Raw genomic sequence first — 239,131 nt, 5'->3', positions numbered from 1 at the left:
AAAAAAAACTTCAAGCTTTACTTTGTGAAAGCAAAAACATGATATATTGAAAGATTGATATGTTCCTTCTACGGGGATTCAAATGAATGTGGCCACATTTATCTTCAATGGAACTATGCTTATTATGAACCTAAGGGATGTATTTTTTGCATGATAAAAGAATAAAAAAATAGTACTCTATTTAGAAAGCGTTTATTAATACTCAGAATTATTATAATAGTTTTACTTAAGTTTAAAAATCAGCGTATTTATGATAATTTACATACAAAATTGGAATTGTTGGTGATATGAAATTGTCATCTCTCGGGTGCTGTTATTTCATCTTGATAATGGGGCGTCCCACAGTGGTCACACAAAAGCTTAAATTCCTGTAAACCAAAAAAAAAAAAATTTTTTTTATGCCGTTTAAGTATTAACTTTCTACTATAAATATTAATATAAGTTTACATTTTCGGCATAATATTTTGAACGAAAATCTACGGTGAGTTATGTGTAAGGGACAGCCCTACACGTGAAGGGTGCAACGCGCCAGCTCTACACGGTGCTTACGCTGCATCGTGCCTATATATATACAGGGTGAATCTCCATAAAGTGCACATATTGAAACAGGTAAAATTAAACCGCATTTTGTCGACAAAAAATATATAAAAAAAATTAAAAAAAAATTTTTTTGGGTTTTACGACCTTTTGAATTTTTTTTTTGGAATTGTGCACCTGAAGTTAATAAATCGCTATAACTTTTAAACTAAGAGTGTTTTCAGGTTCAAACAAAAATAACAATGATTGCCAATGATAGGCCGTACTGATCCATGAAAAAAAAAACAAAAAGAAAATCATCTTCCCAGGAAAAAAATGTCAGATTAGTGCAAAAAAGCAGTTTTTTTAGGTAAAATTTTCAGTAATCATCAATTTCCTCAAAATAATCTAGGCATTTTATTTTTTTATTATTGTTTAATGCAATTCTACGTCGTATTAGCTTTCAAACACTAAAAAAACCACGCCTCTAACTCAAGTATAAAGTTTGCTAGGAACGTTTCAAAAAAGATACTCATGACGCGACGCACGTGCGGCCTAATAAAACTGGTATAGTCCGACCCATAATTAGATGTCCAAAATATAAACAAAGAAAACTATCAAAAATATGTTTCAATGGTAAATTCATGGTAGTTTCTTATTTTTGACGATATTAGAGTGATAAAACTATAATAAAATAAATCTTTAATAATTAAAAAAAAAACACTAGTTTGTATTAAAAATGTTATTTATTACCAACACCCTTAAAAACTGCCTTTGTTTAAGCGCTCGTAGGAAACTTTATACTTAAGTTAGAGGCATGCTTTTTTTAGTGTTTGAAAGCTAATACGACGTAGAATTACATTAAATAATAAAAATAAAATAAGAAGCCTAGATTATTTTGAGAAAATTCACGATTACTGAAATTTAACCTAAAAAAAATGCTTTTTTCACACTAATCTGACTATTTTTTTCTGGGAAGATAAGCTTTTTTGTTTTGTTTTTTTCATGGATCAGTACGGCCTATAATTGGCATTCATTGTAATTTTTGTTTGAACATGATAACTCTTTTAGTTCAAAAGTTATAGTGATTTATTTACTTTAGGTGCACAATACCAAAAAAAAAACTTCAAAAGGTCGTAAAACCCAAAAAAAAAATTTTTTATTATTTTTTTCACTTTTTTTGTCGACAAAATGCGGTTTAATTTTACCTGTTTCAATATGTGCACTTTATGGAGATTCACCCTGTATATTTGTTACAAGTTGTGTAAAATTTAAATAAAATTATTAATTCGTTCGTGAAATAGACTATTTCGTTGTTTTTTTCTCGACGCCCAGCTCCCATAAACTCCAAACGGCAAATAATTATTATTTACAATCACACACCATGAAGCCACATGGATCTGTTGTAATTTTAAAGTAACTGTCATTCTCTAATCATATCCCTAAAATGTTGCATTAAGCACCAAAACACAATATCGTCAAAAAAGTTATCTGTTTGTAACTGTGACCCATTTTTCGAAAAGGATGAACCAATTTTCGACGAAGGGACTTTTTCGCTGAAGGCTTTACGGAGTATAAAGCTACTTATTACCCTGAAATTTTCCTGCTTTAAATTTAAAAAACGGACGATCATTGGATCGTATCTCGCAACTTTATCAATTTTCACAAATATTCGTAAACATCAACTTACCATATTAAAAAGCTGTCGAATCCGATTTATTGCCATCTGCCGTACATTGGGGTACGTGGTAAGCATCCCGAGGTACGAGTAGTTTGCCGCCATCGCCGCTATGTGTTCCAAATCTAAGAGTCCAATAGGGCCTTTGTGTGTGTACACTCGGCGATTGTTGTAATAAAACATCACTACACATACACATTCTGAGATATCTTCGTCCTCTGGCAACTTCACCATTCTTAGGAACAACTTGTACTAATTGCTTGTCAATAATAAGGCATAACAGAACGTTATGGAGCTTGCGTTGTAGCCATAAATAAATAGATGGGCTAGGGTGGGAGTAAGGCTTTTGTTTTGAACTTTAAGAGACACTAATGACATCCCTGGAATTGCTTTGTTAATTGGATTTTAGGGTATATTGTCTTCCAGGTAAGGCAATAAAATTTATCATGAAATCACTAATTATCCTTAGTTTTAAGCCGCTCGTTAACGTACATTGTTTCAAACCTTTAATCCGTTCAGTGATAACTAAACAAATACATAATCTTAGTTTCGTTAAATAATTAGCTAACCTTTCGGTTAATTATCTACACGTGCTTATGTTAAGGAAATTCATGAGGTAATTAATTACGTAATTATTGGAGTAACCTATCTAAAATCTACTATAAAACTGTACCGTTTAAGAATTGTATGTCAGTCGTGCATATTTTGTTATTAAAGAAAGTGTTTCTATACTCTGCTAAGTTTATCTAGTATTAGTAGATACCGATATCGCTGGCTGTGGTAATTTAAATAAAATCAGTATAATTTCTTTATCATGGTAAATTTACCTGAGCCAACCAGAGAAGACGATAGAGCTACGGGTGAAAGAAGTAGCGAACGGGCACTTCCTCGCAGTCATCATAACTGGGGCTGGTGGGGGAGACGAAGAGCTGAGTTCAGAGACGTAGAACCCACAGGATTACTTCAACTTGAACAATTGGCTCATCGGACAGTCGAACTAATGGAGAAGCATGGATCTAAGTCAGAATCGAATTTCCAAAAAGCGATGGAGCTTTTAAGACAACAATATAACCTTGTAAGTATAATTTCTGTTTTATTTTGTATCTACGCATGAACTGGATCTTTATATTTGATTTCTCATCATTATTATTACATTTTATTTGATTATTGTTTTATATTCATAACCCATTTTAATATTTAAATAAATGAACTGTACGTAATATATTTTCATCAGATAAGTCTGCGATATGTGCTGCAATATGTCTTATGGTTTAAGTCATCTTGTTAAACAAACTATCTGAATATAAAGCAGGGGTTTCACGAGCTTAAAATATGGAATTGTACTGAATTTTGTTGTTAGTTTTTAATAAGACTGACTTACTATCGTGTATGATAGAAGTATATTGCTGCCGCCCCTTTATCTATACATGCTAGTAGCATAAAAGGCGTATAAAGTTTTTCAGGTTCTTCCCATAGTTGGGAAAAACCTGAAATATACCATATCATAGTGTTCCATTGTGGGTTAGTGGACTAAAGCTAAAGGTTAGTCACTAACCTGGGCCGGATGGTCTCTAACAGCCCTAAGGCTTCTGAAATCGTGACTGACAGCTCAACGTCCGCACGAAACGCGTATGAAAGCCACTAGCGGTCAATCATCCAACTTCCGATTGTAACCGACCTTGTCCATTAACTTTGTATACCACCGATATCAATCTACACAAGTCGTAGGGTTACGTTTGGCTGCTTGTGGTGACCCCATTACTGTCTCACTCTCTGCTACGTATCTTTTTAACACGCTTTTATTTGCTTGGGTTGTATGTATGTAAAGGAATCTTTGAGCTAAATTTTCACCCGTTCCTGGAAGCTTGATAAATTTTAAACTTTGCACACGTGTCAAGGACTGATGATAATGCAATAATTTGATAATTCAGAGCAAAGGAGTTTAGCGCTCACCATGTGCGGATTGGTAGACTTCACACACTGTTGATATCATTTTAAAGAACTTTTGTACGTACCTACGTATGTTTCTTCGTGATGCTTTACGTGCTAACTTATTTTATAATACTCTCATAACGGATTGAGAGACTGATTGTCAACATGATAATGTTACTGCTTATTTTTACTTTGGTTTACTGTTACATCTTACGAATTACGAATCAATTTCCTTAGTTCATTAAGCAAATTAACTATTAAGTAAACATAAATCATTTGTTTCAGAATTTCATCGTATTGTGTGAGCGTTGCCGAGGTCCACATGTCAACGACGAAATGCTCGCTCCGGAGCGGTGACACACGATCCATCTTCAGCCAGACTGCCAATTGTATTGCCATGACATCGCTTTATTTGTTCTGTATCCCGAATCACAGATTATGTTTGGTTTATGGGAATTGATTTTAGCCGTGTGTATGACAATTTCCATCTCATTTGTCAGCGGGAACCTAGACGGGTAGACGGGGTATTTGATGTAGCGTCAGTTTCGTGTTGTTATGTAATAATTTTAACCTCCTAGTAACTGTGAATCTGCCTTACACATTCCGTCTGTACATAATGACTGACCAGTTATGATTTTGGCAAATTATTATTAGGATCGTACATGATCCTACGCGGCTTTAATATATTTTTTATCCTCTATACATATTATATTCTAAGAATTAAACATATTAAATTATATATTGGTGTATTTCTACCATTCGATTACAATATATGTTAATCCATTACACAGGTTTAAACTGTGGAATTCCATGGAATTTGAATCCCGGGCATTCAGCTCTGATTTTCGGAAATCGTCGTCGAAGTGATGAAGTCGGGATTATATTTTTATAGAGCTCTTGACCATGAGAGTTGAGAGTTGTATTAGACAAAATAAAACTAAAGATACTTAAAATATATTGCTAATTTAATCGCCTACAATCTATTTATATTAATTTTGGGGTCGAGGCTATTTTCGTTTGTGTTAATGCAGTGAAAGGGAAGCAGGGGGCGGAGTCATTAAGACGCCATTACGGTCTCTCTGAGCTTAGGATTTCCCCGTCACGTGCTTAGCTGTAATAATAATGTAAAGTTAAATGATCTAAATAAAGCTCGGGACCTAATGGATAACACTTACATTTACATACATGTGGGTGTGGATGGAGCGGTTAGGTTGATTTTTTACTTTTCAAAATTACATAATAAATAATAACTTATTCAAGAAAGTGGAAATTAAAAAAAATATAAAATTTCAGCCACTATTTCTGGAAAACGGAATGTTAATAAGTATTCTGTAGATATTTACCTTACAGTAATTTGCAATATAATTTCTCGTTTATAACTAAGTAAATAAAGCATAAGTGCAATATTATTTCTCGAAAATGTAAAGAAAAGAAGTCGGTTAAAAATACGTTTCCGTTATGTGAGATTCCAAAACTAGATTTACTTTACATTTCGTTAAAAATATGGAATATAAAAATAGCAAAGTTGTATAGCAAACGGTATAACGAGCTGCGAGGAACTCAATTGAAACTATCTGTAGTTGCAATATTATTAAAATAATTCGATTGCTCTTAAAATATTAAAATCTAAATAAATTAGATTTATCTGAATTCATACTTATTCGAATTATAATTGTTAAGACTACGACCTCAAATTAACGTTAAGAGATTATAAAACAATAATAAACACGGGTTCTTAGATATAGATCTAAATTTTTATTAATGAAAATAAGTACTGGAGTTCACGCCACCAGACGTTATGTGGTCATGGTGACCTTTACGCCACGATGACTTAAATAATTAAGAGGCGACCATATGAACATGACCATCTTACTTTCTGAGTATACATAGGAGTGGCACTATATCAGTAATCGCCTTCAGGTAAAAGCGTTTCCATGAAGAAAACTTTATAGATATGTAGTTGGTTACAATACTTACAATCACGTGGACAACTTTTCAAACCGGAACACAGCAGCGCTTAACACTGGTGTTATTCGGAAAAAATAAGTGTGGCTATGATGCCGCCCGAGTCGAGCCTCAGAGGGTTCTACCACATTTTCAAAGTTTCACTTCCACCATCACTCATGTATACAAATATACGATGTATAATATTTAACGTATAACACCAATTTACACTAATCTTAATGATAGCTACCTAAGGTACTCGCCTCGGTATGTGTGGCTTTAGTCTGACATTGACGTGCCATCCTATTATCTCTGCTAAAGGATTATCCATGAGATATTATACGCGTGAAATGCCTTTGGTTAATCATGATCCTCAGTAATTGGGGTACAGGCAGGCTGTGGATCGCATTGTATACTACCAACAAATTTTGCTTAGATTATAAACATGTTAACACTAAATTTGATCGCTTTAAAGGGTTTTCTATATAATAATTTCATGTGGGATCAAATATAACCTTTATAATAATTATTTCGTATTGAATATCTTGTCAAGGGTAGGGTACAAGGTACTGGACAGGGCTTGGCCAGACTACGACTTTTCATGATAAAATCAACATCATTTGATTTGATGAATTTACGTTTAGAAGTCCAGTTATTCATCATTGTAAGGTGGTTATTTTCTTAAAACACAAATGAAATTGTTACACAAGCTTCATTTGTAACTACTCTCAAAACCTTATTCAAAATTATTTGTTTTGTAGCTACGTCAAATAAAAAAGGCGATAAAGTTGGTAGGTACAAGTCATTCGCAAAGGCGAAACTTTGTTGTTGGAAGTTTGTGGCTTCCAAAACTTATGGCTTTTCCTTATTTTTGGAACATTTTTCCCATGGTACCGTAGACGTACCGAAGGAGTTATTTCACCAGCAGTATAATCGGCAGTATTTAGGTACGTAAAATTTTATTTAATAAAGCGACATATCTGTCGATGACTTTTATAACTGTTAACTATATAGGGACGCTGTGTAATTCCATAAATTAATTATTATTATTTTTTATTATCATGACTTTAACAATAAAAGAATTTTCAAATAGTTTTCTATTTTATCAAAGAAATCAAAAATCTTCAATATTTTCTTAAGTGCGAATATTTTTTGAACAAAACACAAATGTTTTAAGTTTTTCGAACTTATAACAGTTTGATTAACTTCGAAAGACGGTTTTTCGGTATTTTTTCTTTTAAACAATTTCAGTTGATCACATGTATAAATCGACGTAAAAAAGGTTTCACTTACTTTAATGACCTTAAGAGTAAAACCAGAATTGCTTTTTGAGCATGATGTGTAGGAAAAGGAAAATATTTACAAGCGTAACAAATTGGCGGATATAACGATGGCGTCGGGGAATTCTGATTTTATAGATGCAAATTTCGATCGAGGTGTTGAGCGTTACTTATTCACACCGACTGAACGATCTACCAGATACACACCCTCGAGTACGATTTTTAAAATTTTGAGAACCTCGTAATATTTTCGAGCGAAATGATTGTGTGCATCAATTATCTTAAAATATTTTTAAATTGGTGTCAAAGTCTTGACAAAATGAAAGATTAGTAGTTTCAAATGCTAGCCGGCACAGACGAATAGACAGACAGACAGCAGTGTTTAAATCACCATTTTGTTATCTGGTATCATACAAATAATATATATATAAACATATTTAGTTTAAAACGCGAACTTTTGAACCACAGTATATTTGAAATATTATGTAGCAGTTGTATGTATTTTGCTTCTGGCTTATATAGGGATACGGATTTTATGACATACGTGATCTACACGAGAACCGCATGTCACGGAGATACAAACCGCAACCCTGATTAGAAACAAAAATGTATCTGTCACACGGGATTTACTCCCGTCGGAAATAAATGTTGTAGTACGTTCAGCATATAAGGTCAGCGTATTTATATCAGGTGCACCAATGTTAGGTAATACCACCATGCAGTTTGAACAGATTTAATTGTATTTGTTATTACGCTATGCTGGATTGTTTTTTTTATGGAATGCAGAAATATATCCACCTCACCTATTTTGCCTAATAACAACAGCGTTACTGTGTTCCAGTTTCAAGGGTGTAACGGAGAAATACTAATCCGACTTGGTCCTCAGAGATGGCAATGCTTCTATGACCAATCTTAGGGAATCAAATCTTATCAAGGGTTGATTACAGATGTCGAATGGGTGGTAGAAGCTACCACCAGGTGTACTGCACTGCTTGTTTGCTAATTTAACTTCGTAGTTTTTTTTTTTTATAATACGTAAAATGCGTATCATAAAAAAATTCAAATCGCCTATACAATTTTCGTCCACTGGTTTCGCTGTAGATATCAAAAAGCATTTTTAATTAACCTTAATATTTATTTCACAGGAAGCGGTTGACTGCCTGTGAAAATATATGCTAAACAAGGCGCATTCGTCCTAAAATAATATTTATGAGAATTTAAGGAATTAATGTTTAATTTGAATGTATCAACGTTCCGTAGAAATGTTTGTATAATTTGATATGTAAAATGTCAAGTGTGTCGTCATGCTGCATATATGTAGATTGTAGAGTTTTATAAATTCAAGTTGACGTAGTTTAATGGTCCGGAATATTGCGCGTCGGTCGGGCGCTGCATTTGGCAAATAGGTAAAATTCACTTACCCAAAGCAAACTTTTCATAAACATTTTATGGGCGTATAAAAATAAGTGACACATTCCTAATAATTAGTTAGTATATAAAGGCATATTTTGTCGTACATTACTATACATTGCCATGAAACTAGGAAAGTCATTTACAATAAGATGCTAGGCAACAGTTACAATATTGAGCAACATTTAATACGAACTATTAACATTTAAGTAACTCTATTACGATTAGATTGTCTTAATTTAAGATCTGAGATAAAGTGGTATGAAAACATTGTGGTCCTTTCCAATTATCTAAACATAGACAGCAATTTCAACTCTGTAAAGCAAAATTTTAATACTTAATTGGGCGGGGAATCTCTGAAAACTTATTTTAGTTAATTTTCTCAAAATTAATTCTTCACATTTATTTAATCATGATTTTGTTTATTCCTAAACTTGAATACCTCGTAGGGCGCATGAACCGGGATAATTAAGACGTCATTAGCAACTTTCCAAACATTTGTAGGATTTCCTGAAACGTTCCCTCAACATTCGTGTTTATTTATTAAAGGGAAACGCGTGAAATAAACAGGATTAGCTTAAATGTATTGGTTAATTCTTAACGAAATTATTTATGCATGAGTAAACAGATGTTTAACAAAAATAAATAAATACCTAGAAACTTTGGTTTACGGTCGTGTTTAATAATATAAATACATCGAATACCGTATTTATGTTTATAAGTATATAGTATATACCATTAGTTTATAACAGAATTAATTTATTGTGTTATAACCCCTCTAAAATATATCTATGTATATAAGTTTTGAAGGTGGTAGGATCCTTTGAGGTGCGACTCCGGCGGCACTACCACCACACTTATTTCTGCCTTATAACAATAGTGTTAGGCGCTGCTGTGTTCCGTTTTGATGGGTGTGTTAAGGGAGACATACTTTTCCGAGGCGTTCCAGCTTAGTCCTCAGGGGTAGCGGCGACTGTGGCCGACCTCAAGAAGGAATTTTTAATCCTATTTGGGGTTGATTACAGATGTCCATGGGCGGCAGTAGCCACTTACCACCATGCTCGTCTGCTACTCCTATGTTATAAAAAAGTAGGTAAGTAATGCAGTGATAGCCTAGTGGTTAAGAAACTCGGCCTTTGGTTCGAGGGTCCGAGGTTCAAATCCCAGGCTCAAAACCTCTGATTTTTCGAAATTATGTGCGTATTAGATATTAATTATCACTTGCTAAAACGGTGAAGGAAAACATCGTAAGGAAACCGGCATACCTGAGAGATTTATAAAAAAAAAATCTTAAAGGTATGTAAAGTCTACTAATACGCACTTGGCCAGCGTGGTGGACTATGGCCTAATCCTTTTCATTCTGAGAGGGGACCCGTGCCCAGCAGTGGGACAGTAATGGGTTGATGATGAGGTAAGTAATGATTGAGTGAATTACAATCTCCCACCAAAAAAGGAGGACAACGCCTCGCAGAATATTACATTGAAACAGCACTTTTTGATCTATCTGGGGTTGATTATAGTTGTCCATTGGCGTCAGTGGCTATTTAATATTATTTTGACAAAATACTCATTTGATATTACTACACGTACTATGAAAAAGACGAGTCATTCATAAAACATTTCAAAAAACCTTCATGCAAAATTAAACAGGGAGGTGGGGGCATTAGGGAATATCAACAGGTCACAACGCGCGTCAAACGATGTTACCCTTGACGTTACCTGGGGGCTTACTCCCAACTCTTAAAACAATATTATTTTAATCATACATTGAAATATTCGTACCACACCTCCTTAAAGTAAGATTGTTTTTATAATATTACAATAAGCAGTTTTGTATTATGTCGGTCGATATGATGACGATCTTTTTTTTTTGCAGGAAGTTTAACTTTTTTAGCAAAATATGAAAACTTCAGTTGGTTTTATACAATAGATAAGTGAAAAATGAATAAGGGTTTAAGTTTGTTCAACTGCATATGCGCAACACAATCAAGTCTGTGGTGCGAAAGAGATGACACTAGTTTCGATGTCTCGTTTCCTCTTGGATAAGGAATAGACAAATTACTCATACTTTTACATCGCTCGGCTGGAATAAAACAATACTGTTTTAAGGAGGTAATAATGTCGGTGCAATATTAAAATAAAACTTTTCTGAACTATGATGGTTTTTAAAAAATGGTGGTAGGCACCCCCCTGACGTTATTAGCTGCCCGGGTGCCAATTTCACGCATATTATTAACGTTTTATATTAAGGCCGGAGAGCGTACAGCGTGAGCTGCCACATGCGTCTAATCTTGAAGCTTTAATGAGACCCTTTAAAAGCTAAAGCGTCATCATCCAGTTATACGTTCTTCTGGTACCATGCTTTGACACTTGATGCAATTAAATGCAATGTTGCTATCATGAAAATTGCTTGAGGAGTATTTTATGTAGAAGCAAACGCAGTTCATGTGAAAAAGAGGGACCGCTTGGACGTGGCTGCATATACCCAAAAAGTACAAGAATCTTAACTCTACTTATTTAGTAGAGCTGGTATCACGACTAAGTTTTGTATCAAAACTTTTAAGCAAGAAAACTACTGGTACTAAATAGGAGCAGGTATATACCGAAGCAGTCGAACCAAATATCCAAAGTTTACAATACAAAAAAATATCTGAACGAATGTAGGTACTCAAAGTTCGAAGACATTTATCTTCTAAATCCAGTTATCTGTAAGGGAATTTAAAAGCCATTATCAACTTCCTAGCAAGAAGATTAATTTGGCGTAGGCTCGCGTCCCTAAGGTCAATGATGTTCGGAAATAGGTTGATCAAGCGTTGCGTTTGATTTGCAGTAATTAAAAAAGGCGTCGTCGGACCTCGAGACTTGCCGTACTGTCAACGAGAAACGTGGTAATGGTGCCGAGATTGTGTTAGACGCAGGATAGATGGGTAAAATAATGAGGGAGATCATTTAGAGGGTTTCTTAATGCTTATTTTCTGAGTATATTTGCTGACAATTTGACAATTGATTATTGCACGTCTGCAGATGCATGCGTAAGATCTTAAAAAAGTTCTTGAGGGTGGGTGAAGTCCACTAATTTGGTCAGCGCGGTAGAATAGTACTTAAACCCGAGAGACTCGTGCTTAGCAGTGAACAGTAATGGGTTGAAGATATTAAATAATGATCTCCATTGCAGTCTGTTACAAAATGCCTTGTGTTTGATATTGTCTTACGTTGAAATGTGTCTGTTTTCTTTTGCATTTCTGCTGCTATCACTAAACGAATATCAAGTCGTATACAGCATGATGCAAGATATCAGATAGATATGCAAGAGATCACATTGAGAAATATCATAAAAGCGATCCTTCTTAAGCGATAACGCAAATATTTTATTTTGTGTAAAAATTCAGTCCCGGTGATGTGTTAAAATCCTGTCACGCTGAAAGGAGTCACGTTCTAAGCATTGGAGGAATAGTTTAACAACGGGCATGAAGATGTTAAAAATATATACACCTAGTGAAGTGTGAAGTGAAGTGAAATATACAATACATTTACCACAGATGTAATGACATTCACAAAGTGCTCGGCAAGAATCTATTTTGAATAAAAAAAATAATGATTTGAAAATTGACAATTTCTTTAATATCATAGCATCGCTTGTTATTTTCTCGTGTGCAGTAGAAGAAGTCGGTCGCTTGTATATTGCTTCCTCAGATTAACGCTGGGCTTCCAGTTAATTTCCTACGTTCAATTCCGGAACGAGGCCATCTACGGCACATTCCCACTTAATATCTTAGCAGCCGCCTGATTGGAGCCCATCTTAACGACGACCTTAAGACCTCCTTGAGTTTAAGCGCAGACTTAAAATTCAAGGTGGAAGACTATTTCTTAGAGAAAAAAAAACAGTTTGCTAATTTATCTATTCACTCGTGATAATATGTCCATTTAAAGTAAAATGGATTGGATGAAGGTGGTAGAATTCTGTGTGGTTTAACTCTGATGACACCACCAACACACCTGTTTCTGCTTCATAACAGTGTTAAGCGCTGCTGTATTCTAGGTTGAAGGGTAAGGGAGACATACTTTTCCGAGGCGTTCCGGATTAGTCCTCAGGGCTAGCGACGCAACTGTGGCCGACCTTCGGTAGGAATATCTAATCCTATTTGAGGTTGATTTCAGTTGTCCACGGGCAGCAGTAGCTACTCCTATATTTAAAAAAAGATACTTACGCCAAGGATAGTGATCCTGTTGCGTTTATTAATTTTATGATGAATGATGAGCCTTTATAGTATTAGTACACATACGTTGCATAACATACGAAATATTTGATTATTCTCTTCATAAAAAGATATTACTTGTAGAAGATGTGTGATAAGGTAACAAGATAAGTCGCCAACAACCTATAAAAAAGTTATAGCGGTGATAAAAAACTCAACAACCACCAAAAACAATAAACTACTACCTGTTGTCAAGAGTTCATTACAGGTTGTAAAGAGAAAATTTGTGACGTACATTTTATTACGTGTGTGGAATACGCATAAGTATAGTTAGTAGGTGGCAGTGATAGCCTACTGGTTAAGAAACTCGGCCTCTCTATCGAGGGGTCCGAGGTTCAAATCCCAGGCACGCACCTCTGATTTTTCAAAATTATGTGCGTATTAGAAATTAATGATCACATGCTTAACGGTGAAGGAAAACATCGCAAGGAAACCTGCATACCTGAGAGATTTATAATATAAAAAAATCTCAAAGGTATGTGAAGTCCACCAATACGCACTTGGCCAGCGCGGTGGGCTAAGGCCTAATCCTTCTCACTCTGAGAGGATACCTGTGCCCTGCAGTGGGACAGTAATGGGTTGATGATGGTGATGATGATGACAATAGTTAGTAGAAGATTTTTTAAGGTTTCATACCGAAAATATTTTTGTTCAAATCTACCCCGTCGGTTAATTCGCTCGTCTGTTCGTCCTTCATATATTATGTAAAGGCGAGAGTAGATTTTAAATTTTATTATATTTTTATGACCTCTGTTACCTACGCGGCTATTTTCTCGCATTTATATTTTAGTTATAACGTGCTTTTACACGTATTCATGTACTTAAACTGTTCCGGAAATTAACCTGAACCTGTAGTGAAGTAAAATTTTAATTAATATCGGCTAGGCCATGCGTACAGCTCGGCCGTTCTACGCATTTAACCCTGGTATATTAATATGCCCGTAACCTGGATTATTCATTATATTAAAGATTTTTTTATAAAATTGTATTGGCAGTAAGCCACTTGGCAGTAAGTGGTCACTACCAACCATAAACCTCTGTAATTAACCCAAAACAGATTTAGTCCAATTTAAGGTTCGCCACAGTGGTGTAGGTAACTACTATTCACAATTAATGTAAAATAGCTAGTTATAATGTCTGCTTTTTTTATAATATAGGAGTAGCAGACGAGCATGCAGTCCACCTGATGGTAAGTGGCTACTGCCGCCCATGGACATCTGTAATCAACCCCAGATAGGATTAGATTCGATTAGATATTCCTACTTAAGTCGGCCACAGATGCGCCGCTACCCCTGAGGACTAAGCTGGAACGCCTCGGAAAACTCTGTCTCTTACCACACCCTTCAAACCGGAACACAACAGCGCCTCACACTGCTGTTATTAGGTAGAAATAGGTGTGGCGGTGGTGCCGCCGGAGTCGAACCACAAAGGGTTCTACCACCTTCTAAACCTACTCTTAAGTTACTTCACTCTTCAAATTAGAGCTTTATTTTTTCTGGTGACGATTGCACGCTGACCAACTTAGATTCCACGCTGCATAGCTCAGATTCCACGCTTATTCAAACTACACGCTTATTAGCTCAGACATCCACGTCACGCAATTGGTACAATATTTGTAGATGTAGCAGACTTCAAAAAATGTTGGGTTAAGAGTATTTGGTCGTTACTATTATCGAACATGTATTTTAAAGTATATGCTTTAAAATAAACTATTGTAACAACATTCTTGTAAGTTATCCGACATACAGATAAATTTAATAATATTTTCACGCTTCAAATCACCGTTTAACCCATTCATAGTTGTTTAGGACATGTTACGCCACTGTATACGGTTCGCTGGCCGGAAATAAACGTTTTAGTTAAGTAATTTCACTAACATTCCCTTTGTGTTCCTTACAAATTGGAATGCTCACCTTTCGGACTCTTGGTTAACCCTGGCCATTCAAATATTCTAATGGCTATTTCAAAGAATACACATGTTATGCATAGAGTGCAATAACTATGTTAAGCCATTTATACCGCCATTCCGCCATATACTCGTATTACCAAATTGAAAATGTAATCATAAACATACTCTCTTTTTAGATGTGAGTAGGCAGTGTTTCTGTTTAGCATTCAGTACAGAGTGAAAGTAGAAATAACGAATAAAATAAAAAATAAGAAGACGTTTAAAATGGAAAACATAGATTAGGTACGTTAAAATAATTGAACATGTTGACAGATTACAAAGGTATTCTTATTTATGATAATAGAAAAAGTAATTTAAAGTACAAAGAGCTGTGTTCATTATTTTGTCAATCGTATTAACATAAGTGTTAATATAACAAAAATGTGCTGAAGTACTTTTCACAGAGTCGGTAGATAACCGATTTACTTTGTAAAGTGGGGCTCCTACGACGAGAGGCATATTGCATTTGGTATTCACACAGCTACGTATAGGCACTTTAAACAGGCGCCGTTCGTTGCATGGTCGACAGAACAAACATTTTTATACCTTCCCTTCGCTAAAAGGGGTGAGTGTCCCATGTTTAGTTTGGTATGCAAAGTGAAACAAGGGCAGTCAAAGCGAGGCTCGCGTGTGTGTTTAATGGGCTTCAGTATGTTTGACCTAACGGACCCCTGGCACGGAAAACTTGGCTCCTATTAATTACTTAGAGGAGCCAGATGTTCAGTTTGGGTCTAAACTGGTCTTTAGTAAGTGTGATTTTGATTTTCATGATACGATTTCAGATATTAATAGGAAAATTAAAGGTAGAGGTATAATTGTCTGTAGTAGGATTGGACTCTTCTAACAGTATTAAGCGTTAGTGTGTTTTGATTTGAAAAATGTCATAAGGGACACTAAAACGAGGCATCCCATCTTAGTTCTCTGGGATAACAAGATATACAGACGGTCACAGAGACCGTTCTCAGGTACGATTCTAAACCTATGAACAGCAGTTACCACTTGCAGTAAGTTTTCTTAACATTTAAACTTAGCGATAATGCAGATGGGTCTGATTAAAATGGTAAATAACATGGTCATGTACCTACGAGTACTTTTACAATGTAAAAACAAAAATTGTTAAGTGGAACTCGAATCCATGTATTCCATGCCTGCAGTAGGTACTGGTACGTACACATGATACATACACATGTACAAACAAGTACATGTAATTGTAATGAGTACGCTACATAACGGTACGTTGCTCATTAACAACACTCATTACTACAATACAAAGAAGATACATAATAAAACATTACAAACGGGGAATGTAGGTACATACGTACAAAGTTTGCTAACAATCATGTTTATTCAAGTCGAAGATAGCTTCGGAAACAGACTGTCGCTATCGAGTCAGCTCAGTGAGTCGTGTGAAAATGTTTACACATTTGATTGCATCGGTACGAGCAAAACTATAACTTTGCGTTGCATTGATTGTATTCATTGTATACTCCCATCCGGTTGTATTGTGCTTTGTTGTTTATCTGTCAATGTACAACAATATTTTGCTTTTGGATTAAAATTTGTGTTGTTTTTACTAGATTGCGGAGGGTAAGGTTCTTTGATCATGTGTATGTACGTTACATTCTTTAGCACGTCCTACAGCCCAAACGGCTTGACGAATTTTAACATTATGAGGTGTCATTGGATCTGTCTAAATTATGATGGGCTATATTTTTAAGTAGCCGGACTTTTGTTTTTGTCTTTAATTGCTTTAAGGTCTTTGCCGTAAAGCAGCAGTTGTGGTGCTGTGTTTTGTTAGGGCGGGTTCACTTTTTCCTGGCGTTCTATTTAGTTAAGAGAATCCACGCTGTGGTCTAATTTAATACTAATCGAGTTCTTTATGATATTCATGGGCAGCAGTGACCATCTCGGACAAGGTTGATTACTGCTGTAAATAAGCAAAATTTCGATATTTTGTGTGTGATATTCAGCGCATAGTTGAGCAGTGATAGCCTAGTGGTTAAGAAACTCGGCCTCTTGATCGAGTGTCCGAGGTTCAAATCCCAGGCACGCATCTGATTTTTCAAATTCATTTAAAAGGTATATGAAGTCTACCAATTCGCACTTGACCAGCGCGGTGGACTATGGCCTAATCCTTCTCATTCTAAGAGGAGACCCGTGCCCAGCAGTGGGACGTGATGATGATGATGATTCAGCGCATTGATACGTTTATGTGAATGTTTTACTATTACAAAACAATGGTATCCACACGAATAGTGAAATTATTATATTTATAGAAACCAAAAAAGAATAAAACATCAAGTGGCCAAATTTTCTGTTCAATTAAACAGTAACAGTTTACTGAGACGACTCATAACATAATACAACGAGTGCATTTGTCGGCATTATTTTGGCGAAAATGTCTTAAAAGGAGGCCATTATTCTTTTCTCCGTTTAAATATTATTCTTTTCGTTTTCCGGAGTGGTCTGCAATGCAGACTTTTCCGAATTGAAAAACACCGCTGTTCACTTGGGACTCGAGATGGGCGAATATTCGGAAAGTTATCATTATAATATTTGAAGAAATGGTCCGTGCAGAGACCATTTAATGTAATATGTTCTATTTATTCTTATCTGCATGAGTTCTTGTTATTGGAACAAGTAATAAGTTTGTATAGGCGACAAAAGCTGTGATCATAGAACAATTACTTAATGAAAGTAGTACAGCACTTTGATGTTATACCATTACGTATTTGATCCTTGTAGTTTTACTTCTGAAGGTTATAATGGGGCAGACTTGTTGGAAGATTTCTTTACTTACTTCATATGGATCTTAGGTAGCAACGCCTTGTGAGCAAATGCGATTAAATTTCCTATTAGAAGTATATGAAGGTTATTGCTGTTGATTGGGGTGGTGAACATAGACTGTTCGTTTACTAACTTATGTAACTTCATCTTTGACATAAGTTGTAGCTCTTACCCATATTTCAGATTGCTTGACCGATTATGTTATAATTGCGATGGTAGTTTTATTATGGGTTTTAAATAGTCTCCCAAAGTATTTTAGAGAATTTTGTATAAAATGTATAACAATTAATAGACCAGGAAATAAATTATAAAAACTTCCAACTTGAAATATAAGCAACAAATAATAAAATATCTACTTTAGAAATGCAAGTTCCAGAATTTCCAGAACCTAGTTCTTCAAATTCTGGAAATATTTATGTTGCTAAGGAAAATAGTAAAAGTAGAAAGTTTTCCTTTAATTTATTTAGGCTTGCAAAAATATTCGAAAGATGTTACTGCAATAAGAAGCTCTGCTCGTTTTAAAGTCTTCAGCTCTTGAATTTTTATTTTGTCATAATATAAAAGCTCTAAAAAATTATAAAAGTAAAATAGCAAACAAGTGCTCACAGCACCATGCGGACATCTGTAATCAACACAAAATAGGATTAAAGTTCTATCTGAGGTTTGCTAGTAGATACCTTGCGACTTCCAAGCCTGCTAAGTTGAATTGTCACGTGTTTCTTCCTCTCCATATTCTTCAAACCACGTCGCAGAAGAGCTGGAAGCTGGTGTTACCTCTAAGCTCAGAGTTGTGTAAATTAATCGTGGTCATAAATTAGTCTGAATACACATGAGAACACACAAATACTTTTAAGCGTGTAAGGGTTGTAAATTGTCCTGACAATTGATAACGAATTGAAAATTGTACTTCTGTAACTGTAACCTGTATACATATACATATGAATACGACCTATATGTTACTTCTAGGGCATATCTAATGTATTAAAACCATGATATAAAAAGCACTGAAAATAAAATATAATTTACGACAAAAGTAAATGTTCAAATCACGGAATATCGTGCATGTTACTTAAAATAATTAACATAAAACAAAATTCTAATGCACATACACGCGATACCTAAATAAGTAATAAATTAACGTATTCGAATTAACAAATGCACCAAGCACGAGACTTTCAGAAAATGTTTCATTTTCATGTTCAACCCACATACGGTACTGCGGTCAGAGTGCTAAATACATAACTAAAACAAATTTTATATTAATCAAACGAATGCTATGAATTCTGGGTTTTCTCAATTCGAACGCGATAAGAGTAAATGAAAATTGAAAATTAGCGTGGAAATTCGAAGTAGAGTGCCGATAAGATGCCAGGCGTTTTTTGTGATTTCACGCCAAGCGGTGCTCGTTATGTTAAGACACGCTATCCTCTTTTATGGTAAGGTTTAGGCTTATTTTATACAAAAAAGGGTCGACGCCATCGACGATAATATTTTATAAATCCCTTTCTAGACGTTATGTTTGGGAAATTTTAATTTTAATCAACAAAATTACTTGAGCGAGGCCAGTCCGTTTCATTAGGTTCTTCATGAATAAATTCTACTCCTTACATTCTACTAAAATTATGTAAACCGAAGTACCGAAACTTTGTGATAAAATATGCACAAAAATTGCGATGTTTTAACATGATTCTATGATTGTTACTAACCCCTTATTCAATATGGAAGCGAAACTATATTTTATCCTTTATTTATGTGCACGCAAAAGCCATTCGATTTTGATAAAATCGCGGAATAAATTTTTACAGTGATAGCGGTGGTATCCGAAACATTAAAAATAACTTCTGCCCTACAATTACGGGATATAAGGAGCTTAATAGAAAATTTACAGCAAAATGAGGCGAAGTATAACAATGAAAGAGATGATCAATCACTTGAAATGGGCGAAAACAACGGCTATGTGGCTATCAACAGTCGAGAACTTGACGCACTAATTAATCAAGCGGCGAATGAAGTATATAAACAGTATAAAAACAAAAATAAGAAGCGCTACTTGAAGAATCTGAAGTGGCCCAATGATGATAAAATCGTTTTTCTGCAAGGCGAAGAAAGAGATCAATCGCCTTCAAAAGGAGTTGAAAAAAACCGAATTGAAGACGTATTGTCTAAAATATATGGAAAGTCATTAGGACTCAGTGCTGAGAAAGATGACTCAAAAGTATACTTAATTATGAATCCAAGAGCCAATTTGAATGAAAAAGATTTTGAGGATATTAGTGATGCGTAAGTTTAAATTACATTACATAATTTACCATAGTCGCATCAAATATGTATTCGTATGTAAGTCAGCCGGCATCAACACCAAAACAAAGATATTTGTAACATTTATTTTTACAGTCATGTATTTATGTTTATAATTCATACTATATCTAACACTAGATACAGAATGTCCCAATTAGATAGCGTATTAAAAATCGTGCAGATGGTACGATTGATATAATGTTACAACGTATGCAATTTACAAGAACTTTGTAGGTTAATCAAAGTTTTGAATGTTTACGGTTTTTGTGATAAAATGGAGTTATAACCTTTTATAATGACACATTTTGTCGTACAACACGCGAAGTGAAATGTTGTTTCTTTGTTTCATTTGTGCTACTTCGATATTTGTGCTATAGTGAAACTTTAGTTCAATGAATTTGTTGATATTTTCATCCTTGCCAATATAGGTACACATTACAATCTAATTATTCTGTAGGTTTTAATAACTTGAATCCAATATAGTTATGTCCTTATTAATTTCTCTAATTAAAAGTAGTATACTCGTACTTGATGTGAAAATGTACCTAAAATGATATATCTACCTAATACATGTATTTTAATGTGTATAATCAATGTTTCTTATAAGTACGTAAGAATTACTTTTGACTAAATATTTTTTTTCGTTATTTTATTTTTTGCCAAAGGGAATGTTTGAAACTCTTTCAATTTAGGGTAGCTTAGTTTAGATTTTGTAGTATAAATTACATGTCTTAAAATTAATAGAAAGATCGAGTCTTAAATATGAAAATGTAAATTTAATCGCGTTCTCTTTAAGGCTATCGCAAATAATATCGGATTCAACTAGTAAGAAGATTTATTCGAAACGTGATCCTATAAAGAAAGAACGCCGTTACAAAGGATTCCTGGTTGCAGACAGAAGGCAAGTGCGGCGACGAAACCGAGAATCTAAAGAACGTGAGTTAACGATGTTTTGTACTTACAACGGAACTATTGCTGGTATTTTTGTAGTAACGGGGCGTAAGGCCACTTATGGTCAGTAATGGTAAGTCGTTAGACAGATTCTACGTGCATTGATAACGGTAGCGGTTTCTGTTATTGACAATTTAACTGCTTTTGGGGTTTAGACATGTGTACAAAAAGCGTAAAAGGAGTGTAAAGGGAGAGTAGTTGTATGCACAAATTTTACCATCGGTACTTTAAATTTTTATTTTCAACTTATCAAAAATAATAAAACATTTCGTTTCACTTATCTTATGGACATTGGTTATGGTATGTAGATTGTTGTATGAACATTAATAATTATGTCTAGTTTTGTATTGGATTTTCTACGAAACTTTTAATCTTATCCTTTTTTGGTATCTAATATTTTTCCTAACAGCGAAGAATTTTGTAGATAAATCTGTCTCACTAAATTTTAGATGTCTTGCGGTTTTATGGAATACTATAAAAATAAAGGTAAAGTCTATCAAATAAAAATATTTGTAAATACTTGAAACTTTCATTTCATTAGTAGATACTATCTAGTTTACTGTAACAATGAACAAGTAAATCAACACTGATTAATGTTTCTGTAGTTTGCATTGTGGGTTTATTTCTAATTTGAGTTGAAATTTGTTCATTAGCTTGGCGGAGATTCATTCGATTGCATTGGAGTTCAACTTTACCTGTTGTTGTTGAGTTCAGTTATTGATATTCAACAAAGGAATTTTCTTTGTCGTTAAAGGTCTCGTGAGGATATTTCTTTATACATCTTCGTTTTCATAAGTCCCCAGTACCCTTACCATGAGTTTTCAAAACATCCCACAATTTTACGTTAAGTTTACTCAATCTATTATTCTGCTCCGTTTGCTTCAGTAGACTGAGTAAACGTAACAATAAGTAAGTGCTCATGTCTTCTTGTCTGCTTTACATGTTCGCAAAAAAGAGAGACAAAACATAAAGCGCCATTTTGTCAATTTAGACATTTAATGTTACGTTACTGACACTATAGTTGTGATACAATCCGCTAAGGGCGCTGATTGGAATTTGTATGGGCAAATACGTAAACAAATACCAAAACAATTATATTTGTCGAAACGTAAAAACTCATGGTAAGGGAACTGGTCTCAAGGCGACCATTAGCCATTTTGTTTCTTTTTCATCTGAACGCAAAAGGGAGGTTGTTGTACTTGGGGCTTTTATCAATCTATCTGTATTTTAAACTTAACATTTCTGCGGTTAAACAATAAATGAAGCGATATTCATGAGAAAAGTTAGAATGGTAGCTGTAACTATTGTCTTTGGAATCTAATTATGGAATCAGACTTTGGTAAGAGCAATGAGAACTTGAACAGTCGGACCTAGCGCATATGCAATTTTATTCTTCTGGTCTTATCGTATTTGTTTCATTAAAACCTATAGTTACTTATAAATTTTAGTTTTGTTTTCATTAAATTTTACTTGTATTCATGTGCTCACCATTATTTCAGTTTATTCCATGCCGGACTCTCTGGAAGATTTCAAGCCCAAAAGAATCCGGGGTGACTACGGCGGTGGGGCAGGAAGGACCCCAATACCTTACATACGGCACAGAGACATTTATGAAAGAGAATAACGAGCTTAAGAAATACTGTATTGAAGCACTTGTTAATAATAATAACTACTTACATAAATTCGACTTTAAGTGTTTCCCAAGAGTGTTTTGTATAATTGAAGGCTAATGACTGATGAAGTACAATTATTGGTATCTTATCGATCGTAGTTAGGTATGCGTAATTAGATTAAAGAAATTACTTAACACGATAGCTGCGGAACGCGGCTTAAAACACCTCGTCCATGTCTGGTCGTTATAGCGGTAAGAAAAAACTTTCACTTCTCTGTGGTGCGAGAGGCATAACTTCCGTCTGGTTCAGTGTAGGAGAGTGATAACTATGTTTGTGATGTGCTACTGATTCCTAGTTCTATGGTACACCAACCTAATGTCGGGTTTGTTAGACCTCGTGCCGCACTGAACAAATAATAATGCTAACACAGTGCGAAACGAGGTTGCGAACGCCTCGTTTCCCCACGCACCTCGTACCGCACCCCACGCTAGCTTCACGTGGTTAGTGTTGTGCAACGCAGTCGAGGCTGCGCACACGACGAAGTAGGACCGCTGTCTGTGTGTTGAAAATTATCATGTCGAAACGTTGCCGAAAAAAGTTGATCATGGAGGAAGATGAAGAAACACCGGTTAAAAAATCTGACCCAAAATCAGAATACAGGAAGATATTTCAAAAACAGGTAAGTCACAAATATACTCTGTCTAGGTGAAAGTCCAGTAGTGAGACTTGGCAGGCTAGTCGTATATCCGTATAGTAAGAAATTACATTATAGATAGTTACGTTTCCTGTTATGGTTCAAAGAAAAGTTAAGTAGTACATTATTGATATAGGAAACGTAGGCAAAATCGTTACCGAGTATTCCGATTACTCTTTACCCTAATCTACTCGCTCCTACTTTTCAGAATCCACTGCAAAGAAATCACATCATCTCGATAAGGGTCCAAAGAAGAAGATATGTGTCGGATGCTACGAAAAACTCCGCACATTCTTGACATGTCGTGAGGCAGACAAAAAAACCAAAAAAAAATCTCACGGAATGCACTGTTTGCAAAAAACCTTATTGTCTGAAATGTTTCAATGAAAAACATCCATAACTTTTCCCCTTTTTGTATTCATTCTGTCCATAACGTTGATAAATAAAAACAATAAAATAAAATCGATATTTATTTTCCCATCACTAAATTATATCGAAACCTGCCATTTTTCAGTGCGGTCCGAGGTGCATTAGACCCCACATTTTATTTTACCCGTAGAATCTAAACTAACTAATTTGACCAAGGGCGGTGGCAGATCTAGGTTAATCAACTCATTGTTAATAATAATCAAGACAAAAGCCGTCCATTTTATTTTATTTGGCGCCAAAAAAAGGATTTTGGTCTCCTTCGGGCGGTGGGATTTAACACGCCTCGTGCCGCCACAATGTCGGGTATAGGACGAGGTTTAAAACAACTCGTAACGCAGTAATGGAAAGTACAGAAAAATCTGTGCCGCTGGGAACGTGTTAAAGCACGGTAAATAATATTACCGTGCTTAGAGTGAGTCTATTGTTTGTTCATCATGTATCCATTACTGACCCACTGCTGGGCACGGGTCTCACCAGACCACCGCGCTAGCCAAGTGCGAATTGGTAGACGTCAAATACCTTTGAAGACGTTCTTTTCAAGATTTCTCAGGTATGCAGGTTTCCTCACGATGTTTTACTTCACCGTTTCAGCAAGAGATAATTACTTTCTAATACGCACATAACTGAAAAATCAGAGGTTATGATTTCTAGAGGCCTGGGATTTGAACCTCGGACCTCTCGATCAAGAGGCCGCGTTTATTGACCACTAGGCTATCACTGCTTATAGTACACTGTTATTCAAATTATTTTAGGTTGCAGGTATTAATTCTCAGGGACTTTAAGGACATCTGTGGTTGATCTTATAATGAATTTTAACCCTGTTTTTGGTTACAGATGTCTGTTAGGTGGCGGTGACCACTTAGAATTATGTCGACGGTGTGTTCATTTGCTACTAGAAATAATTAATTGAGAGTAACTAATAAATTAATAAAAATATACGTTAACATTTATGAAGGTTAATACTACAATCACATAACCTTTAAAAGTCATCTATACCACAGGTCATACCTAAACGAGAAAATTAATTACAACATCAGTTTCTCCATTAGCGATCGCCTAAGGCCGGCTCCACACTGACAATATATTTATCGCCAAATACATTTTATGTATGTTCTCAATGATGGCAAAGTGTCTTAATGTTCTTGATATATTTATATGTTATAACGTTAATTCTTTGTTAGATCTTTCCTTAGAAAATTTCTTTCACTTTTTTATCTTAGGTATAAATGATGTTGAGGCGACATAGCAGAGACATGAGGCACAAAAAACGCGCTCCTGTATAAAATAGGTGCCGTCTCCGTGCATGACGTCGCTTCTGCGTGGCTTAACCAGTTTAAACTACAATTTGTGCTTAAATATAATAGGATAGGGTTCATGAGTAATAAAACTGCGTAAAATGTTTTAAATGCTTTACTAATGCACATTTTTTCTATAATAAATTAAATTTACGAGTATATCACAGTCATCACTTCAGTAAGTGCAGCATACGTAAGTATAGATTACTCCTGTATAAGAATGGTACTGACTAGTACAATATATTTTCTACTTACACGTAAAATGTGTTGAGAAACGAAATAATTGATTTGATACACTAGGTGAGATGGTGCTCTATAGAATATAATATTAGATAATGGTGTTCCTAAACCTGTGAATCCTAACTTACTTAATAACCCTCTGACGGGAGGCCTAATTATTGATATTTATACAAATAAATAATGCAACGTAGTAATATCAAATTAACCATTTTCTTAGCTCATGTGTTTATTAAAAGTACTGTTGGTCAGTCTTTCTGTATGGAGAAATTTCGAAAAGAACCGAGTTGATTTGAATTATTTCATTCTTCCTCCGGATATTGAAATAAGTGTAAAGGTTAAACCTTGGCGTTAAACAACTTTTCCATACGAGGATATATTGGAAGATTTTTAAGTTAGAATATGCTTAGCCAAGAGTGACGATAATCTCTTCTTTAGGCCTATGTTTAGCAGTGGGCTTCTTCGGGCCTGTGTTCCTTAGGCACTTGGATTGTATCCATAAGAGGATATTCAACTTAGCCTTCAGTATTACCAGAAAACTTGGGAGAGTTGGAAAACTAAATAGATTGTCTTAAGTTTGTGCCTTAAGATACCAGAAAAAGTAATCTCTATCCTCAGCCATTATATTATTTTATGCTTTACATCGGATGTTGAAGTTGAGCAAAGTTTTAGATGTAGTAAGCCTTATAAATATCAAATACTGTAGGTCACATATGAGCGTAAGTAATTTGAAATTGTTAAATAAATCTTGGTTTATTTTTTGAAGAATTTATTGTGGGATTTGGTAAATAGCCTCGTAGATACCGGACTTGTAAACTCTTGAAAGATAATATGTATACTGAAAATTGTATAATAAATATGAACTTTGAAGAATGCTGAATATTGTATGGACAGATACATAAAATGACTTTAACTTTAATCGAACTTTAATCGATCTTGTAGGTGTATTTGAAAAGTTCTAAATATTTTATAATAAGATGTCAGAAAAGATTTATTATCGTTTGATTCGCAAATTCTACAAATTAAACAAATCCTTAAAAATCTTCATAAATCTGAATATTTTGTAATTTTAAAATTAAAATTCCTTATAAAGATGTACTGTTGGATAATTATCACCTAAAACTATATTTTTTATTTATAGAGATATTTATAAATATTTGACAGCTATATTTTACTTTCTCATTTAAATATGAAGGGGTTTATACAAATAATTACTTTACATCAATTAAGCCTAAATGTAAATAGTCTTTAAAATGTAATAGGACAATAATATCATGGTGTAGCCTTGGCTTTATATGACTAGAAGTTTGAAATGTATGACATACATTGGATTATGGGATTATTATAACTGCACGACTTAAATTATTACAATGGATCGATCTAATCGATGTATTAAAGATATTCTGAAATTATAGAACTAATCATTATTTTAAATCATTATTACCTATACTGCGACATTTTTCGAAAATATAGCTACGTATATATTTGAGTTTTTATTGTATTCAACACATATTATATTTGGATTCAACGTTGACCAATTTATAACTAAACATATACTTATTCTTAATAATATAAATAAGTAAATATAAACATTAATGTAACACAAATACCTACTTAATTATAATTATCATGCGTTAGGAACGAAACTCGCAAGGATTATATTCAACATAGTAGGTATAAATGCTTAATGACATCATTAGCAAATGGCGCTTTATTTGTGGGTAAAGTGCATCCATTAATCCATTATCAGACACAATATAAGGGCATTTATACACTGTTCTTGAAAACAATGCAGCCGCAATATAAACGTGATCAAATCAAATCAAATCATTTATTTGCTAGAACATAGTATTACAAGGATCTTAAATATTATATAATGAGTACATAAAGTTCTACCACATTGGGCGTGCAAAATTTATCTATCCTGTTCCGTGATATTTCATACAGATTCCCTGAGCGTATATACTGGTATCTGTGGTGCCAGTGTCATTGCAATATTGATGGTGTGTAAACGTCCTTATATTAGATAATTTAAAAATAATATTTGCTATATTAGTAGCAAACATGCCGCAAGGCCGGGTTAAAATGCCGCAGTAATAACTTCGTCCCAATATAAACCCGTTATAACGTTAAATATCAATATTTTATTATATGACTTAGTAAATATAACGATATTATTGGGCATTACAATAATTGACTAGAGTATTCAAGCTATACAATCGATATTACTAGGCCCTTGTAAAAAAAAAATAGTCAACATAATAAAAATAAATCTGTTTAACATAATTGTACAACAGTAATAAAACGTAAGTATTTACTGATATTTATTAACAAAATACTGCAAAATAAATTTATGGAATGTGTTCCTATAATAAAACGTATCCATAATAAATTGATGCTTACCCATAAAATATTTATGGCTTTTTATGTTATTGTGGAAATGTTGTGCCTATAATACAATTATTGAAACTAATTATATTTTTGTCTCAAGGGACATATATACGATTTAGTTGGCATTTATTGTCTACCCCTGGACCAAAGAACATTTTATATGTTCTGTACATAGCCTTCCTCTAATTAGTGCCTTTGAACGAGTTTGCGTCTTGAATACAGTCGTTAAAGACTTTTTCTTCAGGCAATAGGTTGATTACTGTTACGAAACCTCTTCAACTAAAATGTTATGTAACCATTACTTATTTTGTTTGAAAGTATTTAATAAATTGATACGCATGACAAGTCATGTATGTGGATTTCTTGAGATTTTTTTTACATAAATAGAACAGCTTAAATCTAATGAGATCTAAATGCATCATTCTGTTAACAAGGTACTTGGAAGACAATATTGTTGAGTATATACGAATATATAGTAAATAAGAAAAGATTATGAAGTACATACATAAATCGTTTATAAATGTTCTGTATAGTAAAGTATTATATTCAGGGGTGCCAGGCGTTCGGCTTTAGTCGGATATATTTGGCTTTTGCAGTCGTATTCGGCTTATCCGGATTTTGTTAGATTTTTGGACAAGCAAGATATAATGTCAACCGGCGTTGACTGTCTGTGATTGATGAAATATGAAAAAATACAGAAGAAAAAGGTGAATAACGCTTTTAATTTATTTTTTGGGTTTATGAAATATGCATAGTATCTAGTTTATTGTTGTTTTATTTTTGCGCCTGGAAACCCTAATTTTATTGCCTGGTGGTTTCATATTTTTTTACTTTAATGTAAAGTGTAGCTTCATAAGTATGACTAGTTAATGAAAACTTAAAATTTAGATAAAATAGTATTTCATTAATTTTGAGCATAAGACATATTTATTCTTGAAATAAAATATTTCGCTGAATTATTCATATTATCATGCCTCTGACTCCAAGCACATCTTTATATATTTACTTTACAACTATTATTATCTTTACTTTTGTTAAATTGTTCAAACTGTAAAGAAAATTAATAGTTTGACTTTGAATAAATTCATAAATTGCGAAGTTAAAGTAGGCTTTATGTAAATACCATTATATTTAAAACTAACTCCTATCTTGATATTTAAAATGTTGCTATGTGAATAATTGTAATGGGTTAAGAATAGTAAGCGATGACATGTAAGGAAGAGTGCATTGCCAGCACGGAAAACTATTGTGCCAAATCATTGACTTACAAAAAATAGACGTCGGGTTTTGCGCTCAATTTGCGAAAAAATGGCAAAAATTGTTGATTAGTTATGTAATTGTTGTTAGACATCATATGAACAGAAACAATTCTTTATTAATTCTTTAACAATTTTTTATTAACGAAATTTTAAGCAATATCTACTTAAATTTCATACGTCCTTGTTTTTCGATAAAAACAACTTTATTATTGTATTGAGCACTTGTCCGTTTTCTATGTATGCTAAGTTCGTATGTTCTGAATGCAGTCCCAATATCCATTAGTTGGTAAGTCAATGTGCAAAAGAAACAATTATTCTACTTAGACGCAATTGATCCCACTCCAGGCAATTCATAATAATAAATTCCATATTAATAATACCTATTATTATAATACACAATGACCCATAATTATATATTAATTGTGTACTTTATATTGTAATATTTTAGGTATACATATTAATTACGTCTATAATTGAGGCTACTGTTCATAATAATATTTATTCATGTATCTCCGTTACACGTAGCACTTCGCCGTTGCCGTGAACATTCTAATGGACCCTTTTTTTCTACTGTACACGAGTCATTCACTTACTTCACTACTAGGTACTTTGCGTTGACCGATTGTATAGTTCTAACACTTCGTGTTTCTCGTGTTCGTCGGTTGCTCGCTGAGCGTCCCGCCCGGGCGAGGTAGCGGGCGAGGCAGCGGGCGAGCCGCGTCACCCTCAGAGGTAGTTCGGGCGAGACATGCAACAAAGTACGCCCATCCCTTTGTACAGGGAGCCTCTCCGCTTGTTCTTCCAGAGCCCGTTCACGTCGTCGCCTTTGAGCGCGACATTGCTCTCTGAAACAAAGCCTAAAATTGTACTACTGCGCAATTTTAACGTCGGGAAGTTCGGACTTTTCGTGTAATATCAATCATCTATTAATGAAGGAACTAAATGGGTTACTAATAATCTATTTGGAATCTATTTGATTAAAGTGATTGGTCAGTAATGGTACATTAATTGAATATTAATTGGAATTTGTAGAGCCACAGCTCGATGTGGAGATATGAATTAATTTTACCAAATCAATCAAATTTCTAAATAATGTTTTTTTTTTTATTTTAATAAAATTGAAACAGCCAATTATTGTACCTTATTACCTGTTATGATATTCGTTTTAATTTATAAATCGTAAAACAATTTCATACAGGCTCATGGCGAGACTTCATTAGTGCTCTATTTATAAAGGTCAACAAGATACCAAGTATCTAAAAATAATATGCTATTCCGAGGACAGTAAATAACAGCGTCATGGAAGGCGTCCGAATAAGCGGATAATTCCCCGCATTGCGCACTGTACTTAATATCAGGACTGGAGCCAAGTGGAGTTCATGCGTCTCTAATCCCTTTATGTAAATAGACACTTGTCTTGCCTCAAAAGGGAATGACGACTAATTTAGATAATGTAACCAATTGATGCGGCCGAGGCATCTATGTATTGTAGCAACCTTATCCCTTCATTTAAATTTACCCTGCACCTACGTGAATGGTGATTCATTTTATGGAAGAAGCCTACTTTTTAAATCTTGTATTCGAGCTGTAACTTACTTTTTAAAAACAAAATTGAAAATATTACAAAATGCATCTTTACTAAATCAATGACTTGACGCAGTGGTCACAATCCTCTGCTAAGGCATAGAAGGTTCGATATTATGATAGTTCATTTCTAAGCAGATTTGACATGTAACTTGTAATAACTGCAGTAATAAATATTACGACTGAAAAGTACGAATCCTACACAATTTTTATTAAATTAGGTTACAGCGTACTTAACGTTAGAATCTGAGTCAAATAGCGCTCATCATTTGCTAATCCTCTTATGTAAATCAGCATTTGTCTGCCTTCTAATAGAAATGTGAAGAGTGATAATGTAGGCAAATTCTAACAAAAATCAATACAAAGATGATTGAATATTAATAATGGGCTTAATACTATCCCTTCCAAATTGGTTTAAGCCTATGTTTTCTTCTCGACAAATATACTAAATAGGAAATTTAACATAGCTTATATCAAAGCTAGGTTTCAATGGGATCTGCGAGTCGAATGGATTTCAAGCGTCGCTAATCTCTATATGTGAAGCGACACTTGTGTTGCCTGAACGGGAAATAGTCTTGTACGGAGGAGATGAAACGAATGCTCAAAGGCCTTCGACGATGATAACAAATACTTTTCAATCCCACTATCCCTGATAAATTCTAAAAATAAAGTAATCTAAAGATAACGAAATTAATAATCTTTTTTGGTTCATCATCATTAACTTATTACTTTCTCAATGCTGGGTTTGGTCTCGTCTCATAAAGATGACGAACATATTAAAGGACGGTGTTATTACAAATTGCTGGAGTTGATAGAAGTCTACGAGTAAACGCCAAATCTATTTAAAACTCTAAAATTGACTAACTGATAGATAAAAAAATATACAAACCGTTGGGTCTAGAGCCATTTTGCATAAGATCTTTTGTTTTATAGATGAGCAGAAATAATGTTTGAAAATGATTTCTGGAATATATATGTGATTAACTTTGTAGGATAGTATGTATTACCGAGATAGAGTAGGCATTTGTGAGGCATCTAAATCTTAAGATAATGTTGCTAATGTCAGTGTAATCGATGACCTGATTTGAGAAATGGTTCATGCGATTCTAATCTCTTTATGTAAATTGACACTTCTCTCGCTTGTTTCTGAGGTGCGACTCAAAGGGGAATAAGGAATAATTCAAGCAGAGTAAATGGTGCAAAAGCGATTGGAGACGAATTCAGAATCGTGTGATATTTTGGCGTTGATAGCTGCGAAAATGAAGCAAGATATTATGGATTTACGAACGTACATAATGAAGTAGTCAGATCATGAGTATCAACCCAATACGCATTTAAAAGCCTAATGGTTTAAAACTTAAAGTTCGAATCGTACCTCTGTAATTTTTTTAACTGTAAATGAAAATTATGCGAGAAAACTTCCACGTCTGGAAGTTAAAAAAGTTTTGTAGGTGTGTGAAGTACCAAATTGCACAGGGCCAGTGTGCTGGAGTAGAACATCTGTCACTCTGCGAGGAGACCCGCGTCCAGCAGTGGGATGGGATAATAATAGGTCGACCATTATTTCAATTGCTGAGTCTGTTAAATGCGAAAGTCAGATTTTTCCCATCGTGGCTAACTGTAGATTGGTACTTTTTGCATTCTTTTCTCTACGGTGGTTTTCTCCATTCTGCCTTTCATGATTGATATTCTCCAATCTTAGAGCTTTAGACTGGGGCCTAAAATTGAGTTATTGCTGCCTAATAAATAAACATACTAGTATAATAGCATTACTAGCGGTATAATAATACCGTTATAATAATACTTAAGTAATAAAACTCTTAGGTAATAACTATGGAATGCCCTTCAACTAAAAATATAAATCTTTTAACAACTCTTTGGTAACTGCTCGTAATTTAGTATTATAAAACAATCATGTGCTTATATTAGCTGTTACATAATTATAACCTGATTAAAACTTTCTAATAAAAGTTCCTCGAGTATAATTTATTTAGATTAGTTCACTGAAATTTTATGTATGTTATCCTACGCGTAATTTAGGTTAAATTAACTTTCAAACTTTAGATTTTGGGAGTTTGATATTTTGGGACAAAAATAATACTATTACATATGTTTGAATTAAGCATTACATTAATTACATAAATTGCCATTTAGAATAGGCAGTTCTACTGTAGATTTATCACGGATAGGGGTAGCTTCCCTAAAGTCTTCCACTCCCAATCAATTCTATTGAACGTCTTAACACAGGATTGTTATATCGTTAGCGTTGATGCTACCCTAGTCTAGTCTTAAGGAGCAGACTGTGTTCACCTTTAAATATGTTTTGACTATCATCATCATCATCACCGTTATTTAGATTACACTCCTACTGGGCGAACATCACCACACTACTTCAATACTCCATTTACCTTTTTTTTTACTTCATTTACCATTTTACCTCCATTGTTTGTCAAGAGTATATCAATTTGTCATATTTCAAATATAATTTAGATTATGAGACGAGAACTAGTATACCTAAATGAGTCAGGTTTTCTTGCTGGGGCAGGTACTCTTGTATGTCGCCGACTATTCTCGTGATCTCTTGTGTATCCTTGGCGATGCTGCAGAGTTCCTCCTGGTTGAAGTCCGGCGTGATCTGCTTGCACAGTAGGATCTGGCTGATCACGTTACCGAAGTTGGATGGACCGGCTCGGTTCTCTGTAGGGAGAAAAATGGTTCGATTAATCCAGATCATCAAACAGTAACATACTTACTTGGAAAGGACTTCTTATTAGATAAAAGAGGTATGGTAATTTTAGGTTAATAAGACTCGTTTGTTAAGTGTGGATTCCCGATTTTTGCGTTATGGGGATTTTTATGATGGTGCCTTATGATAATTTCATTCATGCTAAAACAAGGTACATTTGAATTTGATTATATATAGATATTATATATAAGATTTTATATGTGGTGCCGGTTTTGAAGACTACATAAAGATGCCATAGGCTACCAGAATACTAGCGAAATAATTCAATCAAGACAGTTTTTATCTCAGACCAGTGGTATAGTGGTGATTACATATGTAGTTGAGCTACGAAGAGCTTTTTATCTCTGTCAAAAACTAGAACGGATCTTGTTGTAAAGAAGTTAATAAAAACTAACTTACCATAGTAAGAAGTCATGTCCATGGGCACGAGCTGCACCAGCCGGTGGCACTTGGCGAGCTCGCGCAGCAGCAACTGCGACATGAAGTACAACAGCACTAGCTGGGGTTGCTCCGCGCACCCTTCGTTAGTTGACCTGACAAATAAATAAATTTAGTTTGCGTTTAACAGCAGTGTTAGCGCTGCTGTGTTTTGGTTTGAAGGGTGTAGTAAGGTAGACATACTTTTCCGAGGCGTTCCAGCTTAGTCCTCAGGGGTAACGGTGCAGCTGTGGCTGACCTTAGGTAGGAATATCTAATCCTATCTGGGGTTCATTACAGATGTCCGTGGGCGGCAGTAGCCACTTACTATCAAGTGGACTGCATGCTCGTCTGCTATTTCTATATTGCAAAAAAACTTTCTGAGTTTGTTATATGAAGTGAAGTAGTAATTTATAAATTGACATAGTCGAAGTACACTGCTCCTATGTCCTATACCCAATAATGGAAAAAGCTGTGCTGGTACTTAATAAGTGTCATTCATATGTAATTTTTTATTTTTATTTTATATAATAAAGGAGTAGCAGACGAGCTTGCAGTCCACCTGATGGTAAGTTGATACTGCCGTTCATGGACATCTGTAATCAACCCCAGATAGGATTAGATATTCCTACCTGAGATCGGCCACAGATGCGCCGCTACTCCTGAGGTCTAAACTGGAACGCCTCGGAAAAGTATGTCGCCCTTACCACACCCTTCAAACCAGAACAAAGCAGCGCTTAACACTGCTGTTATAAGTGTGGCGGTGGTGCCGCCGGAGTCGAACCACAAAGGGTTTTTTCTACCACCTTCAAAATTTGAATTAGACTATCAATATAAAAAGATCCTATACTTATAAATTTACAGTTCTTTATAAAAAATAAAATTAATTAAGTAATTTGAAATATTATGGAAGGTTTTAGCGATTAAATAAGTCATAATAAATTTGTATTTAGAAATTAAGCTAGCGTGGAATGACGACCTCATTGAAGTCATAAAGATATAACTTATAACATAATTTAAAGATGAAGAGTAAATAATAACGTAAGTGTTTTGAAATAAAGTTACTAGCATGCGTGGCAAGTCTCTGAAAGGCTATTTATTAAATATGATCCAGGGTTTAGCGGTTGAAAGCACTTAATATTAAGTTAGGTACACAAAACGGTCCATTAGTTTAGATTTGCTGTTCTTGACAAATAAAGTAGATGAAAGGTTGAAAATTCTATAGCAATTGGTCTTCTTGGCATACAAGGTTGCTTCTGAATCGTCTTTTGAAATGCAAATAATTGGGTTGAGTTTACATAAAGGTCTACGAACGCAATTTATCTTTTGAGTGGTCATTTGTATGATCGAGGTAGTCAAGAAACTCTTCGTTGTTGCTATCCGGAATTTAAAACTAGATTGCTGGCATACTTAAAGTATTAATAGTATTTTACTTTCCATTTCAGATACCTAAGTGTTAAATATTGTAAATATATTCCATTTCGATTCCATTCTAGTTCTAAGGTCTTAAAATTGTCATATTTCCATATCCTTTATACTTGACGTGAGGTCGTAATAAATTAAGTATAACATGCCTAGTACTGAAAAATTGATCAAGAGTCGGCACTGTTAGAGTTAAGCGTTGACTGTAAAACGGTACATATGATTCATAATATTTATTATTAAGAATTAAAATATCTATTAATTAATAAGAAACGTAATAAATTGTATTGTAATATCGACATCGACGTTATTTTGCCTAGGTTCTGTTTTATTATTTTAGTATGGTCTATAAAGGTTCATATCGCGGCGGTAATAAATCTTTGAACGATATGATTTTTTTTATTTAATAAGTTTTCATACACAAAAAAATCAATACAGAAGAGATAGAAATGAAGTACAAAGGATTGCTTATTCCATGGAATAATGGATTTTTATGCAACAACCCTGCTGGAAGAAATTCCATTTTGTAAAGTTATTACTTTTAGAACACTTTTATAATTAATTGTGATCATAAAACAATCAGAAATTTCAATCTTGGTTGAATTTAACCTTTAATAAAATAAATGCGTGAATGGAATTATTTACCTAACGTTTTCTATAATGTTGGGAATCATTTATCTACACGTGAAAGAACATTAATCTAACCCCAACACCGATCTTAGTACCCTTGGGAAGATCTATTTTGCGAATCTGGAACATTTCGGTATACCTAAGCCTTTGTTTCAGACTTTTAATTGTGTCCTCTAAGACTATGCCTTACAATGAATTTTAGGCAATATTTTACCAATTTCCATTAAACGAAAGCTCTTCGATTTCGTCGATTTTATGAAGTTTCGGCAATAGAATACACTATTATTTATTGGATGCCAACAAAATAAGACAAAAAGAGAATAAGAATAATGCCTAACGCAATGACGGTCTAATCGTTCCACCAAGCGATTGCTTCCAGACTACCTACGCTTTGGAAGATACCTGTTATAGGCGCTTTCTACACTCAACCATACAATAGGATTTCCCGTGTCGTAGGTACCAAAGACAAACAAAGCGAATGCTCAAACACATACAACACACACATTCATAACTTCGGTATGTGTCTGACTGGGGACTGAACCTAAAACCCTGTTCGTATTAAACCATTGCAAATAGAACGTACTATATTAATAAATGCTTATGATACTCGAGCTGTATTTTTTTCTATTTTTGTAACTTACACATTCCTATTGAAAACCTACAAAAAGCAAATTATACACTGTTTTCATTCACATTTTTTATAGTTGTTTTATTTTCGAATTCACATCGATTTCACTCGAATAGACGCAAACCATATTTGATTAAAGTGTGAATGTTTGAAGAGTCCGTATGCTACCAAAATGCATTCTTTGTTCAAAAAACTCTATAAAATGAGAATTCATTATCACTATCCCAGCCTTTTATATTTCAATACTGAATAGACCTTTCTCAAACATTGAGTCAATAGCACAAAATACAATTAAGTCCATTATTCTGATGTTGATATACCACCTTTCTATTAATGTATCACTCACTACGTACTTTATTATTTTAGTTCACATTTTATACTACATGCTAGAAATTACATTAAGAGTTAATTATTTTCTAATGCTTTAGATCTTCAAGAACTTACAATTTCATAACAATATCCTATCTATCAATAGTTTTCCCGGTCTTAAGAAATCACCGTCACATCAATCTTCTAGTGAGAAACAGTTTTTATGTTTTGGTAGAAGGGTGTGAATTTTTATTATCATTATAATATAGGAGTAGCAGACGAGCATGCAGTCTACCTGATGTAAAAGTCTGTCTCCCTTACCACACCCATAAAAAAAAACACAGCAGCGCCTAACACTGCTGTTATAAGGTAGAAATAGGTGTGGCGGTGGTACCGCCGGAGTCGAACCACAAAGTGTTCTACCACCTTCAAATGCGGTTGACTTACATATGATGCGCCCATGTTAGTCCCCAGAAGTGGCAACTCATATGTGATCGATATCACGTCTTATGTTGAGATGATTACGGGTATTCAATGGCGGCAGTGATATCGTGAAGTGAGTTTAAAGGTGGTAGAATCATTTATCGTTCGACTTCGGCGGTACCACGCCACACCTATTTCTGCCTAATAACACCAGTGTTAAGTGTTGCTGTGTTTTCGTTTGAACGGTGTGGTAAGGGAGACATACTTTTCCGATTCTTTCCAGCTTAGTGTTCAGGGGTAGCGGCGCATCTCTGGACGGCCTCAGGTTGAAATCTAATCTTATCTGGGGAAGATCACAGATATGGGCGGTAGTAGCCACTGATCATTAGGTAGACTGCATGCTCGTCTGATATTCTTATATTATTAAAAAGTCTGCATGCTTGTTACTTCAATCTTACAAAAAACGTACAATGTATTTCTAAGAACTCACTTCTTACACGTAGGCAGAACTAGCTGACTGGTTTGCTTGGTGGCCTCGACACAGGCGCGGCGCAGTCGACGCACGCGTTCCCGCAGCTCCGGGCAGTCGTGCGGCTGCCCGATGTGGATCAGCAGGTCACGGAACAGCGCCAGTTGCACGTTGATCTCCGTTATCAGCTGCAACAAGGATCTCGTTAGTACCACGAAGGTTCCAACTGGTTTCAGAGAAGCTTACGTCACGTCACTATTTCTGCCCTATAACAATAGTATGGTGCTTTGCCGCAATCGACTTCTATTAAGATATCTTTCAATCAGGATTGAATGTAAATTGGGCTGCGTGTTTATTCACTAAAAATATTTTTTTGTGCTAAGGAAGCAGCTTTTACTAATAACAAATCCTGTCTATATTACCTGATGTAAAGTGGACATTGTATCCAAATTAATATAGGTTTGATTTATCTGTTGTAGAATACTGTTACATTGCTATCTGTATGCGTAGTAAGAAATAAGGCATCAAAAGTTATTACTAAAAATAACATAGGATAGCGAAGATCGTAAGGTTAAAGTTAACTTCATATTTTACTTGCTTGCTCTAGTTATAATTCAACTTTTTCTATTTTAGCAACGTTGTTATTACAGTAAATAACGCATAAGTAGAGAAAATTATGTTTTCTTAATACGTTGTTTGTTTGCTTAATAACAGCGCCTGTATTAGACGCTGGGGACTATATTTATCACAATTCACGCTCACTTGATTACGGTTCGTAATCAATTTCGTGTGTAGACGTAGAAATCGAGTGAAAAAATGTAATGACGTGGTTGCGTTTAGATAAATTGCGGAGAACTCACTAATTACCCGGCGGAGTTCAACCGCAGGACCCGGGGCCAGCGATTGAAATTGATTTATTGCCTCCTTCCACGTTTTTACACGGGAAACGAACCATTTTTTCTAGCCACAGAACAGATGCCAGACGTTCATAGCAATATTGAGAACGTTACGTAAGTTAGTGAAAGAACTCTTTCGAGAACAGCTGTCGATTTGAAGAATCTAATTGCTGTAACTAACATATGTTGTTGATATTATGGAATCTGGAATTATAAACAGTACGTATTATTACGTACGTAGGTATTGTGAAAATTTAGCGACGCTTTTAAAAGGCAGTACGTATATTAGAGCCTAAATAACCTTTCCAACAAATCGTGAACGTGAACGTGTTTGAAAGCGGGACATAGTCACAAAATTTATTGTTCTTATACACATTGCAGTTTAAAAAACATATTTTCAAGATTTAATAAGTAATAAGATAATGCCATGTAAGTATATACGTAAAATATCGATTGCAATTACCCCAGTTTTCTAGGTAATCATTGTAAAAGTTTCGTACATTGGCAGGCAAAATCCGTTAACCGCATGCAAGCTAGGGCATCATAGCACAAATATTATTGCCAGTTCAAGGGTTTCCCAAAGTTATTTAATAAAGCAACGGTCGTACGCAAAAATTATGATTCCGAGAGCCATTCATCACGTCACTACATCAAGTTCGGCATCACTCTCGGGGTAAATAGGATTTTTTGTAGCAAACGTTTCAGTCTATGTCAGTGCAAGGGAAGGTTTTCTGTTATAGAAAATTATTAGCTGACCTAACTGATATATAGCTCTATTTCTTCATGTCAGACTTCTATGAAAATATGAAAAGGCAGGTTTTACTAAGGCTTTGTGATACGTGGTACACTGATTGATGGTGTAGTTAATGTTTTGTTGATTTGTATGCATGCAATTTGTATGCTAATAATGTATGTAATATAAAAAGAATCCGTAATGGTCCTCGTTACGGATTCTTTTTATATTTATGGATTATATAATCACTACATTTTGTATGCTTATAAAATTATCCTCATTACCAGACATCAGAACTTAAAAAATGTTTCTAAAACTTTTGTCTGCCAGCATAGGCTATGCTTAAATTATATGAACGGGACTATAGTGTAATAAAAGTAGCTGTTACGAAGGTATAGATAATTTCGAGACTGAAATTATATGCTACTATAAACTTATAAGTAGGTCTAGATAAAAAGAATTTAATTGCTATATATTACTGCAACATAAAAACAACTTGTTTCAATAAAAAAAAACAATTAAAGAATGAGAATAAATAATAAAATAGGAAATCCATTTAGTTTTATCCCACCCGTGACGACAAAGTTGGATGGGTCCCCAAAACTAAGAACAATTTTCTGATGTAAAAACTTTACCAACTTCTGCGTAGTTTGTATCTACGAGTTCAGTTGGAGTATAAAATGAATTTTATATTATCTTTTTAGTTCTATCCATACTTCGAGTTATTATATTAAAATTTGCATTACCACTCCTATAGAAATAAAAGTTGAGAACTTATTATAACTTTGGTATTATTGTAATTTTTCAATTGGCATGGAAATGGTTATTATTGTAGGTAAGGTTAACTAACTTAAAACACTTCATCCAAGTCTGTATTTTTCCACATACTTCAAGTGAAATAAAGCTTGCTTATCACCGCTATTAAGGAAGTACGTGTGATAATGTTCAACCACAATTATAAATCATCTTATTATAATTCATAATAGATCATTTTAAACCAAATTAGTCAAAGTATTTCTGTCTATTAACAATAGTGTTAAGCGCTGCTGTGTTCTGGTTTAAAGCGCAAGGGATACTTTTCCGAGGCGTTCCAGCTTAGTCCTCAGAGGTAGCGGTGCATATGTGGCTTCCTTATGAAATCATCATTAATATCTAATCCTATCTGGGGTTTATTACAGATGTCCATGGGCGGCAGTAGCCACTCACTATCAGGTGGACTGCATGCTCGTCTGCTACTCTTATATTATAAAAAAAATCGAACAACTTTGGTTGAACTGTACTATAGAATTAAATTGCAACTGCCAAACATATCTTCTATGTCTTCCACTTGGCATGGAATCAAGAATGGTTCTAGGTATAGTCGCTTTTATTACAAAATACCAATGTGCGGTTAAAAGCTATTGTACTGGAGCACTGTTGAAGTGCTTTGGTGGAGTCTTAAAGAATTTATTAAATGTTAACTGTCTTTCGACTTTTTGAAGTGAAAATTTCTTTAGCAGGGTTGTGCACTTTTGTGATGGGTAAAAAATGTTTAACTCGTGTCAGGACACGTGTCCTGATCGAAATTCGTAAGACGGCAAAGCAAAAATCAAGATGTCCTCCGGTGTCAGCAAAGAAAAAATATGTCAATGGTTGTCACTTTCATTTTTTATTTATTATATTTTATTATTCAGATTAGGTTTCGAAAGTTTTCACTTCTGCTGGCACTCTCCGGGAGTGCCAGCAGAAGTGAAAACGCAACCCTTATTTTTTACTAAGGAATCCTTAATATTTTTAGGATCAAATGTATCTCCGTGATGTTCTCCATTTTGAGTAAACGCCTTTTTCCAATCAGACCAGTAGCTTTTGAATTTAAGTCATACAGACAGTTACTTGATAAATAAGAACATTGAAACATTAAATGTTTTCATCGTGAATATAGGAGCTTAGTAATGACAGTTATGTTGAAATGGCATTACATTAAATGTATTTATATCAATGCATTGAGGTATTCTAGTTAATATCTATGCTAAAGAAACTGGTAATAGATTTGTATTCTTTCAGCGCTTCGATACTAAGTCTCTTTCATTGAAATAAATGTAAACGTGAAAGCTTTTCTATCGATGTCTGAGATCTAAGATGAAAATATAATAAGGTAAAAATATATTTATATGACTGGAAAAACAGCTTACAAATATCACAGCATTTCATCGTAAATCTTTCAAATATTATGAAATAATATATTACACGGTAAAGCGGGCATAATGACCCAGTTATTAATTTAGCAATTAATTTAATACATGGTACGATTAAACGCGAGTATAATAGGAAAATACAACACAATAGGTGTAGGAAATACAATGTTGTTGATATTCAGTTTTTATTTATTTAAAGGTACAAAGGTAATGGTAAGGTATTTTACATTTCATTTGTTAATGTAAAAAAAAATACGGCTATGAATTAAATCAGCATTGAATAACGGTTTTATTTCGGTTTGAGTGATGTGCTAAGATCGCTTAGACAGATACAGGAAAGCAATCAAAGAATGTATTATAGAACAGAAAGAAATATGCCTAAATACAAACCAACATCTATTCTCGCCTATATTTTGGCATATCTCAAAGGTCAAAGAAACCACTCTCTAAAATCAACTTGTATGTATGGCCGATGCAGCGATGTTCGGCTTCTTAAAAGTTGCAACAAAAATACTTTTAATACCTGCGAAAGGTTACTTCATGGCATTTTCCTCTATTTTCTTTATTTAAAACTGAAATGTTCAATAGAAACAGTGTAACAGAAATAAGTCTGCAAGCCAGGGTGGGAAATAGGAAGTGTAAATCTATCTGCAGTATTGACGATGAGTTTCAAAGAGAAATGCGCGACGTGTCGTTTTCCTGTTTTATTTACTTGAAGGCACCATTACAAAATATGACTGGAATATTTACTTACATCGGAAATGTATTGTTCGTTTCTATTGCTTTTTAATTTTGTTTGTTAAAACAATAACCGTTAACGAAAACTTTAATGCTGGGTTTACAGTTACATTGAGAAATCTATTTACCATTATTATCATTATTTATTTTATTTATTTTTAAAGTTCATACGCTCATATGAATACTTACGGTACGCGAGCTATGCTGGGCGTGGTGGTTTGAAAATAATTATTTAAATAGTATCGTCGTGCTGATTCCTAAAATCAAACTGAAGCTTATTATGTGCACCTAACCCGACTATATCTTCCTATTATACCCGTATTAGTACATTATCATAGTACCATTTTTGTAAGATTAAATTTTTATTTTTGTTTTGCTTGCTTAGACTTTAGCGATTAATTCGCCTTTTTTACTTACACAATTTTTAAATTTTATACTTTTAAAATTGTATGATGTACGATAAAGAGTATTAATAATCATGGTATTAAAACTAGCGCACAAAACGAAAGAAAGTGAATCTCTCAACGATAACTGAGTAGCGCTTAAGTAGTTGGATTCTAGCTCTTGAATCGTATTATCCGAGTTTCTTGCCGGGACAATGCCATGCCGTTTGCTTTTAATAAGCAAAATGGAGTAACGAGGGATGACTGGAACGAGTTCTTATAGACACATGCTTCAGTAACGTTTTGTTGATGCTTGAAATGTTGCCGTAAACACTTGTTTGTACCTAATAATAAATTTTTTTTTTTTTTTTTTTTTTTTTTTTTTTTTATAATATAAGGGTATCAGACGAGCATGCAGTCCACCTGATGGTAAGTGGCTACTGCCGCCCATGGACATCTGTAATGAACCCCAGATAGGATTAGTTATTCCTACCTGAGGTTGGCCACAGATGCGCCGCTACCCCTGAGGACTAAGCTGGAACGCCTCGGAAAAGTCTGTCTCCCTTACCACACCCTTCAAACCGGAACACAGCAGCGCCTAACACTGCTGTTATTAGGTAGAAATAGGTGTGGCGGTGGTGCCGCCGGAGTCGAACCACAAAGGGTTCTACCACCTTCACAAATTATAAAACATCTGAGAACTCGAACGCTTCGCGTGAACATACTGTGACAGTTTCAATATAAAACGTGTTACTGCGTCTGGTAGACCTAACAGAGCAATATAATAGCATGCATATACCTATTATAAAACCCGTACTTAAAAACGTTTGAAGAAAGCACGCACATAAAGCAAAACTGTAACTTTACTGGCGTGAATTAAAGATATCGTATTGAAAATTTAATAATCAGATTTAAAAAAAGATACTGTAGCTTTGTATTAGTGAAAGATCATTAAATCATATCTATGCGCATTGGCTCTTCTATCCAAACGAAGTCACAGTATCACATCTATTTAGTTCTTTATAATATCGACATCAGATGAAGGTATTAAACAATAACAACAAAGCAACAGTATTTTTATTACGCTTGTCCATCACGCGGAATATTTCATGAGTCTCATTGCTTGAAACATGATTATAACTTATAAGCGTTTTTGTACAAACAACTGATATATTCTTTCTATTCTGCGACTATTGCGCAGCGACCTACACGGCATAATAGACAGCTTTAAAATTGCAAGAGTGCATATTCATTGCCGCCAGTCACATTCAAAGGACTTTGAATACAGACTTTTAATATACTGCATACTTCCATTTGGAATTCAAATATCTTTAAAGTTTTATAAAGAAAGAAGTTATTAGTATAAAGTGGTTCAGTGACACGTAGTATTTTTATGCTGGAATTATAATGGTAATAATATGTATTCACGAGCTGTGCCCCTCGTTTACTTTGAAGATTTTATATGATTTTTTGCGCGAAACCCTCATTTTGTTTCCAAAATAAAATAAATTTAAATTACTCCTTTTAATATCAGAAAAATGGTAAATGAAAGTCTCATAAGAATCGGTCCATATGTTTCAGAGATAAGTCGGAACAAACAGACAGAGAGCCAAAAAAAAAAATTGAATAATTGTTAAAAAATTGAATAATTGTTTTTTTTTTATATAAGTACCGTATTTTCTTTCATATTTGCATATTTGTCATATTTGCATTTAGTAAAAAGCTGTTTTATTTTCACAGGCATAACGAACGGCCACTTCAGCTTTTTTTATTTGTATAGAGTATAGAATCCTGCATAACCCTATGGGTCTTCCGACGTCACAAATTTAAACAACGTCAAGCGCGGTCAGGTGCTATATGGGAGATGGCTAATGGCTTGATTTGATGCGCGCGATGTGGTTGTTGACCACATTAAGCCATTAATTCTATTTGTTACGAGTATATTTAGAACACAGTGGTTAAATCATGCCGAAGGTAGAGTGGTTTAAAATACATGGCTTGGCCATTACCGGCACAATTCGAGTTGGAACCTTTGTAGTTTGACTTTGACAGTACCATCGCCATCTCTATTCCTACATAACAAAAAAAATTCTAAGTGCAACTATGTTATGATATAAGGATGTGGTAAGACTTTCTTTTACGAGGCGTTTCAACTTAGTCCTCTAAGTTAGCAACGCGTCAGTGGTCGACTTTAGGTAAGACTCTAATCTTATGCTCTCTGAGATTGATTATCGACGATCATGGGAATCAGAGGCCGCTTTTCGGTGTGGGCTGCAAGCTATTTCGAAACTTCTATCCTAAAAAATACATCTTGGACCAGTCCTCATTGCAGCAGTTTCGTAGTATATTTGAGACCTACTCCAGTCCTATAAAAAGACGCAGACAACCACGTAAGCTCATAGATTAGAACTCACATCATTTAATGTATTTCCTATACAAGTCTACACTTTGTAGGCGAGGCGTTATGTATTTTAATAATTATTGATTTATGTATTTTATTCATATATTGGTTTATTTTAGTTAGCGCAGCAAGCGACTGTATAGGTTTTAATGCGTTATGGTTTCTTTAATATAATGGAGTGCGCTAGAAGGTTCATATGTATAATTTTCTTCTGAGTCATTTCCCTCGTACGCGTTCCATTTCAACCAAACCTTAGATTTATTTATCCCTATAACCTATATACTTTTTCTCATAGAAAGAAATGCCGACGCATTTTGCATATTCCTGAAATTATGGCATTATTCCGTTCGTGCAGGACTATGTCGATGTTCAGACACAGGCCAATTAAATTTCATTGGCGAATGCGGCGCAGGCTGCCAAAAGGGAATTGCACCGCGGAATATGAACGAAATTTGGCCAAACGCACCGCTGTTCCAGCCTGACCAATGCATTATTTGACAAACAAAGCTAATGTGATTTGCAGAGTTCGTGGACTGGATTTCCACGTTATTGTGACCTGAATTGTCATCATGGTTGTTGTGCCAGGTCTCGGGGTCGATTATATCTTTGTTTTTTTAATTTGATTCGTAAATTATTGTGTCTGTGACATTCACAATCCAAAATGTTGAATAAATGTCTGCAAAGTGCCCTTAGACATAGTATAGTTGTATGATCATAAACTATTGCGAGTAACAATTTTAAAACTTAATTTCGTGGAACTATTACTATATCATACAAAGTTTAAACTCGATTACGACGATTAGAAATCACATAATTTCCTGTACTTCCTATCATCATCATCATCATCATCAACCCATTACTGTCCCACTGCTGGGCACGGGTCTCCTCTCAGAATGAGAAGGATTAGGCCATAGTCCACCACGCTGGCCAAGTGCGTATTGGTAGACTTCACATACCTTTAAGATTTTTTATAAATCTCTCAGGTATGCAGGTTTCCTCACGATGTTTTCCTTCACCGTTTAAGCAAGTGATAATTAATTTCTAATACGCACATGAATTTGAAAATCAGAGGTGCGTGCCTGGGATTTGAACCTCGGACCCCTCGATCGAGAGGCCGCGTTTCTTAACCACCAGGCTATCACTTCCTATACGAGACTATATTTCTCATAGAAAGAAATGCCGACGCATTTTGCATATTCCTGAAATTATGGCATTATTCCGTTCGTGCAGGCTTATATCGATGTTCTGACACAGGCCAATTAAATTTCATTGGCGAATGCGGAGCAGGCTGCCAAAAGGGAATTGCACCGCGGAATATGAACGAAATTTGGCCAAACGCACCGCTGTTCCAGCCTGACCAATGCTTTATTTGGCAAACAAAGCTAATGTGATTTGCAGTGTTCGTGGACTGGATTTCCACGTAAAATTATGACCTGAATTGTCATCATGGTTGTTGTGCCAGGTCTCGGGTTTGATTTTAGATCTATAAAATTTAATTTCGTTGAATTATTACTATATCATACAGAGTTTACACTGAACTATGGTATTAATATAATATAAATAGGCTTTATTACAAATGTCACGTATAATGGGTGTTGAGGTTTTAAACGAACGTCCCTACAGGACCGGCCTGTGAATTTGGATTCGTGTGTTAACTCCCTAGAGGAAGTAATTAATTAGATTCCTAGTAATCCCAAGAACTTCTAAGTATATTTTTGCGGTCACGTTTACGAATTACCTACATGATATTTTTTCCTATACCGATACAATCAATCGTGTTAATACACCAATATCTACTAAATATTTGGGTGTCGGTTTCAATAATTATATTCGAATGTAATACATATTGAAATTAGGAGTCTACTACATTACTTTGTCTATGGTTGATTTTGGAAGTCTATTGTTTAGAAATATAATACAAATTACACCAATAGCCTTTGGCTTTCAGAAAATTACGGCTAAAGCCCAGTTGTTTGCGTTCAAACAAATGTTTAAATTGTTACAAATTTCACATTATACAATTATTTTTCTAAACTTCGATACAAATACAAACAAGAGAATTGTTATAAAAGCCGACTGCTTGAAAATATAGCCTATATCGCTCCCAGTAATTAGACGAATGCAACGACACATCATATGTTAAAATTAAATCAAAAACCTCTATATATGTATGTTAAAATCGGTCAAGCCGTTTGGGCTGCAGTGCGTTACAAAGAATTACAAATACATACCATCAATCAGCCTTTAATAGTCCACTGCTGGACATAGGCCTCCCCTAACTCCCCTATACAAATATATACATACGCTCGAAAAACATTACCTTCCTTAGTCAGGAAAAATACAGATAATTCTTATAAAAGAAATTTTCATTTTTTTTATATTTGCTTGAGAAATCGCTCTGAATTTCTGGCATTGCGTCAATGTGATGTGAACCGAAGATTAATTAAAACACAGTTATATGCATCACTGGCTGGGAAAAGAGAATCGCAGTGGAAATCACAAAGAGGATTTTTGGCTCCTGCTTCAAAACTCAACGCGGTTTTATTTTACGCGATAAAGACTTTTACTTGCGATGCGGCTTTATATAATGCTATTATTCTATTGCTATTTTTTTATTATGTCTATATTTTTATAAGAAGTAGCAACGTAGAATGAAGTCCACCTGATAAATAAACAAATAAACGCTTTCTACCCTCACAGCCCCAAACTGATATCGAGGGTGCCATGGACATACACAAAGACCAATACACAAACACCTAGACCCAGAACAGGCATCTAAATTCATCATTCAGATATCTGTCTGGCCGGGGATCGAACCCGGAACCTTTTGCGCTTCAGACCGGTATCATCATCACCCATTGACATCTGTAACCAACTCTTTATCAAACCAACGTCCTATTTAAAGCCACTTACAGATGCGTCACCATTCTTTAGCACAAATTTTAATAGTTAAAAAGTACAAAGAAAAGAAGGGTACTCGAAATTTATTTGCTCAAACAAGTATTTTTATACGTACTCCTAGGCTATACTTGTGGTAGGTCCCCACATTTTTTTATTTATTTGTCATGACTTCGCTAAACGAATGTTGTTTATACAGTACCAAGTGGTCTAAGTAATGCTGATATTTTGATATTTGGACGGACGGACAAAACAAAAAGGGTAGAATTTTTCAAATTTGGTAATATAATGGTATAAATTGGAATAAAAGCCTTTTATAGCAAACGAACGTTTGGCGGCTGGTCGCGGTGGTGACTGTAATAGACGTTTATTTGAAAACGAGACGCTCTTCTTCTTTCTACTTCTAGGGTACCACACAATAAAAATCCAGAAAATCATAACTATTTCGTAAGTAAAATTGTAGTTGCACGCCTATATTTCCCCACTACCTAAATATTTTTAATTAACGTCGTGATAAATAAAAGTTGCAACCATTAATATTTCAGGCTTTTTAAAAATTCTGCTACAGAAGTAAGGGTGGAAAAAACAAAAAGCGCTCTCGCAAATTGCATGTTCACAGGAGAAATTAGGGTCGTAATATTTTATAAGGACGAAATTAGCGCTTTACTTTCATAAGTTATACAACAAATTGTATTTTGTACGCAAATTACTTTACCCCATTAGGTAAAAATGGATTTTACCTGGGTTTTGTTTGCGTAATTAGGCGTACATTGTATCTACTACAAATAGGGGTATTACCCACATTAGTAGGTTTTGTTTGCAGTAGTCGGGTGTATACTTGTAATTGGTAGCCGTAGATAATATCGTATTGTTTAAAGTTATTCTACTTTAGGCCGTTGTGTATAAAGTTGTGATAAAGGAATTTCCAAAGAGACGTTAACAAACAAATAAGCTCTTACTACTAGTGCTCTGCCTAAATACGGAAAACCCGGGAAAACAGATATTAGTTTGCATTCAAGTTAACCATTTTTTTCTGTCAAAATAGATATAGCCTCACGTGATCTCTACTGCCCGTAACCTCTGTAATCAGGGCGGGATTGGTGTACTAACGAAAGTTGGCCACAAGTGGTCCTTGTAAGTGGCATTCTTAAGACTAAGATGGAAAACTTCGTAAAATTATTCCTCCCTTACCAAACGTTTTAAATCAGGACAAGCGGCGCTTATCATTACTATAATTACAGAAATGGGTATGGTGGTTTCGTTACTGGAGTTGAAACTCCAAGGGTACTGTCACATTTGGATTTTTTTTTATAATATAGGAGTAGCAGACGAGCATGAAGTCCACCTGATGGTAAGTGCCTACTGCCGCCCATGGACATCTGTAATCAACCCCAGATAGGATTATATATTCCTACCTGAAGTCAGCCACAGATGCGCTGCTACTCCAGAGGACTAAGCTGGAACGCCTATCACACCGTTCAAACCAGAACACAGCAGCGCTGTTATGAGGTAAAGATAGGTTTGGCGGTGGCGGCGCCAGAGTCGAACCACAAAGGGTTCTACCACCTTAAAATATTCAAATTAATTAATTAGGGGGCGCATACTAAACTCTATCTCTAGCGCTCACGGCCTTGGCAACAGTACTGCCTGGAGCAGGAGTCCTACTGATAACAAATGCATGACACTACGTCTAATTATGTTAGATCATCTTATTAAGCGACTTTACCACGCCCTTCAAACCATAACTAAGCACGATGTTGCTCTAAAACATGTAAATACATACTGTCACATAATTTTAATCATTATTTACTTACGTTTTTTACTGTACATTAAACGCTCAGTTCTGACAACATTCATTTCATTTGCGGTAGGAACGAAAACTTCTCCTGCAAATGTTTATGAGCCAGACAATTATTTGTCTGGGGTGGAGTTACTCAAACACACACGGGACTAACCGACACATTTAGATTGCTACGGCTTGATAACTAAAGAGAAGTAAGTTATAATAAAAACACATTTTTTGTTTAAGATACAGAGAACATAATATATTTAAATTTACAAATAATGTTTAAATTGATTCATCATCGTCGATCCATTACTGTCATGCTTTAACTTTCAGAGCAAGAGAGCTAACTCATGATCAGAGGTGGAGGAGCTATAGTCAAACGCACTAGTCAAGTACTAATTGATAGACTTTACACATCTTTGAAAACTGCATGTAGGTGCCCATCGCGAGTTTTTTCTTCATCGTTACATCGTTACAAGTCATATATAATCTGTAAATTGCACATGTATTAAAAATATCTGAGGTACCTTGCGTACATTGGATTCGAATGGATTTGATTGAGAGGCCGAGTTTCGACCACTAGGTTATCGCTGTTTATAATATTGCTACTTCAATTGATCTGTAAGTACAATTTATTTATAGGTTAAGAAACAAGACTTTTCTATAACATAACACAGGAAATGGTCGATTGGAAGAACAACCGAAAGCTACAAAAATAATAACGGATTTTTGGTTGAAGGACAAAAAATACAAGATCCTCCACGGCCGTTGCACGTTCCTTGTGGTCGGCACGTGCCGTAATTATGTGGAACCGACTTCCTTATGAGCTACTTCAATGCTATGATATGAAATTCTAAAAAAGACTGGATAATGTACTTCTTTAGTGTTTGAAATGGTCGCACCGATAGATCTCCCGCCTTTCCAAACGCTTATAACATACAAAATTGTTAAATATTTATCTAATTTTCATAAGCAGGTACTTAAATACCTTTTTAGCTAGTTTGATTAGTTAGCTAATAAGACTTTACTTGGAATTGTATATATAAGATCGTAATAAGCTTGATCATTAAAATCACACTGAATCACTTCACACGTATCTACATTCATTAAACATCTCTGAAACTCCTTTGTGCCAAAAATCGTAATAATTGGGTTTTTAAATTAGGGTAAATCAGACAACGCTTCTATATAAGGAGATATTCATCTAATATATAAAATTCTCGTGTCACAGTTTTCGTTGCCATACTCCTCCGAAACGGCTTGACCAATTTTGATGAATTTTTTTGTGCTTATCCGGTATCATAATAAAACAGGATAAGGGTTGCTCACCCTTAATTTTTTTTTACTTATATCATATAAGTAAAAAAAAATTAAGGGCAAACGTTGTGTTGCCATATAAGTTATATGGCAACACAACGTTTGCCGGGTCAGCTAGTATTACAATAAATATCATGTAATCTGCCCTGGTAGTGTACTTTGAAGTGAAACCTTTTTGGAGTTTATTGGAGTTTACTCCTTAAGAAACGATTTGAGTTATAAGGCCCGGTACGGAAATTTTATGAGGAGTAAAATCAAGTGTAACACGAAAAGTTGAGGCGTTACGTAGAAAGAGACAAACATATATATCCACACTTTACGCGCAACACCAGTGAAGTCACTGAATAGAAATGTCATAATTTTATTTTTTTGTACTAGTGACGTGAAGGAATGCATTGTATCGGTAAAATAGGTTCACAGACTACATATTAACACGTTCCCTGCGGCACAGATTTTTCTGTACTTTCCATTACTGCGTTACGAGTTGTTTTAAACCTCGTCCTATATCCGACATTGTGGCGGCACGAGGCGTGTTAAATCCCACCGCCCGAAGGAGACTAAAATCCTTTTTTTGGCGCCAAATAAGACAAAATCGACGGCTTTTGTCTTGATTATTATTAACAATGAGTTGATTAACCTAAAACTGCCGCCGCCCTTGGTTAAATTCGTTACTTTAGATTCTATGGGTAAAATAAAATGTGGGTCTAATGCACCTCGGACCGCACTGAAAAATGGCAGGTTTCCATATAATTTAGTGATGGGAAAATAAATATCGATTTTATTTTATTGTTTTTATTTATCAACGTTATGGACAGAATGAATACAAAAAGGGGAAAAGTTATGGATGTTTTTCATTGAAACATTTACGACAATAAGGTTTTTTGCAAACAGTGCATTCCGTGAGATTTTTTTTTTGGTTTTTTTGTCTGCCTCACGACATGTCAAGAATGTGCGGAGTTTTTCGTAGCATCCGACACATCTCTTCTCCTTTGGACCCTTATCGAGATGATGTGCTTTCTTTGCAGTGGATTCTGAAAAGTAGGAGCGAGTAGATTAGGGTAAAGAGTAATCGGAATACTCGGTAACGATTTTGCCTACGTTTCCTATATCAATAATGTAGCTACTTAACTTTTGTTTGAACCATAACAGGAAACGTAATTATCTATAATGTAATTTCTTACTATACGGATATACGCCTAGCCTGCCAAGTCTCACTACTGGACTTTCACCTAGACAGAGTATATTTGTGACTTACCTGTTTTTGAAATATCTTCCTGTATTCTGATTCTGGCTCAGATTTTTCAACCGGTTTTTCTTCATCTTCCTCCATGATCAACTTTTTTCGGCAACGTTTCGACATGATAATTTTCAACATGAAGACAGCGGTCCTACTTTGTCGCTACGCAGCCTCGACTGCGTTGCACAACACTAACCACGTGAAGCTAGCGTGGGGTGCGGTACGAGGTGCGTGGGGAAACGTGGCGTTCCCAACCTCGTTCCGCACTGTGTTAGCATTATTATTTGTTCAGTGCGGTACGAGGTCTAACAAACCCGACATTAGGTTGGTGTACCATAGAACTAGGAATCAGTAGCACATCACAAACATATAGTTATCACTCTCCTACACTGAACCAGACGGAAGTTATGCCTCTCGCACCACAGAGAAGTTAAAGTTTTTTCTTACCGCTATAACGACCAGACATGGACGAGGTGTTTTAAGCCGCGTTCCGCAGCTAACGTGTTAAAAGTATTTTTAGCCACAAATAAAACATAGATAATTTAAAATAAGCCAAATACGAAGGTGCTAAACTCGGACATGTATACATGTCCGTGGACGGTTACGGTACATTTCGTTTGGGACATGTGTACATGTCGCTGGGCGGCAACGTACCATTACAATCCCTCCTTTTTATTACAATCATCATATCCTCTCAAAAAGGAAGTAGCGTTTTTAACCAAAATATGAATCAAGAGTGCTTTTATTAATTTAAAATACAGTAAGTTCAAATCCCATATGAAAGTAATTATTACAATAAAAATAATTAGCAATATTAAAACGTCATTAACTAATTTGTTTACATTTTTGCATAAATTAAGTTATAGGTTTGATCATTTATAAACACTGTGAAAAATATGAACATTGGCGCCATAATATGATTAACAATCTTTTATGAACGTTTTTAAAGAAGAGTAACATATAAAATCAGTAAGCAATTGAATAAGATGTAATATTAGCAAAATAAGTTTTTAACATAAAGAGGCTTTTGTAAGTTACTGATATATTAATTTAACTTATAAAAATGGATGTATTATTGATCAGCACCATCTATCAACGATAAACGGGCAAAATCAAAACAGTATTATTTAATATTTATTACAGAATTATTGCTAATGAATTATGTTCAAAATAAGTTATATAAAATTAGCAATACGTTTTAAATGAATTCTAGAATTATAAAACATTCAGAAACAATCCAAATTACATATAATAACATGTTTATTGAGTCTCATGTAAATTGCATCCGTAAATTGCAACAAGGATATTTTATAGATGGCAAAGAAATTATAATTATTAAGTTTTAAGTTATAAGACGTTTAACATTGTTTAAATATAAATAATTATTTTATATTAAAATTTACTTTAATATAAACAATTATATTAAGTTACCATTATAATATTTGGAACCAAAATACATAGATTGATAAACTTGCAAACTTACAATTTATAAAACTTGCCACTAGATGGCGCTATTATACCCATGCGCCCATATATACATCTATATACAACGTACATAAACAGCAACCTAACCATCAAGTTTTAATGTTTTGATTTTAAAGTTTTCTTGTACTTCTATGCATTGATACGTGTATTTTTATGTACTATTAAACAAATCATCAAGTGATTAAAGTTGAAAAAAAATTTGAAAATATGCAAGAAATTGATTTAGATGATAATGAAGAAGAATCCAAAAAACACATGGATGCGGTTAATTGGTAAGCTTATCGTTTACATTTATGAATAATATACATTTTAAATACGAACAGCTAGATCTTTTATTTAGTGTTTTTATTATTATTATTTTTAATCAATTGATTAAATATATTTTATATTTATATAATATTTTGTAATACTTATATTAAATTATTACGACCCATTTCTATTTTTGAAGTAATATAAATAATCCGAATAATTACAGATATATGTTTGTTTCTCTTATCATTTTAGCAGATGCGTTCATTTACCCTTTTTTTCTATTCGATATATATCATAATTATCGTTCGTAAGGAGTAAACTCCAATCGTGCGTCGTAGCTGACACACACACACTTTTTTTAGCGGCGCTTTTGTGATAGGTAAAAATGTAAAACTCGCGTCAGGATATGTGGCTTGTTCGAAAACTCATAAAACGAAACGAAGCAAACTGCAAATGTCAAGATTTCAACCGGTGTTTGAAAAAAAATATGTCAATAGATGTCAGTTTCATTTTTTATTTATTATATTTTGTTATTCGCGTTAAGTTTCGAAAGTTTTCACTTCTGCCGGCACTCTCAGAGTGCAACCCATTGATTTCTTTGATTATTTTTTACATAAACAAGCTTAATTTAAGATTTATCAAACTCTAGAAAAGCGGCAGAAATTACGGTAAAATTCTATTCGATAACAACAATTTTGCGTTGCTGTGTTCTTGTCGTATGCGTGCAGCGATAAAACATTAATATGAAGCGTTTCAACTTAGTTCTCAGGTTCTCAGTTCTCTCATTTTTAACAACACATCTCTTATCCCCTTTGCGTCAATCTCTGTTCGAGCTCGTGCAAATATATATTTGTTTGCATCTCTTACATAAAAAAATGATTCATGTGCCGTACAAAGAATGCACTGGGACTGATAAATAAATTCAATACATGTACAATATATGTACAATAGAAAGGGAATATAAAACTCGTGTAAGTGAAAGTAGTTTGGATCAGCAGAGCGAATAACGTATGTAGCTACGTAACTGGATACGGTGTACAACTTTTCCAGGAATATATGTTAAACCTTATTACAATCTCGTCTGACATGATTCTATTTATTATTATAAGACCCTATATATACTACATATATATATGTAAATTGAATTGAAATAGATATATAATACTTTGAAATGCATTCGATTTTATTAGATGAAACGCCTACTCTCATGATAAGCATTTGAAGAAAACATAATAACGCTTAATTATTTTTATAATCGGGGTATTTTAGCTAATTTTCCCGGACATACTTTTCCGAGGCGTTCCAGTTTAGTCCTCAGGGTTAGCGGCGCATCTATGGCAGACCTCAGGTAGGAATATTTGATCCTATCTGGGGTTGATCATAGATGTCCATGGGTGGCAGTAGCCACTTATCATCAGGTGGAGTATATCATCTGCTACAATTATATTATAAAAAAAAAATAATGATAAAGATGCTTCATCCGTAAGCTGTTTGTTTTATAGCCTTAACAGACTAACTGTTTCTGGCAACAGCTGTTCGGTTTTGGCGATTATGTATACTCTACATCACGTTTTGGTCATTTGTCAAGTTCGGTCGCAGTATCAACTTAGCTACTGCATTATTGCTGCATAGCATTTTTCGTGTTCAGTTGCTGCATTGTGTCCAAAAGTAGCTGTAACCGGTGTTTTAAAGTGTGCATTTAGCTTCCGAAAAGAATCTATATCGAGGATTGCTTAGACTATATTGTAGCATATGTGCTGGAGCTTTTATATTCTTCTAGATTGCATCCATCGACATGCATCGATTGCATACTTATACTACAGTATGGTTTTGGAAAGACCAAGCATATGGCACAGTGGTATCATGCGGTCTGTCCTGAGCTTCAGGTTTGGTCGACCTGACAGTCTTCTAAATTTTAGCTTTAAAGAGTTTTGGGCTGCAAAAGTACAATTATGATGTAAATATACCTATGAATCCAAAATATATTAGACGTTAAAACCTTTACCCTGAGCAGTTCGGCTTTAGTTTCACGATCAGAATATATGCACAAACTTTTACAAAGCTAGTAGGAGACATAGCCAAAATTTTACACGTGTACATGAGATTGTGCGCACTGCCTCGTGCGGAATTTCATAAAAAATAAACCAACAAATCGCCTGCAGTAATAAAGACTACAATCCGTGCAACACCCTGCCAAGTTGGCAATTCTAGACAGCGCATCGCATACAACATTAAATTGCCAAGTTATTTAAAAGAGCAATTTTTCTGACTTTTTATACTAAGTTTATTTAAAGTTTTTAAAGCACTGTTTGTTGTTTTGTATCCATTCGCAACGTGATATTAGTTATATTTACAGCTCTTTTTATAGGTAAGAAATATAGGGACTTGATATATTTTATATTTTTAGCCGAATGCGGAGATTAGGTGGTAGAGCCCTTTGTAGTTCGACTCCGGCGGCACCACCGCCACACCTATTTCTACCTAATAACTGCAGTGTTAGGTGCTGCTGTGTTCCGGTTTGAAGGGTGTGGTAAGGGAGAAAGACTTTTCCGAGGCATTCCAGCTTAGTCCTCAGGGGTAGCGGCGCATCTGTGGCCGACCTCAGGTAGGAATATCTAATCCTATCTGGGGTTTATTACAGATGTCCATGGGCGGCAGTAGCCACTTACCATCAGGTGGACTGCATGCTCGTCTGCTACTCTTATATTATAAAAAAAAAAAACAAAAAAAAAAAAATTAGGTACTTAGTATCTTTGGAGCTTATGTATTTCTCATTGTTTGGCACGACCCAAACGGATTTGCAGATTAATATATGAAGTGTCGATGGATTCGTCTAAACTGTAGGAATGACAAAGGCTACATCTAAAAACAACCTTAAGTAAGACAATATAACCTCAGAAACGTTGCTTTCTCTTTCTTTCGTTATTTCTGTTACCGCACGTTAGAACAAAGCAATGCTTAATACTTTTGATTGTTGGTATAGATAGACATAAAGGGGTTGCTAAAAGGTTCTTTTATATTTTGACGGCCCACGTGACGGATCGGTCCGTATATCAATATGTTTTAGTCTTTACCCAGCTGGACAAATGAATATAGATTTCTGTTCTGTATCCTTAGTATGAGTTTTTACGATTTATAAAAATTACTGTTTTTGTATTTGTTTACGTATTTACCCATACATTTCCAATCAGTGCCCCTAGTGGACTGTATTGAGAATGTTTGAACTGATTGAAAATGTTTGGAAAATACGTAAACAAAAACAGTCATTTTTTTAAAAACGTAAAAATTCATACTAATGGTACTACATATTAAGGGTTTGTTTGTGTATTTGTGTTTATGTGAATTCACGGCATCCACGACGCAAGCAATCCTTTTGTGGGGTTATATGTAAATTGGCCAAGTGCGAATCAAACACGGAGAGTGCTATCATATTTTTATTTTATTTTCTTTTCTTTCTTATAGCGCTCTAAATAAAATCACTCTATGAAAATTTCAAGTGTTTATTTTTTACGGTTCACGAGATAAGAGGCTGTGACAGCTAAACATACGGCAGCTGAAGCTTAGTAACTAGATTGGACCTACTAGAAACTAAGATAGAACTATTAGAAATTAATTACCATCTGCTTAAATGGTAAGGGAAAATATCTTGAGGAAACCTGCATACCTGAAAAATCTTCCAAAATTTTTTAAAGGTATGTGAAGTCTACCAATATGGACTTGACCAGCGCGGTAGACTATGGCTTAACCATTCTGAGAGGAGAGCCGTACCCAGCTGTGGGATAGTAATGGGTTGATGGTGATGATGATAATAATGATGAATTATATCAGGTCGGTTTGCAAGGACGTTCTTGCCACGAACGTGCAAGATGTGGAATGAACTTCCTCCTGAGGTATTCCCAGAGCGCTATGACATGGGGCTCTTCAAAAAAGGTGCAAAAAGAGCTCTCCTTCAAAGCCGTTGATCCATTGGAGACTCCTCTGGTGTTGCAAATGTTCATAGGCGACGTTGACTACTTTCCATCAGGTAGCACGTCTGCTTTATCGTTAGGCACAAATATAAAAAAAGGTAAATACTTACCGAGCTCGCGCTGGGCTCAGGCTCGTGGTGGTAGGAGAGGTGTCGCACGGGCCCCGCCATGCTCTCACCGCACTCTCACATCGCGCTACACCGCACTCAATGCTCTAGCGACACCTGACCCGCTCTCGATCTTTCACTGACCGTAGGTTCATGGCTTAGCATGTAACTCGATTCGGTGTCATTTTCTCTAGATTAAATGTCTTTGTTTTGTTATTTAAGTAGTATACCAGTTTAAATACCAGTTTAAATATGTACGGCTAGTATATATATAATATTAAATAAGTACCAATTTGGGAATGAGTTATAGGTATTTGTTTTAAATTATTTGTATTAATGAATGTATTGTCATCGGTGCTTAATATGTGTGTACATTTACAAATTAATCACTAATTTTTAAGTTGGTGAAAACTATCTTAGGAAAATGTATCCATTGCCCCATACATTCATACATACATACATACAGGCGTAATATAAAAATAGATGAATCGTAACTTAATATAGTATAGGTAATACAAAGAACGTATTAAAATAAGAATTGAGATTCATTAATTTAAACAGGCCTTTATATTGTTATGGAACATAGAATTACCATTAGAGCCTGTCAGAAGTTTCTTCGCGGTATTGAAAGTTCGTCGTGACCATAATCCATAAAATCGAATTAAAGTATCCGTATATAAAAAGGAAAAAATGTACAAATATAACATACTTAAGATAATTAAATGATGTTAGTTTAAAAGCAGATATTTGTATGGCCAATAGAGGTATAGAATAATCTGAGTTTTTAAGTTTTTTTTTTTTGTTTATTCATTGTTATTATACTGAAACTTAATAGGGACTAAATAATATTTTGCACCTAAATGTTTAAAATTAAATCATGTAAAATATTCGAAACATATATTACCTTAGCACACAAACCGTTAGATTCATAAACAAATTAGTTAGCATTACATTTCAGTGTACCTAAATAAAGACGACCTTTGAAACTACACGTTAAATTACTTAACTGTTTATTATGGACCGGATTTCATTTGGCTATTTGTTGTGTTGAAAAGAAATCAACATTCCACCTCTGTAAATTGTTGCGTTTGAAAATAAAGCCCACCCGAAAAGATTTACGGACAATTGTGTTTCACGGTGAGATAATATTTTGCGGAAGCGTTAATGAGTAAATTTATTTAAAATATGTGTCAAGTGCGAACAAGGCGTGTCTGAGGTTTTTATAGCGAGCGAATAATATTTAAATGGGCACGAATGTGCTTATAATAGCACGAGTTTTACTTTGTTGTAGAGCGGAAATTCTTCGGATTTTCTTGTTCGGTTTTAGAGTAACAAAGTGCTTACAATATTTATGTAACGTAACATAATATTAGTATACAGCGAATTATTACGGTTTCGTAAATGGTGAAATAGGAATATTAATTTGAAACTTATAATATGAAATGGTAATAAAAGTGAGTAATTAGGAAAAATAACAGAAAATTTTATGAAGTACGAAATAAACACTTATGAACTCAATATAGAAATTGAAACGTTTTGATCTTTCATATGTCTTTGTTACCCATAAGAACGGAAGTAGAAAGTCTGATGTAAGTTTCTCTGTCTTACACACTAAAATTCAGTAGCATTTAACACTTCTGTTACAGTACAGAAAAAGGCATGGCAGAGGTATTGCCGTAGTATAAATGCAAGGGTTTCTACTAGCTTTGAATTCAAAATAATTTCAAAATATTTATATTGCATATATAATAAGTACATTCTTTAAAAATGTAAATATAAGTTCTATTTCTTTTGATTAATTCATATATTATTACAATTAGCATATTAGAATGATTATACAAAATGTGCTATTAATAAGAATGGGATTTTAATGCGTGATAAATAAAAATATTCTCAAATTAAATTTATTATGTTCCGCTTCAATAAGGTTGATTTTGTTATTTTTTGTTACGGCTTTAAAAATTCAAAACGTGTACAATCGCTCCACGGAATCATTAATAAGTACTTCGTAATTTTTATTTCGATTCACAGCGAATTATTTCGTTCACAAAAATTTGAGTTTCATTTTTTTATAGTATTGACGTAACAAACGAGCATGCCGTCCACCTGATGGTAAGTGGCTATTGTCACCGATGGACATCTACAATCAACCCTAGATTAAATTAGATTCCTATCTGAAGTTGAACACAGATGCGTTGCTATCTCTGAGGACTAAGTTGCAACGCCTTGGAAAAGTATGTTTTCTTTACCACACCCTTCAAACCGGAACCCAGCAGCGCTTGACACTGCTGTTATGAGGTAGATATAGGTGTGGCGGTGGTGCCTCTGGTGTCGAACCACAAAGGCATCTACCACCTCTATACTAACTGTTACTATATAAAAATATTTTTATACCTCTAAAACTATACGTACATATAGAAAAGTTCGTATATTCATTAATAAATACAAGCAAAAAAAAAAAAAACCGACATCTGATAATTTAATACAAAAAATATTTCATGTATCTAATTAGATTTTAATTCGACATAATTCATTTCAACAGTTTTCACATGGAAGGGTATCTTTGTACGTTTCCACCCCTTCTAACCAATTGGAATTATTTGATTAGCTATTATGCCATCGCGCTCGGGGATAATGGATCTGTAATCTGTAATCTTCAACGACATTAAGACATGACTTGCCATATTTTTCAATTACCCTATCTATAGAAATATCGCTATAGCGTTTATAATATAAAGTTGTATTTATATCAATTATTATTATTATGTCTTCAAATTGGGCTTGGATGTCTTCTAAAATTGGGAGTGGTCCCCCCAAGTACACCAGTACTCTCAACAATACTGCCCCACTGCTCCATTGGCGAGGGACATGTACTAATATATTAATCTTTATTTTACTCATTATAAACTAAACAACAACAAAACTCTAATTAGAAAAACTTTTGTTTACCCTCGTTCGACCCAACAGAACTCGAACAAAATAAAAACTATGAAAAGCCACATGAAAGTGAAATCCCATTTAAGTTTGGAACAAACTTTTTAGCGCAGTTATTGCTTTACGCGGGGGCCTGGGATAGTTAGTGTGAATATTTTGGAGTGTAATATGTGAAGTGTGAGTTACAAAAGTGTCACTTTTTAGCGTAGCGGTGTCCGCGCGTAACCCATGTGCGTCCGCCGTTTCGTAGCGGGTTCGTAGCGCGCGAGGGACGGCCGGCGTAGCGGGTGCCAGCGCTCGACTGCCGCAGATTGCGGCTGAGTGCCCGCTCCCACCCGCGCACTCCGCACCGTAATGATTGACAAAATACTTCACCTGTGTTTTCTTAGGAGCAAAAAGCTCGCGTAAACAAGTGTGGAGTATCAGGGGGAACACGTATCGATGTAAACGAATTTCTCAGACCGCATCCAGTAACACATGTTCCGGGTAATAATTTACGTCATCGGTAAACGGATCAGCGCGTCCCGCATGGGTTTCCGTTACGATAATGTAATAGCTGATCCTATACGTGCTTTAGCTTCTATCGGGGTAATGGAAACATAATTGGTTTTTAGTAGCAAAGATGCCTATCTTAAGTTAAAATATTCTTAATAGAATCCAACTGACGATCTCAACAGGTAATACTATTTTTAGGTTGCAGGTAAGAGCGAATAGTCTTGTTGGTAAACAATCGTTCGTAATCTTTTACGATTCATGTTGCCGTGACCTCATACCTAACAATTTGTAAACCTCTTCATTTTATGGGTATATCAATTAATGTAGTATAACATAATATTGTAAAGTTTGTAATTCAATATCTATTTTATGCGAATAATAAAATATAGAGATTGTTCAAAAACTTTAGGTAATTTTAGTACGATACATAATATTACTGGAGAGTTTACACATTGTTTAAGATTATTATGTGCACGGACGCCTTTAAGCTAAAATAATATTGAGAAAGCAAGAAGATACTTTGAAACTATTCCGCCACTATACACTAGCAAAAGCATTAGACATTAAACATCCGATTTTCTACTGTATTACACAATATGTTTCGTAGTATATTTTAGAAAGTCATTTAAAAGTAACATTGTAAAAAGCATTGCATTAGTAAAATGTAAGGAGACTACAAATGTAAAAGTTCAAAGAAAACGGGACCTTAGTATTGTAGAGACTACTCAGCTGGTACTAACGGAAGCTGGAAGCAATGCCGGCAGTTGCATGAAAGTGTAATGGGTAGCGAATGAAGCCGAATGTACTCCTGTAGGGAACAATTGCTAATGTTACAATGTTTACTACATTTATTCAACGAAAATGTTAACATTCTACAACCGAATATGTATGTTATGTTTTGTTTTAAGTTGTAGAATTTTGTTCTACAAACCAATTCCCATTATAACAATTTCTGCTTTATAATAATAGTGTAAAACTGTGTTCTAATTTTAAGGGTATGGTAAGGCACATACGTGTATGAAGTGTCCTTCTTTTTCCGTGAAGATTTTTCTGAGTTTCCTGAGAATAGCAAAGCAAGCAGCACAAAAGATTCGCCAATAAGTTATAACTTAAGAAAAAGGAAACAATTCAAATAATGTGTTATCCTTTTTAATATGCACTAGAACTTAACAATAACCCATAGCTGAAACTTTAGTTTTCACTGCTACATGAAAGTGTAATGGCAAGCGAATGGAATTGGCCATTGTATTCTCTGAATTGAACTCCCGCATATAAAATATTTAGGAAGCTCATAGCAAGGGAAAATGTATATCGAAACTAATTTGAATAGTTTGCAAATTCAATTCTGATTGATTTCATCTCGACGGTCGATTTGGGTGATAGTAATTGTCAAATCAATAAGGATGCTATATAATCTGTATAATCCAGATTACTCTAGGTTAAACGCAAGCAGAAAGTAAAAGTATAGGTAAAGAGTATAATACTATACTTTTGAGATTTAGAGAGAGAATGAAAGCCTATAATATAATTTAAATAAAAATAATATAATATAGAGATTGTTCAACTTTTAATATAGCAAATATTTGGATGTTTGGAAGATGTTATAGAAATCGATATCTTTTTTTAGGGTTCCTTACCCAAAGGGTAAAAACGGAATCCGTATAAAAAATATGCAAATAAGTATTAAATATGGACATCAAAATTATTTCAAAATCAAAAACAAACACATTTTATTGTACAAATACAAAATAAGTTGAACTCCATTATACTCGTATATACAACATGTGCATCTATTTTTATTGTACTCATTACTATTTCTAAGCCAACACTCACCTGCAACGTATTCCCAGATGAGCCCACCGCATATTGGAGTGTTTAGTTAGTTCTACGGCCAACTACAGACAATGAGACATTGTTGGCTACAGCAATCGTTCACGTCATTCGAGAATTAAACTCTATTGGGGTTCTATTGTAAATGTAATTTATATTGTTAACAAAAAAATAAAGGTTTATGTTACCCCGTAATAAAATGGTTAAGTTCGACAGGATTTCAGGCTAATATTCTGTGGCAGAAAGAGATGTATCATCCGAACCTCTGTAGTCAGCCTGCACAGGGCTGTGGTTTTAAAGAAATCCTTATAAGATATATTGTATAACATTTTCAGCTTTTTCCGTCGTCTTTCAAAAGGCGGATTACATTGAAAGAACAGTAAGTAGGCCATTGTTACGAATCATATCTTCCAGATTTAATACGTTCTAAGTGAGATTCCTCTTGAACAAGGACTCTCTTTGTACCGCTGACTACCGCTGTGATGGATATTTGGTACAGGAAATTGGTATTGGTTTATCGATACATTTCTTATTACAGTTTATTTCAGATTACTTTAGTTTGGGATACGATGTTAATGAGATTTATTGTGAAGGATAATAAGCAGAGAAACCTATAGAAAGTGTTATAATTTAGTCTTTAGAGGACAACGTATGTCTGAAAATCCACGGCTGACCATAGATCTGGTAATGGTTGATTAAAAATATTCATGGAAGGCAGTGAACACTTTTCATCAAGAATAATACAGTCTAATTCAATTTCATATAAAACAATCAGCCTGGATTTTTTTCTGACTAAACTGTAACATTTAACTTATGATGGGTTTTACCACAATCCAATACGGATTTCCCTACAGGTGGAAAAAGCTGATGTTCAGTGGAAAAAGCTTACATTCAATTACAAATGCAATCAATGTTCATTTACGCAAAGTAAACCAGTTCGTAGGAAATTATCGAGTTATCGAGCAATCAACAGGCGATGTTGCACTCGTTTGAGGCTTTGACTTTGTTTGTGTTACGGCAATATTTGTACATGAAGTATTTTTTTATAATACAGTAGCAGCAGACGAGCATGCAGTCCATCTGATGGTAAGTGGCTAATGCCGTCCATGGACATCAGTCAACCCCAGATAGGATTATATATTCCTACCTGTCGGCCACAGATGCGCCGCTACCCATTGAGGACTTAGTTGGAACGCCTTGGAAAAGTATGTCTCCTTTCAGAGCAGCGTTTAACACTGGTGTTATGAGGCACAATAAGGTGTGGCGCTGGTGCCGCGCGAGTCAAACCATAAAGGGTTCTTCCTTCCACCTTCAAAGTACCATGATATTTTAAAATTTGTTGTTGAAAAGTATTAACTTTTGATGACAGGTTATTGCAATAATTATCTTATGTACTCAATGAATATTCAATGATAAAGATCCGTGCCATCGTTCCTCATATACAAATATATTTATTTTGTACACAAAAGCAATAAAATTCCGCTCGTACCTTGTCTTTACAGGCGTATAATTAAAAAAAATGTATTGTTTACCTCTCTCACACAATTGTGACGAATCCAACGACACCTCTCATACGTTAAATTCTGTTAAGCCTTTTTGACATACACGTACTTATAATACATGAATATATTCGGAAAACATTCCCCTCTGCAGTCGGGTAAAAGCAGACAGACGGTACATTTTGTAATATACATAAGTAGCACTACTTGCTATTAGCACTTTATTTTCCCAGAATTTCTACCCCCGTGCTTTGAGCACGTTGACCCAAATAATTTTATTTAACCCACATTAATTGATTATACGCCTTAACATGAACGCGTTAAACGACAAATTGTAGTCAAACTTTATTTAACTTATCGTAGAAGTTGTTAGCATTAGAAATTGCTTATTTTTATATATATATATATTTTTTGTATAAAATGCTAGTTGTTTTACATAAGAGTATATGCAAGTGTATTTATAAAAATAATGGTATTCTAGCACAAAATATTCAACAAAAAATGTGAACTCCCCCGGTGGCCGTCCTCGGCGCTGCGTAGAGGACTCTGGGATCTCCAACGGAACGCAACCGGAGTCCATTTGGCGCGTTGTCCCGTCGGGCTCCGCCCAGGTGAGCTTGAAACTCACCACACCATCTGGTGTTCACGACGGTATACGACCACATATACCGCCGTCCATCCCGGGGTTGCTGGCCGGGCAGTTTGAGCTCCCACTCTTGCCGCCCGCAACCCTGGAAGCCCCCCTTTTAGTCGCCTCTTACGACAGGTAGGGGATACCGTAGCCCTATTCTGGTCCCGGAACTACAGGGACATCATTATTTGCCCTACACCCTAAACGGCTTGACAGATTTTAATATATGAGGTGTCCGTGAGCATTAAAGAATGCCATATAACCCTAATTATTAAAATGCGAGTTTTCAAAGCACTTGCTCTAATCAAATAGGGCAGATTATCCACTTGAATCATTTCCCAAAATGGTTTAACTCAATTGCAAATTCAATCCGAGTTCGTTTATATAAGGTAAACTGTGTAACTACGAAGTTTATCGAGTTTACCGGCAATCAACTGGCAATCAAGCGGATAGTAGGAACTTTAGATTTCACTAAATTTATTTTTCTAACGAGGTTTTGCTTACTGTTTGTGCAGGCATTTTAGTAGTGGTAAGTCTTTTTTATGTTCCACTGTTAGACACGGCTATCTTCTTAAAATGAGGGAGGTGAGGCATACGCTGCTTCATTACAACAACAAATTATCTTTATTTGTTCACCAAATATAAGATACATATAAAACAAACAAACTCATTTTTCTAAAGTTCTCATTACTAGTGATTTTAGGCTATCCCTTGTTTGAGGGTTAAAAAGTTGACTTTGTTATTATATCTATAGTTATCTACCTTCCATAATAATAGTTGCTCGTCGTAGTGGTGAAATTCGATCATAATTTTAAACACCAAAATAAAAGCTCAACTTGAAATTCACCAAACTGTAACATGCATTGTTCTCAATTTCAACTATGAACTTTAACTTTGACCTATCTCTTACTAAAAAAAAAACTAAAACGCTTTCTACACTCACAGCCCCACACTAGAATTCCCTGTATCGTGGGTGCTATGGACACACATAGAGACAAATACACAAACACCCAGACCCAGATACAGAAATCTAAATTCATCATTTAGAAATCTGTCTGGCCGGGGATCGAACCCGGGACCCTCTGCGCGTTAGACCGGCATGGTGACCTTTCCGCCACGCGGATCGTCTTACATTTTCTTGCGCGCAATATTGGTAAAAGGTATCTAAGGTTATCGCTTCACGTATATAATATATAGATAATATTAATTATAAAACATTTAATAACTGATATTTTTTTTTTGATCTTGAACTTTTATAAATGCCATTTTTCTTGTGTTACTTAATGAGGTGTAATTGCAGGTGTAGAATTTCTCAGAGTAAAACAATACTTTATTTTGTTGCAAGACCTTCACCTTTCATGACTTACTGTTAACGTAGATCATTAGTAGACAATGCGCGCGTTTTGTGCAGTTAAACAAAAGTTTGTGTTACCTGGACTGGCTAACATTAAAATATACAGGCACGTGTTTTTATTAGTGTTGCATAACACATGAGGTGTCCATCCTAGCCCACAACTGTGGCTTCATTCCGTGATTCGCCATATGGAGTTGATCACAGATGTCCATGGGCAGCAATGAACCATTAATTATAAGGTGTGCTTCAAGGTCACTCGCTAGTCCAGTCTTATGAATAAAATAATTATAACATTTTTTTACAAAGGAGATTTTCCGTCAGAATACGTTACAATATTTGGGCATAGATGTATCTACGTATTTGGGAAGCTGCCTAGAATGTAACAAATGCAACACAAAGTTGGCTATTGACTTAACTGTAATGTGGCATGTGAGGAGTTCTTTTTCGTTACAAATATTTCGAATGCTCGCATTTAGTAGCTGAGCTCTTACATTAACATTATACAGCTGAAATAATTGTGGCCTTAGGACTTCATGGGTCAAAATGTTTACAGATAATTGCAATACATAATAATAATTATACTTTGCTGAATGATTCTTTTAAAGCGTGTGTCTGTGGAAAGAAGTACCTGCAAGCATCATCATCATCATCGCTTCATTCCTGTTTTTTCTCATTAATAAACTTTGTACTTTGTTAGAAATCTCCATCAAACTTCATTAGAACACAAAACAGTGTCAAATCAAATTTCATTCGATTAGAAACCATTTGATCCATGCGACACCTCGTGAAACCTCAGATAGATAATTCTATCACCTTTAATTTAGTTACGAAGTTTCTGTCGTTTGCTTGTTGAAACAGGTTCCTCATTAGTCCTTGCCATATTTACGTTACAGTAAGTGTTGCGGTCAATTTTTTCCATGAACGTTCCTATTTTATTTACAGCTGCCTAATTTCCTGTGAAATAAAGTCGAGGCTATTAAACGTCGTTCGAAGTAACGAATGGTGTTAAAGCTCGATATATAAAAGGCTCTATTATTCATTATTTGGATTGACAACTTAATTCGCAGGCGGTTTTGTTGTAAAATATTTTATGTTTTATAATAAAGTTCGTGAGCAGACACCGCATGGAATAATACGTGGCTGTGAAAAGCTTTCATAAAAAGCTTTTATAAAAGTTATTTCAGTAAGTTTTTATAATGGCAGTTCCATTGACTATAAATATGAAATAGGAGAAAAATTGTACAGCCAATGCTAGTGTGTAGGTTAATTTTTCTCATGAACTAATAGTATTCTAGAAAAAATAGAGTTTTTTAACAGACTATAGTCAATTATACTGTAAATGATCAAAAAGCACGCAGTGTTTTGTATACTTAATGGAAGTTCTTATCTATATTAAGAACTGTGCATATCTGAATTGATATTGTTATTGTACTTACATAATTGTCCCCTACGGAGATGGTGCAACAGATTATACAGAGCTGATATTCAGAATAATCGTATAATTAATACTACTGCATAATTTTGCTATAAATACTTATCTTTTAACTCCCACTATCTTAACGTGGAAGCCACGTTAAAATGGGTATAACTTTTTTCAAACCTACATAGTCAGACTATATATATTTAAAACTGATTTTGACTTTGTTAGTGTGATATAAATAGTGTGTTAGTGTCATCATCATCATCAACAACCCATTACTGTCCCACTGCTGGGCACGGGTCTCCTCTCATAATGAGAAGGATTAGGCCATAGTCCACCGCGCTGGCCAAGTGCGTATTGGTAGACTTCACATACCTTTGCGATTTTTTTAATAATAAATCTCTCAGGTATGGTCAGGTAGGTTTCCTCACGATGTTTTCCTTCACCGTTTAGCAAGTGATAATAATTTCTAATACGCACATAACTTGAAAAATCAGAGGTACATGCCTGGGATTTAAACCTCGGACCCCTCGATCGAGAGGCCGAGTTTCTTAAGCACAATGCTATCACTGCTTTTAGTTACTGCTGTTAGTTTCATACGATTAATAATTTGTACAACTCGGGTATATAGTATCTATATTGATTTAAATCGTAATCCGGAAATACATAATAATGCAATCACTGCCACGATTAAAGGGATGAATCAGAATTGTATATAATTAGTAGTAATAGGTATTAGAATCACGTAAAAACACATAAACCTAACTTAACCAGTTGGTAAATAAATTCTAGATTACGTTAATTTAATTAACTTTCTCAGAATAAAACGAATATCTTAATTGAAATAGACAGGGACGAATAATCAATTAGGATTACATTTCAAATACGTGCTAAGAATTTTATGTTTACTATTTATTTTGAAAGTTGTGACGCCACTTTAATGATTTAAGGAGGAATGGTCTGAATATTCAATGCCCTTGGTAAGACTTTTTATAATATAGGAGTAGTAAAAAAGCATGCAGTCCACCTAATGGTCAATGACTCATCGCTCATGGATATCTGTAATCAACCTTAGATAAAATTAGATATTCCTACTTGAGGTCGGTCTCAGATGCGCCGCTACCCCTGAAGTGGAACGCTCCGGAAAAGCATGTCTCTGTTTAACCCTTCAAACCACAACACAGCAGCGCTTAACATTGCTAATATTAGGCAGAAATAGATGTCGAAACACAGCCGAGTTACAGCGAGTGAAACACAGGAGTCGAACCACAAAGAGGTGTACCACCTTCAAAATATAGATTATACGAAAAATATAGATTACGAATAATATCCGTTATTGTTGCTCTCAGGTCCTCAAAACTGGGATAGCATTGGAAGCAGCGGGTTTGACGTATCCACTCGTGTTCATATATCGCAATGCAGTAAAATATTTTGTACGAATTCAGTTTATTTTGTAGTGGAGATTTTTCAAAAGTTTTCAATAGGATCTACATACGAGGGAGTTTATTGGAGTGGTGGTTGACCTATGATTGTGAATTTCGGTCATATTTCTTTTCTTTTCTATCCTTTTAGAATAAAATAGATTTAAGACAGTCCGCTATGATTTTGATTTTTTGATTTTAATCGGTTTTGATTATATCCAAAACCTAAATGGTACAAAATACTTCTAGAATTTACCAATTTTGTAATTGGCTTAAGAGTAAATAAATATTTGTTTATTATAGTAATGTTAAAATAAATAATTATTAATGTATGTACAGGTCAGTTATAGATTTTGGATCGTGGGTTTTAATGACTTTGCCGAGGAACTCAAATCATTATCAAACTCGATGGTATCGTTCATAATTAACAAAACAAAATATTTTTTAAATACTTTTCTTGAATATTATAATACTAATATGTACAAGAGAATATGTTCATAAATAATTGTAGAAACATTTTTTTTAGTATTTATAAGCCTCAGTGAGGATTGTTAAAAGTTTTGAAATAAATTATTTTTGGAGAGCCTACTGTATCTGTTGTGTTTTGCGAAAAAGATCTGTGATTGTACAAAGTTTTATTTTATTTATTGCGTGTTATTAAGAGAATTTTATTATTTATCAAATACAAATTGTATTCAAAAATTTTATTCATGTAATTAATTTCTTTTATTTTAATTGCCAAAACAGTGTATCTCTAACTGGAATACCAAACAGTGAATACAAATTAATTTATAAATAAAACATGTAATTCGAGGGGATTGTTTCAAATTATTAATTATTAACATAAAACACTTTAGAAATAATGTTGAATTGAAAAGATTATTCACTTAAACGTTTAATAGTTAAATCTATCTATGTATATATGTTTGATCCTATGCATTGATATATATTTTCCATGTTGTCGAAACTAGATGCGAAGTAGATGGGTCTTCAGTGGAATAAAAAACTTAAGTTAGTTATAATATATTGAACACGTTCTGTAATAATGCTTTGTAATAATGCATAAAAAGCGATTTAGATATTAGCATTTATTAGCTTAAAAAACTTGAGACGCCGATATATATTTATTACAACTTTTAAGTTAACGTTTAGAACGATAGAATTATGTTAGTATGGTAAGCACTCAGGTGGTAAGAACTCATTGTGTTCCTTTTCCGGTGACACTAGTTGACCACCATAACTATTAAAGGGAGTGGAACATAGTAAGGAACAGACACGAGGTATCTCAATTTACATTTCTGAACTAACAAAGCATCCGAGGACTTCAAGTTGTCACTGATTACAAATGTCTATCGATGGCATTGAACACATACCAACAATTTCATAAAATGAATGATCTGGTTTTAAAAAACATAAAATTGTATAACGGTATATAATCTAACGGGAACAATACAACTAACTTGTTGCAAGATGACACTTCCCACTCATGCAGGAGAGCGCTCGGATAAATGACACTGTTCACTTTGTTATAGAATTAGTTCATAATGGCGACAGTCATTCTAGAGCTGTTGTGAAACTTGTGTTAATAGTTTTAAATTGTTTTGTTACAGTGATATCTACTTACGTAACGAGTGCTTATAATAGACTAGTCAAGGAGCAACTTTAAAATTGTAAAAAGTCTGCTGGCAATATTTTTTGTAATATTAGAGTAGCCGACCATCTGATGGCAAGTGGCTACTGTCGCCCATTAACAGAAATAGGTGTCGCGATGGTGCAACCGAAGTCGTACCACTGAGAGTTCTACCACCTTATATTTCAAAATCAATTCTGAGTATAATTATGGGCTTACTATTATATTTACTTATACTGCTTATATGTATGTATTTTATATGAGTAGTGGATATTTCGTATGCATTTAAATATAACATTTTCGTTTACTATGTAATTGAGTAGATGAATTCTGGTTAGCATATTTTCGCCAAATTGTTTTGTATGATCGGTAAAATTAATAAATAGCACTCCAAATCCTAAAATAACACGCAAGCTAGCTGATTGATGATGATGTTGATGATTGATGATTACCCAAAAGGACAAGTGTTTACCATATTAGTTGGACACAATGATTTCGGGTTCTATCCCTGGTTGAGCATACATCTGAGTAATGATTTTTGAGTATTTGTGTATTCGTCTTGCTATGTGGCATGGCATCCTCCATTCATGGAATCGTTCTATGAGACTATCGGTATAAAAACTATACTTCTGAGATTTTTGCGTCTTGTTAAAATTAAAAGGTGCTTCATAAAGAAATAGCTCCCAGCATAAGAATACGAAGCTACCTGTTGCGGCGGCGATGCATTTCCGCTATCGCCCACTCGCAGTAAAATAAAGCCAACACCGCATTTACGTCATCAACTAGGTAAGGTAAAGAAATGGAGACTTCAGCTCGGTTTTAGTTTAAAGTAGATATTGTGCTGAAGAATTGTGGAAATATTTTGACATTTTTTAAGATGTTAACGTGAAACGCAACGGTTGAACTGATGGTTAGTGGTCTCTACCACATAAAGGCTACAGATCGTCGTTGACCTATTATTGTCTATTACTGGGCAAGTATTAGGAAAAAATTAAGAGTTTAGGGTATAGTACCGCACTGATCAAATGCGAATTGGTGGACATTACACATCTTTTAGACTCTTTTAATGAACTCGCAAGCATGTAGGTTTTCTCACGATGTTTTTCTTAACGATGTAGGCAGTTATAATTGATTTCTAATACGTACAAAATGTTGAAAAATGGTGAGTGCACTATGCGATTTGATTGGAACCTCGGACCCCATATTAAGAGGCTGAGTATCAACTACTGTATCATCACTGTCGGTTAAGGATTAGACATATCCTATTTTTTTATAATATAGGAGTAGCAGACGAGCATGCAGTCCACCTGATAGTAAGTGGCTACTGCCGCCCACGGACATCTGTAATCCACCCCAGATAAGATTAGATATTCCTACCTGAGGTCGGCCACAGATGCGCCGCTATCCTTGAGGACTAAGCTGGAACGCCTCGGTAAAGTCTCCCTTACCACACCCTTCAAAACGAAACACAGCAGCGCCTAACACTGCTGTTATTAGGCAGAAATAGGTGTGGCGGTGATGCCGCCGGAGTCGAACCACAACGGGTTCTACCTTCAAAACTCTATATTGTATACATATGAATCCTAAGTAGAAATGAAACCCTATCGGAGGTTGGAGTCTATTGTATGTTATAACGAGTATTTTATAATTTTAACATAGTACATTTTTAACATCATATTTTGTACACTTTTGACAATTTATAACGTTAATTGAAGTAGCGTGGTAAAAGCTCATTAAGTGTACATCAAACATATGGAGTGTAATGTAGCGGGCGTTTGCTATAAATAGGCGTAATATAAAGGTACTCGTAGAGCAAATATCGTATAAAGCTTGTACAAATTTCCTTAAAATGGAGTAGCTAAAATGTACAGTACAAAATATTTCAGTTAAGTCGTTTACTTTAAGAATATATGCTTAACTGACGATGTTTACAAATTAGTTTTATAAATTTACTGAACATTATTGTATATGTGTGAAAATAAGATACAATAATACATAAATTTGCCATAGATAAGTATAGATATCTCACCGCCTTGTAATTGAAGGAAGCCATTAAATGGCTTAAACGGCTGACAAATGTGTCAGCCATTTAATGGCTGTCATGGTGTAATTTATGCAGAACAATGACATGTGTCAAGTGGTGCAAAAACACGAAATCGAAGAAAAAGTGAGGAGAAATATCGTTTCATGCGTAAATCTACATTTTTTAAATATTTTTCAAACACGAAAATAGATTACAGTGACAATTTCAGTTGTCAAAACTGGTTACATTTTCTTGTTAGGAGTAAGTAAGCTTTACTAATCTAAGAAATTTGCATTGAAAAATTATAACATGGATTTCCTTCGGCTGCAGTACGACTTCAATATAAGTAACAAATATTTAATAATTTCAGTCGGATTTTCTCGTTTACACATAGTTTATTTATTTTATCAAATATCATTCATGAAATCATTTATGAATATTTTATTTTCATTCCGGCATTAATAGAAGTGTTACTATAGTAACAGTTAAAGTTTGAATTGAAACCTGTTAATTATTGCAAATATTACATTACATTTGTAAATGCGATAACAGGTAATTTAAAAGGCCTTACATTTTTTGGCTACTTAAGACGTATGTAACGCACTTTCGTACTTGTAATTAATTCCCTGCAACCGGCCGAATCGTTTAAAATTAGAAGCAAGCCAGAAACACTCGGAAACGTTATTTCCGTTTAATTCATGCAGAAAATGTGAATGTAGTCAGCGTAAAATGGTTTTCATTTGCGAGAATATTCAATAGCGTACGTTTATAAACTGCATGGTCCGGTACATAGGTTAACCATTTGGCAGTTAAGTTTAAGTGAGCACATAAGCATCTTATATGAAAAAGAAAATATATTTAAGCTTTTATTTGAGGCATTTATTTTATTTTATTTGAGGTATTTTGCTTGCATTTGAGGTTAGCAAGTAGTGATCGTTTACTAATTCAAATCTTTGTTCAGCGCGGTGGACTATGGCCTTTCTTTTTGTTAACAAGGGGAAACCTTCAAAAGGTTCCCGGTGCGTGGGAGCGACACAGGGTTATTGTGGGTTTTACCGCACTAAAACTCCCCCCCGTGGCCTTCCTCGGCGCTACTTGAGGACTCTGGGATCTCCAAAGGAACGCAACCGGACTCCTCTTAGTGCTTTGCCCCGTCGGGCTCCGCCCATTTAAGCCTGACGCTCGCCACACTGTCTGGTGATTACGACGGTATGCAACCACACATACCGTCGTCCATCCCGGGTCGCTGGCCGGGCGGTTCAAGCTCCCACTCTTGCCGCCCGCAACCCCGGAAGCCCCCTTTCATTCGCCTCTTATGACAGGCAGGGGATACCATAGCCCTATTCTGGTCCCAGAACTACAGGGACCGCGGTGGACTATGGCCTAAACCTCTCTCACTTAGAAAGCGTGGTTGAAACTCGACCTCTCAATCGGGGGTTCGAGGTTAGAATACCGAGCATCTTTAATTTTTCAAATGTTACGTACGTGTTAGAAATTATTTATGGCTTGCTTTAACGGTACGCTTGGGAGTCTAAACAAAAGAGTTCTCAACGGTGTACGAAGCCTAATATTTCGCCCGTGGTCAGCGCGGTTTATGGTCTAAACCTCACTTACTCTGTGCCGCGACCCACTCAGCAGTGGAACACTAATGTATGACGACGAAGCAATATCTACTTCTAAAATAATTGCACTAAGTGTATGAAGTGTATGAAGGTAGTATGAAAAATTGGATTTCGTCTTTGTGCTTCTTTGACCCTGGGAGGGTTCGATTTGCAATCTTTGGATATCACGCACATGATCCCTAGGGAGGGGAATACGTGATCTCGTCATAGATCGACATAACTTTTGAAACTAGAATATTTGATTCAATCAAAGAAAGTTCGAAGAAATACAATATGCATATTATACAATTTTGTAACAATAGCTTCAATGACTAATACATTGATAGTACATTATATTGTTGTATATTTTATACACATGAGCAACGTTCGGTGTCAACAGCTGAAATTTTTGCATCGAGGCGCACGTTTATGTCACTTTGGGAATTGTAATAAAACAATATTAGAGTAGGTACAGTTAGTACTTTGTACTTGTACAATAGAAGAGTTTTATATAAGAATAACAACGTGGAAGCGACCCGCGAAAACCGCTTAACTTCGTATTTAATGTTACAAAAGAGATGTCGGGAAGTAAGCACGTGGAGGATTGTGCCCTGCTCACGACAGGCTTAACTGTATGTATTCATATATGAAAAGCTGGAATAAGGGAAGCATTTTGATATTGTATGCACGTATGGTCGATTTGTGTATGTGTGTGTATGTATATATAAGCATTTGTGTGTTTGTGTTATAGGTATACGGATATATAGGAGTTATAGATATACTGATTATAATCAAAGATTATGTTCAATAAATATATTAATATCTTTGTTTTTCCATACCATTAAAACCCAAAATTTAACAGCTTTACATCACTATTATATGGTAAAAAGAAAAATACTGCTTCCACCGGAATTGAATCATTAATAGGACTTTCTAGAGACTCTACTTTAGTTACACGTGTCCGTGGGCGGCAGCGACTACTTTTTATCAGGTAATTTGTAAGGTCGTTTGCTTCTTAAGGAAAAAAATACAAAGGTACTCCTATTAACTCTTCTGTATTTGTCATAATCTCTCTAATTAACTGTAAATAGGTCGTCATTGAAGTCGATCGTAAATAGGTCGTCATTGAAGTCGATCATAAAAGTTTAAAATTAAGACTAAGTTTAAATACTCGTACCTTATATTTCATCTCGCCTCTTCACACCGCAAAATAGTAGCACTGCATTGCTGATATAAGGGAAAATAATGAAGCAATTATACTGACGTAGCAGAACTACGGAGAACTGCCTCCTAATTGTTCTACATTGCCCCCGTTAGGCCTATGGGAATAATTCGGTTCAACCTAACCCATGTTTGTTGATTGACCTTATGTAACTTACTCTGAGGTGGGAGTAATATTATTCCGGGTTTTTATAATTAGATATTAGGTAAGAAGCTAATGAAAGCAATGATAATCTAGTGGTTTATAATCGTATATTTCAATCACTTAATGTGGAAGTCCAAGGTTAAGGTCAAGCAAGATTTCTGACTTCTGATTTTTCGAAGTTATGCAGGTATTAAAATTATCCCTTGCTTCAAAAGTGAATAAAACATGCTTCGAAGTGAGATATTACTTACCAATATAAAGATTTTGTATTTGTAAGTAAGTTTTATTTGTACATACTTGAGAAAATCGACGCCTGAGAGTTGTTCAAAACTGTTCTTAAAAGTGTGTGAAGTCTAGCAATGGTTTGATAAACTGTGATCGAAAACTTCTCAATCTAAGGTTAGCCCTATGTCCAGCAGTGGGACAATTTGGTTCGAAACAACATAAAATACTTGTCCCAATCTAAGTCAGAAATTGCACCTTGAATTTATATTCACATACTAATTAACACGAAACCGAATAAAGTTGAACTAACTTCGGGAAGCGGTGTAGGTGTTGAGTAGCGAACTTTCTAAAGTTATTTGCGGTCCTGTGGAACTTTACGTATTGTTGGTTATACCTATATAATATATTTTATGTTTGACTGCAACCTGGTGTTGTTTGAATTAAATTGGCTGAAAAAGACCCGTAAACATAAATTGGTTGTAAATTCCGATTTGTCTCTACTAAGCGGTTTGACTTAAGAGTCACCAGGGTCTAATTATTTGCGCGCTTAATAATAGCTGTGTTAAATTTTGCTATTGTTATAGCAACATTTGTATAGTTATAGGGTTCAGAATTATATGCTACAACTTACTTCTCAGGCGGCAGTGACTCTTACTATTACGTGGAATACCTGCACGCTTCGTATTCTGTGTAATATAAAAAATAACATTGGCCCATATAAAGCAAAGTAGTAGTAGTTAGTAGCCATTCTATTGAGTTGTCACAAAAAAACTTGGTCGCTCACATAGGTTATAAAATTCCATATCTTCGGGAGATACTAATATAATTGTAAATCAGCCGGTATGAATTATTTCTACAACCCTTCGTATATTTTGATTCATAATACTTGTAAGCTTAGCCGAGTTCCGTGATTGGACCATGATCTATAATCGAATCTAATATCATAATCCGTCACGAAAGTCACTAGAGGTTGCGTGCTGCGAACAGTTTCACTCGAAATTAACGAGCGGCCTCTCACTGCTCTTCTACGAAATGCGACAGACGCAAGCAATTTATTGGGCCTCTTAACTTTCATAAAACATCCTTGAATAACTGTATTGTGAGGGAAATAAATTACGCGTTAAATTGAGCGACTTGGCTAAGAGATGTCTTTCTTTGAGCATTCGCGATTAAATAGAAAACGTCTCCCTTTTTTAACCTATACATTTTATATACTTAAATGTAATTCAAGAGCACGGCTTTGACTTCGAAATTGCTGCTATTTGTAAAGCTTTAGTTATACATACATGAACGTAATAATGATTGTTCTTTACAGCTTTTTGTTTATATCCAGTCTATAAACTATACACTCTAATTATATAAATATTACTAAGATGAAAGAAATTTAATCTAAACATTTCAAACTATGTGAAAATAATTCAAATAACATTGTACGTATCAATTAAATTTACGACTGGCTTCCGCCCACCCATATTAGTCGCGCCGGGAAATATAATTTCCAATTCATATAAAATAGTTCCATTGAAATTACCAAATTTGTTAACAGTAAAATATTTATTACAATTAATCCATTGTCATAAAGCTGGATACGGGTCTAACTTTAGTCTAAGAAGTTGGCCAAGTGCGGATTGGTAGACTTCACTAGCCATTATAATGTCTTACGAAACTTACATGGCTTCCTCGCTCTATGTTTTCACCATTAAAAGAAGTGTTTTTATATACACAGATAAGTTTAATGTTTAGTTTAATGACTGGGATTCAAACCTAGAGTGTCGCACTTAAAATTATTAAGCAATCACTGCTTATTATAACCCCAGTACGTTCCGAGTTTATCCCTGATATAAACAAAGTCCACTTCATGATATTAGTTGCACACTAAGCTCACAGCGACCGCAGATTTATTAAATGCATGGATTAAACTTTGAAAATTGGCTTCTATTTTCGCAATACACCAACAATACTAATTGAATGCATTCTATTTATAGCTGCGGGAAACAAATGGGCAATTAATACGTCCATATGAGACGCGGGGGCGGGCGGTGGCGTTGCATACCGAAGCCACATACAAATATCTATAATCCTTATACTGTGCCGAAGCGAACGAGATACTCGTTGTACCCACGAGAATTTTTCGCAATAGCAGTGATGAACTATCGAACTGTTTTTTAGATAAACGGAAAACTTGAACAGTTTTTAAAAGGTAAGCGAGAATGTTATAACGTAAACTTTAGGAAGAGCAATACTTCAACAAAATATACCTACATATCTTTCATACAGATTAAAAGTTATTTCCTAAAAAGACAAAAGAAAAATTAAATGACTTCTAAATAATTGTAAAAGATGTCTTTATGTAACTGCAATTTCTGAAAGCCTGGACATAGTTCCAATACCGAGTTTCGGTATTTTGAAAGGCTGGTAGATTTAAAGGCAAAGTAATTTGTTTACCCAGCCCTGTAGTATTGCAGGAAATTAGCTTAGGCAGTTAGTACATTTTGCTGCTGTTATGCTGCTATACTTGGATCACTTTACATGAACTATTTGCCTGTTATCTAAATCTATCACATAAAAATGTAGTACAATACTTACTGAAATATTCAGTAGACTATAATTATGCTAGTAAAGTAGAAATCACTTATATTTTTCAGACCGTTGTGTATCGTTATAATAAATGACAAGAATTAGATTTATCGCATGATTACGCCGTGGAATTATTTAATAGTTTGTTTCATTGTAATGTATTCTAGCCTTTTTGGACCCTTTGAGCTCTTCTTTATTAGAACGACACCGACACGACACGGCGACGGCAACGGTGTGGGCGCATAGTTCTAAGAAATTGTACGATGTCTCACTGGCTAATTAATTGCTATATAATTCATTTCTCAGTTAATAAATAAAGTAATATTAATTAATTATGAAAGAATAATGATAAAAGAATTCAAATAATTAAGACTTAAAATCTCTGCCGGGGCGTGTCGTTGTTGATCTAAAATGAAACAATAGCTGCTGTGTCGTGCTGTCGGCGCCGTTGAGATGCCATGTCGGTGTCGTGTCGCATCAATAAAAGAGCCCTTTGGCTTTCTAACAACAGTAGTGATATAGAACAAGGGTGATACTCGGGTTTGGTTTAAATTATTCGACTGAATTATTTAGTAGCCATTTCAATTTATTCCAAACACAAAGCGTACTAGACATGTAACGTTAACTAAATATTGTTGCGTTATGCCTACACAGTAATATTACGCATTCTAGCTATGTTGTTTATTATTATAACCGTGTGGTATTGTGGTCACCGAAATTCCTACCAAAATTTAGGAAATTTTATCTATCTCTGTGTTGCAGACGGATATTATTTGAAAATAAATAAATACTTTTGAGTAACGTTAATATTTAAGGTGCATATATAAAAAAAGTTTCCGTGTTTGATTAGTAGGACGTGGTAAGGGAGAAAGTCTTGCCTATTATCTATTATCTTCAGGAGTAGCAATGCATTTATGACTGAACTTAATTCTGTACCATTTGGGATTGATCACACATGTCTATGAGGCGTAGTGACCATTGGAGGAAGAGGAAAAGTATATGTTTGTAAGACTTTTATGGACTCAAAGATATAGAATGTTAGCGAAAGAATCCTAAGTCAATGGCTTTACTCACAATTATTTGTCAACTGATAATCATGTAAAAAAAGCAGTGATAGCCTAGTGGTTAAGAAACGCGGCCTCTCGATCGAGGGGTCCGAGGTTCAAATCCCAGGCACGCACCTCTGATTTTCAAATTTATGTGCGTATTAGAAATCAATTATCGCTTGCTTAAACGGTGAAGGAAAACATCGTGAGGAAACCTGCATACCTGAGAGATATATAAAAAAAAAAAATCTCAAAAGGTATGTGAAGTCTACCAATACGCACTTGGCCAGCGCGGTGGACTATGGCCTAATCCTTCTCATTCTGAGAGGAGACCCGTGCCCAGCAGTGGGACACAGTAATGGGTTGATGATGAATCATTGTAATTATATAAAAAGAAATGAATGTAACGTGATATCTAAGCTTACAATTCTGTACAAATGTTTTGGTTTAAAGTTTATTAATTTGGGTGTAAGGTGCAAATATATTATGCGCTTTGCGAATAGAATTTGTGTGGGTTTCAAGACCGTGTTTTCCTAATGCCGTTTTAACATTTACAAAATGTTATAAATCTATCAGTTCGAATAAACACATTTACAATCAATGTGTGTTGGAATGTTTTGTGTAAATAAAATAACACGGTTGAAGGTAGGAAAAAATCTAGTTTACCTGAAAACAATCGTTAAATAAAATTAACATTTTAACTTTTCAATTATTGATTTTATAATTTATTCAGTTGGAATATAGTCGTATTTTGTATGGGTTAAATTTATTACTCATATACAAAGTTACGCAATGTAGGACGCGGTAGGCCTCACTATTAGGGGATATATATTAGACTATTAGGGGATATATGTGATATGTGTGGAATGCGTAGGGCACATTGGCCATCGGTCCCAGCTGTTATCACAGGAGAGCAGTGATTTAACCTCGTCGGAGGCTTTATGGGCAGTTTTGATACATCAGGAACGGATTGACCATTAACTTGTACCAGTCTTATTATTACGCTTTGGAGCAGCGTGGTGAAACCTGCTTCACATGTCCCCCAGTCGTGGGAACAGACGAGTGCCCAACAGTAAGACATTCAAAATGATTGCGTAATATACTCATACACAACAAGACTTTCTGTATTTTATATACTACTAGTTGACCCGGTTAACTTTGTACTGCCAATATCAAAACCTTTTTATCAAATATATTTCATATAAAATATATCCTATGTTACTCGTGGATAATGTAGCTTTCGAATGGTGAAAGAATTTTTAAAATCGGTCCAGTAGTTTTTGAGCCTATTCATTACAATCAAACAAACAAACAAAGTTTTCCTCTTTATAATATTAGTATAGATATAGATGAATATACATAACACAAAAGCAAGTCCTATATAAAAACGGTCGAGATCCTCGTATTTTGTGGGCAGTATAAGGACAGTTAATGTATTGCATATTATTTTTCTGCTTCCAATTAGCTTGAGGTCGGCGCGATATGTTATCCCTTCCATTCCTCTGTAATAGCTATCATCTCGTTCGTGCCCTTCTTTTTTCCTACTTTAGTGGTATCATTTTTCACCCACAACCATCGCATATTAAATGTTTCTATCTTTGTTGTAGCCCACATTCCACATGTTTCGCTACACGAATGAGCTACAAGGTTACATTTCATTAAAAGTCACCTAAAATTATCTGTTCGTGCTTTTGTTTGTGAAAAGATACGAGTGTAAATTATATTGTACTAGATTAGCGTAATCTTACTTATAAGTGATGTTCTATTTTTTTTTTAATTTAACAAAATTATTTACAAAAATATTAACATTTTCACTTTAAAACAATATATTTTTGACAAAATTGTTTCATATGACAAAACTGTATAAAGATTTCATGCAAAAACACGAATTTTCGAAAAATATGTTTAAATATTTGCATATTCGTGTATATTTCTAGGCATATGTAGTTCTATACCGAAATAGGTAGCCGGCAGCGAGGCAGCGATGTGTAGCTGACGCGAGGCCGAGCAAATCAAACAGCAAGAACCGATCATTGTGCTCGCGCCACTGCGCTGCGATCAGTGGCCACTGAACCGGAAGGATTTCGAGAGTGGGTCAAACGAAAAGAAATAGTTTTTTCGCTGACACTCTTGCAAGCGATAGCCTACAACGTCACATAATCCGGCGGTTGGACGACTTCTGTTAAGCCTTAAGAGTTGAGAGTACTTATTTTATTTCTTTATAAATAATTGAAAACATTGAGATTTTTGACAAGCGACTTAACATACACGAATTTTGTGAAAACATATTTTTATATCTACATATTCCGTGTATTTGTAAGCATAGTTCTGTACGGAAAAGGTAGCCGGCAGCGAGGCAGCGATGTGTAGCTGACGCGAGGCCGAGCAATTCAAACAACAAGAACCGATCATTGTGCTCGCGCCACTGCGCTGCGATCATTGGCTACTAAACCGGAAGGATTTCGAGAGTGGGCCAAACGAAATAAACTGCTTTTATTCGTGGACACTTTTGCTAGTTAAAGCCTACAAAATGCTACAATCCGGCGGTTGGAAGGCTTAGTCTTTCATAAACTAAGCTGTTAAGCCTTACAAGTTCGAGTCTTTTACCATTTTAGCATTTCACATTTTTAATTTAGGTTTGCCTTTTACCAAAACCAAGATTTACCAACCGTCATTGGTAATAGCCCGAAAATTAAATTTATAATGCTAATCAAATTGTACTTTTACCTACTCATTGGTAAAGCTTAAATTTTATTGGAAAATCTTAGGATTTACTCTACTCTGACCTTTTACAGTAACATATAAACGCTCTGAACACTTATTTATACCTTCACGTAATTACTGTCTTTTTTCTCTTACGTTTACAGATCTCAGTGAACTTAAAGTACTAGTTAATACTATCCGAGTCAGAGGCAAGATGGCATGTCCGTAGCTTGGTTGCAGTGCTATTAGGATATTGAGAGTGTCTAATATGGTATTTTAAGAGCATATTTACAGCTTTTAGTCTGTCAGTTGCACTTAAATCAAACGATTTTATCGATGTGTGCATACTGAAGTTCCTGCGAGTAATTTCAGGTAAAATTATGAATTTGCAATGTGTAACAGAAAGTTTGTTTTTTTGACTTCTCACGTGACTTAGTAATTGTCAGTTATTTAAAACTATAGACAGGCATTCCAATTTTATTTACATTTATAGATAAATGTAAGAATGATATCTTAAGCTGTTTGGTCTGCGAGTTTTAGAAGGACCCATCGCAAGTAATAACGTCTTTATGGAATTTCTCATTTTCATAATGGAGGCAATAAGGCTTTGAAAAATAAACATAAACAATGTTAATAATACATATCTTATAAATATGGGCTATTACTCTAGATATATATTTTTACGGGAGTGTGTTCATACTTGGAAGCACGAGCCAGCGTGAAAAAATTAATTCCCTGAAGTTCTTGGCAAAATATAACCCATGTACATTTGGGTGAAATAATTTTCTAAAAGTGAAGGAAGTATTCGAGTCGGTTCAGTGGTTTTTCATTTGATCATTTTTATAAGCAAAGTGACATTCTTTGTAATATTCCAAATATTATACAATACAAGGTTTATGCTATTGATTTGTGATGTATCGATGAAAAAATATATTAATAAATGCACACTTCTTCCAAATATTTCACAGAGTAATTTAGATACCTATCTATTCTCTTATACGCAAGAAATTTAAACTGACACAATTCAATTTAAATTATGAAAATGAAAATTATTTTATAGCGTAACAATAACTTCTAAATTAAGGTATAGTCCGCGCTAAACTGTTAGCCCGCTCTGTTGTTGCAAGCAGGTGTAGTCATACAATTACTATGGCGATGCAATTCATTTCTATATTAGCGGACTAGTAGTTTTACGTGGACGGTATCAAGTAATTTGCAACCTTTATGTCAATTTGAGAAAAGTTCCCAAGAAACAATTGTAAGAAGGCGATAGCTTTTCGTGAGGAAATTAGATATGTGATTTATCAGATCATCTTACAACAAACAAGGAAAGAAAGGTTACTGACACATGCTATAAAGCTTACGAGTTTGTATTAATAAAAAAAATTGTCTGATATAAAAACGAAAATATTTTATACATAGGGTTTAAACTAAGAAACTTTTTATTTCTTTTTATAAACAAGTAATAAAAGCTTGTTTTTAAAAAGAATTTTCTTGTGATTTTACTCATGGTGGAAAATAAGATTCATTTCATCAAAAAGACTTACTTTCCGCATTACTACCTTGTTTACAACAGAGAAACAACATCTCATTTTAATCTTATTCAGGGAGGCTTTTTGTATTTTTAACTAGATGTTACGCCGAAACGTGTAGATGCAAATCAGAAACACACGGAAATATTATTTCCGGTGGATCCGAGGAGAAAATTTGAATGTTACCAGTGTAAAATGGATTCTATTTGCATAAAGTATATCCAGGAGCTGACGAAGATGTAATATAAAAGAGTTTTCGTACTTTGCATTTACGATTGGAGCTGTGAAATAGATCTGAAACATATATTTTGTTTTTTATTATAATTATGTGGACTTATACAATAAATAATGATACTCATCACCATCAACCCGTCATTGTCCCATTGCTCCATAGTCTAGCGCGCTGGTCATGTGCGTATTGGTAGATTTCACATACCTTTGAGATTTTTTTTATAAATCTCTCAGGTATGCAGGTTTCCTCACCATAATGGTACTAACCACTAACAATATTTTGTCCAAATGCCCACTTTACTCAAATAATGAAACTGACCACTAACAATACTTTGTATTGTTATGTTGTATGTTTAGAAATTGACTAGGCTTTTCTATAAAATAAAAAAAGTAAGATGAAACACCACGAAACTTGAATACCACGTTTTCTTATTTCACTCCTTACATGTCATTCCGCATTGTTAGAATAATGGTACCACTATCAAAGAAGGTGGTACCACCAGAAGGTTCCCCCCCCACACCTGTTTCTGGCGTAAAGCAGTTTTAGCGCCTCGGTGAAAGACCATCATTTTAGTTTTCCGTAGAGCGGAGTACATGTGATCGATGTCAGGTGGAACCACCGTTCTATACGGAGTTGGTTTATCATGCCTATTGGCGGCAGTGTCCCCTTACCATAAAGAAGACTACTTACTCATTATCTACTTTAACCATATTAAAAGAAAACATTAACATCATCAAAGTACATACAAACTGGAAGTCTGTAAAGTGACTGTTCATATGCGAGTAAAGTTCGACACGACTGTTAGCTTTCACGACTTTTAAGCTGGATTTGCAAGATAATTTATTGTAAAACGGAATAAATTTTCTACAACTTCCAGTAAGCTTTCAGGTGTTAAATTTCGAGACGGAACTTTGCTATATCGTATAAATATTTTAAATGTGTGAGTGAGATTCGGAGTGTAATCAATGTAAGGGTACTTTAGTATATGTATGTATTTGTATATAGGTGGTAGAACCCTTAGTAATTCGACTGTGGTGGTAACAGAGCTACACTTTAGACTGAAAGAGATCTGAGCAACGCTTATAAAAACATTAAAGCTGCTCAGATCTCTTTCTGGTCTATGCCCTGGTCAGAATTATGATTTGGGAAGGTTTTACTAATAGTGTCTACTCCGTTAGAGACAGCTTTAAATAAACACGTTTAAAGGAATCGACTTTTAATTACGAGTACGATTTATCGTCAAATGCTTTTGCAAGGTTTTGGCCATATTAAACGTTATGTTCAGGCGTTAGGCGTACCATTTAACTCTTTACTTTGATTGTTGCCTTGTAGTCCGCAATGGTGCATGACATTTAGACGTTAATATATTGTTCCTATTTTAATTGTATTAAATAAGTTCGGATAGTAAGAAATTTCTTATTAAATAAAACGCTTTCTACACTCACAGCCCCACACTAGGATTCCCCGTGTCGTGGGTGCCATGGACACACACATAGACAAATACACAAACACCCGGACCCAGAAACAGAAATCTAAATTTATCATTTAGATATCGGTCTGGCCGGGGATCGAACCCGGGACCCTTTGCGCGTGAGACCGGTATGGTGGCCGCTCCGCCACGCGGGTCGTCGAATAAAACAAAATGTACGAAACGTCACCAGGACCGGCATTGAATATGATAATACGCGTCGCGAGGACTCATTTGTCAGGAAAAATGTGTTTTATCATTAGTGGCTTATTTATGCCGGCTTTGTGTTACGACGTTGCGTTAAAATATGAGTCTCAAAACGAAGTGACATCAATATCAGTCACGAAAGGCGACATTCGAGGTCGCGTGCGGCCAACAGTTTCACTCGAAATTAACGAGCTTCGCCCGTTTAGTGTTCTCCTTAGGAAAAGTGCGACAGACGCACACAATTTATTGGCCCTTACATTCATAAAGTGCGTTCTTAGCTGTTTTGTGGTCAAGGAAATAAGTCGCGCGGGAAATTGGGCGAATAAGCGAAATGTGAAGTCTCTTTTAGTTATCGAAGGGGATTTTCGAATTATAAATTATTTTGGTGAGTTTTATTTATGACTTATTTTAATCCCGTTCATTATTGTCTAATTATTGTGAGTTACAGTCGTAATTATTGTAAAGTATAAATAAAGTATAAGTAAGGACTACATTTATATCTTATTGACTATGATAACTGTTATCAATAACGTTCACAGGAGCAGTTTAGACTTATGGAGTTAAAGTGTCTGACACGAAACTTTTTAGTCCTCAGGAACATCAATGCGTTCGTGATCAACAAAGTAGGATTGCTATGGTATTTGAAGTTAATTACGAATATCAATTGGCAGAAGTAACCAATTAACGTGTGGGGCGTGTCCCTTATTCTTTTTACTTCACAAAAACATGCAAACATACGTCAAGTCAAAACTAGAACTTAATGACTAGTCATGCGAAGAAACTCGTACTCTTTAAAGTACTGAATTACTTAACTTGAGAACTTTTCAGACGCTTTTCATACGCCGTAAGGAGGGTGCAAAAAGTTTCCTCTCTAACTTTGTAGAACTAGAACGCCTTGTTAAATTCCAACGAACGGAATTAAGGCACTGCAAAATGAATCAGACTTTTTCTAGGAAGTTTCCTGTGACAATGGTTTGTAAAATATTTTCAAACAGTTCTCCACAAACCTTCCTTTGTCAGCGCTTCGTTAAATACTTGGAAAAAGTTATAGATTTATTTTTATTTTATCGCTTTGTTTAAATAATGTAAACTGAAAAGCAGTTGAAACGACAAATTTTCTTGGTTAAAATCCTGTTTTTAATTTTAGTGGGAAAATATTTATAGGTATAAATTGCTTAGAACGGGTTTCCTGTCCGTATCAGGCACGAGAGTTATCTTCAATGTTTTTTTCCTTCTGATGATATATGATATGATATGATATGATATGATATGATATGATATGATATGATATGACGATAAGATAAGATAAGATATCATGTAATATATGATTAGATGATATTTCTAAAACTTTGACAATAATACAGATGCTTCCTTCAAATTCCAATCCATGCCCCACCGGTATATTATTTCTATAGTAGCAGATATAAAAATCTAAATGTGTTATCTGCATGTCTAATGTTTATAGAAAACTCGTTAGAACTTTACTACTTAACTGGGTAACATAGAAATACAGGAAAGTTAAATACCCACTTACAAGAAAGCTGTAGTTTTGACGTGGTCGAAGTGATAAAAAAAAAACTAAATTACTTTTGCTTTCAAACTTTAGCTTTTGTTAAGCGTATTAAAAGTTCGGGCAAGTAGAGCATTCTTTTAAAGTTTCGAAATAGAATTAGTCGTATGAAAGCAACAAAGTAAAAAATCATTGCGGAAAGAAGTTTTAAACTAAATTTTTGTTTCTAATCATATAAACTTACAATAGATTTGTACAAAAAAATTGTAGTCAGTCTGTGATTCTGAACTGCGTAACTTTAACTTTAAACAGTTATATTTCTCCAGATGGCTGCAAAAACTTTAAAATCTGTATCAATGTATAGTTTAATATTGAATTACAGCCGAGCTTTAAAATCATATCTGTTTAACATAGATTTACAATGTTACGGGGAAATAGTCACAACATATAAAACGTTCTATAAATTTGTGAAGTCTTATCGAGTAACAAACTTAATTTAAAAATATTATTAAGCCTAACACTCATATTGCTATAACTTATAACCTACCCGTTTATTTGTTTCAGTTAAGGCAAACGCCATCTATCGAAAAAGCTCGGAACCTGAGGAAAAGCTGTCTACGTTGCTATCACGGGGCGACGGCGTGTAATCGCAACGGGTAGAGTTTATCAGCTGTGAAGTTTATCACTTAAAGCTCTAGATGGCAGCACAGACATCATTTGAAGGAGTAAAATGTATGAGTTTCTTCTGCTACTATGTACTATGTTTTTTTAAGATAGACAAGATAATATTGTTAAAACTAAAGAAATTGTAATTTAAAAATTTTATTACACAAAATAGCCTAGTTACATGAAATTCTACCACACCCTCTGAAGGTCATATTTTAAACCCCAAAATATTAAGTGTGACAAATACAATAGTTCATAAGAAAAGTTTCTTTAGTTTTACTTATTCTAAGTACCTACTTTCAACGGCAAGGAATAATGTGTGATGATCTACTGGACTTATCATCAGACCCTTGTGTTTATGGCCACAAAGTTAAAATTTTTGGGCCACCCAAAAGACCGACCTACTCCAAAAGACAGCTTAGTAACAGAATTCTATGGAATAGAATATTTCATTGCCATCACGTCTTCTGATATAAGCTTTGACAGTAAGTAATAAGTAGGTAATACGATACATTGTTTACCAGTTACAATATTATGAGATCCTGAGAGCATAGTATGAGCACAGTACAAATATGGAACAGTATAGAAACTATGCCTAGTTGATAAAATAATTACCTACACTCCATTGAAGAATAAGGTTGTCACTATATTATTTTTTAATAATAGTGTTATTTATTTATATTTTAGCATTTATTGTGCTGTTATGGTCAATCAACTGAATTGCAATAACTACGCACTTTACAAATAATATAAGTAGGTAATCTAACGGCGTCGGTTAATCCCAGAAAAATACGATAATAATAATTATTATACTTTTAAATACGGAAAACGCTCGCCCACGCACGCTCGTGTCATATATAAAAAGCTCGAGGAAATAAATAGCAAACAAATAGCAACGTGACCACTCGTTTTGATGCGACAATCGCTATTGCAGCACTGCGTAAACCGCTTAGATGCGTCGTCGGTGCGCATATTTGTGTGAGTGTGCCGTTTCGAACGCTTTGTAGGGAGTTTCCATACTGTTCCATATTTCTACTGTGGTATGACGGTAATGTCTATTACTTCCGTTAAAAGTTAGTAATTGGATCTCAGTTTAACGTCGAAAACAATTCACGAACAACAATGATTTGGTTTGGATTCCGCGTTTGAAGTTTGGCAACTCTCCTAACTTGTTCTTGTGTTATATCATAGAATTGAGCCAGGAAGCTTTTAGGAAGCTTCAGTAATAATACCACTATTATAGTTATTTTTATTTGATGGAAATAGCGAACTGGCTGAAATTCAAGATGTTGAATCACTGTAATCTATATATACAAATACAAATATATACAATACAAATATATATACAAATTGGAGAGGATTTTTTTTCGAAAACAGTTCAGTTTTGTTGAAATAGACAGTAAGGGGAACTATTTAATATAATCAGTAGAGGAGTGATACCATTTCGTCCTTGTGCAAGGCTTGTGATGTACATGAAAGTAGCAAGTGTGGGGATAGACTCATACTCAACATAAGAACTTAAGAGGCTTGCAGCGAAGTGGATCCTGACAATACACGAGTTTTTTTTTTATCATATAGGAGTAGCAGACCAGCATGCAGTTCACCTGATGGTAAATGGCTACTGCCGCCCATGGACATCAAAATCAACCCCAGATAGGTTTAGATCTCCCTACCTGAGGTCGGCCACACATGCGCCGCTACCCCTACTAAGCTAAGGACTAAGCTGGAACGCCTCGGAAAAGTATGTCTCCCTTACCATACCCTTCAAAACAGAACGCAGCAGCGCTTAACACTGCTGTTATGAGGCATAAACATGGAAACGAGTTCATATAAGAACTACCTAGAACATAAATGATATAAAAAAGTAAACAGCCAAGACACCTAAAACATGAAACATATATTTTTTTTTGTGATAGTTTTGTGTTTTAAGGCTATACACACAAATAGCAGATATTTATTATGAATTTTAATGATAAATACTGTTGATTTCTTTCAGTTCAAAAGTTGAGTCATGAATATTTAATTTAAAAATTTATCTATATACGCAACTTAAATTCAAGTCAACCAATACTCTTTTTTACGAAACACTTAGTTTTTTCCTGTTCCGTCCCTTCCTGAGCACAAATTGTGGAGAATGTTACAAAAGGGCCGTACATCTTTCAATGTCTTACGGTCACTTTAATTGTACCCAGAATTATTTATTACGGCGTAGTATTTAGCCCACAATTTATTTTTAGAAGCACGATAAAAATACCCTTCCTAAGGAAACAGCTACAATATGTATTATGTATATAGTCGAAAGTTAGCGTATTAGTTCTTAAAATATAGGAGTAGCAGACAAGCATACAGTCCACCTGATGATAAGTGGTTTCAGTCGCCCATGGCCTGTTGGAATACCTCGGAAAAGTATGTCTCCCTCATCACAGCCTTCAAACGACAAAACAGCAGCGCTGTGTGGCGGTGGTGCTGCCGGAGTCAAACCACACAGGTTTCTACCACCTTCAAAGTATATTAATGGACTTCACACACCCTTGAGAATTTTTTGAAGAGCTTTTAGCTTGCATTATATGGAAACGTAAAAGTTTATCTACATTTCGAAAATTATTTTACGTTTCATTCAAAAGTCAATATTTCTAATTGTTTTTAAGATAAATTCAGGAACATCGAATCTTGAAACAAAACAAAGGAAATCGACATTGACAGTGTTGATAAATTCAATAGAGACTCCTTGGCTCGAATTCCTGTTCGATCTCCGGCACAAATTGTTGGTAAATATCAGGGATGCCATTAGTCACTCAATGTCCGTGAGACACAAGTCGAGCCCCGACCAATTGATGGTTCTTAATGATCGTTTTAATTTTATCACAATGTTAATTTCGGAACGAATGACGCGATATAAATAGAATAAGGAGATTGTTTATTCTAATTTGATCGTTTTCGTGAGGTAGGGTGAGAACAGTGATAATCTAGTAGTTTGAAACTCAGCCTCTCATTCGAACAGTCTGAGGTTCAAATCCTTTATTCCCAAATTTCCAACATTTACACTTATGAATGGTTTGACGAAGACTGTTATTGAAATGTTAATTTAAAATTGGTTTTACGTAATAAAAATAATACCTAGCGTTGGTTATCACCACCAAAACTTGTCAGTTTTTGACGGAATAATAATGATGGTTCGACGAGTTTAAGGCACCCATCCGAAAATTTTAGATAGTTTGAGTTGCAGTTTATCTAGAAAATCTAAGGGTTTAGGCATTATCTAGCAGCTCTTTGAGCGTTAACAGCTTTACTGTCTCTAAATAGGGTCCTACAAGCTCGTTTAGTAACTAAGTACCTGCGCAATTGAGCTTCGCTTTGCTTTGCTTTGGATACTGAGATAGATAAATTTTGAATTGAAAACACAATTTCAATATAATAGTTCAATTAAATCGTTCGTATAAAGCAGAAATACCCAGAGTTTTTTTGTCTTGTAGATTATTTATTTTATATTTACATTTCTCGCTTTTAGTAAAATCCCCGTTTTGTCTTGGGAAAGACGTCGGGTGACCTTTTTGTGGTGACGATGAAAAAACATTTAAAAGGTATAAAGGTGTCTTGGAAAAGACACAGGGTTTTGTGGTATTTTTAGTGTACTACAACCATCTCGGTGCCTTCCTTTTTAAAGTGAAAATCTGCTAATATAAGATTTACTATCTTAGTTCCCCCTTTCTCATCTCGACGTTTTTTTGCTAACAAAGACCACCAATATGCCAAACTATTGGACTCTTTATGGAACGCTATGGTTATTAAAGGTTATTAATGGCTTAACGTTAAAATACCGCTACATATTACTATTACAACAGCTAGTCCACATATGATTTCTTTGAATTTTTCTCGTAAATTATCTACAAAAGAAGATTTAACGACTTTACAATTGTTAAAGAAGATTTTTTACCTAAACACTTACTTTAAAAGTCACTTACTAAATAAGTATTTTTGTTATTAAATACTACAGACTTACCGCTTCCCTTTATAAACTGATGTTGGTGAATCCCACAAGGAGGTCATATATCAGTCAACGTCCGCCGTCCACTTTAATTGTGCTCCAATTTATCGCTCCTAATAAGAAATCGCGGACCAAGGATCAGGTTGAGGCAGTAATAGCTCCGTAGACGCTTATTAGGAGAGAGAATGCAATTATGACGGAAAATGAGATTGGTGGAAGCTTGCTAGCAATCTTAGTTCACGATCGAACCTTTTGTGAGTTTTGCGTAACTATAGCATGGGGTACATGTCAATTTACATTGTTTCGGTAAATTCAAAAGGTATTTCAATATTGATTTGATACATTGGAAAACATATTTTTCGTTATGAAAGAAAACGAATATGCAATCCGCTAGTTGATAAGTGGTAACTCGCATCCATGGAAATCTATACGTAATCATTCTTAGATTGCTATCCTTGCGTTCGAAGTTGTATAGCCTCTTATAAGTGTCTCTTGTATCCTCAATACCGAAACACAGTTGCATTTAACAATGTATAAGTCGTGGTAGTGGTAACTTCGGAGTCGCACGATGAAGAGTTCTACCAATTTTAAAGCAATAAACAGTTGATTTGAAATACGGCTTTCCACTCAGACCATCCAGACCAATTCACCTCTTAATTTCGTGATTCACCTCAAATTTTTAGAAATTATACTGAAGAAAAGAAACATCATCATGAAAACATCAAAAATCTTGTAGTTGTGTTTTCATAGTCCTTTGTAAGAAATTAGGTATACCTATAAAATAATGATAAATTTGAAAAATTTTATCGGTTATTTTGACATTACACACCTTACAATTTGAATACAGTGGCATCAAAGGCGATTTATCCTTCTCTTTAAGTATACAGTATTACTCGCATATTCAAAACATAACATTAATCGGAAAAGTCTGTCTCCCTTACAACACCCTTCAAACCGGAACACAGCAGCGCCTAACACTGCTGTTAATAGAAAATAGGTAGAAATAAGTGTGGCGGTGGTGCCGCCGGAGTCGAACCATAAAGGAACCATAAAATGTCCCTAAAATATTTGAAATAATTATTTATTTATTACGTAAATTACGCAGTATTAGTTATTTATTCGAAAATTTTCTCTAAAAATGTTTTTATTTGTCAAAAATTCAAAAAAAGAACTTACTAAAATATGCCGTTTGTGGCTTCATTCAATTGCAAGGCGGCGAAGTATCTTTACTAATCTATGAGTAAAGATTGATTGGTTATTTTTGAGATAACACCTTACAATTTGAATACAGTGGCATCAAAGGCGATTTATTCTTCTCTTTAAGTATATAGTATTACTCGCATATTCAAAACATAACATTAATCTTATATCTACGCGATATAAAAACTTCCTTTCAATTTTATGAACGCCCGTGTCTCGTATTCCGAATGAATGCCACCATACGATTCACATGTTGTCCATTGAAGCTTGTCAAATGTTAGCATATGTGTTGGAGGGGAATAAAATTAAGGAAATCCAGAAATATGTTGAAACCATTCTTTCCTTTGAATACTGTGCACATGGTACATAATAGTCGCAATTACTTGAATTGTGTACAAAGAGTAATATTAATTGTTTACTTGTATAACTAAGGTAACACCTCAGATAAGTTTATGTATCCCTCACCACACCCTTAAAATTGGAACACAGCGATGTTTCTGGGCAGAAATATGGTAGTGTCTCTGGAGTCAAACCATTAAGTGTTCTACCTCCTTCAAATTAATTAATATATTTTTTATTCGCTTACTAAATATAATGTTCATAGTAAACATAATCCTCATAGTAAAAACAGTAGACCTTCTCCAAATACATTTTTAATAATAATAATACAAAAAAACAGTTATTTATGAAGTTAAATAATATGCTATATCAGCACATGTGTTACTGGCACGCATTACCGCGGCCATAAATCTGTTGCAGAGCCGTATCGAGTGAATGGACGGTAAAAATTACTTTGTTCTTAGCACAAAATTGTTATAAAAATAAATTACTTTGAAATCTTACAATATATAATTATGATTTATGTAGTATGTGTTCAGGGTTATTCATATACTTGCTATTGATATAAAAAGCATGCCTGTAGTAAGGTGTAAGGTTAACTGAAATACGCGAGGGTTATAGGGACACCCCCTATAGCGAAGACACAAACAGAAGTACAACTACACCTAAAAGTGACTAAATTTATTGTTAAGAAAATGAGATTACTCAGATGTTTGTATCTGAGAATCGAACTTGAAACCATCTGCTACATTCTCTACAACAGAGGTTTACCTTTTTTTGTCTTTACGAGGGGGAAACCTTCAAAAGGCACCCGACGACGTGGGAGCGACGCCGGGTTATGTGGGATTCTTACCGCATTAAAACCCCAGCGGTGGCCGTCCTCAACGCTTGCAGGAGTTACCGTAGCCCTATTTTAGTCACGGAACTACAGGCACAAACAGGGGTCTATAGTTCCCAAAATATAATAAAAATGTAAATAACATCACGTCGTTGGAAGCATTAAACTACTTATATTTTTGATTACAGCCACAAAACGAAGTACCGACTGCTGTCATTGTTGCTTTATTTGACATCTTTTACGATACACTATATACTGCTCTGTACTGTACTGTATACTAAGTAAATATTTTTTGAAGACAAATAACAGTTTGAAGGTGGTAGAACCCTTTGTGATTTGACTCCGGCGGCACCACCGCCACACCCATTTCTGCCTAATAACAGCAGTGTTAGGCGCTGCTGTGTTTCGTTTTGAAGAGTGTGGTATGGTTCCAGCTTAGTCCTCAGGGGTAGCGGCGAATCTGGCCGACCTCAGGTAGGAATATCTAATCCTATCTGGGGTTGATTACACTTACCATCAGGTGGATTTTATGCTCGTCTGCTACTTCTGTATTATAGCATTCACTTTATTTCTCATAGCTAAAACTAGTGTAGTACTCAACTATACTATACAGTCTACACACTGTATAGTACAGATATCTGTCAAAGTGTTGTGGATTGCTTTCTGCTATATATTCATAGAGTAGTTAGTCATCTCCACAATCGCTTTGATAAATTAAACTGCCGAAGTCCGCAATTCCTGCAAAATGTCACGACCGGCTCAGCGGCGAGCCGACTTTGTGCAATTTGTATGTCTTTGGAATACAAACTCACGTATTTAGAGGTCACGTTGTAATGGTTAGCCTTAGAATATTCTTCTATAGTTGTGTTCTACTGGGAGCTCTAAGAGTGAGGTACGTCATAGTTAATTGCGCTGGCCTAGTATGAATTTGAAGACTTGCCATACCTTTTGAAAGCTTTCTTAAGAACTCTAAGGCGTATAATCTCCACACGATGTAGGTACCTCATCTGTTATCATCGTCATCATCGCTTATTACGTGCACGTGAATATAAATTTGGCTAAATGTATATTGGAAGGATTGAAATAGTAATTGAAAAAAATATATTATAGGGTAAATGCATTCAATGTTTGCAATTTTTTCACTTTGTGTCATGTTAGAGTCACGGTAGAATTATAATTAAGTATCTTCTTGAGATTCCGACGAGATGTTTTTCCAGTTTAGGTTACTATATATATATAAGTCTGCGCTTTTTTGTGTATGTAAATAGCAATTTATAAAAATACAATATTGGATCATGATTGCAAAAAGACCCGGTTTCTGCAGGTATAGTAGAAATTCTTTAATTTGAGGTATACGATGTACCAGTGTACGCTATGCTTTATGAACTTTGAGTGTATTTGAGATTTATATACATACATGTACGTTATTATGTGTCCTACCGAGCGATGATGGATCGTTGTGAGCGGATCGAAGGCGGACTTGTAAGTACCATTACACTCATATCGTACTAGTGCCTATAATACTATAGTCCGAAAGGCTCTTACGGTCATAGTTTTAGCTCGGATCGGGTTTTGCTGACGTTATATAATTGATACATGCACTGAAGTGCATAGTTTTCTCATACTTCTTTAATGTTTCTAAAAAATCAATAAGAAACGAATCTCAATTGACCTGAGATATGACAAGAAAATTCGTGTTTCAAAAAATAATCTGATATTAACTGTGAATCTAGCTTTCCAGATTATAAAGCGACTCTATAGAATGGGTATTCCCGCACTCAACGCAAGTACCTTTTACGACTCATGACATAGTGTGACATAAAAATATAATACTTAATATTTTTTTGTTATTTAGCTAATAGTATTCGATGAATTTGACGTGGCCGAGCCGAGAAGCCGATGAAGCCGAGACGTGGACACTTACAGTAGGGCTAGTCCATAAGTTGAAAGTCGCTCAACGTGCTATGGAGAGAGCTATGCTCGGTGTATCTCTGAGAGATAAGATCCGCAACGAAGAAATTCGGATGAGGACCAAAGTCACCGACATAGCTCTAAAGGCTAGCAAGTTGAAGTGGCAATGGGCTGGCCACATCTGTCGAAGAGCCGATAATCACTGGAGTAGACGGCTCTTGGAGTGGAGACCGCGTCTAGGCAAACGTAGTGTGGGACGCCCTCCTGCAAGGTGGCGCGACGATCTGCGCCGGGCGGCGGGAACTAGCTGGATGAGGAGAGCCGAAGATCGGGCTCAGTAGCGTGCCTTGGGAGAGGCCTATGTCCAGCAGTGGACTAACGTGGGCTGAAGATAGATAGATTCGATGAATTTTGCACCTGAATAGCATTTGAAGTGAACTTCACGTTGACTTCAAATACTTCAGAGCCAATGCGCTAAGTTATATGAGATATATGTACGTACATCTGAACTCGTAAGTCCTAGCAAGAATTCTAATAAGAAGTCACAGTAGCTCATCTACTTTTAGCTACTATATACCGTTTGAAACCTTTGACTTTTGATTGACATTGACGTACCTCTTTTGAACAACATCAAAAAAGGGGTATTCGTACATGTACATGTATCTCAGTGTGTGTATAAGTCCGCGATTTCCTCAAAAACTACTGATTCTACGATCTACTACGATTCATTCTGACGTCATCACTTAATATGGCTCCTAACTTATATTCTGACATAACCTTACCAAGATTTAACGTTTTAGAATAACTAAATTATTTATGTACTTCTCTGTCAAGACCGTTAACTTAGTTGAAGTATATGGTTACTTAGCGTACGGTTACTGCAGTTTCAACATTTACATATTCTCATAAGTTTACTGATCCGAGAGTACGGGACTCTGTTTAGGAGTTATGTTTTACGTCGGTACTAATACAGCGACACTTATGTCCGATATTACAATACCTGATTTACCAAAGACCAAAACTTAATAACTTTGCCTCTAGAAATTGACAAATATTCTTTGACAGGCAAATTACATGGATTGATTATATTAATAGCGGGGGTAAGTCTTCGCAGATATGTACACTCGTCCTCAAGTATTATTTACTTCTACTAGATTAAAAAGCCTATGTAGTGTCTTTTGCAATTCGGTCTCATATTAAATGTTTAATTCTTGTGTGTAAAGACATAATGAATTCGCTGAAACATATTTTTAATTTACAGTAGTTGTTTGTAGAAAACCGAATGGAACAATTTAAAACGAAGCTGTCACTAATGTGTCATGAAGTAATTTAATTTTCGCCCCTTAAAGGTTAGAACATTAGCATAGCTTTTTGTTTCGCTGCTCGGAATAAAAAGTAACTACTTCAGGACTAGCCCTGAGGGATTTGTAAAACCACGAATGTAGTCTTATGCCGACACATTGCTCCACGGTCTTCATTTGAATAATTAATTGAAGAACTTCGCTCTTGGCGATTCGCATAACTTGACCAAACTAGGTCAGATTTTTAAGTCGATAGTATTAAAAAATCTGCGTTAGGATATTCAACGCCATATTTATCGCACGCTCATGATAATATATATTTTATTACTTATGGTGAGAAATATTTAAGTTCTATATGCAAAAGTAAATTTTGTAAGATGCAGTGAGTAAGTTATGAAGTAAGAAAACACATTACAACTGTTCGGCATTCACATTAGAACACGGTAGTGTGAGCCCACAAGCCACGGGAACACTACCGACGAACATTTCCAAAGTTTAAAAGTCTATTATTGGGAGTGTAAATGTACTTTCTTATAAACAAAAAAAAAACTAATTAACATGCGACAAAAAGGTAATTAAGCCCACCCGTTATCACATAAATAAAAATCCCACAATTCGAATAAAGCACCTTTTAAATAAACACTTATTTCCGTTGTAATCTAAACTGAAATAAGTTTTATTCACAATTCATTAGACAAATCGAATCCGCGTAATGTAATGGTATCGACACGGCAGGAGTTTGAACGGTTTCATTCAAAGTTAGTTCGGGCTGTGAATGGCGGATGGCACACTTTGTGTCGGCAACTTGGATGATTTATCCCAATCACTTGTCTCACTGTGAATTGTTTAGAGGTAACCGAGGGCGTATTCTCGTTGAATATATAAACTGTTGTCGGGTTAATTGTAAATTAGTGTTGGTCAGTATGGTAGACATAGGTACTTATCCGAGACATGCGAATCCGCAGGGTTAACAACTCTGTTGCCGACCTCAGGTAAGAATATCATCTCCGCGGCAGCTACGAACGCTACTAGCGTACCCATGGACGCGATAAAGGGCGTCCAGAGGAACACCGTGGGGTTTTAGCCGGTAGGAGTCCGGCATATCCCCTCAGCTGCCCCCGTGCCCCGTGCCCCGAGGAACCCATGACGTGTCGAGAGGAATCCATGACCCATGAAAAAAGGTAAGTATTTTATATAACCTAGGGTTGATCCCAGATGTCCATGACAGGCAGTAGTCACTTACGATCAGGTGGAGTACATACTCGTTTGCTACTACAATATTATAAGAAATCATGCAGTTTTATCGCCAGTTTATATTTACATTCGTATAATATTTGAGATCTAGATTTAGATGAGGTATTTGATATAGGAATTACCATAGCAGGATGTCGATTGTCATATTCATGCCTGGAACTCATGATAAATTATTATAATAGTAATCTATTTTTTTTACGAGTACTAGTACATAAGTACCTGCTATATGTGTTCTTTTTCAGTTTTTAGGTTAGACAAGTAAATAATATGTCTTTTGTTCTCTCAGATCCCAGTCTCGAACCTCGGAAAAATTATTATTAATTTCCGGACCTTGAAATTTAGTTTCATTCGTTATTTTAATGGCTATTGAGGATGGACTCTAACTGGATCAGGCGTTATCTTTTAGGGATTAAGTACGATTGGAAATGGAAAATGGCAAGGTTCCTGACGAAATCTATTATAATCATAAAGATTTTGAATAATGAACCAACTTGTTCAGCTATCTCCGCCGGGTTATTGAATAGCCATAATTTTCGCATAAATCAATGTTATCTATCTACTATATTATTTTTACTATGAAAATAATTAAAATATTTGACACATATTTATTTTATTACATTGTTAATGGGGAATGTCACGAGATCGATTCCCTGTTAGGTACGATGTATATAAAAATCTAAAATTATAATTTTTGAAGAAAGGTACTTATCAGTTTTGTTGGTTCAAATCATCTATTCTCTTAAAATATTTTTTTTATATTATTTCAAAGATATACTTACGTTAAGCTTTTAGAACGCCAAGAGCAAGCGTTCTATGAAATTTGTTTCAATTACAGCGACTGTGGAAGTCAGATAACTGTGACAAATAGACGACGACGCTGAACTTTTCAACTTGAAAGGCCTCCCGAAGTTTATCTACGGAACCCTTAAAACCTCTTAACCCATTAAAAGTTGTAGCACGCGGAAAGGATTCCGAGATACCAGCTTTGGCGTAAAAGGGACAAGGTCGCGCCACAATCGGCAACTCGATATCTCGTAAATAAATAACGTCCGTAGATCGTGTTGAGATTCCCATTTATGTGGAGGACTCTTTCAAATAACGATTTAAGTGAAACTCGGTGTGTGGGTGTTAGCAGATAAGTATGGGTAACTGGGGATGATGTGCCTAATAATAGTGTATTGGAGTAATGCGTACATTTTACGCGGTTATGACACGTAGGGCGGTGCTGGTAATGTCAGTCATGGTAAACTTTTTTGTGTATGTTTGTGTTACATTGTCGAATAAATCAGGAATAAGGTCTATGATTCTATATTTTTCTGTTGTTTTTGTATTTTTTAGGGATTAAATAGTTTCGCAGAAATGAAGGAACACTGACTTGTATATATTATGATGGATTACGTATTGCTAAAGTTACAGTTACTCATAATAGGTTTTAAAAGAGATAATTTGATAATATTTCACCTACGTAGTGATATCAGGAGGCATACGTGATATTTCGATAACAGATATAAAGTTTGTGATGCTTAATTAGGTACTATTCGAGTCGACTCCATATAGAAAGCAACGGTATACCTATATGTAGTTTCTTTGTAAACAATTTGAAGCTCTGAACATTTTCGCTAAAGTAGACAAAAGTCAATTTCCGGTTTGCCGAATTTCTATATTCCTTTGAAGCATATTGGAACTTTTGCATTTCTGCACTTTTGTCTATTCAAAGAAGATGGCGTATGGTGCGATATAAATTTGTAAAAGCTTTCAAGGCGTAAAAGTAACAAAATTTAATAACATCGCTCAGGCCAGTTCTTTTCATTTTTGCCTTCTCATAGAAAAATTAAATGGTATTTCATCATTGAATGGTCATCAAGTTTGGCGATACACTAAATTAAGTGTAAAATGTATGGTGTTTTTACTCTAAAGAAATCTTATTCTTAAAGTAAAAAGTAGCATAATTTCCATATACGATGAAGGTTAAGATTGCTAGAAAGCCCCGACTAAATCTGTTCAGCCCTTTCCTAGATTAGACTAAGAATCTAAGCCCATTGAGCCGATGTAGACAGAGAAAAAATAGTGCCATTTAATAAGTTTCAGGGCATATAGACAACCTTTTTTTTAAGCCTTTCTACTTTAGCCTTTCGCTTTTTTAAATACACTGGAGCGTGCAAGTCTCCTGACGGTATTATCCTTCACCATAAAAGCAAGTGGTAATGATCTTTTAAAAAGCTTGCATAGAACTTATAAAATCGGAGGTGAGATATGTACCCTGGATCGCGTTAGTGACGGTAGTGCCTAGGCTATAGGATTATCTATCACCCGCAGTTATTTGTCATAGGCATAGATTAGTAAAGATTACGCACTCCTAACAAGAAAATGTACCCAGTTTTGACAATTGAAATAGTTGCGTAAAAAAGTTTTGCCACGACTCCGTGCTAAAATTTTCCTAAAATATTTGAAATAATTATTTATTTATTACGTAAATTACGTAATTATTACGTAAATTAGTTATTTATTCGTAAATTTTGTCTAAAAATGTTTTTATTTGTCAAGGATTCAAAAAAATAACTTACTAAGATAAGCCGTTTGTGGCTTCATTCAATTTTAAGGCGGCGAAGTATCTTTACTAATCTGTGGTCATAGGATATAGAAGATAACAATAGTAATAGTCATAAGGCCGGATACCGTTGACGTATATCAGATTATTATCAGTCGATTATCTCAAATGAACTTGCGCAAAACACTATTATTCATGAACCGATAATGCTATTGGGTATTAATGGAAACCCCGATAATACCAACGATCCAGTATTATGATCAATTTGTATAGTAAAAATGACAATAATATATTGATAAGTATAACGCATATATTCATATTAAACTGTTAGGAATGATAAGGTTCTCGGCTTATAAAAAGTTGGGTTTTAAATAATTTCCTGACGAGGTTGCTAACAAAACAATAAATAAGTATAATATTATATATTAAGACATTTATATTTAAAAAGTCAGACAAGTCTTTTAGTCACGCCCTTATTGTTTCACGTTTTCTTCCCTTAAAAACCTTTTATTAAATACTCATATTTAGAGGGTTTGTAAAGGTTAATCCACCGTATTGGACTTAGAATGATCTCTATCTAACTAATCATTGACAGCCAAACCAAACGTGTTTTTAAAATTTCAGTTCAATCTTTAGGAAGGAAGTTCATTTAAAATTAAATTGCAAATTTAGGTCTTCACATATAATAAATAGATATATAATAAGACTTGAGATAGCATAATCGATACAAGTTATTTCTCTGATCGTACATCTATTGTTATATACTCGTATATTTGCGGTAAAATAAGTTGTGTTCTAGTTTCTAGGTTGTGCAAATACTATATGCACTCCAAACAATATGGTAATGTAACTTCGCTAATATTTGCGACTTCGTTGACGTCAGTTCCCTGTAACTTGTTAACCTATTTTTATTATTACAATTTGGTCCCAAAGGTAAGTAAGGGGAAGGTACGCTAATAAGAGGAGTCTTTACATACCAGGTCATAAAATATCTTAGAGATATAACTTTCAATGAACTCAGAACAAATACGCCGGATGACCTGGTAGGCGAACACTGGAGCTATCGATGTGGAGCAGACAGCTCATTGTTCTCGACATGATACCTACTGCGGCTTGTTCGAATTGACATGATGCTCGTGCAAGCAATGTTGTGTCGGTGAGGTACCTATGCATGTTTCGTGGGAATATTCAATCCCAACCGGCCAATTTCGACCCACTTAGAACAATTCTACGAACAATGTGATGGAAGTTGGTAATTTGTGGTGTGTGCAGTAGTGTTTGGAGGTAATAAAACTCTTTGTGGTTTGAGTCTTGATATACAACCGCCAAACCTTTTTTTTAGATTTATACCAAAATAATACAAGTTTATACCCACCAAGTCATAAAATATCTTAGAGATATAACTTTCAATGAAATTCAGAACAAATATGCCGGATGACCTGGTAGGTGAACACTGGAGCTATCGATGTGGAGCAGACAGCTCATTGTACTCGACATGATACCTACTGCGGCTTGTTCGAATTGACATGATGCTCGTGCAAGCAATGTTGTGTCGGTGAGGTACCTATGCATGTTTCGTGGGAATATTCAATCCCAACCGGCCAATTTCGACCCACTTAGAACAATTCTACGAACAATGTGATGGTAGTTGGTAATTTGTGGTGTGTGCAGTAGTGTTTGGAGGTGATAGAACTCTTTGTGGTTTGAGTCCCGAGGCACCACTGCCAAACTTTTTTTATATTTATACGTAAATAATAGAAGTCTATACCCACCAAGTCATAAAATATCTTAGAGATATAACTTTCAATGAACATCAGAACAAATATGCCGGATGACCTGGTAGGCGAACACTGGAGCTATCGATGTGGAGCAGACAGCTCATTGTTCTCGACATGATACCTACTGCGGCTTGTTCGAATTGACATGATGCTAGTGCAAGCAATGTTGTGTCGGTGAGGTACCTATGCATGTTTCGTGGGAATATTCAATCCCAATCGGCCAGTTTCGACCCACTTAGAACAATTCTACGAACAATGTGATGGAAGTTGGTAATTTGTAGTGAGTGCAGGTAATGTTTGAAAGTGATATAACTCTTTGTGGTTTGACTTCCGAGGCACCTCTGTCACACCAATATCTGCCTAATACAAGTAGTGTTAAGCGATGCTGTGTAGTCGAAAGTCGATCGTCGACTATACTTCCCTGAAGGTGTGGTATGGTAGTTTACAGCGTTCTTAGCAAGTCGAAGATTTTCACCAGTGGTTGAACGGACTTTACTGTGTTTGAACTTAGTCCGAATTTACCGTGAAATAATTAGAAATAACGAAAATTTAACTAATTTATCTACTAATCAAACAGTAGGTTCTATTAACATGTACTAAAAACCTGCTATTGTGCATGTTTCAATCATATATTTTAATCAGTGCACATGTACTAAGTATTTAATGTATTTAACTTAGTTCGTGACAAAAATATATCTTATCGCCGCGAAACACTCTTTATAAAATATGCAAAATAATTGATTTACTCTGCATAGTATCGTTTGTCATGCATATGCAATTTCACATCAGAATACTATTTTTTGACCACATTTTGTTTTGATTGATTTACAATATTTTCAGCACGCAAAATATTGCAAATTTCTCTTACTCTAAAGAATATTCATTATAATATCGATAAAACGACTTATGATAAATAATACAAATAATATGAATTTACATTCCAAAACACCAACAAATATTATTTTTGCCCTTATAACTTTAAATTATAACATCAAGTAAGAGTGTTACGAACTCCTCTCTAGAATATCCATTGAAATAACGAATGAACTAAATGTAGAGGTTCGAAAATGATTTATTTTTCAAAGAGATCCATTAAAGTTAGAAAACGGAGAGGCGCGTAAAATCTACGGAGTTGTCCAAACAAACTGTGCCATCTGCCATTTATAATAGTTACTCGAACTAAATACGCGCTGGAATGAAACCATTCGAACTTATGAGTTCTCGATACTCAGATCTAAAGCGAACTATATACCTAAGACGTTTAAATATGAGGAGCTAACTAATGTAGATTTGTATTTGACTACTTACTCAATAATTAAAAATATGATACCCATTATGGACGCTTTATTTCAAATAAAATGAAGCTAAAATTTTATAAACGGTAACTCTCTCAATTATTATGTCATATACCCTATGATATACACCACACCGATCTACCGATGTGTCCCAAGTTCGATTCCTGGCTACGCTGAGTTTAATTTGCACCTGCATATCAAAAATCCTAGTATATCTATGAAATTGATAAACGTTTTAATACACCATGTATTATATTATATGCGTTTAATATGTATTACGTATGTTTCTTTAAAAAAAAGCAATAACTGGAATCCGAAAATTGCAACTCGTGTGTTGCTTATCTTTATATCTATGCTGAAACAATAGTGAGCTTACAGTTTCAATTACGTACCATATTTATGTAGATACATAAGTTTTTTATAAGACAGATATTAACTTTAATAAAAACGAGACAAAATTGGGCTGCTCCTTACAATATTAGTAATAAATATTTTATTTTCAGCTGTATTTGAAAGAGGCGAATGTAATGAGTTTTTCTCGACACATAATAAGTACGCTTCAAATTAAATTAAGATAATGAAGACGAGTTCGTAACAGCTAGCGGGCCCCAATAAAACCTTTGTAGACTTTATTAGGGCGGGAACGTCGGTAGCCGACCCGACAAATCATTGGAAATTAAGTAGCAAATTTTCGGTGTGTCAATAATGAAGGATCAGTAGCATTACCATGAGTTGGCATAGAAACGCCACTATAGAAATGGTAAATAGAAAACTATTGTCATTTTGCTAGTGAATAACATAACTACTATCGTTACGGTATTTCTTGACAACGTCTGTCAAATTAATGACTCATGGGACCGAATTTGTATGGCAATAGATCATAATGACATTCGCTAGCGATTTGATTTCGATAGGTTTTTTACGTATCGAGTTACGTCACTACGGATTTTAGTCCTACGAGTAACCACCAGAGGCGCTGTACAATTTTTCATACATTTATTTTACGCAGTCGCTAGCGAGTAATACTTTTGTAAACTCATGGTAGTCCTACAGGTCACTTTGACTTGTTCTGTCGACGTACGATATTTTTTATCCCCATGATCTATTTGACTTTTGTAAAAAAATTGCTAACAAGAATACAAATCTGGATACGTACCTGCCTTGAATCTGAAATACTGAAATTAAGACAACGGAATTCCTTTTTCAAAAGCAGTAGAAGTCAACGTTCGAGCTGTTAATTCCTTAACAACTGTACACATAAATTTACGTGTTGATGTCAGAATTACATTGACAAAATAGTTTACCTAATCTCTACAGTGTGTGACGCAAACTTCACTGCTGATTTTTAAAGAATTCGAATGTGGCATTCTACCATAGTTAAGTAATTTACTATGATGATTACCGTGAACTCAGCTTTCGAGATTATTGCCTTACAGAATAGCACTTCTGAGTCCTGGAGTGTAGTATTGTGTGTGACTATTTAGCAGTTGGTCTATCATCCCCGGTAAATGTCGCTGACGGGGAGGACCACGCTTAACTGTCTTAGGGAGCTTATGTAACGATATGCCGTTTCTTTATATACTGTGTACTGATTTCCTTCTGGTTATAAACGTTGGCATCTTAGTATACTATGTATCGTATAATGTGCAAAATACAGATTGGTGTGTGTGAATATTTAGCAGTTGCGTCGCACTCCGAAGTGATCGCAACGATCCATCATTCCCTGGTAATGTCGCTGACGCGGAGGACCGCGCTTAACCGTGTCAGCGAGCTTATGTTTAGTCATATGCCATTTCTTTATATACTGCGCACTGATTTACTTCTGGCTATAAATGTTGGCATATAATTATAATATTGTATAGTATAATGTGCAAAATACAGATTGGTGTGTGTGAATATTTAGCAGTTGCGTCGCGCTCCGAAGTGATCGCAACGATCCATCATTCCCTGGTAATGTCGCTGATGCGGAGGACCGCGCTTAACCGTGTCAGCGAGCTTATGTTTAGTCATATGCCATTTCTTTATATACTGCGCACTGATTTACTTTTGGCTATAAATGTTGGCATATAATTATAATATTGTATATTATAATGTGCAAAATACAGATTGGTGTGTGTGAATATTTAGCAGTTGCGTCGCGCTCCGAAGTGATCGCAACGATCCATCATTCCCTGGTAATGTCGCTGACGCGGAGGACCGCGCTTAACCGTGTCAGCGAGCTTATATTTAGTCATATGCCATTTCGTTATATAGGTACTGCGTACTGATTTACTTCTGGCTTTAAATGTTGGCATCTAATTATAATTAAATAACATACATAAAACGGGAAATTTGTACCTGCATTGGAATGACAGTGGTGCCATCTGTTGAAAATTGGTCTAACCAACTCCCAAACCCTCGTGGGCTCTTGGATAACAACTTTGCTAAAGATCATCACTTGATCAAATGCATAGTTTCCGATTCTATAACTACTTACGAATTAAAAATTAATTAAAAGACCTTTTCCCACGGACTAAATTGGGAATCTAAACCATTCTCAAGTCCCCTTGAACACACACAAAAAATTTCATCAAAATCAGTTCAGTCGTTTAAGAGAAGTTCAGTGACATACACACGCACATAAGAAATATATATATAAAGATTTATCATTAGAAGCTCAAAATCGTGACGATTAATGTCGCTGACGCGCAGGATCACGCGTGAACGCAAGACTAAATTTAGTAACATATAATGTTGTTAATAATCTATTAATAGCATTGAATATAATTACTCTTACTATGTTGTCTCTCTGGGGTGCGAAATCTAATATAATTAAGCGGCACTTGCCATTCATAAGATATTACAACGATCAATCATCCCTTAGTAAACGTTGCTGGGACTCAGAAACTTTTACCGACCAAGATGGTCCAGAAATCAGTTTGGTCTAGATCGATGTTAATATCATGCATACATTTTTTCTAGTCATTCTAGTCTGTATATTTTATTTAATATCAACCAGATTCCATTGAAATGATCTGTCATTCATAGATTTACTGGTTTTCGACTTGGACGCTTTCGACTGCAGATTTTTTTAATTTCCTATATCACACCTTTATTCAAAATTCGTTTCTTAATTAGACTGTATTTTTTTGTTTGTTAAAAAACATGTATGTTAAAATATTTAATAATACAAATTCTCGGCGACGAAATTCCAGTATTGACGGAGAGCGTCTGTGAAGTTGAATCAGTCGGCTTCGCTGAGCTGGGCGTGACAACTCGCACGAATTGCGGATTTCGGCAGTTTAATTTGTTAGAACAATTCGGTACATTCCGAACTCTAGAGCATTTGCTGCTAGAAATTGAAAACGCTGTCTTTAAACGCCTATTTGCATATTTTAAACACACGTTTTCCGTTATTAAGTGCCTATCTTAGACTAATTCGATATAACTTTATTCCTCAGACAAATTACCACACTGAACTCTGATACAATATTTTAAAATTAGAAAATGTGAATTCAATTATATATTAAGTACATTATAAATATTTTTTCTTACATCTTTTCAGCGGTGGATATTCAGACGTATGAATTTTATCTTCAATACTAAAAGATCTAGGTTTAAATTCAAGACACGCTTTTGGATATCTCGCACGGAAAGCGGCAATATAATTTGCTAGAACAATTCCCTACGTTCCGATCTCTGTAGGCTCGCTAGTAGACGATTTGCAAAGGGAATGCCTTTAAACGCCTATTTGCATATTTTACACGCACATTTGCCATCCAGCTATCACTACAATGAGTTACAAATTGCCTAACGTAATATTTACTTAGCTGAGAGAATAGAATAAAGATCAACGCTTGGAATACGATGATGATATTTTAGATCGTAATAGTATTTAATAATTATTATTACATTAAGTTAAGATTAAAACTACTTCGCAACAATTCGCTACAAATATGTATGATGGTATATATTTTAAACCATGCAGTATGTACCACCCTCCCCCATGATGCAAGAAATTAAAAATATTCACCACCGTATATACCACCACCAACACGTGTTTCGTTCCAAAACGGAGCATCATCAGGGTAAGTTGACTCCACGACGGTTAATCCTTAAGTCTTAACGATTACGAATAACATGGATTTCCGCAATGTAACGCCTGATACAATTAACAATTATTATTACAGTTTAGCGTCTCTTTCTAAACAACGCTTTTTAATCGGTGGGTCCTAGGTTTCAACCTGTGATTTTTACAGTTATGTGCGTATTATAAAGTAATTTGCCGTAACTGAGAGTTCTTTAAAAAAACTCAAACAACTTCAAAGTGTGAGAAGTCTAACCATTTACACTTGGTGAGCCCTAAACTGCTCTTAATGAGAAGTGAACCATGCCCAGCAGTAAGATGGCAATGGGTTGACGACGAAGGTCCTCTTTCTTATCACTCGTACCCTATTATTGCCTACATATAGTTTTCGTGTCATCTATGACATAACACACACGCAGGACACTAAGAGACTTCAGCGGATTAATTCACGAATACTAATGAGACACGGACAGTAATCTAGACTAGTAATGGAACAGTAATTAATTTGAATAATAATGCAATTACATTGCTTAGGTATTTAACAGACTCCATATTACTAACATAGCTCGTATTTATCCTTATCCTTACTTCCTTACTAATACTATAAATCCGAAAGTAACTCTGTCTGTCTGTCTGTCTGTCTGGTTGTCTCTTCTTCACGATTTTAATGAAATTTTGTACAAAGATAGTCTGAGACCCGAGAAAGGACATAGGATAGTTTTTATCCCGGAAATCCCACGGGAACTAGGGATGGCGATCTAAGATCGATTAATCGGAGAGTCGATTGTTTGAACCCAAAACATCGATTACTTTAATCGATATTAGTAAGGATTGAATCGTAAACTATGCACTTGATCAAGTGATAATCTTTAGCAAAGTTGAAGGTACGAATTTTCAGTTTTATGTATGTTATATTATTTTCTTATAAACGCGGGCGAAGTCGCGGGCAAAAACTAGTTCTCCTTAATTCTCAAAGATGTTTGAGGTCTACCAATAAGCACTTGGCGCGCGGTGCTCTATGGCCTAATCCTTTTCATTCTGAGAGGAAACCTGTGCCCAGCAGTGGGAAAGCAAAGGGTTGAGGACGAAGTACCATATTACTTATTTGCTGACTAAGAACAGAAGTTACTAATTTTAAGTATATAGATACTTTAGCTGAAAATTGTTACCTATAATATTCTAAAATAATAAACTAAGACATAGAAACATTGAATACTCTTCGAGTCGCCGCAATATTTCAGTCCTTAAAGAGTCCAGAACATGAACGGTTAAACAAGTGTGAGGTACACGGCAAAGTTTAATAATGTAGGCAGCAACGTGAAACCACCCCGGGGACGCCCTGAATTATGTAACGGTGGCACTACTCACCGCTTTCATTCACGACACGAAATCTGGGCGACACCGACGAGATAAATATAATCTGTTGGAAATACTAAATTTGTTTGTATACGAAGTAGAATAGCAGGTGGGGAAGGGGATGTGAATTTGTGGAGAGATCGTGCCGTGGTATGTAAGAAGGATTGCAGCGGAATACAATGAAAGTTCATTTCATCTTTTAATGTGAATTAAATAGCAAATGAGCATGCATTTTTTATTTTGAAAGCAGTGATGGCCTAGTGGTTAAGAAACTCGGCCTCTCGATCGAGGGGTTCGAGGTTCAAATCCCAGGCACGCACCTCTGATTTTTCAAAGCTATGTGCGTATTAGAAATTAATTATCACTTGCTAAACGGTGAAGGAAAACATCGTGAGGAAACCTGCATACCTGAGAGATTTATAAAAAAAAAATTCTTAAAGGTATGTGAAGTCTACCAATACGCACTTGGCCAGCGCGGTGGACTATGGCCTAATCCTTCTCATTATGAGAGGAGACCCGTGCCCAGGAGTGAGACAGTAGTGGGTTGTTCATGATGGTGATGATGATGATGAGCATGCATTTCTGATGTTAAGTGATCAGTCGTCCTAGAACATCCACAATTAATTTCGTATAGAAGAGGGATTCTCTGTGAAGTCGATCAGAGATGCACTGCCTCTCCTGATAATTATGATCAATACCGACTTATCATTTTGCCTGTTACTCAGACTCCAGGCTGGTAGGCAAAAGGCTGATACGAGACTTTAATTAATCCATTAAAATATTTTTGAAATACGGTACCCTAAAATGTACCTGTAGTTACAATTCACCTCGAGAAATGTAGCGAGTTAATAGACAATGGAGCTCGCAAAAATCCCGTACCCTCGTACTGATCCGCCACCCGCGTCATAGTCCAGCTTATTTCCATTACCCTAACTCCAATATTATATTATTTACTTTCTTATTTTCTTTCTCAGAATATTTTCTTATAGGCTGTTTCTTTAAAGCAGGTGGCCTCGTAATAAGCTTTGACTTAGCACAGGTGACAGTTATGACGTATTGGTATATTGTTAATCAATTTCAGACTTTGTTGGGCCTTCCAGTTCGTATTTGTTCACCTATAATAACTAATGCATAAAATTTTTAAGTCAAAACTGGAATTGGTTTCTCGAAAATTATTCAACTAATTTTTGTGTCTATCCATCGAAGGCCGAAGCTATCTAAGAGTATTAACTAAAAAATTATGCAGTTGAGCTTTTGCTCTATGTGTCTTTAAACTTTATTTTTTATTTCGTTCGGTAGTATTTTTTTTGCAATTATTATTTTATAACAGACAGACTAAAGGATATTCCTAGTTACGAGTATAATTACAGACGTAGGAACAACTAAGGTTCACGCCAAATGAGCGAATTTAGGGCAATTAACGTCGCGAAGTGAGGCTCGTAACTTACGTTAATGTAAAATAAAGCGGTGTTACACATTTACATTATAGTAATCTACATACAAACTATATTTAATATAATTAAATATACACGAATTGTGAACATGTTTCCCTGGGAAAAATAGTTAAAGATAGAAAATGGAGCCCTGAAAACTACAACTGCTCAAAATACTATTTCTACAGTTATAGTGCCTTATATACATTTATATACATATATACTTATATTTATATAGATTTCAGCTTAAAAACTTGAATAAGGAAGACCAGAAAAATAATGTAGCAGTAGGTTTTGCTTGCTTTAATATTACTGACTCTGTAGAAATTTGAGTACATTATTCACTTGAGGAAATACCTTTTTAACGGCCAAAGGGAGAAATATCAGGTGTAAATATCGACTTCAGATACAGTAAGCGGGACTTTATTATTTTTTATTTAATGAAATAAAGTAGACGTAGTAACAGGCCATCTGTCTGATATTGAATATGTAGTTTCTGTCGCCTATGATTATCTTATTTTTATACCTTTTCCTTCACAAAACTCCGTCTGTTTTCGATTCCTTGATCCTAAGATATTACTTTTGGTGCCTTTTCTTTCTTGTTGCTTCAATGATCATTACATATACTTGTAGACGTATATTATCTTCGTTTATTATTTAAGTATGAGACTAATAACAGTGTGCACTTCGCTGCTATCTTTGTAAACTCTTGAGTATTTCGGATGTACCCTCTTAGGAGCAGTGCGCCATGACATTTTCCGGTTCGGAAGGCAAAGGAGTTCGTGTAATTACAGACAGGAACGGTGGAATGGGAGTGCATGCACGAGCTCTGTTTGCTTTGAAATCTCTTAGGAGGTGATCGGAAGGGGTTAATTTAGTTAAATAATTCGTCGACATCGTCTATCTATCGTAGATTGTCGGGATCGTTGTTTGTTGTGTGTTGATGATCTGCACTAGTAACACAAGGTTTTGCCGTGGATATCGTAGAAAAAAACGTTTGAAGGATTAAAATAAAAACCAGGAGACAGAGAGAAGTGTCATTTAAAAACTATCATCAGCTATTACCAATATTTAGATTTAAGCTTAGTGTAATTTATCTTCCTACAAAGAGCCTATATACATGTTTCGAGCAATGAATTACTATCTATCTGAAATTCCATAGGTTCCATAAATTTTGAAAATTTTCAAATCTATTTGCAGTGTGTATTTGAATTTCAATTTCAATACCATCTTTGACAACCTAACAATACTTTCAATATTGATTTTGCTTAACCTAACAATACTTTCTATATTGATTTGCCTTATAAACTTATGTGATAATTTATAAATTTTCTTACCAGTATTTATTCATGTACCATATTTTCATATAATTAAAATGCCGATTAAATTTTCGGCGTGACAATAGAACACATATTATTATGTACCTTTGTTTGCTTGCGACCCACACCATATTTTGTATTTTACATTATCCTGCCATAAGCCATTGTTCTTCGTATGAATAGGGAAAGAGTCAAGTAATGCCTTTCATGATTGTATTATATATTGTGACGTGTAGAGTAACTCTATATTTAGTCAACATAAAGAGCTATTATACTTCTTAACAAACAAAAGGAGAGATGTCTTATGTCTTGGAAAACTATTTTTATGTGATGAAAGTAGCAAATAGACATACAATGAACCTTCGTTAGCTACACTAATGGAAAATTCTACACCTTCCACTGAATTTCAATACAATAGATCAGCTATTTATATTGTACGAGCTTTTGCCCGCGGCTTCGCTCGCGTTACGAAGTAATATTTTCATCCCCTTGGGGGTAGAATTGATCAAAATCCTTTCCTAGCGGATGCCGACGTCATAACATCTACCTGCATGCCAATGTTTGGGCTGTGCGTTGTTAGATCACTATGTCACTCAGTCACCCTTGAGTTATATATATTTAGATTTAACATACCAATTATATAACGTGGCTGGATGTTAACGTTTCTATATAAATGCACAAGTTGATAGGAAACCAGAGGTATACAATCACACATGATTAAACTAGATATTTGCACGAGAGTTTTAAAAAAGTTGATTACACTTGCAACTTTTGAATTCTCGACCTCAAGGAAGTGCTTAACCACAAGGACGCAGTAGTGTAACTGCTGCTATATGAAAAAAAATATGACTAGTAGTGATGAGACAAAACACGACTTTACTATATTAAATTTCATATAAACGTCTCCTCATTTCATGATAACATTAACTTGCACTCATACATAAAATTACTTTCAAGTTTAACAGTAAAATGGAAGTGTCCGCGCCGAACACTTAAACAATATGAACCTAACCGTACAAAAATATTTGGTCAATCGGATACGGTTAGAAAGCGTTTCTAGAAATTCTCCTTTATATTAAATTCACTGATTTCAAGAAAAGAAAGGAAGTCTTTCACCGTCTCTTTTAATTAATTTGAAGATTTTTCTTTTCTTTGTCAGTAACACTTATATTAAAATAAGTGGTGGTAGGTATTTTATTTTAAAGTTTTGAATTATTTTAAATTGTACTATTAAATACTATTATTTAAATCAGTTTTCTGTATGGTTATTACCATAACTAAAATTATATAAATTGGTTATCATAAATTATTCAGCGCTATATTTGACGCGTTCATCGTTGATTTGATCCAAATTTTAAATGTACCACAATTATTCAAATTGGGTATAAAATGTTCAAAAGCATCTAAAGCATATTTTATTGTTGCATGAGTGTAGTTATAGAGTAATTGTTGGTATTTTCAATCTAGCGAAGACACTTCGAAAAAAATCAATTTCAGAATGAATCTGTACCCTTACCATGAGTTTTTACGTGTCGACAAATATGACTGTTATGGTATTTTTTTACGTATTGGCCCATACTATTTCCAAGTTCTGACACAATCCGCTAGGGTCTCTGACTGGAATTTGAATGGGCAAATACGTAAACAAATACCAAAACAGTCATATTTGTCGAAACGTAAAAGCTCCTGGTAAGCGTACTGACAACTCTTAATAAAATCCACTGTTGGGCGTGAGATTTTTTTGTCCTGGAATTTGTTGCATGACTCTGTTTCACTGCATATTTGTAAACAAAAAATATTATTTTTACCATAATTTATTTAATTATCGATTTTTATATATTTTTTTACTGGCGAAAAATGTCATTAAGTTTGTCCTTTATATAGGTTTTATACGAAAGAGTAAATAAACAAAAAACTCTATTGAATATTGCTTCCGAAAAATAGGGTTTGACTCAATAACAATCCATCAAATGTCACATAATGACTGGATTCGTGCTTTGTCTGCGCTAAAAGCCTTCCATACATCGACATTGATCTAGTTCTAAATCAAGATAGATCTTTTAACGGTCAAGTAAGTAAATGTGTTAAAATAGTTAGCCAACTTTGGACCGAGTTTGTGCAACTAAATAATATATATCACCTCTCGGTAGCAACTAGTTTATGAAGGTTGACATAGGCATTGTTTCAGTTAGAGTTTGTAAACTTGTTCCGTAGCAGTTACATTAAATTTACGCTACCTACAGCTGGCCGCTTTGATTTAAGCGTATTACAGTTTGGAAGATACTTACTAATCTATACTAATATAATAAAGTGGTAAAGTTTGTTACTGTGATTGTTTGTTTGTAAGGGATAATCTTCGGAAACACTGAACCGATCGTGAAATTTCTTTCACAATCAGAAAGCTACACTATTCAGGAGTGCTATTGGCTAAAATTTCAGAGACAAATAATTACATATATGTATCAAGTCTGCGGAAATTGGGAAAGATGTGATGCTTTACCGGCGTGCGCTGACTAAACGCTTCGGTATGGACGAATATAATTATTAGCAAAAGTGTTGTTCTCTACATTTCTCACAACATAATTTCACCACAAAAATATAATTAACGAAGTGGGCTGGACGGCTGATAAGTTGTAAATTGAAAAAGATATACGTTTGCCAGATCATTCTACATCATAAACTCTTTACTGTTCTGTAACAGGGTTCAGATTTTTAGACCTTAGTTCAGCACGCTTACTAGCACATTCACACTCTTTTGAGAACTTTGTGCAGAGGTCTTAAGCATGTAGATTTTTCGTTATGTATTCCTTTGCCGTAAAAGCGAGTGATGTCTAATTTCTAATACGAGCATGGTTAAAAAATCACACATGCGCCTCGGATTCGATCTCGATCTCCATGATTGAAATGCATGAAGTGCCCGAATTCATCTTTGTGTAGAACGTTGGACGGGAATGACTTTGACACTCTTTATTATAAAAATAGAATAAGCGAATACAAGTGTATACGATACAAGGTTTAACGATAAACTACATGACTGAATCACGCAAAGTTACCGAGAACATGTTAGCAATTATAATAATGCGCATTTTTTTCTAAGAAAACTTAAATAGCCCACATTTTTTAAACAAGTAACCATACATTACTATAGACAGCTTATTTTTCGCGAAAACCCGGTATTTTTCACAGAAAGAACGCAACATTTTCTTTACATGAAAGGAATCGTTTGTTCTAAAGACGTTTTAACGCGAAAATTAGTTTACGATTTCGCTGATCGTCAGAAGTCGGTCGTTTACACTTTAGCAATGATTTATGTAAACGGATCGTAAATTTAACACGAAACATATGGTAGCCGCTCTTATTATTATTGTATTGCCAAAATATACCAACGCGTAACACATGGCATTGCGGGATAATCAAGGGATAACTCAAGAATTTACTACTCACGCTCTTTATTTTAAGAAATGACGAGACTAGAACAAACATAACGCAGTAACTCATAAATAAAGTGTGGGATATAATGCTTTTATAGTTATTGAAAAACTATATTTTACGCAGAATAGTGATATGGACAACAAACATGTCAAATGTCTACGGATGGTAGTTCCATGTCTTTCTTTCTTCTAAATCCTTGTGAGAATTATGTTCGCAAAAAACTGTCAATTGTTTTTTTCACGTAGTAATTTATTTTAAAATATATTTACTTCTCATATATTTATATCTTATTTATTTTTTTCTCTCTTTCTTTCTCACATTATTTCTTTTTTCATGTTCTCCTTTCTCCTTTTTTTCATTTTATTTTATTTCCTATTTATTATTATTTTTTTATGGTTATTTTTTTTATAGTTGTACCGCCTTCAATTTTTCTGCACATCCCTAAGGTTGACTGGGAGATAATGCTATTTAGCATTAAGTCCGCCTTTTGCACCACACTGTTTTTAACATGGTCAATAAAGAGTAAATAAATAAATAAAACAGTTATCTATGCATAAAACATGCACACAACATTAAATTCCTTATTGTTTCCAAAAGTCCACCTTTACAGATGGTTACTGTCACTTCTACCCATGAGCATTACCACCTTACCGCGCCCTTAAATGTAGTAAACAACTTACACCATAATTTACACCTTTATATACGTAACAAGCACTCAATTTGTTAAATTATTTAGCTCATAAAGTAATGTAACGATGTTATCATCGATAAATCAATTATAACATTAACCGACATTGCGTTCCTACATAATATATAACAAGGTTTGATTGTGGCTGGTTCACATGACCGAGCACACGGATCTCATTATTGAATCTCAAATAGCGTGGAACGCCGATCATGGAAATTCATTAAAAATAGATACATATACGACGGTATTACATTTGTAACGTATCAGCAAGTGCTTACGGTAATAATTGCACAATTAGTGGGTTGTAAGGACAATCCAAAAAAAAAAAAAAAAAAATTAATGTACAATTTACCTAATTATGTAAATACTGTTTTGTGTATGAGATGTGCTTTGAAATATAGGATCAGAAATGAGCATGCTATACACCAGACGGTGAATGCCAACTGCCGCCGATGGGCATCTGCAGTTAACCCTAGATAAGATACGACATAAGAGTCTTACTTGAAATCGGCCATAGATGCGTTGGTATCCCTGAGGACTAAGTTGGAACGTCTCGGATAAGTATACCTTCCTTCATTCCTTTATACATTTCAAACACGAAGACAGCACTTGACAATGCAGTGATCAAGGATTCACTGGTTGGGTTAATCTAATTATTAGCATGACGTGGTTAAATTCGGAAAACATTTAACTGTGCTATTTTCAATCTATATATTGTTATGGTGACATTTAAAACTTAAGTTTTTACCAAATATATATTTTATATATTCATATCATCATCCAAAATGAATCTCATTAATGAATGTGAATCAATAAAATGGGATATCCCGATAGTCATTAAAATTGCACGAAATGATTACACGGAGCCCTTAGTCTAATTGACTTGCAACCACGAATTCAATTGACTTTATCTGTTTCGTAAAATCGGTAAATATATCGTTATTACAATTCATATTTTACGCAATGTCAATGAACACTTCTAGGGTTCCGTATCAAAAAAGGGATAGAATCGTAATAATATTAATATTCCCTACGGGACTTTATAAATAAGCCTCCGTTCTTTCTTTTGAACCGTTATAGATAGATACTCAATTTTTTCACAGTGTATATTTCGGCGTACAAAACACAGATATTTGGCGGCGCTTTTCGTTATATCTATTGAACCGTGAAATATTCTTTAAATTTTCAAACTGCATGCTCTTTTATAGTTGTTGTGATAAAAAATACTAGAAATAAAAAAAAAAAAACTGATGACACGGGGCCCGCCGTGTGCCAATTCGAATCACACTTGTCTAATGATTAAATGAACAAATATATACCGCGTTAGTATTTTTTGCGCTTCATCCCTCTAAAGAGTAGCTTTCATTTAATTGAATTTTCGTTTTATCATCTGTTGTTGGACATCTCCAATTTATCACGTGACCCGCCAATAATCCTAATCCATTAGAAACGGGAAAACGAGGTTGTTTCACGTTTGTAAGCTATAACAGTAGCCTTGTATTAATTTACTTAACGAATGGACCAGTTTGCCAACCTGCCAATTTACAATGAGACCTTTGTGGAATTAAGTACCTTACATGTGAGCTTTCAAGAGGTAATATATTATTTAAATCAAACTAGGTATTAAATTATAGAATACTGAAATTATTATCTGGAAAAGGTGGTTGAAAACTTGTATGATTCGACAAGACGTATTTCTAGGGTGAATCAGATCTTGTGTTTTGGTGGAAGGATATGGACGCCATTGTATATGAAGCGTCCGCATAAGTAGCTCTCTATTATTGGCTTTAGGGAGAATCCTTGTTTTTTATGGAGTTGTTACCAGTTGTCAATTTACAACAAGACTGCAAGCTTTCTTACTATTTTAAATTTATAAAAAATACTTGTAAAAGCTATCTTCAATAATGTCGAGTGCTGAATCTTTCTGAAATCGATGTTGCGTAAAAGGAGTGAAGAAAGTTTCACAGTTCAGTGTTTCATATAGGTTTTGTACTTGAGTACTATCTTTCCTATAGACGTTCTTATCCTCTTGTAAAGGTCAACGGTTATACACATAATGCTATAACGTAGGAATGCTGTAGAATCCTAACTAATATCTATACTAATATTATAAAGAGGAAAACTTTGTTTGTTTGTTTGTTTGTAATGAATAGGCTCAAAAAATACTGGACCGATTTTAAAAATTCTTTCACCATTCGAAAGCTACATTATCCACAAGTAACATAGGCTATATTTTATATGAAATATATTTGATAAATAGATTTCGAGGCGGTACAAAGTTTGCCGGGTCAGCTAGTTATAAATATGTATGTGAGTTTGATTATTTGATACACGTTCACGCCTTAACTACATAACCGATTGTCATTAAATTTTTCTGCATATGTTGTCAGGGATTTAAAAAAGTACACAGGGAACTTTTTATCCCGAAAAATGTACCATGCCCGAGGGACTTATCCCTTCGATTGTGAGTAAAGCCGCGGGTTAAAGTTATTTAGTTTATAAAACGCGCAACACTGCGAACATTCGTATCGAGAATCCTAAATCTCATGATCAATTCTCATCTGCGGTAATCGATTTATTACGCAAATAGTGTACAGCTGTTACTGGTCGGGTTCCCGAGGGTCTCGTAATAATTTTAATCTATCGATTATACAAACGGACTACACAAATAACGATAGTAATCTCAAGCTCTTTGGGCGCTGTTATCTCCTAAGGGACTGTTTTGAACAAGATAGGAACTGTTTGCACAATATGTTAATAGTTATAGTGAATGAATTGAACTATGTGATGATTGGTGCCATAGTTGCATTTTCATATCAGAAATATCGTATATTTAAGCATTACAGATGTTATGTGGGTGTTATTGTATCTGCAACCAATTTCAAGTAAAAAAGGAGTCTGATTAACATATCCTAATACTATGAGATACGATGACTTGTATGGGTAATTTTGTTTTTTTTTTCACGTGACAACGTCTTATAATTCGATGGAGCCGGCTGCACGCTTCAAAAAACATGACTCATGCGGCGTTACCTCGCTCTGAGGCGTTCCATTTATGGCATGAAGTGCAAGCGAGAAAGAGGCACAAACGGCCTCCGCGTTCGGCAGCGTTCGAAATTTGTCTCTCTCCTACTTGCAACCATTCCATCAGTATTTTCTTATGACGTTGTCACGTTCAACTATCGTCAGTATACCGACTTTACAGACAACCGATTTTTTTTCTAAGTAAGTACACAAGAAAGTAAGTCCACTTTAATCATATCTGTAATAATATAGAAGAGAGTAACCAGGCGTACGTATTAAAAGCTATGCATTTACGACGAGAATGTTGAATTGATGGTATCGTAACAACCCAACAAAGTTTTGCCGCTTTGAACATCGTTAAAGTAAAGTGTTAATTTAACAACGCAACATAATCTGATATCGCACACACACGTATCCTATCATTGTTTTAGTTTAATGGACTTGACGCGGCCATAAACTTTAAGCCATATTAAACGTTTCCATTTCAATTGTCGAATAACATTTTATTGCACGTTTTTATTTTCTAATCTCGAAGATATATATATATTTTTTAAATTGAGACACATATTTGCTATAATGTAATGGTGGTATATGAAGAATAATAATATCCTTGTGTTACCTTTGCAGAGTCGTAATGAAGTATACCGAAGCATAACAACAGAGAAGCATGCGGATTACAATCGAGTTGCAAACACAGACGCAAACGAGCGAGCGCGCGCACATACACACACACACACACAAGTTACACTCATACACACACACACACGCTAATATGAGTTGGACACGATTTTAATTTAATAGTTATAATTCTTAAAACATGTGTATATTTAATTAAAATTGTTTGTCCTGGTGATGAGCGGGGCACCCAGTAACACGGGCTACCAATCCAGTGCAGGGGCCCTTGCGCCTTGTTTTTACAATTGTACTTTAATTAGTAAAATATTTTTAATTATTTTATTTGATTGGATGGCTCAGGCAGCATTTGGGCATTTACTACCATACTTAATATATTTACTACTAATACATTTGTTTACCTTGTTAGGGTCCTGGTGGTTGCTGGTGACATACACAGACGCCCGACGACCAAGAAGCGTGCGGCTCACAATCGAGCTGCTTCGCCGCCCCGACATGCGATCCTGTGGCACCGGCAGCATTGTGGCGCTTGTGCACTTCCACTGCTACACTTTAACACACTTTTTGCACTTCGGAACACTTGCCACAGATGTTGGTTATTACGTGATTTTATTTAGGTGACATTGTGTTTCTTGAACGACACTACTCGTAATAACTTGTGATTTCTTTTATTGAACTTTATTGCCACTGTTTACGTTTTTAGTATTATTTACGTATTTAGTATTTAGAAATATGTAGAACTATTTTTACGTTCGGTTACCAACGTTTTCGTAACTACAATAGTCACGTTTAAGTCACTGACTTGTTAATTTCAGGTATTTATTTTATTTTACTTTTGTCCAGACAATTCACTTTAATATTTACTTAGCTCAAATATACTTTTATTGTAAAATAACTATTTCATATTAGCTTTTCGGACGCTAAGCAACGAAACACTTTATTATTATTCTAATTTAATTATTCCTACTTTGTTTCTACAGGCACATTAATTTTTAATTTGGTGTTCTAAAGTAAGCACCTAGGGGCTAAGTTAGCGGACTTAGTTACTTAGTTGTTTTAGTTTACGGGTACACAGCGCTGTTCGACACGATGTTTCATCTGAAACAAAAACAAATAATATTTTTATCAGTAAAATGTAGGGAAGATGACAGTATGATGAGGGTTTCCCTTCGAAACATCTTTTCGTTGCGTACGTAAACATTCAATTTGATATGGGTATTTTCATACATATTGTACCTAAGATACTTTGCTTGAAATATGTGTAAATAACGGCACAATTCGACTTTATATGGACAAATTGATAATCTTGATATCCTATTACTGTCTGTTGGCTACAGGCTAGAGAAGTACGAAACTAGAATAGTAACCGGATATTTTGGTTACATCGTACGTTCGACTCTGGTTCAAAATTATCATTTACTACCTATTCCAAGAGTATGAATCGAAAATGAGTTGCAATAAGCACTTAAATTTATGTGCCAGTTCAAATCATAACTATCGGTCATTAAACGTAAAAATAATTAGGAACTCATTTCATAAGTAACTTCTTAATTAAATTACAATGCAGCTAAAATTTGCAAAATACATTAAAACTTTGTATGTCATTTAAAATTTAGTTGTAGAAATTTGGAAGCCAGTAATCCGGTTTAGAACGTCAACAAAGCGACCACTGCGACAATTTCATATGTTGTATTTAAAAGACCCGTGAAAAGCTGGAAAATGCTTTCTATTACACCAACATTTGTTTCAATATATAGATTTAAATAAACATATTAAATACCGGATATTAATAAAAAGGAGTATATATTGTTACCTATACAATAACGAAACAATATTAATTGGAATAATTTTAAATTATTTATAATATGAAAATATATGTTTTTTTTGTTTGGATGAATAAGAAATTACTCAATCACACAAAAAGAGCTAAACAGATATGAATAAGTTCCACAAATATTATATGTTCTAGATAAACGCATGAAATTATCTTGGTAAGAAATTGCGATACGATGGGTAAACTTGTTATTCCATTTTTTTCTTAAAATTTAATTTAGAAGTCCACACAGACGATTTCTCTGGTATTCGGTAATTGTATATAGACACGTTCAGTCTGGATATATTCCAAAAGAGACATTGCATTTTCGTATAACTTCACCCTACTAATGGCTAAAGCGACAGAATTTTCTCGATCGTCGTTCAACTTTTCACGCTTGGAACAACATTTCAATCGCCAACTCCACTAATGGTAGGGCAAGTCCTTTATAAAATAAAATAAGACCAGCTCAGCAAACGGATGAGAGCAACGTTATTCGTCTAGGATTTGTGAGTTCCGCAAATGGGCTTGAAAGCTCTCGCACAGCTCATTTGGAGAGGGACTAAATGCATGTACTCAGGAATACTCGCTCGCTTTACTCATTTCATTTCCTTTGGGTTACAAAAAGGATTGAATAACTCACACGCCAAATGAGTTTCGTCTCTTATTTATTTCTTGTCCCAAACATCTGTATTTTCCTAAAACATAGCTTACATTTAATTTCTTAGACAGCAAGCACGAAATAAAAAGGTAATGCTAGTTTTAGAACGGAATTATATTATGTATTTACTAGTAAGACGTACAGATTTCATTTAAATTTAATACGAACTTTACTTCAACACTATATTTTTCATGTATTTGATGTAAGGCTTTGTATAAAATGGCACAAGTAAATAACTAGCTGTGCATTTTTATTTTAGTCACAATAATGGTAATTTGTGCAATAATGGTAAATATTGCCGTTGATAATATGACATACAATTTCATTAGTAAATGCATTTTAGATCACCAAGTGAGGCATCGTCTGTTGGAGTGTTATACATCAAAACAAAGTTAGAGTGAAAATATCTTTATCATTTATCAAATAAGGAAATACAAAATCAAAAGTGAGGTAGATCATAGCTGTAGTAAGCGGCAATATGCCGTGCCTGACGGTGAAATCGAATCAGGCAATATCTGAGCACAACTGAGTCTGAGTCTTTCTACAAAATGTACGTTGTTCAATATTTCGATACTACGTCACGATCAAATACGGTCGGTATAACAGGAGCGCAATATCGGCTGATTGAATAAAAATCTGGAACTAACATTGTAACTGTATTAAAGTTGTGACTTGTTCGAGAACTGACTTTGAAAACAATTTAGCTTAGTGTAAGTTTTTTGTGATTTTTTGTTTTGTAAGAAAAATAATATTATAACTTTATCGGTACGTTCAGTCTATTTGTTCTACGTTAAACGGTTGTATCTCTTAGACCAAACCTTAAGGCTTTGAGTTTATTTTTTTTACAAAATATTGAAGATACTTTAGCGGTTATTGGCACAAAAAATAACCATCACGATGTTTTGTTTTTCATTTGTAATATGTAATATAATATACAAACAAAGATCAAACTTGGTGTTATTGTATGAATAAAAAAAATATAATTTAAAACGAGAGATACTAACAATCGATCAAGTGCCTACAATCTCGCAATGTAAGGCATTTATTTTTATAAATCCCGAGTGAATTAAAACTGTATAACTTATATACAAATATATAGAACTAAAAAGGGAGACCTCGAAGTGCTTGCAGTGTCAATACTCAGGAGCACACCTCGTTAGCCGCACGTCGGTCTAGAGCGGTTGAATTAAACACGTTGAGGAACGTGACGACTCTTATATATTATCTTGAGTACAAACGCTTTGAAAGGGGTAAGGTGTTTAGTGCATACGATAAAGTTTTATAATTAAGAATTTGCGTTTCCTGAAAAATGTAAGTAATATTGAAATATGTACTGAGGTCGAGAGACTAACCTATACATTTTTTTTAAAAAACTACAATAAATAAGACCGTGCTCTATTACCCATTAACTACGCGTTTAAAAACATGGTTTGTAAAAAAAGGGTATGAAAATTGATTATTTTATGTAGTTCCTTTCGCTGCTTCTTTTTCGTTGACGCGACACTTGTAAAATAATAATCCGTAAAAGACCCAGAAAGTAGAATATTTTTAATACAATTGTTTTAATTTGTATTATTGACGCATAATTTTAATTTTTTCAGTAACAGTTGTATGCAGGAGCACATCTCGTCAGCCGGACCTTTACGTAGAATAGTTGAATTAAACACGTTCGGGAACATGACGACAGCTTTATATTCGACAGCTACAAACACTTTGAAAGGGTTGAAGTATTTAGTACACAAGTTGACATTTTTAGTTTAGAGTTTGGTTTTCCTGACAAAATTAAGTAATACGAGTACTTATTTATGGTATGAGATCGAAAGACTAACCTATAGAGACTTTTTTGAAAATTGCAATTAAGGATACCTTTTTCTATTATCTATTAGCTGTAGCACTACTTGCGCGTTTGATTAAAGTTTTTAATTTGAAAATAAGCATGGATTATCATGCTATATATGCTACTTCTCTATGAACGCAATACTTGGCAAAGCATTGGCAGGTCAAAAATAATTCTATAAGAAAATTGAATACGTTCATAAAGGGTTTTAATTTGATTTGATTTGACGTGTAGTTTTAATTCCAGTAACAGTAGTCAGTAGGAGCGCACCTAGTTAGCATGTCGGCCTAGAGCAGTTGAATTAAACACGTTTGGGAACGTGACGACAGCTTTATATTCGACAGCTACAAACGCTTTGAAAGGGTTAAGCGCTTAAGTTCACAATATGTGGTTTTTTAAATAGATTTATTGGTCGGGTTTCCAAGTAACAATGTAATTTTCAATTTAGATTTCTTAGGAAAAAGTAAAATTAATAGAACTTAGTTCTATTTTCTTATTTATAAAGCACTGATCTAAATTTAGATATACAAGAAATAAACATGATATGGTGGTATGCAAAAATACATGATATGGTGTTATTTTTGCTGCTTATTCTCCAAGGACGCAATACTCTGCAAAGCTGTTGCGCTAAAGATAATTTTGTGAAAAAAAATCACAAAAAATATTTTGATTTCATTTCTATTAACCACAGACCTATATCTAAATAGATGCACATGTACCTTCATTTGTATGAAAACCAAGCGTGCCACTTTTATCCGATCGACTGACACTTGTCAAGAAAGATTTAGAGATGTGCATTGTTAATTCTCCGTCAGAGAGAAAATCGTTTCAAAAGTCGATTCGGTTCTGCTATAAAAATCGATTTTGAAATCGAAAAATCGAAGATAGATTTTCGAGAAATCGATCGTCTAGATTTATTTTACTAGTGCTCTACGAATGTTTTGGTAAAAAAGTCGCCGAATCATCATTATCAAAATCTACCGTATCGTCCATAAATTTAGTCAACAAAATAAAACAAGATGTCTACGGAAAAAAGATTTAATACAAAATAAATATTGCTTAAACATTTATTAAATTCTGGTGTTAAAATAGTCTCAGCATGGGGCCAACTGAAGTCCTTCGACTTCAGTAGGCCCCATGTATATGCCGTATTATAAATGGATAATAGACCTAGAAAAACTTATATTGCTTCATTTTTTAACATAAGAACAAATACATAAAATGATAAATAAAAACACTTGCTACATTAAGGTAGCTTACACTGTTTTATATACATAGTTCTCATAGAAAGTTGTAAACATATCGTTATTTGATTATGGCGATGGTGCGTAGGCGCACTCGCAATCGCAATGGAAACCTGTAAATTTAATGGTAAATATTAAAAAAAACAACAAAAAACATTAACATGATTAGAATAAAAAAAATATGTTACAAAATATTTATTAAGACAACATTATTATTCATCCCTTTCGAAAATCGATTGAATAATCGAGAACAAGAAACTGGCATGTACAACCCCAGGTACTCATTTTGAAATAACCAATGACAATCATCTTTAAGCAACAAGATGAAATATCGATCGTTTTACTTTTCATTGCGTGTTTTAATACAGAAGCTTTACAACTTTGTAACCAAAATTTGCAATGGATTAAAAATTTGATAAAACACACTCAGTAAATAATTGTCATTGTGAAACCACAACAAATTTTAAATAATTAATTATAAAATAAATAATACATATTCTAAGAAAAACGTTACTTACGTATGAAAGGAAATATTTTCTTTATCGCGGCTACTTTTACTTGTAGAATTTACACAATTTATTATGGCGCAATTCGGCATGTTTATTGCTGTCAATTGACATCCGATGACAACAAATGTTACTTTCGGACTAAATGACATTTCATCGAAGTGAGTTGAATCCACCTCCCTTAACCCGAGTTTTTACCACGCTAATACGTACACATGCGGGATCTATTTAGACATAGGTCTGTGCTATTAACCAATTGTAGGTCAAAAAGAGTTCTGTATTTTTCCTAAAAAGTGTTTTGATTTGATTTGACGAGAAGTTTCAATTACAGCAAAAGGAGAATACCTCGTCAGCCGCACCTCACCCGAGAGCAGATAAATTGAACAGGCCCGGCTATGACTTTGCATTCTCTTTGCTACAAACGCTTTGAGAGAGTACTTGTTTTAGTTCTAAAAAAAATAGTAAAATTTGATTTTTGTTTAGATTTTTAACAAAGAGTGCATATTTACTAATTTAATTCTAATCTACCTTGAAGCGTTACCTAGGGAACATAGCAGGCGGTAACCAGAGAGTAGAACCCGGATATTTTGATCGAAAGACCATTGCCACATTTGCCTATCTGTGGCGTGCAGCAGTTCTTGCGTTTAATATTGGCTGATTTACCTATGAGGCGACCATATTAGTACCTAGTAGTGACAATGAATGTATTAAGCTTTAAATAGAACACCTGTTGCATATAGAGTTTGTGGCAAAATCGTCAAGTGTGTAGCAACGTATACCGATGCGTTAGTATAGTGTACAAAAGGTCTCCTTAATCACAGTCCTCCACAGTGACCACTTACCATCAGGTGGACTGCACGTTTACTACCACAATTTAATAAAAAAAATAGCAGGAGCACATCTCGTTAGCCGCACCTCGGTCTAGAGCAGTTGAATTAAACACGTTCAGCTACGTGCCGGCTACAAACGCTTTGAAAGGGTAAAGTGCTTTGGTTCACAACATAACGTGGTTTATTAAACTTTTTGCTCAATTTCCTTAATAACAATGTGTGGTCATTATAGATGGTATATTTTATTTATAATTGGAGTAGAAAATTTCTTAGAAGGGAAAGAATTAGGAACACTCCTTGGTTGACATGTCTCAGGCTAGAGTACATAGTTTAATTACTTCTTTATACTTATAAACACACCACTTAGTGAAGTATTATAAAGTTAAGGAATTAAACCGTTATTTTTTGTTTAAGAACTGCTGTTGTATTACTTTTGATCGTGGTTCCTTAGTCACTCCTCGGCCTCGTATGTACGTGACGACTGTTTTTCCTTTGCTTCAGAGGTTTTGAAAGAGAACTTTGGTAATGCAATAAAGGACGAACTAATTAGTTTTATATGAGTAACATATTTTTCATACTTTTTAACAACATGTTAAAGTTTATTTACTTTAATTTAATCTTAATGTTTAAAAAACTTTTAGTACTGTTTATTTTGTTTTCAAAGTACCTAAATAAGATTACTAAGAAATATGGTTTCAGTATATTAATGACAGATGGCGCTATAAGTAGCGGAACGTTGAATGTGGTTGAAGTCTTGAAGTGGATAAAAAGGATGAACGTTTAGTATAAAGTTTTATTCAGCGAGATATAAATAATTTCATATATCATGTAATAAGAATTCACTATGTTTCTATGCAGTTCACTTAATATTCTTTAACTTAAAGTTTAACGTCCCGCTTCAAATAATACAGAAAAAATAACATAATTATTAATATAATATACTAGCTGACCTGGCAAACTTTTTACCGCCTCAAAATGTATTTATCAAATATATTTCATATAAAATATAGCCTATGTTACTCGTGGATAATGTAGCTTTCGAATGGTTAAAGAATTTTTAAAATCGGTCCAGTAGTTTTTGAGCCTATTCATTACAATCAAACAAACAAACAAAGTTGACCTCTTTATAATATAAGTATAGATAATGTACTCCATAAAATAAATAATTTAGTAACCCATTTTTTGTATAAACTAAATTGCAACCTGACTACATTTATATAGGTGACAACACTTCCACTTTTATTCGCTACAAAACGCTTTGAGGGTAGTGTTTCGGTGCGCGGAATAAAAGGGAGTTCTATATATTTGTGCACTATATATCTATACAATTTTTTGAACAGATTCGTCAGTGAACTATTTGACCGGAATATCCCATTTACCCGTGGAAACTAGATTTTAACGATAAGGAACGTAACACACGAGCGACAGTGAAATATTGTACGAGCGACGGTTAATTTCAAAAATCGTCGCTGATGGTTGAGGATTAAATATCAACTGTCATCCGATATTATAACCGATAGTCGCTGTTTGTCGCAGCATCGTCAGTGACCATCGACGCCTATCATTGACTCTCTGCCTGTCGCAAGCGCCCGTAGTTGGTAGCCTGTTGCTAACGACAAGCGGCGTCAGTCAACGACAATCGACGACAGTCAACGACAATCGACGACAGTCAACGACAATCAGTCACGTTTACTGACGACAGGCAGTGGCAGTCGTCTACACAAACTATCGCTCGTGTGGTAACTCCTTAATGGGTAAAGTGTTTCAGGTTGGAGAAGTACTTATTACTTGTGCGTGTTTGTTTAGTCTCTACTCGTCCTTTCTTTAGAGGTTCGTAAGTAAAACAACATTTACTGAATACACACAATTTACGTGACAATTTGATTACAGTGCGTAGTTCGACCGTAGACAAGCAATACGATGTTTGTTTTGCGTCGGATATGTAAACTATTTCGTCTGTCGGCTGTCATAGATCTTCTAAGAAATCTTAATAATATAACAGGATACTAATTACTATTTTTTTTAATAATATAGGTGTAGCAGACGAGCATCCAGTCCATCTGATGGTAAGTGGCTACTGCCGCCCATGGACATCTGTAATCAACCCCAGATAGGATTAGACATTCCTACCTGAGGTCGGCCACAGATGCGCCGCTACCGCTGAGGACTAAGCTGGAACGCCTCGGAAAAGTCTCCCTTACCACATCCTTCAAACCGGAACACAACAGCGCCTAACACTGCTGTTATTAGGTAGAAATAAGTGTGGCGGTGGTGCCGCCGGAGTCGAACCACAAAGGGTTCTACCACCTTCATATTTTGATTCTATCAAATATATATTTATTACGAATGCAATTTCATTTCACATATAGTTGCTCAGGATATGAAATAAGAGTATTGAAACCTACTCTTAATACTAAATTCATTACGGATTTCTTAAGCTGTACCATAAACATAAAACAAATCTTTAACATAAACTGTTCCAACAATATATATACGTTTATATATTAGTCTAAATGTCTTTATGTCTGTCTAAATGTCCATGTGCCAACCGTTTGCATTATTACCTATCATTCACACCTCTCATTAATGAACTTTACATCATTCATGAGGACCCTACGATTACGGACTAATTTTCAGTTTTACGGATAGACGGAATATCTTTTTTAAGTTGCTGTCAAAATAGAGTTTTACAACAATATTATTGTTCATGAACTGCTCAATAGAGGATCATAGCATCATCATATATACCAGCAAATTGCGGAAATTGTGCCACGTTTAACATTTGTTATATACCAAAATTGCCAAATACCCTGAAGCAAGATTATTTGCTCAATTCATTTATTGGTTCGTCCCAGAAACTCATCTGTAATGTTATAAGGATCCCTCCGCTGTGTCTGTTATCTTATTTGTGGGACTCTGTATTGGTTTATTTTCAGGTTCAGTACGATATAACATAGTAGCTCATACGACGAAATACATAACTACGTACACTACTACCTGATCGTGAGTGGCTATACAGTTTGGATGAAAAAAAATCGTAAGAAATTTGAATCATGCGATTCATTGGATTTCGTAATCCATATAACTTGTATGTTTAGAGTCAAGCTGTAGTAAATATTACCTGGCTACTTTAGAAGGATTAGTTTTTTCGGGTCTTTTCTTTTTGAATTTCTTAACTTTTTATTTTCATATCTTAGCTTTTCACACTGAACATATGAGTTGAAAACTTTACGGTTACTACTTCTTTTTAGTTAACTCGGACAGATTTCAGTCATCAACGCTGAATGTTCAGGTACATAACAAGGAACTCTACGTTTTTGTTAAAAAAATGTTATAGCTTCAATTATTTATTAGATGGATTTTTATTCTACTTTTGTTGTACCTATGTTGGTTTTAAAATAAATATACTTTGTTTCTTTAAAATTGTCCAAGGGCTGCCGTAACTGAAGCGAATAAACAATAGAACGTTGAGTCTACAACGAGGCTTAGAGTAGAAGAACTAGGTCCTTATAGCTTATTCTCTACAAGTTCCTAAAATTTAGATATTCCTCCATGGATCAGGAGCCAAGAGATGGGATCAAGCACAGTGATCAAGAGTGCACATAAAACAATTTTAAGATACTAAGGAACCGTGTATTTATTTTATAGATACAACATAGGACATTAATGATTTTAAATTATAAAATACATGTCAGATAGGCTTGCGATAAGTTTTGTGAAGAAAGTGCCATTTTCTCCGAACAATTTGTATAGCCTACGAAAAGATATATCCAAAGTTTTAACGGTAGTTTAATAGAAGATCGAGGGCGGTAAATCTTATTTGGAGTTCAATATAAGATTAAGGGCGTAATGGGGTGGGTCGTGACGGCCGAGTACACGTTCCAGGCAAGGTGTCGGCTAAATGAAGACGGACGCTTATAACTCTAAGGATTGAATGCCGATAAACAAATATTTACTGATCTCTACGCAAGCAGCAGTGGTAATTGGTATTGGTTTAAAATTGAGCGACACCCACTAGAGTTAATGATTGGTCTGGTATTCGAATACCTCACCTCACCTAGTCAGTCTAGCCAGTTATCCGTCAGGAAATAGACTTGACAATTTTGAAAAAACAACAAATGTGTGTCTTAAATGCTCCAATTCTACCAAGTTACACTAGGACAGCGTGGTGAACTATATTTATTTATTAAAATCACCAACGATTATTACATTTACATGTGCCACCTTAACTTAAGAAGTAGGAATACAGTTAACAATAAATGCGTAATCACTTATAGGTGAGTATCAAAAACTCCTTGTAAGCCTACAAAAAAAGATAAAACGTAATAACAACAATATGAATAATAACAAAAGTACAGTTTGTATTTATACTCTAATTAATTAATCTATGAATTGACTAATTTATAAAAGACTAATCTACCGTCTTAAGCATTTTTTTAAATTTAGCTAGAGACACATATATGATAGATATGAGATATATGAGTGGCATTCGTAGCATTAGGGATGATTTTTACTGTATATGCATAGATCCCTAAATATATAGTTCCATAATATGTTATAGATTCTTCTTTCAATTTTTCTGTGTAATAAAATAAACTGGCGGCGCTTTAACGGATGTTTAAGTAGGGGTCGTAAGCGGAAACTTATTCGGGAGTCCTATATAAGATTAAAGACAAAAATAGGAGGTCGTGACCGCTTATTGAGGACAGGAAGGGTACAGGATGCCGGCCAAATTAAGGTGGACAGTTTGCTAATAACTACTTAGAAGCTTGGAACGTGGTCACAAAAGATAATGCCGTATTCTTAGTAATGATATGAGAGATGGTAGTATTATTGTTTGCGTTAACAAGAGGCTCATGTTCCGCCTCATTGAAGCAATGTTTTGCTATACTATGGTTTGGTAGGTTTCATTAGAATAACGTTATACCTGAAAAACAAAATTGTCTGGGTTACTTAGATCTCCAAAATACGAAGCTGAAGTCTAAGCCACTGGTATATTACTGCTATGTTTAGCTGCGGTTTTGTGATTAAGAAGTAAATGAAGAGATTGAAGATGAAACCGAATCCACTATAATATTAGTCATCGAATGAGAACACGGGAATGATTACTCATCACTGTTTTAGTTTTAATATTGAATACCTTAAGCAATTTAAGTTGAAAGTCTAAAAACTTCAATGCAGAGTTCTTATATTATCCTAATCCTATAAACACGTAAACTGTTTTGAAATCGAATTATTTGGTAAAGCCAATTATTTGGTAAAGCCATTTACCAATTCATCTATTTCCTAACCGAGTTCAACTAATTCATGACGTGAATATATTTTAATTAGAAATAAAAACGAATACCCATTGAGACCTTTTAATAGCTCAGTACTGTCATCATAATGAACACTCAGTCGTCACGCAACTTTTTACATAATTTCGATTACATAAGCCGCACAATTTTGTAGGAGTCCAAAAATAGAAGCAATTTAGACAGAAATGGGCAAAATACGTCATCCAGGATAAAAATATCGCCTTCATACAAAAGGCACGTTTATCCACCTTACAAATTAATTTAACAACTTCTTCAAGCGTAAATCATTATAACTGAGTTTTCTTCATTGTTACAGGTTGTTTTGATATCGGTAATAGGTTGTGTTACGTAACTGATGGTATTTAGTTCATACTCGGATCAGTTCAGCTGTGCTTCTAGTTTTAGTTTATAGAGATAACCATTTTATGTACCTACTGTTTTGACAATTAAAATTGTCACTGTCATCTATTTTTGTGCTTGAAAAATATTAAAAAAAAAATTGTTTTTAGAGCATTTACGAATTATATTTCTCCGCACTTTTTCTTCGATTTCGTATTTTTGCACCTCTTAACTGCACATGTCGGCATTGTTCCGCGTAAATTACCATGACAGTCGGAGACGTAATGGGAAAACAGTAGGACATTTTACATTAAGTTGCTGACACATAGTCAGCCATTTAATGGCTTCCTTCTATTACAAGGCGGTGAGATATCCATACTTATCTATGGTATTTCTTTCAGAATTCACATGTTTATATTTTAACGCTCATTAGCTGTTTAAAAGTTTGACTCAAAGTAGCATTTCTACTTCCCTATTGCTGTTTAGATTGTCGGACTTAGTGCTCGAACACAAAACTGCGATGCGACGTCGCATCGTAAAAATCTGCGAGCACCCTCGACGCATCGCAAGAACTTGCGAATTAATTCGCATCGCACATTCCTGCGATGTTTCGTCACACTTGTTGACGCCATTTTTAATTCGTTTTGAGACAGCGTGTGGGGAAGACGTACAGACCTGAATTTGTTGAGTGGGAAGACATATACTTTAATGTAAAAAAATGACAAAGTACGTCGTTGACTTTTTTATATTACTTTTTGAGGAGCGCCCTGTTCTTTGGGAAACTAAATATAAATTAAATTATGTATTATAAATGGATGAACCCAAAATTTTCTTTGTTACTCTTTCCTGTATCTCTTAAGCAATAACAAAAGTGCACACTTCTTTTTACGATCCATGTCACGGCCTAATTTTCAAAATACGTTCCGTACGGTTGACGGTTGTTGAAAGAATGGTCACCCTGGGTGACGCTATGCCGCACGATATCGCATCGCAGCAATTCGTGTCGCAATTTTCTGCGTTGCGAATTCGCATCGCAGTTTTGTGTACGAGCCCTTAGTTAAAAAGTAATTTGGTCTTGTGGTGCTACGGGACGATATGTTCGCTAAGCGACAAAGCCAATTTTATTACAATCTTTATTGAACCAAGTTATATACGAGTACATCCGCAAAACAATAGATAAAAGCAAAAAAAACTTGCTGAGATAAAAAATGGCAACGATTTATAAAAGAGAACTTCAAGTTACATTATAGTTTAGAAAGTAAAGGTAACTTCTCACGTTTTTAAGTTTTTTTGTTCCAAATTCCAATTTAAACAAGATAACTTGAACAGACGGGTTTTTATAAAGTACTTTTAATAATTAATTAAGAAACTACGCTTGTTAATATTAGTAAAAAATTGTTACGCAGTGTTTTTTCATGAAATTAATTGAAGAATATTTTCAAATAGAAGATACTCACATAAAGGCTTTTCAACTTAAAACAAAAACATAATCGAAGTTTATTTAATAAGATTGAAGTAGTAAGCGAACTTGCAGTCCACTATGGTATGTGATCACTGTCGCCCATGGACATTTGTAATCAACTCCACATAGAATAGATTCTACCTGAAATCGAACACAGATCCATAGCCACTTTTGAGGAATAAGATGGACGTTAGTCGGCATTGAGTCATTTTCTACCAAAACGCAGATTAATTTGCGCTAACCAAGCATGTTCTATATATTTTCAGGATAGCTTGACAGCAGTTTTGATATACACAAACATTTTATCATCGTCTTTTCCTTATTTATTAACCTGTCCTGCTTCTTCGACTCATTCGTGGAAAGCGAGCTGTAATTCCATTTATTCGCCGCAAACTCCACAACTGGCTCCATTCGTTAATCATCGGAACTCCTTTTATCGTTCCACAAGAACCAATTTTCTAAGGTCCGAATAACTCGATTACAAGCGCAAATTCGATAATCGACGATTCATCTGCGACAGTTGCCTGTTAGCCGTAGATTTGGTTGTAATTTATGTTGAGCATTGTTATTTTTGCTGTGAAATGAAATGTAATATATGTATTTATTTTGACTGCAGAAACACTTATAAATTGTCAGTTACAATTTATTTATTTATAATACTACCAGATCGAATCAAAACCTCAGCAGGGATGATCCGGTGAGAAACTCGGCGGATATGTTTTTATTTCCATTATTATTATGTTTTAATACTTTTTCCTTTTTTTAATGCCATACAATCAATAATAAGCGAGCTCCAGTATCTCGCCTTACGTGTACCTACCTATAGAAACATCCTTATTCTTAGACTTGCGTGTCTAGTAGGAGAGCAATAATGGGTTGTGATGATAGTAAGCGGACATGCAATCATTTGTACGTGATGTTTAGCGGTCGTTGGCACTTTTCGTTTAGCTAGTAGACCAGAAGTCAACTGATAATCCTGAATGACAAATTGAAAGTCCCGTATTATAATTATTTGCAAGGATGGACTAATGCTTACTTTAACCTAACACTTTTCGGTATAAACATAAGGCAAAAATTCGTGTATTTAGTGCTGGTGCCGCAGCAATAGGAACTAGTCGTTTTGACTACTTTAAATTTTATTATTAGTTCAGGCAAATACCTATAAAAACTTTAAAACAGTAACATTTTGGTATTTCAACTTAAAATAAATAAAGTTATTCCCACAGGCACCTAATGCGTTATAAGCATGCAAGGTTCGTTAAAATATAAAATGTTAAATCGCTGGCTTTTAAATTCAGTTTAATTCCTACAAGATAATGGATTTGTGAAAATTATACAAGGAGAAAATACGTTAATGATTATTTTATTTCTTCTGACTACTGATATCACACAGGATTTTAAATGATATATAACAGCGTTTCCCAGCCTTTTATAGTCCACGGACCCTTAGGAAATCAAGCACAGTTTTCACGGACCACCTTAATAAAATAAACAGCAAAAACGGATTAGGTATTTATTTTAGTTATTACAGATACAAAAAGAAATACAGAAGTTAATTATACCTGTTCATTATGAAAAATATGAAAAAATAAATAATGTGATGTTGTGTGTGTGTAATGGTTGGTGTTGCTTTTTTGCAACTAAATCAGGGATATTCGGGTTGATGTTGCTACTAAGCTGTAATCTCAAATCAGATTCAGCTTGTAATATGTTTCTGTATTTGTTTTTTGCATAAACAAGAGTAGAGTATGCCTTTTCACATAGGTATGTGGTTGAAAAAAGCAGTAAAGCGGCCCTTTCGCATGTAATGAGCGATTTATGTATGGTCCAGAGATGACACCACGGACCCCCATACATATACTCGCGAACCCCCAGGGGTCCGCGGACCACAGGTTGGGAAACGCGGATATATAACATAAACATACATTAGTAAAGATTATTCACTCCTAACAAGAAAATGTACCCAGTTTTGAGAATTGAAATAGTTGCGTAAAACAGTTTTGCCACGTCTCCGTGCTAAAATGTCCCTAAAATATTTGAAATAAATATTTCTTTATTATGTAAATTACGCAGTATTAGTTCTTTATTCGTAAATTTTCTCTAAAAATGTTTTTATTTGTCAAGAATTCAAAAAAATAACTTACTAATAAGCCGTTTGTGGGTCATTCAATTTCAAGGCGGTGAAGGATCTTTACTAATCTATGAACATACATGTTAAAGTGCAATATTTTATCTGACTATAGTCTTAAAATTCACGAAGGACTATCAATTAAGCTTTATATAAGATATAAGATCGAAAATTTGGACTGTCAGAGTTAGTACAACTAATATAAATAAATGATCTTTTCTAAACTCTTATTCCCACAATAAGATTTTACCTGCGACGCAGGTGCTATGGTCACACGCAAACACCCAGACCCAGAACGGAAATCTAAATTGCTCTTTTGTCTGGCCGGGACTCGAATTCGGAACCCTCTGCGTGTCAGAGCACTATTGCAAACACTATACTACGTGGGTCATCGACAATAATATTACGTCATCATCAACCCATTACTGTCCCACTGCTGGGCACGAGTCTCCTCTCAAAATAAGAAGGCCATAGTCCATCGCGTTCGCCAAGTGCGACTCGGTAGACTTCACATATCTTTGAAAACTTTTTTTTAAAGATTTCTCATGTATGCAGGTTTCCTCACGATGTTTTTCCTTCAACGTTTAAGCAAGTAATCATTAACTTTTAATACGTACAAACTTTTGAAAAATCAGAGGTACGTGCCTGGTATTGAACCTCGGACCCGTTGATCAAGAGGCAGAGTTTCTTAACCACTAGGCTTTCACTACTTAATATTACTTACTATACAGAAATTAACCCTGCGCTGCCCGTTCCTCCTTTAACGGCGGTTCAAGAATGTGGTTGTTATACGAAGGCATTATTGCTTTTATTCCTCCTGACTCGTGCTATCAGCGTGCATACTGCGCATAGTTCAGAGAAATGGAACGCGGCATGTGATGGGATTGCGTCATAAACTCGAGAGCTGTGCTGTTGTTCTTATCTGTATAGTAATAGTATTGCGGTAACGTCACAGATTTAAATCAATAGATGTGACATTATTTAAAAGGAACTTATTACACGAGCGACATTTTTAACTAACTGGTAACTGTCGCTGACTACTGTCGATCGCCGTTACTTATCGTCAGCGACCTTTACCAAGTTTTTGTTTATAATATAGGAGTAGCAGACGAGCATGCAGTCCACCTGATGGTAAGTGGCTACTGCCGCCCATGGACATCTGTAATCAACCCCAGATAGGATTAGATATTCCTACCTGAGGTCGGCCACAGATGCGCCGCTACCCCTGAGGACTAAGCTGGAACGCCTCGGAAAAGTATGTCTCCCTTATCACACCCTTCAAAACGGAACACACCAGCGCTTAACGCTGCTGTTATTAGGACTTTATCAAGTATAATCGTCTGTGGCTGCCTGTTGTCAACGAGCTGTTCTGACTGCCGTCAGCGACTGTTATCAAGTATGGTCGACTGTCGCCGCTTGTCGTCAACGAAAGTTGCAGACTAACATCGTTTGTCGTCGACTATCGTGAGCGATCGACGACTTCCAACCGAGAAGTCTGCTAAAGTCCCTATCGCTCGTGTGTTACCCCCCTTAATTTATAATGTATTTGTTTGTATGATAGTGGTAGATGAGTAAGCTTTGTTTCAATTTGTATGACGCATTTTAGTATGATTATTATATGTCTGTGTGATTTTTACGGCCATCTGATTTTTAAAGTACCTATCTACGTTTTAATAGACAATTTTAAAACATGACGAAGTACAAAAGTGTGTTACTGATAAAATTTAAAATAGAAATCATGAATCACTCCTACTTCATTCACAAACCTTTTCACTAAACCATATATGTACACAATCAGAAATATCAGTTGAACCCAAAATTCAAACCAGTACATAATTATATTGATAAATCGGAAATCTTCTGCCAAGGTATTCTGTCTAAGAATAAGCGACTCAAAGAACTCATTAGGTACTTCGGTTTAATTTGAATAAAACAACTTAATTTCTTTGTGTTTATTATCATCTGATTAAGGTTAAACTTTCGTATGTCGGACATCTCATCAAATATATAACGAACTCTAGTGTAAACTGTAGTGTAAACTTAATAACGTCTAAAATATAGTGTAACCTTTCCCGACCCCATTAACCTTAAATGGCGCTTTATATTTAACGTATTATATAATGGCCAGCGAAGGCACTAGCTTCCGTCAAATGCGTTAATTGTCCAAGTTCCGGCTAAGTAAGCGCACGTCCGGACTCCTTACACTATACTTAAGCGTTTAAGTAAGTCCGCATTGAATCTGGAGTATACTGTAAGATTATTTTCTACAATAGTTACAGGGATTATAATTATACAGACCTGTACCCAGTTTTGGGAGATAGAAGTTTATGGACAGGTATCGAAATTCGTCCCTGGGACCAGAATAGGGCTACGGTGTCCTCTGCCTGCCGTTTGAAGCGGCTAAAGCTCACCTTCTGTGTTTGCGTGCGGCAAGAGGGGCGCTCGAATGCCACAGCAAGCGGCCCTGAGCAAGATGATGTTTGGCAGCATATCGTCATAAATATCTAAAAGTGTGGTGGGCGTGGATGCCCATCTAGGCAGAGCCCCACCGGGTCAACGCGCTCAGAGGAGTCCGGATGCGCTCCTTTGTAATCACGGAGTTCTACGTAGGACTGAGGATGGCTACCAGGTTGGTTTTAGTGGATAAATAATAATAAGTGCTTCCACGGCATCACAGAGCTTTTGAAGGTTTCCCCGTCGTTAACAATAAAAAAGGTATTTATCACAATATATAATTGCTGACACCACAGGTAAGTTATGAAATTCTTAAAGTGAAACGTTTTCCATAATATGGAGCTTTTCTCAACATGTGTATAGTTTAACCTATTTCAAGTCATCAATTATTAATAGAAGGAGCATACTATTCTTTGCTAACTTGAGAGTTTTCAAGAGATTTTTATAGAGACTTAAAAGCTTGTTTCGCATAAAGGACTTGACTTTGACGTGTACCTAATAGGTATTAAAATCTAGAGTGCCATAGCAAACACGTGCAATAGGTGATTAAGAGGGATAATATATTATTCCTAGATACTCCTAAGCTAATGGCGATAGATAAACACAAGATTTGTTATAATAGATGAAGTATCTATGTTTAATCTTATATATAAAATTCTCGTGACAAAATGTTAGTTACCGTACTCCTCCGAAACGGCTCTACCGATTTTCACCAAATTTTATATGCATATTCAGTAGGTCTGAGAATCGGCTACTATCTATTTTTCATACCCCTAAGTGATAGGGGTTGTTCACCCTTAACATTGTTTTTATTTATATGACAACACAACGTTTGCCGGGTCAGCTAGTTATATACACTATTAGCATACTTATTTTAAATTTTCTCATAATGTTGTTAAGTAGGTATTATTAAGGCAGTTGATTTTGTCATTTTGTATAAAATGTATCTTTGATCTTTAGTTTAATTTGCGTGTCTAGATGTTATTATTATGAGAATAATGTTTGATAAGCCAATATGTGAACAAAAAAGCTTGTCTCTAATATTATTTTTGAAATTATTTTCCTTGCTTTAAAATGTAGAAGGAAGTAGTATAATTTAACTGAGGAGGTTCCGTCATCCCTAGATATTTTTCACATCAATCAGTTCTTTCAATGGAAGAGTGCGTATTTCGATTAACTTCGGATAGATCCCCTTTTCAATAGCCGATCACAGATGATCTTGCGCGGCAGTGACGAGATACCACTTATCAGTGGACTTCTAGCTTGCTGGCTACTTTTTTATAATATAAGAGTAGCAGACGAGCATGCAGTCCACCTGATGGCTTCTGCCGCCTGTGGACATCTTTAATCAACTCCAGATAGGATTAGATATTCCTACCTGAGGTCGGCCACAGATGCGCCGCTATCCCTGAGGACTAAACTGGAACGCCTGGGGAAAGTCCGTCTCCCTTACCACACCCTTCAAACCGGAACACAGCAGCGCCTAACACTGCTGTTGTTAGGTAGATATAGGTGTGGTGGCGGTGCCGCCGGAGTCGAACCACAAAGGGTTCTACCACCTCAGGTTCTTTTAAAATAAAATCCCCTATTTCCTTTCTATTGATAATGCAACTAATGTGTTTCTTCATCGCAACGCACCAATGGGATTCTCCGTGACTAAACTTCGGAGCAAGTTCATCCCGACATTAGTAGATTAACGCCCTTCAAAACTTTGTCTTTGATTAAAACCACAACAGCGTGACGTGAATTACGGACAGTGTAATTGTTTATTTCTCCCAGAAATAACGCAGGACAACAGAATGACAGGATCCAAGATATAATTCGGGGTGATAAAATACAGTGCGCCATTTGACACAAAAAATCCTCTGGCTTTTGATTATCGGCCAAGACAGATGGGTATACTCTGATGTGGGCTTAATATGGCTTGGGGTTGATGTATGTGAGAGCTATAAATGTATAGGACTCATAAAAGTAGATTTGGGGTAACTTGCTATATCTTACGCAGCAATTCTGACACTACTTCTTATTTGGCAGGTTTCGTGTTCGTAATTTCGCACTAAATCAAATGAGAGATAAAAAGTTTTTCGGCGCTATATCGGTATTAGTAAGTCGCTATTTATAAGAAATTGTCTGAATATCTTTATTGAAGTATTGGTAAATAATAAATAAGAATACTGAAATGGTAAAAAGCCTATTCTACTTTATAATTTTTTCCACTGCCGTATTCTGTTTTTCAAAAGTAGAGCGAGTTATATCAAATAATAAAAAAAATTCTAATACGTCGAATCTCTGACTGTTCGTTTGAGAGACCGAGTTTCAATCACTAAGCTATCACTCATATGAATATCGACCATCGATTGGAAGTGCAGGTTCAAATCAGGAACACACCCCTGAGTATTCGATAATATAGATGTACGTCATCATCAACAACCCATTACTGTCCCACTGGTGGGCCCGGGTCTCCTCTCATAATGAGAAGGATTAGGCCATAGTCCACCGCGCTGGCCAAGTGCATATTGGTAGACTTCACATACCTTTGAGATATTTTTTTTTAAATCTCTCAGGTATACCGGTTTCCTCACGATGTTTTCTTTCACCGTTTAGCAAGTGATAATTAATTTCTAATACGCACATAACTTTGAAAAATCAGAGGTTGGGAGGAGCCTGGGATTTCAACCTCGGACCCCTCGATCGAGAGGCCGAGTTTCTTAACCACTAGGCTATCACAAGCATTATGATGTACGTACAAATTAATTACTGCTTTGCTTGCTTTTACAGTAAAGGAAAACATTGTATAGAAGCCTACTTGTCTGGGAGTTTTCCACAATGCTTTCATACGTGTGTAAAGTCTGTTATATAATACATGAGCACAACAATGAGTAATGGATTGAAGATACATGGCCCATTTAGCTGATATATTACCCTTATTTTTACATAACAGAAGCAGCAAACGACCGTACAGTTCACCTGATATTAATAGTCAGTGAAACCCATAAACATTAGACATATTTCAAATAAGACTGGAGTCCCATCTATAGCAGATCACAGATTTGTTTATGCTACCGAGGACTAAGTTGTCATGCTATGACCGAATTTTTGCCTCACCATAACTTTAAACCCGAGAACATATTACCCCATGAAGTAGAAATAGTGGACTCAGAGTATAGTAACCTATATAGGGAAATGGTAGGAACCACGAAGCATTGTAAACTTTTAATATTTAAAATAAGAAGTATCATACAAAAGGTGTTTTAAAGTATTTACTGATAACCTGCAGTTATCGTAAAATTAAGCGCCTTGATTCTAGATCGCTTCGACTAATCTTATTCTAAAAGTTGGTAGAATCCCTTGTGGTCTGACTCCGACGTCACCACCGCCACACCTATTTCTAACAGCAGTGTTAAGCGCTGTTGTGTTATGGTTTGAAGGATGTGGTAAGGGAGACATCCTTTTCCGAGGTGTTCCAGCTTAGTCCTCGGGGATAGCGGCACTTCAGTGGCCGACCTCAGGTAGAAATCTAATCCTATCTGGGGTTAGTTACAGATGTTGATGGGCGGCAGTAGCCACTTGCCATCATTAGGTGGACTACATGCTTATCTACTACTCTCATATTATTTAAAAAAAAAAACCTATAAACTTTTATCAGTAGTTTAGAGTGGCGCGCGGCACTCGCGTCATTTATTATATTCCATAGCATGCGTTCAGCTGATGTAAGCAGCTTAGCTCGTGACGTCACGAATCGTGGTCGTTCGTCACATTACGCTTTATTTTGTGACGTTAAGTGACGTTGACCTAGAGTCCTCGATGTGCCCTATTTGTTTTATGCAAATGCGTTTAAGGATATACGAATATAAATTACACATCCTGTCTGCCGAATAAGCCATCTTACATTTATTAAATGTCTTGACGGTTGAAAGAACTGTCTCCGCTTGAGTATTTGAATTTTGAATACTTAAATAAATATTTAAATAAATTTTTACATTGTCTTAAAATTATTTTATCTTTCTTTCTCTAATAAAAGTGTATTCATACTTTTATGTTTCATACTCACAAGATTTCCACAAACTAATTTACTTTTACAATAGCAAAGAAATATTAATTAACAAAATTTAAGTCGGCCATTTCGGCCAGTTCAACTTTTATTTTGGCAATAAAATGTCGCAAGAACATAATATCACCGTGTGATATTATATCGTATGAGATCAACATTCCAAAAATGAGGTCATCCCTTAAAAAGTTATCTCGGAAAGAGATAAAACTCGCCCGGAAGTTTTTCAATCTCATCTTTAAGTAAAGTTCCTTGTATCGGAAATGATACTTCGTACTTATATTATATCGGGTGTCTCAAGGAATGTCGAGTTGGAAGATAGGGGAGTTTTCGACTGTCCTAAGAGCAATATAAACGCTTTCTATACAGCCCCACACTAGGATTCCCTGTATCGTGGGGGCCATGGACACACACAAAGAAGAAAACACAAACACCCAGACCCAGAACTAAACTAAATTCATCATTCAGATATCTGTCTGGCCGGCGATCGAACCCGGAACCCTTTGCACGTCAGACCGGTATGGTGACCGCTCCGCCACGCGGGTCGTCAAATAATAAGGCTCCATTTATATCTACAGTCACCCAACGTGTCGTATTAGACAAAATCGCACAGACATGGTCGTGTCTGTGAAAGCATTGAAAAATATTTTATTCTGTCACGACAATGTCTACATATAACTATTTATAACATACAAATGCACGTAAAAAATGGATAAATTTCGAGATTTGCTTTTGACGACACCCTATATACACATAATGGAGATTAATATACACATATTATATTTAAGTTATTCTAATGTTTAATACAATCGATTTTGATGTGTCAATCAATGAATTAAACCAATTTTATTTTTCTTTATGATTGTAAACTGTTGGAATTTTACCTCGTATTCTTCCGTGGTCTATAAATAATATTTGACTTCAATCGAATTATGCAATATTTTCTTTATCTATCTCCCATTTCAATTGTCTGAACTTTACATTACATTTTTATGTCTCCACATAGAATACCATCGTTATAAAAGTTTCAAAGTCATCTTTAAAATGCAGGTAACCTAGATTTGAAACTGGAGCTCTTCAGAAATATTAGCATAAAACAAGCGGCACCGCCACTCTGATTTTCGTCAAATATACGTCATGTTTCACTTTTGTAATATGTTAATTAAAAATAAGAAAGTTAAATAGCCTAAATTAATTTATCGGTGTTATTAAAACTCTGTTGGTAATTGACATAGACGTATTTTTGGGGTTCAATACAAATATTCACGATTTCTTAATACTGAACCAACTTCATACAATTAGAAACACTTCATACCTGAAGTCAATCATTGAAGTAGCTATTATGGATTGAGATATAACTAAGTAAAAGTATCCACTTTAAGTTAATAAATTAGGGTTTAAAAACTAAAAACCACGCTAAAATCTCACAAGGAAAATCGTTAATCCTGACTCCTGACGATACTGATGAGGAGAATGGAATAACATTTTTAAATTGTGCATTGTCATCGGTTCTTGATAATTGTTCAAAATTTTAAATTAATGGGACCGTTCAAAGGGGGTAAAATCGAGTTCATAGATTTCGTTACAAACATACAACAAAAGCTAATAAAAGCGTGGTAAAAATATCCATTTTTAACTGCACTTTACAAGCCAGAATATAACGACGTAGTCTATCTATATATATAAAAGAAAGTCGTGTTAGTTACTCCACTTATAACTCAAGAACGGCTGAACCGATTTGGCTGAAAATTGGTGGAGAGGTAGCTTAGAACCAGGAGACGGACATAGGATACTTTTTATCCCGTTCGACCGCGTTTCCTTGAAGTCATTTTATAACTCAAGAACGGTTGAACCGATTTAGCTGAAAATTGGTAAAGAGGTAGATTAGAACCAGGAAACGGACATAGGATACTTTTTATCCCGTATTATATTATAGTTATCCCTAGTTATTATATAAGGTTACCTGTAAGTTGTAGTATGTATGCGGAAGCTCCCTTATAATCGAACATCAAAGTGTTTTACCGACCTTACAAGCAGCAGTTCTTACTTCATTTACATGAAAAATAAAGAACATATTGTCTCCTCATGACGCGTTAGTATATGACGTAAGCACAAAAGGATTAATTTTACGAGGGCCGTGTAAGATTTTCATGTCGGTTGTGTACGCAATAAACGCTATTAACTAATGGAAACATTAGACGCCACATGATACTATGTGCCTATAATAAGGCAGTGATATTACTTTAATGGTAATATTTTTGGCTCTTGTTTATTTTTGTACCGTAGTTTTAATAATAATAAGAGATATGTGTAAAGCAGTGCTTCGCAATATGGTCGATTAAACTATTTTTTTTATTTCAAAGCAATTGGCATTTAAATTAATCAGTTATGAATTTATTGTCCAAATAACTAAATAGGGTTTAATAAATACATAGTCTTGGTATTATAGATTAACTTAATAATAATGATTATTACATATTAAGTTTTTTGATGTTGATAACGACGTTTCTATGTCTTTCCTCGAACTCTTTGATATCGCTGTGCTCTTGTCTGAAATGGGGTAATGCAAGACCCGATGTATTTTCTATACTCTAAATATTCCATTTATTATATCGAAGCATGGGGTATGGGGCACTTAAACTGAGGAATGAACGCCTATTTTCTACTTCTGTAACATGAAATATATACTGTTAATGGAAAATAAATCTTTACAAGGATTATGCGTAGTCATCTATTGGTCCTGCTTCCTTTGAGTGGCTATTTTCCGAAGCAAAAGACCCAGTCATTGGTCTCTTTTGAGGTTTCTAACAATGCGTTTTAAAGACGGATTATACCCATTATTAAATATGAAATTGTGTATTCCATTATATTTCAAACTTCTTTATTATGTTCTCGGAATGTCTTGTTCTCTTTATATTCGCTACAAAATTTTAGGTTTTTATTTTTATTTTGGGGTAGCGAATAAGTTTGCAGTCTCTCTTAGAAAATATAGATAGAACTTTATATGTGTAAAACAGCTTTAAACTGAATCGATCACAGATGCGTTGGCCAATCTTGAGGACTAAGAAAGTTCCAAATGTACACACATATATTGTTTTAGTTTCAAGTTATAGGATTAAATAGAATTATTATTACTACTAAAACTCCATGTGACTAGAGTTAGACGGCATTTAGACCTATTTCAGCCTTACAGCAGTATCGGTGCTGTTCTGGTTTCAAGTAGTAAGGCAGTTTTGTTAACACGATACGAAGCATTCCAAATGAGTTTTCAAGCATCAATCTTTAATGTTAAACAACAATTACATATTATAGTTTCTAATTATACACTTAGGACCACAAAATGCTTCGTACGTAATGTCGTCCTAAATTATTCCACCATTACGTAAGGATATAGTATAACCTAATAAATTATTATATTAGTTAGGGCTACTTAGCCCTTTCATTAACGTGTCCCCGAATATATCATTCGCTAATGTTTTCAGCGCAAAATCCAAAAATCCGCAGTAAAGGCTTGTGATAAGGAGGCTTTATAGGGTAATATAAATGTGGGATAGTGGTCCCAAATATCATATTTTCGTGCTCGTTTGTTTTTGGATTATTATTATGTAGATATTCGTTTGTTTAACGAACTTACATTTGTCAATCAGAATTGTAGATGTTGATATTGTAGTCACCCAAATTTCTTTACGCGGAGTCTAGGCTTACTCATAACCATCTTAATTTTTATTAGTACAGTAACATAGGATTTATTATTTTAAATGAAGTTCCAATTAGGTAATATAACTTTGCTCCACTTTTTTTTTTAATATAGAGCATCCAGTTCGCTGCCGCCCATAAACACCTGTAATCAACCCCAGATAGGATTAGATATTCCTACCTGAGGTCGACCACAGACGCGCCGCTACCCCTGAGGACTAAGCTGGAACGCCTCAGGAAAGTATGTAAAGCGAAACCTAGGCACTTATATTTTTATATTAGTCCTTTGGTATGGAAATACTATATGTATAAGTATGTTGAAAAAAATTCAAATTGGCACATTATCGTTACGGTTATGGATACATATTTAGGCACTAAGAGCGGTCTAAGCCTGGGTTTCAACCCATTTTATAAGATTAAGCAATGTGCGTAAACTAATTCGGGGTTGGTATTTAGATTAGGCAATCATTGTGGATTTACTGTATATTTTCTAGCCTAAAATGTAAAATTCATCGTCTATTTTTTGGCTACAATCGAGATGAAGGCAAGGGTGTGTTTAATTTGTCAAAGAATGCTTGTGACTTACACAACTAAACCTACTGTGACTAAACTATCCTAAAAGCGGCCTAAAAATTCGATTAATCAACGGCTTTACTGTCGCTCAACTAAATGGTCTAGATAAACCACTTCAAAATGGAGACTTAGCAAAATGAAGTCGTTGTGTTTTTCATAGTATAGGGGTCAATTGCACGACTCATGATGCGAAGCATCAGAGAGTGCTTTACGATCGAAAAATTTTTTTCGCTTCATTTTGGCGGCTATTTTTATTATTATACCCTTGATAGTTCACGGAATCAAGATATTTTGCATACTATTGTCGAGATAATTTAATGGAGATTAATTCCATACTTTTTAAAAATTGATTTACTGCAATAGAATTGGAAAAAAACACCAAAATAGGTCAAAAAAATTTCCTGTCCGTCATGTGTGAAACCTGAAAACACTGTAACTTGTGAAAAAATCCATCATTTGAGTTAAATTTTTTTTTAAAAAAATCTAATCGACGATTGTAGGTCACTGAATGCGAATGATTAATTACCTAATTCAGTGTCATTTAATTGCAATTAATAAAAAACGAAAACTACAAGACTGTGTATATCTATAGATATTATGTACATTTATTCCACCAGGGGCGCTTGTGCAGTACCTTCTTCCTACTACAGCTGTTTTTTCGGCAATTAATTTTGAACGACTTAAGTTTTTTTTTTTTATATTTCATAATTAAATGAGCATTATGAGTCGTGCACTTTTGGATTTTCCAAACTTTTTTATTTTTTTTATAGTATGGGGTCAGCATACGAGCACGCAGTCCACTTGATCGTTAGTGGCTATTGCCGCACATGGACATCTGTAATCCACCCCAGATTGGATAGATTCCTACCTGAAATCGGTGACAGATGCGTCACTACCAGGGGACTAAGCTGGAATGCCTCGGAAAAGTATGTCACCTTTACCACACCCAACAATACAGCAGCGTTTAACACTGCTGTTATTAGGTGGAAATAGCGGTGATGCCGCCGGAGTCGAACCACAAAGAGCTCGACCACCTATAAATTTATATTGTTATCATATTTTTATAATGTTTGTGAAATAAAAGTGATTTTGTTCACACGAATCCTAATTTCTTTCAAAAAGTATTCCGGTCAAATTCGTCTTTTATTTCTAACAATTCCCAGCAAGAACTAACATGATAAGTAGTGGAGAAACAAATCATAACAACTTTGTAGCGTTACGTTTATTGCCGACATATTTGTTCAGGTAGAATGAGACCAAATAGCATCAGAGCCAAGTTTTATTAGTATTTATTTAAGAACTAGAGTCTTAAGTACTGGGTTCATGGAGAAGTGTTGCAAGAATAGTGATTGTACGTATAAGGTATAAGGAAATAGCTTTGTATGAAAAGAGCTAGATAAGCTAGTTCGTTGGTTGGAGAGCTATTTACTTTGTAAGAAACTAAGTCACTCTCTTAACATTTTGTTAAAATTTGTAAACTCAATATGAAAATGTAATTATAAATTTCAAATAATGAATATTATCTTGTCATGGTGTGTATATTGATTACTTCATGTCTATAGTTTCTGATAAGACTGAGCAATAAATCAAATTGTGTAAAAACTTCGTGTTTACAAAATATTTTCGGCGGATTGTAATGTATTGATTATATTTTTACAGTACCTACTATTTTATAAAGTACCTTATAGCACTCGTATTTAATTCGTTGTTTCTCTTTTATCTGTAACATAGAATGAAAGAAATGAAAGATTCCCATCTTTATGCTAATCGTGCCAATATATCTCGTGATATATTGGCACTATCAATAATAATGCAGGCCGTTTTAAGGAAAAAATTGAAAGAGATTTGTCAAATCCATAAGAATGTCTAAAAAAGTGTCGTTGACTTGAAATATGTGGCAAAAAGATGGTAAAGTATATCCTGTTAGACCCTTCGCATAAAAAACCTCTGAGCGAACATATTACTAGCGCCCTATCAACATATTTGGTATTGACATTTTGACTTTTTGATATAACAAGGATAGATGAAAACACAGCAATCCAAAGTCATAACCCATGCACACAAGCCTTTAACAAAAGGTGAATAAGATGAAACAAATTTGCCTAATGTTTTAGGTACCTACATTGTTATGTAGAGAACTATTGTAAATACAAAATCGAGGACTACTTTAAAATAACTTATGTTATATTAGCAATTTAATCTCATTTACATGCTAACATACATATGCATATGCGCTCAAAAATCATTACCTCCCGCAGATTAGTAAAAAGATAAAAAAACATTTAAAACATTAATACAATAAAGCAATAGGTGAATTTACTTAAATTAATTTATTGCTTTGAGTAACAGTAATAAAGTTGAGAGAACAGTAGTAAAGCCATTAATACACAGATAGTTAGTTGAGTTAAATTATAATAGTAGGTACGTAATATCAAAACACAAGCTCATTAATATTGACAATTTGCTAGAAATTAAGACACTAATTAACGCAAAACGTTAACAAACGCGTTATACGTGTTCATACAATCAAAAGTTTTAATTAAACGAAATTTGAGGTAAGGAATGAGGTCTCGGAATAATACTGACACTGAGCTAACTAAACGCTCTCTACGTGGTTACGTTGACATACGACCAATTTCGCAAACACCAATATTGAATGAATGTTACCTGCACCTACACGTGGCCTTAATTCCTTCGCAGTAAACAGTGCAAACTGGAATGTAGCGTGGTGGAGTTTTCGCGAGATTAACCTGGACAAATGCCCAGATGTGGGATATCAACTAATAATTAGTGTAAAGACACAAAATTACTACTTGAAATAAGAAACTGAAAAGTTAAGCACTATAGCCACTTTTCCACTTTTCCACAATTAAGGCGAATCCAATAACCCCATACCTTAATTCGCAAATCAGCCAAGTCCACTTTTTTTCAAAATGTTTTTTATTTATTTTGATTTCGTTCAACGCCATATTATGAAAATAAATAAAAACAATATTTTGACAGATGTGGGATATCAACTAATAATTAGTGTAAAGACACAAAATTACTACTTGAAATAAGAAACTGAAAAGTTAAGCACTATAGCCACTTTTCCACTTTTCCACAATTAAGGCGAATCCAATAACCCCATACCTTAATTCGCAAATCAGCCAAGTCCACTTTTTTTCAAAATGTTTTTTATTTATTTTGATTTCGTTCAACGCCATATTATGAAAATAAATAAAAACAATATTTTGACAAAAAGTGGAGTTGGCTGATTTGCGAATTAAGGTATCGATATGTTGAAATCCGTCAAGCCTTTCATACGTACATACACTTTTTTCTCTGTTAGATGAAAAAAGTGTATGTACGTACTTACATATATGCTTGAAAAACATTACCACATTCACATTCACAGTTGGGTTAAAATAACGTTTCAAAAGGCATAGTACAAGGAAATAATTATAGTGATGTTCAAAAGATATCCATTGTATACCATCTTGCTCTAAGAAGAATAAACCTAGAGATTTAAGTGCTTGATAGACGATATTTGTTAATATTTTAATGTTATTTAAGGTATTTTAAGTATTTCAATCAGTGTTACAATTAAAACAATAGCTCTTAATCATAGTACCATCATCATCGAACTATTACTGTCCCACTGCTGGGTCCGGGTCTCCTCTCATAATGAGAAGGATTAGGCCATAGTCCACCGCGCTGGCCAAGTGCGTATTGGTAGACTTCACATACGTTTGAGATTTTTTTTTATAAATCTCTCAGGTATGCAGGTTTTCTCACGATGTTCACCGTTTAGCAAGTGATAATTAATTTATAATACGCACATAACTTTGAAAAATCAGAGATGCGTGCCTGGGATTTGAACCTAGGACCCCTCGATCGAGAGGCCGAGTTTCTTAGCCACTAGGCTATCACTGCTACCTCATAGTACCATTTCTACCATTTTCTAAAGAGTATTTACTATCGATAAAAACGGCACTAGAAACTCCATGATATATAAGACTCATTTTTTGTACAATGATAGATTTTAGAAACGAATGGTAACGAAAAGAATTCTTCCCTTATAGCAGATCATTGCCTCGAGGTTTCTTCAGCTCCTGAACAAATGGCTTACCATTTATTTCAACTTTTTCCCATTTGTACAAGTATTGTTTAAAGCACTGTCTTTTAACATTTGCTCGAAAAGTAGGTATATAATCTTATATATAAAATTCTCGTTTCACAATGTTATTTACCATACTCCTCCGAAACGGCTATACCCATTTTCACAAAATTTTATATGCATATTCAGTAGGTCTGAGAATCGCCTACTATCTATTTTTTATTTTTCATACCCCTAAAAGATAAGGGTTGTTCACACTTAACTTTTTTTTATTTATGTGGCAACATAACGTTTGCCGGGTCAGTTAGTTTAATATAAATATTAGACAATGAAGTCCGTAATTATAACTTCTACTTAGATGAGGTAAGAATTCCTTTTTTCTAGAAACAAATTTTCAAAGTTAAATTTATAGAATTATATTATTTTTTTTTACATTTTTGTATATTTGTAAAAAAATGCAAAGGCTGTTAAAAAGTAGGTACTTAATTTTGTAGCACAAAAAATGCTAATGAATGAAAATGCTAATAATTGTTTCACTTGAGATCAGCCCATTAAGCTTACTTAAGCAAAATTGAGTGCCAAATTACGATTTGGGATATTTACCAACTCATTCGCAGAACAAACAGTACAAATGGCGGGATTATACGCGGTAAATGCATTAATGAGGATAATTTCATGCCTACACTCTGAAGAAATTGTAAAATGATGGTGTACATATAATACATATAATGAAGGTGGTAGAACCTTTCGTGGTATGACTCCGGCGGCACCACCGCCACACCTATTTCTACGTAATAACAGCAGTGTTAGGCGCTGTTGTGTTCCGGTTTGAAGGGTGTAGTAAGGGAGACAGACTTTTCCGAGGCGTTCTAGCTTAGTCCTGAGGGGTAGCGGCGCATCTGTGGCCGACCTCAGGTAGGAATATCTAATCTTATCTGGGGTTGATTACAGATGTCCATGGGCGGCAGTAGCCACTTACCATCAGGTGGACTGCATGCTCGTCTGCTACTCCTATATTATAAAAAAAAAATCTGTAAATTTACAATTATTTCAATTAATAATACCCTGTGTGGATATAGTTTTACCAAAATATTTAAAACGTGGCATAATTGTTTTTGTGAATTTTACTGCACGAAATGAAAAGTTTCTGTCCATTTGGGAATCTTATTTACCCATATGTTTATGAAATGTTCGTTCATGCCTTATTATAAAAAGCTTGTTATAAGCTGTCATGGTATTGCCCATTAAGCTCGAAGCACGACGATACAACAAAAACAAAAATAGTGTAATTTAAAGTACTAATTTCTTAGTGAAAGGATGTAAATAGGAAATTAGTATTTTAATTTTTCCTTCTTAGTATCCTAAACATGGTTGCAGTTATCTATAAATCTGAAAGTATGAATGTCTCTGAATAACATACAATTTGTCTATTAAAACCCCAAACTACTTATAAAACATTATTCCCGACCCATAAGATTCTTATAACATCAGATGCACTCATTCGTAAACGTACATGCAATGCGAGACCTTATTATAATTCCATTTCTACAGCAGTTTGGCAGCAACACTCATTGCATTAACTAAGCTGACTTCTATTTTGATAATATTTGAGCGAAAATTTTGTGAATTGAGGCTAAAGAAAATCAGAATAATGAATATATTCATGAGTGGAGAATATTTGTGTATACATTTGTTAGAATACTTTTTGGGTAATAAAACAACGAAACAAGTGTGTAGCCAACCTGATTTTACGTGGTCATTTCCACCCGTAGACATACGGAGCTCTACTCTAGACTAGTATAGTCCGCGTAAAACTGCTAGTCCGCTCTGAATATAGAAATGATTCGCGTCGCCATAGTAAATTGTATAACTACACCTGTCCCAACAACTTCAGAGCGGACTAGCGGTTTGGCGCGGACTATACACATCTGTATTATACCTCTAATAGATAATATGTGGACTAAGATGAAACCTCGAAAAACTTTTTAAAAGACTTTTACACCCGAGCTCAGTGTTACCATGTTTCTATAATTATGATAAAATACTTCTACTACAAAATAAAGAACACCATCAAAATTTGTATTTCGTATCAGATTCACAGACAGATTGACAAATTCACGTTGATAATATTATTATAGATTATTATTTTGATATAATATTTTACGGCCTTTATTTTATTATTTTATTTTATTATTAAAAATAGAGATCCATAGACAATAGAGCGCGTTTGGATTTTTGCATTTATCACTTATCGAATCAAACGATCATCAGGAAATTTGGCAGACATCGGTTTACTGGGATGAAAAAGGGTAATTTTCATTCCGAGAAAAATCCCTAGGGGATAATGAAAATCCGCGCATTGTACCTTTGCTTTCGTAGATTGTGTTGGTGAGAATATCTAACTAGAAAAAAGTCTTCATATTTGTAATTTATATTACTTACAGTTACTTTTTAATTTAAATCCTGCCTGTGGATATTGTAATCAACTCCATATAGAACGAGAATTCTAACTGAAGTTACACATGCGTTGTCACTGTTGAAGTCTTTTTTTTATAATATAGGAGTAGCAAAACGAGCATGTAGTCCATCTGATGGTAAGTGGCTACTGCCGCCCATGGACATCTGTAATCAACCCCAGATAGGATTAGATTTTCCTACCTGAGGTTGGCTACAGATGCGCCGCAACCTCCTCAGGTTGCGGCGCATCTAAACTGGAACGCCTCGGAAAAGTCTGTCTCCCTTACCTCACCCTTCAAACCGGAACACAGCAGCGCCTAACACTGCTGTTATTAGGTAGAAATAGGTGTGGCGGTGGTGCCGCCGGAGTCGAACCACAAAGGGTTCTACCACCTTCAGACTAAGATGATCGACCCATATAACTTACGTATTTTAGAATTTCGGAAGCCTCACTTAAAAAAATATTTAAGTTTGGTGTTAACTGTATCGTGTTATTTATATTTTAAGCTATCATACGTGTGTACTGTACGCCCACGACAACTCGTAATCCGCCCTTTATTCTCTCTTGGGCTTAATGCCAACGTTAATATATTATATCGGTGGATAAAATCGATTCATATTTCATTATATGAAATATCATTCTTTCCTATTCCAATTTCCTGTTTCTTATAACTGGCATTGACCTTGCACTAAAAGAGGTTTTATACTCTAACAGCTCTGCACTTGGATTCCCGTCGTCGTGGGTGATATGGACAAAAAGGCGAATTTACAAACACCTAGATTCAGAACAGAAATCATTTAGATTAGAAGGCCGGGGATTCAACCCGGAAGCCGTTGTGTGTCTGACCGGTTTCTTGACTCCCGCACACTGACCATAAAATTCAGTTAACTTCGACATATTCGTTTAACAGTATGTGATATGTTAAATACATTAAAATTATATAAATAAGTTATTGATAATTATTCAAATTCAATAGGCGATACTATTTTTTTTCCTATTTTGATTAAGTTATCATTTGTACTTATATTGGATAATTGGAACATAATGTAAAGCTTTAAACAACATTATAACGCCCCATGCAAGTATGTAAATACTTTTCTGCCAAACTCGATAAAAGTTAAGAGTTAGTAATAGTTAATTTATTTAAATTAAAACTTCCCCATTTTAAGCACCGTGTTCCTGTTACGCTGTTAATAAATAAAATATTTCTGAAATAGATACGGTACTTTTTTCCAGAAAGTTGTATTAAAAGAGTTGGATTAAAAACGTTATTGCCCCAAAGGCTTCAATTCACTCTCTTTGAAAGTTAAAAACCATTATATTAAAACTTTAATTATTACGCGAGAAAAAAGTTATTGAAGAACTTTTAATAATTATGAAATTGAGAACAAATTGGCATCGGATAACATGAAGCTTTAATGTATTCATTATTATATGAAGCGCTATTAAAATAAAATGATACAATTATCGTTGAATTATAGATTTCGAAAATGAAAATGGATATTCGATACGCTGAAGATGGAACGGGGATTTTTGATTGTTCTTTTTGTGAAAGGACATATAATGCAGATAATAAGTACTAATATAGAAATATTTTCTTACTGCAACATCCTAACTGTGGAAAATTAAATCATCATCAACCCATTACTGTTCCACTGCTGGGCACGGGTCTCCTCTCAGAATGAGAAGGTTTAGGCCATAGTCTACCGCGCTGGCCAAGTTCGTATTGGTAGACTTCACATACCTTTAAGATTTTTTTTTTGAAAATTAAATAAAGTCAAAAAATACAGTTAAAGAAAATTCTAATTCCGCATATTTAGGTCGCAGTTAATAAATAAGTAATTGCTAAGCTTCTACATATACTTTATAGGAACGTAAGATTTGGTATTTTTGTCAGATTCTCTGGTTGGTGGATGGTTTGTTCCATTACATTCAGTAGCTTGGAAATAAGACGGACGGACACGAAAGTGATCCATTTTTCATGGGACCCTAAAAATACAGCGGCCTAAAATATAAAACGAGCTATCCTGTATTCCACATTCTAGTTAAGGTTTAATGCGGATTCGTACTCATCAACTATTCCACTAGAAATCAAACCCGCGACCATCACATAGCACCAATAGCGCTACGAATTCTTAGGATACCAATCCTAAGAATTACTAACATTAATTTGTTCCGGCCAGAAATCGAACCCGCGACCATTTCTCGACCCGCGCTATGAATTACGTCTGCGGCACTCGTTCGTCCTAAATAATATATCATTCACGGTAAACAGATTTCAGCGAAGGGATCATATCATTGAACTTTTCTCGTAAGCTAGATAAGCGAGAATCAAATATTTTTTGTGTGAAGACCAATTTCGTGCCTCCATCCGTAGGGACAGATACAGGCGGCGAGTTGACCTCGACTGTGTTTACCCGAGAACTAGTCGAGTTTTTCCTCACAGTGGTATAAATTGGCAATTATATTATATACTTTTCACAGATATAAAAAGTAATTAGGCACAGGATTCCTCAAAGTCGAACACGTATTGGAAAATGTTAGGTATTGGTTTTCGTGACCTTGGTATGTACGTCAATGTGTTTCTTGTAAAAAGGAGCACATTAACACTAACGTATTGCACTTGAGTGCTGTTAAAAAACTCATCCAGCGCGCAGTTTTAATATTGTCCTGAGCCAGTCTTATAATTTCGGTTTAAGAGTTTGTAATTATGTCGCTCTATGTATAATCTATCTTTGCGTGAATATACCTTCAAAACTTAATTAGCCACTATTTAAATGAGTCTCTCCGAACGAATGGACAAACATCAGAAATAGTTTATAAAATGTCATTAAGTCGTAAATTCCCCCTTGAGTATTCCTGTGCGCTAATTGTAGAAAATGTCAGTAATTTGTAAGTTACAACACAATTTCATTTATTTGTATTGATTTCTTACAAATATGTACATATACTCGAAATGTGAGACAGAATACAATGAAAAATGTGTCAAAAGGAACTTTAATTTATTTTTAGGTCGTTAAAGTTTACTGCCGTCAGCACTTTAATATCTGTCTTCGCGTCGTAGTAGATGTCTCAAGAATGAATTTGTTGGCTTTTTACTTAATATTATCAATAGTTTTGGTTTGAATGGTTAGATCTTTCACCATGTCCGCATCTATTTCTGTTGTATAGCGTGGGTGAAGTGCTGCTGTATTCTGTGGGTTTTCTGTATAACTTTTGGAGTTATCTGTAGGTTCTACATTATTTCTCCGCGATGAAATTTAGTATTACGACGAAATATCTGTCAAATTCAATTTTACGGATGGGCTCAAAGCCATTCGGAAAAGGGTTTAGCTGTCAAATTACTCTTCGTCATGCCCGTCCGAAACTGATAACCCAAATGCATCGAAGGAATGCTTAATACTAGACAAAACCATGGATTTAGTAGGTACAGAGACTTAGAACAGATGATTAAAATTGCGTAGAGATACTCTGATTTAAAGGGTGGGGTACAACCCATACAGCATCGTTCCTACTTAGTACTTAGATCTCGGTGGTGGCATTTTGATTCTATAATAGGTATCCATGGCAATGAAAGTAATTACTTAATTTATTATGCTGTAGTGTTTGACTTAACTTGTTTTTACGATGTGCGTGTATTGTATTTAAATCTAATCTTTTGACCATGGTTTCGCTAGTATTGATCCTTCAATAAATTAATATTTTTAGGAACAATTAACCGAACCACTTTTCTAAAAAAAATTAAATTGCGCTTTTGAGACCTTATGAGACCTGCGTTCGCAGTAAAATGAAAAAATAATCAAATGTCTTTATGATACTTATATTATATATGATAGTAAGGACGATAAATTATAGATATTTTTAAAAATGTATAGAATTACGCAAAATTGACCGTTATTGATAGTTATTTATTTATTTAACAATATATATACAGGTAAAAGTAAAAAATACATACGTTATAATTAAAAAGATGCTTATTCCATGATCCATGAAATACGTATACATAACCGGATGGGTCTGCAAATAATTTGCGTAATATAATTTTTGAATAACTAAATCGAACTATTCTAATACAGTAACAAAAAACATTATCCAAGAAACTTGCCTCATACCCTCAAAACTTTCCGCCCAGCCGTCAGCGGCTACACTTGCGATCGCAGTATCACCATCGGAACTACACGCGCGAAGTTGGAGCGAGGCGCGACGGCCGGCGCCTACGGACCGCGCTGGCGAACTGTCGGCTACGGGCTACGCGCTACGCGCTACGACTTGCACTGGAGCGGTATATATAGACGTTGACGGAGGAATCGAATAGACTTCTAATCTCTTGAAATAATTGAACTGATTGTTTGTCTTCCAAATATCGACTTTGCTGATTTGGACGGGACATCCATGTGAAATGTATTTAACTGGTAATGTTAAAATAAATATGGTTCCAACCGAAAAATTAAAATATTTTTTGTAGGTGGAGTTAAGATGGCAGGTGGTCCTTTTTGAATGCCACTAAATTATTAATACTCGATTACTAGGTGTTGGTGAGATATGTTGTACATTACAGTGACCCAAAATATAAGAAACAATTCTTTTCGAAAATTTAGCACGCATGCATACTAGGACCAACTAATTATAATGGATAACTAGATTAGATGGGTAGATATTAGAAACCCTTACGCTCCAAGTATGCGATGAGGCAAACGTAAAGTCAAGTCAAACAACAAATAAATCCATCATCAATACTTTCTAAATTTCTGTATCATTCTTATTTTATAAATCAGAGGGAATATTTAATATGGATTATGCGGAATCATAAACGGGGATATACTCGTACCCACGGATTGGGGATGAGAAAATTATTATGGCTTGTTTAATGCTGGACACATAAACGTGACGAGAAAACTTTAGCTTTGCGGGAACGCGCTTCCAAGAGAATGTTTCTGTTGAGTAATATTGAATAAAATCTGTATGTAGTAACGTTGGTATGTTTTTAGTTATGTGCTACAAAAATGTAGGTTTATACATGTATGTGCATGGTCTAAGTGTAGGTTTTGACTTTTTGTGTCAGTATGTGTGAGGTTAGTTAATGATTTTTGTATGGATAATCAATGTAAAAATAAAACATAATAAAAATAATATTCGAAATTGAAATGTAACAAACTTGTTCGACCACTTAAATTAGGTATTTTTGTATCACAGTACATTGAGTAACATAAAAACGAACACATAATTACCTACTATTGTCTTCAATATTCAGGCAAATACGTAAACAAATACCAAAACAGTCATATTTGTCAAGACGTAAAAACTCATGGTAAGGGTACAGTATACAAAAGAAAATTTATCAGAGTACATTTCAACATCTGGCTGAAATTTCTTGTTGTTGCGTACAACATTTTACTCGTTCAATTAATTAAATTTCGTTGCAAAATCGCTTCTATTTCGCGATCATTAATTTACGTCAGGAACCAGCTAGAAAATTTAGCTCCACAGTGTCTAGACAACGTTAGATATATCTTTTAATAGAAAAAATATATTTCGTTACCATCATTAATAACAATTACACCAACGAGCTCGAAAACTTAAATTTTAAATTGTTATAAAATTTTATATACGAGTATGATAGTATATCTTTTTAACGGAAAATCATAAAAGATCGCGAACGCTAATTCATTTTTATTCATTTCCAGCGCTGGAAAATTTCCTTTCGTCTATAAAAGGAGGCACCTTTAACTTTTCTGATCTCTGCTATTTTAATGAAAAAGCAGCACATCTTGTTCTGGCCTTATCAGAAATAATAATTGTAATTAAAATATATCTTAATAAGTTCCGATTTACCAGAAGGAGGTAAAATTGCACGGGTACATTTGAGCTTGTTTGTTACCTACTTACGTACGTATTAGAAAATAATTATCATTTGCTAAACGGTGAAGGAAAATATCGTGAGGAAACCTGCATATCTGAGAGATATATTTAAAAAAAATCTCAAAGTATGTCAAGTCTACCAATACGCACTTGGCCAGCGCGTTGGACTATGGCCTAATCCTTCTCGTTATGAGAGGAAACCCGTGCCCAGCAGTGGGACAGTGATGGGTTGTTGTTGATGATGATGATGATGATAATGTTACCTACTTAAGATTTTTATGATCTTTTAATGATTGTTAGATTTTGCTTCTTGTAAAAGAATCACCCTTTTGATGTATTATAAGGTGGTAAAGCACCTTGTGGTTCGATTCCGGAGGCACCACCAATATGTATATTTCTGTCTTATACCTGCAATATTTAGTATCAATCCGATTCGAAGTGTGTGGCAATGAAATATATTTATACTAGGCATTCCAACTTAGGTAGGATTTCAATAATATCCGGTGATATAAACAGTTGTCTGTGGACATGGATTGCACGATCGTTTGCTTCTTCTATATTTCTCATATTATATAGAAAACTCATTACAAAATGTATGAAAAGTAATTAAATAAATTAAATATCCAGTTAAACTAGGATAATCTTTAATTAGTTCACTGTACAAAGTACTCATACCCTGGGAACATTTTCTACAAGCCAAGAAAAAGTTCAACAGATCTCTCTGCGAATCTGTACGAGTATACTTGGACTTGTTAAGGCTTTACCTGCAGTTCCTCTAATCCTTCTTACAAACTCAATCTTACCGCGTCCACGGAGGAAAAAGATAAAAAATAAAAAGTAATTCCGAACTTCGAAGAGATTTCCTTAAAGGGAATTGAAGAAATGGGATAGTGATACAAACTCTATTAAAGAAATCTGCACTTTGAAAAGTTTTTAAGAATTAACATTTTCTAGTTATTTCCAGAAGGGTTCTTTATATAATCTACTAATTAATAAGTATTATGTTAGGGCAGTGATAGCCTAGTGGTTAAGAAACTCGGCCTCTGGATCGAGGGGTCCGAGGTTCATATCCCAGGCACGCACCACTGATTTTTCAAAGTTATGTGCGTACTATAAATTAATTATCACTTGCGAAACGATGAAGGAAAACATCGTGAGGAAACCTGCATACCTGAGAGATTTATAAAAAAAATCTCAAAGGTATGTGAAGTCTACCAATACGCACTAGGCCAGCGTGGAGTATGACCTAATCCTTCTCATAATGAGAGGAGACCCGTGCCCAGCAGTGGGACAGCTAATGAAGTGCTGATGAAATATTATGGTAAACTGTAGATATAGATGATATAGTAACCCCCTTCTTGGTTGTTGCGTAAATATACTACTTTTGTAGCTGTAAACGTTAAGTAGAAAATACATGTACATAGTTTATCTTAAATTAAATTTCATACTTAACCATCCCAAATGAGATGCAATGCTATTAAAATAACAAAAGTCTCTTAATTATTCAACACTTTGTAAATTCATTCGCGTAACTGCAATTAAATCTGCAGACTATTCCTTGATTTAAAATAAAATGGTGAAATTTTTCCGTCAAGTTTCATAGCAAAGTTCTCGTTGAAAAACATGAATAAATAATATTCTTTTAAACCTTACGAAACAGGAGGAGGTAAACTCTTTGATTTTGTCGTCTGAAAGATTGCTTTTAAAGGACAAAAGGCATGAAATTTTTAAATCAGTTTTACCTTGGAAATGTACTCCTAAAAGCCTCATTAATAACGTGTCAGCTGTACATGTAGGGTTTTAGTACATTTGAAATTAATGACTTGAAAAGCCATCAATTTTTCAAATACAGTTCCGCGTTGAGCTTTGTTGTATAAAATAATATCCTTTAAAAAATTGTATTCTTGAACATTACGTACAAATTATATAATTATTCATGATTAGAAATATTACTGAAGTTATATATTTTGATGCGTTTGGGAAAACAATAATATTTTTAGCGCGCAAAGAATTTTCGCGCGCTGATGTAACACATATGCTTTATTCGTAGTAGATGTAACTGTTATATGTAAAAATGTTATTCTTTAAATGTAATTGGCTAGTCTTGATTAGTTAAGATTAATATACAAAGCTTTTACTTCATTATTTTATTTTTATTTAATGTTTAAAAAGTTACTTACTACATTTCTCGCAAAACTAACGCATTTATGCTAAACGAATAAATTACGTAAATCATAAAAAGGGCACGTACTTGCTATATAAAATAAATTGTGAGAGCTGTCGACCAACATTCGTCGTAAAACCGCAGAAGAATAACCATCCAACAAAATGACAGAAGACAGTTTATATGCGTGGACTTGGCATGCATGCATTTTTAGATTTAATAATATTTCTGAAGCATTCTCATATATTAAACGTAACTCATACGAGCTAATCTCATTCCTTAACCCCAATATTCAAACATAAACGTAAAGTAGCGCTTAACTCGGACAAACAAAATATTAAAAGTGCATTATGTAAATGAAAGAACTCGAGTACAAACTTTACGAAACCCGCAGTATTTTTACAAACATAATTTTATACAGTTTCATAGTAATGTCTTATTTTACGACAATTTTAATATAGCTTACAGTTTACATGATACTTTGCTGCAGAGGCATAACGACTTTATCTATTTCTACCCTATAAGAAAAAAAAAGCAGTGATAGCCTAGTGGTTAAGAAACGCGGCCTCTCGATCGAGGGGTCCAAGGTTCAAATCCCAGGCACACACCTCTGATTTTCAAATTATGTGCGTATTAGAAATTCATTATCACTTGCATAAACGGAGAAGGAAAACATCGTGAGGAAACCTGCATACCTAGAGATTTATAAAAAAACATGTCAAAGGTATGTGAAGTCTACCAAGACGCACTTGGCCAGCGCGGTGGACTATGGCCTAATCCTTTGAGGGGAGACGCGTGCCCAGCAGTGGGACAGTAATGGGTTGATACAAGACGTGTAAACTTAGTCTTTAGACATTCCAACTTATGATGATGCATGCTCCTATGAAAATTCAATTTTATAAAAATAAAATTGTTATGTGGCGTTATTTGGTATTCAATGAAATTTGATTTTCATCCATCATCAATTCGAAATGCACTTTGATTGGTCGGTGACCGATTGGTGGCATTAACTGCTCCAAAGTGGGTCACGTTGCGAAGCGTGACAGGGAAATTGATGCAAATCGTACAGCTCCTATGTATCTACATTGTATGTTATTGTTATGCAAGTTGTGAAGTATCAGTTTCGAATATTACCACTACTTTTCCTACTAAAGATGTCATAGAAGATTGAGGAAGTAAATATACAGGATGAAACAAATGGGTGTCGTAGGATTATATGGGATAGAGGAATCCAGAGTTTTCTTACGAAGTTATCGTCTGCAGTGCTCAATACTATAATTGAAAGCGGTAACCATGAGATAATCTTGTTTTTATGCGAGCCTTACATCGACTATTGGTCTTCCATGAACCAATAGATTATGGACATGTAAGTTTTATCACTATACACTAGATTACTAGAATAAAATAAGTAATAATTTTCTCTAAATAAGTTCAAGCTATGTTGACCTTTAATATTTTAAACTGATCAGCCGTTTGGAGTGCGTATTACAGCTCAAGATAGATCGTTGACATTCACTGTTTTAAAACGGATCATATCGCCATAATAAATAAAATACCATAAAATATCACTATGTGTATTTATAATATTGTTTATTTGAAGTATGGAGTTTATATATAATAATGATATTTTTTATACTTTCAATCCCTTACGGGATCTTAGGAGTAAATACACCGGTTCTTGTAGCTCGGGACCAAATTAGTGTTAGTATATACCTTTCGTAAGTGGTGCCTAAAAGGACAATCGGGGTTGCAGGCGGTAAGAGTGTGAGCTTAAAGCGTCCAACCAGTGACTGCAGCAAGTACAACGATGAATATGTTTGGTCGCATACCATCGTAAATACCGTGAGGTGTGAGATAAGCATGAGCTCTCCACGCGCTGAGCCCGACTAGTGCACCGCAGAAAACACATAGAATTACCCTACAAAGATGGAATTTATTTTAAAATAAATATCACCCATTACGATCTTTACTGTTCCCAGTTGATCAGCCATTCGGAATGCACGTCACGGTTGGTGACCGATCGGTGGTATTACTGCTCCAAACTGGGTCATGTCGCATGCCGTGACAGCGGAATCGAGGCAAATGCTACCGGATACCGAATGGCAATGCTGTGTACCCATTATCTATATTGTTTTGTTCATTAAACCGGTGATTACGATAACGATTATGTTTCTTTGTTATTTTATACCATTTACACCTTCCTGAGTTTCAATTTTGGTAATTTATGGCGTCCGTAAATTGACGCGAGTGCATAGCGTGCATACTCGCGGTATGAGTGGTATGACCATCGCCATAGGCGCGAGCGACGGGTATTCTCTCCCGGCGGTCGCCAGCCCGCATAATAAAAATTGTTATGCGCTACCCTATAATTAAAAGTAAATTAAAAACAAAGAAAAGTAAAAGAAAGAAATTATAACACTTTTTATGCCAGTCTACGTAGATATTGCTACTCTGCAATTCTTGAAAATATCCATACATAATGGTGTCTGGTTTACATCAGATAGTCCGTCTTTTTATTGCTATGTTTAAGTTAGTTAAATATTAAAATTAATTGTAGCTTTATTAAATCCGTAAATTCACCTTTACGTAAGATTTGTAGATTGAAATATAACTAGTAGAGAGGATAATTTTTGAAACATTTTAGAGGCTAATAAAGTCACAGAAGTGGGTGACAATGTGACATAGGTACCATTAAAATGTATAATTAGGTCAATGTCGTAATTTAGTCATATTGTTGATCGCTATAGTTTTATTTGCGTGATATATGAGTTCCTAACGTGTTTTCAGAGTCATAGCACGGGACATATTTGTCGCGAACTGTCAAAATTATTTTATCGTGACATAAAGTTATTAGTTATTCATTTTATATTTTAGTGGCTTTTAACGCTTCCCCTTGCTTTTGTAGCTCGACTTTCGTATCATAATGGGTCACTCATATACGGTATACAAACGATTAGTATATATATAACTTGGTTCAATAGAGATTGTAACCCAAAATGGTGGATTTTAAGATTTATAGAACTTGTGACGTTAAATCTAAGTTAAATTTTATTGAAAGTGCAAAAGACAACCCAGAATCATATAAGCATTTTGAAGGTGGTTGAACCCTTCTTTGTTTGACTGTTCGTTACTATTGCTACAAATATACCTACCTTATAGCAGCAGTATTAAGCTCTATTGAGTCCCGGTTTGAAGGGTGTTAACGAGGATTATTACGATTACGATTTTAACGGGATTTAACGAGGGGGAAACCTTTAAAAGGTTCCTGGTGCCGTGGGAGCGACGCAGGGTCATGTGGGACTCTTACCGCACTAAAACCTCCCCGGTGGCCGTCCTCGGCGATGCTTAGAGGACTCCTGGATCTCCAACGGAACACAACCGGAGTCCTCTTAGTGCGGTGACCCGTCGGGCTCCGCCCAGGTGAGCTTAACGCTCGCCACACCGTCTGGTGTGTACGACGATATGCGACCACACATACCGCCGTCATTCCCGGGGCCGCTGGCCGGGCGGTTAGAACTCCCACTCTTGCCGTCCGCAACCCCGGAAGCCCCCTTTTAGTCGCCTCTTATGACAGGCAGAGGATACTGTAGCCATATTTTGGTCCCGAAACTACAGGGACATATACGGACGAGTGGCTAAATATTTATATGAGTCAAGATATATTACCTACTATATACATAGATAGCTAGCTATAAAGCTACATGTTATGACGAATGGTGACCGATAGCGAGGATCAAATGATACAACACTGATTTATGTTCCGTGGAGGTTATCTAATACTCTCATGTTTTGATGATCATTCATCATGCACGTAGGTACTTTATACCTTTAATACTTACCTTGTAGTGTTATTTGAACTGTCGTTATTTGTAGTTTTCTGCTACCGTTCTTTGGCTACGACTCTTTGGATGTGTAAGTTAGAAGGTAGAACCTTTTGTGGTTTCACCCCGGCGGCAACACCGCCACATATATTTCTGCCTTGTAACAGCAGCTTTATGCGCTGCTGTGTTCTGGTTCTGGTGGTAAGGGATACATACTTTTCCGAGGCGTTCCAGCTTAGTCCTCAGGGGTAGCAGCGCATCTGTGGCCTACCTCAGGTAGGATATCTAATCCTATTACTTACCATCACTGGACTGCATGCTCGCCTGCTACTCCTATATTATAAAAAAAGTTATGTACGATCTTTGATATTCACCGCACAAAATATCGCTTATATGAGTTTTTAATCTTATAAATAAATAGATATGCTACTAGGAACTGACATGGTTGCCTTCATTATACACTGAATAATTACACTTTTAAATGAACGCGTAAGCTAACAAAAGGCTATTATCTAGTATGTCCAATACCAGCAAGCAATCAAAATGTAAATCCAGTTTGCCAAGCAATGCTACTTTTTACTTGACATATTTAGTTTTTCTAATAAACTTGGTAATGTATTAGTTTTAGTTCTTATTAATGCAAAAAATTATGTCGTATTATTTAGTTTATACCGTGTGAATAAAATTAGTTCTATAAGTAACTTTCTTTGTTCAGCTCACATGTGCACGACTAACGCAAGAGTTACTTTTTGCTTCTGAATATATCTACAAATATTAATTCCTTTACGATACAACAGGTATATACTTTACTTGTAGGACAATGCAAGAAGATATTCATAAGAAATATAGCGTGAACGTATGTGTTATTTTCACAACATTACTATTAGAAAACATTAGCCCTATGCTTTATGCTAAGATACACTTTTGGTGTGTCATTATAATACACGAGGATCAGTACTGTCTCTTTCTGAAATAATTAATTTATTGTGGATCACCAGTAAACGCGATGACTCAAATAAAACTTTCACGAGAGGCCTATTTTCAGTAGTATACTTTAATTACAGACAGATGGATTGTTTATTAGCCTGTAAAATTATTCAGCTCGCGATGCCTGGATTTTACTGTTTTTCCCTTTTTGTGTCCTTAATATTTAACGCTGCCGCGTGATTAATCATACTCCCTTTACTTATCCATTTTCAACTTTCCAACAAAAAGCTTGCCGACTCGAAACAAACATATGAGGGATAAAAGGAAAGCTTTTTACGAATGTATTGTTATGAGAAAAATAATCATCATTAATCTCCGAATGTTTAACAGGCAGAAAAGGTGTATTTAATGTAGCTTTTATTTTTATAAGGTGGTTTTCAGAGGCACCTACGCAATACCTTTCTGTTTTATAAAAGCAGTGTTAAGCGCTGCCGTTTCTTTCTTAGATTGGATGTGATAAGGAGGTGACAATTAAGCGAGGTGTTAAAACTTAATCCTCAGGGGTGATAATAACACATATGTAACCGACTTCTGTTGAAACCCCAATCATGTCGGGGTTGATTACAGATTATGATGGATGGCAGTGGCCATTTAACAAAAAGTAAACGTTCGTTTTTTTTTATATAGTATAGGAGTAGCAGACGAGCATGCAGTCCACCTGATGGTAAGTGGCTACTGCCGCCCATGGACATCTGTTATTAACCCCAGATAGGATTAGATATTCCTACCTGAGGTTGGCCACAGATGCGCCGCTACCCCTGAGGAATAAGCTGGAACTCCTCGGAAAAGTTTGTCTCCCTTACCACACCCTTTAAAACGGAACACAGCAGCGCCTAACACAGCTGTTATTAGGCAGAAAACCACAAAGTGTTCTACCACCTTTGTTCGTTTGCTTCTTCCGTGTTGATACATTTTGGAATATAACATTTTTGAAACGAATTTTTATGTCTCAGTGTATTTTAGTACGTTTGACAGAATATATTTAATTATTTTGAAATTAACTTTTTAACAGTTATTGTCATTGATGATTTTAAATATTCGATATATAAATAACCGAAGGACGCAAATATAAAGATTGTTGTAGATAAAAGTTAGTTTAACTCTAAAATATGAAACTTATAATTTTTCCGCTCTTCCAAACTCCGTTGTTCCCGATTTAAGTCCATAACTACGTACCAAGTTTTCGGAACTTTAACGGGGATATTATTCTAATATCATCTTCCTAGTTGCAAGAACACATTCATTGCATATTGATTATTAAATAATATTTGAAGATATCCCTACTTGAACAGTTCTAGCATAGAAAAGTTTTTAAAACTGAAGTTGTCTTAACAAGCTAAATTTCTGAAACGATTTGGATAATTTACAATTCTACATAGAAGAATTTGTAAGGAGTATTATAGTATACTTTTTACCGTCATAAAACACGACTGCTCAACGTTAGTTAAGCAGTCGTCGTCGGATGTTGATCCAACGATACCTCATATTCTGAAATTGTCAAAGCGTTTGAGCAGTTTAAAAAAAACATACATATGTTCAGAAAACATTACCCTCCATCGGGTGAAAACGCAATCAAAATACTAATAAATACTATCCTGTTAGAGAATCCCATATATATTATAGTCGCACAATTGAATTACTACTCTACCTTCATTATCTATTTGCTTACAGCTTATTCAAATGAAATACATCTGCATTCCCGATGTATTAATAACATTACAAACTCGTTAAAGCCTATATTAAGCATTTGGTTTTGATTTCATATTTGTAAATTGAATTTGCATAGGCAAAATTAATTTCGTATTAATACATTACTTCACTATAATAATAATTGTATTGATGCAGCAATAATAGGCCTTGAATGTCTATAATCTCTTATGCACTATTGCACATGTCTCAAGTCCAAAATCGAGGTCTTGGTAAAAACTCCTATTAATGCATTCCATGTAATTATATAAGGCACGGGTTAGTGATGTAAGCTTTTCTGGTGTTCTTCTCACCTAAAGGCTCCTGACAAAGCAAAACGACCGTTATTCAATCAAAATAATCTAGACCAAATACTTTAAGTTCCATTTAAAACCACGAAAGCGTACGTGAAGTTTAACTGCTGTGGACTATCTCACTTTGAGCAGCTTAACTTTGTAGATAAGTCTGTGAGATCATGCGCTCTTTGCTTCGTGAAGTATACCTTTACTTCAGACTATTTAGGAACTAAATCACAAGTGTTGAACAGTTCTGTCATAAAATATACTGCAAATAGGTAACCGAGAATAAATTAACTGGACCCAAGGGTCAAAAGGTCGAAAATAAAAGGTAAAAGTGATAAAAGAAATATATGAGTGAGCAACTTATTTCGCAGTCGACTCATGGGTGAAAGCACGTTCCATTTCTTTGTAACTGAAGACTTTACGGACGTTTTCACTAAATGTGCAATAGAAAAGGTTTTGCCAGACCCATGGCTTCTCAGGAAAGGACGAAAAGGTACACTTTGTGAATACTTTGTCCAACTTTGTCAAATTATTACGTATTTGCGAAACGGCTCACCAAGTTTGTTATACGCAATACTAAATATTATTTTAGCTGTACTACTTAGGTAAATATAACTTTATAAGTACTTAGGATGCCTTATGTGTATTTATACTATTATTCAGATCCAAAATGCTACTGAATTATTTATTAAAATACTTATCAGGGATTGTACCTTGAAGCTTATACATGTCAGTTCAATATGATAACAGCTAAATCAAGCAGGTCGTCAAATTAATTAAAGTGAACTAAAGTGCTTTACTAATGACAGTTTGGTCATTAACCCGAATCTTCGCCAACACACACTGGAGCTGTAAGATAAGCCTCGTCATTTTGGCACAGACACCTGTGTCTAGAAATTAGATAATCGTTGCATTTAAACATTTTGAAGGTGGTTGAACCCTTTGCGATTCGACTTCAGCGTCACCATCGCCACACCTATTTCTGCCTACTACCAGCAGTGTTAGGAACTGTTGCGTTCTGATGAAAGGGGTGATGAGGGTATTTTTCCGAGGCGTTCTGGTAGTTAGTAGTTGTAGCGGCGCATCTGTAGGCATAGGAATCTAATCTTATTTGGGTTTCATAGCAGATGTTGGATGGACTGCATGGCCCTCTTGTGCTGCTCCTAAATTATAAAAAAAAAACATATAATATATGTTTTATATAAAAAAAAAACATATAATATATGTTTTTTTTACCTTCGTCATTTATATTTTATTGCATGATAAAATTCTTGAATGAAAATCGTAACATGTTTATAGATACAAGGATTACATGTCTAGACGACGTCATCTCCGCTCAGGAGCGAAGCGTGGGTTTAAGAAGTCAAATCTGTGCTTTTAATCTTGCATCAAGCTTTCCAGCACGCAGATCTCTGTGCAATACAATTCAAAAGTGAAAATGTAAATGATATTACTTTAACCCTTAACTGGTATCGTAAATTGGACAAACGTAACTGAAATTGTGTGGCCGCACGGTTCTCATATGATTTTTGCTTCTAGCAAGCAAATTTTAACTACGTAATTGATTAAATGCTCATTAATGATAAATTATAGGCTCGATTTATGAAATCAGTTTTACTTAACTTTTTATTTTTATAAATATTCTTACTTCATTATTACAAGAGATCACAAAATATTAAAATCTTTTACTCCGGCTTCAATCACCCATTCGGAATCAGAATCTTCGTTTACGATCTCTTCTGTTGTTTTATAACTTAAAGGCCGACATCTTGATCGCTATCTTGATTAAATAACTGTTAAAAGAAACTTAACATGGCGGCGGCGGTGTAACGAGAATACTTAAAATGGCGGCTGCCCACGATACTTAGCTTGTTAGGACAATAGAAAATGTCATGGGTGGAGGCCGCGCGGCCCACACCACACCAGTTAAGGGTTAAAGTATTCAGAAATTTCACTTACAATTTTTTCGCGTATAGAAACGGGCATTTTAGACAATAGCAGGTCATATGTTACCAAAAAGAAGAAACTCGAAAGTGTGATTAAGTCGCATATGCCGCGTGGAAAATAAAGAATTAAAAAGCCCTTTTTAAATTTGGAAAAAAACGATGCTTAATTATTTATACCTACCGAGTATACCGTAATCAAAGTACAGTAGTAATTATAAATACTGATCCTTTAAGCCTAATAGTTAAGCGACAATCGTATATTCCATGAACGGCATGAAATTATAACGTGTATAACGTGTTAACGTGTTAAGAACCTTCAAACATCATACCTAGTCGTATAATTAATCTCTTATTGAATTTCCATTACATGACTAACATTTTACTACCATAGTAACGTCTTTGGTTACACAGGGCGTCGTCGTTAGTAAATATAGTTACCGGTTTTTCACGCAACATTAAGTTTCGTCCATCTGTACCCTTACCATGAGTTTTCAAAACATACCACAATTTTTACTCAATCCATTATTCTTGTCCGTTTGCTTCAGTAGAATGAGTAATCGTAACAATAATTAAGTAAGTAAGTGCTCAAGTCTTTTTGTCTGCCTCACATGTTCGCAAAAAAGAGAGACAAAACATAAAGCCATTGGTCAATTTAGACATTTAATGTTACGTTACTGACACTATAGTTCAGATACAATCCGCTAGGGGCGCTGATTAGAATTTGTATGGGCTAATACGTAAACAAATACCAAAACAGTCATATTTGTCAAAACCTAAAAACTCATGGTAAGGGTACAGGTCCGGATATGCCCGTAATATTCAATTCCGACATGTCTGCACCGTACGAATAGCGGGAGCCTTTCTACATATTTCGATTTCAATGCCTTTGTACCGGAAATGTTTATGATGGAATTGCATCGAAAACTTAATACAAATTTTATAATAGTTTACTACTGTAATAAAAGTTGCAATTTTGACGATAGGTATGAAATCTACGGCACGAACTTAATGGAAAGGTAAGTGTCTTCGATTTTCGAATAAGTGTTAAAGAAGGTTATTCGGTTTTATTTAGTTTTAATATTAGATTCTAAACTAGTGGGGTTACCAATAATATCCTCGTATTCACTTTCAATTGTCGAAGTCTTATCAATGTTTTCCATATATCATATACCATTTATATATGTACTATGGCTGTTTTGTGTTAAATAAAATTTTATATTTTAAGCGAGTGCGGTAACAAACGAGAGGCATTAAAATATGATTTCTGTAAAAGCATTACCTACAATTTTCGTCAGGAGTAATTATAATCAAGCAACTTGTTTTCAACTCAATTACCATCAAGCGGGTTCCTTGATCGTCAATTGATTTAAAAAGAAATAAGGAATAGATAATGAATAAAAAATGGAAGCCAACATTCCGATTGAAGGTAATCAAGAAATGAATCGCGTCGCCGTAGCAAATTGTATGACTACACCTGCTCGCAACAACTTCAGAGCGGACTAGCTTTCGCGGACTATACCAATTATGTATATGTAAATTGAGTGTATTCTTATTATTTAATTTTATTTGGTATTAAGTATTAAGTATTTTTAAAAGACCCTATGCCAGACCCTTTCAAAGGTCTTGGCGATGTCCAGGGTAATATATAAATTATATTTATATATATTTTTATGCATCGGTATCGTCGATGACGCCTTCGGAGATTTAAATGGGTAATAGCTTTTAAAACTTAATAGTGTAGTAACAATACAATTACTTGAAACTGCTACTTTGCAGTTTAGGAAAAGCGAAAATTAAAACCGTGTACGTTATTTTCACGGTTCACGGCTAAGTTCGTGCGCTCTCTGGTGGCGATATTATATTCAATCCATTGACTTGCAAAACGGGCTTGTCCTAACTTTGCGAAGCGGCAAAATTCAGAAAGCGTTGTCTGCTTTTGTCATGTTTTAATTTGAACTTTACAGGCTTCAGATATTTTGCTTACTCAACATTATTTAAAACGAGCTACCGCGCGATTTGCCGGACGCGACTTTGCCGGTTTTTTTAAGTTTTTGTCATGAACTCTAAATAGTTTCTACGCACAAAGTAGTATTTCTATTCTGTTTAGTCTAAAGAATAGCAAGTATGTGGATCTGTGTGCTTATCCGGTACTTACAAAGTAGATTTAATTTCGCATAAAATCTAATAATGATCATTAATAATCTGTGTAAATTACACCAAAACAGATAAACTGTTAAAATTATTAACTTGTCCAGACAAATAGAAAAATTGTTATTCTTATTATTTTAACGCTTAGAAAATTTGCTAATAGTTCAAAGTTACAGACATCCATTTTAACTTAGTTGTATAAATATAAGTTCGTGAAATTAAGTCGGGAGACTAAAAACAAGCACCAAATATTCTAGCATTTCATGTGCAACGCCGTATAATCACAGGTATAAGTGTACACCTTTGCAATACCAAAATTCCAACGTTTTATTTTCGGTCTCGTGTGACTTGAATGTCACCTACAGCGAAAAAGGTACGAAGATTAAATATTTAGCTTACATTCTTTCTTCTCTCCTAGTACTGTTTGCTCCATAAATATACAGAATAGAAACAATGTAGTTAATACTTCATTCATGAAATCCTACATTGTCTTTATATTATTAAGTGTTGAGATACTTCTACTCGTACAATGCTTTTAATTACATCTACTCGTTTGGTTAGGTGTAATTATATTTTTAGGTCTGTTATACTTTTTAGAAAGTTGTTTTTTCTATAAAATGGTCTAAGAACATTTTTAAAGAACTCTCAGGCGTGTAAGATTACCCGTGATAGTTTCCTTTATCGCGAGTAAGAGAAAAATAATTTATAATGTGTAAATATTTTTTTTAAAATAAGAGGAAGATGGATTCTAATCTCGAATCTCGGGCTAAAACTACTAATAAATATTGGATCAATACATATAATAATATTGATACGACAATAAGTTCGCCAAGTTACGTAGATTTATCCCGTCGTTTGAGTTTCGGACGGTGGTCCCAATGCGCCGGAACTTCGTACAGTAATAGTTATATGGGATAAGGAGTCAAGCATTCATCCTAAAGTTGTTCCGAAAATGTAGTAACATATCCGGACATGCAAATAAAGAACCCATGTAAAAATATGCATACGGTACGAATAACTATGTACGATCATCAATTTCATTAAATTTATATGCTGCGTTATTTAAGAGCGGCTTAAAGTGCGGCTTAAAGTGTATACCTTCTATAAAAATCTTTTTTTCGAACAAATAACTAAATAAATGGGTATGGAATCTATAAATTTCAAACAGATATACCGACATACTACACATTTATATTTAGATATCCTATTCAATGTAAAATTGTTAACACTAAAGATAGCTCTATAGATAAGATAGGCGAGCTCTATTGTCTCTTGATGTCAAGAAGTCGAGTGGGCCGGACGAAATCCCCGCGGTGGTGCTGAGGACGTGTGCTCCCGAGTTGACTCCCATCTTAACGCGCTTATTCTCGCTTTCCTACACCACAGGACAAGTACCGTCTTCGTGGAAGGTTGCTCTTGTACATCCGATCCCTAAAAAGGGTGATCGCAGTGACCCGGCCAACTACAGGCCTATAGCGATAACCTCCCTGCTCTCAAAGGTGATGGAGCGTGTTATAAACACACAGCTCCTGAGGTACCTCGAGGATCACCAGCTGATCAGCGATCATCAATATGGTTTTCGCAAGGGCCGTTCAGCTGGTGACCTTCTAGTCTATCTCACACACCGATGGGCGCAAGCCATTGAGAGCAATGGTGAGGCATTGGCGGTTAGCCTGGATATCGCGAAGGCCTTTGACCGGGTCTGGCATAGAGCCCTTCTCGCGAAGCTTCCATCTTACGGTCTTCCTGAGAGGTTATGCGCATGGGTAACCAGCTTTCTGTCGGAGCGGCACATCAAAGTCGTCGTCGACGGATGCTGCTCTGATACGAAACCTGTAAACGCTGGCGTGCCCCAGGGCTCAGTCCTATCTCCCACACTATTCATTCTGCATATCAATGATATGTTGCAACAAGTAGGCAACATACATTGCTATGCGGATGATAGTACGGGAGACGCTACGTATACAGGCCGCGCAAATACCTCTCGGACTCTCGTGGAAGAAAGCAGAATCCGACTTGTGTCTGAAATCGAGGACTCTCTGGAGCAGGTCTCGATATGGGGTCGACTTAACCTTGTTGAGTTTAACCCCACGAAGACACAAGTCTGCGCGTTTACCGCTAAAAAAACCCCATTCGTCATAGCGCCAAGGTTCCAAGGTATCCCGCTCACCATTGGTAAAAGTGTGGGGATCCTGGGAGTTGACATATCGTGTGACGTGCAGTACCGGGGTCATTTGGATGTTAAGGCGAAGTTGGCATCAAGAAAACTGGGCGTCTTGAACAGAGCGAAGCGGTACTTCAGCGCGGGGCAACTCCTTCTGCTTTATAAGGCGCAAGTGAGACCCCACATGGAGTACTGCTCACATCTCTGGGCAGGGGCGCCCCAATACCAACTTAACCCACTTGACTCCGTGCAGAAACGCGCGGTCCGAATCGTCAACGACCCGGTGATCTCCGATCGGTTAGAACCTTTGAGTTTGCGGAGGGACATAGGTTCCCTCTGTGTGTTCTACCGGCTTTACAATGGTGGGTGTTCCGAGGAACTATTTGACCTGGTGCCTACGTCACCATTCCTCCATCGCACCACTCGCCGAAGGATGAAGTTCCATCCACACCAACTGGACTCGTGGCGGTCCTCCACGGTTCGGTTTGCACGGACGTTCTTGCCGCGGACGTGTAAGATGTGGAATGAACTTCCTCCTGAGGTATTCCCGGAGCGCTATGACATGGGGCTCTTCAAAAAAGGTGCAAAAAGAGCTCTCATACAAAGCCGGCGATGCATTGGCGACTCCTCTGGTGTTGCAAATGTCCATAGGCGGCGTTGACTACTTTCCATCAGGTAGCACGTCTGCCTAATCGTTAGGTTAAACGATAAAAAAAAAAAAAAAAAAAAAAAAAAGCTCACACCATATTGAATCCAAACATTTAATTTATCATGTGCCTGTCAAAAATTGCCATATATATCATAAAATGCACTAAGCTCTTTATTGACATCTACGATTTTCCTTTCAGCCAGCGAAATGATAGATGAGAAATGCAATCAGATATCGGAAAAGCTTCCACAGCAATATCTCGTGTTAAGAATAACGTTGACATAAAAACGTTAAGAGCGATCCATATCCAGGCATCGATGTTAAATAAAACAAAATCTTTCATTACTTATACGAAAATCCTCAAGTTCCTTCTGAGGCCGGTGAACTCCAATTCAATTCTTTTAAAGTTGATTTAAATTCGAAGCTTTAAGCGAACAAAGTTCTAAGCTTTGAATATTAGCAAAATGTTTGATGTGGGTTCAGTAGTATACATTATTTTTATATAGAAGTATTGAACGGGCATTTCTGACGGTACTGCAGTTACCATGAGTTTTTACGTTTTGACAAATATGACTGTTTTGGTATTTGTTTACGTATTTGCCCAAATTCCAATCAGCGCCCCTAGCGGATTGTATCAGAACTATAGTGTCAGTAACGTAACATTAAATGTCTAGATTGACAAAATCTCGCTTTATGTTTTGTCTCCCTTTTTTGCGAACATGTGAGGCAGACAGAAAGACTTGAGGACTTACGTATTGTTACGTTTACTCAGTCTACTGAAGCAAACGGAACAGAATATTGGATTGAGTAAACGTAACGTAAAATTGTGGGATGTTTTGAAAACTCATGGTAAGGGTACAGATCAAATATTTTGTTTTTTCTGACGTTAAACATTTGTTTAAAATATGTCATAAAAATGTACGCTGTCACCGCCGGTGGCAGATCCAGGTTTTTTAGGGAGAATTATAAATACCTAACCTGTCTAGGTAATAAGTTAAAACTCGGTGAAACAAAGAAGGTCCTCCTATTACCCAGGATCCGCCCCGAGTCACCACTTCTCTCGTCCGTTTTATCTCCGGTTACCAAAAATTTTATAATGTTAGATAGTCGGACTATTTTTCATTTTTCTAGAACATCCATTGGCTCTATCTCGGTCTCTTTATTACGGACTTAACAATTTATGGACTCGCCACGGTGCGCTGAACATTGTGTACAAAAAAAGGAATAAATTTCAGTCCAAAGAGATAAAATTCATAACGTACTTACCTTTATATATAATTTTGTACCATGTATCACATTGGTCACCATCTCAAACTGTGTCAAGTCTGGTTACAAATATATGAACATCTTTGGATATACCTACAGTTTTGGTAGGTTTAAAGGAATCTAAGAATCTCAAGGTGGTAGAGGCAGTAGGTATAGTTCGGTATTTCTAGCGTGAAGGAAGTCTGTGTTTAGATGGAACGCTGTGGATACCAGCTGATTTACATACCGACCTTCTTAATTCTCAGAAATATCAACACTGTTTGATCGGTTTCAGGTAGAAAACTTATTTAGAACATTAACGTATTTAGAACAAATAAAGTTGGCCACATGTCCATGGGCGGCAGTAACCGATTATGTACCATGAAGTAGACTAGATACATGATCGTTTGTTGCTCGAATTTTATAAGATAAAACTACTTTAGTATTACGATCAGTTTACGGAACAGCAATTGGACCTAAGTATACAGCGTTTATTATTATTTACCTAATACCGACTAACAGTAGGTATCTGTTTAGTGCTATTACAACTATATACCCATAACAGTAACGGTTTGGGGTAAAGATATAACGGTATTAGCAATTCGGAACACCTGAGACGTTTCATTAGTATCTTACTCGTAGGGAATATACTAATTGGTGTGTAACGAACCTTATATAGTAGTTTCTTCATAATGATATCCCGTACTCTCTTTGTCGTGGACATATTTACTATATTATAATTAAAAACTTGTAAAAATATGTATACCTATAAATGAGTTAAGTTTAAAAGCAAGTGAACTTATAATCAAAATAATGGCTGCTGTTAAGTAAATAATTAAGTAAATTAACCATTTATCTACAATCTTTTATCTTCCATATAGCACCTTTAGAAAATAATTTTTCAAAACATATTTAGTTTTATCTTCAAAATAGCACCTTTAGGAAATGAACTCTCAAAAAATATTTACTACTTTGCTTTGCTTTGTAGAGACTGTTGTGTAGAAAGCTTATAGAAGTACGTTCATATTTGATAAAGCAAATAAAATAATATTGAGTCTTTATTTTTTTCCTCATATTTATAAAATTACAATGTACCTACTATTTTTTCCTTTAAAGATATTATTACGGATCTCCAAAACAAAAACGAGTGGCCATAAAAACTAAGCGTTCAATTGAAGCTGGCGAAGGGCGGCGGCTTAGCGTGGAGCCGGTGGAGCGCGCGCCCTAATCCAGCGATACAACGACAAATCTACTCCTCACAATTTTATTACACGATGCGCGAATGAAAATACTTAAGGGTATTTAGTTTAAGGTGATAATACTTCTTGTTTGTACACTTACTCACAACTATGTCTACTAACCTCTTGATAGGCTGGGTGATAGGCTGGAGCCCGAAGTGGCGACGCGTTCAGAGGACTCCGGTTGCGTTCCGTAGGAGATCCCGGAGTCCTCTTGGCAACGTAGAGGAAGGCCACCGGGGGGGTTTTAGTGCGGTAAAAATCCCACATAACCCTGTGTCGCTCCCACGGCACCGGGTACCTTTTGAAGGTTTCCCCCTCGTAAACAAAAAAAAAAAAAAGGCTGGGTGCTTACCCTAAACGGTGTGATTGCGTATGGTGCAACGGTCTACAGGTTTCGGGTTTGATTCCCGGCCCAAGTAAACTTTAGATGATGAATTTAGATTTTCTTTCTCACTTTATGTTAATTATGTGTCACATGGTATTCAAAACGTAATTAATCCCATTGTAGAGTCGGGAAAGTAAAGATTTAAAATTTCCGTAATGGATCTGGGAGTGTATGTACTTGTATGTATGTGTAAAAAGCGCTAAGCATTAATCTAGCTTTCAAGGGTGTCAAAATAAAAGCTCAAGAATTACCTGAGGTCGAAAATCTTATTTGTAGTTGGTTATAAAATATGTAGAGTGCAATGACCTCTTAACACCAGGTGAGCTTCATCATCCATAAACCACATGTTTTAGTATTTACTATTTTTGAAGCATAAAAGATAATAGAACAATATTTTTCGTGTCAACGTTAACATTCACGATTTATCATTTTAAAAATAAGAAAAGTTGAAAATAAAATGATGTATTCCAAAACACTGACTTATTTTTGGAAGCAAGAATAACACCAACCTATTTCTGCCTAATATCAGCAGTGCTAACAGCGCTGCTGATATTAGGCAGAAATATGTGTTCTGGTATGAAAGGTGTGGTAAGGAAAACATACTTTTCCAAGGCGTTCCAGCTTAGTCCTCAGGGATAACGGTGAATCTGTAGCCGAACTCACATAGGAATCTTATCCTGAGGTTGATTACAGATGTCCATGGGCGGCAGTAGCCACTTACCATCAGGTGGACTGCTCACATGCTACTCCTATATTATTAAAAAAAAACACCGTAATATGATAAAAGGGTAGCTCTTTTGTCAAACTTGCGAACGCTGGACGCCTGTTAGCGAATGGCTTTCGGGCAATAAAGCACAGGGAGCAGACGCTTACACCGGTTTTATTGAAGTTTTTACACGGGACATTTAATCGACGCGACATTTCTGGAGCTTCATTGTTGCTAACCTTAGCAAACAATGTAGTTGCATTCAAATAAGTAGCCTAAGGTTAGTCTAGTCTAGTGGAAGAGACTCGGCCCCTTGATTTTTTTTTTGAGGTTTAAAGTACAGGCACGGATCTCTGATTGGTTCAAAGCTATGTGCGTAGTAGAAATTAATTATTACTTCTTTAAGCGGAGAAGGAAAACGTAAGGAATCCTGCATACCTAAGAAATGTTAAAAAAATTCAAAAGTATGTGAAGTCTACCAATTCAGTTGGCCAGCGTGTACTATAGCTTTAACCTTCTCACTGTGAGAGGAGAAGGTTTTGATATTTGGCTAGAATATTGTTACTATTAACCTAAAGGTATTCTTAATGTATTGAGTAATAGGATTTTTATGTGCGTGCAGGCATGCGTGCGTGTGTGCGTGTGCAAATGTAAACGCGTGTGGATATTATTTCTAAGCGAATAACATTTGAGGAAAGACCAGCTTTCGAATGTATAGTATGAAGTAAAATATCACTAATGAACCAATTAAAGTTGTAACTAAATGACTCAGGTTAATTACTGTCGGATCACAAAGCCTTCGCTAATTAACCTCGGGACGTACGTTCCTGTAATATCGGGTAATTACCACACGGTTAAATTTAAGCTGTTAAGTGACAACACATCCAAATGGCATTTACTTTACAATTGATTGATTTGGGGTGGGTTGCATCATGTAACTTTAACAATTACAGAAGCCTAACCAACCGTTATATCGATGGTTAAGAAAATAATTAGTTGCACCATTTTAGTTGAGGTTGAAATTACGTCATAACTAATACTTAACTTTAACCGGTCAAGTTCAATCGGTTAAAGTAGTAGTAAAGGTGTCAACTTCCCTATCTGTCAATTTCAAATAAAAAATACGATGACAGCGACAGAAATGACGTTAATGACAAATCAATTGGTACAACATAGAATTCTTACATTCCATCGCTACCGTCGAAGTTACTGTTATATTTAACTGTAACGCAAACTTTAACCGGGTTTTCGATGCAACCCACCCTTGATAAAATTGGAAACCAAAATAGTAGCATTTCTATAATGTGTGAGCAAGAACATTGCATAACTTTTTTCATAAGATGGTAGAGTTAAAGGAGCATGCAGTCCGCCTGATGATAACAGGTCACAACCGCTCATGGGCGTCTGTAATCAACTCCAGGTAGAAGAACGTTTCTACCTGACGTCAATCACACTTACGCGCTATCACACCTGAAAACTATAATAGTCGCCTCATATGCCATCGATACGCAAGAAATGCTTCTCGCTAGAATTACATGTAGCGGTGGTTCCTCAACGGTCGAACCATACAATTTACCATATTTTATAATTGTAACCTTCATTGAATTGTGTTATTAATTATGTTAGCAAAGCAGCACTGTAGCAATATTTTTATCAGTTGTACTAGTGGGAAAAAAACTCACTAGTTCTACGGTTGAACTACTGGGAATGAGCCGTTTGTACCACGCATGACTTCGGCAAGTCATTCGGCAAATATTTCGGCAAATATTCGGCAGTATTTCGGCAAATAATCACACCTATTTTCCGACTTATGATAATAATGTTCTCGCTACTGTGTTCTGAAAGTGTCCGATGTAATCCTCTGGGCTAACAACGCGATTGTGACGGCCCTTAGCGTTCTATCCTTTAATCCTATTTAGGGGTAGGAATCGTACCAGCGACAACTTAAGAACTGGCAGAATCCTAGTTCGTTGTTTATCTGTAGCAAAAAAAATGGATTAATTGTACAAAACTTTGGTGGAAAAAAATTATCCATGTAAATTGTTGGTTTTATCGTTGAAAAGCAGTTCTTTAACTTAACGGATAAATTATTGGCTTTTAAAAACATAAAATACGAATTTGTCTCCTTTTGTCAACCTTTGTTCACTAGAAGTAAAAAAATGTACTGCTAAAGGTCAGTGTAAATATGTAAGTCTTTATATGTCGAAATAAAAGCGAACAAACGAGCAAGAACAATTCTGTTAAACCACCATTTAGAATTTCATTTCTGTCTACAGAATTGCAAAAAATTCGATGGTGCAAAAATAAGAGTGAAACGTAAAACGACAAATTGGAGCTACGAGTAAAGTTCGATTGTAGTAAGCACCGACGTGTACTGAATATTTGAAGTTTCTGAAGGCTGCGTAGGGCTGGCAACGTTCATTCGATAAAGGTGTTTCCTATTACGAGGAGTTTGTATTCATTGAATGACCTGCCCCATGAACCGTCGAGACCCTGAAAATTATGTTTACTATGTGTATTCGCCCTTGCCATAAACGGTTTCTCGTAAAATTGTTGTAAATTTTCTACTCAAATTTAGTTAGAGAATTTACAACTTACTAATTTCGTGGTTACAATTATCTGTAGGTATCATTTTAAGTTTAATAAATATCATCAACAACCCATTACTGTCCCACTGCTTGGCACGGGTCTCCTCTCATAATGAGAAGGATTAGGCCATAGTCCACCGCGCTGGCCAAGTGCGTATTGGTAGACTTCACATACCTTTGAGATTTTTTTTTTTTTTATAAATATCTCAGGTATGCAGGTTTCCTCACGATGTTTTCCTTCACCGTTTAGCAAGTGATAATTAATTTCTAATACACACATAACTTTGAAAAATCAGAGGTGCGTGCCTGGGATTTGAACCTCGGACCCCTCGATCGAGAGGCCGAGTTTCTTAACCACTAGGCTATCACTGCTTAATAAATACATGAATTGATATTTATGTGAAATTTTGTATTTGTATAAAAATGTAAACCGTTATCGCAAAATGTCATTTATTCTATATACTCGTAAATATATTATCAAATTTTAATATGACTGCGCAGTTTAAGGGTTCTACCTGATCCTCATAACAATAAAATACGAGTAGGAATTTTAATATTTAGGTATCTTATATCTTACTAATTTTTCATATTATTTCTTACTACTTTTTCATATCCTAAGTTTACCTAAATATATACTTATTTTCACTACAATAACTGTCATCATAATTTATTAAGTACGAAAATAATTATTTTGATTTTGATAAACAATACTTTTCGTACTAAAGCTGCTGCGCCTTCGTGCATCGCACTTAATACAGTTCCTCCATTACGTACCCTGAAATCTTCGGTTGAGTTTCTATCACTAAACCATCACAGCTTACATAATTATTAAACTACCAACTTATAGATAATAATAATTTGATATTTAAATGTAGTTTTCAGCCATGTATTATTGTTTTTAAAGACCATTTCATAATCTAACCGACACAACTCAACTGCCTAAATATGCAAAAGAGGAAAATAAATTACACACAGCCAGACTGGTCCCATTTTATAATTCCGTCATGTATAGATAAGCAAAACAATACATTGGGGTTCGCAACGATGTAATATTTTACAGGATTGTGGAGGGTAATGTTTTTCGAGCGTATGTATGTATGTGAGAGAATGCTTCATTTTATTTATAAATATTCCGCTTTTAAAATCACATGATATTAATTTCGAACTACCGCTCCGTATTAACAATTGGCTACCTGTATCATGGTATAAAAGGGGCGCGCAATTGTCAACAGATCAGAAGTTGTCCAATAGTGGGCACGGCACGGTGGTGCTCTAAACTGTTTGGTATTTTGCTTGGGTATTATTGTTACTATGGTGGCACTAACGCTTATTCATTTAATTATTTTAACTGTATTTTATAAATATTGGTTAAATTAGTTGTATGTCTCATTCTTTGGTAAGCTCTGCATCCCAAATTGCTTCTTGAATTTTAATATAATTATGAGGTGTCGTTGAATTGCAGAGGGTAATGTTTTTAAAGCCATTGTATGTATACATGTCTCATTCTTTGGTACGCTCTGCAGCACAAAGGACTTGATGAATTTTAACATATGAGGTGTCATTAGATTCGTCTGCTGCTGGCTGGAATCTAATGACTGGAAGGATGCTGGAAAGCTGGGCTTGTTATATTTATAATAATCATATTCTTTAAAATATAATATAACGAAATACATTATTAAATGATTTATTCAATATCATAAAAAATACAAAGTAAATAAAAATTATTTAATAAAACAGACTTATAAAAGTTCTACGACCCTTTACTTCAAAGCGCGCTTCATAAACATATTAGTTTTTTATATTAATATTAACAATAGTTCAAATAGTCATGAAATACGAGATAATTAAATCCAGTCTTATGACGTATATAACCTTTAAAGAAAATCCTTTCGAAACTTATAATATATCTGCCAAAATCATATTGCGTCTAGCTCAATAAAGCTGGTAATACTGTAGAGTTTCATAGAAGCTGCAAAGCGACTGAAATACGTAGTTGCAATCTTTTCCAATTTCCTTCATCAAAATTGATTTTTATATTACCAAGCGATACTCGTATAAGTATATGAGGCGTTCCATAAGAAGACCGCGGGAAGCCACGAAGGTTATATCTTTTTTTTTATAGTATAGGAGTAGCAGACGAGCATGCCGTCCACCTGATGGTAAGTGGCTACTGCCGCCCATGGTCATCTGTAATCAACCCCAGATGGGATTAGATATTCCTACCTGAGATCGGCCACAGATGCGCCGCTACCCCTAAGGACTAAGCTGGAACGCCTCGGAAAAGTATGTCTCCCTTACCACACCCTTCAAAACGAAACACAGCAGCGCCTAACACTGCTGTTATTATGTTAGGTTATTCCTAACCCAGTTGTGATTTTGCGTTGTACGTGTGATCCGTTCTCCCCTGAGGCTGCTTGCTTATTTGCTCAGATCGCGACCGTGATCACATTGTTTGCACGCGAGTTAGAGTATTTTTATGGATGTTCTAATTGAGTTAGAGTACTCTTGTTATTCCTTTTCTTATATATTTTTTATATAAGCACGTAAAATCATGGAAATTCCAATGAAAGAAATTACAGTCTCATTGTAATTTTGTGAATATTTTGACAAACCTGAACCGATAATTTTTTCCTTATATTCCAATGCAAGGCTCGATTTGAAACCCCTAAATTATACCACTAATATTTTCTCATCGTTAACAACACCACTGAACACTCTATTTCATACAAAATAATTAAAATATGCCGCAGAAATGCCGCATAATTAAAATAAAATTAAAATATGCACCACGAATGTTCCTTATTCCTAGGTTTTATTCTCATTTGTGATTACAGGAACATACCTACATGATATGCTTGTTCCCGGGGCGACAAGTTCCCTATTTGCGCCAGTCGCGACACTAATACAATTACACGGCGTTATATGCGCGAGATGCAGTATCCAGGTCAGGTTTATTGACCATTGTGTCACATGTCTCGGGAGATATCAATTAACTTTGTTGTTGTTTGATTGGGTTTCATTTACCAACGAAATTATATTACTACTAATATATCTCGCGGATATTAATTAACATTTTGTTGTCAAATTATTGAAACTTATTAACCGAATTTCATCTATCTAACTCTAACTATTTCGTATCTACCAATAAAATAACATTAGTTTTGGTTTTATTAAAACAATATTTAAAAAAACATTGCAGGGATATCCCTTATTCCTGGGTTTCGTTCATAGTTATGATAACAGGCACACACCTCTATGATCCGCGTCTCCCCGGGGTGACAAGTTTCCTATTTGCGCCAGTCGCGACACTGTAACATGATTACACGGCGTTGTTTGCGCGAGATACAGTATCCAGGTCAGTTTTATTGACCATTGTGTCACGTCTCGGGAGATATCAATTAACTTTGTTGTTGTAGTTTGTTGGTTTTATTCATTTCTGTTTTTAAGAGTCGTCGGAATGTTCGATTTTAGAACTCAACGAATATTTTTTATTTATTTTAGTAAAACATCAGCCAGATTGAGGATCCAATTAAAAACAGTGATGGCGTAGTGGTTTGACACTTCGAGGGTCCGAGAATCAAAGCGAGACCCTGAGTTTCCAAAACGTCACGTTAGTAGTAAAAATATTTATATCATTTCTTTAAAAAAATCTTAGTTATCTATACGCTTGAGAGTTCTTTAAAAAATCTCTAAAGTGCGAGAAGTCTACCAATAGTCAACTGTTCAGGAATACTTTGTACAAAATATCGGTGTGGTGATTGCCCCATGCGGGTAGTCAACACTGGTAGATATAATACTAAACATAGAATTAATTCACCTTTTTAACACCCTAAATTAATTCCCAAAAGTATTTTTTGTGTAGCAAGTCAACACAACGGACAAGTAAATTGAAGAGGATTTTGTGAGGGAATTCGCCAGTTTTTTAAAAGGATCGCTCTTAGAATTGGCCAATTTATTACCCTGACAATCTGCTTAGCCAGTGCTCTTTCGTGGCGTCGTGCCAGAGGTATTTATTTCCATGTAAAGGCAGTACATCAACCCCTAAGAGTGATAGATGTAAGCAAAATTATTTCAAGCTATAATATAGATTTACAAAAGGTAAATTAGATTTAACTTATAGGATACCTTCCAAATATTCTTTTTTAATTTGGGAGTTGCAGAAAAGCATCCACCTGATGGTAATTGGTCACTTCCGCCCTTAGACATCTGTAATCAACCCTAGATAAGATTAGATTCCTACCTGAGGTCTGCCACAGATGCGCTGTTAGCTCCGAGGATTAAGCTGGAATGCCATTGAAGAGTATGTTTCCCTTACCACATCCGCCTAACCAGAACACAGCAACGGTTAACATTGATTTCATTAGGTAGAAACAGGTGTGGCGGTGGTGCCGCTAGAGGCGAAGCACAAAGAGTTCTTGAAAGTAATATTAGTCATAGACTAACATTTATTTTTCGACGTAGCGTGAGTAGTTTGGGACCTATGCGAAGTCCTAAAAAACTTTTTATTAGGAGTTAAGAAGTTACTTACATAATATGACAATTTTTTTAAGAATGTCTACTTCATTGACAACCGATCGTGATCAATGAAGCAGGAACCCATACCTAAAATTCCTTTGGTCAAAGAAGTTCATTCGATTTCTTTCGTACTATAAATTACATCTAATATATAAAATTCTCGTGTCACAGTTTTCGTTGCCATACTCCTCCGAAACGGCTTGACCGATTTTGATGATTTTTTTTGTGCTTATCCGGTATCTATGAGAATCGGCCAACATCTATTTTTCATCCCCCTAAGTGATAAGGGTTGTTCACCCTTAACAATTTTTTAATTATATGGCAACACAACGTTTGCAGGGTCAGCTAGTTTAGTATAAGTAGGTAAATGAACTTTATAGGTACGTATTCATAACTCAATAAGTAAATCATTGGTCTTGATTTACTGCTCATTTGCTATGTCTAACGAAATGCAATATGTTATTGATAAGTATTACAAATGATGTGTAAACTTAGTTTTTAAGTAATTTCCCCACAGAGAGGATTAGGTCGCATATATTTTTCTTATGATAATATTTGGGGATAAGTGTAAAAATGTTCACGTATTTTTTGCTAGGTTAATATTTCATAAAACGCTAACCCGAAAATAGTAAGAAATGGTAAGTGTATGAACGTAATTTATGCTGTGGTTTCCGTTTAAGAAGAATACCATCGGGACACCGCTTCGGAGCCTCGCGTGATTAACGAGCGGCCCGCCACGTGCCGCTTTGGCAATATCAAGACAAATAGTTTCACGGTGGCTACGTACAGTCTGCTTCAAAAGTAGATGAATAGATGGTTTCGAAAATACCTATACACCCAAGCGTTCATTAATAGCTGAACATCCCTAGCATTATAATTAGATGAATACTAATGAGTCAAAAGTAGCTGAACACTTAGTGCAGGTAGGTACAAAATAGCTAACGTCACTAATATGATTCATTGTTCAACTACTTTTGACACTGTAGTGTTCAACTACTTTTGAAACTTTATGGCGTTCATCTACTTATGTTCATGAACTTACTTTTCTTAGTTACTTATGAACGCTTGGGCGTATAGGTATTTTGGAACTTTAATATGTTCATCTAATTTCGGAGCTGGCTGTACACTTGAAAGTAAGCTTGGGACGATTACGAATTAGACGGTGGAAAGTGTGATAAATTTACTGACCGTCTTCAAGATAATATTGTTTTTAGATGGCACTTTCAATTTGGTTTAGAATTGTGTAACATAGATGAAGTGTTATTACGATATTAATAATGATTTGTGTGATTTATCTTTTCTAATTGACTTTTAAGAAAACCAAACTTAGTGTAAGATTATTTTGGTTCGACAGTGGCACTACGACCACGATATTATTTTTGCTTTATAATAGTAGAGTTAAGCAATACCGAGATTGGGTTTGAAGGGTGCAGTAAGACACCTAAGACATCCTATTTTATTTAGGGTTGGGATATCTCTATATCCTCTACATTCCTGTGACTACTTTTCTTTAACATAACTCATGCTTATTTGTTACATAGATTCCAAAAAATAGAAACCTTCTTCTTATATAGAAGCTTCTTATCGAGCAGAGAGTTAATCGACTGTTACAGATTGATAACTTTATAATAACAACAAGTTTACAAAATATGAGCGTGAGAAAAATATAAGTTATTTAAGTAAAATTCCGCCTATGCCGCCCTGCCCAATCTTTTCAACTTTACGTCTACGTCTACGTCATTTATGTTTTAGTCATGGCCACCTACGTTACGTCTCTGGTGGCCATGACTAAAACATAAATCACTTAAAATGTGGATTTTATTTTAGGAGAGTGATAATATTTTTTGTCAAGGCCGTAAATTTTGGTCTGAGTAACATTCCTTTGACGCTAATTAAGTTTAATTAAGAACTGAACGGATAAACCCGAAAATATAACCCGTTAATATTTTATTATATTTTGTACACAATATTTTTAAGCACGATCACGCGATGTACAATGTCAATTTTGTCCCCTTTTATTAAATTAATTTATTTATTACTATTTAATAAATAACATCCAAACGATCAAAAAAAGTTCGAAATGTACCATAAAATATAATATCGAAACCACTCCTAAATATTGGACATCATACCAAACATTATGTGACATGGCAGGGAGAGTAACCAGAAACTCCAAAATGTATGCTATATTACTTTCATGGATTAACCCTTAGTGACTTGGGCTTATTAGTCTATTCACGATACGAATAGTGGGCAGAGTTTCCACGAAAGTAATTACTTCAATGAAGATATAATGTGGCTGTGACGGTCGTCCGTTATAACGAGCTTGACGGAGCAACATCCAGGATCAAATTGGACGGACGCAGGCCAGCGTTATTCTAATAAAAACGGATATCCTTAGGGAAATCTCGATAATGTTCCTCCTGAAAGAGGTGATATTGACACGCTTTTGACGCCGCCTAGTCATGTTAGATTTTACTGGATATTCGGGCGAGAATGAGGTTTTTAATCCGATTATAGGTCTCTCTCTGGTGGTCTTTGTTAAGTAATTAAAGTAGCAAATGCGTTCATCTGATGGTGAAGAGTCAGTTTCAAATAATACATGAGATCTATTTGAAGTTAATATGAATACGTTTCTTAAACATAAGTTAACAAAGAAACTAAAATAACCATTTAAATGTCTGTCAGCCCGGTACTGAATCTGGTACCTCTGAGCAACGGCTGAGTTATGCGGATTACCATCGTATGCGAGAACCCTATATACCCTATAAAACAAAATCGGTATACGCACCTCAATTTGCATGATAATATCACAGAATTACAGTCTGTATGTTGTAGGCAACTATAAACATAAGACATGTTGACGACATCAGTAAGACGATAACTGACCCCTTAGCATGATCATAACGATTAGAAATACGTACATACATATTATATATGTCAAATTACCACCGTAGACTGGTAGCTTTGGGTGAATTATAAAAGGCATCCAACTGTAGTAAAGTTATAGTAGTTAGTAGTACGACATACCTGCGTAAATATCTGCGCGAACACCTCTCAATTACTAGGAACAAAGAAACTAAGTGAATGTTACTTGCCTGAATGTAACCTATGATTTTAATTAATGGATTCTGATTGAGTCGACTCGGGCCGCCGACTTTCATTATTTCATTAACTACCTTTTATTTGTTTGAGGTACGACTTGACGAGGGAAGCTCGGAGGAACGCGATCGACGGTAATTGATTTGAAAAATTAAAGACGATTGGAAATGTCAAACGATTATTCGCTCCTTTTGATTAGGTACGTTTTCGCCAAATGAGTTGCCAAGTAACGGGAAAAGAAAATCGTTTTACATTTTCTCAGTATTAAATTATTCCGGGAATATTATCGGTTAAATGATGAAATTTGATGCTATTAAACTTGGGTAATAATTACGTTTTTCCTTATGGAACGCCCACACACTCGTTCGTTAGGGACGAATAGACGCACATACGACTACATTTATTTCAAGCGCGCAGAACATAAGTTTCGATTAAAGTGTGTGGATGTTGCTGAGAGGATTTTAATACTTTGAAGTGACAACACATCTGTAATCAGCTTTATGTAGGTCCCCAGTTCTATATAGAGTTCGTTAATGAGCGGTAGTAATCAAATAATATTAAGTAGTCTGTATGATCGTTTGCTACTCGAACGTATTCGGTGAATGGTGAATGCTACTTGCAAATATACTCGTAACTATCCATTCTCTGTGGGGTGTAAATATTAAAACAGTACTAAATGATTGTTTACCGTTCTGTATGTGCGGCGTTAACATACGCGTCATAATTGAACAAATTAATCGGCCAATTATTCGCGGATATTTAACTGTTGCATAATATTTTATTTGGCACAGTTTCGTTACTAAGCATATGCCAATATATTTCACACCTTTTTCGCCTAATATAAATATAATCGGGGCAGTAATCCATGTGAACTGGAGAACCCTTCTGAACACAGCAAATGATAATCAATCCATTTGAAGAGACATCAGAAGGATGAGAGCTCTCATGGCATTAACGAACGCTTCTGCGAGAGCCCTCGGGATGACCGCAGACCAGTACGAGGGCACACGTCACCGAGGGCGAACTGGCCACCAATTATAGAGAGAGCGTTATTCTCGTGTCATCGTGAGTGCTATGTACCTTCTAAGCTTTACTATAATCAAATACATCTGTTTAGACGTATAATAAAATTATCGTAGTAAGAAAACGTCTTTAATTATTTTAATAGTGATATTATTGTGTATTTACTATTTAACCAATCACCACCTAGTTATGAAAAATAAAATAAAACTGAAAATAATATAACAGAACCAAAAACAAAAAATATTTATTGCATTACAAATTATTATAATAAATGTTTACAGATAAAATAAACCTTAAGCTTAATAATTGAATGCAGTAAGCACTAAATCCCGATAAAAATAATACAAAACAGCACATTAATTAAGCTCAATGAGTAGAAAACACCTTTAAATTTATCCGTGCAATAAAATTATGAAAACAATGGATTTCGGCACGTCATTACCAGACCCAATAATATTTATGTCACTCGGCATGAACACGCTTATTTTACTCATTTATCATTTATTATTTTCATTACTTAATGATGTTTAATTATGACGTATGTAGATAATGCGTTTTTAAAATCCTTACATTAATGTTGAGGAAGGAAGTAACCATATAGTTAAAAAACAATATCGATAAAAACACAACAATGTTGATAACTGTTGTAATATAACTATTGTAACAATATGTATATTATTCAATTATACTTATATTTATTTCGATACATAATATTTCAATCGATTTTTTACCAGGGATGTCAGGAATAAAGAGGACAGGCGGTATGACAGCAGTGCCGTGACCCGTCACTAACACAATACAACACGATATATTGAACGCGTCTAGTTTGGCAACGCAATAAGGAGTGCTTATTAAGAACGTACACATCATATATATTAAATTATAGGTACTATTGCTAGATGGAAAATATTTTCGATATAGAGTTATTTGGAGTGGAATCAAGGCAATATATAAGTGACAGCAATTGTAACCGGCCTGCAATAAATTTGATTATGTAATACTAAAACTCTCAGAAAATATTGGTATTTAATTAGAAGAATATTTATATGGGGAGGGATTCAATAAAATAACATTTAAAAAATTATAACATAACAATTATTATATTCTTAATTAAATTTCGTTAATATGTCATTGCTTTGACCAATATCAATAATCATTGCAACATAAGAGTGTTGAGAATTCTGAGTTTAATCATATTGATACCCAACTTAACGCGCTTTTGCAGGTGGTAGAACCCTTTGTGGTTCGACTCCGGCGGCACCACCGCCACACCTATTACCGCCGCCTCGCCTCATAACAATAATATTAAGCACTGATGTGTTCTGGTTTGAAGGATTTGGTAAGGGAGACATACTTATCCGAGGCGATCCAGCTTAGTCCTTAGGGATAGCGGCGCATCTGTGGCCGACCTCAGATTCTTGCGCCGCTTCTTCTCCATAGCGAAATACCTTCCGAAGCGGTGGTAGTTTGTTGACTTTCAAAAAGTATTCTATATGAATCAATTTTGAATAAATGAGATTTGAATTTGAATTTGAATAGGAATATCTAATCCTATCTGGGTTTAATTACGGATGTCCATGGGCGGCAGTACCCACTTATCATCAGGTGCACTGCATGCTCGTCTGGCTCGTCTGCTACTCCTCGATAAAAAAAGTATTATAAAGTTTTATATAAAAGTTAATACACCTCTAAAAGAACCTGTTATTTCGCTGTGGGTTAAAAATAACTTATCAACCCAGTCCACACGAGCGCTAGTACAATTTCAATTCCGTGGACAATGTTCACTCAAGTTGATATGTTTGTAGTATAAAACATAACCTGCAAAGGCTGCAAACACGCGAGTTCTAGAAATTGGATTTGAAATTGTTTTGTATTTTATTATTATGTGGTTCAGCAGGAAAATGATCGTAACTGGTCTCGTAGAAGTAGTAGACTGAGTGCAATCTTGATGTACATGGTATTAGGCCATAGATAAGTAAAGATTACTCACTTCTAACAAGAAAATGTACACAGTTTTCAGAATTGAAATAGTTGCGTAAAAAGTTTTGCCACGTCTCCGTGCTAAAATGCCCCTAAAATATTTGAAATAATTATTTATTTATTATGTAAATTACGCAGTATTAGTTATTTATTTGAAATTTTTCTCTAAAAATGTTTTTATTTGTCAAGAATTCAAAAAAAGAACTTACTAAGTCGTTTGTGGCTTCATTCAATTTCAAGGCGGCGAAGTATCTTTACTAATCTATGTATTAGGCTTAGAATATTTTTGCTACGACTTCAAATATCTACGACAACTGGACAGTCAATGGATATATTTCAATGAATCATAAAAGGGCTGGAAATGCTTATACAGGCACTGTTTCCTTACAGTTACAGTGTTTTAAGTTTGTGTATGTTTTTCGATATTGTTTAGACCAAACATAGCCCACACACAAGGATACGGTTACTACAACCTTTATCATTTTTGAAATCAAAACATGGAAACTCTTCCACGAAACTCAATAACAAATAACATAATAATAACGAATAACATTATCATATCATTACCTTTACAATGTTTTATTTAGTCATAAATTATTATTCTAAGCTGTGTCGGTTCTCATTGTTTACATTACGGAACCAGTAGCATTACCATGAGTTTACAAAAGTATTACTCGTCAGCGACTGCGTAAAATAAATGTATGAAAAATTGTACAGCGCCTCTGGTGGTTACTCGTAGAACTAAATTCCGTAGTGTGAGCCACTCGTAACGTAAAAAATCTATCGAAATCAAATCGCTAGCGAATGTCATTATGATCTATTGCCATACAAATTCGGTCCCATGAGTCATTAATTTGACAGACGTTGTCAAGAAATACCGTAACGATAGTAGTTATGTTATTCACTATCAAAATGAAAATAGTTTTCTATTTACAATTTCTATAGTGGCGTTTCTATGCCAACTCATGGTAGTGCTACAGGGCCGGGTTTATGTTTGTAACGGGAAAGAAAAACAAAAATAAAGTTGGTTTTGACAGACGTATGGAAATGACGGGTGTAATAACCGTTTAGTGGTCACGTTTTATAAAACCTGCTGTATGAATAAACATCGCTCGGTAATTACAAATAGTAAATCGTAAGGTGGAAAGGTTTGTAAATCAAATAAAAGGATATGAAAAGGGTGTTTTTGACGATAAGAAATTACAATAATATTTAAACGTTAATGTTGAATATTAATAAAGTCATAAATAAGCACTCCATTACTGAAGCGATTTTCAAAACAAATTAGGTACAGTTATGTCGACTTTGCAGATCGCCTGAAAATATTTCAAGTTACGAATAATTCTTAGACTTTTTATGGTTGCAAAGTATTTCATGTTTTCTACTTCTTAAGGCGCGGGTCTCTGCATAACATGGGAAAGCATGGACCATACTCACGCTGCGTCAGGTAGAAATTTATATCTATGATAGGTAATAATTAATTATTATATCAGTAGTTTATGTATCCCTAAAATAATACACGCGTTTTAAATTTGAAAGGTAGGTATATAGAATTCTGTCCCTGTAGTTCCGGGACCAGAATAGGGCTACGGTATCCCCTGCCTGTCGTAAAAGGCGACTAAAAGGGGCTTCCGGGGTTGCGGGTGGCAAGAGTGGGAGCTCGAGCCGCCTGGCCAGCGATCCCCCGGAAGGATGGCGGTATGTGTGGCCGCGTACCATCGTGTACACCAGACGATATGGCGAGCATCATGCTCACCTTGTCGGAGCCCGACGAGGCAACACGCTAAGAGGACTCCGGTTGCGTTCCTTTATAGACCCCGGAGTCCTTTACACAGCGCCGAGAACGGCCACCATTTAGTATGGTAAGAATCCCACATAACCCTGTGTCGCTCCCACGGCACTAGGTTCCTTTTGAAGGTTTCCCCCTCGATAACAAAAAAAGTTATATATAATTCATTCACGCAAAACTTCGAAAGAAAAAGTAGCAATATTACAAAACCTTACAAATTTACCGATGAGCCTCCCCATTTCGCCAATATTTTGTACGACCAGTTTCCCACGAAATCTGGGAAAAATTACAAAATTCTGCGTGTGTAATTGAATTGTTCCTTTTCACCATATTTCCTGATTCCCGAGTATAACGGGCTCAGGAATTCGAGAAAATTATTTTCAAGACATGAAAATGTGTATTGTCTGTTGTATACAAGAAAAGTGTAATCTGCCGCGTGGCTTCTGTGTAGGAGATTGAAAATACAGATTTTAGTCAAAGGAATAATTTTAGCGCTACATTATATGAATAAACATGTAGTTCTTAGAATATCGGGAAAACTTTTTGAGATAAAACTACACTATTTTTGTGTTTCAATTGTCCGTTAACGTCCGTTACCGAAAACTTATCTTTATATATATATTTCTTATATGCATGTGTATGTCACTGAACTCCTCCTAAACGACTGTACTGATTTTGATGAAATTTGTTGTGTGTGTTCAAGGGGATTTGAGAATGGTTTAGATTCACAATTTAGTCCGTGGAAAAAGGTTTTTTAATTAATTTTTAATTCGTAAGTAGTTGTTGATTTTGGAATGATTCACATTGGATTGCGGGCGAAGCCGCGGGCACCACTAGTAATCTTATATATTCAGAAACACCAGAAGTTTCCTGAACCTCCGAAATTATGTCCGTATTAGAAACGAATTATTATAATATCCTCTGGATATGAATGAAAATAAATGTTATGTGATAATATTTTCAAAAGTGTGTTAACGAGCTGCTCCTGGGGTCCTACCACCATCTTTTAAAAACCATCATAGTTCAGGCAAGTTTTATTTCAATATTTCATTGACATTATTTTGTTTCTTACCACGACCTCCTTAAAACTATGTTTTTCAATGTATGATTAAAGTAATATTGTTTTAAGAGATGGTAGTAACCCCCCTGACCAGTGTGTTGGTCTACGGCTAGTTGTTATATGAAACCTTTGCCTAGTTGCAAGACAGAAATGGATATGATAATGATAGTAGGTAATGATAATAGCACTGGTAGCACATACAATTTTAATAATAACATAAAAAATATTTGAATACTTTTTCACTTTATAGCGTCAGTCTAAATAATGTAACGTAGGTAAAGGAATTTAAGTAAAACTAAACTTTGTATAGTTTACGAGTGTCTAGGGATTGCTATGTTAATAATAAAAAGTTGTAATGAAAGAAGTTACATACGTACGATACGTAATAATAATGATTATGAAATAAACTTAATTTGGTCCTGTACAAATTAAATTTGGTATAGGATATAAATAAGTGCGTTTTAAAATCCATTAAAACATTATTTACGTTAAGTTAAAATAAACTAAAGAAACATACTGATAACGAGTAGTAATATTTTTTTCTTTTTATAAATTTGTATCATTTAACACGAGGTATACTTTGGGTAGGTTATTTGCGTTGTTATTAGGAAATTCCTTTTCTTTTATCTGTACCTATACATAAATAAAACTAAGCTTTCAGGACAGTTACAATGTTCCGTTTACAATTATTTCATTGTCTTCAAATATGCCATTATACTAACTTCTATCAATTGATAGTGCTTAATTGTGACTATTGAGAATATTCCCTTATCAATCTTCATCTTGTCACTTAAACCGTAGGAACCCTTCCGAGTAATTTACGATCAAACGTAGCACAAGTACTTAAGGTTGTAGAGTTTCTTAGAAGGTGTGATTTTGACCGAAATAAATTCATTTTCATTAAAGAAGCTTATGAAAGACAGAAAACGCAGAGCGAAAAGTTAATTGGATAATTAATAAATCACCTTGGCACACGCCGAGATAAATTCTTGGAAATATTTTGTGTCGTATTTCTTTCAATTTCTCTTTCTTCGAGAATGTTTTAAAGTCGTCTATTTCAAAGAACGCTTTGAAAACTACGTAAACTTAGACAAGAGGTTTGCTTTAGTAAGGGTCCTTGCAAACTGGCTACTTTTAGCATCAACGATCGACAGTAAGACGCTTTTGTGAAGCTATATACAGCGATCATAACACAGATGTGTATGTTGTTTGTAGATTAACCCCTTCACCCCACACAAGTTTGAGTGCCGATTGCAGCTGTTGGGTGATAGGTACAGGAACTGAACGCGATAGGCAATAATAATATAATATTAATATTTCAACCACAATATTTCTTCCACAAAGAGTCCATCCCACCAACAATGTTCATATTAAATAGCTTCAGAACTTCTTTCATGTCTTTTAAATGCTTTATTGCAGTAGCTGGTATGCAGTAAAAGGCAGTCATTTAGATCTGCAAGTGATGTGAGTTATATTGCTCTTTAAGTTTACACCACTGCCGTCAGCAACGAAGATCGTCTGCATTAGCGATCCAATTAGCCATTAACTTTAATCACAACTACGTAAGAGGGATTTTAATCGTTCTTGCTGTAAAATTCGCTGATGAGGGACGTGAAAGACTCATAGTAATGCTTTTAAAACTTATAGTAAAGGCTTAAATCAACTATAGAATTTCAAATATGCTTATATTTAATAAAGTGCCATATTGTGACTGATCTCTTAATAGAACAGGAATCCTTCCTGAAGTCGATCACAATTGTATTGTCCGAAAATCTTTGCGACATAAATAGAAATATACTTTTTTTTTTCTCGAGGGGGAAACCTTCAGAAAGTACCCGACGACGTGGGAGCGACGCCGGGTTATGTGGGATTTTTACCGCACTAAAACCCCCCCGGTTTGTTTAAGAACTCCGGGATCTCCAACGGAACACAACCGGAGCCCTCCAAGCGCGATGCCCAACGGGCTCTACCCTGGGGGAGCAGTTTTCGCTCCTCCCACACCATGTAGTGTTTACGACGGTATGCGACCACACATACCGCCGTCCTTCCCGGGGTCGCTTGCTGGACGGTTCGAGCTTCCACTCTTGCCGTCCGCAACCCCGGAAGCCCCCTTTTAGTCGCCTCCTACGACAGGCAGGGGATACCGTAGCCCTATTCTAGTCCCGGAACTACAGGGACAAAATAGAAATATACCTATCAGTTTATCTTGCTACATCTTTTAAAAGGAACATAGGTAAACCAGTGAAATAAGACAGAAATAAATTAAGAAATTGGTGTAGCATTGTCAAACCAGGATAAATCCTACAACCTATATCACAAACTAGCCGTTATACAATTCTACTTTACTCGCTTTGGGGTGATTATGCCCTTTTAATAACATGAAAGGTCCTACAATATATATTATGTGCATATAAATTTCACTCAGAATTAAGTCTCGTCATTTTGGAGTCGATTAAAAATAACCTACATTTAAAAGTAGTTGGTCTCATTATCATATTCAACTTGCCAGAATCAAGACGATGACAAGAATGTATCCCGCGACCAGCAGTAAGACTCTATTAGAATAATACTCCCATTCAAGTTCTTAAACTGCGCTGCTACGAACAGTAATGGCCTCAAATCGTGAACAACTGAGTTGGGGAAGCGGAAAAATTACAAAGTTTCATATTTAAGAAAGTCCGTGAGAGCACGTTTTTATAACACGCCACCGCCAGCTGTAATGTTCAACTGGGTATTTATGGTGATGAGAATAATAATAATTTCATTATAAATCTTTATTTTATACTTTAATGATTTCGGAAAACTTATCATGTTTTATGCAATGCAATGGACTGCAGTGACCATATATTTACCACTAGCTGACCCGGCATACTTTGTACCGCCTCAAAATCTATTTATCATAATATTTCATATAAAATATAGCCTATGTTACTCGTGGATAATGTAGCTTTTGAATGGTGGAAGAATTTTTAAAATTGGTATAGTAGTTTTTGAGCCTATTCATTACAATTAAACAAACAAACAAAGTTTTCCTCATTATAATATTAGTATAGAAAATGTGGCTTGCATGCTCGTTTGTTACCTCTATATTTAAAAGGTGGTAAAACGAAAACAGCTTAACCTCGCAGGTACCACTACTTCATCTTTTCTCCTTTTACTGTAGAGCAGTTCCTGTACTTCTTTGAGAAGGTATGGATGCCGTAAGACCTACATTTGAGGCAACCATCTTAATCCTTAGGAGAGACAACGCATCTGTAATCGGCTATAGATAACACCTTTTTTATATGAAGTTGGTTAAAAATGTTCACGAGCAGCAGCGACCACTTAGCCTCAAATGTACTGCATATTCCTTTGCAATTTCAATAAAAAAATAAACTTAGAATTATTTATAGTCAACGTATTTCAGGTCCAATCAGCTCATCCCCAATTCTTTTTACCAATACTAGACGTCGCTCACATACCTCAGGGGTTAATACGAATCGTATCTAGATATGAGACGGGAGTCAGATCTCGTCCCTGAGCATATTTGCTAGGAAAATATTTATGCTATTTTTTCATTAACGTCCAATCCATACTTCTCTATGACAGTTGTGCCTCGAACGGTATATTGGAAGGTACGGTTAACGGTTGCTATACCTTATTCTGTGATATGGGTAGTTAATACGTGGTTTAAGTGTATCATGCATTTCATAGCGCAATGTTTAAAATTAACGAGTCCCAATTCCAATTGAAATAGCAAAGACAATTAATTACTTTGTCATTACAATTTGGAGCACCGAATACTTAATAATAAATTAAAATGAATGAATAATTAACTAATAAATTAAAATCGAGGAAGAAACATGATTCATTAATTTAATGTGCAATTAAGTAACAAATAAAAATTAGGTCCATCTGATGGTGAGATCATTGCTCCCATGGACATCTGTAATCAACAATAACAGACATTCCTATACCACTGATGTAAGAACTTAGGAATACATTTAGTTTATATTATCCACAAACTTTATAACAGAGCACAATAGATTTTAAAACTGCAGTATATTGCTCTACTTGAAAGGTTTTTTGTTAGAATGACTGCCTTACCCCACTGTTTAAATTATAATATTACCATGTTTGAAATATATGATGTAAAAATTAAATTAAATTTAGGTACGTACTATTTCATATACTCGTAACTACGGTCAAATCATGATAAGTTTCACCTTTCAACGCATAATTGAATGTAGGGATAAAAAACTCTACAAAAACCCAAGAACCCTTAAAGATAATTAGACGGTCCTAACAAAAGGCTGAGCAATTTATCAACACCCTAATTTATATTTGTTTTATAAATTGGGGTGTTAGAAATGTAAGTCGCGCGCAAACACGACACCTCGTAATCACATTATCACATAACTATATTTCAAGGTGAAAGAACCCTTTGTAGTTCGACTCCGCAGGGAACATCGCATAACATTTATGCCTAACAACAGGAGTGTTCAGCGTTGCTGTTTCGATATGAGATATTAAGGTAGATATACACATTAGAGTCCTCAGGGGCAGTAACGCTTCTCTGGCTGTCATCAGGTAGAGCTCTTATCTTATCTAGGATGAGTGACAGTTGTCCATGGGCGGCCGCATTCACTTATCATCAGGTGGACTGCATGCTCGTATGCTATTGCAACATAATAAAAACAAATTTACATAACAGTTAACACGAATACTTATAACCAGTTTTGGAATAGTCCATAACACAAAGTCCTATATTTCTTATGCCAATATTAGTTATGTTGACGATATATCAACATCGATTCCGGCAGACGGGGTGGCCCATAGTTCTAACTTCTAAGTCTTTTTTCGCTACGCTAGGGTGGCCGCAGTAATATGCGAAATTCATTAGGTCATCTATGCTTTATCGTAGAAAATACTAGCTTTTGGGTCACTACCTAAAAGATCTTGTTACAAAAATAATGATACAACAATACCTATTTGATAACGATCTATGTAACTGCGTCGAAATATCTGAAAAAAAAATTAAAACAGCGTATCGTGAGTACCCGTTACATATTAAATGTTTCAATTCCGCTATAATATTAGTCTTAAATCATATAGAAAACAACATACACTTATGGTTATTTAAACAGGCATTATTTTAGTCTCAGAAACAAATGTGTAACTATTCCTATTAAATCCAGAACACATGTATTCTATATGTAATACAATCATAATAATATAGTGATCCCGTCATATAAAAAACGAGCTGAAGAAAATTGGAAAGTGAGCGATGTATCGCTTTCTGTGAGATTTTAACGTATTAACAATTTTATCCAGCTCTGTACCCTTACCATGTTTTTACGTTTTGACAAATATGACTGTTATGGTATGTGTTTGCGTATTTGCCCATACAATTTCTAATCAGCGCTCCTAGCGGATTGTATCAGAACTATAGTGTCAGTAACGTAACATTAAATGTTTAAATTGACAAAATGGCGCTTTATGTTTTGTCTCTCTTTTTTGCGAACATGTGAGGCAGACAGAAAGACTTGAGCACTTACTTATTGTTACGTTTACTCAGTCTACTGAAGCAAACGGAATAGAATATTGGATTGAGTAAACGTAACGTAAAATTGTGGAATGTTTTGAAAACTCATGGTAAGGGTACTGGGCAAGCTATATTTATTCGTGGATGGAAGAGTTTCTGAAAATGTAGTAAAAGTTGACTTTAAATCGCATTTTATGTGCATCGTACTGCTTTATTATATTTTACGTCGTTTAATACTGTATGCATGTTACGAGATGTTGATACGGTTTTTAGTCCGTAAAATACAAATGATTTCATTTTGTGTGAAGCGATTTGGTTAAGAGCATCTTAATAGCAATTTTTTGTCTATATCAACGGTAGATTTTGATAAAATATCAATACTCGTAAATAGCGATTACAACTAGTCAGTGTTTTTTTCTCCGTAAATTAACCAAACCTAATATCAATATCTTTGCAATGTCATACACAGATATATAAATATGTACGTTCAAGCGTATGTAGCTATCTGTCTAACATTTTTTTTTGCGTCACTCAAAGTGCCTATGGTAATATAATTTTACTGACAATTAAAAATAACATCCCTTCACACATATTTTCGTCCGCTAAGTGTATTAAGGAGAACGAATATATCATAAAAACCAAGAATTCAAAGATAATTGACTGAAAAGCGACGTAATCAGTAATGTCCCACAATTAAAGAATCCAAAACAAATCATATGATAAAATCCGTCAAGCAACAATATACATATTCACATAAATATGCTCGAAAAACTACTCTATATAGTCGGGTAAAAATTATTTTCTCATTAGTAATCAAAAATCGCAAGGAATATCATAATAATAGCGCCATAAAAATGTGATTTGGAGCTCTCGCACTGAACGTTCATCAAGATGTTAGACATCAAACTCTCGTTTAAAAGGAATCAATGCCTTTAACATTGCCGTATACGTAATTAGGTGGGTATTTGTCTATTTTACGACCTCAGGGTAAATTATGACGCTGCTAAATGAAATATAGCTTTTATATAATATAGTAGCAGATGAGTAAGCAGTCCAACTGATGGAAAGTGGCTACTGTTATAAAGTTGACTATAATCTAGCCTCTAGGTACAAAAATGAAAAGTAACCACAAAAATGTGATACATTTCTAAAATTACAATGTAACTGAAACAAAACTTATAACAATGTTATTTATAGCGGAATGATAAGTATTAAACGCAAATTTGTGGCTGCAATTACAAGGACCTTTGCATTAATTATGATGTTTCGTTGTCAAAGTCGTATATATTTGTAATTAAAATTATTTTGTAATAGACACTTATCTTCTACTTCTTCTTAACGTAAAGGGCGAAACTGAAATCTACCTGAAGTGTGATACCCAAGGGGTTCCAAATGAGATACTCGGGCAAACAGTTAAATGATCAATTTATATCTGAGTACTGGGTCGGTGCGTTTATGTAGGTACATTAGGCACAAGTAGGTTTAGTACTTGTAAATTTATGAGGCCTACAAGAAAAGTAATGTGTTATTTAAGAGAGTAAAGAAAGTGATTTACTTTTTTTAAAACATTACAACGCTCTTTATTATCATACAAAGTATTTTTATTGAAATATAGGTGACCTACTTTATAGCAATCATAAACTTCTTAAGTCACTTAGTACTTATATGTGATAGGTATAATAAGTAAATCATTCAAACGCCTGAAACGTAGAAAAGCAATTCCATCTAAGCTTCTTAAAGTAACTTGTCGTGAATAAAAGTTATGAATGAATGTAGATAGCGTCTACGTACAGAGTACAAAGATGAATATGTTTCTTATTTCCATTCATGATTTCTCGAGTATGTTATACAGGATGCCGCCAGCTCGTAATAATTTTCATATAAATATGTAATTAAATTATTTCGTTCGTAAATAACCAGTAATATAGTTGAAAAATAATACCAGTTTTCTGTATACAAGTGCTGGACTATAACTACTACAAAGGTGTTTCGACTAATCATTTTTGACTTAACCAAGGCAGATAGTAGATCCATACTTAATTATATTATGTAACAAATAACTTATTAATGTACACAATACGTATAGTGCACACATTATATTATTACTAGTAGCACTGATCATTTAAAAATAGATAAAATACATTCCCCTTAATTTTTTTACCACATCCAGTAACGTTTTTAAGTAACGTCACTATTCGGATTCATAGGTTATTAAAAAATATTGTTTCAGACATTATAATTGCTCCCGTAGGCCTACAGACGAAATAAATACATTTTATTAAGTCGATTTTATTCCAGTCTTTCCCCATGGACCTTCAAAATTAATAATTCGATGCATCGTCGATTTGGAAACATTTTCGACAATTTTTAATAAATAATGTTTATGGTATCGCTCGGGTTTTCCTTAGAGAGTCATTTGCATCATTGTAATTCACATTTAACTATTCATCAGGCAATATTGCGATCAAACTACAGTTGCTTATAACTAAAATAGAAATGCAATCCCTTTCATGTTCCTTACATGTTTAATACAAATTGTTGAAAATGTATGAATATAAGCTTTCCGAGCGTTCGCGTGGAAATGTTGTATCGTTGGATAAGGGCGCTCACAGCCGAGCTCCGCTAAACCGCCCTTCCTCAGTTACAATTGAATGCTCGCTTTTTATTGCCACTCATTTTCATTTTAAAGATCCACGTCTCATCGTTGTAATCCAAATGCGTTATTTACTGAACCCTTTGTAATGTAAAGCGTAGCCACAGAAGTTTTATCTTACTGTTCAGACACTTTGGACTGCTTGTTACAGTTTTATCGTTCACCCTTTCAGAATTTTAAAAGGGAGAGAAACCGTTGTGAATTTTATCGTTTCGAACTGTGACATTTATTTCTCTTTTAAACACAATTATTCGTAGCCTCGCGGACGTTAATAAATTGTTGAGTGTGGAATAAAATTTGAGCCTCGTTCTAAAAAGTTTATGAAAAGGTGAATAAAGACGGGAACAAAAATAAATTGCAAAAAATTTTAATATGCTATTTTATTTGTATTTTTATTTTCATATGTAATTTGAATATTTTAATGTGCTTTTGCATAACTGAAATTAGAAAAGATTAGACGATAGACATTGATTTTGTGCTCGATAAACTTTAACTTGTTTTAAATAGATATTTTATTTTTATTTAACTTTAAAAAAATGTTATTTTAATAATCTTACTTTTGCGTATTCAGAGGTTATTTGAACAAAAATATGATAGCTATGGATTATTTATTATTTAAACAGCTCAAATAGCACGATCACAATACATGCAACAAAGTAAAGAAACTAAATACACGCATCGTTTTTACCCGACTGCCAAGGAAGGGTTATGTTTTTCGCGCGTATCTTGTATGTTTGTCTTTCTTTATTTGATCCGATCTTACAAACGGCTGGATAAATTTCGACAGTTAATGTGTCATTACATTCGTCTCAATGACCCGAGTGTCCTTAGATAGGTGTTAGAAAAAAAAAATCAAAAGGGTGAATTTTTGGCGCGAAATAGTAACAAATTTAAAAAAAAAAGTTGACCGAACCTATCGAGTGGGATATGAAATGAAAGTAAATTAAACGTAGATTATAAAAATATATTTGTATATGTATAAAACAGCAAGATGGCTGACTGACTGACTAATTAAATGACTTTTTCATTTTTCAGAAATCAACGTACAGCCAAAATCGCTCAACTTAGAGTTCTGAAATTTTGCACATGAGTTTGCTATATAGCGTAAATAAATACCAAGAAAAGCTTTTTGGAAATTCCGCCCCTAAGAGGGTAAAATAGGGAAAAACAGTTTTTTTGAAATCCTTTAATTTTGAAGCAACTACTATAAAATTTAGTATTTGGCTTTCTGGGTAGGAACAAGAACACACCTCCCCATCCCCTCCCGAAAAATCAACCCCGTAGAGGGTAAAATAAGGGTTAAAAGTTCATTTGAACAACCGTCAATTTTGAAGCAAACACTTAAAATGATGTATCAGGCTTGTTCGATAAAAATAATGAAATTCTACCCCAACGAGGTAATATAACCACCGGATAGATCTTTTATAGATCGTAAATGGTGGATATTTTTTTGCCAAATATTAACACGTTTTAAAAAAAAATTCCAAACCTATCGAGTAGGGTATCAAAATAAAGGAACTTAAAAGATATTACACATACATTATATAATATATACTTATACATATATAAAACATATTGAGATGACTGTCTGACTAAATGAGTAGTGCTGCTGTGATAAAGATAAACGCAAAGGAAAAAGGGTATTTATATAGCGTAAATGAGCTCTACGAGGATAAAACAGGATAATATTGTTTGAAGATCTTTTGATTTTTAAGCAGATACCTTCTATAAAACTATGTATTTGGCTTTCTGGATAAAAATAATAAAACGCCTATTTCACAGTTTTTGGAAATTCGACTTTAGCTTTATAGTGCAGTCGGGTTTTTTGATTTTTTAATTAATTACTTGTTAATTTTTTATTATCGTTATCATCTTTATCGTGAGTGAGTAATGTGAAATAAAATGAAATGATTGTAATATTAAATTAAGTATATCAGAATTAAAAAGCACGTTTAGTGCAACTTTGAGAAATTTCCTCTGAACAAGTCCGTCCATGAGCAAATTACGCCATTTATTACAAGCCAGACACAAGCGGCGTCCATTGAGAATCTGTAATAGCTAATTAATATGCACGCTTACGCAGCAGTTCTAAGGGAAATTTGTGTCGATTAAGAAGCACGGGCGATAAATGTTTTCGAATTTGGAAAACCCATTATTGAGCTTTGAACTTTCCGTTTACTGAAATTTCCATTTTGTAATGATTAGCAATTAGCAAGCAATTAAAGGCATTATGATTATTGTGGATTTATGTTAGTTGGTAAGTAAATGTTGGAAATTATCAATTACTTCATAGGTAAGAAAAATATCATGAAATAAAATTCCTGAAATGAAACTAGGCTTTATTCTATTGATAATTTTAAAATACAAGTGACCTAAAGTCTATAAATTATATAATTCGTTATTATAATATGTGTGTTGAATATTTTGTAATCAGATAAGTAATAATACATTTAACTCATAAGTATTTCGTATCTCAGATATCACAAACTGTATAGTTTAGTACTGCAAAATATTTACAAAAGCATTTTACAAATATTTTTTTTATTACTAAACGGTTTGACTTGTTATTACTACCAGGTAGGTAACTGTACATACTCATAGATTTAAAATTATAAACTTATTGTTTCAAATAAACATAAGTATTAAGTATCTGCAATCTTATTGTGGGTTGTTTTTCTCGTCATTCCTTCAAGGATTAGGTTCATTAATTCAAGGTTTCTATTCCACTAAAATAGAAGCCAAGCGTCCTTCAATTTTTCATCTGGTTTGTTTAACGTGCCAGAAGAGATTTTGGTTCTTTATACAAATTACAAACCCGATACGAGATAGGGTGAACGGGTTGTTGTAACGTTATGAGATAAGATATTGCAGCGACCTTTTCTATATAGGGATATCGTAAATCTATCTTCGATTTTACCCTTGGTAGGTGACGGAAATTTTAGTTCAATGATATATTCTGGAAGATTATTTTAGTATTGTATAGTTTTTCATGAATATGAATTATTCACATTGAGGTTTTGAGTTCAAACTCCAGGTACTTTTATATATACTTCAAAATGCTATGTATTGTTTGGATTTCATTATCACTGACTGTAACAATAACCTTAAAACATTGTGAAACTGCATGCCTGAAAGTTCCATGAAAAGTTATCAAGAGTGCGTAAACAGTCTACTTATTTTATCTTTAGACCTTAGATAAATAACAAGAGCATAACTCAAATAAAACTTCTGAACTCACACACCACGGTATTAACATAATAACAAAAACTAATATGTAGTAAGAGTTAGTCACATAAATAGAGCTAACACCGACAGCTATAGTTTTTATGAACTCTCTAGCGTAGTTCCCAATGTAGTTCCCAATAGTCAACAGCCGAAGTCTGGATATAATCGCGAACAAATACGAATAAGTTGATTACGTAAAGGATTTCGCCAAATAATATCGCCAATAACTCGTAGGATTAGGAGTAGATCCTATAACGGATACCCAATTAATTTTACAAGGCTAAATGAGAATTTATGAAACTTCCTAAATTGTATAATATTATTCAAACAACAGTCCACGGTTAACGAAGACATTATAATTTTATTTGAGTAAATATACCTAATATGGGTAAGTAGGTACTTGAAATAACTAGTAAATTACGATAGCAGCAGTGATAGCCTAGTGGTTAAGAAACTCGGCCTCGATCGACGGGTCCGAGGTTGAAATCCCAGGCCCTCTGATTATTTCAAAGTTATGTGCGTATTAGAAATTAATTGTCACTTGCTAAACGGTGACGGAAAACATCGTGAGGAAACCTGCATACCTAAGAGATTTATAGAAAAAAAAATCTCAAAGGTATGTGAAGTCTACCAATGACCAATACGCACTTGGCCAGCGCGGTGGACTATGGCCTAATCCTTCTCATTATGAGAGGAGACCCATGCCCAGAAGTGGGACAGTAATGTGTTGCTGATGATGAAATAACTATTTTATTAGATTTGATTTTGTTTATTAGATATTTTTTATTATAAGTTCAATTTATTAGCGAGGGCAAAATAATAAAGAAACGAAAATAAATATAAAAATTACGTATTCAAATATCCATTTTAAATAAAACAAAAAGTAACAAATACGTTTTTTTTTAAATAATCTAAGGTTTAATTCGCGGCCTTAACACGGAAAAAATTGCGATCTCTTCCAGGCAAATATTTACTTATTTTATAATTACAACTACACTTACTTATGTGTTGTGTTAAATCGAATGTGGCGTATATGATTTTAGACTAAAATTACGGAACATTAAGGAACATATCAGCGCAGTCAACAATAATGACCCTAAGAAATCTGCGGTAGCCGAACACATCCTCAGTTCAGGTTGTAACCACTGGATTGAATTACACAAACCTCAGATGATCTCCACTGAAAGAAAATGGTTTTAAGTTAGCCCAAACGTGGAATCCTGTGGTTAGTTTATTTAAGTCACAATTAGTGCAACGTACGGTGCGTAAGGATATTGTTAGTGTTGTGTGTCGTGATATGAAACCTAGAAAAGAAAAACGAACTAGACGTAGGGTAGATAGATTAATCTACCACTAGTACTTGTCAACGGTTTCTCCCCTCCACCTCAGTTTCGCCGTGACTACGATCCATGCAACTGAGACGAAATATCGGCAATATAAAAACGCATATCATGAGTACCCGTTACATAATAGAATGTGGCGTAGAAAACAAAGTGGCCATGACAATGAAATCTGACATGAACATTCGGCAATGAATTGTAGATGAATTGGACATTTCTCCGCACGCAATTCAATACCTACTCTCTCCTTTTCAATGCTGTCATAAAACAGCTATGAAAGGCGACGAACCGACATTCAATTCTTATTTTCAGCCCATTCCATTCTTGTAGGACCCCGGCAATAAGATACGAACTGACCACCCATTAAAATCTGAGACGTAGATGGATCAAGCTACGTACCCGTAGTACCTACTGGTACTAGATCTTTTAGAACGTAGTCTTTTTATATCATTTTAGAGTGTTTATGATTTTTAACTTAAATTTTGATTATTTATCCTATATCATCATCATCAAGCTTTGGCCTGGTTCAGAATATTCCTCCAGTCTGGTCTATTCTTGGCTTTCCCCTTCCAGGCCGTGATGCCACCTACCTTATAACTCTATATTATATATTTTTTTAAAGTTTAATAATCAATAATATAATATTGCTCATTATCAAATTCAAAAATTCAAATTCATAAATTTCATATTCTAAAACGCCGTTCTAAATGAAAAGTTAAAATTACAAAATAAATATATCAGCTCTATAGTTATATACCAACCTGGAATGAATATCGAATTTTTATGCCATTTTCCTATGTTTCCTGTTGATTTGTATATAATTCAATTCCCTTTTCCTTTAAAAGGTGTTTTATGACGTGGAGGCATAGGCATCTGTAACCTACAAAACATGGGAATTCCAATATATATATATGCCAGAAACGCTATTAGTCCAAGATTCTTGTTTTAATTTTAAACTTAATACGTCTTCTAGTAACTAACTTTTTGAAAAGGACAGTCGTAAAATACTATTCAAAAATTTAATTATCCAGTTTCATTTTATCGATACTTTCAAGCCGTTATAACGAGCATACGCCCCAGCTAAACGCAAAGTACGCTATAAGCTATAAGGCGCTTGGATCAAATCACACTTTTTATTTCCGCATATTTTATTATGGTAATAACGCGATAAGAGCTACGGAGCTCGTGAATAATTTGCCGAGTTCCTGTTACTATGACATAAAAAGAAGTTCTTTGCCCTCATGTAGGTATATATTCGTTCCGATTTTTACGTGTGGATAATATTTATTAGGTGTTTTGCTGTCTTCTCTGTCGTTATGTCGGTTTCCCAGAAATGTCTAATGCCAATGAATTTCGAAACGTAGTTTACTTACGAAGTAGCTGCGTTTATTAAAAGTTTACACTTGTTAAACGCAGCTGTAATCTGCTTCGAAGGGCTGTTTCGTAGGACAGAGAGATTTAGGCACTGAGCTTTCAACTTGAGTTTCTATATATGTGTGCGTACACAGTGATGCCTAACGTAGATTTTTTAAAAGCTTTCAAGTGTAGCTTTTGTAAGAAGAAATTTAAAATTTAATTCTATAATAAAACATTCTGATAAAGGTAAAAGGTATGCTTTATGCATGTGGTTTTCTTCACTCTAACTGAAACGTTATCTTAGAAGAAAGCTGATGAGCTGCAATTTGCAGTTATATCTTCAAGAAGTTTTAGTGCAGATAACTAAATAAGTTACTACGATGTTCTAAGAATTTCGACTTGCAAATGCAGATGAATTAATTAAGAAGAGACTGTCATTTTATATCATGTAGCAAGCAATTAACCTTTTATAGGTAGGTAATGTATTTAGATGTGTGAAACATTCATGGAAGTCAATACCATTTTGACTTATCAAAATCCAATCCTTTGACGCCTTAGGGTCAAAGGATTAATTTCTTACAATTCGATTAGTCAGGATTTTTATTCTACGTATATAAATTTCACATCATTGGTGTGTAAATTAGCAATTCTAATATAATATAAATCTACATACCTGTTATTTACTTACTAAAGCGAGTTTATAACATATGTATTTTAGCGTTGTTAACTATTCTACCTAAAATAAAGTTAATATATGGACTTACCTTAATTCTAAAGAAATATAGGTACATGTCGCATAGATAACCTTTTTCCTTTAGGAAGTGGTTACAACGTTACCTTACCTTTTATTTAAAATACCGAATGAGGAACAAACCAACCGACCGAGTAACGCTACACACACGCGTCAGAAAATGTACGAATAGGTACCTCACACTTGTAGGTATCAAGGTACAAGTAAGGTACAGAGAAGCCGTATTATTCATGAGTGAAAGTAAAAGAATTCATGCGAAAACAAAAATTGCGAACGACACGCTACGTGAGTGCCTACAAAATTGTAAATGGTGATAGCTTTCAGGGGGAAATGAATTTCAATCCACACCTGAGTCCGAAATACAAAATATAAGGCTGTAACAGTAGGCTGCTATTACCTGGTTCACATTTTGGCAAGAACCATTCACAAAATAACCGAATTTCAAATAACACACAATTATGTAGATTTGGATGCGGCGGTAGAGTAGGTAGGTACTAGTACTAGCGCAGTGTACTAGATACTGCACACTGACTTTCTTGAAGATTTTTGTAAAGCTTCGAATTTTTGTTATTAAGGGGGATGAAAAGCACCACAAAACTAGGTACGTAATCTATTTATGTATATGTTATTGTGTATACATTGATAGAATTAACCTATAACTGATACTTTGAAAAAAAAACAAACAAAACTTATTTCTCAATTTATGCGTAGTTCTAGGTAGGTATATAGGTAGTCTGGTAGTATAGTCAGAGTAGGTATTACATAAAAAGGAGTCACTACACTAACTACTTACGTGACGTGACTAATTTTTCCCTTTATCTAAGGTAGGTATTACTTACTAGAAATACTGACCGAGAATATATTTTATACCTATTCGTCTTAAATGAAATCTGAGGTCGTAGAAGAATACTAAAAGACCCATAAAGTCGAAAAATATCTACCGAAAGCGTGTGTAGATAGTCCCTAGATCCTTGCGTACAATAATTATTTTATGGGGTATTTAATATTACGCCGGGGTAGCGGACGGGGTAAGTAAACACACAGGGTAGGGTCATCCGAGTTATGGTTTGTAAACAATCAGTTTTTATTGCCCATTTTGCTTGGCAGTAATAAATACGATTATAGTCTCTCATAGTGCCTATTCAGTATCTATGCTTATAACGTCTCATAAGTCATATTCATATTAATTTTATTTTCAATAATTTACGTGCGTGCCTATTAGGGTAGATATGGTGGCGCACAGTACATAAGATGAAATTGTAACTGTTTTTTTTGTTATAATATAGAAGTAGGTACCAAACGAGCAGATCATGTGATAGTAAGTTGACTAAGTTGAGACTGGAACCCCTTGGCATCTGTTACCAGCTCCAGATTAGATTAGACAGGAGGTCAGCCACAGTTCCTAACCCTAAGGACTAGATTGGAATACCTTCAAATCCAGTAGTGTTTAACACTGTTATGCTACAGAAATAGGTTGTTTATAATGGGGGGAAGCGGGGTGCTTAGGGGATACGGACCGTCCTCGCTTAGTGACGGTCACAAATGCGTAGCCAGTTTTGACGACCAGGATGGTCGCTTTTTCACAGAAACGCTGAACTGCTTCACGAGATAACTAGTAGTACCCGAAATCTAATAGACTTCCAGCTCCCCTTGGAGTTACAGATGTACCTGTGACAATGACCGCTTACTACTAATGACTAAATCCTATTTTGTCAAATTAAAATTTTGTAATAATAAATAACTACAAATTAATTATTTATGTGATCAAGTCTTTAGAACAAATAATTTTCCATCCTATTCTATCTAATCATACGTTTTTCTTAATTTATATATCGAGGAAAGGTTATGAAATAAAACATTTGTGATTGTGAGACAATCTCATTTATTTTTTCACATATTTTGACACTGGTAACGATTCCATCGAAATGTTACCCTCTTATCTATAAATGCTTGCTAGATTTTCTATAGAATTACAATGTTTAGAGCTATGTCAAAACTTTACCAAGGTACCAAGCACTCATGAATAAGCAGGTTAACATATCGCACCCCCGGTGCAACACTGTCACTTTTGTAAAAAATGCAAAAATGAGTTAATTATGTAGTAATTGTCCTAAAGCACCTCTCTACTCGGTGCGATAACGTTACTTTTGTAGTACGCATAGTTTCCGTATGAGGGCGTGAGTGTCATTATGGTTTTGGCGCGAATCACGGCGTCGCTTGGAGCAACATCGTTTCATCGGTCAGTTGTGCGCGGTCCCCCCGCTAACGTTAACGTGTTATGGAGCTACACTGTTACTAAGGTAATTGAGACATAATTCTTTTTTTATTTTGGAGCAATAATGACCTAAGATACAGTTGTGACGTTATATCTCCAATATTTAAATATTTTTGAAAGTTTCTTTTTGTGCTACAATGACCTTTGTTGATAAATGACGTTGATTCCCCAATCTTTGCGTTTTTAAATAAATGTGCCACACAAATCAATGAAAAAAATTATTTATTACGATTGTTTTTTCTTTGTTTTAGTTGTTTTTTGAATGAAACAAAAATGCTGTCTCGGGGAAAAAAACTGGTATTACTGACCCGTCCAACGTCACCCACTGAAAGTATCGAATCCATCGAATCTTCAGTTCCACCTTCTCATATCAATCAAGATGGCAGTAGCTCTCTTTTACCAACTCTACGCTCTCCATCTAGTAATGCTGTATTTGACAACAACCGCCCAACATCACCCATTGAAAGAAATGAACCCATCAAAACTTCAGTTCCACCTCCTATCAATCAAGCTGGCAGTAGCTCTCTTTTACCAACTTTAAACTCCCCATCTAATAGTACTGTTATTGACGAAACTTCTACAGAAGAACAGGAATCTGGATATCCAACTGGTGACTTCTCTGGTACTGATTCAGGTGACGATTTCAAGCCCTCATCTAGTTCGTGTTCATCCTCAAATAGTTCCTCCAGTTCAAGTAGTTCATCTAGTGATAGTAGCTCTGAGAATGAGGCTGTTGATGATCAAGAACCAACATCACCACCAAAAAACAAAGGAAGAAAGCGTACTCGTAATCCTCACAGCTGGAAAAAAAATATAGCAAAAAAGTTAAGGAATTCCGGTAATGAATATCGATCACTTAAGACTGGCAAAACTGTTCAGGCTCGAAAAATTGGTCCTTGTTGTTCAGAAAAGTGCCGGCTGGCTTGTTCGTCAAATTTTAGCCAAGAAAAAAGGATTGAAATATTCAATTCTTATTGGGGGCTAGGCAGTGTAGAAAGACATCGTGATTTTTTGAATTCCTGCATCAGACCACTGGAAATTGCAAGCCGGCGTATTAAAACGTATCGTCGGTACCCAAGACAAGGTAACTCTGCATTTTATTTACTTAATGACGGTAATTCAGTCTGGGTTTGCAAAACATTTTTAATCAACACCTTGGGCATTTCACCAAGAACGATACGAACTGTCATTGATGCTAAAAACTGAATGACGGAATAATTCCTGAAGACCACCGAGGCAAACACGGAAAGCATTGCAAATTGGACAATGAAATGATAAAAGCCGTGAAAGACCATATCGAATCTATTCCGAAAGTAGAAAGCCATTATCTGAGGGCAAACACAAGTAGACTTTTTATTGATGGTGGCTTGACTATTGCAGAATTACACAGAAACTATACGGAAGTACAATACCAAAATAATAAGCCTGCTGTTAATTACGACGCCTATCAACGCATTTTTAATCACGATTTTAATATTGGCTTTTTTAGACCGAAGAAAGATCTTTGTGACCAATGCGTTGCATACGAAAATGCTCCAGAACAAGAAAAAGTAAAATTATACGCCAGCTACAAGGCTCACCAAGAAGAAAAGAGTTTGACTAGAATTGAAAAAGATAAAGACATGAAAGAAAGTCATAATTCCCAAAGCACAAAGATCGTATGTACTTACGACTTACAAGCTGTCTTGCCATGCCCTGTAGGAAATTCATCGGCTTTTTTTTATAAATCTAGGCTAAATTGCTACAACTTTACTATTTCGAATGCAAAATGTCGAGAAACTACATGTTATTTTTGGCATGAAGGCTTAGGCAACAGGGGCTCTATAGAAATAGGATCTTGTGTGTACTCTCATAGTTGACAGAAGTTGCTACTAAATATCCTGGCTGTGACCTAAATTTTTTATTCTGATAATTGCTGCGGACAGAATAAAAATCGATTCGTATTTGCCATGTACTATTTTGCACTAACAAAATTAAACATAAATTTCATACAACACAACTTCTTGATACGCGGGCACACACAAAACGAAGGCGACACTGCACATTCTGTAATCGAAAAAGCCATAACTAGAGCCAAAAAATCTGGGCCCATATATATTCCTGAACAATACATATCCATAATACGTGGTGCGAAGAAGACAGGGAAACCATTTTTGGTGAGAGAAATGAACTACAGTGATTTCGTAGATCTTAAGGCTTTGACGGAAAACATAAACTTTAACGTGAACAAAAATATTAACGGCGATGCAATTAAAATTAGTGAGATCATGAGTGTTAAGTTTATTAAAAATTGCGCTAATTATCAATATCGAACAACCTACAAGACTGAAAACTGGGAAGAGGCCAAAGCTATAATAGAACCTAAAAGGAATAACTTACGTCGAGGTCAGGGCAATGTTGCAAGCATTAAGGAGATCGCTTTAAAACCAGCGTATACATCGAAAATTGCTATTACAGATCGCAAGAAGCGCGACCTTTTGAGTTTGATAGCGACAAACATAGTACCAAGATACTATGCAAAGTTCTTTAGAGATCTCATTTAATTTTATTATACTTTATAATACGTGTTGATTCTCAGAGAAAAATTTCAATTACTTTATGTTACAAATTTATGTATACTTGATGTTAATTGTTTTGAACAATTAGTAACAGATTCCTAATTACTACGCTAATAAGAATGATTAAATACATAGGTGATTAAGTCGTTGTGATATCACAAGTCTGATTAAACTTAGAATTCAGATAGGTAGTTACTAGATCTAGAAGCATTGGTACTGAGCCCAAAGTTAGTTTTAATTATAATAAATATTAACTTAAGTTTTAACCTAGTTACTATTTTCATTACATTACATTTCTTGTTTTTTTTTTAGTACACTATGTAGAAATGTTGAGAAGTACAAAGTATGTTATGTTTATTTTGAAGAATGTTGATCTTTTTCTTTCGTTAATAACAGTCTATATTTCTGATCTAAAATAAAACTATATAACAATTTGTTCATGTTTTCTTTTTACCTTAGTATGACAATGGTATGACATAACTACAGTTACAATTGTTCGTTAGAGCCACAACGTCACTTTTGAGGGGGTGAAAAAGTTTAAATAATTGTATAGTATATTGTTTACAATATTAAGGGGTCATTATATATCCAAGAGTAAAGTTAAAAGTCGACGTTGTAGTATGAGTTATTATTCTTATCTATATCTTATAAAGTCATTGTTGTGTGAGGTGTCAAAGTTTTAAATGCTTCTCCTGAAAAACTACATTTTTGCATAAGTGACACTGTTGCACCGGGGGTGCGATATATACATAGTGTTCTTCGTATTACGTACGTATGCAAAACATAATGTGTATTGTATATACATACACATCCGTTGTGCATCGTATATATACAGGTGTCTGCCTAATAAGATATATTAAGCGTAGACTAGGAATAACGTTCACTTATTCTCAAAATACGAAAAGAAAACCTTCACGGTATTTTCGGTTACCTGTAATAAAAGAAAAGAAACATTAATAAAATAAATTTGACATGCATCTCAAGAAATAAAAAAAATAAAATGTTAAATGAAAATAAATAATAATAAAAATAACTTCCTATCGTAAATATAACGAGTATTATAATTTAATAATTGTCTAAATATAAATATTTGAAAAGAAGAAGAATCGCCACTGCATTGTCAATTTTAAACAACACTCCTTGAAGAATCTTCAGAAGAAACCATTCTACACCTTCAAGGCCGGCAAAGAAAGTAATGAGTAAAAACACCCATTAAACAAAAAATACACCCCACAACCAAAAACAACCATTATTCTTACACGTATACAACTAGAAATTTTTGTAAAAACAAAAATTCTCTATCGACTACGTCACTTCCACAATTAAGACGAATCCAAGGACACCACAGCTTTTTGAGCTGTACAGCGTGCCAAAGAATGACCTCGAAAAACCTTACCCTCCGCAATTTTCGTTATATTCAAACTCACCTATCTACCTACTTCATCTATAACCCTGATGATTTAAATCACCTGTCGTCCTACCCTGAACGTTGAATAAAACTTCATACCTACAATTTCACAACTTACTCTTACTTTTACTCTACCCTGATGAATATCCTGCACTTGTCCACTTATTCCTATTCAATTGAACATAGAGTCGGGATCCCACTCTCCTTAGCATGGGCGACAAAAGACAATTCACACATGAGGATCATTCATTCTGAAAACCCTTTCTAGTTCTCCCGTTTCTTAATCGCTGACATCAGTTATGCCCAAGTTGTGGGAACCCCCTCCTCCTTAACTACGCCTACGCCTACAACGCCAATGAGTTCTTAACATTTCCTAAATATGCTGACACCAATCGAAGCTTAAGAAACACCTCGACACCACCATACAAATCCACTTTGCGGCTGCGCAAAAACTGTACGATAACGATCATGTTACATCGCTCTGATAAAAACTGGACATACCTTCGTATGTCAACCTTATAACAAGCCCGGAACAGGGTCGTGTTTTATACTGCGGAACTAACCTATCCTTACTAACAGCTTAAAACAATCGTATATTCCAGAAAGATTGGGTGTAGTGAACCCAGGTTCTTTCGGCCCAGTCTCAGGTGAGATAACTTTCATATCAGCATGACATGTAATCTACTATGATAGGTAAAACGACGAACTATATAATATTGTCCATAGACACAGCAAACTTTTATGCCAGAAATACATTTGTATTGAGTTAATACTACACTAGACTGACTAGAATAAGATGCCACTTCTATAAAACCCTTCAATTAGTTGACTAGCAATCAAAGTCGATCAAGACCCAATTATACGAAAAGAAACAGAATTTAACCAATATAAGAATTAATAGAGAACTTTTAACAAGATTGACAGTATAGAAAATTGATATGAGATAAATAAGAGATTCAAAATACAATACAATGGAAACCATTAAAAAACCAATGCTTGAAACATCTCGTCAACCACAAAACTTCAACAAAACAGATCTATAAAAGATTTAAGCGACACCTGAATACCATTTTGGTAACCATCACATATCGATGACGTGATAACATACATATACCACATAAGTCTACCATACACTTAAATCTAAACACCAAGATTTCAAAATACATAGAAAGCTACGTTGGCCACAATGGAGATGAATACCCATACTTTTGATACCGAAATATGGTCTGAAGATATTCTCTTAAGTACATATAAAAACAACAAAAGTATATGATATCTCATGTAAATGAAAATATTGAAACTAAAAAAGTCGAACGTACGCGGGCGAAGCCGCGAGCGATGTAAGGTAGTGACTTACAAATTCAAGCCACAGATAAAAATAATCAACAAGTGAGCTTTATATACGTCTATAAGATTATCGCAAAAGCTTAATAGTAGGAAACTATACGCTTATATACCTTGCATTAAATTATACATTAGACCGTAATACCGCAAGCAAGTAGGAACGCGCAAAGCTACGCAGGACAATCTTGCTATAGTCATAGCGAAAACATCTTGTAAAAATTGGAAGGAGACTTTCGTCAGTGCATAAACAAACGCCTCTGTATACCATGGAAGATCGTAAAAAAGACAAAAAGGAACAAAAAATTAAAAATAAACTAAATAATATACATAAACTACCACTCCACTACACTACGCCACTCTTTGAGCACCTAAAATGTTTAATTTAACTATTATATAATTTTGAACATGATCATATCATGAATAACAGCACACTGGTTCCTATATATTCGCCAAGCGATACAATACTTATCACCAATTAGTTTTAAGGAACAAAGCGCTAAGCGAAAATAAATTAATTAAAATATACATAGATTTAAATTGTAGTTACGCCCTGCCATAGACACAACTTATTTGTTCTAATTGGTTCAATAAAAGGTTTTGTACATAAAATAATTAAGCCTGAATATGATGTGACTTTTTAGATATTCAGTAGTTCTTTACAAATAAGTTACCAAATTCGAATAGTCACATTTATAATAAATGAATATCAACAAATTGGTCTTAAAGGCTACAAATTAAACATGAGATACTATTTTTTTTAACGAAACTACAAATTTAAACATATGATACTATTTTTTTTAAATAGTCTTACATTAAAAAAAATGATTTTTATAAATATATACATAATTATAATTCGTTCATAAATCAATCATCATTAAAGCTCACATATAATTCGGTAAGGTTTTCCAAACATTTTTGACAAATCTTTAAGAAATGTCTACCCCTTGGCCATAATTTTGGAATTAATATCATAAATTTACAACAACCAGAACATCACAGATGTAGCTCTAAAATTGACTAAAATATCATCAAAATGATTACTGAAATAGAATTCAGTTAAACGTTCGAATAATAACATTTATATCTACAATAATCTATATCTGGGATCAAAGATTTTCTCCTTTTAAAGCAATATTTGATCACTTCAATTTGTTAATCCTATAATAACTTACTTAAAGTAAGCCTCAATGTTGACGACTTTATTTTTTTATCTAGAATCTCCAAATGATTAAAAAATAACCGCTTTCATTACGGACTTTGACCCTGATTCCTTAATACTAAGACAAATAGCTACACATTTATAACCATGGTAAATACCACGATAGAAAAGACTAGATAGAGATTTAAAACACACATATAAAATAGATCTAGTTAGAGATGTATACGTCATAATGTTAAAATATCAGTAATATGTATATATATAATATATAAAGTTTCATATAATAATCAATTTCCCAAACTTGTAAATGGTTGATAATAAATATTTTGTTAATCTGTAATTTCGTATACATTAAAATATGAGTTAGAAGAAAATGATATACGTGATGGTAATGACGGAGATATTAGTTTGTTGAAAATAGGTTATTAAAAATAAGTATAGTACTTGTAAATCGGCGCCTGGACTTTTACGGTGTCATTATCGCTGAAAAGGCTGTAAGGATTAACGAGAGGAATTTCGGGCGTTACTTCGTTTGCACCGTTCCCCGCCTCCATTGTCGCACTCCCTTCGTTATTCTTCATGGCTTGTGATGCTATAGTTTCAGCTTCTAAAATGGTATCAACGTGTGGCAATTGTGGACATTGTTCTGCCTCCATTTTAGCTTCAGGCTCATTCTCCTGTGGTTCTTTGTTATCGCCATTTGTATTCTGTAACAAATACTAGCAATTAGTTTCCTGTTGCTTATGAAGTAAATGTTATATGGTAAACGAGCTGTGCTTGCGACTTTATTCAATATATAACTTCTCCGTTCCACATACACGTCGCGCAATGTTAGAATTACTTTTGATTTTGAATTGTAACTTTTAATAGAGTCAATCAATTTGAATGAAATAAATATTAAATGTTAATTAAACGGATACGGACCACGAATATATTTTTAATTAATTGAATTTAATTTAGTGCTTTTGTTTAGACCCAATTTCAAGCACAGACAGACAGACAAAAAATCTAAAAATGATAGAAATTGCTATTACCTATTACCAGTTATCCTAATTTGGAAATATATTTGATATACAGAAACACCAAGCTTACATTCGTATTACATATTGTATAGATGATAAAATAATATCTTTAGAACATACCGCATCCATAGCAACAGTCTCATTCTCATTGCCCTTAGCGCCATCTGGACAATCTTCAGCCTCCATAGTAGACTCCGATTTGCTTTCACTCCTTCCTCTCTGTAATAATAAAAATAAAGCTATCAATATGATATAACAACATAGTAACTTTGCCTTTTAATTTCTATGTTCTTAAATACTTGAATTCTCAGTTAGACAAAAAAGTAAAGTTGTTGAAAAATTTTGAAAATGTGTTGCGTGTGTTATCCAGGGGACCTTTTTGAATACCATCTTGTGCTTTATCATGTTTTCTATACCTACATATCATCTAAAATTCTACATCTTCTATTAATATATTTCTATTAAGTCTCACTAGGATATTTCTTACATAGCTATGTTGTTTAAGGAACGTTAGTACTAATTCCAGTAAACATACCAGTTTTAACAGTAGATTGTCTCTTAGTCAGTTAAATATTTCTTTTATAAAAAATATACTAACCCTATTTCTCCCGAACGATTTCTTCTTCCTGGCTTTTTCTTCAAAATTTTGAATGTACGTCGCTTGATCAACATAATTTTTCGGTTTCCCAGCTGCATATGACTCATGTATGGATATATCTATAACAACATTTTTGATCTAATATAAAATTTTCGTAAATTAAACTGTTAATAGCTTCCCTTAATGTATTAAAGAATTCTTCCTTTAAAAAATGCAACAGAATCCACAGTTTATCATTAAGTTATACAAAGAAATGAAATGAAATGTCTGTCTGTAGTTGCAAATTAATGGCCAATTTTAAAACTTCATTAAACTTATCTAGATTATTTCCTGTGTTAATGAAATGGAATAAGGTTTTTTGTCTATTTTACAGACGACATTATTTATTATAATATTGCGATTTACAGATTAAGACCTTTCTAAGATTTTTTCGTTTACTTTGTCAGTCTAACGTGCGTGTGTGTAGCCTCAAAAATATTTACGAACAAGTTATTAAAAGGTAGGTAAAAGTAAATAAGGTACAGCGCGTGTTATTTTGTTTTAAATTAAGTACTTTAGATTCACTTACCCGAGCCAAGCACTTCGGGCACCATGAAAGGAAACAGCCATCCGACAAGTGGAGTCTGCCCGGGCACATAGTGACCTTCTTTGTGGTAGAACAACAGCCCATCTAATTTGGCCAATAGGAGTGGTGGGTATGTCATCATAAACCTACAAGTAAAAAAACCTTATATTATATACAATCATTAAACTTAATCATATTGAACTATTCTACTACATTATCTAGGTTGTAAAATATATTTTTTAAATTTTGTATAACTATATAGTTAAGTTAGCATAAATTGTAATATTTTTTTTAAGTTATCATACTTTACTAATAACTTGTAAATTTTGAAAATTACATGAAAATTTAGGAAACATTGTAAAAAAATACATAATTATGAATACATTTTGCAGTTTTTCACCCCACACTTAGCCAGTATAGCTGGGCTTTGAACATCATGAAATTCGAATTAAATTCTAAGTTACATAAAGATAAGTAAATACTATAACTTACTCTTGGAGAGACTCGTAGTTGCAAGGTACCATTGGTAGTAAGTTGAAGATAAGTTTATTTCTCTTAGTGAGTTTCTTCAGGGCTGGCTCTTCATTAAACTTTGTTTTCAACCAGAAGTTGCGAAACTCCATCTGTAATGAGATTTTTGCTTGAACATACTAGACAGCCTTGTAATAATAAAGTTATTATATTTAAATACCAAAAGTCATGCAATAAAATAGGTATAGTCCGCACCAAATTGCTAGTCCGCTCTAAAGTTGGTGCGAGCAGCTGTAGTCATACAATTTACTATGGCGACGCGATTCATTTCTATATTCAGAGCGGACAATCAGTTTTACGCGGACTACACTTTAGTACCTTGTATTATTTACTTATTTATTCATATAAAGTATTTCTTAAACAAAGCTGTTTTTATTTCATAACAGTTCTTATAAAAAATGATATAGAACCAATAAATTGGCGACTTAACAATTAATATATTATCAACAATTACAAACCAAATATAAAAGGTGTTACTTACCTCCCCATCAGCCATTACATGGTTATTCCAGGAAAGCACATCCAAGACATACATGGTTTTACAATCCTGAACATAAAAACAGTCCAGTGCTGAGCACTTATTGCGACTTTCCTGATGATTACCCCCGGGAAGCATTGTGGAGGTTGCAAACAGAAACTGACCAAACTTTGTGTAGCATTTTGTATTACCCTAAAAGTAAATAGATTTTTTTAATAACAATAATTTACTTAGTCATAGGTAGGTTAGTGGATCACTCATTGGTTAGTATAGCCTGAGCAATAGTTGCGATGTTACCATCTTGTCACTTAAGATAACATATTGTTTAAACTTCGCCACTCAGGCATCCAAATTATGGGCGTCCAAATTATCAACCACAGATTGCAAAATGCTGTTTTTGTAACTTTCTTGTAAATATATCCGGAACATTTGCTTTTAATTCATCGTTTTTTTGTATTTTATACTCTTAAAATTAAATTAAAAAGTTAGGTACTTCAAGATACTTACATTACAAGCAATAACAAGCACCCGTGTTCCTTTGGGGCACGGCGTCACATACCAAGATGTACTGAAGTCTTCCGGCTTCTCAATCAACCATTCGGAAAGCATGAGGATGTCTTGAAACTTTGTTGATGCTTTGGTGAACCCTGGCACATAGACATTGGGCTTGTATGAGCCCTGAAATACAATTTAAAAAAGATTAAATGGAAATTCTCTTATTCTTACTCATTGAGTCTTTCATGAATGTCTTAAGACCACACATGCTGATACTGATTAGAGGGTTCTAATAAATGGGTTTGAGCCAATAACTTTCTGCTGCTTCAGATTTTTCATGTCAATATTGACTGTCCTGTACCTCATCTGAATATGTGAACAGGGCCTAAAACAGTGCTTTGTGTTACAAAGAGTGTGGTAAGAAAAAAGGGAGATATTCCAACCTAATCATCAGATATAGCAACTAAAAAACAGACCTCAGGTAACTCCAAACCTATTTGGTTCATTACAGACGATGATGAATAGAAATCACAAAGTACAGCATATTGAAAAAAATATTTAATAATCAGTACCATTATGAACTACCACCATATATTCCGACACACACCTGAGATCATTTTTAATTACAACTTACACAAATAGAATGCATACCACCTGAAACATACTTAAGCATGTTTTGTATTTGATAAATAGGAAAATAGAATGCTCTTTTTGTAGCATATGCACTGACTCCTCGTTGTTATCCTCGTTGTTAAAATATTAATTAAACCACATTTTACTACTGCCAGGATCACTAGCAGTGAATGCCATTAGGCATTAAGTTCACCCTTAAAGCCCCTAGGTTGAGGTTTACAAAAATAATAAATAAACAAAAAAAAACCAAAAACATCAATCAATATATGTAAATTGCAGTAGATTCCATACTTGATAAGGTCTTTTAAAAATCCCATCTTTCTCACGAGCAGTTTCCATCAAATTGAGAATACCTCTACAGCTATCCAGGTTGTTTCTTCGGTTACTGCAATCAAAAAATATAAGTTTATTATTTGTGGATTAATTGCATTGTATTATTTGTGTAAGTCAACTTGACGTTGAACCCAGAATAGACTAATATAACCATATCTTCTATGGAATCCTTAAAAAGCCTTAAGTGATACAATTTTTATAATCTGTTTTAGTTGTAGCCTACCTTTCTAAAGTTATGAATCAAACTTGGAATGTTAAATTAATTAAGGTTTTTTAAGCCGACATTGGCTACTCCTCTGGTGTTACAAATGTTGATTGGCAACGTTGACGACTTTTCGTCAGGTAGCACTCCTGCTTTATTGTTAGGCTCCAATATAAAAAAAGTCAAATATGTCAAATTCGGTGATCTAGCATTGGTTTCTAAATATCGAGAGCAGAGGTAGCATTTGCTATCCTCTAAGCAGGTAAACAAATAAAACATGTTTTCCTTAAAATTGTTCCATAGCAAAGCTGTAATGTTAAGATTGCAAAATGTTTATAAAATACTGAGATGGAGGTAGGCTTTATGTGAACTAGATACAGCCAACTGTTCGTGTTTAAGCTTGCAGAATGTACATACAACTAAAATATTAAGCATGTGAATATATGAATATTATGATTCTACAGATGTAAATTGTGTATAAATCACTTAGTCTTAACAGGTTTTCAGTGTAATGTCTAGCAGGCTCTTAGGTATTGAAGAGGCCTCTTAATTGTTTGATGTCTTTATTGTTACTATCTTAATACTGAGCTTAACCTAACTTATATAACTATGAGTCCTACACACACTACACCTCCGGGGGTTATTTTAAATAAAATTTTATTTATAAATATTTTATTTTTACCACAAATTTGGTAGGTGTAATGCACGTTAAGGCCTCTTTAAAAAAATAAAAAGAATATACATAAAAATCTTATGTATAATATTAATTAACGTTTACTAATAATTGAATATAAAAAAATACATGAAAAAAAAGCCTTTCTTATGTTTCATATTTTATGTTTATAGATTAATTAAAAAATACTTATTCTAAACGCGTTACAATTGTCTTATCCGGTTTAAAGTCATATCCGTTCGGTTTTATTCAAGATAAAATTAAATTATTTAAGTTTAAGTCAAATTCAAGTTTAAGTGTACACTTGTCATATCCAGTAACATTTATATTCATAATTAGGTATAAGAACATATCATTCATATATTCATATTCATATCACATAATCATATAAAGTAAATACCTACTTTATGCATTTGCTTGAATTAACCATGTGGCCTATAGTCAAATCGAAGCATCAGTCATATTTGTAGGTAGGTAAAATCCTTGTACTACATTACACATATTTTTATTTAATTAATTAGGCAAACATTTTACCTTTTATAATAATTTTTACTTAATATTTCTTATTATATTATTAATCCCTTCATATCTTTATTACATTATTGATCATTTCATATATTTCACTTCCTTTCTTATTCGTTACATAACTTCATTAAGTTTATGATAATCCTTCCATAATTCCATTTCTTTCACGAAGACGTCTCGCGTACATCATGATCAAGATAACGGTTTCTTTATAATAATTAAAACTCTCTCTATAACATTCAAATATCCTTTCGATCCATTTCTTTCACGTATACGGCTCGCGTAACTACATGATCAAGAAAATGTAAAAGGCATACTTCTCAATATATATTTTTTTCTCAATTCTCATTATAGTCCTAACACTCATCTTTCAGTTTCTTTCCATCTACTTCTTGCACGCAGATGACTGCAGATCATGCAGCGTGAAGATATTCTGCCTTAACCAACAATAAACATTAACTAACAATCGATATATTTCATCAGTATATTAGGTATCTTCTTAATTTTCGAGGGATCAATCTCGATCATTACCAAAAATACTAATTTACAGAAGAAATCCATAAAAAAAAATCCATACAAACGATCCATTTGTAAACATTCATCCATTCCTTTGTTTCCAAACATAACATTTTGTTTTAGTCTCAAATCATATTTAATATCATCATAATCATCTTTACTATTTATCTAAGTACTCGTTACATACACAAAATAACAATCAATAACATAAAACAGTCTATGAGTTTAAGCTAGAATCAAATATCTAAGAATGTAATGCAATTAGAAACGGCGTCGGTATTGCATCATTATTGCAATCCGAACCCAAGAACATTCCATTCCCGTAAAGGATGGGTAACATGAATCGTAACACGTTTTTGGTAGTCAGCGATATAGAACAAAGAACGAAAAGACTAGTATTGCTACCTGGTTTGCTCGTTATATTACAACATTACCTTAATTGCTAAAACAAAATTTACCAAATATGATTCAATAATAAAATAACACGCAATTTAACTTTAAACAAATGACATTAATACTATTACTGTAAGTATAATAATGATACAAAAATAACAATCAAATCAATTTACGTATACGAGTAACAGGAAATTAATTTACTTTATATTTAATTTAAATACTTGTACAGACTTAGAGAACTTATTACTTTAATTTAGTTTATACTATACGATTCATATTATACCTGTTGTATATGATGACGCAACCTTTAAGTTGTTTTTCGTGTCACGATGATTTTTGTGCCGTTTTCTTACGCCAAGAGTTCTCCGAAGGGCTGGTCCCCGTTCACAGTAAAATTTCTGGTCCGGTGTCCTTTGATGATGTAGATAGTCTTCTTTTGGTAATTACTTCACTCTTTTCTTCCATGACTGTTTTATGACGATTGATGGGCTCGACGACATTTTTCAGTTCCATAATATTTTTCCTCACGATGACGATGTGGGTGATCTTCTTCCATACTTTATTTTATTCAACTTCCTTATTTATACTGAATTTCTTCTTTCTTCATCTTCGTTTTTTTTTGTGATCTTCAACGTTAATTTCCGGTGCAAATTTTACTCATCTTGTTGTTTTTTTTCTTCTTCTATAATAGATTACTTTTTCATCTTCGATCTTCATTTTAATTTGTTTTTTAATTCTTCTTATTATTTATTCTTCATTTTGAACGCCTCCCGGTGCGCGTGCAACGTGGCAGCGCCACACGCGCACCGGACTGGCAGGGTCGCCATGTAATGTCTAGCAGGCTCTTAGGTATTGAAGAGGCGTCTTAATTGTTTGATGTCTTTATTGTTACTATCTTAATACTGAGCTTAACCTAACTTATATAACTATGAGTCCTACACACACTACATCAGTCTTCAAACACTACTCGTAGTACTGCAAATGTAACGAGAAATTATGAACCTGGTTGTATTTGGTTTAGTTAGTATATTATTATAATTATCTTAATAGGTTTAAATCTTGAATTAGTGTCATTTATTCCATCTCGCCTTGTTTTGTCAATTGCTAGTAGACCTTGATACAACGTCGAAAAATATGACTGATGTGAGTAATGATTTAATTTGATTCTAGAGTACCAGTAATGTTACTGTAATGAATACATACAGTTTGCTACAGCTCTATCACACAATACATACCTTTTTTTGTTTTTCTTCTCGAGGGGGGAAACCTTCAAAAGGTACCCGACGACGTGGGAGCGACGCCGGGTTATGTGGGATTTTTACTGCACTAAAACCCCCCCGGTGGCCGTCCTCAACGCTTGTTGGAGAACTCCGGGATCTCCAACGGAACACAACCGGAGCCCTCCAAGCGCGATGCCCAACGGGCTCTACCCTGGGGGAGCAGTTTTCGCTCCTCCCACACCATCTAGTGTTTACGACGGTATGCGACCACACATACCGCCGTCCTTCCCGGGATCGCTTGCTGGACGGTTCGAGCTCCCACTCTTGCCGTCCGCAACCCCGGAAGCCCCCTTTTAGTCGCCTCTTACGACAGGCAGGGGATACCATAGCCCTATTCTAGTCCCGGAACTACAGGGACAACACAATAGATACCTAACAGTACAAGTACATTGTACAATTATATTGTACCAATCAGAGATGAGATTAGTACAGCATAATTTTTCTTTAAGCACATTTACACATAAAATCTTAATATAATCCGACAATACTGGCAGTATGAACACACTACATACAAATAAAGCTGCAATGGTATTCTCTGTCGGAGTTGGTGGTAAGATGGGCACATAATCATCCACAAGAGAGACATGTAAAATTATAATTTAACTTCATAAATCGAAACCGGTATTCCGTATGGTTGACCGGCACAGTTAAAGTAGTTCCAACTGCCGTAAAAATTAACAATCATAATATCAACAGGTAGTTCCTCTAACAAAACATTTATAACTTGTGTTTGGTAAAAATAAAAAATAAAAGAGTTAACCTTTTCTGCTGTTTGAGAATTTCACTCCGCCTTTGCTCCTGGTTGCCGAATTTACCCCAGTTCTTGTACAGTGATTTGAAGGAATCATCTGGCTCTGTACCTAGGGTGTTATCAAATAGTTCTAGCATTTCATCCATCTTGAATAACTTAAACTGCCTACTTTCAAAAATAAATAAAATAAATTTACAGGCACACTATGCACTTAAACTAAATTTGCTTGCAAAATAATATAAAATCAAACAATCAATATGTGCAATAACTGTCAATAATCTAAAATGTCAAAGATGTCAAAACAAAACATTTTATTTCAGTTCAGAAATCAAATACGATTTGCATATTATAAAGCCAGAATAGTTTATATTTTAAAACAATATAGAAATTAACCTGTGTAAATGTATTTTTAATCTTAACGATATTATATACAGAACTTACTATAATAAAATAAATACAGTACAATTTAATACACGACTTAATTTTATTACTGCAAAAGTTAGTTCTAACTTTTCCACCAGATGTCACTACTACAACTTTTATTGTTATTGGCGCGGTTAAAACAAATTTGTTGTGGCTTTCCAGTTTTCTTTATCTTGAATTATGCGAGTGTGCTTTTCTTTCCGATTTGCGTTACTTATCGCTAATAAAAATATATTTCATTTAAACAACTTCAATTACAATTGGAGCTTTACTTGAGGTCGGTCACAGACTGTTGCTACTCTTCTTTAACTGACCCTTCAATCCCGAACACAACAGCAGTGTCGGAATGGCCACATAGTGGAAATGGTGTTTGCCAGCCGGGCCCTAGAATATTGAAAAGTAAAAGAATTCAAATCTGAGTTCACCCTTCACAGCGGCACTGTTATTATAAATCGAATCACGACGAATTCTACCACCTTCAAATACATTCAACAAAATTAGGTACACTCACACGAGCGCTCCTACACATGCATGCACGCATGCATTCACTCTTGCATTCACGGTTGCACGCACGCATTCACGCATGTACGCACGCACCTCTAGATTGAAATATCTATGGATGATTGTAATTTACACAGGATGTAGCTCGCTGCGATGCAGAGAAATCAATTTCCTGTCAGGCCAGGGTCGCGGTAATTGTACACAAAGCTCAAGGTCATCTCTCCAAGCTCCTTTGCAACCTACAAAAAACTAGGTATTTCTATTCATGACATACTTTTTGTTCTGCTGTGTCACAGTCTATCGTTGTCTATCTTTTATTAAACAATGCGTTCCAAGCATGACATTTTTGTAAAATTATGTAAATAATGTAAAACTACAAATATACGAAATACTAAAGATTACTGTGTCTAACACAGATTTTAACACATTTTGGTTTTGTCCCTGTAGTTTTCAGATCAGAGCTACGCGGTATCCCCTGTCTGTCCTAAGAGACTGAAATCGTACAGCTAGCTATCCTGGGACGTCGACGGCAGAGGCGGCGTAAGGCGTGGGCGCCGTGGTCCACCACGCACGGCCTACGACCCAGGGGGACTCGCGCCTCTAGCAGTAAAAAAAAAGGGTCGCCGGAATGAACCCATCACTGAAATAGTATATGCGACATTTGTAATCTTGTAAAATCAAATCAACTTTTCAGGCTAGGGGCTTCCGTTTACACAATGTAAATACATTGTATTGTGGCAGAGGGCCCCGCAACATGTACTTTGCTCACATAAAATTTAGGTCTTAGGTCGCCAATGGTCGACAGTATGTATCGAGCATGCATATCGTCGTCCGCCTCGGACCCGAAGCCCGGTAGAGGCACCGCGCTTGGTGAACGCCAGTTGTGTCTTTAGAGCTTCTAGCGTTCTTTACGTAAACGCTAGAAGCTCAAGTACGCATGAATCAGCGTTGGGGACGGCATATGGGGGATCCCACGACACGGGGAATCCCACATAACTTGATGACACTCCCACGGCGCCTTTTTAAGATTTCCCTCTCGTCAACAAAATACTAATACCTACCTAAACATATAAGCACTCGTCGTAACTACATAGGAACCCTAAAAATATTATAGCAAATAGGCATGTAGTAAAATTATAATATTAATACTATTATAGATACTTATTACTTTGCGATATCAAACTTCGAGTCTTAATTAGCTACGTTTTAATTTAAGGGCGGATGCGGCCTACGATATCCGGTTTCATAAAACTTAGTTATAATATTATCTAAATACTACAAATGAAATGCTAGGTATGGACAAAATTATAGTAACATATTTAAATGCTTGTTTGAACTATTCAAACTGTGTATATTGAGAATTTCAGTCTACCTGAGATTAATACCATAGGTATGCCTTACCTGAGAATGATATTTTACTAGACAGAGTAGGTTCTGTACCATACCACATACCTACATCATCATGAAAACGTACCAAACGTCACGAAAAATGTTGGTATGCACATAAGTACAATATTTATAGATCGTCTACGGTTCGGTTTGCAAGATGGTTTTGCTACGAACAAAGTTGCAAGATGTAGGTATAACGAACTTCCTCCTGGTAAATCCCCAAAAAAGGCATCCTTAATCTTGCTTGCTTGCTCTAATGTTTCAAATTTCCGATATAGTGCTCACACTACAGTCAAAACACAAAGAATTATGTTGTTCCTGTAGTTCCGGGACTTGAATAGGGCTACGGTAACCCTGCCTGTCGTAGGAGGCGACTAAAAGGGGGCTTCCGGGGTTGCGGGCGGTAAGAGTGGGAGCTCGAACCGTCCAGCAAGCGACCCCGGGAACGACGGCGGTAAGTGTGGTCGCATATCGTTGTAAACACTACATGGTGTGGGAGGAGCGAAAACTGCTCCCCCAGGATAGAGCCCGTTGGGCATCGCGCTTGGAGGGCTCCGGTTGTGTTCCGTTGGAGATCCCGGAGTTCTTCAACAAACCGGGGGGGTTTTAGTGCGGTAAAAATCCCACATAACCCGGCGTCGCTCCCACGTCGTCGGATACCTTTTGAAGGTTTCCCCCTCGAGAAAAAAAGAAAAAGAAAGGTAGGTAAGTATGTAGCTATTTACTTCTTAAAACACGAGAAGTCAACATTGCCGATGTGTGGTACAGTCACGTGCAATGAAATGTATACACGGGCAGATTTTCAAATAAATGTTCACTCTGAAAATTTTAAAAACAAATAGCTACTTAACAATTCAATCTATATAATCACCAGAGTTTCTCACAATAATGTATACATTTTTGTCAAAAATATGGACACAGATTGTTTTCAGATATTTGTATATACTATCACATGCAAAAATATGTATCCATCATAAATTACAATAATATGTAAACGATACTATTTCATTATAATGTATGCAATGATGCCTGTGTTTTTTTTTCTTAAATGTGTATACACTTTAGAATTCCATTTAATGTACACATATTTTTTTATCTTTTGAATATTGTTGCGGCGCGGCGATCCGTGGCGTGGACTGTTTTATTCGGTTATGCTTTTCCTATCTACCCTCAACTACGTGTTGCAGCGGAATTCAGATAAATCGTTACTTATATCATTATCATCCTTACTAATATCCTTACTAATCCTTACTAATATTATAAATCCGAAAGTAACTCTGTCTGTGTCTGTCTGTCTGTCTGTCTGTCTGTCTGTCTGGTTGTCTCTTCTTCAGGCCTAAACCACTGAACCGATTTTAATGAAATTTTGGACAAAGATAGTCTGAGACCCGAGTAAGGACATAGGATAGTTTTTATCCCGGAAATCCCACGGGAAGTAGGGATGAGGATCTAAGATCGATTAATCGGAGAATCGATCTTTTGGACCAAAAAAATCGATTATTTTAATCGATATAAGTGAGAATTGAATTGTAAACTATGCATTTGATCCAGTGATGATCTTTACCAAAATTGTTGTCCATAAGGCCACGAAGGTTTCAGAGTTGGTACGACCAATTTTCGCCAGATGGCGCCACTGCCATTCCAATGAAGGTACGAATTTTCAGTTTTATGTTTGTTAGTATGACATATTAATTTCTTTTAAACGCGGGCAAAACCGCGGGGAAAAACTAGTAGTTTATAGTTTAGTATCATTATTGCGATTATTGTAGTGTTTGTTTTTATTGTGAAGGATAGAATGAGTAATAAGCGAGTAAAGCAATTGGAGCTTAAGAATATGTAATAAGGTCCTTGAGTAGATACATATGATGGATGAAAATTTACCTTCAATCTTCAACCCTAATGATGCAGAGGTGCCTGCCACCATAAGTAGAGAAGTTATACTTTTGTTGTAATAAAGTTGCTAGACAGAGCTATATGATGAAATATTTGACCTTCAACTCTCACTCTGATGATGCTGGAGTGCTTCCAACCCAATCTATAGGAGTTAGCCATTTTATGTTTTCATACATGTATTAACGTTACTGAGCATGGGTCTGCTTATGATGAAAATTACCTTCAAGGTCTTAACCCTGATAATGCAGGGTAGCTTCTCGCCTAAACTGTATGAGTTATACATTTGATGCTTTCGGATATTTATAAACAGTATCAAAGCTAGACTTTGTAATGACATATTGATATAAAATTTGATCTTCAATTCTTCAATACTGATGACGCAGGGACACTGCTGGCCTACACCACAGTAATTTGACGGGTACGTCCTTCTTCTTCTTAAGCGTTACACTCTTGTCAGAGTGGTCGTGGTCATTACTTGGTCTTCGTGGCACGCTTAACAAGACGCCGCCACTCGTTTCTTGTCGCCGCCTTCCTGGTGCACTCATGTAGTGGGGCGTTCACCATGGTCTTGATCTGGTCAGTCCATCGCATAGGTGATCTGCCTCGAAATGAAATGAAATGAAATGAAATGAAATGAAATATTTTATTTGCGGTAATCGTGGTACAATAAGATGTTCACAATAGTTGCTAGAATCTCACAATCAGCCATGTCATGGCATGCAAATTGTTATGGCAAGTTATATCTAAGTAACATTGATTATTTCTAATGTAAGTATGTATTGTTAATGAATATAATGAAATTGTATCTACTTAATCAATAAAATAATAACATGTCCCTCTAAAATTTAACAAAACAAAAACATCTAATAATAACATAAATCAAAAAAATAATAATATAATAATAAATCTAATAATAACATGTCCTTAATAATTATATAACATAGTGCTGATAATGTCAAATAAATTCATTTATACTGTAAAAACACTTTTTAAGCAGCCAATCATGCACTTGCATTTTAAATTGATTTATAGTTAGACTTTTTAAGTTTTTTGGTAATTTGTTATATATTTTTATACACATGTGATATGAGTTACGTGATCGTTGTTTAGTTCTACATGGTGGCAGCCATAATTTATCAGAATATCTGCTCATGAAGTTAAAATACTTGTCGCTTTTTTCAAATAAATACATGTGAGTTTTTACAAATATAGATATTTCGTAAATGTATATACAGGGTACTGTCAAGAGTTCTAATTTTATAAAAAGAGGCCTGCAGCTGGTTTCCGGACTTACTCCACAGAGTGCTCGAACGCATCGCTTCTGTGCTATGAATACTTTATTTATTGTTACCGAATTGCCCCATAATATTATTCCGTATCTTAGGTTGGATGCGACATATCCATGGTAGGCTTTAAGCGCGGTGGCTCTACTACTAATTTTTGATATACGCCATAATGGGTAAACAAAGCGGTTTATTTTAGAGCATACTTTATCAACGTGATTTTTCCATGTACATCTGTCATCTAAGATTATACCTAAGAACGCTACGGTATTCATTTCAGTAAGCTTTTTAGTGTCATTTTTCACGTTTAGATCTACTTTTTTCCAACTTTTGCAACCGAATTGAACATACTTTGATTTTGTTACATTAACCTGTAGATTATTTTGCCTAAGCCATTCTAATATTTTGTTCGTTGTAGTGTTTATTTCATTTTTATAATTTACTGTGGATTCATCCGTTACTATTACAGCAATGTCATCGGCAAATAGTGAGCATTGATTTTGTGTGATATTCGAGGTCTTGTATCCTCGATTTTGCCTTGCACTACAAGTCTTTCAATGGACACACTACCCCGTCGTGAAACGTGACCAAAGAAAGTAAGAATGCGAGCTTGTACGGTACTGGATAAGCGCTCGTCGATACTCAGTTCCTCGAGAATAGACTTGTTGGTGCGGAAGGAGTTCCAGAATATTCCCAGCATTCTCCGCCAACACCACATTTCAAAAGCGTCTATTTTACGCTTATCAGTTTCTCGCAAGGTCCACGTTTCTGCTGCGTAGAGGAATATGGGGAATATTAGCGCTTGGACTAAACGAGACTTTGTAGCTTTAGTTATGTTGCGATTCCTCCATATTCTCTTCATCCTGTCCATTGCAGACCGACTAATCGCTATGCGGCGCTTAATTTCTTCCACACATCCAGCAGTTGTGATCAATGCGCCCAGGTAAACGTAAGATTGGACTACCTGACAGTTAGCAATTTGTGTAACTTCGGGCCAGTTTTCATTTGCACGGTCTACAATCATTACCTTTGTCTTGGCGCGGTTGATCTGGAGACCAAACCGAAGGCTAATGTTCTCTAATTTGCATAAAAGGTCTTCCAGATTGCGAGGACTTGTTGCGAATAAGGTGGTATCATCCGCGTATCGCAAGTTTGATATTTTCATGCCACCAATCGAAATCCCATCTGTCCAGTTTTCCAGGGTCATTCTCATTATGAGCTCTGTGTAGATGTTAAACAGAAGCGGTGAAATGATACATCCTTGACGAACTCCGGCAATCGGGTGAAAATTTTGTGAATGTGTGTCATCAACTCTTACACATGCCGTTCCATCTTCATAGAGCCGTCTAAGGAGGTGAACTAGATGCCTCGGTGTGCCCATTTCCAGAAGAGTGTTCCATAACAGAGGCCATTTGATAGAATCGAAGGCTTTAGAGAAGTCTACAAAGCAGATATAAACTGCCTTATTAAACTCCCTCGACTTTTCGATTATTTGGCGCACTATTAATATTTGCTCTCTGGTACCCTTTCCTCTAACAAAACCAGCCTGTTCCGGTGCTATTTCCTTCGACAAGTAGGATTTAAGCCGCTCGTTCAGTATGTGTAATAAAATTTTGCTAGCATGAGGTATAAGAGCGATGAGGCGATAGTTGTTACATACTTTAGTGGAACCCTTTTTATGTAAAGGAACAAATACAGTATGAGCCCAGTCTAGAGGCCAATTTCCGGTTTTCCACACTTTGTTACAAATTGTGTGAAACATCTGGACGCCATACTCTCCGGAAGCTTTAATTGTCTCTATGGGAATTGAGTCTTTGCCGGTGGCTTTGCGATTTTTAAGATGTTTTATCGCCGCTCTGATTTCGTCCTTAAGAATGTTAGGCTCTATTTCTTCATCCGTTAGTTCGGTCGAAACAAGACACTGAGATTGAGGGTCCGTATATAGTGATTGACAATACTCTTTCCATACATTGGTGATTGCCTCAATTTCTGTCACTGTTTCTCCATTGGTATTTTGTATAGCCCAAGTTTTGGTAGTAATAGATTTGGTTATCAATCTAATTTTCTGATGGAGGTCTCGTGTCTCATGTTTATCTGCATGAGCTTCACGGTACGTCCAATCAATGTAAATTCGGACCTCACCTTTATTCATGATCACGTTTATACAATTTTATATTGTACTAATATAAACGTTAGTATGTCATCATTAAAAAGGGTAAAAACAATAACAAAAAAATACAACCGACTTCTATGTCACTACAAATTAAAAAATAATTGAAATAAATGTTGGTTTGGTACATATTTCTGAACTCGGCGCTCCTATTAGACACGTTGTTTACATCGTTATCCAACAAAATATGTTGAGCGCCGACTTTAGAACTATGTACTAAACCAACATTTATTTCAATTATTTTTTACTTTCTCGTGACATAGAAGTCGGTTGTATCTTTTTGTTAAATATTTTATTTTCCTAATTCTGGACCTGTTCCTTTTGTGCAAGATAATTCCGCGGTTCACAATTTGCGTCAAAGCCGAGCCTGGTTTAATCGTCATCGAAGTGAACTTATTTCGTTGCCATGGCCGCCTAAAAGTCCAGACCTAAAGCCCATAGATAATCTTTGGGGTTTAATGGTACAGCAGTGGGACAGTGACCGAGCTAAGACACGCATAGCCTTAATTAATCATGTCCATGAAATATGGGACAGTTTCAGAGGCAGCAATGTACTCATTAATATGATTGCATTAATGCAGCAGGCTGCAGGATGTTATTGATGCTCAGGGTGGTTACACAAGATTTTAATTTCTGAATTATTTATACATACTTATATTTTGTAGTTTGTATAAATAAAGTAAATTACACGTTTCGATTGTACAAAATCCTTTATTTCATTGCGAAATACCAAATACCAAATCCGAAATCAATCCGTCAGTAACGGCGAGTATTATTTAATGAAAAGTATAGTATAATTGTAACGTTCATTAATTAATAATGTAAAATAGCATGTATGCATTAGGTGGTCATATAGTATGAATTGTTAAGTGGCCATTTGTTTTTGAAATTTTCAGAGTGGACATTTATTTGAAAATCTGCCCGTGTATACATTTCATTGCACGTGACTGTACATGTAGTATAGCAAATCGCCATTTCTATTAAGTACATTATAAAGCACAGTACTGTGGCCGTTGTCTATTGACCTATCGGAATTAGCATTAGTTTAGTGTTTAACATTATTGCTAACGTATATGTACCATACTTAGATATGAAACAACGGCTAAATGTATATCTTTGTATCGCCTACGTTGATAATAAGCTCCCATTAAATGTGTCTTGGCAGAAACGTACGATCGAATTCAGTTCAATGTTCAGGTTTCAATAATACTTAAATATATACAAAACGTATACTTATTTTCATAATTACGTATCGGTTTCATAACTAAATGTTAATATATTTAGGATTATTTTTTTTAAACTTCATTTCGTTTTCTTTTTACTGAGACTTCGTGATGCTCAGCTACCCCCTTTTTGAAAAACTTTATAAGTACTAATTATGTTATTTATTGCGTATAATTGATTAGGTATATAAATATTTATTTTATTTCATTTCATAGGTAGAGTGTCTAACGGTCACGACTTTAATATCATGTGGCACCATTACCACGTAAATAATATATGTATTTACCAACCGCATATAGCCTTGTGGCGCAGTTGTTATTTGTCTAATAATTTACTGTTTTTAATTTACTTTACTTCTATTGTAGCTGGAGCGCACATAAGCTCTACGAGTCGCGCGTAGTTAGGACTGTGTGTAGTGTGGGTGGTATGGCGACCGATAACAAAGTTATGAGTTATTATGAGTGTTTCCATGCTTTCGTAGCCACAGTAGTATATCCATATCCGGGGGTTGAATACAAATTCAGAGGTGTTAAGTAAACTCTTTAACTTTTTCATCATCATCATCATCATCATCATCCCATTACTGTCCCACTGCTGGGCACGGGTCTCTCTCAGAGTGAGAAGGATCAGGCCATAGTCCACCGCGCTGGCCAAGTGCGTATTGGTAGACTTCACATACCTTTGAGATTTTTTTTATAAATCTCTCAGGTATGCAGGTTTCCGCACGATGTTTTCCTTTAACTTTTTAATAACATTAATTTCTCAGAACTCTTTCTATGGAAATCAATAACTGCGTTTTGGGAGGGGTTCCGCACAAAACTCCCAGCCTACGACTATTATAATCACGGTCTTACCTAAAGATTTACGGGGGTGGTTGAACACCCACCCATGGATACAGTCATGCGTCTGTCCAGTTTAGTATTCAATTATAACGATCATTCGCTCAGTTACATTCGCGCCATGGCCACACCCTGTCTTCATCTGTGTGGTAAGGTAGAGATATTAATATCACGGCGTGCCTACTTAGTCACATGGGCAACACCTCCCCGACTAATTTTTGTTAAACTTCTCTGGGGACATTTATATAGGTATACATGAGTGTCAGTGATTACTTTATAACAAGGTTCCATTGCATGTTTGCTATGAAAACATAATTTAAAAATTCTTTAAATTAAATACCTTCAGTATAGTAAGTACACCTTTTAATCAACTTTGTATTAAATGATGTAAAATCAAATTACTGCTGGAAGTTGTTATTTAGCGCGCAAAAGGACGAGTGACCTGGGGGTGGGATGGGGTGAGGGGGTGACTGCAGGGCACGTGTAGCGTGCGATACTGATAAAAATAGGACAGAAATGTTTTCATCAAAGTACGGATTAAAAGCTTAAAGGTTGCCATTGCGAAGTTTGTTTCTTTTTAGTGAGGCCTGAGTTTTGTAAATAATTGGACTTTGAATAAACTTTAAGAATTTGAGCATAGTATTTTACTGTTTTTAATGAATTATTAATTTATTTATTACTCGACCGACCCCTTGTATATAAACGACTCATTCTTTATGCCTAATGCCTAAAAGTGGTAGAATTTTTTATGGTTCTTAGGTAGGTCAATTTTAATTTCTTAAATAAATACCAACTCATGGTGAGAATGAGAACTTTACGTCACCGTAGAAAATTAAAAGTTTTCATTGAAATTCCTTTGTGTAAAACTATCAAATCAGAGCATTGCAAGTTATTTAATGCGCATCTATGGAGTTGGGGAGTGGGCGGGTGGAAAGGGGCTGTGAGGCACTTGTAGAATGCGATACCCAAAAATATCTGAAATATGTATAACAGCAATTGTTTTCATCGCTGTGAGGATTTGGATACGTTTTAAAATAATATGTACCATAGTAATTAATAATAAGATTCACCTTATGCCACCTTTTACTCATCATTAACCACATTTTTCACATTGAAGTGGTTTAGGCGACAATCCACCATGCTGATCAAGTAGACGATGGCTTGGTACTTTTTATTATATGTACCTACCTTTGTGAAGCTTTTAGACAAGTTTCAGGCGTGAAGGATTGATTTTCTTATTAAAACGAACCCTTAAAACGGTTCGTGTTAGTTATTATATTAGTTTCTTTTTTTTTGTTATTTTGTTTACTATGAAGTGAATT

The 239,131-nt window shown here is 34.9% G+C and overlaps 3 protein-coding genes and 2 long non-coding RNA genes across 7 annotated transcripts; 1 reads left to right on the top strand and 4 right to left on the bottom strand.

The window, feature by feature from the left end:
* Positions 1-25,131: 25,131 nt before the first annotated feature.
* dcma (decima) lies at positions 25,132-158,351 on the bottom strand. 2 transcript variants are annotated; one of them, XM_073088612.1, is made up of 6 exons: positions 158,249-158,351; positions 121,093-121,789; positions 37,568-37,734; positions 33,648-33,781; positions 33,017-33,199; positions 25,132-29,763 (listed from the first exon to the last, which is right to left on the bottom strand). In XM_073088612.1, exons 2-6 carry the CDS (start codon positions 121,210-121,212, stop codon positions 29,645-29,647), a joined length of 723 nt encoding a protein of 240 aa, XP_072944713.1. In that variant the 5' UTR covers positions 121,213-121,789; positions 158,249-158,351; the 3' UTR covers positions 25,132-29,644. The 2 variants fall into 2 exon arrangements, with proteins under 2 accessions (XP_072944713.1, XP_072944722.1); XM_073088621.1 differs by lacking the exons at positions 121,093-121,789; positions 158,249-158,351 and adding an exon at positions 57,925-58,149.
* LOC140748995 (uncharacterized) lies at positions 126,027-126,824 on the bottom strand. The gene is made up of 2 exons (XR_012103014.1): positions 126,765-126,824; positions 126,027-126,359 (listed from the first exon to the last, which is right to left on the bottom strand). It is a non-coding gene; the product is annotated as an uncharacterized LOC140748995 (long non-coding RNA).
* A 54,028-nt stretch (positions 158,352-212,379) lies between the features above and the next one.
* Positions 212,380-215,920, top strand: LOC140753756 (uncharacterized). Its single transcript, XM_073088529.1, has 2 exons — positions 212,380-212,645; positions 212,872-215,920. The coding sequence occupies exon 2, from the start codon at positions 212,894-212,896 to the stop codon at positions 213,824-213,826; it is 933 nt and encodes a 310-aa protein (XP_072944630.1). The 5' UTR covers positions 212,380-212,645; positions 212,872-212,893; the 3' UTR covers positions 213,827-215,920.
* A 5-nt stretch (positions 215,921-215,925) lies between these two features.
* Snup (snurportin-1) lies at positions 215,926-228,371 on the bottom strand. 2 transcript variants are annotated; one of them, XM_073088518.1, is made up of 10 exons: positions 228,097-228,371; positions 223,703-223,796; positions 222,791-222,961; positions 222,287-222,475; positions 221,767-221,897; positions 221,278-221,420; positions 220,710-220,828; positions 220,232-220,330; positions 219,617-219,796; positions 215,926-216,109 (listed from the first exon to the last, which is right to left on the bottom strand). In XM_073088518.1, exons 1-10 carry the CDS (start codon positions 228,231-228,233, stop codon positions 216,059-216,061), a joined length of 1,314 nt encoding a protein of 437 aa, XP_072944619.1. In that variant the 5' UTR covers positions 228,234-228,371; the 3' UTR covers positions 215,926-216,058. The 2 variants fall into 2 exon arrangements, with proteins under 2 accessions (XP_072944619.1, XP_072944611.1); XM_073088510.1 differs by having other exon boundaries at positions 219,534-219,796; positions 228,097-228,370.
* On the bottom strand, positions 226,922-228,090 carry LOC140753765 (uncharacterized). Its single transcript, XR_012103599.1, has 2 exons — positions 227,709-228,090; positions 226,922-227,291 (listed from the first exon to the last, which is right to left on the bottom strand). It is a non-coding gene; the product is annotated as an uncharacterized LOC140753765 (long non-coding RNA).
* Positions 228,372-239,131: the final 10,760 nt, after the last annotated feature.

Source organism: Epargyreus clarus, unplaced genomic scaffold, assembly GCF_041222505.1.
Source record: "Epargyreus clarus isolate Ecla_fem2 unplaced genomic scaffold, WU_Ecla_fem_2.2 ptg000003l, whole genome shotgun sequence".
NCBI lineage: Eukaryota > Metazoa > Arthropoda > Insecta > Lepidoptera > Hesperiidae > Epargyreus > Epargyreus clarus.
The sequence above is the reverse complement of the archived record's forward strand: the minus strand, read 5'-3'. Positions and strand labels throughout refer to the sequence as shown.

Coding starts and splice junctions, on each gene's coding strand:
- dcma (XM_073088612.1), bottom strand. CDS start 121,212: ATGCTGCCGGTGCCACAGGATCGCATGTCGGGGCGGCGAAGCAGCTCG. Junction 37,735..121,092: donor ACCACCAGGACCCTAACAAG/GTAAACAAATGT, acceptor TCCTTGTTGCAG/CTGATAACGGAGATCAACGT. Junction 33,200..33,647: donor GGACATGACTTCTTACTATG/GTAAGTTAGTTT, acceptor TTCTCCCTACAG/AGAACCGAGCCGGTCCATCC.
- LOC140753756 (XM_073088529.1), top strand. CDS start 212,894: ATGCTGTCTCGGGGAAAAAAACTGGTATTACTGACCCGTCCAACGTCA.
- Snup (XM_073088510.1), bottom strand. CDS start 228,233: ATGGATGAAATGCTAGAACTATTTGATAACACCCTAGGTACAGAGCCA. Junction 222,962..223,702: donor TTTTTAAAAGACCTTATCAA/GTATGGAATCTA, acceptor ATTGTATTTCAG/GGCTCATACAAGCCCAATGT. Junction 222,476..222,790: donor TGCTTGTTATTGCTTGTAAT/GTAAGTATCTTG, acceptor ATTTACTTTTAG/GGTAATACAAAATGCTACAC.